Source organism: Cuculus canorus, chromosome 2 (assembly GCF_017976375.1).
Source record: "Cuculus canorus isolate bCucCan1 chromosome 2, bCucCan1.pri, whole genome shotgun sequence".
Classification (NCBI taxonomy): Eukaryota; Metazoa; Chordata; class Aves; order Cuculiformes; family Cuculidae; genus Cuculus; species Cuculus canorus.
The window spans coordinates 10,033,822-10,279,496 of NC_071402.1; the positions used below are offsets into that span (position 1 = coordinate 10,033,822).

The 245,675-nt window shown below is 40.3% G+C and overlaps 2 protein-coding genes across 6 annotated transcripts; both read left to right on the top strand.

The window, feature by feature from the left end:
- The first annotated feature begins 13,122 nt into the window (after positions 1 to 13,122).
- On the top strand, positions 13,123 to 211,237 carry KCNQ3 (potassium voltage-gated channel subfamily Q member 3). 5 transcript variants are annotated; one of them, XM_054059690.1, is made up of 18 exons: positions 13,600 to 13,725; positions 150,598 to 150,693; positions 153,515 to 153,587; positions 178,035 to 178,125; positions 179,834 to 179,960; positions 181,725 to 181,897; positions 183,585 to 183,740; positions 185,326 to 185,436; positions 186,034 to 186,129; positions 187,505 to 187,599; positions 189,290 to 189,316; positions 192,965 to 193,021; positions 200,315 to 200,502; positions 201,610 to 201,712; positions 203,912 to 204,043; positions 205,428 to 205,526; positions 207,271 to 207,355; positions 208,297 to 211,237. In XM_054059690.1, exons 5-18 carry the CDS (start codon positions 179,954 to 179,956, stop codon positions 209,032 to 209,034), a joined length of 2,067 nt encoding a protein of 688 aa, XP_053915665.1. In that variant the 5' UTR covers positions 13,600 to 13,725; positions 150,598 to 150,693; positions 153,515 to 153,587; positions 178,035 to 178,125; positions 179,834 to 179,953; the 3' UTR covers positions 209,035 to 211,237. The 5 variants fall into 5 exon arrangements, with proteins under 5 accessions (XP_053915661.1, XP_009558338.2, XP_053915663.1 ...); XM_054059686.1 differs by lacking the exons at positions 150,598 to 150,693; positions 153,515 to 153,587 and having other exon boundaries at positions 13,123 to 13,725; XM_054059689.1 differs by lacking the exons at positions 13,600 to 13,725; positions 150,598 to 150,693; positions 153,515 to 153,587 and adding an exon at positions 107,784 to 107,818.
- Positions 211,238 to 226,387: 15,150 nt separating this feature from the next.
- Positions 226,388 to 242,946, top strand: HHLA1 (HERV-H LTR-associating 1). Its single transcript, XM_054059677.1, has 14 exons — positions 226,388 to 226,494; positions 227,935 to 227,994; positions 229,107 to 229,187; positions 229,602 to 229,685; positions 229,778 to 229,861; positions 231,211 to 231,294; positions 231,853 to 231,909; positions 232,018 to 232,104; positions 232,828 to 232,962; positions 234,050 to 234,247; positions 234,795 to 234,866; positions 235,108 to 235,179; positions 242,164 to 242,320; positions 242,657 to 242,946. The coding sequence occupies exons 1-14, from the start codon at positions 226,419 to 226,421 to the stop codon at positions 242,763 to 242,765; spliced, it is 1,356 nt and encodes a 451-aa protein (XP_053915652.1). The 5' UTR covers positions 226,388 to 226,418; the 3' UTR covers positions 242,766 to 242,946.
- The last annotated feature ends 2,729 nt before the right edge of the window (positions 242,947 to 245,675 follow it).

Consider the following 245,675-nt stretch of genomic DNA (forward strand, 5'->3'; position numbering starts at 1 on the left):
ATAACATTGGAGATGCACTTTGCATCCTGCTATGCACAGAACATATTGTCTTATTCAGATCCATCTTTCATCCTCTGCCTTCCTTCAAGTACACAAAATGCAGGAATAGGTCAACAAAAGTTCAGCTTTTGATGAGACAGCATTTGTGATTAGAGTACTAGCCTGTGTTTTTGTTTATAGTAAAAGGAGTAGATGAATATCGGACTATAGCATAAGTTTGTCTTCTCCTGATTTAACCTTCCTTTCCGAGGCTGGAGGAAGGAAAGGGGAGACAGAACTGAGCACAGCCACTCAGATACAAAATGTCAGAACACCATATCTTATTTACCTTTATTTACAAAATACCTCTATCACCTACTCTATATCCAGTCAGTAAAGACTTTTATATGTAGCATAAGTATGATATAGCTACAAATAATCTCCAAATTGTTGTGTGGGTTAAATATCTACTTGTAAACAGAAGTGCAATACCAATAATTTCCAGAAGGCTTTGGCTATTAAGACAGATACCTCAGAGAACAAATATTTCTCCTTCTGACGCAGCAATGATTTATTGAAGGTCTCTATTTAGAAACACAGACAGTGAATATGTTGAGGAGGGCCACAGAAGTACCACTGTTTCAAACATATTCTATATAATTTGGATTATTGGGATCCAAGTGTAGGACCTGCAGTACACGGATGTACTTCTTTCAGTTTCAAGGTGGGCTCTTGTATTCCTTAAATTAAGTAGTTCAAGCTGCCTAACAACTCTTCTCAATTTAATTGCTCAGAAGAGCATGAGGGTGTTTCACGTGTTAGAGAGTTGTTCTGAATACTCTGCTTATTTTTCCTCTACATGTATTCTCTGTATTCTCTGTCAACCAGATAAAGTTAAGCTTTCTTTTGTCTCACTGGTGCACTATAAACATTGGTTACGTGAAGAGCTGGAAGTATTTAATTATTGTGATAATATGAGGCCATTATATCCCATTGATTGTAGGTAACTGGCTCTAGGGAATGCACTGCGTAAGCATCTGAAGTGCTTTACAGATACTAATTATTGCCACAAGACTATCATTCCCACTTGAAGGTAGGGAAATTAAGGCATGGAGGAGTAAGCATTGAGGTTTACAAATACAGCGACCCCCAGTCCAGACACTGAAATCTGTACTGAAAATTTTCAACTAATTGCAGTGTTCTGCTCTTTCCAAACTTGCTGGAAATCTGTAGGGGAAATACAAGGGTATTCAAAGGATCTGAATGAGGCCTTTTTGTTTGGCTAAGTCATCCTTGCCCTTAGCTTTTGATCAATTCTGTTATTACAGAACTTCTGGTGGTTAATATAACTTACGCCCAGATGATTTAAAGGCTAATATTGGAAAATGTGGGCCAAGCAGCTTGCTCCCTGACATACTGTGAGCTGCTGGGGTGAGACCTGGGAATTTCAGATTCAGCCTCCCAGATCTCCTTCCCTTCCAGCTTTCAGTCTCCAGCAGTAGCAACAGCAGCAAGTCACATTTTTGGTCCAGCACAGCTATGCCACAGACAGAAATGCCAAAAGGCAGCTGAGGCAGTGAGGAGGAACATGGGCTTCCCTCCATCATGCACAAATCTGTAACGTCTCGCTAATGCATTTAAATTAATGTTCTTGTAGATTCCTGGTAAGAATAAAAATATCTTGTGGTGGAGGCACTTTCCCTTTTAGCAAACAGTGATGCCTCCAAAGAACGAGGACTTGACAGTCTGAAAGAATTAAGTCTCCTCTCAAGCAGAAAGTTCAGCTATAGGCGAAGAAGCTGCAGTGAGAATACCTTCAGACTGCTCTGTCATTTACCTCCATGATGAACTACTGGGAGCTTTTTCTGCAAAGCTAGATATACTCAGACTTTCTTCGCTAGATCATTCTTCTAAAGGCAGACTGATTGGGCCAAGGTATGAGCAGACCAGCTGTAATTTGGCCTGAAAGTAGGTAGTGATCTGGCAAAATGGATCCTCATCTGCAACTCTTCCCCTTAGCTCATTTTACAGTAATTAGTCTGCCTTTGTTCACTAACTGGCCTCTGTGCTGAACTCTGTAACATTTGGAAGTGCCAGAAGGATGAGGAACAAGAAAATGTCCAGGAAGACATTTTAAAAAATTTAGATATCTTAAAATGGTGGGATTCAAACATGGACTGCAAGATTCTGCTAAACTGAAGCAGGCAGCATGCTCCTTTGCAAGCAATAGCGAAATCTTGGGATGGGCTCTGATCCAAAGCCTCTTCCCTGTCCAAAGCCCTGCCAGGGACTTTGATTTCCAAGACCTCGCATTGTGGCATTTGGTCATTTCCAAGGCAACCTGAAGGCGTATTCCCCCAAAAGATCAACCCTATTATTTTTTTAACCTGTTTTTCCCACTCACATGAAATTGGATAAGTGCATTTTCAGTGCTCTCTGAGACTACAAAGCCATGCCTCACTCCTGTTCTAGGGAAGTGTCCCCACTGGGATTACACATCTGGAATGGTAAATCCCCAGAACAAAAAGGAGAGTCAATCGGATCCTCCAGGCTCATAACTCATCTTGCATGCTTTGCAACCAAAAAGGGATATATTTTTGCCTTAACAGAGCAATAATCAGCTTACGTAGCCAAAACCTATGGCTACAGCAGCGTCAGAAGTAATATTCCTGTAGGTAGAATTCGGTTTGCTTGTGAACTGCGGAGGAAATCATGGCACCCTGAACTCCAGGTGCTCCAGCAATACCCCTTGGCCATCACCAGTCTTGGGTGACTGAGGTTGTTTAAAGGTACAACTACACTGATGGATTACATTACAAACACAGGGAGAAAGAAATGCCACACTGGAAAGGAAAAAAACTGATTGCTGGCTGCTGTCAGGTTGCTGAATGCAAAGCAATGTCGTAAAAAACTTCATGCAAATACAACTCAATCAAAGAACCTCATGAAACTTAAACAGTACTGTAAGTAATCTTAGAGCTTGGAAAGGAAAATGGGGGCAATTTGTTTTTCTCTGTTCAAAATGCGGCATTTTGGCTTTGAACAAATTTCTAATTTCTTTTTTTTTTACTACTGGTTTAAGCCTCTAAGAGAGAACCGTGAAAAGATAAAACAAACACTGCAAACAAACCATAAAATGAGAAATTTTGACTCAGTGTAAACTTCTGCAACACAGATACACCCCCCCAATTTCAGCCATATTACTGTTCTCCTCAACATGTTTAGAGTTTGACCAAAAGATGTTTCCCCTCAGCTCAGCTTGCAGCCTCATCGTGATCTCAAGGGACAGAATCAACAGACAGAAGCCTTTGTTCTTATAATTCTCTAGAAACATCTATCAGAGATTTCAGCATGAATCGTAGAATTATAGAATCACTAGGTTGGAAGGGACCCACTGGATCATCGATTCCAACCATTCCTAACAATCCCTAAACTATGTCCCTCAGCACCTCATCCACCCATCCCTTAAACACCTCCAGGGAAGGTGACTCAACCACCTCCCTGGGCAGCCTGTGCCAGTGCCCAATGACCCTTTCCGTGAACAGTTTTTTCCTGATGTGCAGCCTCAACCTCCCCTGGCGGAGCTTGAGGCCATTCCCCCTTGTCCTGTTCCCTATCACTTGGGAGAAGTGAAGGTTTGTAACGAACCTGGGTATCATAAATGGTCTTTTGCCTAACACAGATGATCAAGCTGGAATTAAGTTTGAGTGCTCTTTAGTTTGGTTTCAGCCCCCCCCAAGCCAAACTCACAACCAAAGCCCAAGCATCTGCTGCTGTGAAAATGAGATGGGGCAGCTAGATGAACAAACAAGCACACAAAGAAAAAAGATTTTGTTTTTCATCAAAAAGACAGAGAATAAACCTGATCTTTAGCTTGGGAGCCCGGGAGGTTATGACAGCCTCTTTAAAAGGTGCAATTTTACAACACTCAGCACGATTTCAGGCTGTCTGAAGATTCAGACAGGCATGAGGATATATGTGGCCTTGCTACTGAACCTGTTAAAAACGCTTCAAATCTTCCCAGTTTACAGAACCTACAGGTTAGCAAACAGACATTTGACTGACTGGGAACAGCCTGTTTGGTCCCTGCTGCCCGCTGATACTGCCCTGGCCAGTTATGTGTGTCCTCAGTGTCCCAAGCAGAAAACAGTGCACTGGTTTAAACCTCCCTGAAGCTCTGAGCATGAGGAGCTGCTCATATATTGAAGCTGTGAATTATTGTTAGCTCAGCCTTTTTACAACTTTTTATCAAACTTATCCATTTTGAGGTTTTTATTTTTTAAACTGAAAAATAGTCAGCTTTAAAACTACCTTTAGCAAACAAAAAGTGATTTACTGCCTTCTCCCAAAACTTGTTTCCAAGAAATAATAATAATCATAATAATAATAATCATGATGAAAAATAATAATAGCTTATCACATGTTGATAATTTTTTCCTCTTTTTCTATCATTTTATAGCATTCAAAAGAAAACTCTGAAAGAGTTTTTATGTTATTGCTCAAGAATTTCCAGTTTTATATTCCTAGCCAAGTTTTCAGATGTCAGACCACTATTCTCATATTGGGTCTGTGTCTACTCCTCAGCAAGCCCTGAACTAAATTACTGATTAAATAAATGACAGTAACTTTGGGCATTGAAAGGAACCATCTGGTGAAGATGAGACTAACAGATGTGCTTCACTGTTGGTACCTCAATCCATATAGTTAAGAACTGCGCTGATATCTACATCCTTGTTCACGTGCCTATTAATAAAGTATCATTTCTGTTCTTGCAATGCTTAGGGATGCCATTCTGCATAGTGCCAGATGTTGTAGCCTCAAAGCACTAAAGTCCTAATGCTCCAGTGAACTCTGTGCACTGGCCTTGGAAGAAAATGAAGCACAAGAACAAGTCCTAAGGAAATGAGAAAACCAACCATGCCCTGAATGGTACACGAGGTAATATTGGAGTAATATTGATCACATTTAGACAGAGAATAAGTAATAGTAGGAAAAGAAAGCAAGTGCTACACGTACATAGCAATGGTCAAATCAACTCTTCTCCTGTACAGTTGAGAGCAAATCTTATTCCTTCCTGCTGTGTCTTCTAGACACGCTGATCATAATTTCCATTCTGAAACAAAGCTAAGCGATAATATATTATAAGAATTACATCCATATTGTTGCAGGACTCACCCAGACCCACATTTGCAATGTTTCAGCAAGTGCAAATTGCTGGATAGGCAGAGGGTTGCTCCAAAGCAGAGCCTTGCAACCTTGTTCTTACAGCTGCTTCCTAATCAGCTCTTCTGAAGAAAAGCGAAATATTTGGTAGTAGAAACAGGGTGCTCTGGTGGTGAAGGGTCCCACATCATTCGAAGTGGGAGATGTGAGCATTTGATGTCTAGGAAATAAATATGCAGTTTGGCAGATTCCCAGTGCATCCTTTGCTTGCTAAGCTACAACTGAGAGCTGCAAAGGGAGTATAGCCATGCTACAGTTTCTTGTCTGAAGTTGACTTTGGTACCGTGCAGGCTGATCAATATTTATCTCTGTGCAATAAAGTACAGCTGTCTACAGTCAATGTTAATCCATTTTTCCTCCTGAAAACTAGCATACAAAAAGTGTTAATTATGAAAGAGAAAGGCAACAATAGGGATTAACAAACAATTTGGGAATATCATTCAAGTGGGATGTGTGTATTATGGTGGGTTTGTTCAGCTGCAAAGCAAGTAGAAAAAAATTTGAGAACTACTGTCATTGTGCAGCTCACTGTTGTCTTCTGCATAAAGAGACCATGTGGGAGAGTTTTGCCTGACTGTGCAGAAGAATGTCTGTCCTGAGAGAAGCCGTTGGGATATGTGTGTGTGGTGTGGACTTGAAGGCTTCTACTGATCCCTCACAGCCAGAGTGTCTGGAAATAATTAATTGTGGGGTCCCCATCCTTAAAGATATTTCAAAGCTGTGTCTGGACACAGTCCTGGGCAACTGGCTCTAGGCAGTCCTGCTGTAAAACGGGAGTTGGACCAGATGTCATCCAGAGGTCCCTTCCAAACTCAATCAGTCTGCGATTCTGTGAATATCTGAAGAGTGCTTCCTATCCATCAGAGAGATGCCACTGAAGTTATTAGGAGTCTACTGGAATAGGACTTGAGCATTGTGAAGCAGACAGTATTGTGATGGCTTGACAGCCAACTTCACCATTTCAATTTGCATGATGCTACATACTACCAGGTTATTTTATGGTCCTACCTGGAGCTGGCAGTGAGGTTGTCCTCATGTTTCTGTTTCACCAACAGTGATGGAGTCCATGTCACAGAAAAACACAATTCTGGCATCCAAGTCACTCAAAGCAAAAGGTTCACTTGTCTATCTCCACTATGAGGGACTTGAGGAATTTACAACGGGTCACTTTACAGCAAATATAAATGGATCTTCAAAGTTTTCTCCTGTATGTGCCCGTCCTTCCCCTCTCTTTATACTTCAAATCATGTCATGTGGCCCTTCCTATTCTGATTAAATTTAGAAGCATTGGACAAATATTTCCAGAAAATATCCAAATGGGATACTGCTTTGCTAATCCGGGCTGCTTCCTTGAAAGTACACAGTGCAAAGGAAACCAGTGGGCAGGCTCCCTTGAAGTCACATCCCTGCAAACATGACTTCTTCAGGTGTGAATGCAAAAAAGCAATTTGGTGGGAGCTCTCTGTAAACATAGTCAGAGGCTACACCTCCTAGTAACTCCAGAGTGATCTCATTTATTGTGGAATCCATAGCATGATCAGATTTCCAGTACTGACATTTCAATTAATTATCCTGTTGTTAAGGGAAAATATCCAATTTTAACAGAGAGAAAGACTATAATATGTTAGGCACAATCTGGAAGCTTACAAGTTATCTCAAAAGAAATTGACATTTCATTTTATGATTCCACTACATATTCCTCAGAATTTCCAGCTGTATTGATGAGTTCAAAAGTCAGGATTTTGGGTTGATCCTGTAATGTCCCAGCACCTGGAAGTGAGACTCTCACCTTACTTTCATTCACTTACAGTCAGGAGGGGAAGTGAGAACTTCCAAGTGGCTCAGAAAAAAATTGTAAAACATGTGATTAGATGAGGGAAAATGAAAGACCCATGAAGATCCATTTTTATTTGCTTGCTTTCCTTCCCTGAAGAACTGTGCTATTTTTTCAGGCAGCCCTTTGACTTTTAATATTACAGTGCTGCCGTGCCTGGTGTGCTAAAGGGGCACGCCTGTAAATTAATCATAGTAAGGCAGGTCCAAAAGCCTGAAAAGGTTAAGCATGCTCTGCTCAGTGAGTTGACAAATAAAAAATATTTAGGACAGGTATTTTTTTCAAGAAAGTCAAGGACTAAGATGGTCAGAGTTCGGCAGAGGGAGGAAGGACCCAGAAGTCCGAGGCTCGGAGCTGGCTTCTGCTAGACAAGGCCGATACAATGAACTAACCTTGCTGGCTGAAATTCCTCCTTTTTTTCTCAAAGACAAAGATTGTGCAAAATGATGGGACAGGATTAAGGATGCACACATGCTTTCTGCACTGTTCCATGGATTCAGTAAGGTGAGCATGACTGAATTATGGATGCTCTTTTGATTGGTTTGCAACGATCTTTTAATGGCATTGGGACGGTGTGAAGTTACAGTGTATTGATTTTCTTTTGTCCATGCAGTAATTTGTAGTGGTGGAGATTTATTTTCCTCTTTATGTTTTCCGTGAAGCTAGTGGGCAAGTGAGGTCAACGGCAGCTGGCAGTGTCCCATTTCTATGGATGGTATTGTCAGTCACCTCTTGCGCTCAGAGGACCGTTGAACATCAGGTTAGGGAGAGTAGAGTTGGCATGGGTGATTTCTGTGGACTTACTTCCACTGCTGGCAGACAGTGATGTTGCCTACCAAGTCAAAGCTGCTGCAGTAGCAATCCAGAGAACATTTGACCTGCCATCTCACAGACAAGGGGACCTGCCCTGGTAAGTCCATCCTTCAGGTTAGCACTGCTTCTGTGAAGGAATTTTACATTTGGTGTTTTGGTTTTTTTGGGTATTATTACTAGGATGATGATTTTTAACCGTTTTGCCCAGTTTGTGACCAGTGGTTCCAGCCCCATCCTCTCCGACTCAGAGCAGGATGTGACCTCTGGTTTCCACCTGCATCTCATTGCTGCAGAGAAAAGGAAAAGAGCTTGAAGCAGCAGCAGCTACTTTTCAAGAGGGTCATCTGCAGTCTAGGGAAGGAAGAGCTAGCTGTCATAACTGCTTTTTTCTGCACAGCTTTGAGATTTCACAGACTTCTCCACCCTTCTTCTACCACCAGAAGATTTCAGGAGTAGACATTGATTCAGTGTCCCAACAAGACTTTGGTGTATCCTTCTGCCTGGCTCAGTTGCAGAGAGCTCATGCAAAGATCCGGAAGCCAGAAGGTGGCATTATGATCACTTTGACCATCTGCAGATCACAGACCACTACTTTGAGTTAAACTAGACTATACCTTTTTTAAAATAAAGATCAAACCTGAAATTCTGACTTAAGTCTGAGCGTGTTTCATGTTTGACTAGGCTGTTCCACTGATTGACTGTTGTCTCATTTTGTGTTAGTTTAGCAGGTAGGAGCAATGGCATGAGCATAGTTTTCCCCAACACTAAGCCCTAAAAATGAAGCCCTAAAAAAAGAAAGCTTGACACGTACCTGTAAGGAAGGAGGAGGACATGGCTGCAAAATGAGGAGAGAGAAAATGCTTGGCTGTATCTATATGCTGCTGATCCCTGAAGTCACAGCACACAAGCTAGGTTGGGTGTTTGAACAATGCAACTTGTGGCAGTACAGTGCTGTGTCTAGGATAGCAATCCCCTAAATAGGTACTTCTAGGCTATGTGCAAACATGTTGGTAGATTTTGTGGGCAACCCACTAGTGAGTTTTAACAAAATGATTGAAAGCCATCATGAGGTAGGTTTTTGTGTGTGGATTGTGTCCTCCCCAAAGCTTTTGAAGCTTTGGAGAAGAGAGCAAGAGGGTGCTTGATGGAACTTCTACCAAAGATAGAGCAGAGGATGGTGTTAGAAATCAGCTAAAAATGAGATTAGGACATGTCACCCTCAAAGAGAAAGAAGAAGCCCTGAAGCAATGCAAAAATTTTCATTGATAAGATAGAGGAGTCAGCAGAAAGATAGAAAGAGAAGGCTAACAAAATTTGACACCACTTATGCACCTACACTGAGACAGATCTAGCTTCTATGGTTATACAGCTTCACTTTCCATGTGCTGTGTCTCGTTATATCCAAACCTGATAGGTCAAGAGGTCCTCAAGCTTCAAATCCTTCATCCCAGGAAACGCTCCCTGTGGTTCTGCTCTTCAGCATCTTTCTCAAAGCATCCTTCTCCTACTGAAATACGACATGGCATATTAACGACAGTTTCACTCATGCTACAGGCAGTGTTGTTTTCTGTTCCTGATTCTCAGAGAGACCCTGTCCATTTTTTTCAAATCTTTGTTCCTCTATCACTGAAGCTCATGAGCAGCTGTTCATCCATTTTGCTTCTGAAGTCTTTTGCAGACTCTGGTTTTCCATTTGCAGCTTTCCTTTTTGTAAACATGATCAAGATGTTCCAGCTGAATTTATATGTGGCTCTACTAAAAACACACTCTATGTGTTTGTGTGTGGGTTACCAAGCAGTCCGGTGCTTTGTCATTCACAAGAATCCAGCTGATCTATGAATAGGTCAAGATAAAGCTATATTATCTTGACCAACAGATATAATCCCTTCCTGTTTTCCTCTGATTTTAGACTATAACCTCTCTGACTGGACCAGTTTTTCTGTTTAACAAAGGCAAGCATAACCTACCGGGAGATGCTTATCTTCACACTCCCAGCAGAGTCTGTTGTAGTTTCCTGGCTCCAGCTCGGCAGAAGCACTTGCTTTTGATTACAGACATCTCCAGTGTCAGCCAAGGAGGTGGATATCAAACCTGTGTGCATTGGGTGCAGCCAGAAACACATCATAAATAATAGTAATGAGGCGTAATTGCTCATTAAGCCAAATCATAGCTTGGAGTGCTCCATCTGGCCAAGCTCCCATTGACGTCAGTGGGAGCTTTGCCAGCAGGTGTGCGAAAGGATTGAGGTCCGAAGCAGCGGTACCTCCAGACCACAGCATCAGTACTAAGGTCTGATTCAGATCCCCTTGAAACTGTTAGGTGCCTTTGCACTGATTTAGAATGCTTTAGCTAACTTCCCTTGTGTTACACTGCTTCTCAGCCAGTACTGCTACATCTGCACAATAATTATCCCAGATGGAGCATGGAGGAGGAGAATTCCTGACAGTGAGCAATGGGATTTTGAATTTGGAGGAGATGGAAACTATCCTGTTGGGTCTTAAAAGGTGGTTTGTACAGGGGTGATTTGGGACTTGCAAATGTCTCAGAGCTTGTCTTTTGGATGATGTGACTGAAAAAAAAAAGCATATAATTGATATTGAAAAGTGTTTTGTCCCTATGTAAGGGCTATAAAAGCCAAACAAGCTGGTGTAGCTGCCTATCAATCACCTATCACTATTTGAAATTGATATAACTCTTTGCAAGTGAAAATAATTTATTGAGTTCCCTGCCCTCCCTCCCACCCATCCCTGCCTCATGAAAATTATTTACCATTCCCATTTTGGTTTGAACATTTACTACTGTGGTTCAAAGATGTGATGAATTGGTTACCTATAAATTTTCTTTCCTTCCGTCTTATTCCACCTCTTCCTATGTAATGCTCAGATGAAGGTTAAGGCATGGAGTGTTCTCTGGAGTGTGTGCTCTATTCTCGGTGCTCCATGCATCCTCGCTAATGCTTACAGCTCCCCTGTGGTATTGGGAAGAATCATCACTTGTTGTACTGAGGTAGAACAGGAGGTGGAGAGAGATATAAAAGGCCTAGTTACCAAAACTTCCTAGCCTCCCACAGCTCTCCTTGGGAATACAGCTATAAATGACATTCAAATCATGCTGATAGATGTTAGCTGAGCTGGGAGCAGAACGCATGCATTCCTGATGCTGTGCTCGAGCCAGGCACTTCTTGCTGGTAGTGCCACGGAGATCTCAGCTAACCCAACACTGGTGAGATACTGCACTGTCTGCTCACATCTGCTTGTGGACAAATCCCTTGGGGTTGCAAAGGTTCAAAATTGGACAGTGACTGAAACATATTAGCTTGCACAGCTGAAGGCAGAGGTGTTTTTAGATCTTTGGCACAGAAACTGCTCAATTTGTAACCTCAGAGGGTCAAATATCAAAGGTGAAACAGCCCTTCTTCCACACAGCAATGCAATGACAGAAGTGTCATTTTTGAGTAACCTGGGACATCTCCAGTAGTGGCCTTGTACTTGTAGTGAGGCCCCTGCAGCCCTTTGGTGAGTCCAAGAATCACCTCCAGGTACTCCCTTTCCATCTGTTGTCCTTCCTCATGTATGAAACAGGAGAAGGACTGCTCAGAACACAAACCCCATGGGGAATGGAGCAGCAGCAGCTAGAGTAGGTGGCAAATCTGCTTCTCTTATGAGTCTGGAAGGGCTCTTGGGTGTCTTGGCATTTCTTCAAGAGATACCAGGAAAACTCCCCAATCTGGAGGAGGAGGACCTCTCAGGAAAACAACCAGCAATCTGTAAGGATTTGTCTTTATTGCATTTTATTTTATTTTATTTCAATTTTAAACTGGCAAGAAAGACAGGCTTGATTAGACCCTTTGTATCCTCCCAAGGTGTAGCTATGTAAACACTCAGCCCTGCAGGCAGGTTTTTATTCAAGAGCCACTCTAAGAGGAGAAGGGATGTTTCTGGTGTGCTGTAACAGAAATCCCAGGGCACAGAGGGTACAGGGCACACGAAAGCTGTCTCTTCCCACCCTCCCTCCACCAGGGAGGTTATTCTGCCCCTGTACTCGGCACTGGTGAGACCGCACCTCAAATCCTGTGTCCAGTTCTGGGCCCCTCACCACAAGAAGGATGTTGAGGCTCTGGAGTGTGTCCAGAGAAGAGCAACGAAGCTGATGAAGGGGCTGGAGAACAAGTCTCGTGAGGAGCGGCTGAGAGAGCTGGGGTTGTTTAGCCTGGAGAAGAGGAGGCTGAGGGGAGACCTTATCGCTCTCTAGAGCTACCTAAAAGGAGGTTGTAGAGAGGAGGGTCCTGGCCTCTTCTTCCAAGTGACAGGGGACAGGACAAAGGGGAATGGCCTCACGCTGTGCCAGGGGAAGTTCAGTCTGGACATCAGAAAAAAAAAAAAATCACGGAAAGGGTCATGGGGCACTGCCAGAGGCTGCCCAGGAAGGGGGTGGAGTTACCCTCCCTGGAGGTATTTAGAAGACGGGTAGATGAGGTGCTCAGGGACATGGTTTAGTGGCAGATAGGAACGGTTGGATCCAAGAAGTCTTTTCCAACCTGGTGATTATATGAATCTATCAAAAGCAAAAGAGCCTTGTGCAGGGCTGTAGATTTAATTCTTTCAGGGTTTCGGTTCGAGGTTGCTGGTGCAAACGCTAAAGCGGAGGGGGGATGCGGTCTGACGGGTCAGGGTACCCCCCCGGGGCTGCTCCCTCGAGGAGCCCCCAGGCTGGGGTCCACAGCAGCATCCCCTCCCGCAAACCCCCGTTCCCCGGCGGCGCTGGGGGCTGCCCGGGCGCGCTGCTCCGGCTCGGAGCGAACCGCACCGGCAGGCAGCGCCTCTCCCGGCATCCTTCATCCCCATCCTCCGCGCCTTTCTTTCTCCGGCGGTGAAAAGAAAGCCCCCACCCCCCTCCCCGCTCCGGGGATGCCCTCCCCCTCCCCTCCAGCCGCAGAGAGGAGGGGGGCTGTGATGCTGCAGGGGGATCCCTGGGTGTCGAGCGGGGTCTCCCTTTCCGCCGGCTGCCGGGATCTCCCCGCTCGGCTCCAGCCCCGCGTCGGAGCGCCCCACGCACCGCGGATGACAAGGACACCCGGGGCTGGGGGAGCTGGCGGGGGGGCGGGCGCCCGGCTATTTGCTGGCTGCATACAATGGGCCACTCCCTAACGTGAGGGCTTTTGGGGTGGGGGGGTGGGGGGGAGGCAGGAGCTGGGAGGAGGAGGAGGAGGAGGAGGAGGAAGAGGAGGCTGGGGTTGGGGGGTGGGGGGAAGGGGCTCGGGCATCGGGCTGGTAAATAAACTCCGCGATGATTCCCCCGCCTTGCCCGCCGGCGAGGATGACCTGACTGGGATGTGACCGCCTCTCCCCACCCCACCTTTTTTGTTTGTTTGTTTGTTTTTTGGTTTTTTGTATTTTTTTATACCCCCCCTCCATATATATATATACACAGACGCACATGTATATATATATATAAATCTCTAAAGAAACCACGGTCTGGGGGAGGGGCGGGGAGCTCGGATCATGGCCCTGGGGCTGCCGGGGCTGCCGATCGGTCTCTGGGCTGCGGGGCGCAGCGATGGGGCTGAAGGCGCGGCGCGGCGCGGCGGGCGGTAGCGCGGCCGGCGGGGCTGCGGGGCGGCGGGCGCCGGGCGGCGACCCCGAGCACGGCTCGCTCGCCCTGGGAGCCGGCGGCGACCGCGACGGGACGCTGCTCTTGGAGGGCGGCGGGAAAGAGGAGGGAGGCAAGAGGAGCCCGCCGGGGCTGGGGCTGCTGGCCAAGACCCCCCTGAGCCGCCCGGTGAAGCGGAACCACGCCAAGTATCGCCGCATCCAAACTTTGATCTACGACGCCCTGGAGCGACCCCGAGGATGGGCGCTGCTCTATCACGCCTTCGTGTGAGTACGCGGAGCGCGGATGCCCGGAGAGGTGATCTAGGGAGATGCCCCTTGAGATGCTCCGGGGAGATGCCCCGTGGAGGTACCTTAGGGGGATGCTTGGGGAGATGCTCCGGGGAGATGCCCCGTGGAGGTACCTTAGGGGGATGCTTGGGGAGATGCTCCGGGGAGATGCCCCGTGGAGGTACCCCAGGGAGATGCTCCTTGGAGACGCTCGGGGGAGATGCCCCGTGGTACCCCGGGGAGATGCCCCTTGGAGATGCTCTGGGGAGGTGCGCTGTGGAGGTATCCCAGGGAGATGTCCCTTGGAGATGCTCCGGAGAGATGTCCTGGGGAGGTACCCCAGGGAGATGCTCCTTGGAGATGCTCCGGGGAGATGCCCTGTGGAGGTACCCCAGGGAAATGCTCCAGGGATGCTCCGGGGAGATACTCTCCCGCCGCTGCTGTTTTGCTTTATCATTCTCAGCGTAAGGGCACTCTGAGGGGTTCGCTCGAGCACCGGGTGGGGATGGCAAGGGTCTTATTATGGGATGTGCTGCTAAGTGGTTTTATTTATTTAGTGTCTCTGAGGTCGGGATTCCAAAATAAGCAGCTTCTTCTAAGTCAGTTTCTCTCTCCTGTACATACGCCCGCGTTGCCTTGGAGCAGCATGCCTGTGTGCCCTAGCCTCCGGGAAAGGACCAAGCTCTGAGCAGTTTTAAGGCTCGAAGTGTTTAAGAGGGACACTGACAGCTTCCGTTCAGCCTAGAGCACTGCGTGCGGTTAAACTAGCTTTTGTAAAGTGCGAATGACCCGATTCTTTCAATAGTCCAAACTGTAAAATATAAGCCGTCAGGTTTTGGTTCAGTAAGCGTCACCCTGCAGTATAGAAAACCCGAGCATTGCAGCACCGTCAAACAGAAACTTAAACTGATATGAAACAAACTCGGTTTGTAGCCCAAAGATGACAAGTCAAGCTAAAGACCACCGCTTTGTATTCCTAAAAATTCTAGTCTCCTAAGTTTTCATAAGGAATATAGGAAAAAATGAATCTTCTTACAGCATACAATGGACTCAACAGAGTCCTATTAAAACAAATGAGGGGTTTAGTGTTGTGAATGTGTTTGAAAACCCAAGGGATTATCAGCAATCACGGAGTTACTGTTTTTCGTTAATACTGTAACGTGTACAGAGCACTATGTGACAGAGGATTTAAGCAGTGATTTCTGAAATTGGTTTATTTGCTAAACACAAAGTGCTCTAGGCTGCATGGGCTTTGAGCCTGGAGCTGGATCTTGGGAAGTCGGGAACATTGATATAGTTCTTGCACTTGCAAACAAACACCTTGAGTGCAGGGCTGTGATTTTACCTTCAGGCAAATTTCTCGTAAGTTTGCAGGGATTTAGCTGTGAGAGAGGAGGAAAAGGCAGCGTTCACTATTGAAGTGCTGCTGTGTACCACTCACTCATTGCTGCTCCTCTCTTTTTAGTGTTTTCATAAAGTGCGTCTTGGGACACAGGTTTCTGCTTTCCAGCTTGATTTCTATGTCGATGCAGAATGTCATGACATTATTTCATTTTTTTGCCCCTTTTTTCTGTAGGAAAACTTGTGCTATCAGGCATGGAGCGACAGGATTTAGAGTGTGTTATGCTGGGAAGACTCTTTGGTCTGGAGCTTGCTGCTCATTTGTGCTCAGTATTGCATGCTGCTCCTTCTTGTTGGGGAGAGCCATATCTGGATGGAGGGCACCCTGATCATCCTGCCTGGGTCAGACCACACACATTGCATGTGAGGCTTTAGCACATGCCAGTGCATTATGAGCACTTGGCATCTCTCTATTCGCGGACAACTATGGCAAATGGGTCAAATCCATGCCTGGGCTCATGTATTGCTATAAGCAATAGGACAGTGGATGGGTCTAGATAGGCTTAGGCAAGGGTCAAGAATTGCATTTGTTAGCAAAGAATTTCCAAGCTACAACGTTCATTTTAGATAGCTGTCAAGTTGTGTGGTTAACCTTAAGATCCTTAAACAATATGGATTGTAGAATGGGAAAAATATCAAAATATTTGCAAGGGTTGATTCTGCTTAGCAGTGGACCTGATGCTGTATGTGGCCAGCTTCTCTTTGGTGACTACTCAGTCCTGCAGAATTGAGTCGTGAGTCTGACCTGTTCTCACAGAAGTCAGCAGCAGTCTTGTGAAGACAATCATTGCCAAATTCTACATTAATGAAAAAAAAAAAACAAAAACACTTTTAGAAGTCCTTATCCTTAAAAGAAGTACGATATACAAGTCCTGTTCTGTCAGCCAAGCGCAGACATCACATCCCTTCCTAAGACACTCAGGAAGGCTAAGTAATCCAAGGCTGCTATTGGCCACAGTGTGTTTCTCTTTAACCTCAGCTCCTTCTGAACTCAGCAGAAGTTGTGGACTCTTACCTTGCTGCAGGATCAAACACTGCAAAAGAAATCTGCCAAAAATGATGGAAGGGTGTACTGAAATCTTGCTGCAAGGCTTCAGAGCTGTTTCTGAGACTGGAGAGTGATGACTTGCTTAAGAGCAGGAGCTGTGCAGCAGGGAAGCAGCACCTAAGTTGATATCCAAAGCCTTTGTTCTTGTTTTTAAATGAATTGTGTTTAACTTTTTTTCTTCCTGAAGAGGAGTCCTTCTCATGTTGGCAGTGCTGCTGTGACACTGTGTAGTGCCATCCCAGCAGTTTCTCAGTACTTCTTTTCACGCTAGAACAATTTATGCTTTGCCTTGGGTAGGTAAGAGATTTGCAGCCTCTCCATAAAATCTACAAATCTGGTGCTGGTTTAATTTTGAAGAAAAGCCCCATTTTTCCTAATGGCAAGTCACACTGTCTCAGTCTTTTGAGTAACTTTGCAATGAATACCATGCAACCAAATTAAGAGTAAGAAGGTTGATCTTATATGAAAAAAAACTGACCCAGAGAATAAACAGCTGAGGGCCAAGTGGAATTGCAGCATAGGTAGGTGTGATGGATTCCTTATGGATCCAAACATTCAGAGGTGTTTCAGGAAGATTTGATGCGAAGGACTCCAGTGTCTCACGATTCAGGAATTTGAAAGCTGCTGATGGAAGAGGGTTGCCGACTTTCAGGACATGCTGAGGGTGTTGTGTGGAGGCAAGAAGGGTCTTTGCAAAAGCTTTGTATGCCAGAACTTTTGAAAGGGTGGTACACATGGGATCTTGTTAAATTGTACAGTGATGCCCATGTGGCTGCGAAGGGGTCATGATCCTTTGTGTAGCTCACTGTTATAATGTGCACATAAATAAAGTTTGATGCAGTCCCTGTTGTAAGCATTCGCTTTGGTTTAGGTGGGGTTAGACATACTGAAGTGATCCAACCTATTGAACGAATTGAGTAGTTCTGTATAAATATGATCAGGCCCTACCAAGCCTGAGGGACAAAGATAGAGAGGAGAAAGGCAGAAATTCCCGATGGCAATTTTGTTGTTCGGCTTTCACAGGCAGTGATTTAAGGAAATTGAGGTGATATATTTTTCTTGTGATTCTTCCTCCTTCCTTGTTTTGCACAAGCAAGTTGGTCCAAACCTATCCTTATAGAAAAGAGAAAGGAGATTTGGTCGTAAAGAATCATAGAAACACAGAATCATAGAATAGTTTGGGTTGGAAGGGACCTTAAATATCATCTAATTCCATCCCCCTGCCATGGGCAGGGACACCTTCCGCTAGACCAGGCTGCTCAAGGCTCCATCCAACCTGGCCTTGAACACTTCCGGGGATGGGGCATCCAGAGTTTCCTTGGGAAACCTGTGCCAGTGCCTCAACACCCTCAAGGTGAGGAATTTCTTCTTTATATCTCACTCAGTTTCCTCCCCCATCTGAAAACACTTATTCTCTGGCAGCTCTCCTAGGTGAGATTTACATAACACTCGTGAAGTTCCCCTCCAGTAGGACACCAGGGTTCATAAACTTATTGGCAATATCTTAATGACGTAGTTGTATGGGAAAATTGATTTTCCCATGAAAAATTTCATCTTTATAAAGTTAAATTTCTGCAGAAATTTTTAAAAATATGGATAATAATAATATCTGATTTAAGCTTTGCCATTGTTAATTTAGAAATGTCTCTTGGGAGTTGCAGGTTAGGCTGCAATCTGTCTTTGCTCCTTTTTGAGCTAGCGTTCCTGTAGGTACAACTGCTGTTCCTGTGATATACTGTATTTTCCTTTGCCTTGAGCAGTGCAATATATTGCAGGAAACTCCTGTAGTTGTGCCTCATGGGATGTGTGCTTTGGGCAAGGAGATGGACTTAATACCTGTTGGCTTCCATGAGCCATCAAAATGCTTTGTTTATGCACAGAAGCATAAATGAATAGATGGAGAATTGGAGCAAGTTAAGATTTTGTTTTTCCAGTTTATTTCCAATTTTAAGCACAACGTATTTGCTGAGTAATGGACAGAGTCCAGAAAGCTAACAAAATACGGATCAAGTATGCAATTGCAGTTTATGGGAAAGTTTTAGCCTAACTTAAAGAAAAGAGTGGCTGAAGGAAAGGTAGCTAGGAGATATTCTTATTTCCATACCATCCGCTGAGATAAATGTCCTTTGCTTTCATAACAAGACTAGGAAAAGTCTTGGGATGAGATTTTATTTTTTTGGGTAATTGTGCAATATTGGCTGCACTGTGCTGGTGCAGATCACCACAGCATACCTGCTGATGAGAGAAGGAAACCATAGCGAACACTTGAAAACCCTTCCCTATTTGCCATGCAATCCTATTTCGATATTATTTCATAGCTGGAATAAAAAGAGGAGGCAGAGTCATGCGATTCATCAAATCGTCAGTATTTCTGGGAAGCATCGGTGAGCATCTCTTGCATGATAATCGTGGGTGGGTTGTTTGCAGAAGGAGTGTTGAGGGACTCAGGGAATAGGTTGAAGGTCTGGGTTTTTTCCATTATTTTCCTCTTTGCCCTTTGGGACATGTGCTTTAAGATGCACTGATGCACCAGCCTGTGTCAGTGGTCTGGGGTGAGATGGGAACAAGCTTGGGGTAAAAAGAAGGGTAAATATGAATCCTTCTTCGGCCTGTTTGGCATGGGCTTGTCTCTAAGTAAGTCCCTGGAGCAGCTGCACAAGCTTGGTCCATTAGCAAGTGTCTTTTACTTCTGTGTTTTGCCAATACGAGTTCTGTTTTAATTATTTATGCTAATTCATCATAATGTATGGATTCTGCAGTATACTTTGTAAAAAATAATGAAGTCTTAGTCATTGGAGACCTCACCACACACCTCTGCTATTGCATATCCATCAAGGCTTGTGAAATCTGCCCTGGGTTTGCGTGCCGTTTAGCAAGATGTGACTACATCATCTCAGCTGCTGCGCTCAGCTGGTGTCGCAGGCTGTGGTGACCAGGTGCTGAAAGCTGGGGTTTGCTGGTAGGAATGAGAAGAGGCAGCAGAGCCTGCGAAAGCCACAGTCGGTGTAATGTGAGTGGTTTGTGATCCCCTCACCATAGCTTTGGAATCACTTCAGCAGCAAATAGGTGCCCAATGCTTGTTTAAGCACCCAAACTACCTCTGAAATTACAGACCTGGCCCTGTGGTGGGACAAGGTGTGTTTTCACCTATAGACGCATAACTCCTTGCTAGGACATCCATGCTGACACTGAGACTTACTCCTGGAGCAGGTCCCTGTGCTTGGGTCGGTCAGCCTGTGTGCTCGGCGTTGCCATGGCTACGCTGCCAACTTGCCAGTTTTGGTGCTGTTCGTGCCTGCTTTGATGGGCTTGCTGGAGCTGCAGGCGCAGTGCTGCCTGTAGCACAGGCATGCACCTCAGTGCCCCCCCAAATCCCTGGGGATGCAGGTCCTCCCTGAGCACCCTTCTGCAAGTGCAGTCCCCTGCTGATGCTGTTTGATGGAGCCTAACGCAATTGAGAGTTGAGGTCCACCATGGCTGGCAATGCACGAGGGAGGGTGTGATGTGTGGGCAAGCAGCGGTTCCACCAACAGCAAACACTGAGCGCCAAGTCTTTCGATGCTGTCAGTTCAGCCTAGGAATAAGTCCCTCTGAAAAAATTCAGAGCCTCTGGTGCAATTTCAATAAAATCAGTCACAAGTTTCACCATTTTGATCAGAGGTGAAACAGCAAAGCCCTTCCAGCCACCAGCAAATCATGTTTTGAGAAACTTGGTATAGAAGAGTAGCACCACCTCAGTGCTGCCTTGGAAGTGCTGGAGGCACCATCAGTGGTAAAGCCCAGGAGTAGATTCATTGCAATATCTGCAGCGCAGCAGCTAGGAGCCTGGTTGGAGGTATCACTTGTCACATAAAAGTTTTCTCAGTCTTTTCTTGTGCCTCGCTTTCCTCCTCGCAGCAAACATCAGATTCTCATGGGGTACATGCAGGATCTAGACATGTCTTGATTGGCTGCCTGGTGGAGAGGCCACGTGGGCTTTACTCCTTGATTTCTTGATGTATCTGAGAAGGAGATTAGGGAGGCATTTAAAAAATGATCAGGGACAGACTTTCCATCCCCATTTTGCTGGTTTTGATGCAAAATATAAAACAAACCTAATGGAAAAAGCGGTAACTAAAGACTATGCATGTTAACAGCTAGATTAAAAAATAGTCGCATACATATAATGCCAGTTATGTACCACTATATGCTTGAGTGTGTGCAAATGAACATGAAGTTGCCTCAGCAGTTCCATTTTCTCCCAAACATCACACCAAAGGCTACTCATCCAGCATCTTTCTGTTCTTTCTTTAGGGCTCCCTGTCTTCAAATATCACCTGACTAAATCCTGTTTTATTTATAGATTAGCCAATGTACAAACCTGTGCATGTATGTAAAGCACAATTCTGTACTTCTTTGTCAGTAAAAAGTCCTTTCCAGCATTAAGATGTATTATGCAAGGTCAGGTGATGGAATGCATATTTAAGGACAACATCTAGACTTGAGTAATTTGGATCTAATTTAAAAGCTATAGGAAGCTTTCCAAATAAAATCGGTCAAGTGAGTGTTATGATCATTTATATCTTGTTTAGAAATGTGATAGATTGGTGACCTTAGTTATAGCTAGGCAGCTGAGTGGTTGGATGCTACTGTGATCAGCTTTGCATGGTATAAATAAATAATAATGTTTATTGTTGTATTTAATACAGCTGTATTCCCTTCTTGTGTGTGGAACTTTACAGAAAGAATGGAGCACAGAGACATTGCATCTGCTAATGCTTCTGGCAGATACTGTATTAAATGGGATAACTTAAATATTAATAGCTTTATAAGGAATATGGTCTACAAGAGCCTTTAAGTATATGCTGCATTCTATTGGGAAACTTAGCATTTTTTGTGGAAAGAAGGACATGCCCAGGGATATTTAGGTTCGTGGTAACCTACTTTGGAAAAAGGCACTTTGGGAGAACTTTCAGGCTGGAAACCCACAAATCTCCTTCCCCAGCCTTAAGCGAGCAAACTACTTAATAGCATGTTTAAGTTGGAGACAAGTGAAAGGTCCCACAGATGTCAGGAGTAATCTATCCAAGGTGACACTGAGGTTATCCAAAGCAGAGAAGTGTGATTTCTCGGTCACACTCACTTCTCAAAGTGAGATTTGGTGGAAAGCAACACTAGGTCTCATTAGCTTCCTCTGCACAATCAGCTTACTGATCTACTTGGGCCTCCTAAGCTACAGTTCTCCATGGGGTCTGTCAAAAGCCTTCATCCCACCCGTAGCTTAAAAGTCACCTCTGGTTATAGTCATCAGGATAACATCTTTCCTTCCTCAGAGGTGCTGCTTTTTGTGGGTTTGTAGGTGGGTTTTAAAAACTATGCTGAAGTGGAGTTGCATATGTCCAACACTGCTAAATCTTTCTGCGCAGAGATACTGAGAGCCTGCAGCAGCTCATTTCTCTTGAGGTGTCATGTGCTCTCACTCCTTGCATGCATCAGTTTTGCTCCTTGCACCTCACTTGTCCTCCCTATTTTCAGAGTTGTTTCTGGGTTGCTCGGACCTGTTTTGCATTGCTTTGCCAAGCTGTATTAGTTTGTGATTGCCATGCTGACTCCTGAGTGTTATTTTCTAATCCTAGATGCTTTTCATATTTACTTTCTTCTGTCCTCACTGGTGTTTTGATCACCTTCCAGATCACTAGCTTGTAATTTTGTTAACATTCAATTTGATTCTTTTTATAGATCATTAAGGAAGCACTTAATAAGACCAGAACTAAGAAAATCCATTCACTATTTCACTGAGTAACTAGTTTTCCCCTTCCTGGTTAATATATTATTTCTTATGGCTTTATTTATAGCTCTGAAACCCGTTTTTCATTTCATGTAGTTTCTTCTGGTCATCTGAATTAGTGCTAGAACTAAGATTTTATGAGACATTACACCTATGTCAAAACAGCAAATATTGGGTTTTGTTCAAACCATATGGCTGGGCTTTGTTTATCAATTTAGTTCAGCAATATGCATTTAATTGTTATCTTCCCATCTCAGATTTTGCATGCCTTTGACATGGTGTGTATCTTGTATAACAAAATAATTCAATGTTTCCTAGTGCCATCCACCACTAGAACTAAAGCAATGCTGAAATGCCCTGATCCATCCAAATCCTAGTTCCTGTATATTTTATAGGAGCCATTAGATTTTTGTTATACCTAACTTCAGGTGAAGGACAGAGATGTTAATCCTAACCTAGAAGACTCTTTACAGGATATTCCGCACTGACTGTAAATACAGAGTCTAAAATTTTCTGGTTTCGGTGGGGATGGAGAAGAAGCAAATACAGCTGTTGAGGGACTGATAGTGAAATCCCCAAAGCGCACAGTGGGGAGCTACCCACCAGGCTCTCAGCAGTGCATCATCAGCTATGCTTACCTTTGTTCCTCTCATGCCTCCCCATGCTCTGCTTAGAGCATTTATGAGGAAGGATTACACCCTGAGGAGGGAATGTCAAGAGCAGCTGATTGAAATTGCAGGGGAATTAATTTAGGAAGGTAATTACACGAACTGGAATTTGCTCTTCTACCTTTGCTAACACTGCAGCTCTTGTGAGACATGCTGGAAGAATTTCAATGCATACAACTGACTGAGGCTCCCTGGTTGGACTTTAGACACTGTCTGTACACCACATGCACAGGGCCATGGCTCAGGACCATCCTTGCACTGCAAACATGGCAGCAGCTTTTCTTATGCTTAGAGCAGTCATTAACTATGTCTAGACTAATTGGCAAAGCGATGTCAGGGATGCTTCCAAGCAGTGGTACACAAAGGCCAATAACACATTGCTGGGTGCCTCGTGCCATGGTTTTAATCTGAGATAACTAAATGACTGGACAACGAAGCTGGTGAAGGGGCTGGAGAACAAGCCTTATGAGAGGTGGCTGAGAGAACTAGGGTTGTTTAGCCTAGAGAAAAGGAGGCTGAGGGGAGACCTTACAGCTCTTTACAACTACCTGAAGGGAGGTTTTAGCAAGGTGGGTGTTGATCTCTTCTCTTAAGTAACAAGTGATAGGATGAGAGGAAATGGCCTCAAGTTGCATGAGGGGAAGTTCAGATTACATATCAGGAAATACGAAATGGTTATTGGGCACTGGAACAGGCTGTCCGGGGAGCTGATTGTGTCACCGTCCTTGGATGTATTTAAAAGATGGGTAGATGAAGTGCTTATGGATATGATTCAGTAGTGGAGAGGTATAGTTGGACTCAATGATCTCAAAGGTCTTCTCCACGAAATTATTCAATCACACTGTGATTCTGAGTGTTGCCACAGACCAGGAACCACTCCCAGTAGGAGTCTGCGTGTGACTTCTGCTTTGAGATGTGAGTGAGGTCAGTGATATGGACACTGGTCATGCCAGCTGACCTGATAGACAGAGAGCAGGACAGAGCATCTTTGAGTTGCTAGAACAGACATAATTGTTATACATGAGATCTTAATACTTTGAGGATATACGAGATCTGACACAAAAAATCCGAGACTGTGCCTGTAATTCTTTTTATTAAACAAATTAAGAAAATCAGCTATGACCACCTTCAAAATAGTTCCCTTCTGAGTTGACACATAGTGGCATATGGTGCTGCCAAATTTCAAAGCAATTCTGCAGCTAATTTCCTGAAAGGCTATTGAGGATCTCCATTGTTTTTGCTTTCGCGTCTTCTACCAATGGAAAATGAGTTCCTTTAAGCACCAATTTGATCTTTGGGAAGAGTTAGAAATCTCAAGTCTGTCAAATAATGGTGGGTGATTGAGCACAGTGATGTTGTGCTCAAAACCAGTTATGTTTAGCTAACAACTGCTTCATAGACAAAGCGTTATGGACTGACACACACAGACATTTTCTGACCAAGGGTTAGAAAACATCTGTATTTGAACATGCGTCCTCTCATAATGAGTGAAGCAATGAAGTTGAGCCTTGTCCCACTGCAACAGGTTAAAACATATTCTACAATCATCTCTTTCTCTCTCCCCTCCCAATCTTGGTTCCCAAGCTCTATGGTCAGTCTTGGTTATTTTTGTGTCAAATTTTGTACTATAGGGTGTATGCAAAAAGGCACTTTGGTTTGGTATAAGATCTTTCACTTAGATAAAGACCCAAGAAATCCTAACTCAGTCAAATAATGTAGGTTTCACTCTATGTTTGGGTCCAATAACTCATTGTATTTCCTGTATCCTTTCTTCTTCATGTTCATGACACTTTGTCAATGCTTTTGCTTTTTCTGAGTCAAGACTCCTTGGGCTGATCAAACTCCCATGGAGGTTCAAATACTTCACCCCCACATCTTGGCATATGAGCAAAAGAATAATTGTTTTGTGTTGATAATCCCATAGGAAGACCTTACCAATCATTCATTACCAAACTTTTTATGATTTATGTAAAACGCAGTCATTGTGTTTTTGCTGATTTTTGGACATTTCTTTCGATTTTGTCTCACTCATTATTGTAGCTGCTGCTCTGTTACCTTGTTAGATCCTGGGTGCAGCGACACTGCACTGAGATGGGGTCTGGCAGCCACACGCTCGTGGCAATTACTGCTCTCACAATATGGCATTAGCACATAGTATGTTCTCAAATACTTTTTTCAGTGCTAAATTCCTTAAAATAATTGTAAATCCCTGCTTCTCCTCAAGGCTTGAGAGGCTTTCCATCAACATTCATGATGGGATCCATCCGTCTAATGCCTTATCTGATGTAGCTTTCTGGACTCCTTTTATAGCTGCTGAAGAAAACCAGAAAACAGAAATTTTTGGAGTGCAATTTATCTTCCTCTAAAGATGATTCTAAAATAGATGAGATTAATCACCTCTTGCAGTGCCTCAGACTTTCCACTGACTACAAAGGAGGCCTTGGGTTACTAACTTGAATTTGGGTATTTACACCAAACCACATGAGGAATGGGAAACTTTTTGCCTGACTTGAGAGCCACACTAAAGACAACTGTATTTAGAAATAGTCGTGTATGGTTTTTTTCTCTGTGCAATAGGCATTTAAGTTCTGTTTATACTCAGTAGAGATCTAGACAATAGAGTGAATAGATTTTATGGTACAATTCATGCAACCAGATGTAGGGGTCTGCTTTACATGGAAACAATTCACAGCTTCAGCTCTATTTAGCAACTCCCCATTGTCTGTAGCAGGAGCTAAGGTGACTTGATTTCTGGTAAATTTCTGCAGTGAAAACCACTTTGGGACAGATGAGTCCTGCCTCTAAAGGCAAAAGGAATATGAGTCTTACTATTACATAGACTTTTATTAATATTAGGCTCAACATAAAATTCCTCAAGAGCTGTACGTGTGTGGCTCCTTATTATCTCAGACCATGACAGATCTACAATCATCCCTGATCTTAGGCCAAAGAAAATATGATGGTGTAGTTGATGTCCTCAGTTTTGCCATCCTACTTATGCTGCTGCTTTCAGTAGCTTTAAGAGCTTTCCTAAGTTGGGAGTCCTGAATATACCTTTCCACCTTCCCTTTGTACTTTGGTTTGCTATGGATTCTATCTCCCTGAGCCCTCCCATAGATGCCCTCTTTATTTATAGTTATAATTGCATTGATCTTGAGGTCATGCTCAAATCTAGACTTACCTACCTCTTGTACTGAGCTACAAATCGAAAGGCTGTGATGATTCAGTTCTCCCTGCATCTTCTTGTGGCCATTCATGGTTTACCTGGGCACAGGAGTTACTGTGCTGGGAGTTTGCCGGCAGCAGTTTCACTTCTTTCTATACCTGAATTTCTGTCCATCTGCCTTGCTTCTCTTGTCTCCACCACTCAAAATTAACTCCCAAATTAATGAACAGACAAAACTTCTTTCTAGAAGGTGCTATTTAAGGGCAATAAGACACTTTGTGATTGGCTTGGACATTGTCCTTGTGAAGCCTGTAACAAATACAGAAAGTCAGTTTGAAAGGCCTTGAATGAATGAGAATGATTGTGAAGGTCATTCATAAGCTTAGGCTGTTCTTTATGTGCTATAGTTTTCTCTGTAAAGCTGGAGACTTTATAGATATGCAAGCATCATTCAGTATTTTAGGGGGCGTACTCACTTCCATAAATCGGCTGAATCAGTAAACTAGCATAATTGAAGTTAATACTTTTGAATGCTTGAAAATGCCCTGACATAAAGAATTGGTTTTGGGTAGTAGTGTATTCCTTTAACAGCTGCTAGTTTGTGTTTTGCTTTTTTTTTTGCAGAAATACTGAGCCAGCAAACTCTTTTAGTCATGTCAGTGCAAATGTAGAGTAAATCAAGTTAGAAGAACAATTGGATTTGGCTGCTGCACTGGATCCACTACATTTTTTTTTTACTGATATTGTGCTAGTGCCAGAGGCCAAGGTCAAGGCCATGCATCTTTGGTCAGATACTTTCCTGCAACAACAACCCTGACTTCCCAGTAAAGGAAGTAAGCTTCAGGAATGGGCTAAATAGGAGAGATGGAGATCTGCTGTCAAGATAACAAGTGAGCACCAACCTGTTCCAGAGTTGCCAGTACTCACACCATGGAGTTTGCTGCTTGTTTCCTTCACATTGGGAGCTGGCTTATACAAGCATGGAGTCTTCTCATCTCTCTTTGCTCCCCAGACTGGAGAGAGGATTTTTCCTCTCTCATAAATGCAGTTATTTATTTAATAAAGACAGTGTGGATAAGTTGTGGAAATTGAGCAAGCAAAGCACCATCTTTGGTGTAGGTCCTGTCTGATGTTGAGACTGTAAGAGGAAGTTGACAATCGTAACCATAAACCATTTAGTTTGGAAGGGTTCAGTGGTCTCCAGTCCAATCTGAAGAGCAGGGCTGAACTTCAAAGCCAAATGAGGTTGCTTAGGACTGTATCCAATAAAGCTTTCTGGATCTACAAGATTTGAGCTACTTTATATTGTGAGGAATGAGAGATTTTCTTGTACTTCACAGAATATGTTGTTTTATGCATTTCACATAATGGGCAGAATTCCGGGCCCTGAGTCATGGACAGTCTTCTTCCCTCCCCACTCCTTTCAGTCCTACATATGCACGGATAGAAGTGAGATGTAACATCTGGACAGAGATGCTGGGTAGGTCAGCACACTGTGGAGGAAACAACCCTCATACTAATCACAAAGAAAGTTGCTTGCTGCTAGGCTAACTTTCACCAATGTTGTCTTGTTTGGAGTACTGACACTGGGAAACGCTAGGGATAATCTTTAGTGAACACTGATCACTAGAGTTCATTGAAAATAGGAAACCTTTGTTAATGACTTATTGATTTTTTTACTGGCATTGTTGTAATTTGACGTTTCCACCAATTGTTTATAATTTGGAAGAATCATTCAGTCTTCAGTAATTTATAAAAACTCTACAACTCCTGACTTTCCTATCTCTTTCTTCCTGTCTCTTCCTTGCTCAATGCCTCTCTCCTTCCCTTGGTGGCATTCATCACCTCACTACTGAAAGTGCCAATCACTGGATTGTCCAGCTGAGCTTTTTGTGCGAGCTGTCATCCTTTCATACTTTATGTCACTACAGTAGACTTCAGTCTGACTTAGATTCAGTTGGCCTAAGTGCTGAGAGCTGTTTGATGGAGCTCACATGACAATTTTCCTCTTACTCAGACATATTTGTATTTACTTCTTTGTCTTTTTTATACTTCTTGTAACTTACTGCACTTTGACATTGAGTTCACCTATGTCAGCATTAAGATTGTTCTTCTAAGCTGCTCAGAATAGAGACTCAATAGGAATTACCATATGGTGCAAGGTAGTTTAGGTGCACGAATTATCTCTGAATCACCTTGTGTTTCATCATAATTAACATTTCTTTTTTGGTTGCACATCTTCCCGATGTTGAATTCAGCATCCGGTGGTAAAATACTCCCTCTGGACCGGGCTGTGACTTTGGGCACAGTCCAAAGTTAGATTCCCTATGCAAACAGCATCACTGTAGGAAAAGCTTAGATTTGTTGTGATTCAGACCTACATACTTCTGAGTCACTGTTCCTGATAGCTCTTTGCTCTAGGGGTGATGGTGGTGTTAAGGAAAGCGTGATTTATTGATGTCCTGTGTAGGTAACAGATTTCCTGCCATGAATCAGCTGTTCACTGCAGAAAGGGGGAACATGAAGTGGAGGTGGATACCCATCTCTTTTCCCAGAAAGGGTACAAACTGAGCTAATATCTGTCCTATGAGTTTTTCCGCATTCCTAGTCTCAGTGGTACAAGGAAGGGGTTTAGAGCACCACTTTTAGGCTAACCGAAGATCTGCATGCTACTTCATATATACACTGAACCACACATGCAGCCATTGCTCATAAAGTCGAGATTGAAATATGAGGCCCTGGTTTGCAGCTCCATTTACTGCCATTGTTGATAACCAGAAAAATAAAGGGTAGGAGCTCCTAATGATACAGAAAATGGGCAGGAACTTTCTCAAGGGAGTGACGATGTAGGCAGGACTGAAGGCTCTGTTTTAACTGCATGAATCGCCACATTCCCCAGCAAATGGGATCAGAGCATACCACTGCTCCCAGAGCCCAAAACAGGACATCATCACCTCCAAATCAACATTTTGCTGAAGACCTTAGAAAAGCTCCTCTGTTATTGAATTATACCTTACAGTTTTCTGGAAATGGTAACTCTAAAGAAGACATTATTAGGATGAGTGAAAACAAGAGATTTTGGGTGGATGGAATTGTGTCAGTGCTCATCTTCATTGGCAGTGCTTTCTTCACTCATTCTATCAGGAGTTCATTTCCAAGCAACTTGAAGTAGGTAATGTGTTTATAAGCACTAATCGGAGTGTTCCATCAATGTTTGTTCCAGGCTATGAAGACTGGGAGATTCTGTTAGAGGGCTTTTTCATTTCATAAATGATGATACAGCAATGGTTGGAAGGTGATGCAAGATAAATTCAGGTTATAGATAAAGTCTAATAGGGGAGTGGAAATGTGCTGAAAGAATTTGTGCAAGAATTTTTTGATTTTTTGTCTGGAAAGGGCCTCAAGTCAATGTTTTCTTCTCCAGAGCACAAAGATCTAGATGTATCTCTGAGTTATCTAAAAAAGTAATTACAATATGGTCATTCCTTCATAGCTGTCAGCTCTGTTAAGAGTGGGATGTAATTTTTGGGTGTCCATGAAGTTTTTCTGCCACTGATCCTGCAAGGAGAACAGATGGACCCGTTTGGTTTCTGCCTTGTCCAGAGGGAAAAAAAGAGTGGTATTCATCTCACTTAGGTAAAAAAAACCAAACAAACCAAACAGGGGTAGCAGTGAAAATAAGCAATAAAGCCAATTTTTTTTTTTTTTTTTACGGTGGTGAGGTAAGAGCATCAACGGTGCAGGGAAGAACCCTGCTTCTGTGAATACAGTTCCAGTGACAATGACAAAACAGCAGCCAAGATGGAGAAGGAGACAAGGGAGATGTTGGAAATAGAGCTGCAAAATGGTGAACAAAGAGGAGTAACTGTGCTGTGAGAGGTGAAATAGAAGCAGGAGGGGAATTAAGGCTACTTTTACAGGTCAGCATGTTATGAGCCAGGTGCTGCTTGTATAGAGAAAACAGCTTAATTGCCCTCCTGGTGCCTTGGTGCTTGTTTCAGGCAAGTTGCCTATTTTCCTCAAATTGCCAAGTGTTTTCAGTGTAAAACCTGTTGTTGCTCTTGGCCTATATGGGAGACCCTGTGTGCTCTGGGTGGAATGAGGAAAAGCCTAAGACCTGGTCAGCAGTGAGGTGTCTTGGCCAGGTAGTGATGGAAAATAGCTGTTTGTTGCTTGAGCTATTCCTGCTCTATGAGCAGCCAGAGGGCAATGATTTCTGAGATGTATCCATCTTCTTTGTACGTGTCATGCTTGTCGTCTTTCCTTGGCAGCACAGAGTTATGAGTTCCACGTTGGCACCTGAAGAGCAGGATGGGAGAATGAAACTTCATTTTTTATTTTAGTGCAGAGCACAGCCCTCAGAGCTGAAATCCAAGAAAAGTGTGCTATGTAGCAATTTGGGGTTTATGCTGGAGCAGTGAACCTCCCTCTTACCCCTACACACTCGTGGTTTAGTTGCAAATCCTGAAGAAGGTCTAAAGAATAAAAAGCAATACTAAAGAAGTGACATTTTTAAGGGATGTTAAATGTAACTTCATGGGAACAAAAGATGAGTAGCTTTGTCTGCTCTTGAGCTAGAAAAAAGGGATGCCAATGAGAAAGAAGGCAGGTCACACTTCTGCTTAAAGACTCTTAGAAGCAATATTGCTGTTACCTCAAATGACAACCACCCAGGGGTACCTCTAATGAGGAAGCAAGCTTAAAGCTTCTACCCCTTGATCCCTCAGCGTGCCAATGATGCCATTGCGGTTAGTCCTCACTGTGTAATGGTGCAATAGTTTCAAACGGTTAACAAGCAACTGTTTCGCTTCCTTTCTCCCTAATGCTAGAGCCCCGAGCTTCGGTGGTGTAGCCCTGGAGAGACAGCGTCTGCCAGTGTTTCTGCATGGAAAAGCAGCCTCATGCTGAATCAGGCCTGAAAACATGTCTGCTGTAGATGTTGCTGGTCAAAATTACTTCCTTTGAGGAGGTTTTATTTACCAGTTGGGTTGCGGTTCTTAAGGTCAGTACCATGTGGTCAGGTTTTCCAGATTTTATTTATTAATTTTTTTAAATGGAAGCTGAGTCTGCCATCCTGGCTCCACAAGCTGGGGATTAAGGGAAACAACATTAAGCCTAAGAGTTTGCAGCTGTGTTAAAAACACGTAAGTGGAGTGATGATTTTAGCAATTTCCTCTGTTCTTGTGGGTTGACAATACCTCTCTTCAATAAGGTTCTTTACTTCTGTGACTTATGTAATGCCTTACCCTGCAACGTGGTATCAAGGTGCAAGAACTTTTCTAATTCTCTCTTCATGGTTTTATATCATCTACAGGAGGTTCCCTGCAGGTTGATGGTTTGGGGTTTTATTTAAGATTAGGCGGAGGAAAGCCGCTGGCATCATTTTGAGTCAGAAAATCTAGCATAAAATCAGACTTTTTGCTGGCGATTAATCTTCATGACTTGGCACACTTTTTAAGCCCCTGACATTTTCAGTCGAGATAAGGAAATTATTAGCAGTGTGCAGTCATGTGATAAGCTGAAATGAATGGGAGGTGAATGTGACGGCAAAGGTGATGGCTGACATACCTATGAATGTATGTTTCAAATAGCACAGGACCACACAGTCACTGCAGCTTGTACTCCTATTTGAGTGTAGTAAATGCCTTCTAATTAAACCAGAAAATATTATGTATATTATGTTTATATACATTATAGATGTACCTTCTGGGAGAAGCAGAGATGAAAGCTCTTTGGGCTACGCATCCTTGTATCTCCCACAGTACTGCAGTCTCCTTCCAGCTCTTTTAGGTCCCATTACATTGCTTCCATAAAACCTCCAACATTTTCCTGAGAAGCTGGTGAGACTCAGACAAACCTGACCTCCACAGCAAGATGCAGTCCACCTTGTCCAGCAGTGTCTCTTGTGCCGTGCACTGCCTATATATAGCAAAGAGGATCCTTTCCCCAAGATGCGTCCATGTTCGTACATAATAAGACAGAAAAAATGACTACAATTACTAGCTGGGGCAGATATAATTTAGCAAGAAACAGTTATGATTACTGTATTAATCAGTAGCCTCATTGGTCCAGTATTATTAGTGTTTTGCATGCATGGCACAGAGACAAGCCTCTTGAAAGGGAAGGCTGAAAGGAGCGTAGCTCTAGATTTGTTGATTCTCACAGACTGCTCCTTCATTGCGCAGGGGGCAGACGGTGAAAAGGAGAGTCTGAAAAAAGTGGGCCAGTAAGTAAGGGAAGTTGATATCACTGATGAAAAAGAGAATTGTGTCACTCCAGAGGTAGCAATGGCTCAATATTAGTAAATGTTCTCAGAGAACTGGAGTTTCAGCCCTTCCTGGTATGTTTGGGGAAGACATGGGGAATTAAAGGTCAGGGACCACTGGAGAGGCTGGTCCCTTTAACTGACCTTGAAATTATATGTACAAACTATATCCAAAGCTGATGTCCTCGCTGCCGGTGTCTTTGGTTATGCCATGGATTAAATGAATTTCTTAGGGTACCTCTGCTTTGTCACTGTTCCGTAGAGGGTGGACTCCAAGCCCAGATGGGGCTCATTGATAGCAATAGGCATGGACACATAAACTCGTGGCTTATGGTATATTTATATCCAGCGAGAGAACCAACTAAAGGCTGTCATGTTTCAAGGCTGCTAATTCAATTTCTTTTATCCCAATTCAGCTCACCAGGGATGAAGAAGCAACTGATTGGAGACTATTCTGCTCATAGTGCATGAGAGACAGGAGAAAGTGGATGGCATTCATCCAAGAACATGTTTTGTTTTGTGGCTGGTGTCTCATGCATGGTCACGCCAGTGGCTTCTCCTACACAGCTGGCTGCTCATACACACCATGTGTTGTGTGGAGCATTTGCATCTAGTGCAACTGATTGCTTGGGCTTGTTTGGTTTGTGTTTCTGTCTGGTCTGGAGGTCTCATCTATCTGCATGCTCAAACTATGCTTTTCAGCCACGTTTCACTCAGATTCATTTGCAAGCTCCAGATGGATTAGGCAGTTTTATTTAATTCACCTACCTGAACTCTGCTATTCCCTCATGTTTCCCTAAGTCTTCTGACACTGGAGGTCTAAAGAATTGAGGAAACACAGCCTATATGCATCCTCTGCCCCTACATGTGATCTGTCTCATCTCTGCCTGTCTTGGATTGCAGAGTCCTGTCTTTGATGGAAATGCAGAAGACTTAGGGAAGTGATTGAGAATGGAGAATTGTGTAACATGGAGATTTTCTTTGCCTTCTGGGCCACTGTGAGTTGGTAAGCAATAGCATTTCATAGCAGCTGCTGCTGTATTTTGGGAGATGTATGGGCTGAATCTTACGCACAAATCTCAAGCTAGGTTGTGATCCTTCTGATGGCAAGTGCTCAGCTCATGTATGTTGTTTATGTTGTTGATTTATGCAGATCAGCTGCGGTTGGCTTTGTTTCTGGCAAGTCTGGAAAGTAAAGCCTGTTTTCATATGTCTCAATCCCATTTGTGGTGCTGCTGTATGCAGGCACTGTGGGCAGCATTTACACAGGTGCTGGATTGCACCTGCCTGTCTAGCTCTCGCAGGCAGCAATCTGCATCTTCTCAACAAGTGATGGGCCGGGAGGGCTCGCAAGAGAAGGCGGTGGATTGATTTTGTAATTTCAATAGCCAAAACTTGTTACAGTGGATAGCACTGATAAATGGGATGTGGAGGGTCAATAGCTGAACATTGCTAATTTTTCAGTAATTAGGGGAAGGGGAGCAAGCAAAGAAAATGGAAAGCCAGTTGATCAGAAATAGGACTTTAATTAAATGTTTGTGTTGCAGCAGCAGCAAGAACCCAATTACGGTCTGTGATCTCAGTGGGCTAAAAGCTGTTCAGACTCAGAATAACAAACTGGTCTTTGCTCCAAAGACCTTACAAATTCAGTGTAATAGAGGAATTAACAAGTGGATCCAGAGGAAGAGGGGTGAAATAAGAACCATTGGCAATACTCCCAGTTTGCCCTCAGTATAGACTGTTAGTGGTGTTGTATATGGCACAGGAGTGGATAATTTGAAGAAAGGCTATTAGAAAAGTCAGTGAGGTAGCTTCATGCCTCTTTGCATCTTCCACTTGTGCCACTCCAACTAATGCATTTGAGGTGTGTGCAATAAAGATTTGACACATGATAAAGCACTGGCACAAATCTAGGAGAAACTGCTGTTCCCAGCAAGAGGCAAGAGAAAGCACAGGAAGAATCATGACTCAGAAGCACATTTTTCAGTCAAGATGGTCTCTTAGCATTTGGGCTGTGCTCTGGCACCAGCACTGAAGCCCAGTCCTTAATGGTAAAGTTTTCCTAAGGACATCATGCAGTGCTTTGCAAAACATAGTGGAGGCTCCTCTGCTCAGTGTCTGCTCCTCAGTCTTAGTCGTGAAGCATGGGGAGATCCTGGATGAACTTTGCAGGGTTCTGAAGATCTCACTTCACTAGTGTACAATTTAGCACTTTGTGTTGTTGTGTCTCAGGAAAAAAAATTATGAGCCCCAGTACCTCTCTTGATTCAGCTGCAGATGGTTTTTCCAGAAGGATCCTTGTCTGGTCTGTTAACGCATTGGCGGTTATCATCGAGAGTATGAATAGAAGAAAAAAAGGAGTTAACGTCTCTGAATAGGACTTTGAAGGGCTCTAAGAGAAAAACAGTGTCAGTTCCATGTATCGTAAGCTGAGCAGGAAGTTATCTGGATCTTCTGGTGAAGATGAAGTGAACTAAGAAACGTATTTGCTGCAGGGGCCTGTAAGTGCATAAATGACACAAATGTTTTTCTGGCAAAGTCGTAAGACATTCTGCCTATCAGCGTCTTTCAGTGTGGTGTCCTTTGGCTTTGTAATTGGATTGCCACAGGCTGGAAATCAGAACTATCAGTGTGCAACTAATTTTAGAAATACTGATACGGCAAGCCGCTGCTCACTGGTTTGTTTAAATCTCTGTCTAGAAAACTGCTGGTTGTGGAGGAGCAAATAAAGAAAGCCCATTCTGGAGACAACAGTTGAAAAACATTAAAAGTGAGCTAGATAAAGTGTCTTTGAGATTTCTGTTATTTCTTGTAGTAGTCAGCTATTAAAAAAAGAAGCAACTCCTCCAAATAAACACGAAAGACCTCCAAGGTACATAAAGCTTTTATGACTTGGCAAAACTGAAGGTACCAGAAGCTGCTTGTTGTATCTACATGTGGCTTTAACTTGGAAATGTAAGCATTTTAAATTTCACCACTGATTTCACAAATGACTCTGTTGGTGTTGAACAATGTGGCTGGATAACACAAATATTATAAACAAGAAATATCTGTTTTGTTTCGTTTTGGTTTTCCTCCATTTTGATGTGTTAGAGTCATAGAATGTTGGTGAGTTGGAAAGGACCCACAAGGATCATCAAGTCTGACTCCTGTCTCTGCATAGGACAACCCCAAAACTCACTGCATGTGTCTGAAGGTGTTTTCCAAAGGCTTCTTCCTCCATCTCCTTTTCTCCAAGCTGAACAGACCAAGTGACTTTAGTTGCTCCTCATATGGGGTAATTAAAACAGCTATTATCCTCCACTACTAAACACGATGGAGGTGAACATTTCCAGAATTATAGTGTAATGCTAATTTCTCACCATGGATAGTAACTATCAAACTTATTTCCCAGTGTGTGATGTGGTGTATAGGCACTGACAGAGACAATGCCACTGCTGTAAACTCACAGACCTGCCAGGCACAGACTCAGCCCATTATATCTCAGAAGTGAAAAGTGTTTCCAAGTTGTCATCTCCCTTTACACACATCTTTTAATCACTTCAAGCTATTCACATGGCTGCATTAAAGTCAGCTCTCAGGGCCCTTTCTGGCTGTGGTGGGTGCAGGAGATATGATGGCTGAGCCAAAGTAGGGTCATGGTCCCTCTGAACACTGCCGCATCCATGAAGCACCTCGCTCTGACTCCTGTGCCTGTAAGCCTACCTGCATGGCCTCTGATGCAACCCACGGTAGTGCTTCCTTGTAAGCTGCTTCTGTTTGACAGGATGGTTAATTTAATGGTATTGTTGCCATGGTATGAAGAGCTGAATGGGTGATAATGTGAATGGTGAGGATTTGCTAGCTGTTTCTAACATTGATGATGGAAGCCTCCAATGCAAAGAATATTTTACCTAGAATTTTTATTTTCCTCTTTTAATTTGTCACTGCTTTTTCAAACATAATATTTCCTCTAAATCAATTTTTTCTGGATACAGTGTTTCTTTTAGGTATGAGGTGTTTTGTTTAGGGGGGATTTTTCTTTGTTCTTTTAGGTGACATGAATCCTTTGATATATGAACACCCAAATTCAGTGTATGCTAAAATATTTTTAGCAAAAGTGGTTGGCAATCCAAACTCGCTAGACTACCTGGGGAGCAGTGTTGAGTGCAAAATGTAGTTACCAGAGAGAGGGAGACGAGAGCATGTAATGGAGCACATCTCTTTCACTGTTGTGAACTGAGTGATTACTAGGCAGGTAGAAGCTGGAAACAATTGACTGTAATTGGTCTGTTGGGATTTTAATAAAACCTTTAAAGCAATTAAAATGCTTTTATTGAAAACAGATTTGGGCATCTTTTCTAAGGAGGTCTTAACTGTAACTGCTGTTTAAAATGTTAATTATGGTTTTGTGAAGCATCTCTTCACAGCAAGCAATATCCGTGCAGCATGCTTTGCAGTCAGGAGTGGATCCCACAGGAGAGAGGAGATCTGGTGTAGTCAGCCCTGTGCCTGTGAGATATCTGCCTTTTGGAGCACACAGTTCCTCTGTGGTTTCTTCTTGTCCATGTCTGTGCCCATGTCCTCCTTGAAATTTGACCAACTCAGGAATGGTTTGTAAACTGCTCCTGCACACTCCTTGGAGTATCTACTACATGCAGAGATGTAAGGGATCTGTGGGTATGCTGTGTTCTGTGAGGGAGGACTATTTATAGCCAGGAGAGCTGAAAAGGTAGGTATTGAAAACAAGCAGATTATATAAAGATCAGTCAAATATTCCAGTTTTCCTCAAGGTTGTAAAACAGCCTTTGTTACAATAGAAAGGCACAATCTTTTAGAGATATCTGTGTGTTGCCTGTATCTTAGTGTTTGGAGAAAGCACAGGGACCCTCCTACAAAAATTAGTTTCATAGCTGTCTTTGCTAGCATCTATTTAGGAGTTAGAAGTTGCAAAGCCATTTCCAAATGAATGTTTCTTCTGTATGTGTTCCCAGTTGGAAAAAAACCCCAAACTCTTTAGATCTATAATGTCTTTATTTTATCACCACTAGGCAAACACTCTTTAAAATAAATCTAAGCACATTTGTTTATTGAATTTTGATTTACAGATGACCTGACTATCTTTTAGAAAATATATCTTAGTGAGGTTGACACTCGTCTTCAGTGCAGGTCCCAAAATACTTACAGAGTTTCTTGCTCTCTTAACCACAAGAGCCCTTTTGTGATAATTATAGCAGCTTTTACATACATGTTAATCATCTTTATTTATTCCTTTTTGCCTCTGGAAGGTTTACATTTCCAAGCAGTCACAGAGGTGTATTTATAAGCTTTCCAAGATACAAAACTGGAAAATGAATACTCACTCTCAAACATACTTTTTTTTTTAAAAAAAAAAAGCAAACCAAAACAAAACAACAAATCAACTTTGATAAAGAAGAAATAGTAATCTTCTCTTTTTTCTGGGCACTAAAGTCTGATTTTGCCTGTGAAGGGCTGCTGCTATTGTATCTTTCCAGAAGAGTAAAAATGCAGAAGTTTTTTTAAACATTATAGGGTCGTAGTCTAAAAAAAACTGATGTGGGTAAGATTATGAGAGCAGAAGGAGAAATAGTTGATGTAGTTAAGTGCAAAAAGTAAGAAGTCTGTTCAGTAGCTATTGTGTGAGACAATATCCAATTTAATTGTGTGATATTTTAGGAGCATCTGGCAAGTGTCCTGGTGAGTGAAGACTGCATTGGGCCGCACATTGTACAGTCATGGGGTAGAACTGAATCCTTCCCTGATAAGCTTAGAAGGCTCTGCCTTCATTTGTACATCAGGAGAGGCTTTATAGCTCTCAGAGGACCTTGGCAAGCTAATGACTGGAATTTTTGGATAAAGGAGATTTTAATTTTTTTCTCTGAAAGAAGCAGCCAGCATTGTAAGAATCCAAGACAGGAAGGAAATCTTTGCCGGGACTGAGTTCTGTCCTCTTCTAGCCAAGGCAAGCACATAATGTGATCTTTTCCTTAAATGAATAAAATCTTTGGGAAAGTTAATTAGAGGCTGTCTGTACCGGGCTCAGAACAGGACTGCACTGCAGTACTGGACTGGCACTAGCTTTGGATGATTACCTCAGGTATCAGTAGCAGCTTAGAACAGAGCTCTACAGGGGCTGTGAAGGAGATTGAGAAGGAAAGAAAAAGGCTGAAATACTCAGCAAATTAACCTCAGCTGAGGTCCATGCTTCTGCAGCCAGGCAGTTCCCAAGAGTGAACAGTGTACAGAGAGCCTGGGCGCATCTGCACATCACTGCTGGGTACATGGATCTTGCTGGTTTGCTCCCACGGTTGCTATTTGAAGGCTGTTCAAGGCTTTTGCTATTTTAGTGGCTCAAAACCTTTCAATTCCATATCTATATTTATGCACAGCCTGTGTATATTCATTTCTGTCTTTTGCCAATGCTGGTTTTCAGTTCAAACAGCTCTTCTGCTTCCCTCATTCCTCACTTCCCCAGCATAATTAAAGGGTGATGCAGATGACTGCATCTTCTATCTTAACAGCTTAGTGAACAGATTACATTTGTAGATCTAAGAGGAAAAGAGCCAAAAACTGGCTTTGTGACTTTTTTGGACCTTTTCACAGTTTTTGCCACCTTGTTTAATTACATATGAGCCAAAAGTTAACTCAGACAGACTCTTCCTCACTTGTGATTTATTGGTATCGGTGAATCAAGACCAGGCTTCTAATTTTCCTAGGCACTGTGTAAGCACACAGAATAAGGACTCTCCTTCTACCTGCCCAGTTTATGATTATAAGAAATGAGAGAGGTAACAGCAATATGGGCCATGAGACAGCTTGTTAATTGAAGTAGTTGCTCCTCTTAAAGGTTTCTTGAAAATAGTTAAATTTGAACTTGAGTTCATTGTGTTCCCTTATGATTTATTATAGGAAAAGTAATATAGGCAGGAAGAGTGCCTAAAAATATACAGAAAGCTTTTCTTCTAACTTTATACCTTAGAGTACTGGAAATGCCAAAGCTAATCTTTGCTCCTCTGATGGGGTCTCTGGCATGTCTTGGAGCCCAGCTGCTGGAAACTCCTGAGATTTCCATCCAGCTCTGTTATTTGAGTGCTGAGAAGCAGAGCCAACGGCCCTCAAGGGTCCCCTGGTGGCTGGTGTCTCACTGACACCTTGCCTGCATCTGTAGTAAAGATTACAGATCTTGGATTACTTGCTTTACAAAAGCCAGCTACAACATATGTTACCTGTCAGTCCCTTGAGACAGTGTCAGTGTGTTTGCCCCTTTGATTAGTAGTTCCCTATGAATTCCCATAAATACCCCTATGAATTCCCATTATTTCCCTTATGGACACCTCCAGACTGTTTGAAGATGCTCCAGGTATAATTCTGGTGATATTTTGCTCTTTGCTTAATGAATTTCTTTCAACGTCTCCTCTTCAGATACCTCTATCCTTGATTTCCACTTTTCCATACTACTTAGAAAAGATTAGTATTTCCTCTAAATGATAACCTTAATAGGACAAATTCAATTTCTTTTTTAAATTTAACTTCATATCTGAAGGATTCAATGCATGGGGCTGTTCAGTGACGCTAAGCCCCAGCTTTAGGAAAGGGATCAGTCAAACAGATTATCTTTGTACCGATGGCAGACTTATAGTCTTCCTTTCCCTTAAACTGCAAAATTAATCCCAGACATGGGCTAAGGTGTGACTGAGATTCACTGATGAATCATGGTCAGAACAATCTATGTTTATAGCTGTGCTGCTCTGTCGATGAAGACAGAGTTGCTGTGTTATTGTGACAAGGCTGGGTACTGATTTTACAGTAAGAATTTCAGATGGTGGAGGTATATTAATTACAATCTCCTTGATTTCTTCTTGTTCTTGTCACAAGGTGGTTGCAGAGGAGGGGAAATGCATAAATTATTTCGCAGAAGAGCTGAAGACTCCCATCAAAGATTTAACAAGAGAAGTGAGACAGGTGATGAGAGCAATGCACAAAGGGGAAGCATCTGACGCTACCACATACACCTTTTGTTTTTAGAGCTGTGCAGATAAATGATGACAAAAGGATTAGATAAAAATGACTGTGATTGACTGCCCCCTTTGTGTTAAGTTTAGACCAATGAATTGATAGAGGAGGAGGAAGAAAACCCAAGCAACTAATAGGCATCCAGGATATTTTTTTTTTTAATAGCTTCTAAAATTTTATTAGAATCCAGTGGATGATTATCTTGTGTTATTAACAAGCTTCATTAGATGTCATGTGGTGTTTAGGAACATAAAAAAGCCACTATAGTGATGTAGGCTTGAGAAACACACATGAAAAGTAACCTTTTCTCTCCTGCAGCCCAGTTCTATTAAACCAGTTTGGAGGGTAATTTATCCACTTCTGAAGGAAATGGACTTTGGGAAGAACACTATGTGAAACATCTGATAATTTTATCTTTTTATAGCACTTCCTTGAACGCCTCCAAATCTTTTCATGTTCTTCTGACCACCAGGAGTATTCTGGAGAACAGTTTCCCCTAAACTTAGTATACTTCAGAATGTAAAATTGGGTGGGACCTTAGCTAGTAATCTATTCCACCTCTAAGCCAGTAGCCAAAGCAGATCAACATTATCTGTGTCATTTGTGAAAGTTACTTGTCCAGCCTCTTAAAAATCTGAAACCATGTTGAATGAATAATGCCTCAGACCATCTACCTCCATTTCATTACCTTTCCTGTTGGACAGATTTCCTCTATGTCTGTTTGAAACCCATTGCTTCTTACCTTTTGTCTCTCTGTATACTCACTTCTGTTTGCTATCGCTCATCTTATAAATCATACATCCCCTGCTCCTTTTTATTACTGCAGCAAGAGTACATATTGTGTCCATGATCCATCAATAATTTCCATCTCAATCCCCTTGCCTGGGTTTGTTGTTGGTTTTGTAGCTGTGGCAGTTGATGTATTTTGCAGTAGTGAGTTGTTCTTGTTACTCTCTACCTACTGATCTGTGTATTGTTGCAGACTTTACCGGTAAAGGCAGTCTATCAGTGACCATAGTGATAAAAATAAAAACAGTGCTAAACCAAGGACCAGTTCTTGGGAACTTCTAAAAAATATCTCCCATTAGCATCGACCTTTTGAGATCTTTCAGTAAGCCAACCATAACCCATTTATTGTATGTTACTTCAAATTTTTGAAGTCCAAATGCTGTGTGGTACTAAGTCACATACTTTTAAATACAAGCACTGTAGTTAGGTGATCAGTTGTTCCTTTAATCCAAAAAAAGGATAGTTTGAAAAACCCACTTGACATGAGATCATGCTGAAGGGTTTAATTGAATTTTCTTTCAAATTTTTGTTGATATAGTCTAGAAATCAGCTTTATATTATTTACCCAGAGTCAGCATCAGCTTGTTTGGGTGGTAATTCTCTAGTTCATTGCTTTTGTGCTTTTCAATAATTCAAATAATGTTGGTAGTCCTGCAGTCATTTCAAATTTTCTTTGTTTCCCAAAATTTGTTGAAATTAACTTTACTGAGAGTTCCTCATCCCTTAAAGATTCTTGGTGCAAGATATGTGTCTGTTGTTTTTAAAAAAGGTTTAAATTTAGCAAACGCTACCTCACATCCCCTTTTCATCACAGATGGCAATCTTTCTGTTCCACCCTCGGTATAAAATTCCTGTTCAGTTTGATATACAGACAAAAATATCTATCCTTTGAAAATTGCTACTTTTTCTACTTGCTGAAGAACAGTTTTGCTGTGTGTCTCTAGCAATAATTTGCATGGAAAAATATGCTGTAATTATTTCTAGCTGTATTGGTCATTTCATTGTTCTCTCATTTCCCCGTTATCAGTCATGTGTTTTGTAATTTATATTAATTGCCATTTCCTTTCCATTTTCTGCCTGGCTCTACAAATATATAAAAATTATTGCCTTACTGCCACTTCTCTATCCCCTACCAATATTTAACAAGATTTTTTTTTTTTTTTTCCCAGCAGAACACTACCATATCTGGGAGATTCTGGCTTTTGGAGCCTCCAGTAGGAAATTCGAGAACAATTCCCACTGCAGTCTTGTACTAGGATTTCTTGCTTTAAATTAGTGTCCCTTGCAGTGATGCTGACAATCTCACTAAGTTGGCAAAAATTAGATCTTTATGAAATTCTTATACTGGTGGTCACTGGTGTGTTCTGTTTGCACACAATAACTGTAATCAGATCACCATCATAATCATCAGTATCTAAGCAACCACTCATTTTTAGGTCATCAATTGATTTTTCTTTGTCTGTCAAAATGAGGTCTAGTATTAAGTTACACTATGCTAGGTGGAAGATTTCCTCTTTCAAGAAATTACCTTATATTTTTAGAATATCTGGGGAAGTTTTGTTATTGATTGAAGTTGCCCAAAAGAGGGATCTCAAGTGAGGTCACCCATAATGAATTTTTCTGTACAGGCTGATGCTTATAAGTCAGGTCACTGAATTCTTCAGTGAGATTTAGAAATTGATTACTGGTAGTATCCAATTCTCCTTCTTCATTTGGAAGTATGATCCAAAGGGGTGAAGTGGCTTGTTTGTTGTCACTCAGTGGCAACTGAGTGAGTTGGTGGCAAGTTTAGGAGAGATTACTCTAATCTCGGTGCTGTGTTACAGTACAGAGTACTGAATCCAGAGGCTGGGGCAAATATGAAACTCTCTTCTTCAGCGGGGTAGCCTTCACCCATATCCTAAACCAGCGCTCACGAGGCTGAAGGACTTTGCCCCAGATGCCGAAAGATTTTAGGTGCCCATTTCTCATTGAAGTGCATAGCTTTTTAGCTCTTCCTTGGTGCCTGAAAGGCAGCACAGGAAATCCTGAAAAAGGGAACCCCATAGGCTTCTAATCTGAAAGTCTTCTTTTCATCCTCTTGAACATCAAATACCCCTTTCAGGCAGCACAGAAATGTTGGAGTGGTGCTTGTTTTCTCTGCAGAGTGCTCCTGCAATAGCAAAGTAGAGCTACTGCAGGCTCTTGAGGGCTTGCTCAGCTATTTTACTCTCAGTAATGTCGGTGACACTTCACATTTGATGAAATTTCTGGGTAGGTAAATATTCACCTAGGATATGGTTTAGATGAAGACATTCTTCCTTGTGAGGCAAGACCAAACCACCAGAGTGTTCTACGCTGTGAGCATTTGAGGCCTGAAGTCCAAAGATAAAGGACAGTAGATCATAATAAAAGCTGGCACATGACATGAAATAAAGCTTCAGAGCTGTTTTCTGATATATCTTGAGACTGTGTTTGAGGAAAACAGGAAAGATAGGGCTCTAGACTTGGCTTCATGCTCATGGCAATGGGAGCACTTCCAAGGAGAGAGTCTGGGACGTTGAAGGAACAACTCATCACATGCATGAGTTGCTGGGCTGCATTATGCCATTGAAGTATCAGCCTCTTTGTTGACAACCAAGGCTTCCTACCTGGTGTACTCATGCAACACCTTTGTGTTTGAGGGCTGTGGCTTGATTAGCTGACTGGTGATATCCCAACCTGTAGGTCATAAGACGTGTCCAAGGTCACAGAGAAATTCACCATAGAGCTGCTAGTTAAACTCAGGTCTCTCGGTCCAAATTAACACAGTATAAGCCTGGAGTCTTTCTTCTCTGGTATGCCTTTTTCTTTGGACTGTCTGTGGTATCTGGCTCAGGCAATTGTATTCATTTGTGTACTTGAATATGCGACTCTATCTTATCCTTGGCACACTATGAGTAGAAAAGCACTTCAGCTCTTGAAGCTCCAAGTGAATATTTAAACACACAATTTTTTTTTTTTTCTAGATGCTAATTAGTATTATGGATAAGGGATTCTGGGGGATTTCGGGAGGGGAATGATTTTAAATAGGCAAATTATTTCATTTAGAAGTACATTTACTATACATAATAATGGATAGCTTTCTTATGGTGCTTTGCAACTTCAAAGTGCTTTGCAAATATTAATTAATTAACATGCGTGCTCTTTTGGAGGTAGGAAACTAATTATTAACAGCCCTGTCTTGCACGCAGGGAGCTGAATGATAAACATTCATGTTATTTAGACAATTTAGCCATTGTATTGCATGCTTAATTTGCCTCTGTGAGTGCCACTTCTTCATACATAATGTGGATTAATGCATATGCAAATGAATAAGTCAAATAGATGCATTCATACACTATATGCTGATCAGCATGCATAACTATGTGCCCAATGCCTTATATCTTACAACTCCCTTAAAACGACTGTCATCCTTCCTTGAGTTTCCTGAAAGTCATTTGATATTTATATATGTCCCCGAATGGGAGATGAAAGACGACATGAGCCAAGAATTGTCTGGGGAGATGGTCTGTGATGCAGTAGGTTCTGGAGCCAACCCTGTGACACAGTGAGAAAACAAGCTTAGACTATTTGAAGCTAGTGTTGTGCAGTTATATAGAATCATAGAATGACCAGGTTGGAAAAGACCTCTTGGATCATCGAGTCCAACTGTTCCTATCTGCCACTAAACCACGTCATTAAGCACCTCATCTACCCATCTTTTAAATACCTCCAGGGACGACTCAACCACCAGCCTGGGCAGCCTGTTCCAGTGCCCAATGACCCTTTCCAAGAAAAATATTTTACTCATATCCAGTCTGAACCTCCCCCAGCACAACTTGAGGCCATTCCCCCTTGTCCTATCACCTGTCACTTGGGAGAAGAGGCCAGCACCCTCCTCTCTATAACTTCCTTTCAGGTAGTTGTAGAGAGCAATAAGGTCTCCCCTCAGCCTCCTTTTCTCAAAGCAAAACAACCCCAGTTTCCACAGCCACTCCTCATAAGACTTGTTCTCCAGCCCCCTCACCAGCTTCGTTGCTGTTCTCTGGACACGCTGCAGAGCCTCAACATCCTTCTTGTAGTGAGAGGCCCAGAAATGAACACGGGATTCGAGGTGCGGTCTCACCAGCCCTGACTACAGGGACAGAATAACCTCCCTGGACCTGCTGGTCACGCGGTTTCTGATGCCATTGGCCTTCTTGTCCACCTGTGCACAGTGCTGGCTCATGTTCAGCTGGCTGTCGACCAACACCCCCAGGTCCTTCTCCTCCAGGCAGCATTCTACTCTCTTGTGCCCAAAACCCCCAACACAGAAGCACAGTAGCTCAGTTAATATAAAATCATTGAATGTCCTGAGTTGGAAGAGAACCAGAAGCATCACTGAATCCAACTCACACATGCTGTACCTGTGCTTCTATCACTCACACCTTGTGCTGCTCTTTCTGTAGGCAGCCTAAGCTGACCCTGTGTCCAAATCCTAGCAGCCCTGTGGCAGCCAAATCTCAGGGCAATTTTAGGGAGCCCTTGTCTCTGCCAGACATCAGTGAGGGTATGATACTATAAAGATGTATGGGACAGATGATTCTGCCAGAAGAGGAGCCGGACACCAGGCTTGTGCCCCAACTAGAAAAGTGTGGGCCTGTGGATTGTTTGAGGGTGTCCTTATATTTCATCCTCCAAGAGTACCAGGTGATCACCCAGGAGCACGTGCAAAGTGTGGACAGGCAGCGGGCCTTGATTCAGGTTGCCTCTGCAGAGCAGCACTGGAAAAATTAAGTAAACTGCTCAGGGTCCAGTAGTTACACATTTTCACACGTTATTTAAGGCAGGTTTCTAACTTTCCCTCCAAATGGTTACCTATTTAGGGTTTGAGATGCTGGTGATGGGAAGTGATTTGCATCACAGACATGAGCATACACGCTGCCTATCCTGTAGTTCAGACACCCTCCTGCTGCCAGGAGCAGAAGGCAATGTGTGTAACTTGTGATGGACTTCCCACCTCTCCGTGACGAGAAGAGAAGCTGTGCTGTGAGATTTAGGACTCCCCAAACAGAACAGAAAGGACATAAGGAAAGCTGAGGAAAGCACCCTTGTGAGAGCGTGAAAGGAGTGTGATAGCTGAGGGAGGAAAAGCAACTGCTAAGTAATCAGAAGCATTACCACGCTCAGGGACTTGGAGAGCTTAAAAAAGGCAACAGGAACGAAGCACCTGGGAATGTGCGAGAGCCTGCTGGATCTTAACAGAAGTGAATCTGTGCAGACCCTCCCCAGGATCACAGGACATCCAGTCTGTGGGCTGGTGGGAAATTGCCAACATGCTCTTCTGATCTCTGCATGGCTGTGTGTGGTCCTGTAAGGCCTTCTGTGCTAGAAGATGGACTATCCTTGTCTCCTCTCCTGACTGTTCGACTAATAGCTGTCTTCAATTTTGCTATTTACCAGTAATCTCACTTCCTTCCTCATGATCTTTTCTAACTCAGCACTAACCATCTACCCTTTGAGCTCCTCTTTGCCTTCCCAGCGATATCCACACTCTTTGTTTAACCCACTCCATAGAAAAAAACATGATTAGACAAGTCATGACACTTTGATGACACTTGCAGATTTGTTGCTGCTTTCCTGCTACCTACTCTCCCTCTCCTATATTTTTCTGCCTCCTCTGATCTTCTCAGCCTGTTCTTCTGTACATTGCCCTATTCTGTATTGGTTTAGCTCCTGGCATGCTTGTTTCTGACCTGAGCTGATGTCTCTAGGCATTACCTTCATACTGTATTATTAACAATAATGACCACATAGCTTTTTAATTTCTTGATGTGTTTTTAACAAAACCTATGTTTAGCTCTTAGTCCTGTGTAGACATTGTGTTCTTATCAATAATTGGCCTAGTTAGTTATGGGTACAGCTGAGTAAATTTCATGCTTATAAAAATGTTTGAGCAGGCAATGCATTTAGTTGACTGCAGACTGCTATTTATGTAGTTCCAGGAGAGTAAATAAAGCCCATTCAGTGACCATCATTATAGCATTATTTTCTCTCCCTCCTTCTTTCGCTCTCAATTTGATGCAGAAGCCCAGCCTTGTGCAGCGTCATGCCTCTCAAAAGGTATTAAATTTCTTCAGGTACTGCTGAAATGAATGGCACTGGGGACATTCTCTGCCCTCCAAGTCCACGCTCCAGTTCCCAAAGCACAAATCTGAAAGGTTGCGAGGCTGTTTTAATAATGTCGACTCCCACTGTGGCTGATGATGTTCAGGGCAGGACCAATATTACTTTTGCCTGTTCAGCCTTTTCGTGGAATGTACTCACGAGACTCACTATTTGTTTCATGAAGTAATATGTACACCATGTAGGGGAGCTTTTTGGAATGCTGGGCAAAGTTGAGATTGCACACTTTTTTCCTCTAACTTTTACGCTTGGAACTTTTCTGGTTCTACTTTCCTTATCTTGTAACTCATTTACAAAACAGCCTTCTACAGGAAATACTTATTTTGAAGTAATTAAAAGAATATCTACACCCCTCTGTAACCTCTAGGACAAGTCTGTGTGTTTGTCTATTGATAGAAGTGTTTGAATGCCAGCTCTGTGGAGCAGTTAACTTGAGCTTTGCTTTCTTTCAGTTTTAACAGCTTAAATTGTGTGAGTGGGCCTCTTCAAAACTTATGGATTTATTACATTAAGCGTATCCCTGTGATCAATGTCTTCTAGGTCTGGATCTCCAAAAAGTAGTCCCAGGCAAAGATTGAGCAAGTGGTTGTTCCCAGGAAAATGAGATCTTTCTATGTGTTTTGAGAAAAAAAAATTATAATTTAGGATTTCATCCATCTTGATGCTAAAACCAGAATTGCATAGGCAGAGATGAAAGCATATGCATGTATTAAAAGTAATTAAAATAAAATCAGAAATGGAACACAATAGAGTAATTATAAGAACCTGACACCGAGATGTGGAGGTTCTGTGGGGCTAACAGGACCCTGGCAGTTGCTTGCACTTTGGAATGATGCTTTGCAATTTCCCAGTGGAGATCAATAACTTACTAGCTTATACCAAAGCAGTTGCTCACTTTAGTGTAACCAAGTAACAAACTACAGACATACCATATTTTGCCTGGACAAATACACTGAAATTAGGTTGTTGTGTCACATAAGGTGCTTGTAAAAGAGTATATGGGGCCTGAGGGAAAATGAAAGTCAGTGAATCTCTGGATAGAAGAAGACAGCCGAAGAAGAGTGAGCCTACATGAATAGTGAACAGAACAGGTAAATACATGACGGCATGAACAGCATCTCTGCTGTAGATTGCATACACTTGATTTTATGACCCCCGAGTTTCCCAGTCTAGCACATCCTTCTGTGTGAATTCACTCTGACTTTGCAATGTTGCACCAAAAGTGCAGCAATAATACTAGCTGACTTAAAACTTTTTAGCTTTCATCAGTACCCAAATGTTGTTTTCCCATGCATTTCTTTTGCTTGAAATATTTTCTCTTTCAACAACTGGTGTATCTTCTGGTAAGTGGTTAAGTACCATGCTGCAATAAAACTAGAATCAATGTGGGAAGTGAAGCCCTTGTACACAGGGACAGGCAGTCACGTCAACATAGTTTCAACTGAAGGAAAGGTCTACATATTTGAAGTGTGAGTGATTAACTGCTAGGGCAGATTAACTGAGGGGCTGCATCCAACTGCGTTTTTGCCAGCAAGTCTTTCTGTTTCAATTAACCAAAAATAACTGAACTGGGTTCTAGAAAATTTTTGTGTTAAATTTCTGCATTACACCACAAAATCAGGGCAGATTATCCTAGTAGTCCCTGAGAGATTTTCCTGCATTCCCCATATTATCAATTTGTCTGACCTCTCGCACCATGCAGATTGGGGATTTCACTGTGGAGATCTTCCAGCACCAACCCAGGCCCTTCTGATCTCCAAATAAACGCTTCTGACTCTCCCAAGCTGACACACAAAGACAGCTGGTGCTTGGAACAGAGTAATCCAGATCTCCCCACTCCCACACCCCTGCTGTGGTGCTGTGTTTGTCGTCCTTCACATAAAGCAGAGCTATAGACAGCAGAGTTAACACACAGATCAGCTCTTCTGGCTCCAGGGAGCTAGTGGTTCCTCTTTGGCTGCACAGACTTAGAAAATCCAGGGCAAATTTTTCACGATGAATTATTTAAAGTGAGCCTTTTTGACCTCATTTTCTATATGCATCTCCTAGCAGAAAGTTGAAGCTAAAGTAATTTGTCACGGCTGAGTGTAAATCCAATGGGAGCAGATGGGGGTTTCCCTGCCATGTAGCTGTGCAGACACTATGTGCATGAAAATGGACTGCCTGGGATGAAGCAGTCGAAACCTCTACAGAGGATGCTGTAGCTGCAGCTAAATTTTTCAGAATCTACCTCCTTAGTTTACTGGTGGGACTCTGTTCTCCTGTGAATCTAGTCTAGATTTCAGTTAGCTAAGAGTCAATGTCTTTGTCAGTTAATTCAACTTGCTTATTCAGCTTGCTGTTCAATAAGTTGGTTTTTGTTTCTGGAATCTGCTGGTAGTAACTTTGTGTCATGCTATGGAAAGGGCTGAGGACACTGCCCAAGATGCCAAAGAGGTCTGGGTGATTTTTAAGAGGGTAGTGCCACATGCAGAATTGCTGCCTGCATTCGAATGTTCAGTTAGAAACAGGACCAAGGTGGAGAACATCTTTCTTCTGCCATCATGTGCTCTTTGTGACCTCAGAAAGTGTTTCTTTGATTCCAAACTTAGTCATTTGTGAAATGGGTGCAATGCAGCTGGCCTGGCTGGAAATGTCTGGTGCTTAGTAGGATTGTGGAAGATTCTCTGTCAGTTGAAATCGTTACATCCCTTCAAGTGTCTTCTCTAAACATATGTTGTGGCTGCATTTATGGACTCAATGAAGAAATGATTAACATATTGTTAACAATTCTTTACCAGTGGGGTTCTAATGGTGATAGAATAGCTTTGTGTTTTCCTGGGAAGCCCCGGTTATCTTCTTTTAGCTTTTTTTTTACTGTGTATAACTGCATAGCCTGCCAAAGAGCAATATTGATTCCAGCGTATCGAGCAGATCTGGGCTTTGTTTGTTGTACAAATAGCAAAACAGCAGCAGTACTGCAGACAGTACGAGCAAAATGAGACAATGGTCTGTCTCAGGCGTTTGAATTTATTCATTATGGCTGTGTTTGCAATGCAGTATGACGCACTGCCGTAGTCTCAATGCATGTTTCTCATGCAAGCTTGAGGCTGCTTTGTGCGCTGTGGGGATTTCTGGCTGTTAGCTGCAGGAGGCAGTTCTCACTGGAGCATGCCCTTGGAAAGGCTGACATGAGCTCTTAAAGATGAATTATTTAGACAGCCTCACAAGCATCTTCTAGGCAAAGCTAAAGATACATCTGCTTGTCATGGGCAGCCTTAAATCTATGATGAAAGCAGAGGGGTTTCCCTGTGACACAGCCCAGCCTGTTGCTCACTGCTGCAAAGCTGCACAGCTTGAATCATAGGAATGGTAAGAAAGGGAACACTTTCCTTATCCGAGTGATTTGCTTTAGATCACTCTGTTACAATAGGATATATCACAACATAAGCTTCAGCTGCATCAAAAGCTTACACAATTAAACCAGGATTGTGCTGAGATTCTGACTGATCAAGCACAGGACTGAGGTCTGGTTTGGTTCTGAGCAGAATGTGGTGGTGCTGAGAGCTGTCGTTTGTGCCACCTCTAAGGAATTTTGCACATACAGATGATCTCTTTTAATCTGCAAATAGATTCTACTGTGGTCTGCAGCAGTTGAAACCCTGCCCTGAGCCAGTACAGACAACTGCATTATGGATGTGATGACGTTGTAGGGGAGTTTCCTCAATATAAACGTAGCCTGGATGCCTTAGCAAATCATTTAGCATCTCTATCTGTCTCCTTTAGCTGTCAGATCAACGAGGTGCTACCTGTCTGCCTTGTGTGAGGAACAACACCTCATCATTTTAGCTTTGGCTTCCAAATCACATGAGTTTACAAAAATAATTTCTTTCGAGGCTATATTCCTGTGTTCTGGATAGCTGTGAGATTTCTGATACCTTCCGCTGAACTCTCCTGTGGGAGATGAGATGCTGTAAGCACAGAGACCTAAAGGCTGATCTGAACCAGGAGTTCCTCCCTTCCTACTGGTGTGGGAATTAATTAATTTTTTTGGTACTACATGCAACGGGAAGCAGAACGGGATGATTAGATGTTTCACCACCAGGTTTTTTTTAAAGCTCTTTCTTTTAAAGCTTTCTTTGACTGCTCAGTGCTGTGTTGTGCAGTGCTATCAAGCCTGTCTGGAGGACTTCTCTTAGTAGTAATAATAATGGTAAAAAATAATGACAACAATGACAATAATGTCTAGCTGTAATATAGCTCTCCTTTTCAAGGTTTCCCAAAGTGCTTTTCAAAGGAGGGTAGTTTCCCCAGGTTTCTCCAAGCTCGAGTGATGCAGGTAGGAGTGGAAGCATAATTTTCGAGCTACATATTCTGACCAGCATCACCTCTCAGGACACCAGCTAATGTAGGTTAACTCTAGAAACTGAAACTAGGTATCTGACTTGCTTGTGCAGTGGGTTTGGGCAGTGTGTAGGCTAAGGTTTTGAAAGGGTCTGTGACTTTTGGGAAAAGAGCAGCAGTCTGTCTTAGTTCTGTTTGCACATCTCAGTCTCTGTGCCCCCATTTCCTTCCTTACTGCATGGGTACTTTGCTAGCTTGAGTCATTAGCATCCTGGGTGGGAGGCATTAAGAAGAGCAGTAATGACTCTGATGCCTGACTCAGGAAATGGTGTATTTTCATCAGGAAATAATGTATTCGTAGTCAAAGTTAGTCTTATGTAGGATTAGCTAAGAGACCACTCCCCAGCCAGTACAAGGATAGTGCAGAGCAGACAGAGCGCTCAGCCCAGCCCTGCCAGTGCTTCTGAACAAAAAATTCCAGTGTATTTCAGGAATATTTGCAGACTGAAAAAACATCTAGAGGAATGGTTAGGCCTAATCTTCATCTAAGGAATAAAAACTTTATCTCAGAGACAAAGTACCTTAAAAGCAAAGATCACAGAAGAAAGAACTTCATTCCTTGAAGTCCAAAAAGGAACTTTGCACAAAACTGTTGGGAGCCCAGAGAATACAAGTGAGGTGGTGAAGTTCCATGTAGTATGTCTAAAGATGCCTCCTCCCAAGGGCTTTGATGCTCAACCTTATTTTGCTTTAATTTAAAAAGTAGAGCAATCATCAGTCTTATTTGGGAAGATGATGTTTTTTCATTCATCGTGGCCCCACAGGAGATGTGGATTACAGGAAAATAAGGATTCTTGTGGGTGAGAAGAGTGGCAGCAGGCAAGGTAAGAGGGGGAACATATGGACAAGCCCAGGAGAAATGCTTGGGTCTAGACCAGTGGCCCATATCTCACTTGGACTGTTACAGAACCCTAGTGTTTGGCCCAAAGGAGGAGATACCCTGAGCTGATAACTCTGTAGAGGAGAATCAGGACCTTCTGGACATAATCGAATTTAAGCAGGAGTTTAATCTCTTGGGGAAATATTGCTGAAAAGAAGCAGGACTTAATTCCCTGTGCTTGGACTGAGGTACTGAAATTCTTTGAGGATTTTACTCTGGGTACATTTTGACAAGAACATCTGAATTCGACTTTCAGTCAGATCTTCCGTTTTTCACTTTTATTCAATAACCAATTGATATTTTGAATATTGTATATTAAATGCCATGTAAGTGGCTTATAAACACATCATGAGTCAGCACTACCAATAGATAAATTGCAGAATTCATGCAAAGCTCTGTTTTTGTAAGAGCTTTTGCTTCTTCCTTGAGTAGCACATTCTTGTGAGATACATTTTCTGGCTGTTCACAGAGAGCAAGGAAGAAGAGTAGATTTGAGAATTCTCATTTATTGGGAAGATAAACACTTTATGGCTAATATCTTAAAGTCTCTTTCCCCATTCAATAGCAAAACACTTATGCCAGCTCTTGCTGATTAGAGCAAAAGATGAAGTAGTTTCTGGGAAGATTGAATATATTATTTTAAAAGCATGTGGTTATGATCTTCTGAGGAATAGACAATATACATTTGGAAAAGTTTTGATTTTGTTAAAGAATATTTTTTATCTTGCTTTTTGTATAAGGATATTGCCAATCCCTTGTTGTGCATTATTAAAACAGATAATGAGATACAATTCTTGCTCTAGGGAATTTTAAGTCTTCACAACTAAAGAATTTACAGCCAAAGAAACTGCATTTAACAAGATATACCAATGGTGGAAGGGAGGAAAAAAAAATATTGTCTCTGATCTTGACATGGGGAGTGAGTTACGGGGAGGTTACAGCTTTAGGTAAGCAAAACTGTTAATGCATGTAACATGTGCCTAGAACCAGCCCACAAAAGAATTGAGGATGTCTTTAAGTCCTGCTGACCTTGGGCAGCTTCTTAAGAGGGCCATAGAATCCAAATAGCACAAAGAGTCAGACATACATTTGCTAGTTAAAGAGATACTTTTAGACTTCTGAACTTTAATGCTTTAATATTAAGCCTGTGTTTAAACATCTACTTGAGCTGGGGCTAGATGAGATCAGAGACATATAGGCTGGGATTAAATGGAAGTTGAGAGGAGATTTCAAGTTCTGATGCTGTTTCAGATAGTGACCTTGTGATTGCTTCTGCTGGTATTTTTTTCTGCTTCTTATTTTCCAGGCTTATCTGCCAATAAAACTGAGAAGTGTCCATGTCATTAATGTTTTTATGCTGATTTATCACTTCATTTTGCTCCTTTGTCCATGGAAGAATGCAGTTTCATAATTTTGAGATTTTGTTCACCGTGACTTTAAAATCACTACTGATGCAGGTAGTCTGAGATTCCTTTCTCAGGCATGCATGACTGTCCACGTCCAAAGGTCTTTTTTTCAGAGTAAAGTAACCATAGTTTACATAGTTTACAATGGTTTGGGTTGGAAGGGACCTTGAAGATCATCTATTTCCAACCCCTCTCCAATGTACAGGGACACCTTCTACTAGATCAGGTTGCTCAAAGCCTCATCCAACTTGGGCTTGAACACCTCCAGGGATGGGACATCCACAACTTCTCTGGGCAATCTGTTCCTATGCCTCACCACCCTCACAGTAAAAGATATCTTCCTAATATCTAATCTAAATCTCCCCTCTTTCAGCTTAAAACTGTTACCTCTCATCCTATCCCTGCAATCCCTGATAAAGAGCCCCTGTCTATGTTTCCTGTGGGCACCAGAGAAACTTCCAGTCTCTTTTCCAGTCACTAAAAGTGTAGGTCCAGTTTACTGATCTTTTCAGTTTGGTAGTCCTGGATATGTATTCTGTCTACTTCTCTCTTCCAAAGCCTTTAAATCTCTCTTAAAATGGCTCTGAAAACTGTGGATTACTGTTTTTTTGTTTTCATCAAATAACAAAATTTCCTCTGAATCCTTTCTGCTCTTGCAGTCTGAATCTATATTGGAATTTGCCTTTGTTGCTGTGTCTGTACATTTTTTTCTTAAGCTTTTATCTTCTGTGTAAAAGATATATCATCTGGACGGTCTCTGCTGTGGGACTGGCTGAGTCATTCTTGCATTCAGAAATAGTCTCAGAACTGCTGTGCATTGATAACATCTGTGCTCATTGATGACCATAGCTGGAGCCCCTGTATCTATCTCCTACTGATGTTTCTGTCTTCTGAAAGAAACTGCACAATATGTCCAAACTTTACTCTCCTTATGCACTTTGGGGTCTCACCTCTGAAGGATTTTCTTCTTCAGGGGGTGGTATTGCAGTGGTCTCTGTGGGATCCTTGTCTAGCAAGAGGACAGGGGAGTGTTGACTTGCTAAACTGTTACTTGGAGGTGATGTTGAAGTGGGGGGAATGGTCCACCCGAGAGGCATTTTCTGAACATGACGTCTTTTTATGTGCTGTGCTTCTGTCCTGCCACAAACACCTCTTCTCTTGAGATCTTGTCTCTTATGTGCTGGGGACGGATGGTGTGGAAATGGCAAAGCACTTTTGCTTATTCTTTGGCGTTAAAGAATATAAATAATTTTAGCCTGAAATATAATCAATCCAGCCTTTTAAAGTTAGCTGCTTAGTGTTAAGCTGTAAGAATGAAATATAGATGAAGCCTCACGAAATGGCAAGGAAGCATGACACAGCAGAACTTGCTTACCATTAGTAGCTGGATTTGTGAAGCTCTAGACCGCAAGCTGTGAACTTTCACCTTGATACATTGAACTTCTACCTAATTAAGAAGAAGGCCCAACATCCTGTTCAATCCAGAAGATAAGGAAGCTTCTTTCGTTAAAAGAAGCTGCAACCTTAGAGATAAGAAAACAAATGGCCCACCTAGAAACAAGGAAAGGACCCAAAGAAGAATGAGAAGCCCCCAGACCCTAATATTGGACCAGGCTATCATGTGAGGGGTGGGCACTTAGATTGCCCAAGGATTTTAGTGTTTGAGGTCACTTTCTGGAGGCACCCACTTTGAGCTGTAGCCTGCTGCTGTAGCACCAATAAATTAGCCTCAAGTACGTCGTCTCAGAGACTCTGCCTCAGGAAACCTAGACTCAAAGAAACAAACTTCTTTAACATGTAGTATCCAGGGGCGAAAGATACGTCATAACCATACATAAAATTAACAATGCAATGAGGCTGCTTCCAGCATGATGATGCTGTGCTAGTGTGCTTGCTCCTCGTGGTCCCCTTTAAGGCTCAGTTCGAGCAATGCAGCTCTTTCTTGAGATCCATACTGACGCTCCCCTTGCTGTTGCTACCTCTGTTGCTCTGAGGCAAGGTCTTGCTACCAATGACAGTTACCAAATTCCCTTGTTAGCCCAGAGGAGTTGCCTCAGGAGCAATGGTCCAGCAATATCTCTAGCTTTGCCATTTGTGTAGCTACCTTTCACCTTGTTTTTTCACCCTATCATGCAGCTTGAGAGCCACATCATTCTATGTGGCTTGGGCTTGTGGCCACTCTTAAGATCTTCTGAAGTTTTCGTAGACTTTTATCTCTTGCTTTCTAGAGTTGCAATTAATTCCTTAAGATAGAGTAAGTAAGTGAAGGAAGTTAATTTCAGTGTGTCCTTCCCAATAACCTCATTTGCAAGAAAATAGCTCAAATATTGTCATCAATCATTCTTTTAAGCAGTCAGCCAGCTGACTTTCTTCTGTTTTCCTGGTCAACAATTTTATAACAGGACTGCTTAGTTCACTGAAGAGCTATTTTACTGCACACTGCAGCCCAGGTGGTGGGTGTTGCGTTGTCACTGTGTCATAAATAGGAGTAAGTTGTCCTGATGACCAAAGCTTGGGATGGTGGTAAAAGACCAGAGTGAAGTTGCATCCTGTAACACTCCAGTGAGTTCTGTTCACTTGTTCACTAGTATTTCCTACCTGTGGATCAGACACCTGAGGAAATATTTGGTAATCAGTCACAGAGGATTTGCCTCTCCAGTTGGAGTGACACCATTGCAATTAGTGATGTTAAGGTTAAGTAATCTGGCTGTAGAGTGTGAAGACAACTGGCCCAGCAGCAGTCCTTGCACAGAACATCTGGGGCCAGGGGAACTGGCAGTAAGTAGGCAGCTTTTTGTTTTTTTCCCAAGTGCAAGCATAGAGTTTTTTGTCCTGTCTCATTATTTACATAATTACAGCACATATCTTGAGAAATGTCTTTCCCTCTTCCTCTCATTTTAATTAGCTTCTTAGTGGGAAATGCTGAAGATTTCCCAATCTGTAGTCATATGACGTATGAAAGGGATAACCTCTGTATCTCCGTTATTCTGATGGCGTTTGAAGCTGCTTGCTGGTTTCCATTCAGTCACAGATACAATTAATTCTTAGCATCTGGCTGTAAATAGTGTTATGTCTGGCTGTGGTAGGGAGACAGGGAGCCTAATTAACACAGCCTTGATTGTCTGCTAGTTTGCTTTCTGAAACCATTTCTGTTTTTTGTTGGAAGGCTTAAAGCATAGAGTAAAAAGGGAAGCAAAAGAAATTTTATATATGGTTTTGTCCCATTTAATATTAATTTGGTGAATAGACTATGATAAATACTGTTGAATTCATGAAACGACTCTTTTCCTTGTCAGTAATATGGTGATGGTAATTACATATGCAGAATGTAGTAGAACACTCACAGGACTTCCTCCAGTGAATTACTTTCAAACTCACTTGCTGGAGATTCTTAGTCAATCAATAGATAACAGGGAAAATAGAATCCTGATTGTAGCAGTAGGAGAATATCAAGGAGGCAGCGTAATTTGGGGGACGCTGTAACGTGTCCAGCCTTAAGAGAGGTTTTAGAAAACAGTAAAGATTTTGGCAAAGTTTAACAAGACATACCTGAGGTTTTCAGAACGTCTATTTGAGAAAGAGACCTCAGAAGATGGAAATATTTAATGTATCTGGGGAAAGGTTCTCTTAAGATCTTAAGTTAATCTAAGAGGACTTTGTGGAAAACAACACGGGGAAGACATTGCTGAGAATAGATTGCTTTAGGGTAAAAGTGAAAAAAAGAGCCAGTGGGTAGAAACTGAAGCAACTGCTGTTAAAAAAACCACACACAAGCTATGTTGGCTCTGAAACAACTTAGTGGATGTGATACTGGTAGGTTGTCTGCTTGTTTTATAGTCCGTTTAGAGGTATTTGTCTTCCACAATTATATGGAAATTGTCAAATAGAAGTTGTGTGCTTGAAGGAAGCTCTGTGTGGAGGAGCTGTGGCCTGTGTGATGCAGAAGATCAGAATACCCTACATGACCATGAGGGTTTCCTCAAGGTTTATAAAATAAGATTTTGTTTCTCCCAGAATGTGTGTTATAAGAGGCTGGGGTAGCATTTTTTTTGTTGTGATACCCTCAGGAAAACACCTGTGGAAACAAATCTTACTCCTTTTCTCTTGTTTTATGTTTTTATGAGTGAATCACACAAGTCTTGGACTACAGCATCTCCACTTCAGCCACTTAAAAAATGTGACACTGAGAGAAAAAGAACATCCTGCACAGCACACTTGGTTTATACTGTTTAAGTTGCATCTAATCCCATTTTCCAAGGCTGATACTCAAGTATTAGGGTCAAAAAATAAGCATGGGCTTCAGTTTGATTTTAAGACATTTAAGTGGAGATGCCTACTTGTCTCAGTTCCCGTTTTAATTAGCTGGGGCTTGTTTCGGATGCCTGTCTGTAGGTATGAAATTTCCCCATGGAGTGGGCAGGTGCAGGCTTTAGGATCATTACAGGACCTGCAGGAAACTGAAAGCCTTCAGGACTGGCAGCTGGAGCCCAGATGTGATGTCAAGGCAGGACACAGAATGATTAGGTGTGAACACAGCATACTCAATGAAATCCGGAGCGTGACTCAAGTCACCCCCCAGCAGCAGCCTACTGACCTCGAGAAAGGGCAAGGAGTGGGTTTGTTCAGCCTGAGACTGTGCTTCTCTGTGTCAGTATATGATTTGTGGATTTGCATCATTCATATTGATGCAGATGGACAAACTTTAAATGTGGCGTTGATGGATCCATGGAGGAGGGGATGCCAATGAAACCATTGGCAGCCAATGAACGATGGAGCCAAGAAACTTGTGGGATTCCTTTCAGCTGTGGGTCATCATCAGAAAAGCCTGCAGTTGGAAAAGGCATTTCATTACTCTAGATTTGTTTCCCAGCCCCAAAATTTTTCAGGGGGCATGATGGAACACAAGTGAACATTGTCCATCTTTGAGCCTTCCTCAGATATTATGGAAATATTCAAATATAATCAAATATCATACAACTGTTATTCCAATAGTCCCACTGACTCTCCTGAGGAGGCTTTTCAGGGTCTGGATTCAAAGGGCTCCAGGAAGTATCTTGCCACTCAAAATGAAGTCCCAGCACAGTAAGATGTGTCAGCACCATCATAAGGGCTCGGAAGGAACCTCTCATGCTTTGAGAAGTCAGGCCCCAAGTGCAGAAATATCACAAGACTTCCAAAAGTCAGGACGTAACAAAAGGTGTGGCTATTCTGTTCCAGTTATTGAGCCATTAGGCTGCACTAGTTTCCTCTTTTCGGGAAGCTGTGACAATTGCAGCACAGTGCAGATTAACTTTAGAACAAGGTTCATCCTCATATATTTCCCTTGCAATCAGAAATTATAAAATGTAATGGAAGGTGCTAATGTCATGTCTTCGACATGGGTAAGAAACTGTGCTGCAGGACCAGGCTCTTCAATTGCCATTTTAAATTACAGAGACGTTTTTCCATTTTGGACATGTATTGCATTTACCACATGACCCTGAGTACTCTCTGTTAAGGTTTATGACATTGATAGACCTAGTGGGGATATTTCTGAAATGAGCAATTTTCACGCAACAGAAGGAATGTTTCATGGAGCATTTCATATTGAAGGTCATTCTAGGAATCAAATATGGTTTGAATGTTTCCCAACTGTGGGTGAAAATAGCAGCTTTCTGCAAGTTGGTTGCATAAAATTGTTCCATGCAGGAATAAAATAGTCTTACTGTAATATCTGCTCAGCTTCCCCTTCACTCATTGAAAGCATGTTATTAAGACTGGGGTCTTTTCTAGAAGACGTTTGTTGGGAGAGGTTAAACTCATCCTTAATCAGAACTGAGTGTCAGTAGTAATATTATGAGAAAAATAAAATAATTTGAAAATACAGATTATTTTGCATATTCTGAGACTGTTAAATTCTCCATCATTTTCTCTGTCAACTGCTAATTCTTTTTCAAGGTTTGTTAACTGTTCCTCAGTCAATTAATAAAGTTCACTTACCTGACCAAGGAAATTGCATAATCCTCACTTGTCTTATACCAGATGATATCAGCAGCTTTTGTGTATTTGTGTTTTTGTCTGTTGCTGGAACTCAACGTTGAAAGTATTTTTTTTTTTGTATTTTAGAAAGTGTTTAGGAACATTTTGAACATGAAATATAAAAACAAGAAGTATCAAGTTCTTCGACCAAACTGAAAAAGATTGTTGACTCATCACTGAGTATTTCATATACTGCTTTGCAAATGATTTTTTAGCTGAAAATGACATTCTTGAATTTAAATTTCTTTGGGTAACTTGGGGGATGTGTATATGAGGGAAGAATAAATTGCCAGCACATCAATCTTATTTTGTTTGTGTCAGTCTTCCCAAAGCACAGGTTGTGTGCTTTCCTCTTAAGACTCTTAGAAGAGGTCATGCAGAGTCCCACCAGTACCCAGCTGAGACATTCCAAAGTTATCCAAACACAGCTAAAGTTAAAGATGCCAACTGATGCATCACCACTGTTATTGGGTTTCAAGCTGTAGTCAAGAGCTCTAAAATCTGATCTTTGCCTGGAAAAAGCAAATTACAGAAAATAACTGAAACACCTTGGCTGTGTTTTTTTTGCCGGCGGGAGGGAAACCTTCACAGTGTGGACCAGTTCTCTGATGTTGTAGTATTTCCATGTGGCTTGAGAATGCCTGACAGAGATGTGTAGGATGGAATGGTAGTATTCATGTCTGAGTTTTTACTCACATACACTGTCATATTGATTGCCTAGGTCAACAAATACAATATACCATGTCTAATATCTCATTTTGGCATCCCTAGCTGACTGCAGCTGAAAGAGCAGTACTGAATATTTTTTTTTTCCATGAAGAAGGAGCCCACAGACAGAACATAGAAGTTCTGCCCTGGAGAAGCAAAGTCCAAAGAGCTTCTTGGAGACCACGGTTGAGCCAACCTTATGGGCTACATCTACAGTGCTGTTCCGGGTGCTGGTCACGTTGTGCATGAAGTGTGATACTAAGCTGTCTGACAATATAAGTATACTGAAAGTGGCTAGAGGAACAAGAATGATGAATTTTCTGGAAGTACAAGCTACTTTTTGCATGTCAGTTGGGTGAGAGTAATACCCACCTCTCCTCCTACCCAGTGCCTACCTTCCTTCTCTGTTCATCCATGAATAGGACATTGTGCAGATGTAAACAACTGCCTACACACACATCCTGTTCAAGGCTTACAGTATAAAGCATTAACATATTTTAATAAGTCAGCAGATTAGACTTTTCTTCCCACCTCTTCCCAATGACTGACTCTTAGATCCAACAGTTAGCTCTGAGGTGATGGAGATAAAAGCTTTAGTTTATAAAAGGAGAATTAAGTCAGGAATGTTACACAGGCACCTCTTTTCCTTTTCTGTTTGGGTACCCTACTGTCTTCACTGCCTGTGAAAATCCCCAAATCTTAATACAAATAGAGATGAGAAGAGTAAACAGAAGGTTCTTGCTGATATCAACAAGTGTACAGGGGAGGCACAGTGAAATCAAGTAAAACCAAGCCACTCTATTTTAAATGAGTCTCCTTCCACTGTATTATTTATCCCTCAATACCTAGGGAAAGTTCTTTCTCTGAATATTTCTCCCATCCTTTGCTAGAGCTGCCCCATGCCACTTGCCCCCCTATGCGAAAGATGGACATAAAAATAGTGAGACAAACCTCTAAAACATTAACATGGGGCAAGTTATAGTGCAAAGAGATGCACATGAGAATGACTTTTAATTCATGAGAGGGGAGAAGAATGTGCTTTGAAGGTTGGGCACTGTATAAATTTGGCACAGACTCATTTTTACTGAGATATCCTGTTGAATTGAATGTTGATGTTTAAGTACTTATTCAGAATAGCCACTAATGCAAACCCAGAGGTGTTTAGGCACATAAACAGAGAAATACAGTTAAAAAATGCTGCTAGGCAAGTGCTGCAGCTGTACATTGTAGTTCAGTAGTCTTGACTTCAACCTGGAAGAACAACTTTCAATGTTCTGCTTTGCCAGCTGCCCTGCTGGGTCACTCAGAGCATGTATTGGTTTCCTCAGTGTAGGTGGGATATTGAGCCTTCCTTTCCTGAGTACTTCATATGTGGTGATGAGAAGACCTGTGTATGAGCCCAGATCAGAAGCCGTGGCACACTGCAGAAAGGTGGGAGTTGTTTACTCAGCCCAAGCTGACTGTGCATCAGTCCTTCCTAATGCACCCATCTCAGCAGGCTTCTTAGCTCAGGGTTGGTGCCATGCTAGCTGCTGCTAGCTACTACTCATCAGCTTTTGCTTGCCTCAGGGTGAGCAGAACAATCTTATACCTCACTGGAAAAACAATTGACAAACCCATACCTGCTTTGGTTCACAAGTCCTTTCCATGTTGCCTTTGCCCACCATATTATGAATGCATGGCATCTTGCAAACCATCAAATGCAAGGTTTGTCTAAACTCTCAGAGCAGTTAACTTCCATGTACAGTAATTCGGACCCACAACTAGATAATATATCTCGTGTGTGTTACAGTCAGCTCTTTTGCAGTTTCCTTTCCTACTGGTTTTAATGTGTTTGTGAGCATGCCCTTCCTCACCTCAATCCTGCTTCCTTGCAAAAGTGATGAGCGTTCGACTGAAATGGCAGCTGGAAGTGATGCTGTAACTTAATTAATGAGCCAAGTCTTGACTGCCTGAAGAAAAAGTCACATGTTGTATTTTAGGACTGTTGCATCAGCATGGACAGTAGCAGCTACCAATGACTGTGCACATGTAGCTGGGCTACATAGTGAGGCAAGAGCAGATGGTGGGGACATGGAGCTCACACAGCCCTCTCAGTCTAGATGTAAAATCCCCCTTAAGTCTCTGGTGCCTTGAAACTTCAGCTCTCATCTAAAATGCTCGGTAGCCGGGGAAACAAGAGACTCAACAAATCATAGAGTCATAGAATGGTTTAGGTTGGAAGGGAACTTAAAAATCATCTAGTTTAACCCCCTGCCATGGGTAGGACACCTTCCACTAGATCAGGTTGTTCAAAGCTCATCCAGCCTTGTCATGAACACCTCTAGTGACAGAGCACCCCTGACTTCTCCGAGGAACCTGTTCCTGTGTCTCTCCACTGTCACAGTAAAAAATTTCTTACCAATATCTAATCTAAATCTCCCCTCTTTCAGCTTAAAACAGTTTCCTATCTCTGCATTCCCTGGTAAAGAGCCTCTCCAAGGTTTTACTTCTCAAAAAAAATTGCTGCACTTCTGTATCCCCTAGTGCCAGTAGGTAGGGTGGTCCTTTTGTATCACATATAGGCAGGACTAGTGCTGATGTCTGTCATTAATACTAATTAGTATGGGAAAAATTTTAACCATTGACCCCCAGTTAAAAATCTGCCACCGGACCAGTTTAAATTTTCAACAAAAACAACAAGCCATTTCAGAAAGTGAAATCAGGAAATAGTTATTCTGCTTTATAAAAGAGTATACTACATTGGAATTTATAGTGTCTTTATTAATGTTTAGTACTAGAGTTTAGTACTGCTAAGATATGCTGTCTTTATGCCTGGGATAAAGGCAGGTTATGGCTCCATTTGCTGTTCCTGTAGAAGTACCCAAATATGGAGAAACAGTGACTTGTGGAAAATCATGGTCTCTCACAAGAAACTCATTGAAATTTGGCAGCTCTGATTCTGCTTGAGCTGGAGGGTCTCAGCAGGACTTCCCCAGACACAATTTTTTCTGAGGAAGCAGCAGGAGGTTGGAAGAGGAGAGGAGGCTGACTTTCCTCCTTGATGCCCCAGGGAGGAAGAGGGCTGTGTGTGTGTGTGGTAGGAAAATGGGACAGCACATCTAACTTTCAGAAGCGCTCATCGCTTCTAGCTGCAGCCAAAGTCAGTGAGAGCAGTGCTGTGGACTAATAAAGACTCTGAGAATAGAAAAAAGAAATGTGGTGTCCTTATTCTGAGCTGTCAAGAATTAAATTGTTCTTTTGATCTAGTCCTCTGGGCCTCAGTTCCCCCTCAATAAAATAAATCTGGGACCCTTCTGAGGTCATGGCAGACTTCTGAAAAGAAATTTGTGCATGTCTGTGAAGGTTGCAGGGGCGTGAGGAAACTAATAGTCTTCTTTTCCTAGCAGGGTTTCGAAGTGTGTAGCAAGGTTATACAGAGTGCAGATACAGGGTGCAGATATAAGGAAACATCATTTATAGATTTGCCTGGTGTGCTCCATTCTTCCTGTGCATTGAGTGAGTTGTGAAACCTGTAAAAGTAATCATATATATTCACTTGTAATTAAAGCCTTCGTCACAATGTAAGAACACAGGGGAGGCAAATGAAGGTTCGTGCATGTGCAATTATTGAATGACTTTCTAAATGATAACATCTTGCTAAAGCAGCTAGAGGAGCAGGCTAATTTAGTGAGTGATGGAGAAGGTCTGTAATACCATTCTGTGCAGGAGCATCCTTACTCTCTGCAGCATGATTTTCTTTTCTTTATCACAGCTCAGTGTATTTGCTTCAGGTTTTTTTTTTTCTGGATTCAAGGAAGAGAATGTGGAAATAATTCTTATTTTTTTTTCTTCAGGACAGAGACCACTCACAGCTTTGCATTTGTCCATTACCTGTTACAAGGGGTATTGTTCTTCATTTGGTCCTACCCTGTCAAACATAATAAATAATGTTCTGACCTTCAGATTGCATTGTAATTGTATGTTTATTCGTATACGTGAGCATGCATGTTTTAAAGAGCCCCATACTACACTTCATTCAGTTAAGCGTGGTCACAGTTAAATGAAAAATATCCTTTTTTTTTTACCCTATGGAAATTTCTAGAAAAACTTTTCTTGGGATGCATGCACAAAATTTAATAACAAGGCCTTTCTAAAATCTCAGAGGCTGAAAATACTTCTTTATATCAAATAAAGACTGTTTGGATTGAATTCCTACTTTTACACGAAGACTTAGTGTTGGAGAAAAGAAAGAGAGGTGAAATCTTGACTCCACATAAATTGAATTTCTCCACAGCTTTCAATGAAATTGGAATTTTGCCTTAAGTGTAGGAAAGAACATTAAGCTGTAAACATTCTGGTTTTGTCTGCTACATTTCACTCTCTTGAGAAGGTTCATAGAGATATTTTTAGCCTCACCTATATGTTCTTTTCTATGGCTTCTGAAATTGGTGCTGTTATGCAAAAGCAGTGCTTGCCTTCCATTTTTCATGCATAGAAGCCTCTGTAAGGCTGAGATATGCCTGAAAGGATAAACTAAGAAGAAAGTACATCCAAACACAGTGGAGGGAGCTGGATATTTAATTCCCTCTAACTCTTTGTAATCTGCATCCGTTCAGAGCACACTATAAAATCAGTTACTGCATTCCAGTACTCTAGGCATCAAAGAAGTCAGTCTATACTCCCAATATGAGTAGGAAACACCAGTGTTTTCTGAACTTAAGTATCCAAGGCAAGATTACGTCATTGTAAGCAGTCTTTGTGTTTGTCTGCAGTGAACTTTCCTGGCCCCTAAGAGGAAATCACTGTCCCAAAGTCTCTAGTTCAGTGTAGGTGAATTGGGTGCAATTGCCCTAACCTCACAAAAAAACTCTCTTTGCTGCTGCAACAACCCAAGTCCAACATGGACAACTTTCAACAGTGCTTTTAGTCTGCAGCACCCACCTGTCAAGTTCTTTTCCAAAATAGCTGAGACAGAAACCTGAGAAAACCTTACTGGGAAAGGACAGTCATACAGGCAAGTTCTGATGCACTGTGAAGACAGCTTGCAATTCCTAGTGTGAAAACGAGGCACACGTACAAAAATAGGGAAATTTGGGATTGTCTTTCCTCATTCCTTATAAGACATGTAAGATTCTTCATACAGGGAATTGTATTACATTACCCCCTGTTCCTATTTTCCAGGTAGAGACAGGAAGGGAAGCAAGTGGTGAAGAGGAAAATTGAGTGTAGATGCCTGGCAATACTGCTCGGATTCAATGCAGTTTTGCCTCGTACCCTTTCTCAAGGATAAAGAGCTTATCTGCTGGGCAGTGTGCAAACAGTGCGAAATATATAGCACATTCTCTGCCCTGGAGATCTTGCAAGCCAAACATGATCAATAGGAAAAGCAGGTGCCTGGAAAGGAAGAGAGCACAAAAAATTAAGGTAGCAGAATTTTTCTCTGACTGCTATTCTAACTTTTGAATCACAGAATCGTAGAATGGTTTGGGTTGGAATGGACCTTAAAGATCATCTAGCTCCAACCCATGGGCAGGGACACTTCCCACTAGATCAGGCCACCCAAGGTCCCATCCAACCTGGCCTTGAACACCTTCAGGGACAGGGCATCCACAACTTCCCTGGGCGACCTGTTCCTGTGGCTCACCACCCTCATTGTGAAGAATTTCTTCCTATGGTCCAATCTAAATCTTCCCCTCTCCAATTCCCCCTCGTCCTATCACTACATGCCTTTGTAAAGTAAGCCCCTTCTGGAGAAAGGCAGTTCAGTAAAGGCAGTTTGAAGGCTCTCTCTACTATATCATTGGATGCTAGGTTTTTCGTAGGTGAAGGGAATGTGAAAAACATCGACTTAAGTTTGTTCCAAAGTATTCCTTTGCTTGGCCTAATAGACCGTTAGAAAGATAAGAAATGTAATAATAATATAATTTTATTTTTAGAGTTCCAGAGGCCCCAAATCTAATAAGAGAGGAACACTGCATTGGATGTTATTTATTTATGCTAAGCCTTTGATCTGGAGTAGCTCCAACAAATAAGATCAGTTCACAAAAAAGTAGATAGACCAGCATAGAGGAAGAAGAAACATCCTGCAGGAAAACAGATTCCTGATCTAGGCACAAATCATATTTATTAGAGTTATTAGGGTTATGGACTCTGAGAAAATACAATATCAAAAGCAAGTTTTCAATCTCTGCAACTGTGGATGATGGACTCATTAGAGAAAGCCTATTCCTAAATCATGCAAATGGGCTTGTAACAGAAAAAACTAATTTTTTAAAAGCTAATTAAAAATATTCATGTTCCAACCACAAAATTATATTATAATGACCATTTAGACAGCCGAATCTTTGAATGTCCACACACTCGTAGCACTGTTGTGTTTATTAGGGCATCATCCAGCAGATTTTTAGGACATAAGTAATTACCTGCCCTCTCTCTAATAAAGAGGGCACTGAACTGGAATCAAGAAACCTGGTTTCTGTCATTGAGTCTTTCAGTGATGAGTATTGTAACTTATTCATTAACTCTTTGGGCCCCAGCAGGATATGGAGGCTCATGACAGTTGTGGTCCAGATAAGGTGACTGTCACCAGAGGCTTCCAAGTGGAGCAGCTCAGAGCACTCTTTATTAAATGGACACCAGATGGATATTGTCTGCTACCTACCATAAGAAACATTTTTCTCCCGATCTGAAAATTATTCAGCCTGGCAGTACTGTAACTTAAGAAGGAAGAGCTCTTTGGGAGACTTGAGTTTTCAGATAGAAAATCAATTTTTTCTTAGATCTCTTTTGCTTTGTGGAGAACTCAGTTTGACATCAAAATGAGGTGTTGACAGAGAACTTTCTTCCAGCTGTACCTCAATCTCATTGGAAGAGACAGGTGGTTCCTGTGAACAGATGTGAAAGCAGAGAACAGTAGTGAGGAGGCAATCATCTTTGTACTTCATTTGTTGTGCTGCCTCAAGGAATTCCTGCCAAATCTGTGTTCCTCTCTTTCTCCTGGCTAGCAGAAGTATCCTGAGGCATGTACATGTACTCTGAGACCAGAAAGATAAATGACTTCTGAGCTATCAGACTTTTGCAAGTTCTATCGTGTTCACTGTCTATAGTTTTTTAAAAAAGAACTGATGAAATTGAAGAATTGTTTGTATTATGATTTTATACTTACTCTATTCCATTAATAAATTCAAGGAGTTTCTAGGTTGTATGCATGGCTGAGAATGTTATATTAGTTGTTTATTTCTATGAATAAGATGACCTTTAATAGGAGCAGAATATTTATTTTCTCTTAGAGGGAGAGGGATTAATATGGCATAATATAGTACAAATTTTGTCACATAGCTATATTCAATGTCTCCATAACCTGATTTGGGTTAAAATATAGAAGTACATCATGGAACATCTGATTTAATAGCTTTTAAATTTGCTATAATACAAACTCATCTCTCTCATTGAGTTGTTGCTGGACGGAAAATTTTTGAAGAAAGAGCAAATCCATTATTCAATATGCAGATTTCCAGACACTGTGTTTTCTTTAGATTCATTGCCTCTGTGTAATGCTGCCTTTGTTTGAGGAAGTCTCTTTTTTTTTGATACTATGAAAATAACTTCTATGCTGTGGTGTTATATATCTTGTTTTTTTAAGTCCAAGACCACCTACATTTTTTAGATACCCCTTGACTATGTAATGTGATACCAAGAAGTCAGAGGAAGGAACACTAAATTTGAGGCAAATCACATGGTATGGATAGCACTGTGACCTACACAGTAAATACTAATAACGTGTAGATTAACTCATTGACAAAAGCACTGGATGCCAAACACAATTTAAGCCTGGTTAAAAACTAGTTTTTCAAAACACATCAGAAGAACTAAACATTTAAGAGTCAATCTTAAATGCAGTAAATCCAACAACAAATCTTCTGTTTGTGGGACCAAGGCTGTGAAGGTCAGTGAAAGAAGTGGACACGATTTCTAGAAATTTCAACATATATTAGGTAAAAAATGCTTCTGCAGATCAAGTGGTTGGTTTCTTGTCTAAATCTGAATTAAATAATTTTGATGATTGTGGTCTCAGTTTTGCTTTTCTCTCTGGACCAAGGCCATGCTAGACCCCAAGGAGAAGCCATGGGTCTTGTTATTTGTTTTGTAGCCTGGTGGTAGCCTTTTTATCAGCCAACAGATATCAATTTCTCCTCTCTTTCTCTGAACCTAAACATATATCCTAACCACTTGTTTTTAAATAGAACACAATGTTTTTTTCAGTCTTGTTCATCATCTTTTGTGTTAGAAAGGGAAGAATAACCTCTCTGAGGATAAATCTTTGTGAGGGAATGTTGCATTAAAAGTTTTTCTGAACTAACAGATATCCAACAGCTTCATTTGTGCCTTTATGTATTTCTTTATGGGCTTGCACTATTTCCTAATGTGGACGTAGCTTCAGAGTTTGTTTGACTGTTTGCTGGTACTCTCACATGAATTTTGTGTTAGGGTCCTCATGCATACTGGGCCTTTTATACTTCAGCATACGTTGGCACATTTTCCCCTTTTATGTGAATAATTGAACACACTCATTTGTAGAGAGGCTGAAAATAGAGACCAAGATTCAGGACTCCAGGATCTCATATCAGAGGTCATTGAGAAACCACAGGGTGTGTCACCAGGTCCTTAACCTCTGCCACATCCATGTCCTTTAGATCACACAGCAGACATTTTGCAACATGGAATGCAATGTGCATTTGCAATAACAAGACATGAAGCTTACGTGTAGCAAACCAGAAAAAAAAGTGATGTGTGAAAGAAGGATATGAATGTACTGTCTTTGGATATCTGCATATTAGGATTGTCATATTTCAGGACTTGCCACTGCATGGAAAGCTTGATCAATAATTTGAAAATATTTTTTCTGCAATAATTATTATGTACTTTTAGAGGAGTGCAGATTACTGCTATATCTATGGTGTATCCAAGAATATATTTTGCCCTGCAGATGCCAAAAAGGGGGAGAGCAATCATGGTACTAGGCTGGAAAGAGCATCCTGATACAGCTCATTGCACTACAAGGCCAGGAGCAGACCAGTGGCAGATGACTGACAAATGGCATCTGTGCTACCATGAATGTGAAGCTCCTTATTTGGGAACTACCTAACTAATGACTAGTCTGTCTGGTTTGTTGTAATGTCCATAAATAGTAGTAGGAACATAAAGAGCATCTATAGCAAATGGTGGAGCTGCCTTTGATGCTGGAAATCACATATGGGCAGTTGGTGCAGATCAGCTTGTCTGAATGTTGTTTTGGTTGTCTGAAAGTAGCTGAAAATTTGCTAAAAGAATTATTTTCACAAAACAAGCAGACAGCTGAAACCAATGCTGTTCAGTGTGCTCTCAGAAGAAACTTTTGTTGTTATGATTGATCTGAGGACTTTAGAAAAGCATTTGCTTTCCACAGTTTTATTTTATCTTGGGCTCTATGTTTTCTTCTGTGATCCCAGCTTCTGTTTCCTCTTTTTTTTTTTTTTTGTTACATTTCATCACTAGAACAGAAAGGGCAAGACAAAGGGAAAAGACACGAAGATGAAAAAGAGGTATTTTAATTTAACATTTTGTTGGAAACCTTTTAATTTCTAATGACAGGGGTTTTCTTGACGCCCAAAGGAAAGAGTTCATTTTTAACAACCTGTAGTGCACAGACTATTGCTTTCAGCTCTTCCTGAGGAAAATAAATTAAGTAAATCTAAGGTACCTCTTTAATATGCAAATCTCGATAACTAAATTCACAGTGCTTAAGATTAAAAAATGAAGAGACCCAAAGCTCCCAAACAGAGAACTTTCGGATAGCTCTGCAACTGGCCTCAATGCTGACTTTCCTGACCAATGATGGTCAGCTGAGTGGCACTGCTCAGCTCTCTGAGCCATCAGAGCTGCCTTGGGGTATCCACCCAACCTCCAGCTGCCTATCCAGGATATGCCTGGCTCATAGGTCCTCCGACACTTCAAAGCATCTAGATGGCACTAGCAGCCTATATTTAGGCACTGAACTGAGTCCCAGAGGTATGATTTAGCTTCAAATTCAGATATTTGGATGTCTAAAGTGTGCTGTAGGTGCCTATGCTCTCACACTGCATAGAGGCCCAGGTCTGATATTTTTCTGCACACAAACATGTAATATTATTTGAAATGTCCTTGGATATTGGAGGCATCTGTGTGAGCCTGGCAGATTCTATTGAGGGTGAGAAGAATCACTCTGTAAACTCCCTCAAGTACAGTGGGTTTACACATGTTTCTCCCTGACAGACACCTCTGCTGTAGATGTTTCCATTGAGGCATCTCAGTCTGTAGCTGGCAGCTCCCGGGTGGCCTCCGTGCTCTCACACCCCACATACTCAGCCAGGAACAGATGGAGAAAGCACTTGTGGTGCACTGACTGCAAACCAGATGCTGACCGCCCAAGCGGCAACTTGATAAAATGACAGTCTTGTCCTCTCATTTAACAACTGTTCTTGAGAAATCATGAAGGAGGAGAGCCAGAATAGCACAATGATGATCTCTTTGTGTTGCAAGGAAGGCTCCTCTTTAACCTGATGGCTAGTAAGAGCCGTAGCTACCTGACTCCCATTGGCTCTGACTACCTTTCAGCACTGCTGCTGCTCTGATTTTGACAGGCAAATAGTTCATAAAACTGATTTATAAGGGAAAAGGTCACAGAAAATCCTCCTTATACCACACAGTTCAGCTTGTAGATAGCTAGGAGGCCAAGGCAGGTTTTTGGCACCTGCTTCCAGCCTATTTTTTGGAATGGTGAGTGGGTAAATCTGCGTGACTCTGAATTACATAGAAGGAAGACTGCACTGAGGGATGATTTACTTGTAGAGGTAATTGCCTCGATCTCTGAACTGTATCAAGCCTAGCAGTTTCAGGATCACATTTCCTAGATATAAGAAGCCCTTTAGGTGAAAAGTGGAGAAAAGTTAATTTGTAAGTGTCTCAGAAGCATTTGTCCTAGAAAACAGTTATTCGTACATTTGCAAGGAGAAAAAATATCACTTGGATATCTGAGGTTGACAGAAAACCTTGACAGCCTGTGTAAACTAACCCTAGAATACAATTTTTTTATTTTTTTTTTCATGCAATGGGTAGGGAAGGTGAGGCATGACATAACTACAAGTTTTCCCTGGAGATGCACAACAAGAAATACTGATGTGATCCTCACACTTGTCTCTTAATCCCCATCTATTCTGTCCAGGAGTCAGGACAAAGTAGGGTTGAGTTATGACACTCTTCTCTTGTTAAGCCTGAAATGCACCATGAGCTCGTGCAACTAATTACTGAATCTCAGTTTAAACTTCTCCAACTAAGTCTCCTTAGTGAGAATGCTGGAGCATAAGGAGTCTTAACAAAAGGAAATGCATTCCTTTTCTCAGTGAATGAAGTGGACTCCAGCTCAGCTGTCCACTAAAATGATTATGAGGAAGATCAAAAAGCAACCTTGAGACTAATTTTCTAAGTTTCAAGCTGTGAAACATTGCACCCTTAATATTTTTGTAACATTGTAACCCTCCCACACAGAGGAGAAATAGATTATGAGTCTCCCTTCCACACTATTCTTAATTTATAGCTGTCTGAGATTAGACGCTCTAAAGGTTCATCATAAAAGTGCTGACCCAGTCACTTGTGAGGCTGTGATAAATATTGCACGAAGATATCCATACATGCAGATTTTTTTACGGAACATTAATCACTGCTAACTTAATGCTGTGGGATGTTTTATTATTTTGTAAGTACTAAATAATTCATTAAGAAAGCTGATTTACTCCGGCTCTGAACTTTGACCCAAACTTTTGGTAGGGTGAGAATGTGGAGATGCAGGAGCAGCAGAACTTCACTTTGAACCTGAGCTCTTTCAGGGTATGGCAGAGATCAGTTCTCCTCTTTTTTTTTTTTTTTCTCTCTCCCTTTTTCTTTCCTATCTGGAACTTCTCTGGAGTTCCCAACCTCAAGAAGGGCTCATGTACCACTTAGATCTACAGAGTATGAGCACTAAACTCTTAGTTGAGAATGCTAGACCTCAAACACTCCAGCAGCACTTCTCATTTTCCCCTAGTTGAAAATCTTTACTCTTCTTGGTATGTTTTTCTTGCCTCAGGCTTAGACCAAGCCTTAGGCAATATTTATCTGAGGGAATGCAAAGACATGATTCATCTCAGCTAAGGCAAACATGCACTTTGACATGTATGACACTCTGAACTTGCTGGCTGTACGAAAAGCCTTTCTTCAACTAGAAGGGAAACGTAGAGATGAGCCTTCAACTTTTGTAACCATCTGTGGGAACCAACACTCAGTTGATGTTACATGCTCCCAGTTTAGATATTTCACTTTTAGTTAGTCCACCCCACATCTGAGCTTCCTATCTAATCAATGAAGAGAAACAGGTCTTTTGTGGAAGATTTATCTCACCCAAAAATAGGGCAGAGAAGCTGTGAAAACTATGATTTACATGCACCTGCTTCTCTTCACAATCTGTAAAAAAACACCAGGGTATTTTTCTTGGATACAGATGGTTATAGATAGTTGAGGTGATCTCATCCATTAGCGTCAGGTTCAGCCGTATAGACCATGCAAGATGCCCTAGGGCACTGTGGCTGCTCCCAGTAGCCACCTCTGCTAGGCTCCAATCCTGTGCCATATCAGTCAGCCCTGGAGATGTCTCAAAGCCCTTAGACGCCTCCAGTGGCACCAGACAAACTATGGATAAGTGAATTAAGTCCTTGATGTCATTCATTTGTATTCCTGCCCATACCTTGCTGAATTTCTATTTGAAAATGGAAAATAATCCCCTTTGTCAACATTTTAAGAGAGAAGGAACTTATCTTTACAAGACCTTGTTGCAAATACTGGAAATCAGAGTCACAGCTGAACTTCTGAGCTGTGGTCTCCAAAAATAAAGCTTCTTTTTCCTCTTACTGGTAAGGAAATCAACAGCTTCTGCAATCCAGTTGCAGACCAATGTCATTTAGGCTAGAAGGGTTTTGGCTGTTTGTTGCTGACCAGGCTTGTGATTGTGCAGATCACAGACATTTTCAGCATCCTGTGGACTGTAGCTGACCTTTGTGTTCTTGTTTCCTTCCTTGGCTGACACTGTTTATTTGCTTCCCACAGTTTGATTTTCTTGGGAAGTGTAGAAACTTTCTCCTTCCTTTTACTACTGCCCCAGCAAACAATGTAATGAGCTATGTGCATCTGCCAACTGGAGCTGCTGGCATTGATCTCTGCTGTGCAGATGTCTTCACTGCACTTTCCTGTAACAGCTGAACACCTGTGTGGCATGAGATATTCAAGGATTTATGGAAAGCAGGGCCATATTTGTATAGTAAAATGCCTCTGATTTCAGACTACTTCTGTAAAGCTAGTTTCATTTTTGATGAGGGTTGCTGTGTCTCATGTAGAATTTGGGGTATTTTTGTTCCAGAACACTCTTACTAGCAAACTGTTTGCATAACTAACACAATTGGAGTTCATAACTGCACCAGATTAGGAAACACACAGACCATCAACATGAACAGAGATGATGGAATTTCTTTTATCTTTTTATAAAGTGGTCAGTATATATCAGAATTTAGACTTGATTCTCCATATTGAGTGCGACCTATAACATAGAAGAGAATGCACCAGTGACCTCCTCTTGATGCTAGAGAAACAAAATTTGAAGATAGCAGTCAAGCCATCTGATTGAGAGATAAAGATACAGAAAATCTACACTGCATTTTAGCAATGCTGGAAATTCTTTCTATTCCTTTTGCTAAGTCTTCCATTCTCCCATCAATATCTGTATTTTTTAATTATCTTAATATGCAATTGCATAGCAAAGCTCATATATTTGGTTGGCTTAAAAGAAAAGTAACCTGTAAACATCTTGCTGGAGATTTAAAATGTTAATGAGCCAGAGTGAAGTTCTTGCTGTGGGCAACCTACGCATCTCTGAAAAGTGTAAACAGCAAGGAGAGAGGGGAATTACAGAGGGTGGTACAAGGTGGTATAACTATTTGTAAAGAGCTGGAATTACTGAAGGAAAGATGTAGGCAGGTTGCAGAGGAATGACTGTGAGCACTGGTATGATGAAGCTTTGGAGAAGTCCACTGGTTTGCCTCATCTGGTGTTGTTGCTATGGGCAATAGAGGACCTTGCTGAAGGACAAATAATCATCTGTTTAAGATAAAGTTCTGCAGCCACAAGGTACTGTGCTTATACAGTGGGTCTATATATCTGGCCTTCTTTCTCTGGTCTCATCCCTGCCATGTGAGTGGTGTGCATCTGGCACCCTAGAAAAAGAGGAGTGAGGAGCTGGTTACCACAGTTCATTTTACCTACTGCTCTCTGCCTCACTCCAAGATACTCTGAAGAACAAAGTTAATTGTTCTTTTTTGCTCATGAGGTCAAAATAGAGCTACTGTTGTATGCATAATGCAAACAAGGTCCATCGCATGTTCTGTAAATTCAGCTTCTAGGAAGTCTTGGAATCACTTAATAGGTTCACTATGCTGTTCTGACACCACAAATCTAATTACCTGCGTGAGGACGAGCTATAGCTGAGAGCCCTTCCATGCCAAAACAACTCGATGAGCAGCCCTTCCCAGGCAAAAAAGTGAAGCACCATTGGTCATTGGTTTTTTTTAAGTCTTTTTTCTTTGAGATGTTTTGCTGTCATGAGGAGAAAAGAAACCAACTGTATGAATTTCATCTAAATTTATTAAATAAAGAGAAATTGAAGTGGCTATTACCAGAGTAAAACAAGCGGTTGTGCTCATACAAAGTTATAAAATATTGGAAAAGGCATCTTGAATCTGAAGTAATTCTGTACTGCAGTCTTAATTGCTAATGTCACTCCAGAAGAAACTACTGCTATTACAGAAGTGATTTCCCACTTGGGAAAGTCTGTGGGAAGCCAGACTTCCCAGCCTCTCATCAGAACTAACACAAAACCTTTCAGAGAGGGAGTATTCTCAAGTGATGGGCTAATGATAGGAGAGGGGACCTAAAATTCTGCTTCCTGCTTTGTCTGGTTCATATCATGGACCTCACCTCTGAGTTTTAATTTCTTAGCTAAAGCTAAAGGACCACAAAAGTAGGGTGAAAATAGCTGTGAGTGAAATGTGGGAACTGTGGAACCATGTCACAAGTGTGGGCGTGTGTGGCATCTGGTGTTGATGGGGAACAAAAGAGGCCATGGTAGTAAATGCACAGCATCATTCTCTCTGCTTTGTGTTAGCAATGCTTATGTGTGCAAAGTGGAGCAGTTCCCATAGGAAGCTGGAGAGACCGGGGAGAGCCTAGCTGGTGGAGGGGATTATAGACCAATCTCTTTCTGCTGTGTCTCTCTGCCTTTCTAATTTTAATCAAATGTTTTGTTTATGTTGAAATTGGTACAGGCATCCCTTAAAAATGGCTCTATTGTGAATGATTCTCACTTTCCTGCCAAAAGTCATTTTAATGGGACATGCTGGAAAATCCTTTTGTTTGTTGGCAATCCCTCCTCGTGGAAGACCAGCTGCTCATTTCCGTTAACAGAGCAGGTCTTGATTCCTCAAGGGGAATACACTATACCAGCAAAGCCTGCCCAAATGCAAGTGCAAAAACATAGGCAAGCCATGGGGGAGGAAGACAAAGATTAAAAAATGGGTATGATTTTTGGCTGCAAGAGTGTCTGTCTTTGACCAGGAAATGACTCATGACCTCGTGGCAGCATGCACAGCCACACTTCCTCTTGTTAAGAACATTTTGGCCACACTGCTCCCCATCACATCAACCTGTTATTTACCTTGACAAAAGGGGGGTTTTGCTATTTCTTCTCCCAGTCAGGAGCTTCTGACTGACACCCAATTCACTCATTTCTGTAGAACGGACTGTGAGAAACATACCTGGACAGACTGGCCTTATGGTGAGAGACAGAGATGGTTGATGTCATCTGTCAGAAAATCAGTCAGTAATGTACAAATCTATGAGTACTGCAGACTTACTGTCAGAAGTTTTAGATACAGACATCATACAGGCACCAGTAACCTATGACACCTAAGGAGGCAATTTTCTCACCAGGGGCTATCTCATTCCTTCCGTCTAGTGTCTGTACTCATGTCAGCTCTTCACTTTCCTCTTCCTTCACCTCTCTTTACTCAAAATAACCAGAATTAATTCATTACCTTTACTGAAGATGTTACTTGTCTTGGGGAAAACCTATTTCATCTGTCTAGGTAATGAATCCTCCGTTAAGAACTATGGTATTTTTAGGAGTTGCTTGCATATATAATAATGATTTGCATTGCCAGGTATTTTATAGCACACTAGATTTTCCGACGTTGTCAGACACTTTTTAATTTCTTTACTGACAAATAGGCATATATCACATTCCTAGTGATGATAAGCTTAGTTGCAGGAGCTACGTGAGTAGAAATCAGAGACCAAACATAGCTTTTTTCATATCAGTGATCCTACTTTCTGTTGTCCTGCTAATGCTGGTAGAGAAGCTCTAGATTTACACAGAGGAATTTGAAGAATATAGACTCCTGGGCATCTAAAAGGTGTTACAGACAGTGGCAACAGATACTCTACGCTGAACTCAGTGAATGCTGAACTACTCTGTTTGTCAGAGGAATCAGCCGAATGAACAAATAGCTGTCTCTACAAAAAGAAAAGGAAAGGTTTTCCTTCTGAGGGTGTGGGGAGCTGTTAGCTAAAATTATAGGAGAGGCAGATGCAAGAAAGTCTGTTGTTTCACATATTTAAAAATGAGGATAATTAAAAGAAGTGAAACAGAGTGTGTCTTTAAAGGGGAATGCATTTGTAAGCTCCCATGCTAGTATCATTAGGGATAATGTGAGGACTAGTTATGGTATGTGGCAGATAGAAGGCTAATTACAGAACACACACTTGGATTTCCTTAATATAATAATGAGAGTTCATTAAACAGTAGCAAGGAACAGCAAGATCTGTGCTGCAATCTTCTTATTATTTATTTCTATTACAGTGCTGCATGTAGCAATCAAATGAAATGGGAACCCCTATTGTGCTAGGTGCTGCATAAGTACAAATTAGGTCATTGACTCCTGCAGCTTAAACACTGCTCTCTCTAACCATTTCCTACAGGGATTAGAGTCCAGTTCTGACAGCGTTGAAGCAGGTAGGTTTTTCACTTGAATTTGTGGGAATTAATTTTCCATTATGTATGTCAAAGGTTTGACTGGTTGAGCCCTAGCAGAGAGATCGTGTAGAGCTGAGGATATACATGAAAAGGCAGAAGCAGAAGTTCCGTTGGGTAAGCAGGATAGTAGCATAGGCATAGAAATTGAACTATTCATAATCCCTGGGTGCAGAGGCTGGATTATTGCAAGAACTGCTTATTTCAGAAGAGAAAAGGGAAACTGATAAATTAAAATTTCCTAGTACTTTCTGTGTGTTCCAGCAACTATGAAATACCCAGCATAGGTCTGCATGGTATAATCAGTTCCTAATCCTCACCTGTAGCAATAGGCTTTGTTTGGCTTCCTAGAAAAGAGATATTCAATTGAAACCGAGTCATGGACCAGCGAAATCCCAGGTGTTGAACAGGAGACTGACATGATTTTTGCACAGCTCTGTCCTCTGACTTGGGAGTACAATGCCACATTCCCTCTGCTCTGCTGAAAGCCCTGCAGCAGGCTGGCTGTTTGATACATGCCAGAGGAGTCCTACTGATTGATGCACATTCCCGGCTGCAGCTCCATGTGTAATTCTGCTGTCACCTATGAAATGAGACAACATGTAGAATCTCAGCTGTGGGGTCAGAAAACTATCAAGAACTTTGTGTACAGTGGAAACATCTGTCAAGGGGAAAAAAATCATTTGATTGGTATTTTCTTCCGCTCAAATGTCTTACGTCTTTTGTAATCTTGCTGATTTACACTCTGTAATATAGGTAACATGGAGTAGTAAAGAAAGGAAATCAAGACACATTTAGGTCGTTTTTGTCACCAGTGTTTCATTCTTCCAGTGAACACTTGCAGCATTTATTACACATGCTGTTAATATAAGAGTCTTCATTATCAGAAGGGATCAACCAGCTCAAGATCCTCTTTCGGTACTTATCTGAACTGAATGCTGAGAAAGAGATTAAGACAAGGATAACTATATTCTGATATTTTCCCATGATACTTTCCCAGTTTCCTGATACGTCTGGATCAGAAATTTCTGGAGGTGAAAGTGCCTTCTGGATTCTTATATTTGTAATGCTCACCTTTTTTCTTTACCATAAATGTTAAGTTTTGAAATTGTATAATGGTTTCTATCTACATTAGCCTATAAAAGTGGCATGTAATTAATTCTTTTTTTTTTTTTTCTCTTTTCTTCCCCAACTGGCACTTGCTTTTTTTTTTTTTTTTGTGTTATTTCTTCTGTTTTGTTGGAAAAGACAGCTGGAAGTTGTTTACCCTTTCACTGTCTCCATGATACCTATGACTTTGGAAACTTTTTTCATATCAGTTTCTTCATTGCCAGGAAAATAAATGAAGTAGTTCCTCAGATGGAGACTATAAGTGTACTTCATGAGATATAACTATGCTGGAATGAGCCACGTTTTTTGCAGTTGTTACAGATTTCCTTTGGCAGTAATTGGAGTATATACGTAATTGGTTTTGCATTGACAAGTTTGTCTGCAGCAATCAATTCTTTCTGTCAAGATCCGATATTGGCTTTCCAAAAGCCTTAAGTTATCAGTGTTGTGTGAAGATGCAGTGCTGTCTGGTGGAAATTATTTAGTTGCATAAACATAGGTTTCTAGTATGAAAATTCTAGGTCATGCAAGCTAAATGTTAATACATAGGGTAGCAGAAATTAGATGGGATCTGAAGGGGACCTACCCTTTCTGGAATGTGATCTGGACATTCTCAACACCAGGTCAGATAACCTAGAACATGTCAGGTGATATTTACTCCCTCCTTCTTGCCAAGTGATTCTCCTTTACCGCACTGCAAGTTAGCTTTTCTTTATGAAGGTACCCACATAAAGAATTTTGTGCTGGCTTTTGGGTGTTTCAGTTTAAGCTGTCATGATTTTAATTCACACGCAATGATAATTTTTATCCCAAGCTATATGAGTAAAAAGGGAACTCCAGCTGTGCTGTAAGCAACCATTTAATGAATCCACATTTGGTTAGCATTACTGTTATTTCTCTGGATATTCTTGTGTGGCTTTATTTCTACGTTCTAATTAAAAGAACTTATAAGATCTTGGATCATTATTTATGCATATTTTAATTAGAAAATTCAATAGTTAAGAATTGGGGCATACAAAGATACAGTCATTTCATCTCCTGCTGTGATCTTGCTATATGTCTCAAATTAATTGATATCAAGCCAAGTTAGAACTTGGATAAAAATGCCTTTAGGGATTAATTCTGGGTGTATTTGCAGGTCAGGTTGATGATTTAATATGCGTCAGCTCTGCAAGACTGCTAGTCTCCCATTTGTTCTTGTCATTTAGGGGCATATCTCTTGTCCTAGAGATATTCAATCACTAAAGATCCTGTGATGCATTTTACCGAAGAGGAGGTTTTGGTCTGAATGGTCCAGTCCATTTTCACAAGTCTTGTAACCTCCAGAGTTACAATCATACCTGTGTCAATGGGTCGTGCTTTCATTCTTCGCTTTCAGGGCCAAATCCTTGGGGGCCAAGGGAGCTCTTCCATCTGAAATGGACACACAACTACCCAGTCTAGTTGGGTTCTACAGGTCACTTCCCAGGGGCCATATGGCGTACAAATACATAAATAAATCTATTTTATCCTTGAGAAAGGTGCTTTTAAAAAGTATACATATGATGTCATTTTCTTACAGAAGACCCTGCGCCCCATATTTGTGGCTGTAGGAATAAGAATATGCTTACAGCAGTGATTTGGAGACTTCTATTTTCCTGTTGCCATGGATGAGTGAACTTTATGAACAGTTCTTGCAGCTAGTACTATTTAGCTGGAAAGAACACAGATGTGGGCTACAGACTTGGCTGGTTGAGTACTTGTTTACTCTGGGATCAGTAAAGAGGGCCAAACAGCTGAGGATTTCCACAGGTTCCCTGCCTTTTCAGTTTCCCCATCTCTCCCTTCACTCACAGCATGTGAAATGGACACACACGGATAAGTATCATGAAAGACTGCATAACTTCACAGCAGTTTTCCTATGGAGAGCTGAAATGAAAGTTTTCCCCTTTTCTTTTCTGCTGCTTGTGAAAACAAGGACAAAAGACGTATTGATTTTGGTGAAGCCAAGACTTTCACCTGCATTTTCCAGACAGTGATTGTGTGCAGGACAAATAAGAAATTCTGCAAGAAGAATGCTTTGATACTATGCTATTTATATGTATTCAATGATAAATGAATTAGAAGCCATGTGTAGATGGTTATAATGTATCATCACTTAAGAATTGATTTAAGTAAATTACACCCTTGCTCACAGACACAATGCAGAGGTAGAGGCTTAAACAAGCAAAAAAACCTGAGATCCCGTAAAGAGAAGCAGCTGAGAATAAAGTCTATGGAGGCAAAACTTGCATCATGATTGCTGCTGCTGTATCTGTTACACAGCAGTATAGTTATGTGCAGGAGGACTTGATTGTAAATATTAATTCCTGTCAGATCCTTTTCTCTGTATAATTCTGCTCAGCATATTCTTCCGAGTTCTGCCTTAGGTAAGCTCTTCATGCCATTAAATAAACCCTAAATCCAAGTAACCTCCTCCTTGCTCTCATACAAATACATGTAAAAATTACAACTGAAATTTGTTCAGAAATTCATGATCAGGTTCTCAGTGACTTCATACCACCCACTTGCATCAGCTGAGAATTTGACCCTAGCACTGGGTTTTTTTGTCTCTTTCTTAAAGCCTCTGTAAATTTGTGTTCTTTAATTCTATTTTAAATTCTCAGTAGAAGAAGTATGTGTCTGATTTAACCCTGCAGAATGTGGCTAAAAGAAAGCTCCATGGTGCTGAAACACTTTATAGAGCATCTTTAAAACACTGGAGTCACTAATGGAATTTTCCTCCTTTCTACCCAGCATTCCCTTTTCTAAAACTTCAAAAATACACCATCCAGTATAATAGCTTAAAATCAGGCATCTTTCCTCTCATTCCCTTCCTTCATGTAAAGCAATTTTCTTTTTAAATGTTTCAAAATTTGCAGCTGTGCTACTGTAACAGGATGTTCTTGGCTACAGGAAACCTATGAGCATCTGTATGCTTTCTGACTCAAATTATTTTAATTGAATTTTAGTGTACACTTGATGTGATAAATTCAAGTCATGTAACTATTGGATAAGCACTGGGGAAGATGGATTTAGATGGGAAAAAGTAAAGCGTTGTCAAATAACAAATTTTCTTCCACCCTATCTCAGTGTCGAGGACACAATAGGAAGAGAATGGATTAGTTTGCACAAATATACTTAGAGATTCATATTCTGGTATCTATTCCATTGCTCCTGGTTTGAATTCAAACTGCCAAGGAAGCATTTGGGTACTGAACTGAAGATTTGCAGGGAAGAGGTAGCAGAACTATGGGAGAGGTATGAAAAATGGAGTTGTTTGTGACCTCTCTGTAATGTTTTACTTTCATTGGAGTTGCTAATGTTGCATCTGTCCAGTTTTCCTTTGAGATTATTAGAGACAAAGGATGACAAGAGTGCTTTCGCCAGCCAGGGAAGTTCCACAGCCCATTTGCTTTTATGCCACAAAATTTCCATATGATCTTGGGCTAACCACACTAACAGGGCTTGAGGCATGGTCACAGGAGAAATGGGGAGTCAATTAGTGCAGCTTAATGAGTGCTGTGTTGGCTGGTCATGTTGGTGCTTTTGGCTGCCTCCAGCATGAATATATCTGCTCCAGCCCACAGGAAGTGGTTGGTAGAAGCAAAGCACATGTTTTCTGCACTGTCACCACTGAACAGTCATCTATGATGCTCTGGTAAACAACAGTTGTGTATAATAGGACAGTACACTTATAATGTATTGTAAAATGCGTTATCCATTAGTTTTAAAATGAAACTGACAGAGGCATAGTTAAATTGATCCTGATTTATTAATGACTCAACAGCACACTCCAGTTCCAGTAAGCAAGGAGGCCGACAACCGTATATTTTATCTTTTGAGAGATTGGGGTCTAAATTCTGTTTCAAGAAAGAGCCTGGTTGCTTAATATTCCTCATTAGTAACTAGCGCTGCTATAAATCCTTCCTGTGGTGGTTGGTTAAATGGTATTTTATATTCCTGATATATTGATTAAGAGACTAAATTAAATAGCTTCTTTTAGATTAGCATTTTCTTCTGGGAGCAGTTGAGCAGTGAAGGCTGCATGACCTCTTCTGGAGATGCTGGGGACTCCCCATTCCTCATCAAAGGCAGAGTTGGGCTTACGATGGGTGTGCAGTGAATGCAAGAGCCTGCCATGTGTGTCTGAAAGTCAATGCTTGTACTGAAAATCTTTATAAGAGGCAAAACATGGTAGGGTAAGAACATGAATCTGCACACAGTTTCAACATTCAGAGATTTCTACATTCAGGAAATCAGCCATGATATAGTAGAGAACTACTGACTGATGGTAATGCATGACCACTGTCAAGAAACTTCATCTCCCGACAGCTTTTTCCTCTATGAATTGCACTGATTGCCTTTCTGAATGTGATGGGGTTTCATCAGTATTTTGCAAAATGCTTTGCAGTCCTTCTCCAAGATGTATTAAATGCCTGATATTTGCAGGACATAATGTGGCTTAGTAAAGATTTGTCCTTTTGCTAGCAACAGCTTTTACTCATGGGCTTTGTTCACCAGCAGCAGAAGTGGCCTGATTGGAATGCATGCTTGGCTTGGATCATGTTTTCCCGGTGACTTTTTCTGTACCAAGTCCAGCAATTGTTTTGACTGAGGTTCCTCATGCAATCAGAATCCACTGGGCTTTTTATTTTGTTCTTTTCTGTTGTATTAACAGTGATGGATGGGAGTTTTGAACAAAGCTGTTCACAGAAAACATTTCAAGCTTTTGTTTTCCTGCTGCTGTTCTTCAATGTAGAGCCAGGAGACATTGTTGGAAAGTACCTCTGCCTAGGTGCATGTATACATGTAAGCAATATCCAAATAAAGAGGTGCTCCCAAACAGAGCCTTTCAATATAGCTTTCAATAAACTTATTTTAATGCTTATGAATTGCAATATTACATGCACTAAATCCTGAACAAATTTCCCTTTGTCTCTACCTCAAGCCATGTCTCATAAGTCAAATTTTTCACTCCACATAGTTATTATAAAGATATTTCTATAGGTAAAGCTAAACCAAATTGGTCCTGTCCAAAACTAATTGTTGTTCTTTTAAAAAGGTAAATGCATCAGTATATCTTGTGTACTAATAAGACAACCAGAATTATAAGAAAATCTTGAGTTTTGTCCAGAAAAGATGCAGAAGAAAACTTCGGACTTGTAACAGTGAAAAATAGTCCTGAAGGCAGAAACAAAAACATTATCATTAGAACTTCAATGAGGAATCAGGATTTTGGATGTATACTGTATTTGATGGACATGTATCTGAATCTTTGAGATCACTTTGGAAATTTCATCCTCAAAATATGTGCTGCACTTCTCACCTTTTTATGCAGCAGGTTCTCTTTCTGGCAGAAGCATATCTCAGGCACAGGATAGGAGAAAATAGATACAAATCATTGTAAAGGAAGAGACTGTGCTAGAAGTATGATGCTTTTGTAACCAACGCTGTGGTTACACTTTGTGACCTCCTTTTCCTTGAACTATAACCCTTACCCCTTGGCAGCTTGGTCCAGGGAGGTTATTCTCCCTCTGTACTCGGCACTGATGAGACCGCACCTTGAGTACTGTGTTCATTTGTGGGCCCCTCACCACAAGAAGGCTGTTGAGGCTCTGGAGCGTGTCCAGAGAAGAGCAACGAAGCTGGTGAGGGGGCTGGAGAACAAGTCTTACGAGGAGCGCCTGAGAGAGCTGGGGTTGTTTAGCCTGGAGAAGAGGAGGCTGAGGGGAGACCTTATTACTCTCTACAACTACCTGAAAGGAGGTTGTAGAGAGGAGGGAGCTGGCCTCTTCTCCCAGGTGACAGAGGACAGGGTGAGGGGGAATGGCCTCCAGCTCCACCAGGGGAGGTTCAGGCTGGATATGAGTAAAAAATTTCTCTTGGAAAGGGTCATTGGGCACTGGCAGAGGCTGCCCAGGGAGGTGGTCAATTCACCTTCCCTGGAGGTGTTTAAGGAACGGGTGGATAAAGTGCTCAGGGACATGGTGAAAGGGAGTGTTAGGAATGGTTGGACTCCATGATCCAGTGGGTCCTTTCCAACCTGATGATTCTATGATTCTATTCTATGTTAGTTGAAAGCCATGTTTTGTCTAGTCAAAATGATTAAATCTTTTATTATTATTATTTTTTTTTTTTCCCTGATATTGGGAAGGTGAAGACTGAAAAATGGCACATTCTCATCCAGGAAAACCTCACACTCTGCAAAAGCTGTATTTAACAGTTTACAAAGTGATAAATTCTCTCTCTCTCTCTGGGCTCATTATGCCATCAGATACCTTTCTATACTTCCCATGATGGTGTCAGAATCTCTTACATACGGTAGCAGTTTTGTCAAGATATAATATACAGTACTTCACCAGCAACATTTTGCTGTAAAGAAGTTCATGGCACTGTCTTGGATTCTCCCCACCGTGCAGTGTTCCAGTAGCAGCTGTGAAGTATAACGGATGAATTTGCTGCTGTGGGAAAAACTGCTTAAGCATCCAGCTGGGCTTACCTCATTGCTGAGGAAAGAGTGAGGTCCTATTCCCTTACCTCAGCCTCCCACCTGTCTTTCGCACACAGATGCCTGTTATTGCTGTTTCCCCTAGAACTCTTCAGACCTACGTCAGTCCCATTTGAATCACTGCACCTGCAAAAATGTATTTATTTTTTTATTGGGGTTCAGTTTTTATGCAGTGGCTTAGTGTTTACAGATTTTCAGAGATATCTTCACTGGGATCGGGAGCACTGAGGGATTCTGTCTTGCTCTGTTATGCTTTTCTGAGTTGGGAGGTAGCAATTCAAACTCTGTATTTCAGTATTTTTTTCTGTGTTGAGTTCTGCATTATTCTAGGGACTGTCCCCAAGATGTTTGAAAAATCAATGTGCCTCTGTGCAGTGTTTATCGTGACTAATTGCCTCATGTGTTTCTTGTCAGCTATGGTGCCAGATCAACTCTCTAAGGGCTTTGCTGTTCTTATTAGTGGCAAACGCTGAAAAGTTGCCTCAATGACATAACTTGATTTGCTGAGGAAGCTGGTAAGAATTGAAGTCACGTCTATTACCAAGATCATTCATCCTCTTTAATTTTATGAGGTAGTAGCATTTTGTTGTTAGCCTTTCTCATAAAAGTGTTCATGCCAAGGACGCCAGCTTGGTATAGGCTACGATAGTTGGTTTATATACCTCTTGACTTTTGTGGAAACAGAAAAGAGATACCTGGGAAGGCATATAGCTTCAAGTGAAAGCTGGAGACTTCAGAAGTTTTAGTCTTTCAGAGCCCTCTTCTGCTTACAAGAAAGTTTTGTTGTTTTTCTGCTAAGTAGCAGTGGAAGTGAATTGTAAAGAATACCAGGAAATGGAGAGCCTGTTTTCACGCAGTAGCACTGATAGGCATGAAGGTCCATCCCCACAAAGAGACAAGGGTGAAGTCTTAATTTCTAACAGTAGGAAAGTTAAAAATAATATGAAGAGCATCATCTGAGACTGAACTGATCAGTGGAGAGGACCAAAACAGTCAAAACAAAGTGCCTGCCAAATGAAATGCTTTCAGCCTCTGGGGCTTGTTCATGCTCTGTCTGTTTAAGAGCTTGACTTTTCAGAATTACTGATCTGAGTTTTCCTCTGTAGATTTGACACCTATAACCAGTCTTATGGTGAGGCACCATCAGACATGAGTATTTTGGGACCTTAATCTTAAAACAGTCGGGGATTTTTTGCTGGTGGCAAATATTGAATATTTATTTAACCAAATCCAGTGGAACTAAGCCCTCAAATTTCCAAAGAGTATGTTTTTTTTTTTTTCTTTTTTTTTACATGTGCCCTCTCTGATCTTGTGTATAGTAGGACTGCCACCCTACACACACATTTCAACTTGCCTCCTGTATTTTCTCATTGCTGCCTTGTCATGTAGCAGCTGATGTGGCAGGCATGCCCTGTGTGTAGGGACATGATATGCACTGGCTTGTGGGGCTGTATCATGTATCTCATGGCCAGCTGGTGGGTAGATGCTCGTGCAACGCAATTTCAGCAGATTAATTTCCACTGTAGCTTTTTCCCACTTGAGGAATTCATTCATTCCACTCTCCTACTTCTTTGTGGACAGAGACTTTCAGGAATCTTTTGGGAATGTCTGTCTTTAACATTCTCCTGTCCGTCTTTGAATGTTTGAAATTGGAAGAGGGTTTTAATGCGTTGTGAGAAAAGTGTCTGGCAGACAGATAATGTAATATTTGGTTTCACATGAAGCCAAGCTAAGATGTGCTAATGATAACAGAGACTGATTTCATTGTACAAAATCTAACAGAGTTAAAATGTAGAAATAAAATTTAAAAAAGAATTGGCTAAGTAATAGTATTTCTTTAGTTTTAGTCTTGTATATCGTCCAATCATCCCAGCATTTTTTTTTTATTGATTTTTCTTTCTTTTTGCATCGTTCCTTGTCTCTGGTCCATTTTCTTTTTAAGCCAAACAAGTTCATGTTGTCTCAGCTTTGCAGCAGTTGCATTATTCCTTTATTTTAATAGAAAACTAACACACAAGTGCACAACATGCCTCAGATGGACAGCACTGGACTTTGTCATGGATATGAGTACTGCTGCGCCACCAATGAGAAACTACAATGAGAAAGTCTGACTTGCAAATACTGCAAAAGGACGATGCAATGCAAAAGGAGCTGATGAGAAAACCTGCAATCATAAAAAAGCATCAATGCAAAATTCTCCTGTAATGCCTTGAGAACCAAAGTTGACAGCATTAAATTGCTCCAGATTGTGGCTTTTCTTCAGGACTTGCCCAGGGCTACATCAGGGAACCGTCTCTGCTCTCCTGGTGAAAGCAAAGCTGAATGTCACATACTGATTTCTCTTGCCTTTCCCTCTCGATAGCTCTCCTTTCAGTGCAGGCTTAACCCAATTCTGCTTAGTTTGTAAAGCCTGACAAGATCACCACTCAAGGTGCTAAGTTTTTAAGGTGCATTCATTTTTCATTTCAATCCTGCCTCTCAAGCTATCTATAGTTCAGCATTTAGGCTGCAAATAAAGCTGTAGCTGGTGAGCTGAGCAGAAAAAAGACAAGATGATAAATGAGTTAATACTGAGTTTTTCACAAGGCCATTTGCTGCATGAATTAAAACACAAATTGGCCTATGGGTTTAGGGTTTACCAGCCCTGCTACAGAATATGTTACTGTAGAAATATGGTGATAGTGTGTTTGAAGGTCTATTTTTCTAAAAGCTAGGCAATTTGGCTGTCCTCTCTCTCACTCTGGCACAAAGTCAAAAGAATAGAGAAGAACACTGTGCTCATATGAGTGATACTTTAAAAGAGGTGTGTCATACAGGGATTAAATTAATCTTTTCAGGTCAGGGGAGTTGTCTGTTTAGCAGCCTCTGTCCGTAAAGTATTATATACTTGTGATCCCATTTCTTGAGATCTAATTTATTTTTATGTTAAATTGTGCTCTTAGCTGGCCCTTCTTTACTTCTGGTCATCCCAGCTAGCACTGTTGTTAATTAAAGTAATACCTGTCTCCATGCTAGAGAGCGGAACCACATACCATGAGAACAGGATATTCCTACTTCTTAAAACGTCTCCTGCCATGAAAAACTGAGGACAATCCAGACCTGTAGGAAGAATTTTTTAACATAGAAAAAGGGAGGGTTATGTACTAAAAGCCCAATTAATCTCCATTTTTTTTTTGTAATTTGATGTGGTAGCCCTTGGCTAAGAGGGCAGCTTGCCTTTTACTCCCTCTCTTGCAGCCTGCAGACATCAGGTCCGAGTTCATGAGGTTTCTGCTTCATCACAGCGTCCCTCCCTCTCAGAGATTAAGTCTCTGTAAGGCTACACTTTGCAGCCATGTCTTCACTTGTTGACTAACAATCCTTTTCTCCCTTTGGCAGCCTCTTCAGAAAAAATCTGAAAAAAACTGAAAAAAAGAGGAAAGGAGCAGAGGACTGGGTGTGTCTTTGGCTAATGCAAACCATTAAATGTCCTAATAATTTCGTATAAATTCCAGTCGGTGAAGTGACCTCCATCTCAATGCATAAGACACTATGTAGTGAGACATTGTCAACTCTTGTCTGCATTTCTCCTGGGCTCCATGTGCCTGCACAGCATCCATCAATATGCTGTAGTAAAGCATTCTGTACAATAAGTGGGGGAAAAGCAGAACGTGGAGGGCAACAAGCAGCTTCCTGTTAATTACGCCACCCCTTTATTTCTCAGGGAATTCACTATGTCATTTAACTATGTCAAGTTACATTTGTTTTATTTTGATTGAAATTTACCTTGCCACCTTGGGCAGTACGCATACAGGTAAATGAAAATGCTTGTAGTACTGTTAAGAGGTAGAATTTCCTCAGTCTCCAGGCTGCCTGTTGAATTGTGAAATGTGTTACCAATCACCGCTCATTTGTCTTCCTTATCTTGCCATAAGGTCAGGGAATACCACTTTTATCTTACAGATAGGAAACTGAAACAGGGTGGATAAAGCCTTGAACTTCAAAGGTGTGTAGGTGAAATGGGTGCCAAAGGAATGCAGGCGTCTAAACTGTATGCAGATTCTTTAAGAACTTTGAGAAGCCCCTTAGGCCCAGAGCTTCAGAGTCGTGCAAAGAAGGCTATGGATGAGCAGGGAGCTGAGCCCAAATTTCAGTTTGCTTAGGCAAACACTTTGTAACGATCCCAGATTTCATGACACCCAGTTATGCAGAGGCAAAAGGAAGTATCTATGCAAGTGCTAAATATTCTTTTCTCCTGAGTGAGTTTGTGAGGAGCTTTGCTTTTGTCAGCTGTAAATGTGAACATTAAGCTCACAGAAATATGTGGTACTTTTGTGTATGTCACCCTGAGAAGTTTCCTAAGAAGTAGATCAGAGAAAGAGGCTCTCCTCCCTTTAAAGGTAGGTTTCTGCTGTGGTTTCTACCTCCTGTTTGGGTGTTTCATCTCTGTGAAAAATTGCCTGAATCTGTCAAAGATCTGAGATCTTGTTTTCTGTAGTTCTCCTGGAGACTGTGGAGATTAATACTTCCACAGTTCTGACTATGTTAAATTTACTCCATCCTCTGCTGCTTCTGCTGTGTTTTAGTGATTTGCATTCAGTCCTTTCCAGTGCTACTGAGCAAGTGCCAAATCAGAGGTCCAGAAAGATTTGTCCCCTTGGTTCATAATCCTTGACACTAGCATTTGATTGCAAGCACTCAGAAGCTGAAAGACTACTTCTAGAGTTCTCAGTCTGTCATTTTGGTAACAAGAGTGTAGAAGCAGAAGAGAAGGAGCTCTGTCTCACCCCTAGAAGGGATGGATATTAGGGCCATTAATCCTAGTTGTATCATGAATAAGACAGAGGACAATGTGATTACATGGTTAACCAGAGGAATGCCCATGTATGCACCTGCTTCTGATTCAGCCTTAAACCATACTTTGTTTTAAGACTGAAAAGTTGTACCTTGCCCAAAGTGGTCTACTGTCATGAGATGTGCAATGGGTGAGGCTTGGGGTTCATCTGAAGCAAGGTTAAATGCTGTAATCTTCAGCTGAAGTCTGTGGGAACTGGTGGCAAGATTAATGGAGGTGAATTTCCTTGTGAATTAAATGTATGAAAATCAAGTTGTTTATTTATAATTCTGGTGTAGCTGGACTGTGTCTGTGTGTGTGCACACGCACTGTACTTCAGGTATTTCTCGAGCAGTCCAGGAACTGTGAAGATGAGATGATGAGCTAGTTTAAGGTAACGGACTGACTTAAAACTAGGTGTTAACTGAGCCTTTAAAATTAAGTATTGATTGATGGGTACAGAAGCCACCCAGGTGGAAATTTTGGACAGTTATAAAGATTTCTCCCAGCAGCTCCTGCTGTGCTCAAATGTGTTGTTTAACATCCTGATTGGAATGATGGGACAGTAGAATCCCAGAAGTGATCAAATTGTGCTTAGATAAGACATTCTTAAATAGTAAATGGAAATTATTCCTGCGGGTGGAGCATTGCTTATATACGACATTCTTTTTAGTGTGGTTATTTAACATATCTTATAAAAGTTATGGATATTTCAGTAGTGGTAAATTATGCTTTCTGGGATTGTCACATAGAACAACAGGCCAGCTTGAATACAGGAATCGAACGAAAGAGTCTTGCCCAATCCAGCTGAAGATGTTGCTGCAAGTTTATTCACAAAAGAGACTCCATTATCAGTGACAACGAGCAGCTACCCTTATCTGAGAGACCTTATTCCTTCCATGAACACTATCCTGTGCCAAGATCCCAATAAGCAAGTTCTCCTCTTTGACAAATACTCTGTCCGTGAGTGTCTGTGCAGTAAACTGTGGACAAAAGTGCTACAAAAATGTGAAGTGTTCATAAAGATCCATAGGCATAACAAACTGGTCTCTCAAAGTTAACTGTATGTCTAACCCAGATTTCTCATATTTAGAATGGGGATATTAATCTTATGAAGCAAATCCCTCTTAAAACACATGACAATCGTGATGCAGAAAAAAAAAGTGAATAATTAATACAATATGTTCAGGGTTTGAATGGTTTGTGACAAAAATGGTAGAGAGTTACCATTAATGCCATAGTGGCATTAAACTGGTGTTTTGAGTGGCTACCTGGTCAGGGAACATTGTGTCTCATATGTGATGAGGTAGGGGACTAGTGGCAAAACTATTCTATGGTTATGTAATTAAAGACTATCATAGTACCCATGAAGAATGAACATAGAATAAAAAGGAATGGAAGTTTAAATGGCTGTTCCATTTTTGGTGTTTTCTTGACTGTTGAACGCTTTCACCCTAAAACGTCCTGTTGTGTCACACTCATATCTGGACATGAGAGGTAATAAAAATCAATTCATTAGGGCTGAAAGCTCATTTACAATATCCTATTAGAGCTTCTTGATGGAATAGTTTGTATCCCATGAGACTAGCTTTATAAGAAATGGAACATTCTTTTTTTTTTTTTTATAAAGCTTTACCATGACATGCAATAACAAACTGTGCTACATCAGTACGTGTTTGTGTTTACTGTGCTTGAGATTCCCCATCAGCCCTCACCACTGTTAATAATTCTGTCATCAAAGTTGAGATTGCCATGGGAAGCATATAGACAAAGTTAAACAAACAAAGTGAAGGACTAAGGAAAAATAAGCAACTTGCATCATGGAAATCTGTGTCCCTGCAGTGTGCTAACAGCATTCCAGCATATGGAAAAATTGCCAAGAAAGGAATTAGAGAGGAACCCAGGCAGGCAGACCTCACAAAAATCGAGATATTTTCTTTCTTGTGGATCCAGATTTTTCCTTTCTCTGTGCTGATCTCTAGCTTCTCCATTGAATGTGACTCTTTTAGTCTTGATGTATTTGGGCTGCTCTGTGCTTCTTGAGATACTTTGGCAGGATTTTATCTAAGCTGGTATCTCTGTAATAGCTGGGGGGAAAAAAAACCAAAACCAATAACTCAGAAAGTGGTACTAATGTCAAACTTGATTTTAGAATCAAGTGGAGATGCTCATCTCAAATGGGCAAGCATCAAGCCTATAGTCTGCATGCTGCTTTTACTGTGATTGAAGGAAGAAACATCCCAGATATATTGCACAGTTCAGGATTAATGATGAGATATTTGTGGGTATCACTGGATTACTGATGAGTTAGTTTGTCTGGGTTTTACAGTTAATCCTGAAAGATAGGAAGGGGTACGTTGTCATTGCTCTGAGATTATGCTATGGAGATCTTTTCATTAAACTGTACGATGGCAGCTGAGTACTCTTTTCATCATGCAGTAGATGCTCGTGTGTTATAAAAACAGCAGTGGACCTTTACTCAAAAAAAAAGTAAAGAGGGAACCAGCATTCTTGCATGTGCAACACAGTGATAGCTGAAGTGATGAACACATCAGAGAGATACGCTTTGCTTCAGGCTGTTTCTGACTCTGGTTTGTTCTCTGGTTTACTGCAGAGAAGGAGGCTACAGAGAAAGTAAAGAAGGTGAGAACTGTTACAAGTGATGTGTCCTTGCACGAGCTATCTCTGAGACTGCTGATGCTCTTTGTCCATCACCAAACAAGTAATGGGAGTGAGAGCTTGCTAGGCACCACATTTGCCTCAACTGCTGCTTAGACCCAGCAGCTGGGCGTGTTGCAAGTACAGTCATATTTCCTTCCAGAGATGCCTGGCTAGCAGATGCCTTTTAAAGCATCATGCCATTGGCTTGATAGAGGCAGTTTCCTGAGCAATGCGTCCAAGATTTATGCTGAAATATCAGCCAAGACATCTAAGTACCTGGCCTTGAGGCAGGTGGCCTTTGGTCTTTTCCACTGTTCCCCAAGGATACCAATGGATTTGGCATCATTATATCACGTTGATAAAGTCTCTCATGCATCACCTTATATAAACTGATATGCACTCAGCTGAACTAGGATTACTTGTTAAGATGAGTGCTGAGGAGTGGGAGGGCTGTGTGCTAGATGTGAAGAGAAAGACTGAGCAGCTACAGACTTTCAATCCTTTGTTGTATGTTGGCTCCTGTTGAGTGCAAGAAAAGGAACAAAGCTGAAGAAAGCGAGCTGTCTGACACTATATTTTCTCATCATCCTTTATCTAAGCCAGCTGAAGCGTGCCAGTTATAGCCAGAAGTCAGAACAAGCTTCCTAGCTGGAGCCGTGCATTTTAATTAGCTACTGCACATTTGGTGGCTGAGCTGCTATGTGACATAAAGCAGCTTTCTTAGTTGGATTTTAAAAAGCTGAAACTTTAAGGAAGGAATCTCCCATTTTAGTCACTTTCTTTGTCTGACTGCTGGTGCAGACTACCTTTAGGTAAATATTTCTTACAACAGGAAAGTTCAATTTTGTATATATCAGATCTTGAGATACTATATGCAGGTACTGCTCAGCTGAAGCCATGAATTGTTCTGATTTATTTCACCAACAGATACATGTGAGCTTAGAAAAAGGGGCTAAAAAGAGGAAGGAAAAAAAAAAGAGAGAACAGGGAAAGAACAAAATAAAGGAAAAACTCTGGCAGTTTGTTGCTTTAACTAACTTCAGTTTTTAATCTACAGAACCTTATTTTGGCCCCATTTATGCTGACATAGATGGGCTCTGCTGGCTTACGGGTGATTATTAGAAAATCTTCAGCTAAGCTTGGTGAAGTTGATGGAAAGGCTTGCCTTATTTTAAGTGAGCCTGACAGTAGACACAGAATCACTGGATGGTTTCTAAGAAATACAGACCCTTATGAATATTTTCTTCCTGCTGTGCAGAGGGGTATGTCTCAGGGCTGTTGTTGCCTTTGTTCCGTCACGATGCTCCTTTGCTATCCTCAGTGCTGTCAGAGCCTCCTTGCAGGGGAGGATTCCAGCTCTAGCAAGTGATTCCCGTTTCTTTTATTTTTAGCATCAAGATGTCTTTTATTCTGGCTGAAGGACAAAATCTCTTTTCACAGGGGCTGCTTGAACAGCAGAAATAAGTGGTTATTAAAAGAAGGCTTACTGTAAAATAGGATAATAAAGTAGTTGTTTTGCATTTCTAAGTCCTTGCATTGATATTTCCCTTCCTACAATGTACACTGATTGGAAGCCACTGAGCAATAAAAAGACCAAACCAGTATCTGTGCAATAATCTGACAAAGAATAATGATCTGTGAAAGGAAAGAATTATTTTGTTGCATTAATACAAAGATCCATAGCAAATTCTTATAAAACACAGTTTGTCTTGGACTATTGCTACAAATATGCTTTAAATCTCTGAAACGTCTTTTATATTTTAGTACTTTTCTTTGTACAAATAAACAGAGGTGACACATTAGGTTTCAAGGTCAGCTACTCTTCTTGCCTGTCCTTTGAATGCTCCTTCAATGTCCTCCCTATTTGTACTTGTGCACAGGTATGAGGACTGTGCAAGGGCCTCTTATCCCTGATGCACTAGATCAGATTATGGATAATACATGAATATTCTTCCAGAGGGGTGTTGTTGTCTGGAGGGCAGAACATTGTCTAGGAATGAGGGCAGCAGGATATTCTGTTTCGGTGCCTAATAGTTACAGAATGGTGCATTTCAGTGCCCCTGAGGTTAATGGGAAGGTCGGGAGAACCCTCAGTCAAGCTGCTTAGCAAATATCATCTAAAACCAGCCATAGCTGCACTGCAGATTTGGATGCAAAAAAGGAAGAGGACAGATGAAGCTTATAAACAGAGAAGGCACTCATTATGCTAACTTGATTGTAGCTAATTAAAAAGGGATATTAGCTGATTGGATTACAAGGGATGGAGCAGAATGACCCTTTGTTCATGCTTGTGCTTGCATCAGTAGGATTCTTTGGTCTGTCCAAGAGCACTCCTGCATTATCCTTGTTCTTTCTTCTCTTCTGCTTTCAGGGACAGATGCTCCCATACAGTCTGCTCACCAAAGCAGCATGCCAAACACCCCAATAGCATTTTTTCCAGGCAAGCTAGCACTTTTACGCTCTACTGTCAGACCACGGTAGGGAGAAGCAGCCACAGCATGCTGTTGTGCTCTCTCACTGCTCTCAGTGGGTGTGCAGTCTGTTGGCTGCTCTAATCGGAGCTTGGACTGGGGAATCAAGAAACCATATCCAGCCCCTATCAATGCCATGTTAAGCAGGTCCCTTCATATTTCTTCCATGCTGCTTGACATGTTCAGTTTCCATAAACAGAACCTCTTCAAGTTTCTTGTTCAAACTTTAAAGAACAACTAGACAGAAGTATTGTGTCTCTACCAGATGTGAAACAATATGCACACTTACAGTCATTCAAGTAACAGTAGAATCATTGGAATAAGCATTTAAAAACTAAACCTGACAAGGGCTGAAACAAAGCCTCATATTCCTTCATATAAAACAAGAGGCTGTCATTACATATTCTCCTTAGTGGTTGCCCTGTAAAGGCACAGCTCTCAGAACTTCATTCTTAGGTTTGTACTGATTCTTGTGTCTTTGATGTGACTGAAGTTCTTCTGTTATTGCTGCCTCATGTTTTTAAATTCAGAGCGGAGTGGCAGACAGAAGACTTCCAGAGCAGGCAGCAATATTAGGAAGCCTAAAGAGAGAGCTGCATATGTGCAGGGCAAGAAGAGAGGAGTCTTTCTCTGTGAAAAGATGAGCCAACTGAGTCTGTTTCCAGATTTTCTAGCTGGCCATGCCCCTCACATTCTGTTAAGCAGACAGACATCAAATCACAGTGTTGGAACTAGAAGCTGTTCAGTTCACTTATCATTTGAAAACAGGGTGACCACCAGACTTTCAAAAAAGTAAAGATGAATGTTATGGAAAAAACCCACATATGGCATAGCTCATTTATTGAGGAACCATCTCACAGTGTTATCTGGAGTGGAACCACACTATGGCAGATCCGTTGTGCACAATCACGTGTCAAAAGCATAATTTTTACCTGATTTGTTTTCCCTGCCCATAAAGGCTACAGAACATAAGTGCAGCTCTCGTCTCACCTGCTTTAGCACTTTGATATATAAATCCCCAATCTGCACTACTCAGCTAGGCTTGTAGTATAACCATGGAGAGAAAAGAGTGCTTTGGAAGGCTGTGTTCTCAAGACAGGTGTCTAAATCAGTTGAACATATTGTCTTATGGAGATGCCTATTTCCATAAGTGACAATTAATGGTGTATAAGGAGACTTTTAGACACCCAGGTGTCTAAATTAATCTGAAAAAATCTTCAGATACCTGTGATATAAGTATCTGTTTCTAAGATTTAATTGATGCTTTTTTTTATGATCAGTGCAGGTAAGATTGTTCCATTTGTTTGATCTCTTTTTGAGGTCATCTCAGCATGTATGAAGAGTATTCATAGAAGTCACGGATTATATGAATAATTAGGATAATTGGAGACTAATCTCGCACTAAATTCCTTTGAACACCCTGATTAGATCTCTGTTGTGTACAAGGAAGTCTCTGCTGACTTGCTCAGATAAGACTTCTACAGTTATAGATCCATTCATGGAGTAAGACAAATCCTACATCACCTATCAATCAGAAGTTCCTTATAAAACAACTGTTGATCACCCTGTAGGGAAGGAGGTTCTATTTCCAATTTCTCATTGATAGATAGTATGGTTGTGAGAATGCATGCAAAAATCAAGACTTGAGGATGCAAAAACATGATTTTTGACTTTTAGGTCATGACTTTAGCACTCATTACCTCTTGATTTTAAGGCTACTGGTTATCCAAATCCACCTACGAGGTTTACTTCTGTGCAGGGGTCTAGAAATGCAGAAGGAAAAAAAAAGTCTACCTTTTAATCATATAAGATCAGGAGCTGCTTGAAGGAAAATCTTTGATATAGTAAGAATTCATGTGTGGCCTAAGAAATGTTAAGGGGATCACCATCAGCTTCCAGGGATGCTACTGGTATTGTGGTCAGAAATGCAAGGTGGCTAATAACATTACTCCTTTAAATTGTGGTAGATTTGATTGATAACTGCATAACATGCAATTACAAAGTAGGGCAGACACAGTAGGAGATGGGGCTGTTTAGCAGTAGATTTTTGGCTGCCCTAGGACAAGTGGATAGCTGCAGATTTTGTAGTCAGAAAATAGGGCACTCTTACTGCTGGGAGTCATATGGGGTACCAACAGCCATTTTGTTTGAAAGCGGATATGGCCATTGATGTTGATCCAAACAGCAACGCAGGCATATGAGACTACGGAAATCTGGATTGAAAATAAGGAGATCTATTTTAAAAGTGTTTTGTTTTTTTTTTTATTTTTTATTTGTTGCATTTTGAAGATTGTATCCTCAGGCTTTCTGTTTTGTGTGCACTGGCACATATTTCAGGTTAAAAATGCCATTTAGTTGCAAACCCAGTGAATGAATACTCATTACTTTGGTGCTTGGAGAGTTTTTTGTCTCATCTGCAAGGTCATATTGAGAAATATTCCAGAAATATCTTTATCTCCCTTCAGTGGGAAAGCGAAGAGCTATAAAACCTTGGTGCACTGTTTTCTGTTCTGCTTGATTTCTTATGGCCAGTAGTGCCAGTAATGCTGCACTTTGGTTTCTGTTAGGTCTTCTCAAGTTTGCTGTTGTTTAGAGATTTGACAGTCTGTCTGAAAGTACACCAGGTTAATGCCCTCTGTTCTGAAATGAGGAGAAAAAAAATATAAAACATTTTAGTAAGAAATTTTATATTTGGCAAATGTGTTGGTTTTAAGTTCAGCTGAAGGTGAGGACCTCGGGAGGATTACATTAGAAAAATAAGGTGGTCTAGCATGAGCAGAATATTAAGGAGTTTAGCTGCAAGCCCTAACTCCATAGGCAAGATTACTTTTCGTTCACTTGCTTACATTTGGCCAAGAAGCTGACACATCCAAATAATATATTTTATTGGCGAATGCTGTAATTGGAAGAAGTTTAGATAAGAGTGGATTTTGATGCATGAGTGTACACTAGATGACCTTTCAAAGACCTTTCCGGTCTTATTTTTTGTGATTCTCGCTGTGGAATGAATTGGATATTGTGTAAGCAAATTGACTGAAGACTCTTGTAAAATCCTCAGCTTTCTGAAGTTCAATTTCCTGACTGTGTCCACAGACATATGAATTTGGACTGAGTCCAGAACCAGATTCCCCTGAATGAGCTAGAATGGACACAAAACATTTTACCTACCTAAATTCCAATGTCTGTTTTCCACAACTATAAAAGTAATCAAATATGTGCCCTATGTGTCAAACTTGAAAATTATTTTGCTACAATTCGTTGAGTGGAAAACAGTAATCACTGCCACTGTTTAAAAATATTGTCTTTTTTTTCTGGTTTTGTTGTTTTTTATTGTTTGATTTTTTTTCTTTAGTTGAAATAGAAAAAATTACTTTGTACATTTTATTTTATCCTGCTGTCTGTGCCCATCAACCTGTGGTTTATTGCTTTTCATAAATAGACCTGGGAATGAAGTTATTGTCAAACCAAACTGGAAGGACAAACGTTTGACAACTCTCAGAATTCAGCCCTTAGGATGCTGTCCTATTTATAAGTGCAAGAAACACCTTTTTTTTTTGGTAGTGCGATTAACAATTGCAGGAAGAACTACAGCCTTTCACCTTTCTTGTAGACATTGTCTCACAGTGGGCCCAGTCACTGTGTTTTCCTTTATGGGAATTATGTGCCATGCTTCCAATGATAGAAAGATAATGTTCCCAAATATCTGTAGCCATTAATCAAGCACAGCTTCTCTACATTAATGGATTATTGACTAAAAGAGTGTAGAGTTGCCTTATGATTCATTTTGCCATTCTCGTGAATCCTGAGCTTTAGTGTCAGTTGACCTACATCCTAACCTAGGAAATTGCCCTATGAAAGACGTTCAAAGTCAGATTTTGTGTAGTTTATGTTAACTGATTTCCCTATAGATTTTTATCATGTAGTTGATTAATTTATTATTAGAACACATTAGCGGCACTGAGATAATTCTTTTAATTTACTTCTTGTGACCCAGTTTGCCCTATTTTTTTTTTTTTTCAGGTTTTTTTTTTTTATGTCTCTGGTTAGTAGTTTCATCTTACGTTCATAGAGTCTGCATTTGAAAAGATTGTACTAGGTCATCTAGAACAACTTTTGTCATTACTAAACCTTCTGTGTAGGTAATAGACAGAGGCATCACCACAGGCATTTCTGTAGCAAGAATATGTCAGAGTGTTCGACAATGAATTCGAATGACAGAGCAAGGTTAATCAGACAGCTGTCCATCTTCTGTGCTTTGCTAGGTGCCTTTGTCTTGAGTCAGTAACAGTGTGAAAATACATCTGAGTCTCTTATTTGACCCATATTGCCTTTCTAAGCTACCTTGCAGTGGATTTGAACACAAATCATACAATAAGTGACTCTAAAAATAAGAGAATAACCTCGGGATCTGACTAAAAATAGTGTGTAGTGAGTCATTAGAGGTGGCTTTTGTGTGTGATGCAGGCATGTTTCTTGTCTGCCATACACTGAATATGACTTTCACAGAGCGAACATGTCTCTAGATGAGGGAGGTGATGCTATTTTGCCTCATGCACTACTACCATCTCCCGCTGTGCCTCTGCCCCCCAAATCGGCTAAATTGTGGTTACAAATATCCTTATTCCTGGTGAAGGGGAAGGAGGCAGAAAGGTCACAATTTGACTTTCAGATCTCCAGTTACATCTGCAAGGCTGGCACTTGGTGTGTGCATGTGGGGATCATTTCACTTGCAAATTGAGCATATTTATTGACAAGTTCTCCTTATGTCTGCCTCTTTCATATAGCTTGTCCATCTCATTCAGTTATTCTCAGAATAGTGACTATATTTATAGACTTGAGGGGCCTTAGAGAGTTGTCCAAGACCAATTCTAGTGCTACCATTTCATACAACCCCATATGACTTGAATATATCACACTCAATCTGAAAAGATTTTACTTATTTTATCCTCACAACTCCAAAATGAATGTTAGTTTTGGAGCTTCATGATTTGATGCTTAATAACCTTTATCTGTGACTCCTTTATTCCCCCTAGTTTTTGCCAGTGTTGATTTATGGTTTGAATGCTTTTTCTCCTTCCCTACTATTTACTCTCCTGATGAATCCAAACCCATTTAAACTGAGTGGATTGTAACCTGCTATTCTCTTCTTGCATGGGCCTCCATTGTTTGATTGTCGTCGGGACACTTACATGCTTAGACACTTAGACACAGTATTTTAGATGCAACCATACTAATTACTTGTAAATTAGTTTGCAATGAGAGCAAAAATTGAGAGCTAATGCTTAATATAATGTGTTGAAACAGCTGCCAGAGCTACAGTCTATACTTCTAAAGGGAAAGAAAATAAACAGAAAGAAACCAATTTTTTTGAGATTCAGTAAAATTTCACTAATCTGGGGCATCTGTTAGCAATGCATGAATAGAATTAGGCAGTAAAAGTGATGTGCCTTGGCTCTCCTATCTTCAATAACCTTTATCATTATCTAGTTGTCCCTGACTGCACACCTAACAAGTAAATATAGTAGATTTTTTAACAGAGACACTTCAACTATAATCTAATAAGAAATTTTGCTAATTAGGCTATCTAAAATGGAGAAATTTCAGAAAAATCTGTAGTGACAGAACATGAAAGAAAATGCTGTGCTGAATGAATGCATCCCAAAGTAAGAATGTTGAGCCCCTTCCCTGAATTTTTAATTCGTTTCTTAGAACATTAATAATAAAATAACTCCTAAGGTTTTGAGAGGTTTGTTTGTTTGTTTGTTTTCATGACAAAACATTATTTTTCCCCTTAACGTTAATGAAATGCATCAATATTGAAGCATTGTTGATGCTGCGAGTGTGACTCTGCTATATGGGGAACGTGCACTTGATTACAGTGCACCTTTTGACTCACCACCACTAATATCAGTTCCTTGCTCACCAGCATGATCCATAGAGCAGGTGGGACTTTTGTGCTTATCTCAGATTTTCATCTAGGAAATGATACCGCAGGATTCAGGTGGTTTCCCAGACCATAAAGGGAGCTAAAGCAAACAACAGAATGCTTCTGTAGAAGTCTACACCTTATGTCATCCAAAGTGATTAAGTAGAGGGTCTATGGTTACCAATCAAAGACCATGCTAGTATCATGTTTGGTAAAGAGAAAACTGTAGAGCTGGAAATCAATGGACAAAAAGTGGTGTGTTGGGAAGTAGAGCTAACTGACAAAGATGAAAATGAGTCATTGGGTCATATAACCTTTTTGGACTCATTTGTTTGAAATTATAGGAGTGATGACTGGAGAAGGTGTACATGGAGCCCAGAAGAGCAGAGTCGTTATTCCCTCCATCTATTGGACTGTGATAACCACCTTGATGCTGAACTTTCATATACTCACTTTTAAGAGATGACCAGGCAAATTGGCTGTGAAGAAATGGGTGTAGCATTTTTTTTTCCTTTGTCATCTGACTTCTACTACAGCTTTAGCAGCTCAGGGAATAGGGGTTATACTAGCTCTCTTTATCTTATGTTTCCTTTCCTTTTTTATGCTTACTTTTTCTCTTTCCCATCTCTTCTTGCTATGTGCTTAAAAAAAGGCATCATGTTCAGAGAACATTTGGCTGCGGACTCATCAACAAAAAGGCAGCTAAATAGCAATGCTCTAACGAGTACCAAAATGACATAAGTTTGCTAGGTCTCCAGGAGGCCTCAAAGTATGTTGTGTCTGTCTTTCTCCTACAGTGAGAATGTTTACAAGATTTAGCACCAAAATCAGAAATGGCAGGTTTTATCTTTGCTGTTCTTTTCTTTCCCCTATGTGTATCCTTTTGTTACTTTGTCCAAGGAAACAGCTTAGGATCCCATAAGAGCAACAGAGGGCATTCCCATTTTTCTTCCTTAAAGGCAGTGGATTTCAGTGTCAAAACTCTTTGTAGGAATGACTGCAGGAGAAGAAAATGAGGGATGCTTTTTCAAAGAAATTTCAAAATCTGACAATTTTATTACCAAATATTTGCACTGCTTTCTCTCTCCCCACTTTTCTCTTTCTCTTGAGAGCTAACATAGCTCTGTCCCAAACTATCAGTTCCATGGCAGTGCATGTCTGCAAATCAAGTCACATAATGTGCCCATACCTTGTCTGGTGACAAGAGAAAGACTGAGGCTTCCCACTGAGGCCGTGGGAAGGAGTGGGCATTTTTGTGAAGTTGCCATCCCCATTGAAGCCCCCAATGCACCATGCCTCCCAGCTGATAAGAAACTTCTCTTCTGATTTTGATCCCTGCAGCACTAGGCCAGCACTAGGAAATCAGTGAGTCATGGTTCTGGCCCACCAGCTCTACGTGGCATAGGTATTTTGGGAATCTATAAGGACTGTCTCTGTCCTGCTGTCTTCTACTTGAGCAAGAGAAGTAGCGACATAGGAATCAGGAACGTCCCTAAAAAAAGGTTTAGTTTTGAGGCTAAACTCATTGCCTTCTCACCATCTCAGCTCTTGTTTAATTTTTCCTCTTGCCTCTCAAGTCCATTGAAATAGACTTTTCCAACCTTGGGATTTTCCAGTTTCCATCACCAGCTCTCACAAGAAAACCTATTGTAAACAGAAGCTAAATATGTGAATAAACAATAGGTTCACAATGTAAAAGGCTGTTGCTGTCTTAGAAATAACAAGATTTCAGACTTACTGTTCTATCCTCTACACTTTCTGCCAATGGAGATGTTAATGTTTGTGACTTACGTGTCACTGCCCAATGCTTGCATGTCCTAGTTGGACTGTGTACAAGGGTGAAAGTGTCTCCCAATTTCTGGGGTGAAAACACAGTTTCAGATTGCAAAAATATGTTCAATCACCTCTAAAAACAGAAAAGTAAAAGCAATATATTTTGTACCCTGAGTTAACCACCTGTGCAGGCTCTTGTCTGCCTTTGCAAGCTGAAGTTTCACAAACCTGATCTAGTGCTATAGGAAGGAAAGAAAAGCCTGTCACTGACTTCACTGTGTTCTGCATCATGGTCTGTGTAGGTCAGATGTAAATGGTTTCTGACATTGCATACATCTTCAGCCTCCATCTGGTTGATATCTTCTGGGAAAGATCAAAATGAAGGAACAGACATAAAACATAAACCCAGAAAGGGGCAAAAATCTGGTTAAATGTAAGAGAATTTTGGGGCATTGCTTTTAACCTGTAGATTTACCTATTGCATAAATCTTTGAGGCACAACACAATGATTGTTCCCGAGTGGTGAATCACGGTGGTTCCTGGGGAGTGGTGCAGTCCAGATGCACCTGTCTGCTTCCTGTCCTCTGACTCAGTGTGGGAATAAAAACCTGATCTGACATCAGAACTGGGCCTGGAGCATTTCCCCTGGTTAAGCTAGAAAGAATCTCTTTTCTATTACTCTCTCTCACCTTTTTATGACATGTTATATATTTTGGTTGTCTTAAGCATTTTTTACAAGTGTGTGCTGGGAACCTGATCCTCTGACATGAATAAGCTCTTAGTAAATGACTTCAACCCATCGTATTGACTCTTGTCATTCTCAGTCTTTATTGTTTTAAAGTCTTGAATGTAGTCCCTCATCTCATTAGCTTGATATGGCCATATGATGTTCCCTCTGCCCTCACCAAATGCAAGTACAATATAAAACTCTTGATCTCTATTTACACGTGCTCTGAGCCAGTATGGCTAGTCTCTTATCACATATTAAGTGAAGAACTTGTTTGGCAACATGAAGTGGACAGAAGCTGTCTGCATTTGTGTGCTTGACAGTCAACCTTCATGAAATTTGCTGTTATTTTGGATGCACTCAGTGCATCAGTGGCAGCTACAGCAAGGGGAGTTTTCAGGAAGATGTTTCCAGGTGAGCCATTGTAGATACGAGAAACATCCATTCAGGGGATGTGCGATCTCTCTTTCTTGCACACAAAATTCTTGTCTGACCTGAAGTACTTCTTGGTAATGTTCATATTTTTACTACCAGTATTGCAAGCAGACAGAAGGCCAGTGAATCCTGAATACACAGAAAAAATATTCTTCTGTTCTGGTGAATTTTATTCCAGAGCAATGGAGAAATAATTTTCTCAACTTTACTGACACACAGGATGAAGTTCTCAAATATTGATGTGTCAGTTTAGCGCCCTACAAAAAGCCTTTCAGGACCTTGCTTTTGAAATGGAAATACAAGGACGTGTTTCACAGTTATCTGCTCTATTCATTTGCAAGTCCCACAAGGGGTTTTTGTGAGCATATACACATGCAGAATTTCATATTATCCAGGAAATATAAGAATATTTAGACATATTTAAAGCTCATGGTATGTAACCGTTTCTTCACTTTCAGCCAACTGTTTTTACAGTATAAGCATGTTTAAATCTTATCCTAGACTTTAAGTCTGGAAAAACCTGCCCTTAATGGTTTAAGCTGGAATCAGTGGTTAGATCTGCACTAATAGACTAAAGAGGGGTTAAAGCATGGTTGTAAGAATGGTCCTGACTGTCCAGACTGTGCAGTTGTTAGCCTGCTCCTTGACATGGCTGTAACCAGAGCAAGTTCCTCAAAAACCACACCTTGTGAAATAATACAGGCAAGGATGATTCCTTTTAGGAGCAGGGATGAGGCCAGCCAGTCAGGAGAAAAGAGAGCTGCCATGCTATGCTATGCCAAAGAACAACTAATGAGTCCCGGTCCTTTTATTTACTAGTATAGATGTAGCAGGCGGATCCTCAGGAACTGTCTGGAGAAAGTCTGATGGCAGCAGCGTCTCTAAACTTCTACTCATGAAACCCCTGAGAGATCCTCAAAAAGACCAAATAGGGAAGCCAAAGCACAGAGCAAAGAAATGATCTGCTTAAGTGGTTCCTGCAGAGCCGGATACACTGATTAATGCCTCCTGGGTCTTAGAGGGGCTCTTTTCTGTGACTGGCAGACAGAAGAGGACTTATGAACTCCACAACTTTGCTGCTTTATTCCCTTGAGCAGAAAGGAAAGCTATTCTTACAGGCCATGTCTTGTTTCAGAGCAGCTTTGCAATCTCCAGCTAGAGTTAAGATCAGGTGAGGTCACTTTGAGCTCAGTGCCCAAGACTGAGAAGAGAAGCCAAGAGGCTCAGTCTTACACCAACGCCATAGCAAGGGCTGACTCTGAGTGGGGGCTGGAAATCCTGTTACCCTTGCACTGGCAACTTGGCAGAGTGCTTCAAAAGCGTTGCTGCTATCAGTGGGCAGCATAGAAGTGAGAAGTGTTTCGAATTGCAGTTGGCAGTCTGGACTATGCTTAGACCACTTAAAGAGGTGCTGAGTAGCGGAAACAAATACTCAGATGAGTCCCAGGTGCTGGACATCTTGGGGAGTTAAGGCTGTTATTGCTCAGAAGCAGGAATTTAGGGAGTGTTTCTCAGTGAGGAGATTTCTGGCTACTTCTGCACATGAAATTGTTTCTGCTAGAGCAGCCACACAACTCTGTGATGGCAGATATTTGTGGTGTGGATCTCTCAGTCTGTCTCTTTCACATGCCAGAGTTTTAGGAGTACTGATTATGTTTCCAGTTGCAATCATTGAAATAATCTCATGCTCTCTGGAGTGGTGAAATCAGGTGCTAGATGCATTTGTGATCAAACATAGCTTATGGCTTAAGCAAGAGTGGACACTTAAAACAAATAAAAAAATAAATCTGGACTTAGCAGTCCTGGTGGGCTGTAGGCTAAACAGATATCAGCAATGTGCCTTGACCGGGGAGGGGCACGGAATTTGCAGTGTACAGGGCTATGTTAACAGAAGCACAGCAGGTAGATCAAGGGAAATGTTTATTCCCTTTTACTTGGCACTTGTTAGATCCTGTCTATCATACTGTGCCAGTTGTCCAAGTTTGGGAACCAGTGCAAGAAAGATGCTGGAAAAAGCCCTACGGAGATGATAATGGTTTGAAGCATGTGCCCAGTCAGGAGATCCTGAGAGAACAGAATCATAGAATCACAGGATAGTTTGGATTGGAAGGGACCTTAAAGGTCATCTATTTCCAACCCCCCTGCCATGGACAGGGACATCCCACTAAATCAGGCTGCCCAAGGCCCCATCCAATCTGGCCTTGAACAGCTCCAGGGATGGGGCAGCCACAACTTCCCTCGGCAACCTGTGCCAGTGTCTACCAGAATAGGTCTTGTTCAGCCTAGAGAAGGGATGGCTTTGAGGAGAGCCTTCTAGTACGTAAGAAGAGGTTATCAAGGAGAAGAGTCAAGGCTCTTTCCTGAGGCGTGCAGTGGGAGAAAGACAGACAATGGTCATAAATTGGAACAAGTGAAGTTGAGACTGAATGAATGGATTTTTATTTTTTTTTTTCTATGAGGATAGTTAAGCACTGGAACACGTTGTACAGAAAGCTTGTGTGATCTCTGTTCTTGGCAGTTTCCAAGACTCAGCTCAACAATATTTCTGATCTTATTTCAGTGCTTTGAGCAGGAACTTGATCTAAAGACCTCCTGAGGTCCCCTCCAGCCGCAGTAGTTCTGTAACACTATAGTTCTGCTGAGGTCACCATTTTAACTTGTGATTTAAGTAGGTCAGGTAGATGTTTCCCATCTTACAACTCTAGTGGTATCTACACCCCAGGTTTCCAATTGTTTATTTTTGTCTGTAACTACACATGTAAGACAAAGTAGTTTTTCAAAAGTGATAATTGGCTAGAAGCATATAAAATGTATCAGTTTCCCCCTTGGACATGCCTCTGCATTCCCTCATTCCCAGTTTGTTCAATTTTTTTCTGACTATGTCACAGACATGCAAGCACACTTGCTCCCTCCACACATTGCCTATGGCAGAGGCAGCACATCTAACCATTTTCACCCTCTTACTGCCTCCCATTGTCCTGTGAGCTTGAGACTGACCCAGGCTGCTCCATCTATCCTTCCCTCTCTGCCAGTCCCTGAATGGAGACTGGGACCTGCAAGCACCAAGAAAACAAGACAGGGTGTGAATAAGCATCCCGACCCAAGAAAAGGACGATCACCATTTCCTAATTCACAGGGAAATGAAATAGCATACAAGAGAGGCCATTTTTAAGGAAGTTTAGAACTTTGGGGTTTCCACCCTTTCGGAAGGTAAGCAAGCTCCTCCACAGAGCCCAGCTGGGGACTGCAGTTTGCAGAGTGCTGCTATGCAAAGGTTTAGTGCACTACTCACAGAGGTGTTTTTGTTTCGTATGATGTTCTTGAAGCTAACCATCCTTATTCTCCCCTGAGCTAGACTGATAATAAGAACTAAGTGGCATTAGTCTCCTTATTGTTTCCATATGTTGTCTCTTTGTTTTCCACCTTGATGTTAACATCTCTTATATACTCAAGGTCACTCAATGGGCAGGCTTTAGGCACTTAGTTTTAGGGAAAGAGCTGTGTCTCATCAGCCTTGTAATATGACCCGTTTCTTTTGTTGAGAGCACGTGGATGACATCGTGGCTGTCTTTCTGCGCTGAGGATGAGGCTCTAGTGTCCCCTCTGATGTGGTGGGTAGAGAGGCTGAACCAGCCTACACAGATAACAGACCTAGAGAGTCTAACCAGTACCGAACAGTGACAAGAAGGAGACGAAAACCAAACAAGATGAAGAAACACTTCAAATATCTTTTTTCTGGCTTAGCTTGCCTTTCTTCTTCGACTGAGGCTATTCTCAGGCACTGATGTGTGCACTAGAGATCTCGTAAGTAACCCCATTTCAAATGTCAGCAATTTTAGGATTTTTTTTTGACCAGGCTTTGTTGCATTTGGCAGTAGACAGTAGCACACTAGTCCAAGCTCTTGGCTTAGGACTTGATTTGCATTTCCAGTACACAGACATGAATTTTTAGCCATCATTGGATCCCTCAGGAACCTCATCTTTTCCTATTTATTCAGATAATGCAAACCACAAGCACTTCCCCAGTACAAATGTAACTCATTCTAAATCTTTGCTAATGCCACAAGACATCAGTTTTACTAATTACCACCCTGATTAATTTAAGAGGAAATAATATAAGATGTTTTTTGCTTCTGACTTGGAAGGTCATTTTAATTTCCTTGCTAACTGAGTTTGAAATGTAAAACTTTTCCTATCTCTTTCTATTAATCAAGCTCATGTTGTATATTTTTTATTTCCTTTCCTGATTATGTTTTCAATAGGATCATATGGTTGTGTTTGTGATTTCAGCAGTGATGGGAACTGTTACCTAATCCTCCTTTCTAAAGGACTTTGTAAATGAAATTGTTATTCTGTTACCTATTAGTGTAGGCTTTCAAAAGACCCCAGTGTCTTCAGTCCCCTGTTCAACTCTAATGTGCTTGGCTCTTTTGAAAATAATATCTAAAATAGAGTTTACTTGGGGAGATGAGGAGGACTGTCACCATCACATTGTTTATGCATATACATACAAAGAAATTCAGTGATGAGATCAACAACTTAGGAGTCTTTTGCAACTCATCTATCCTGCAACTCAAATCTGAAAGAAATGCAGTTGGTCCCTGGGAGTGCTGGTACAATTTGCTAGCATTTCCAACACTTTCTGGCTGCCCTGGACATGTGTGTATGCACATCACCATGCTTAACAGCCAAAGGTAACCTGTCCTTATCAATGGGATTAGTGACAAATAATCTCCTTACAAAAACTTAAAATGAATGGTCAGGCCATTAGCAATGGGATCCAAAGTATCTTAATTTCAACGGGTTAGACTTTTGTTGATAACTGTGGGATTTGGGTCTCACCAGTATGTTTTATCATAAGAAGCAGGTGTATTAAGGACAGAAGTGCTTCGATGGTCTCTTCAGTGGTGCGCTGTGGGAGCATTACGGTAGCAGCAGCATTTTGACAGCACCAGCAGTTCTGTTGAAGTATCTCTTATATACTTTAATCACAGTGCTCAAAGGATATGTTGTCTTTGGTCTTATCCCTTAGTCTTTTCCATGTAGGCCTTGAGTGAAAGGTTTAAAACAGCCATCAGAGTTTGTTTAACAGGAACATTTTCTGAACTAAATTCCACAGGATTTTTTAAATTATTATTAAATGTTGGGAATATCTTATTTGACAGGTCAACAGATTATTGGGTTTTGGCTTAAACATCAAAAGCCACAATCCTTGGAACAATTCAGCATGCTGGGGAAATACTTGAAATTCTCAGCAAATAAAATATTTAAAAGCTGATTACCTAATGTTCTGCAGGGAAAACAATCGGCAGGCATGTTGTAACCCAGCACTGTGTTTTGGATGGATTTGTAGCTCCTCACTCACTGTTCCACTTCTGCAGTCTCTGGGAACATTCTAACAATGTCTCAGAGGCTTCAGCAAACTAAGGGTATCTAAGAACCCTCAATCTCTCTGTTCTGCTTCTATGAAAGTGTCCTCTGATGGGGAAGGTGTGCAAAGAGCCGTCACACTTTTCCTGTAGTCCAACAGGCCACTACTGTGGCCTCTGCCAGCAGCTTTCTGTTAGAATGCATCTGAGTCAACTGACAAAACGGTGACAGAAGTGGGACACTTCCCTGCTAGTTTCAATTGTTCAAAGTCCACCGACTTCTGCAAGACTGGGACAGTTTACTTCAGCTGAGGCTCTGCCTTAATGTCATGTTTTTAAAAAAATAAATAACCTTTTGAAGCCTGTTCCACTGATCTCTACAGGAAGTATGCCATTGCCTCTAGTCCTTGGCAGCTGAACAAGAGTTCAGGCACATTGGCCAAGATTCACAAAAGCATTCTTGCTCTGGACTCCCATTAATTTCAGTTGAACTCAAGGAGAGAAATGCATTTATGGATCTGGGCCTTCATTCCAAAAATCCTGAAAATTTGAGGAAGTTTATTTAGCACACAGTATCCTCAAAGATTGTTGGTAATTCCATTTGTTTGTCAAAGTCGAACATTCTTTCACACTGTTTGTATACAAATCAGTGGAATTAACGGGCACATAACTTCCTGCTGATATCAGTCAAAAGGGTCTTTAGCTACTATTGCTTACTCTTTTGTTAAAAGCATAGAACTTGGCTTTTGGCATAAAAGATGGGTCAGGTGGAAGAGCAGGACGAGGCAAGATGACAGATGAAGAGCCATCCCTGCAGGAGACGTAGTAAGAAACCTCAATAACACATATACTTCTGGAAACTGTTTTTAAAAGCTTTTCCTTTCTCTTTGAAACTGTGATAAGTCATTTAGGTGAACTGATCAACAGGGTGAGGATGAGACTCAGGACTCCTCAAAGATAATTCCTAAGCAGCATCATTAGTTAGCCTTATGCTAATGAGACCAGTGACTTTCAATTAGTGCAGCTTGCTATGTGGTGGGAGAAAAAGGTCTCCTATGTTTGATGTATTTCTCAGACACAGATTCCTATTAAATGTGAGCATTTCGGCCAGAAGGTTTCTCTGTGCAGTTGTCCGTAATGTGTAGTGAAGCAAGACCACTGCACAGCAGGGTAGAATCCGAAGGAATGCATCAAAGAAGAAAAGCAGGCTTTTTCTTGGGGAAACAGATCTTCAGGGGAGGCTCTAGAAATTATAATGAGTGAGAAGCTGACCTTGACTGAGTAAACAAATTCATGCTCTTACAACAAAGTTAGACATGAGGACAGTAATCACCCCACGTAGTTCAGTATTGGTATGAGCTCAGTCTGAAGTTTTGTGAACACAACAAGCTAACTGGACTAGCTGGAAAAAACCCAGGGGAGAACAATAAGATCAACTAGAGATATTGTGCTAATGACGTACATCAGAAGATGGGCAGCACTGAAGTTGCTTGGTCTGGGGGAGACTAACAGGTGTCAAGTAACAGTGTTCAATATATGAGATGATTACTGCAAAGATAGTCCATTCACCACGTTCCTTCCACACGGGAAATAAGGCAGTGCAGGAACAGCTCAAAGAGAGTCTTGGTTTAGAAATCTGGAAGGTGTTTTTATCAGTAAGTCTAGTTAAATGAGCAAAGAGGATGTGAGAGGTTAGGAAATGGATCTTCCAGGAGGTGCTGAGTTTGACAGTCATCTGTCCAAAACAGATGATTCCAGCCTGGGACTGCCAACTCCATACCCCCTTCAGGCCCATTTCACTCTGATTCTACAGAGCTGTGACAGAGGAATGACAGAACAGCTCAATGCATGTTCATCAGTAGAACTTGACAGCCCACTAAACTGACAAAATATCACAGGCTGCCCAAAGATTTGTCTGTATATAGAAAATACAGCAAGTAATTTTGGAGAGAGCATGAAGCTTTAAGAAGCATGCATTTGTTTTCCTTTAAGTTTCACTTTCTATTTTCTTTTGGTTGGTCTATTTGTAAGCACATTGCTCCACGCAGACCAATTCTGCTGTAGCCCACAGGCTGATTTCCCACTGATGGATCACGTCTTGACTGCCTATGACTATAAGTATTGCTTGCAATTTGCCTTGACTGAGGAGAAACTTTTTATCTGCAGGGGCAGCACAGGGACTGAATGAGGATGTATTAGGGGACCAATTTGTACTAGCCTTTTTGTTGTCTCATACAAGGCCATTGCAGTGGGATTGCTAAAGCTGCTAGGCAGCCATCCACTCGTCAGCCACTCTTTGTCAGTCTGCATTTGGAATAAATAGTAAGTTCTTCTGAGGTCTTCCTTCACCATGCTGTGACCCATGGGACAAGCATAGGATACTAAATTATATGTATTATATTTTCACCTTAGGACGCTATAGTCTTGATTGTGGGTGCGTAATGACAGAGTGTTGGGATTGTTACCTGCTTCCCTTACAAGGCTGATAACTGCAACAAGCTAGATGGTCTAGTCTTGCCCTCTAGGGAGTAGAATTTGAGTTAATGAACTGCTTGGCTTTGCAGTGAAGTTCTGTTTCCTTAAAGAATGCAAAATTGTATTTTGTCACTGAGATATTCAGGAGAAGCATGACTGTATCTGTGCTGAACTCATTTTCACTTCCCACCTTTTATATCTTGGCTTCTGGAGGTAGGTCTTTTCAGCACTCCAGTAGCTAGGTGCCATTTTTAGCAGATGATTTCTTCTTTTTCTTCAAAATACAAAACAGAGATAGAGATCACCTCTATCAGGAAAAAAATTTTCACGGGAAGGTTCATTGGGCACTGGAACAGGCTGCCCAGGGAGGTGGTTGAGTCACCTTCCCTGGAGGTGTTTAAGGGACGAGTGGACGAGGTGCTGAGGGGCATGGTTTAGGGAGTGTTAGGAATGGTTGGACTCGATGACCCAGTGGGTCCCTTCCAACCTAGCGATTCTATGATTCTATGATCACCTGCTTTGTACCATTTCCTAATGGACAGTTGCCCAAAATAAAGACTGCCTTTATGTTTGATACCAGTTAGCAACCTTACAGCTTGTCCTAATAGAGGCCAGGGCTGGGCTGGGCTTGCTCTTGGAAGTCATGCAGAAGTATAGGCAGAAGAGAATGTAAGCAAATACAAAGCGGTGCCTGAGCTGTATTAGTCATGCAGATAGACACTGCTTTGCTCTCAGATGTCATTCCAGCATCTTTTGTAACCTTCATGTTCTCTGTATCATCAAAACTAACTATGAGTGCTCAATGCTACATAAACCAAAATCATATAACAGTGTTGCTTTCCTGAACTTCAGTGTTTAAATTTGTATTTAGAAAATTGATAGGAATTTTAAGGATAAATGTGGCAAATGAGCAACTTAATCTAATTCATAAGGGTTGTACAAAGTTAGGCAGTAAATTATGAAAGGATTTTAGCATCCTTTCAGCGTGACCATAAAGTATCTTTTATTTTGCTTAAATATGCCCAAAACACCCAAGTTTAGGTATCCAGGTTTAAAATCTTGGAATATCAAAAGAAAAGTGTTTCAAATTCTTTTTTTTTTTTCTTTTTACTTAGTTGGCTTACACGTCTGTGTTTGGACTGTAGTGCTGAACAATGGAGCAATAAAAAGCCATTTCAATGCAGCAATGAGTGATAGTGCTACTGTTATGCCAAACATGAGGAAGGGAAAGCTGGCACCAACAGAGCTCTACATTTTGAGAAGTATTTTACATTTCTTTCAATGATAGAATGATTTTCTCTAGTTGTCACTTTATATCTCGTTCTTCCCAGTGTATGCAAATTTTAACTCATACATTTTTAACTAGTGTAACTACAGGACAATCAAGTGTCAGCTTGAACATTTAAAGACAAAATTAGGTCTAAATAACTACAAAAGGAGTGGTCTGAAGGATACAAAAGAGCAAAAGAATGGAGATATGTGTGCTATGGAATACAGAGCACTTTGGTCTAAAAATTGTTCTTTAGAGGAAACTACAACTCTTGTTTGATAGGTGTTTTCTGTTGTTCACATCTTGTTAATGCTTAAGTTTTAAGAGATGCAGTTATTGAATTCAGAACTACTGCAAAGAAATATAATTCAGCAGATGAAGTATAAAAGACAACAGCAGGATGGAAGAACAAAACAAAGGACTAAACAGAAGACAAGACTGGCAATTTAGAGTACAGTACTCAGTATCTCAGTAGGTTTATATAGTGACTGCCTGTGATGGAGCAAATCCTTAAGTAATATGTGCTCTTTGAAATCTAAGATAGGGAAAAGACCACTGAGAAATACCTTTACATGATAGGAGGGGCCTTTATAATTTACCTAAAACTAATAAGCTAACAAGTATTGGCATCCTCAGAAGTATAAAAAGTTTCTGTTTTAGCTCAAGTGCAGCATGGCATTTAATTATTTTGTTATCTTTTGTAGCTCCAGCAGTTTCATTAAAAGGTGTGTACGTGGATCTGCCTTTGACTCAGTTCCTAATGAGGTAAGACAGAAAGGCTGAAAAACCAGCTAAGTACCCAATCCTGAAATAACTTGAATAATTTTCCCAGATCACCTATATCCTCAGTTTTAACTGAGATATAGGCAGACAGCCCCTGACTGGGAAGGGTAATGCACCCATAATCTTGAGCTCAGGCCAGTAATAGAGCTTTTCAATAACAAATCTTTGGTGAGTTCATTTCCAGCTGGGGTTTGAGTTACCTTTCAGGGGTCCTTGCATGGGCCAGCTCTTGTTATTTAAAAAGCACTCAGTGATCAGGTTGTCACAGGTCAGAACCAAATCTGGACAAGTTTCCATGAGCTCCTGCCATGTGTCTCAAGCCTAAATCACCCCAATAAAGCCCTGTGGAGACATCTGGGAGTCCATCTGTGTTTTCTTTCTGGTCTTACCAGAGCTTAAAGGATACTCTTGATACTGAAATCAAAGCAAATTCATGGTAAAGGCATAAAAGGGAGCTTGAAGTGACAATATGCTTAGTTCAGACTCAGTAGATAAGTGTTTAAAGCTACCCAAGTTGTATCTTGGCCCACTGTTTACTTCGTAACTTACTGGTATGAGCCTTTCTTTCTCCAGAGTCACTGTGTTCTGCAGTGGCCACCTACACTCAGGCTGTCTAACACTGCTGGGAATGTCACTCAGATTTTTTGGATCTCAAGGCAGACTAAGTATGTTCCCAAGTCATCCTAAGTGGGATCTCAGGGAAATCAAGTCCTTGTACAGCCTGGAGTACAGAGATTTCCCCCATGAAAGGGATATGGATTAAGAGGCAATGAGTGTCTTTCCAGGCTTTCTCAAGGTCTCAGGAGAAGGGAAGCACTTCATCTCAAAGGGAGACTATTCTTCTATAGGAAACCAAAGCTGCCTCCAAAGTTTATGGAGAGAGAATGGCTATTGAATTCACAGTTGCTATAGGACTTATTCTTGTTCTCCTGTCTATGGGCATGAGAAACATTGTAGGCATGCCTATATACATATTTTTCTCATAGTCTCAGTTTTAACTTTTGGCTTTCTTGTATATAACAGATAACACCAGAGTTTCTCACAGACAAAACATTTTCTGTGCACCACGTACGGGGAATCATACACTAGAATATGGTAAGATTATATTTCCTGAATTATGGTCAGTTATTTGAACAATTTTCACCCCAACACAGTTGCACAGGGTCTTTAACAAAGCAAAATAGGTCAGTTGCCTGAATTTGTCAGAAAATGGTTTGGAAACTCTGTCAGGTCTTGTTTGTGACCTGCAAGAGTCAAAAGAACAGACTATGTTGTGTTTGAAATTTTGCACAGCTGATAATTCGGCCAGGAGCAAAATAAAATTCACTTCTGTCCCAGTCTTGCAGGACTGTCAGTGCATTTACCAAGGTAAATTTGGAGTCACTCCATAAAGGTTATGCAGCTACATTAGTGACTCTTGGGGGGGAGAATAACACATCCTTTTGCTTAGCTGTCTAAGGGAAAGGAAGGGGTAGCAATTTCACAATTTGCCGACTGACTTTTGACAATCAGTGTGTTTCCTCCCATGTAAAAAAAATTGCATCTTAATAGCAATAGCTTGTCTTTTCTCAATTAGTTTTTGTTACAACAAGCAGCCCAGTTCCAGAAAAAAACCCTATTGTGAAAAATCTTTGCTTTGGTAGCTACGGGACTGTGCATAAATAAGATGCTTATGAAACCATTCCCTAGTGTGGGGTTCAAAAGATGGCAGCATTTGCTACAGTAGAGAGACATTGGAGCTGTTGGAATGGGTCCAGAGGAGGGCTACAAAGATGATCAGAGGGCTGGAGCACCATCCCTATGAGGACACGCTGAGAGAGTTGGGCTTGTTCAGCCTGGAGAGGAGGAGGCTCAGAGGAGATCTTATAGCGACCTTCCAGTCCTTGAAGGGGGCATGCGGGAAAGCTGGAGAGGGACTATTCATAAAGGCTTGTGGGGATAGGACCAGGGGGAACGGGTATAAACTGGAGAGGGGCAGATTTAGACTGGGCATTAGGAAGAATTTTTTCACTATGAGAGTGGTGAGGCACTGGAACAGGTTGCCCAGGGAGGCTGCGGATGCCCCATCCTGGAGGTGTTCAAGGCCAGGATGGATGGGGCCTTGGGCAGCCTGATTTAGTGGGATGTCCCTGCCCATGGCAGGGAGGTTGGAACTAGATGATCTTTAAGGTCCTTTCCAATCCTAACTATACTATGATACTGTGATACTATGATACTATGACACTAAACCACCGAAGTCGACACAGCCTTTCTGAGCAGACTGAAATTGCAGTGGGAAATCTCCTCCTTTCCATGGACTTTTAATAAACAAAGTGAAATTCACTTGGGTAATGTGGTTATCTACAATAAACGCGCACATCTGAACAAATGTCCCTGCCTCCCCAATATCTTCAGGGGAAGAGCTGGTCAGTAAAATCAGTGTTTAGGATGCAGTTTGCCTTATCCTAAGTCTCTTAAATTTACTCTCCATTGACTCTATTGACTAGATTTTTGATTCAGTACTGGAGGTCTGGAAAATAGCTCAGGCATAACAAAGTTGGGACACCTAAGTTGTGTCAGCTGTATCAATATTTCTCAACAGCATGGTAACAGGTATTTTGAACATATTTTGTAGAGAGATGACATCTGCATCTGTCTGTCCTCAGAAATAAACCTAGCATTGTCAGCCTATTCTTGAATGCTCTCCCAGATTTGGGGAGGAGCTTTTGTGTGTGTCAGCTCTGTGGTACAGTGACCCCCCAAGATCTGCTGTAAGTGCAGAAGTATTTCAGACATAATTAGAAAGTCCTGCAATGGGCTAATGCAGATTTATTTCCCTTTGCACTAAGAGTTTATTGGCTTCAGGACAAGCTGTGGGTGTAATTCTGAAAAGGTCAGCAGTATAGCAGGGAGAGTGAATCACTTTTATAGCCAAATAAAGACTGACAGTGACCATGGAATGATGCTTTCCGTCCATGACGGAGGGTAGTGGCCGTAGATATATTGCTTTGGTATGGTCTGCTTCTGAATCCATCTTTGCAAAAGTGGAGGGTGGCTGCAACTTTGCAGTGAAAGAAAGGAAGGTAGAATATGCAGGGAGGAGAAGTTGTACTATAAACAGGACCACAATGCTGCAGAAGCAGGTAGAAATCTCTCTTGGACTAACCTGGAGGGACCACAGATGTAAATAACTTGATGCAAACTGAAAAAAAGTCATCAGAAAATAAATAACCAGTGTCTGTTTCAGCTGTCTTTCTTCCTCACACACCAGACTGTTATAGTTGCTCAGCTTGCCTTTGGCCTGTAGACTTTGTCTATCGCTAACGGTGAGTGGCATAAGTTCAAAATCATTGCACCTTTACAATAGAACCAATAGGAGCTAATCCTTCTTTTTTTAATTATTAATATTCAGTCCATCTTTATAAATAGTTAAAAATGGCTAAATAAAAATAAAGAGGTGTTAAAAGCATATTACTGACAGGAACAACATACTTTATGCATGGTGCAATCCCATCACAAATCTGTTGACCTCTTAGATTCTCAACTGTCATAACCACTGACCAGCCATTTATTGATAGTCATTAATCATTTATTATCTCTGCCTGAATTGTTTTTTAAATATTCAGTAATATAAATTGTTCTTTCTTGAAAAATTCAATAAAACAGCTGAGCTTTACCTGCAGTGCTCTTTTTGCCCAAAGTTTAATATGTTTAAAATCCTCTCTGAGTAAAAATTTCTTTTGAAAGTCATTAGAAGGAAAGTATTCTTTACCAAAGTAATCCCCCATGCATGTGTCTGTTAATTGAGCTACTGTTCTGGGCAATGCAGTGATTATAGTTCATTCGAGAGCATCGAAGAACTTCACTGTTATTTTATCATGACATTTTCTCAATCAGTGTGCAGTGTCACCAGGATAATAGGGGCCTTCTCCCTTGAATCACAGGACACAGGTGTGAACTGGGTTGTCATGTCACTGCTGGAAATCCATGACATAGGCATCAACATGTTTTGCATAGGGTCATTTTGCATAAGTCCAGCACTCCATGTAGGCACAACCCATAAAGACCACACTGAGCAACATGAGGGCCATGTGGGATTCTGCTCTGTAGTTGTGTGCCATCTGCCCTGGCTGGCACTTCTGCACATCGAAATAGTAAAACAAGGGAAAAAAATCTTAGTATTTTTATCTTGTGTTTTTAAGAGACATGTAACTGTATTTAAAGGCTGAGACCTGTTATGTTGTGAGGCTGACAGTACAGTTTGGGTTTGCTTTTCCTGTAAGACAAAGCCAGAGAGCATGGCTTTGTTTCTGCCGAAGGCAGTGCTTGGACCCCCATTGTTTTGACCGGAGACTGGGCAGGGAATCAGATTAGCAAGTGCAGCATATATAGCTTCCCGAGTATGAAGGTATTCTGTGCTTCAGAGCTCAAATATATCACAAATAAACATTAGCAAAACATGAAAATCAGCTTAGTTAGGGTGCAGAACCAGGATATGGGAACTAGACTGCACATTATGTACTTTCTGAAACGTTAAAGAAATGAGTGGGCTTTTGGGATTAGTTTTCCGGGTCTAATAAATTATTTGATCATCAAAGCTTCTTGTCTTCCTGAGTTATGTAGTTTGGGATATAACTTGCAAAGAAAAAACATCTGTTTACCTATGGATAGTCACCTCCTAACCTATCAATAGTGAATACGTCTTAAAACACTTATTTGAGAAATGTGAATGCATGGAAGAATGTTTACCAAGCATATAATTGATGAGAGTTTTGTGGGAGAAAAGAGATAAATTCAACTAGTAACTGAGTAACCTTCAAGGTTAATTAGGCAGGTGCTAGTCATTGCTGTTTATGTGCATTACTTTAAAATACCTCTCCAGTATCTGGTGCTTTTGTCATTAACATGAAGGAAAAGCTACAAAGAGAAACTCCAAACTCCTGCTGGAAGCTGAAGCCTGGCTAAGAACAATGATAGCTAAGGGTTATTGTTTCCTAATAGACTATGTGATACATGCTGAGCTGGATCCAAAATGCTGAGACTAAGCACACAGCATAGTTGGCAGTGTTGGTGAACCATAAATCCAGATTCAAGTCAGGAGAGATGTTTGAATCTGGGTGTTGGCTTGTACCACTGTGAATAATGGAGAAGCTCTCTGTGTTTCAGAGCTCAAATATATCACAAATAAACATTAGCAAAACATGAAAATCAGCTTAGTCAGGGTGCAGAACCAGGATATGCAGAACCCCTTAGCAAAGGGACTGAGCAAGCTCCCCACTAGTGCTGATGTTTCTTACACCAGGATTATGCTTAGAATGAGGAAGCTGTGCTGTGGCTTCTGTTGCTCCCTATGCCCTGCTGGTGTTCATCCTGCACCTTTCACTGATGTTTGCCTTGGCAGCATTAACTGCCAGCTCCTTGTCCTTGGTGAAATGCTGCAATTCCTCAGAAGAAAACAAGGCAAAGGCACAACCGCGAATCTTGTGGAGCCTCATTGAATTGTTTTGTCATCAAACGGGTAAGTTACTTGCTTTCAAAGGAAGGTGAAGAACTTGCAGAGCTTTTAATCTGATAGATGGGTCAGCTTTCACACAGCTGCTATTGCTCTGAAAGGTGGGAGCTTTCAACCCTATGGTAACTGTATACTGCTTGAAATTGCTTTAGAGTGGCTCTCAAGATGTTGCCATCAAGGTTATCATCTTAAGAGACAAGCTCAGTCATAAGAGAAAGAAACAGAAGTGAATCATGCAATGGTGGAGGCTGAATTCATTTCACTTAGCTCTTATAGTCATCCTGACCTCCATACATATTCTCCATTTCAGCTTCTGTCTACTGAGGAAAAAGCTATAGTCTTCCCCTTTTAAACTTATTTAAGTGGAAGGAAACCTGGAAATGCTTCTTTTCTTTAGCCAGAAACAGTACCAGCCCATTAAAGCTTTGACAATTAAACCACACTTAGCATTTGTTGTTATGGGCCAAGTATGCTTGCCACTCATTTAATCGCAAAGCTGATGACTTTTACTCACTTTACCGTTACTCATGTGAAGGGCAGTGTAGAGAGCTGAAATTTACTGCTAGAACTTTTAAGGTGAAAGTAGGTATGATTTCATTAATTGCTGTGGCTGCTGCCTTTTTAATCTGCCTCTTCGGAAGGATGCTGTTGATGTACCCTTCTGGATCCCGATTTGTAGCTCTTCACCCTTCACCTCTAACCAGTAATGTACTCATAAGTGAGGTCTGTCAGGAAAGTTGTAATGATGCTTAGCAATTTTAAGCAGACTTTGAAAACATATTTTCTAATCAGGTACTAAGTAAAGAAAGGAAAATAGTATTCTGAGTCTATGATGGTCTTGTAATTGCGATGTTTTAGCTTAGAAATGAGAAAAAAGCAACTCTAATGAAATGATTTTGCTTCATTATACTCGGTAAGTTGGCCTTTGTAATTAAAAAAAAATGCCGAGTGGTGTGTTTTTTATCTTTCTGGTATGAAACATTAAAGGCTTCATAAACATGTCTGTATGTAGTGTTAGAGTGAGTTTCTGCTGATGAGCATCTCCCTGTGTTCAATTGACAACTGAAAATATAATGGGCTCTGAAGCTGCCGTTATGTTCCATCATGTCAATGATCCATAGATTAAGAATTGGCACAAGTGCTCTGAAGAGCTAAAAGGAGCTGCACCTAAAGGAGCTGTAATAGCCTATCTTAGCAGTCAGATGCTGTGGATTAAAGTTGGAGAGCACTCCTTTACAGTCCTGTGCTCTTTCACCTTTTTTTAAGCTTGGAGGCTTGTCAGCTTTTGGAAATATGATTCTCAGCAGCTGTTGGTAAAAACTGGAGTTCTCTGTCATTACATGTTCTGTAGGCCAGCGAGAGAGAATACTATTGCCAAGTGAGGTGCTGGTTTCTTCACTGCAAATGCCTTTGGCTGTGATCGCTAAATCATTCCATTGCTGTAATATGGCCCACTCGTCCTTCCTTGGTCAGATCGCTGGGCTGTTGACTAAACGAGTTGCCGATGTCAGTCCCGTCTTACGATGTCTATTAGTCAGCCTGCCCGAGTACAGCTATGCTCCTTGTGGGGTCTGCAAGAGGCACCTGCATATGTGATCAAAGCTAAGATGATCTCCACTGTTCGATCCAAGCTCGGTCTGTATAAAGCCAGTTCAGGTATTTCTGTATGGAGCTGTGGCAATGAAAGCCCTGACAAATGCTGAGCAGCAGTTGTCCTCCTAAATGTGAGGTCTCTGCGCTGTGCTCCTAGTGTTTTCTCTGGGAGAGTTAGCAGCACGACACTGCAAAGGAACAGGATCTGTAATGTTTCGATGGTGGTGTACGTTCACCTTCACAGTCCTTTGGAACTGCAGGGGACTGGAGTGGCCAGTGGCTTTACAAGAACTAATCCAAATCTTGCAAGGCCGGAGCTGATAACTGGTGAGTCCTGCTGGACACAGACTGACTTCTTACAGAGCCAGGTGGATGTCTGCAACCTATGTCAGTATCACAAATTATTTCTGTTAACCCAGTTATCTGAACCCACCATTATCCTGGATAGCTAAGAGTTGGTCTTTTAGTCAATAACCTCTATATCATGACATCTGCAAGACATTTTTAAACTTAGCATAAGAAATTAAGTGAAATGGCAATTGCTCATTTAAAGTTTTTAATGAGATTCACTTTAGACTTCTGTAATGAAATAACATTTACCTTTGGCCACTACTGACCTGGAGCAAATCCAGCCCATTGACCTACATGGGGAAACATCTATTCCTATTGCTGAACATCTGAGCCAGACATTCCCTTGTGAGATGGATTTACAGTTCTTAATGCAAATAAATCCAGAAAAGCACAGATAACTGAGCCTCTCCCCTCCCCTCCTCTCCTCTCCACTTATTTTTCTCAAGTTCAGTAGGAAAATAATTTCATTCCAGATTTACAGCAGTTAAATTTGTAATCTCTTTTCTTTTTTTTTAATTTTCTTTTATTTTTATGAGACACTATTAAAGTAATGCTACCTCCATTAATCTGGCATCACTTAGACTTTGTATTCCTTGGAGAAAACGAGAAAAATTTGGAGTCATTCTATCTTTACTATATTTTTCCTCATGCATACACATGAACTTCCAGATCTGAAAGGTTCCTCCAGAGCTCATTACAGAGGGGGAGAGAGAAAGACATCTTTCCGCAAGAAAATTTTGGGAAGTCCATTCCCCTTATCTTTGTGATCTGTGCCACTCCTTCATGTTAATATGTTTACTTATTATTTCCAGTCAAAATTTTCTGATCAGCTTTAGATGTCCTTTTGCATTTTTCTGATAGATTAACATTTCTTATTTATTTTTCTTCCCTTTCTTCTGGCCTTCAGTTAATTTCTATATGCCTTAGAAACTAATACATATTTACTCCTCTTCACGTCTCTCAAAGTCATGCAGGAATTACATAAGAGAGGTAACTATGGTTATAAAAAGAGACCTTCACTATGAAAGAAGGACTTTTGCACACTTTTCAGTACAATAGAATTGAAAGAAACCTTGAGTTTTGTTGTCGTATGTTGCTACACTTTATAGACTCTAAATCATAATTATGCTACATGTTTTTTTCTCTATTGCCTCTTCTGTAAGACTGTGCCAGAGCTACTGCCGTCTAATTGTTACCAATTCCATAGCCTAAAATTTTCATGGCCAATATTTACTGCTTTTAATTGATGGGACAGAATGCTGTCTTAACCAAAACAGCTTCTTTTTCTTCTCAGTGTTTCTACCTGAATCATTGCTTTTGTCTCTCGTATTCAAGGAGGCTGGTGGTTTCTTGTATCAAATAATACAGGTCCTTCATGGTGATGTTTATAACTTTCTGCAATAAGACAGCTATGTATGAAATGCCAGGACTGCAGTGCCAATGTAAGGAAATGGTTCTGAAATACTGCGGACTTCTGTATTATATACACACCCCTGTCTCTGCAGTCTGAAAATTCACTGTCTTTAATGTTCCCATGTGCATTGTCCACACATTGCAGATGGAAAAGTGAGGTGAAGTCTCAAGTCACAGAGAGAGTCACCAATGGACCAGGCAGCGTCAGCATACAAAGGCCCTGGCTGCTGGAGTATCCTCCCTCCCTTCTGAAGTTTTTGTAGTTGCTTAAGGGATTTGATTCTCAGTCCTCATTAAATTAAATGGGATGAGGGCATCCAGACATCTGATGTTGCTCTGAAAATCTCAGCTGTAAAAGACAGCTTATTAGGCCACTTCCCCCATATCTTACAAGCAGAAAATGAAGATCCATTGTGGGTGAATGAGAGACACCAGTACATCATAATAAATAAGAGAAATGGCTACTACTTTGTAATTCAATTGTAACTTTGTATTAAATTTAATAATGCATACACTTTAACTTCATTTTACTCTTATTAAGAGAAAAGAAATTGGCTCAGGCAAGCAAGCAAATAATTAAATAGAAATATTAAAAAATGCATGAACAGTATGGAGCTTAAATGGGTATCACTTTTATGGCAGTAGATATGATTTAGAAGCTGAGCCCCTAAAAATGAAGCATTCTTCAAGCTTTTGAAAGCTCTCTAAGAATTCTGGCATCAGAAATGAGTTTTCACAGTGCCAGTATCTCTAGGGACGTAAGGTTGCCTATTATTTCATGGTCCCCAGCATGGGCTATATTAAACACAGAAATGCAGAGGGAAAGTGTAAAAAAGTGATAGAAAAGGCTACAGCATAGCATTGGAAATGCCTTAACTGCCTTTAAGTTAGCTATCTGGGTTATCAGCACCCAACCTCTCAGCAGAAAAGAGGTAAGACATGCTGTTTTCCAACAAGTTTGGGTAGCTGAAGTAGCAACTTTAAAATACAACAAGAATCATTACAGTGCCCCAATGGACCAGCCCTACCCAAGCTGATGAGGCCCAACATTTACATCCTGAAAATAGAGATGTCATGCAAACCACTTAGCCAAATTCCAGAGCTCTCTAAGGGCCTCAGTGCTACAAGAAATTTGCCTGAAGACCTTGAACTGAAGCCAACGGAGCTGATTTCAGCCAGTTTTGTCTTTATAAATACATCCAACCTTGACCTCTTTGAGGTCTCCTCATGTTCATTGCCCAAAGATTTTCCAAACTCCACAAATCTCCTTTTCCACCAGATAGTCCCTCTTCAGCCAGAAAGTTTTCTGTTCCCATACTGGATAGGGAAAACATAAAAAAAGAAAAAGGGACAGAGCACATTTAAATAGTTTGAGAGAAATACCTACTTAATTTAACTGACCTTTCTCACTTATATGCCTGTTTAAATATTTCTTACACTTTCAACTAAATCTATTTGCCGTAGATAAACATTATCCAGATGTTCCAGATGAAATCACTGCAAAAAATATAAGTCTTGATATTGAAAAGCCCAGAATTACCCTATTAAGGAGAACTGAACCTTATTTTTTTCATAAGCCTAAGTCATCTTTTATATTTAGATCACATGAAGTGCTATTGCAAGGCCAGGCAGGCAGAGAAACTATAGAAGAACAAAATCTTTGTTTCTTCAGTGTTATCTTTGCAAAAGCTGTTCACCTTGATGATGGAAATAAGCTTTACAGTATTAATATTCTTTTCTATTTCCTTTCCTCTGCTCAGAAGCTTTATATTATACACCCATTCTACCTGCTGATTTCAAGTCCATGTAGGTAAGGACATCCTTCTGAATCTTCCCCAAAAACGTGACTGTTTTTTTGCTTTAGAAAACTTCAATTCTGCTGCCAGTGATGCCACATGGTATACAGGCACTGGGACACAGCAATGTAAGCTTTGCTATCGAGTCTTGTTTTCCTAAGCATCATTATTTGTAGACATGCTGTATCTGGAAGCATTCATTTGAAAACTAGAAGGACGAAGATATTTTACTGTAAAGGCCAGGAAACAGGAGCACTAGAAACGAGTAACTACTACTGGCTTTTAATGTTGCTATTAAACTGGGTAAGTTGGAGTGATTAAAGGCAGCCAATGCAAATGCTGAAAGATGTCAGGCAAAATAAACATAGAAAAAAGCCAAACTTACTTGATTGTGTTAGAGCATCTCTATAGCAGACTGGGAAGAGTGATAGTGTTGATCAAACTAAATACTACACAAAGAAGATAAGTATCTTGAGGTCACCGAATTGAAAGTGAAATATGTGGCTGTGTGAAAGACTTGCTTAGCAAGTGGAGCAAGAGGGCAAACGAAGTTGCAGAGGTCTTTTTAACAAGGAGGGAGCTGAAGATCTTCAGTGGTGCCCAGGCTGATGCCAGAGCCAGGCTGTACTGTACATTGTACTGCATAGCTGGAAGATTGATTGGGTTTCAAAAGAAAATGTGTCACATTTGTTAATGACAGCGAGAAGCAGCAGGCCAACTACTGACAAAGGGGTAAGTCTAGTTTTGAAGTGTCAAGGAAGAAGTGAGTATGGGCCAGATAAATGATCTGTGAGATTGTTGTTGTAACTATGGGTGAACTTAAAAGACTTCTTACCAGTTTGTTCTGCTGGTTAGGATGGTATTTCCCTTAGTGATGTTGTGCTTTGCTGCTGCAGGATGCTTAGTTTTAACTGGCTATTCACTATCAAGCGCAGAGATTCTGGAAATGAAACCTAATCTCTGATTTATTGTCAGTCTCTACAGAGCTTGAGATTTCCAAACAGGTGAACATTATCCATAGCAATATATGGCCTGAGCCTGAAATAAAGCATGGCATGATTTCATTTCTGACTCAGTCTTGCAGTGGGGACAAACCACATGAGAGTGACACGACTGAAAGGAAAAGAACAAAAATATAAAGCCGTGGCACCTGCATTTCACAATCCAGCAAGCAGAACACAGGGAAATCCTTTTTAGCAATCACAGCAGGAATAATATTTTCCTGTACTTTATCACCCCAGTGAGAAAATCAGGACAACCACTTTGCATTGGCAACATGCCTTGCTACCACCTAGGCCTGTGGCCAGCTAAAAATATCAGGATGAAATATTTTGCATAAATGCCATTATTTAAATGGATATAGGATCATGTTCAAACCTCCCTGGAACAAATGAGGCTCTTAGTATTTATTTAAGTGGACTTTGGATTAAGTCAAAGGGAACTAATTTATCCCAATGCCTTTGGAAACCTCCATTCAGAGATTTATGCAAGTTCATTGATGAAAAGGACCGGTAAGCTGGAACGCTGCTTCATAATGGTCGCTTCTTTGTCACTGACAAGATGAGTTAAGTCTTCAGCTCTTGCTGCCCCATGTTATTATTTTGGTACTAGACGTAACTTCTGGAATTTATTAGAAGTATCTTTTTATGGCCATTATAAACAGTATGTGCTTTTCAAAATGTCCATAACTATGCAAACTGTTACCAAAAGCAACCTACATGAACAATTTTTGGGGGATCCAGGTATTTTGCTTTCAAGATAAAGCAGATGGGAATGAAGTAGTTATGGAAACATCTATAGTTAGCAGGTGTCAGCTAGGTGCTAAAACTGTATGATTGAAATGTTTCTCCTCTTTACATTCTCCTGGCTACAAATCCAAAGACGTGGCAGTTGAGTAGTGTATGCTTGCTCTGTTGGTTGAATAGACTTCTTTATGTATTATGAAGCTGCTGGTAGAACAAAATGCCAGGTCTGGACTTTTGAGCCTGCGTGCAGGTATTTATTTATTGAAGAAAATGACAGTTTTACTATTAAGGGTTATTTTTTTCTGTAGTTTGTGTCATTGTTAATTCAATCTTCTCCTTGAATGTTGCAATATAATTTTTTAAACGGGACAGTATTTGAAAATATTAGTTTATTAACATTAAAGAATATATTATTGAGAAACATACAGATATCTTTATGGAAGAACTAATTTTATAATCATAAACCAGTTATTACTATGTAAGCTGGAGTTAGAACGAAGGAAAGATTCTGATTTTGCCTATAAAATTCGTATGTCAGCATGTAAGTTACTGTTCCTTGAAAAACACAGTCATATTGGAAAATGCACTGGAAGGAAATATTCTGTTTGAGGGGAGGTAGAGGAGGGGACATTTGTTTTACTTTTAATACGAGCAACATACCAAATTGGAAACTTTCTAGGGGAAAATTATCAGTAATCATATCAAATGGCTTGAAAAAAAGAGACTTCTTTTCCACAATGCACAGAGAAGCCTATGATGACATTTATTGCCTCTGCGGTTCTACAAGTAGCAAGATCTGATATCAGTATGTCTGGTAGCTGTGCCAGTTCATAGTAACATGAATCAAAATCTTGCTGAAGTCAAATTGGTTCATCGTTTAGCCATTTCTGTATTCTTTGCAAATTTATTCCTTAGCATATTTTACCTTCTCTAGGCTAACCTTACGTGTTCTCAATATACTGGTTAGATGTGAGTCAGATTCACAGCCCAGGAAATGTTCTTTCTTTTCCTGACTTTTATACAGTATTTTTTGTATCTTAGATATAGTTTTCTTTGGCTTTTCATCCACTAGCCCTCCTATTTGCTTTCACTGGTAACAAGAAGACATATACACTTTTGTATGGTGCAGCTTTATAGCTAAATCCAGTCTGGATTTACATTGGGTTCAGCAGCACAATCCAGAAGCAGGTCTGGGAGTCTGACCTACATAAAAACTGAACACATTTTTCTTCTGAGTCCCTGCCCCACTGAAGTAAGACAGTAAACAAGTGCTTTTTAACAGCAAGCACTGATCCTCCTCATTCGGTTTGTGCTTATCCAGCAAATACAAACTGATTTCCTGAGTGAAATGTTGAAGGCAGCCTCCTTCATTCCCACAGACACGTGGGACTGTCCTAGTCCTGTTCCTGCTTTTCTGCAATGAATGTGTTAATCAGTTGTTGGTTTTTTTTATTTTATTTTATTTTTAGCCATTTTAGTAATTTCCTTAATTGAAAACCTATTTTATGCTGGGGCCCACAAAAAAGCCAAATCTGGAAGTCTTAGGTTGTGCTATAACTTGCCTCCCTCTTCCTAGAAGAGTCCTTAAATAGGGCAAAGAATTATTATAGTTTCTGATGTAGATGTTAGAGGGAAATAGCATCATGGAACTAACTGTGATTCTGAAATAGCAACTTGGTTGACCTGTTAATGAAAGACTGAGATTGCAGCACTTACGCCTGTGATTTTAAGATAAACATGCTATCTTCCTCCTCACACATAGCCGGATCCACAGACCTTTTCATACCCATAATACTGGGTAAGCTTTGTTAATCCTCATCATTGCTTTCAAATAAGACTCCAGTAAAAGCTACCTGGCATTTTGATATTTAGGAAAAGCAACCAAAAAATCATTCCTATAGCAAATATGTGTATTAGTTGTATTTTAAATGAAGGATTTTATAAGGAAAACTGATGATCATAGAAATCCCAAACTCTGCTCCCAGCAATCATTAAATCTTTCATTGCTTTCCTCTATTTGAGTCACACTCAGTCAAGGAATTATACTATATATGAGTAGCTGGAAGTTGCCTTGTCCTTTCTACAGAACGGGTATAACGAGACAAAGCAATACAGAGAGGTCCTGGCAGGGATCTGAAAAGCTGAGTATTAGCACTTGTGCAGTTTTAAGGAGGTTAAAAGTATTTCAAGTCCAAATGTAAGAGGAGTGAGGGATGATCTAAAAATTGTAAATGTCAGTGTTACAGTCTTTGTCTTCTGTAAAACAGGGAAAACCATTCAGAAATGCTTTGCATTCAACTGTATTAAATAGGTTACAGCACTTCCAGCTGCTGACAGCTTATATTCAAATGTAATGTAGTCTAGATTAAAAAGGTGATGTTTGACAGGTTCACGTTAGTACTTGGATAAACAGCAAGAGGTCGCTTGTGCCACACTCATATGTATCTCATAAATATCTGCATTAAACTGGTAAATGAAAGAAGATTTGCACACAGTCATCAAAAAGCAAGCCATTTGCAGGCTGTTAGGATGACATGAAAGGCAGCTTTCTTGGATTTCACTCGTGTTATATGGTTGCATGTCTGTGTGGGAAGTGGAGTAAGCATCCTGGATGGACCTCATGCCTTAAGTTCAGGGAGTACTCAAATCCTACATCTGTTGAGAAAAAGATTGGAAATCTAAAACACCATTGAATTTCAGTGGATTGTACCAGGGATGTAGGACCTGCTTAGACTGTTTTTCACTGCTTAAGTAAGTATGAAGCACCGAGCAAGCAAAGTGTGATTTTAAATAAGCCATTTTATAGGGTTTGGGGGAGATTTAGGCTGGAAATGAACACAAAACCACATGAAAAAAAATCTAATGATAGTTGCAAAAATACATCCCTGCACCAACAATGAGCCAAATGGAAATCAAGGCACTTAGAGAAACCGATAGAGTCCTGCACAGTGATACGATGTAAAATCCGAATGCTGATGTGATGAGCTTTCTAAGATACAGGTTATGGTTCTGATTTCCTAACAAGTGTTTCTGGGGTTTATCAGTTGAAAAACAACTGATTTGTGCTTTTAAAGCCTATTAGCATGAGCTAACGTAAAAGTGAAAGCATTTTTTAAAGAAGTATATTTATTATGGAAAAGAAAAAAGTAGGGAAAGAAGGATGGTGGAGATTGTATGCAACAGCATAAATGTATTTCAATAGGAAGGAAACTTAAGGTGAAATCTTACAGTCTTGTACCTTTAATATAAATGACCTTACTGTCAAATTGGCGTGTTGCCAATTTATTTCTGAACTAAAATATCAAAGCGCATATTAGGTAAAAGAAGATTAATCATTAGTTATTACCTCATGGACTTATTTATAAGAAAAAATCGATACATTCCTCTGTCTATCACAGTTCTGTAAACATCTGAATAGTTCGTATTCAGTAATGGATTTTGGCTCCTCTGCTAAGGTAGGTAATAAGGTATTAGCCTTATTTTGCTGGGAGGAACCAAACCATAAAGTGGATTAAGTAAGTTTCTGAAAACTATGGTAGCTGAGAGGGCAAATGACATCCTGGGGTACATCAACAAATATAACCAGGTGGATTATTCCACTGTATTCAAAGTTGGTGCAGTGTCACCTTGAATACAGCGTGTAATTCTGGGCCCCACAATTTAAGAAGGATGTGAAGATCCTTGAATGTATCCAGAGGAGGGAAAAAAAGTTGGAAGAAATATCCTATGAGGAGTGGGTATGGACTTTGGGCTTGTCTAGTTTGGAGAAAACAGGTCTAAGGGGTGGTCTTATTGCTCACTACAAGAGAGACAGCTTTCTGAGAAGGCGAAGAGGAAAAGGAGGTGTTGAGCTCTTCTCTCTGGAATCCATTGACAGGATGTGGGGAAATGGTTCAAAGCTGCACCAGAGAATGTTTAGACTGGACATTAAGAAGCATTTCTTTACCAAGAGAGTGGCCAAACACTGGAATAGCTTCCTAGAGATATGGTGAATGCCCCAAGACTGTCAGTGTTTAAGAAGCATTTGTAATAATAAGATTTAACTTCTGGTGAGCCCTGAGTTGGTCAGGCATTGGACTAGATGATCATTGTAGCTCCCTTACAACTGAATTCTATTCTATTCCATTCTATCACAAATAATTGCTATTACACAAAAAGACCTCAGAACTGGACATCCAAAGTGAACACTTTAAAATTTATCAATTTGCTTCTGCTTTCCACTGTTTTTCATATGAATATCTTTCCACCTGGAAAGTGCTAACTTCAGGTTTGTAAGCTCTAAGTCCAGAGCAAAGATGTTTTTTAAAGGCAGAGCAGTATTTGAATATAAATAGCTCACAATAACTATAGTTAATAGCGTTATTCACCCTGTAACCATTTCAGCTATGGCATCAGGGACATTATAGTATGATGCATAGCATTCGGTCTGCAGTACTAATGGGCACCAATATATTGACCAAGAAATATTTATCTTTTTGTAGCAGTATTAATAAAGCACCTGTGGAAGCTATAAACTGCAAAGGTGGAAGTTACAACTGTGCAGTGGTCCATGGAGCAATTTGAGATGACCATTAGCATTCCGAAACTCATCAGTCATTTCCATAATCAGGGAAAAAATATCCAAATTGTGTTAATAAAAACACCCTTCTAGTCTTGGGAGTGACTGTTAGCCTTTGAATTACTGGTAATGTGTCTACCTGTCGAGTTTATCTACCTGGTGAGGCAGAAGACAGAAAAGCAGATTTTTGGGGAAAAGATTTAACATATTTTATCTATTCACTGCTTTGTTGACAGAAACTTCCTTCTTTTTTAGGGCTGAGAGAGAGACAAGGCTAGGGTTCGCTTTGTGCATCAGACGCTGCTGAGCTCTGGCTGGCACTGGTTCATCCCTGAGAGTTAGCATCCGGATAAGCAGCAGCTCCTGCTTTTCTCTGTGGTAGTGTTGCTAGGCAGTTGCTAAGGCTGCTTTTGCTCCAAGCTAGATGATCTATCTGTTTTCTGGGCTAAACTGTGGATTTAGGGATGGATTATTCTCTCCAGCCTGACTAGTTAGACCTTAGCTACTCCTTGCTGATGTGCAGAAGGCTCCCTTGTTGCTACACCCCTGTAAAGATGTGCATAGCTTAAACATCTTAGATGGCAGCTTGGGTTAGAACCAGACGGCAGCAGAAGACCAGGGCCATAAGGAGAGATTTTCCCTGGGGATTTAACTCCTCAGCATAAAGACTGGGACTTCTTCCTCTGACAGTAGCTGGCACAGGTCAGCATAGGAGTCCAAACACTGGTATCACACAAGCGGGAAGGATTGCTTTGCCTGAGTTTCCCTGAGGATTATGGCTCATTTTGTTGCTCTAATGACTTATGTAGTTTTTCTAGTTATACCCAAAGTAGTTTTCCTTTAAGTAAAGAGAAAAGTCTTTTATGCCAAAGAGTAGCTAATATTCCTCTAGCAATTAACAGCATTTGCTTCAAAGAATTTAGAGCAAAGACAAGGTGGTCTGATCTTCTGTGTTCAAACACTGATGACAGTACTCTCATTTTCTATTGCCAAGGTATAATCCTGAGCTTGCATCGGCCTTATCTAGGGACAAATGAAATGTGCATAACATAGATACATCTCTTAGTCCTGAAGTCCCAGTAACAGTTTTGATAAAATTTAATCTGGTTAATTGGATTCAAGAGATCTGGGATTAATTCTCAGTTCAGCTGTTGCGAATTCTTTTGCTGGGTATTTATCAAATAAGTCTATCGTGGAACAGTTCTGTGCACTCTCAGGTAGCTCACTTGATCTACTTTATGGTTTGGTTCCTCCCAGCAAAATAAGGCTAATACCTTATTACCTACCTTAGCCAAAACCCATTACTGAATAGAACTATTCAGATGTTTACAGAACTGTGATAGACAGAGGAATGTATCGATTTTTTCCCTTTGAGTACAGTGGTATTTTCTGTGGAAGGGTTTAGTTATCCAATTTCATTCCAGAAGAAATATTTCATATAGCCAAATCATTCTTTAGCATGTCAGTTCTTTATACTCCCTCTCTAGGAAGTCCTATTTTTTACAGGGTTCTCTTCTGTTAAATCTGTAAATGTAGTTAATGTCCTTCTGGGTGCTTCATCACTTCTCACCATTCCAAGTTTTCAGAATGGCTTTTGTTTTCCTAGTGAATTATCATGATCTCTGGTAATAGCTGAGAAGATTCAACAAAGCATAGAACTTTTCTCTGTACCTCCAGCCATTAATTTGCATTTTTTCCCTTCTCTGTGATTGCTATGAAAGTTGATTCACCTAAAGTACACAGAGACTAAGATCAAGCACGTCTGGGAAAGGAAGTGAAATGACAGTCACAAAATTAGTGCAGGGGCTTTTGAAAGGTATATTAGGCTCTTTGCATGTAGGCATTGTTTATTTCAGTTTCAAAATATTTCCTTTACTAAACCCATTGCAGTTATTTTACTGGGTTTCCTTAGGGTTGTGAAAAGAGCTGGCTGTCAGAGGTCCAGCTTGCAGTTTCCTGTCTCCAAAACAGCTATGAGACCAGCCTGGAATCACAGAAAGACAAAATGGTCTACTGCAGGTTGCACAGGAGTGTGTCCAGATTGGTTTTGAACATCTCAGGAGAAGGAGACTCTACAACTTCTTTGGGCACACTGTTCCAATGCTTTACCACTCTTTCAGTAAAGAAATTTTTTCTAATATCCAGTCTAAACCTTCCTTTTTCCACTGACATTTCCTGGTGGATCACCATCCCTGGTGGTGTTCTAGAAATGTGTAAATGTGGCACTTTGGGACATGGTTTAGTTGACATAGAAGTGTTAAGCTGACAGTTGGACTTGACGATCTTAGACTTTTTTCCCAACCTTAATGATTCTATGAATATAGGATTCTATGTCTTTGGGAGATACTGTATTACTGGGTACAAATCAGGTAAATCTAATGCCAAACTGCTGCTTCTGTTGGTCCCTGGATCATCAGGTGTGTGGCAGAAGAATAAGTTGCTTTGCTCATGCCTAGCAGGCTAGAGTTGTTCCTTATGCCAACTCCCTCTATTCTCAACTATTCCCATAGACTTTGCAAAGCTTTTTCTCAAGTGGAAGCTTTCTGTTCCCAGTTTTTTCTCCCCATCCCAGGCCCATCTCTCTGTGAAGAGAGATGCGTGTCTGTAACAGATTCCATGCTCACCATACAGATGCATTTTTTGCTAATGAGTTGTTTTGAGGGGTTGAGTCTTTGGTGTAAGCTACTTGCATTGGAAAGTAAAGGCTTATTACAGAAATTTATATAAAAAAAGAATTTGTATCTTACTCAGTTGTGAAATTATGGGTAAGTGAAGAGAAAGCTATAAAAATGCACATATGTATTTAAAGACTGAAGAAGGGGAGTGATTTGGGGGAGAGGAAGAGAGGGAAGTTAGGGAGCAATCAAATGCCATGGAGAAATAAGGAATTTAAACTGACTGTTGATTACATCAGAGTAGTTCAGCAAATGAAGCAGCAGAAAATCTGCTAGGCGCAAGCAGCTCAGCTTTTACAAAATGTGAGCTAGTGAATAACTTTATCTCCTTACCTGTTCAGCCAGGACAGTCTTGCCTGTCTAAATTAAAGCATATAAAGTGTGTATGGCAAAAATTGTTTTGCTTTAAGGTCCTTATATTAGTCAGAAGAGAGATACAGGCACCTGCCTCTAGAGTTTAAGAGAATGGGCAAAAGTGGGTGGGTTTCTCCATAAATGGGCAGAAAGTCCCCCATAAGGTGCTTCTCCCTCTTCATTCACTATCAGACGAGCACAGGCAACCTAACAAAATAGGGCCAATTTACTAGTATGCCCCAGTGCTGTTGTACCTCAAATCCTTAGCATCAAATGTGTTTTTCCTCATGAAAGAGGGACATTTTATTAAAGATCTTTTCCAGCAAGGTGATTTTTGGATGTTAAGGATGATTCAGCAAAGCACTTAATTATGTGTCTCAGCTCATCCCTAATTAGAAGGGATATTAAATTCTTATTCAATATTAAGCATAGCCTTGAAGTTAACTCAGGCACTGACTTCAGCTAATGAGTATGCCTAGTGGAGTGCAGGTAAATTAAGCAACTGCTTCAATTTCAGGCTGTATAACTTGTGAAAAGACACACGTAATATCTCTGGTAAAACCAACAGCTGAACCTACAGCTTCAGAATTTCTTCTCTATTCTATAACAATAAAACTATCTTTTCTAATGGAGTAAGGTTCACCCCCTTCTACAGTATGAATGTGAGTTTTCTCTGTCTCCCTGATACTGGAGCATTGTTCTCCACTGTTACTGAGTGTTTTGTGATAAGGAATGTTTTGAAATGTAGAAGCTTGAAATATCTTTGGAAATCTATTTCTCTTCACATAACTTTATTGAACTTGACTGCCTTGTGTTTCACTCTGAGAAAGGCTGACTTTCTTTTTCCCAGGCTTTTGAGTTCACATTTCAAGTTTGGAGAGGTCAGTATCATTGTTTTTTTTTCTGCCTACGAGAGCCTGAATTTCTGCAGAAGGGAACACAAATTGTTAATAGTTAAGAGTGCTCAATACCCTCTGGTGTTCTGATGGATGGCAGTATCCTTGCTGCTTGTCTCTTAATACAGCAAAACAGTTCAACTGAAGAGGCTTTAGAAGTCTATTTTGTAGACGAATACACAAGTTTTGTAGCAACGAACAGCCTTCATACCAAGGTCAAATCAGAATAATTGTAAGTAAGCAGATTTGTTAGGGAAAATAGCTCTATTATTTGATAAGAGAGTAAGAATCAGAGTTATCCTGTGTTCTTGATAGTCTTAGTCTTTACTGAAAACTTTGATGGATATCCTGAAGGAGACGTACTTGTCCTTCTTCTTTTGCCTTTCACATCGCCCAGTGTAATGGACACAGTCTGGATCTTGTAATGGCAAAGGTCCTGCCATCACCATTGTCCAGATATACACAATGTGTAGCTGCTAAGAATAGTCCTCAGTCAGTGGAGTCTTGATCAGCTTTTATTTTATTTATGACATTTACTCTCTTCCAAATCCCTACACTGGCTGGTTGCCTGTAACAAGTAGTAAGGAAATACCCCACCCTTGGCTTTCCAAACCTGGCACATCACTTGGTTTCATAGAATAAAGTTATTGCCACTTTTTTGAGAAACAGCAGAGGTTGGCTATGACAAGAGATTGCATGATGGCCAGAACACACCAGTGTTTCTGCAAGTGATAGTTGTCTTTTTCCAGAGATTTATTCATGCAAGCTGGGTTAAACTGCCTATGAGATACATGGTTAGGAGAAAATTTTTTACATTTTGGAGAAATGCTGCGGCTTGGGTTTGGTTTTTTTTTGGTTTGGTTTTTTTTTGTTTGTTTGGTTGGTTTGGTTTGGTTTTGGTTTTTTTTTTGTGCTCACCCCCACCTTTTTTTTTTACTCTGTAGTTTGGGGTATAATCTACTACACAAGAAGAACAGGTTTATTTTCATCTGAATGCTTTTGTGGTTGAAGGAATGAAGTCCTCGGCCTCTCCTTCTCTCTTCTGCTATATTGTGTAGTATTCGTGACTTTTAATCCTTTGTACTTTTACATTGTTACCAACTCTAAAGATGACTTGTGGAATGTAGGTTTTGTGAGTGCTTCTAGAGAAAATGTCTCCATAGTTACCTGCAATTGCAAAGACTGAGCAGAGACCCAGCTGGTCTCATCCATCCTGTGCTCCTGGTATACCTATATATATACCTTGACAAGCAAAGAAGCATAGAGTTATTTTCAGAAGTTCCTCTGAACATATTTGCTTAAACTCTGCCAATCCAGCCTCAACCCTCATTTCTGATTGAAGATGTCACTCTTATATCCTATTTTATATAACTGTGTAGCATTCTTGTTATTGTCCTTCATGATATGTTGTATAAGGGAATTCCTTATAGACTTTGAAACAGTACAGCTATTTCACCCAGACAGAAAAATGTGTGGGTAAAATCTTAATGTCATACAAGTTAATCCTTGGAGTATTTGTATTAAGTCACTACATAGTGCTGGTTGTAACTTACAGCATTGGTTCCCAGACAAGCCATCTAAGATGGGTTCTTTTAATAACAGAGTTGTAAGGCCACAGATGTTTCTCAAATAATTGCATTGCAATGCTTAATAAAATGAAACAATCTGCTAGGAAAACAAACAGCACCGCTCCACTGCTCTTCAGATCTGTTGTAACGAGAGTGAGTTTGCATTTGAAACAGATACTAATAACCTGGCATGATTAGAAAAGTGCATATAACTCTGGTTTTCAGAATAGCAATTGTGCTAGAGACTTTTTAGTAACTTGACGGTGTGTTTCCTCCTTTCAACTCATGCAGCTAGATTCTTTTCTGAATCCTGCAGGCTGTGCTGGAGAAGACGACTGAGACTGGTCAGGGGCTGTCAGTTGGGATGTCGCTTCTCATGGGTGACACGATGAGTCTCCATATGTTGGCACCTGTGTAACATACTGCTGATAAGCTCTGTTGGTTTTTTTTTCTCAAAATGTACTGAGGCCCACTATAAGCAAAGCCAGCTCAATATACTTCTGTCTTGCCTGCCTTTCTTCCCATTTCTGAAGATGATTGTCATGCAAGGAAGGGTGTCTACCTTGCAAAAACCTGCAAGATATTCTTCTCCCGTATTTCTCCTTTTTGTTTGCATGTTTTTTGTTTTTGTTTTTTTTTTTCTAAAGATGATTCCTGATTAATTCAAAGCAGAACCAAAATCGTGAAGGTGAAGGAGGGGTTAAGAAGGCACAATCAGAATTTATCCACAGTGAAACTTCAGTGAACTACAGTGTCTACCTCAAATGAAGTGAATGATCCTCAGGAATATTATGAAATTAAATTCCTGTAAAATCCCTCCAGGCTTAATCATTAAAAGTCTAATTAAAAGGACTTTATTTGGCAGATGTATTGTTCCACTAACTTGTAAAATATATTAGGCTGGGCCTTCTTCAGCCTCAATGCCTTCCTTCCTTCCTTCCTTCCTTCCTTCCTTCCTTCCTTCCTTCCTTCCTTCCTTCCTTCCTTCCTTCCTTCCTTCCTTCCTTCCTTCCTTCCTCCTCCTCTTCATCCTTTTCCTCCCCTCCCTCCCTTCCCTCTGTCCTTCCCTCCCCTGGTCTCTCTCAGCAGCCTGAGCAGTGAACAAATTTACTATATTTTGAATAAAGAACTCTGATTTCCAACCTGGGGTCTGGAGACCCTCAGGACTGCTTATAAGAAGTGAATAGTATGAAAAGGAACTAAGGAAAACTAATTGAGGTACTAAATCCCTGCATGATAGCTATGCCCCTTAAAATAAAATTAGACCTTAACAAAGCAAAAAAATTTGGAAGCTACTGGGAAATAAGGAATTAGAGCAATAAAAAACATCAGGAAGCTTGGAAGGTGATACATAGGGGAAATAAACTTCAGAGAAAACCTGTGCAGTGTTAATATGATTTCAGATCAAAGAAATAACATCGTACCAGAGCTGTAGACAACTAGTGGAGTTAAACTTTTGAACCTCTTTAAGGTTTTCTCACATTTTGTATAGTGATTAAAACCAAATTGTCCTAGTTCTTTCCCTGGAGTAAATTGACGAAAGTCCATTAATGAATTTGAACTTTAACATGGCTCAGAAATGCCACATCTTTCCTTATGTAGGATCTTTCATTCTAGTGGATCTCAGAATGATTTACAGATATGCATTTCTCAGGGCACAGGTGGCATCAGATGCCACATTTCATGCAGCTGTATCTGGCACAGCCATAAATAAGTGATTGAATTTTTTAAGAGCTTTACAAACAGCTGAGAAATCTGTCTACAAAACACAACAAAACTGCATGATGAAATCAGATTTGGGAGTGAAGAATGCTTCATCAGATAAAGACACAGGGATGCAGAAAAAAAATATTTGTAATACAAACAGCTAGGAGTTATGTAATTAAAGCACACAGGTTTAAGTCAGAGGAATCTTTATACGCTTGTGCATGTAAAACTGTCCAGAACTTCTTGGATCAGGCGACAAATATACAAATTGTTTGTTTAAAGCGCTGTGGTTTAATAGCATCTGCTCTTGAGAAAAGTCTCAGGCTCTTTGCATAGATGGGTTGAAAAGATCACCCTTCTCTTCCCAACAACAATACACACCCTCCCTCAAAAAAAAAACCAAACCCAAACCCCAGTTTGTTCCAGTGCAAATTTTGGCTAAACCAGGAGATGGTAGAATCATTGCTTACTGCCTTTGTTCTCTTACCCTTAGCAGTGGGCTAAACACTGGCTTGCTTTAACAAATATATGTTCTAAATCCCACTGGATTTTGAGCATATAAAAAAATCACACTCCTTACTGAGGTACATTGTGATATAATCTTATCTGACATCATTCTGGTGTCAATTAACCTTGTTCCCACCTCAGTGAACATTGCTTCTACTTCTTATAATCAAACCTGTGTTCTTAAAATGAAGGGCACTGTGACAAAACTAGTGGACAGTTTTATCCATACTTAAGCTAGAAAAGCCCCTGATAAGTTTTGGGACTCTTAGCCAGTGGAGTTAAATAGTGAGAATGAGTGGTGGGTAGATCAGGAGGAGCTGAGCAGTGCGTTCCTGGTGCCCAGCAGTGGACCACTGTGCAAGGAGGGAGTTTTAGGAAGCATGTGGGAACGGTCATTGTAGAGGCAACAAACACAATTACATTCCTCCACTCAGTCATGTGTGGTGGGGAGCTCTTCCAGTTTCTTCCTGTTCTGCAGCCTGTTGGGGTCCTCAGTGCCCCCAAGGTAAATTTTATGCCTTGAGCAGTGTTTGTGAGCTACTTAACCTTGACACAAGTCATGGCTCATGGCTTTTGGAGTGCATCATTCTCATGAGCAAAATGCCAAGTATAGAGCTGCTCCAGGCTTGCAGTCATGCCTCAGTGCTCTCTTTCACAGGGATAAAGATGCTTTGGATTTGTTCTTTTGTTTAGGTGAGCATATTTTATGTACCCAGGGCATCTTCAGTTTCTAGGATACAGCATGGAGACCTGTTCTGTTCCTGTTATTTAGTGTTTCTCCTGAACAATACTGACACATAAAAGGATACGTGTTTTCATGGACACCGCATTGTGAACAACTATCATCTGCTTAGTTTCCTGCCATTGTTTGTCCTCTACCCCAGTGGTGTTAATGAAGTAATGAGCATGGTCCCCAAAATAAAAAAAATAAAACCTGTAAAACCAAAGAATATTACCAGTTTTCTGAAGTTGGGGCTTTCATGTCTGGTATTCGCAGACTGTTTTGTATAGCTGCCACATCTACAATTTTTTTTTCTTTATTTTACCAAAATTGGAGGTTCTTGTAATCCTATAGCTCAAAGAGCTTGGGCTTAAGAAAAATGCTGAATATTATGTTTTATTGTTGCAATTTTTCAGAAGAATTGCTTCTCTGAGCAACTAGATCTACAAGGAGGTTCAGCTTAGATTGCCCACAATAAATCTTCCCTAGACTGAATATCCAAAAGAATAGCTCCATGATTATTATTTCAGGACAACCTTTAAGTACGATTTACCTCCCTTTGCCCTTGCCCCCACATACAGCAAACATTTGGCTCTCCAGCAGTCAATTAATTTCTTTATGGGGATTCCCCCAGTCAGGAACTGAGTTTCACAGCTCCCAGGAGTTGCATATGCTCAGTTGCCTGCAGCAATTGAAATGTGAGCAATAAAATAAGTATTGCATTTTCTGAAGCAGATTCTCAGTAGGTGTACAGAGTGATCAACACTATTGTGTCTTTTCTGTAGCCTTAATATCCATGTTAGGCAGAGCCTAAATTTGGAACTGAGGAGCAGTTGCAGAGACATGCATTGCACCAGTGACACAGCAGTGGCCTATACCAGGGGACAACAGGACTATTTCCACTCTATGTTAATGATCTTTTATTCTGCCAGAGCAGCTGAAAAACACTTCATGTAATGGAGCATCAGCCTCCTTTCATATCTTCCAGCCCTGTTTTCAGCTCCACAGACAAAGACTTTGCCCACCCTCCCCAAGCAGATCCCCAGTGACCACTCAGAGAGGTCCCAGTGGTCTACCGCCAAAGTGAGGAGCCTTGTAAATCTGCAGATACTAACTTAATTTCTTGCCTCTGTGTTTCCAAAGGTATAGGGTTTAGGATCCAAAGAGAGTTTATATCACTGCAGTGTGGAGCCAAGACTTGTCAAATCATTCACCAGCTGCTGCTCTTTCAGTAGATGCTCAAGACAGGCAGCTTAACTTTCTTTTTCCTCTGTTCCTACTTTCAAAGAAACCACTTCTCAGCTGCATACCAGGGGGCTGTTGTGAGTTTGAATTAATTTGAGACTTCCAAATTAAAATTACTGCAATACAGCAATTCATTTCACCCTGTGAGGAATATTGAAGATCCGCTGACTCTTCCTACTGAGGCACCTGTTTCTCTCTGAAGCCAAGCTCAGCTAACTAGCTTAGACTTCCCAGCAAATTAGGCACTGACTCTGATGAGTGCTATCCGAGTGTTAACTGTTCTGTTTGCAGGTCTTGGGAGCTCATGGGCAGCAAACAGCACCATAACTCATGGCACAAGGGAATTTAACTAAATATTGTGAATATAACCTATTTGCGGCAAGCGCAGGCATGCTGCTGTTATATTTATGTTCTGGCTTAAAACATTCGTTTGAGGATGTCATTACAGGGTTAATGGAATCATTGTACTTAGAAAGTCTCTCTGTAAACTAGGCTAGCCTCTTTACCTCACCGTGTGATTGAATTCATTATTTTCCAACTCCTGCTGTGATTGCCAACAGTCAGATTTGAGCAAATGAGCTGAGGATGTATTTATATCAGGACAATAACATGAGGGGGGGTTGTGATATGGCATGCTATGACAAGCTCAAGAAATAATGTAATTAAATTATTGTTTACAGAAAGAAGACTGGCATTTCTGGGTAGATGATGTTTTTAAGCTTTCTTGAAAAGAAACTAGAGTCTGGAACATCCTTTACAAACAAATTAGAGGTCAAACACTGGATGAGAAAGTAAGAATAGAGGAATTTCAACTCCAGAACTTCATTAACAGCACAGAGACATGCACATCCCTCCCTCCAACCCCCAACCGCATATATGATTATAGCTTGTGCAGATCTCACATAGAATGAAAGTATATCAAGGCATCATTCATTTAAGATTGTGTGAACAACTACTAAACTCATGCTTTCCCAGCTTTCAGGAGTCTGGGTTTGCGTGAACCAGACATTAAAAATGGGTGAAAGATGCCAACATATAATCTTCACCCTATGAAGGGGGGAATGTATTGGTCAAGGGTTTATTTTGTTTTTCTTTCATTTTTAGAGGTGAGGAAGGGGGAAAGTAAGTTATCATTTTGTACTCAGTTTGTTGTCTACATAAATGGCATTTAGTGCCATTTAAGATGGCCAAAAATGTCACTAAGGGTTGGTAAGTAGGACACAGAGAAAGTTCCCCATGGTAGCTCAAATAATAACCACGTCTGTGCAAACAAACCAACGCCTCGATCTCTACTAATGATAATGGAAAATGTATATGACTAGTCTACCTGTGGATTGAGCACGGTGTAGACACCTCTGTTTAGTCTCACAATTAACCCTGCCCTGATGCTTTTTATTGTGTTTAGGATTGTTACTTCAAAGAAAGAGTGATCGGTTTTGTAGTTGCAACTCTCATTACAGCTGGAGTACTACTGTGACCAGGTAAATAGGGCTGAGTGACATTCAGGAGCACCTCACTGCCAGCTCTGCTGTTATAGTGCTGTCATGACACTGGAGAGGTATGCTGTAATCACATATGAACACTATGCGGCCATTCGATTTTGCTAACTTAGCTTAGTATCATGGACAACCTCCCAGACCTTGGCTGCAAACCCCAAAATCTTGACAGCTTCATCTGATGGCAATTAGAATGACTTGAAACGTGTGCAAAGCTTGTCCTGTTTCCAGAGTCAAAGTAGAGAGCCACCTCCACCACCATACTCTGTTTCTGTCTTCTTTCTGTTTCAGAAGAAACTTGGAGGTGACGAAAAATACACTGTCTGCCATGAGATCACTGTGCTATAGCTTATGCAGCCCACACCCTTCAGCCCTGCTGTGCCTGTAGCAGCTGGGATCTCAAGTCCCTGTTCCTTCAATCAAACTTTATCAAGACCATGACCCAAAACATGGATCTCTACTGTAGGTCAGCTTCTGTCTCCCTTGACATTATGAAATGCCTCCTGCTATACTATTGACCTTTCTTTCTTCTCAACAAATATTTGCACTTTTTTCTTCCGAATCTCAGTTTGATCACCCTTCCAGTTTTGATTCTCAGATTGCGTTTTACTTATATGTAATAAAATCATCCTTGACTGAGCTAGAAAGATAAATATTTTAGAAAAATTCCTTATTAGAGCTGGATTTTAGAAGGATATTACCAGAATGGAGACATCCAACATTGCTAATACAGTAGTTGTGTGCAGGAAGTACACCGGAGAATGTGTTACACTCATAGTATTTCTCCTATTCAGTATATCCTGTATTGTTTCTGGAAAATAGAACACCTGGACGGACCACTGATCTGAGCTAGCACGACATTTCTTTGACAACTCTTTACCAAACCACTGTGTACTCAGGTAGGCAAAGCAGGTCACCTGAAAAATGTTAAGGGAGAAAGTTTTGGCTTCACAGATTGCAGACAACATAAAGTCATATATCAGAGAAGGAGGTTACTGCCTTTTCACCTACCTCAACCGAATTCTCACCTCCTACCTCAATATGGAATTTATTGTCCTCTCAGGTCTGCTAGAAAAGATGTGATAGGTACTCCTCCTATCCTGTTTCTGTCAAAATGACCCACAATAAAAAATTCCAGTTATCTTGAGCAATCTTTCAACTTTCCTTCACACAAGGGGAGTAAATGTCACCACCTGAATAAACTGCTGTGATTGAGATTACTGTGGGCAGGTTCAGAGGTGTGGTTTGATTCTCAGATCTGTACAAGTCTGTTGCCATTAAGGGAAGAGGTGGAAAAAAGATTGTGGTGTGAAAAGAATGTTCTCAAAATGCTCCTACCTGTGGAAGATTTGAATGCTCCATTTCAGCAATTGCCAGCAATTACAAAGCTTATTTTTTAAAAAGAAAGCCATTTTGCTGTTAAACTAGAACAAAGCTGATGTCATCTATGTACTAGGAAAGGCGTGTAAAAAAGCTCTCAGATTTAGAATATTTTGCTCTTTTTAGAAACTATTAAGGAAATTTCACGGAATCCTACTGAATATGCCAAAAGGGAATAATATATTCCACTTGTTTTCCCTTCAAATGTAATCTCATGCATCCTCATACTTTAATTCAGTTTAAAGTCAAGAAAGGATCCTTCTGACCAAGTAGTATAATCAACTCTTACAATGACAAGGAATCTCACAACATCATTCTGGATCCATGAAAAAACCCTGTGAATTTTGTTTTTTCAGGACATCGTTTATAGAAAGAAATCAGATTTTATTTTTTTACAAAATTTTGGGAAAGAAGATCCAGCATAGTACCCTCAGTATAAAGGAAGCAAGTAGGAACTAGAACTGTCTATCCTTATTAAAAAAATGGAGTTAATCTAAAAACTTTAGATAATTTGTTTGGCTTCTAAATTGATAATTTGGCCTCAGTAGGTTTTCAGAGAGAAACACTTGATTCACTGTCAGAAACCAGAACAGAATCTCTCAACCCCATGTTAAGCCCAAGTGAACCAGAACTGTCCCTGAAGAAAACTTAAATTAAAAATAATTTCTCATGCACTCTAAAGGCCACAGTCCTGTGGCTCTGTTCATCATTGCATTGGAACAGAACCAAAATGACAATTATGCTTCCTAATAAGTTTTGAAATAACCTGCTAGCTTTGAGGTGCTCCAAGAAAATTCTCGTTCCAAATATTATTATTGGCTGGGACCCTCAGGGTTCTACTCCCACTTCTTTGCAGATAACCCTTTAAGCCAAACTCTGATTTCTTACTTATCTAATTTGTGAGCACAGAGAGACCAGCCCTTAGAATTTACTCTTCCAAAAATCACCAGACCAGCTGAATCTGCTGCTTGAGTGAGGTCCTGTGACCATTACACGACATGTGAAGACAGTTAGCTGCCCAACGATAAGGTTTATCACTGAAAGCAAATGAATGCAAATCAATCAAGAACAAGTTAAGAGTAGACGAGTAAAGGTTAAATTCTGACATGCTCGTGGAGCTGGCTGTTTAGCAGTGGAATAGAGATACAGCCTTCATTTGCAACTCAGCTATGAATCCTGGGCTGAGGAGTGACTCTTATGTAAAACCAGTCCTGCTTTTCCCATAACACACGAGGTTTCTCATGGCCATACCTCCTTTCACTTAGAAATTCCTGGTTAGATTTCACATTTCATCTGGAATACTTAAGTCAAATCCATCAGATCCTTCAAGAAGTGATTACTGAATAACTCAGAGCTCCTAAAACATGTTTGGTCTGAGTTAATCCTGAACATGAAGTGGCATCTGGAGTGTAATGACATAAGAGAACACTATGAAAAAAGGGGTGGAACTCTTGAAGCTCTGTGGAAATACAGATTAATAGAGTGAAAGCTTTTAAACAACAACTTCTGAAAGACGTAGGAAATAGGAAAAAAAGGAATCAAATACAGTTCTGAAACTCTGGATACTTTTAAGTAGTTTCTGCTTAGTGCTTTGGTGGAATAGGCAGCATGAGAAATGTTGTTACAGAAACCTTCACTCTTGGTAGAAATAAAACACATAAACAAGTATATTTTAAGCGGAAAGTGAACTCATAAAGGAATACGGTTTCTTTAAGCCTGAAGATCAAAGTTAGCACAGTGGGAAAAGAGTAGTGAGGGAGGTTAATCCTTTCAGAGACCTGATTGGACTGACAGAGAGAAATGGTACACAAAGGCTGGCAAATCAAAGTCAGTCCTTGAAAATGTAAATGGAATTTGCCCAGAAGAGGAGATCTTTCAGTCCATACCGAAGCTTACTAAAGATGATCAAGACTCTAAGAACATGGCTATTAAAAAAAAAAAACCAAACCAAAAAACCCCAAACAAAATAAATAAAGAGACTTAAGGCAGAATGGCATTTGAGATTTGAGGTCAGAAGGCTTTGAAACATGTCACATTACAGATTGTGGCAACCAAAACTGTACTTTTACTTAGGAAAAAAAATCAGTTGTTTAGTTTATCAAATGGTTACTCATGAAGTGAAGTATAATGGAGACCAAAGCACATCAAACAGCACAGTGCACAAAGCAAATCCTGCTAACATGGACAGTGTTCACAAATGGACCATGTTAAAAAACAGTGCAACAGTTTAGTCTTGATTACTTACCTGAAAGCAAACAGGCATTTCAAAATGTTCACAAATGTTTTAGGCAAAGCACTGCTATTGATAGGATGATCCAGAAAGAGAAAGAAGCAACTGAGATGTTTGTTCATTAAATTAAGCAGTAGAAGGAAGGCAGCAGAGCCTGCTGATGTGGAACAACAAATCAATAATTCTAGAAATAAAAATGTACTGGAGTTGCTATAATGATTGTCATACAGGCAGTAAGGTCAATCACATGTTCAAGGAAGACAGGAGTAAAAATAAAGGTAGTAAGTATTTCTATATAGTAATATGTCATTAAACCAAGGACTTCTGTTTATTATTTTTCATCTCTATTCCTTGACAAAGCCATTTGGCTAGGTGTCCACTTCTAATATATAATACTCAATGTAATCCTTGAGAAAAGAGGGGATCTAGTTGCTGAAGCCATTGGCAGTAGAGACCCCAGTGAACTGAATGTGGTATGAACTTCATATTTCTTTTACCAAGAGTATAACTGGCTATCAATAATAGAGGATAGGATAGGATAGGATAGGATAGGATAGGATAGGATAGGATAGGATAGGATAGGATAGGATAATTTTAGTTGGAAGGGACCTACAATGATCATCTAGTCCAACTGCTTGACCACTTCTGGGCTAACCAGATGTTAAGTCATGGTCTTAAGGGCATTGTCCAAATGCTTCTTAAACACTGACTGGCTTGGGGCATCGACCGCCTCTCTAGGAAGCTGTTCCACTGTTTTACCACTCTCTTGGTAAAGAAATGCTTCCTAATGTCTAGTCCAAACTGCCCCTGGCACATCTTTGAACATTCCTATATGTCCTATCACTGGATATCAGGGAGAAGAGCTCAGCACCTTGGTTTCCACTTCCCATCTTCAGGACACTGTGGAGACCAGTGAGTTCACCCCTCAAACAAACCCCAAACCAGACACGTCCAAAATCCTTAGCTGCTCTTCACAGGACATTCCTTCCAGACCTGTCACCACCCTTTCATTTGAACCACAAGAAAGTGAAAAAAAATCTAAAGAGAAAAAAAGAGAAAAATCCAAGGCTCTTTAAACTGTCCATGCTAAAAATACATACAAAGAGTAAGAGGAAAAAAAGGAAGTGTGTAAGAAAAACAGTGTCTTTACAGGAGTACTATAACTCCTTTTTTGCAACTTTTGGCTGCAAAACCAACTGATTTAAACCTTTTGAAAGAAATTGAAAGCAAGGACAGGTTTTCTAGCAGTATGAATAAAAAGAGAATAAGAACAGAAATGCATGGGAAGTAAAGCCAAGAGTAAAGTGTATTTAATTATAAGCCAGAAAATACAAAGTAAATACATAATAAAAGAAGTTATCACTTCCAATACGGAAATAAACCTCAAAGAAAATAAGGCTTTCACAGTAGGAGAACATCACACTCTCTGTCCCAGAATCCTGAAAAACTCACTTATAGGTTGTCATGTCAGTGGTTTTAGTAAATCTATCAAACCAAGTGACAGCATGCACATGAGCAATAATGAGTATGTTACCTGTAGTCAGCTGCTGAGAAGGTGATCTGTGCAGATACCAGCTGGCAGACTGACCTCAGTAGCGTAAAGGGCTGTGAGACTTACTTCCTTTCAAAAGACAGAGGTAAACAGAAAATATAACGTGACTGTGAAAGGGCAAATGCAGTTGGTAGGATGCATCAGAAATTTTTACCACCAGAGAGAGGGAAATATTGAAACAAGCTATTGCTGAGATGCTATGTTCTAAAATACTGTAAGCCTGTATTGTTTTTATTTGAGGACCACGGACTAGTAGCAGCTGAACAAAAGGCAGATCAGAAAATCAGCTTTGTTTTCCAGAGGCCTTCAGCCACATGAAAAGGTTCCCCAGCTCCATTCAAGAATTTCTGGAAGACCAGAGACCAAGAAGGATACAGCCTACAGTTCTGGCTGTCCATATTAAGAGTAGAGAAATTCGAACTGTGCCAGTTGTAGATGTGGGCTATGAGATAACAAACCAAACAAAAAGACTGTTTTCTTATAAGGAGAGACAAACTGAGTCAGCTTGTTTAACTTCAGCAAAGTGGGGGCTGCAAAAATATATGCTGTCTGTCAATACATCAGTGTGTGATCACTAGGGAGGCAAAAACAATTATTAAGTAGATAGGACAGTGTTGCCAGAACCAAATATTGCTCATGAATATTTTAGGCTGAAAACAAGAAGGGTTATGACTAGTTGAGGAGTGAGATTCTGTGACACTCTCCCACTAGAAGCACTGAAGGAGAGGCAAACACAGCAATGGAGATGCAATCTGACATGATTTGCACAGGATTATGTGATGTCCCATGATAGCAGAGCTGTAATGACCCGAGGGATCGATTTCCCTTAGATGTTTTATATTCCTGTAATTTGCCTCACTGCACACTGGTCTTTGAGTTCCATAACCTGTCAGATTGAAAGATCCTTGTACCATCAAGGTTAAGGCAGAGGGTTTGCTACTACAGGATAAAAAATGTTCCCTGTGTGCTTGACTTTAAGTGTCATGCACAGCCTCAAAGGCTACTTTTACACAAAACACTGCACCTTCATGAGATCTAAGAGAAAATAAAGTTCAACTGATGCAATTAATTAGGTGGTAGTAGTTATGATAAACAGCTTACTGTAGCCTTGCATGTCATTGTTCAGCCAAAAGGATTTCATGTGGCTTTGAAAATTTATGGCCTGATACATCTGTTCATAATGTATTGTGTTTTACTCCATTATTAGACCTATGAAGTGGATGAGATCAGCTGAGAAGTAAATATGTTAGAATTCAGTTCTCAAGAAAATGGTGTGTGGGCATCAGCTGTACTCATGAATCCGATTAATCAGCTCCAAAATGTAAGCACATAGGGAACAAAATGTGCCAAGACTACACCATGCTTTGGGAAGACAGAAATTTAAGGCAGGCCATCTATTATAAGGTTCACAATAAGACACCAGAAGGAGCAAACTGTACTCTTCCTGGCTGCTGACTGAACACAGCTGATGAGGAATCCTGCTTCTTAGCAAGATGCAACATGTACATCCCAAAATTTTGCTGGAAAGTTATTTCATAACCAGTGTAGAAACAGGAAAACAGAACTAATCTGTGCCATTCCAGAATACCTTGGACATTGGCAGATGTCACAGGCTGTGTAGCTGAGACCTCCCAAGCCCATTATAGCTGTTGTATATTTATGCCTCCAGAAATCCTGAAAAGATGTAGTTATTCAGCCAGATCCCCCAGGCCTGCCTCCCAACTGAGAAAAGAAGATATGTTTGGTGCAGGGCGGAGAATAATTAGCAGACTAGATAGCGGTCAGTTCACCGGCCTGCTTCCAGGCATTTCTTTATGTTGATGACAACATCAAGGATCCATTGTAATGGCTATAGCACAGTCGTGATACAAAAGCTAATCCCTGCTCCAGGTTTTTATTAATGAGATTGGACAACTTAATGCTAGAAAGATAACAGCCACAATGACAGAAAAATGACTTAGTAAAAGACTTGCTTTTTGGAAAGTTTTTAGTATCTGTTCACTTAAAAAATTACTTCATTAGAATTGTCAAATTCTGGAACATTAGAGAAAATCAACAAGAACATCACAAGCTTGCAGGAGACAAACAACAAGGTTTTCTATGCCACGTTTTGACCTGGTCTGTTAATGAATCAAAACCTGTTTCTCTGTGTCTCCTTGTAATAAATCAAGAACAATACTGCTGTCCCTCACACTTCTCCTTTGTGGGGGGTGTTTTCTTTTAGGATCTGAATTGCAATATAGTTACATGGTGATATATGACTTATGACTTTTTCATAAGATAAGTTTCCTACTTATTACTGTACTTTTCTGGATAAAAATTATTTCTATGATAAAAATAAGGATTTGTCTTCCTTCACTATTTCTTTAGTCTCATACTTACATAAGCAGGTAATTGTGGGTGAGTACTCTGCAGATTTCCTATTTCTCAAGGTCAGCAGTACAAATTATAACTGGGTTTTAATTTGAAGCCATTCAGTATTTTATCACTCTTTTTCAGTTGCCTCCTTTCATATTTTGTTACCTTGCCCTTTCCTAATGCTGCCTCTTATCATCCTTGTGGTTTTGCCCAGCACAGAGCACTGAACAGATGTTTTCTTTGAGCTGTGCTCAGTCATATCTAGGTCCTTTCCCTCAGTAATTACAGCTAATTTTAGGAATCCTCAGTGAATATTAATAGTGGAAATTGTTCCATCAAATATACATAACATTACACTGAATGCTCTTTGACAATGCACTGCTCAATTACACAGATGCATTACATCATCCTCAAGTTGCATGTAATTTTCTTTATGCTTAATTAGATTGAAAGCGAGTGCCATGAGGAGTCAGGGAATGGACTATGGATTCCCATAAATCCCTAAAGCACATTAATACCCTATACTCAGAAACATTTCTTTCCTTAACCTTCCCCACTCATTTTGGGTGGTTTCTATGTGTTTTATCATCTAGCACGATGGAAAACAGCTAGTTACCTTATAAACAGTAAAGATTTTCCCTTCCCTACCCTGCTCAGTTTCTCTTTTTTGACCCTGCAGTAAAAGCCAGATATGCCATAGTTATAGGCAGAATAAAATATTGTCTATAACTATGTCATTGACTGTCATCATCACAAATTTAGCCTGTGACTTCATCCCAGAGACAGACAGGGGAGGGGAATGGGCAGCAAAGGAGAATGGCCATGATTAAGTACAAATCACCAGAGCAATTAGAGAACGTGACTAGACTGTAAAAAAGCACAGGGAGACATCTCTCAGCCCAATGGATTCACAGTTTGTTTTTTTTTCCTAGTTACAAAAGCCTGGTTTTGATGTTTGCCATCTTCTTTGCTCTTACTCTATTTAAGGAAGGTTGGCTAGGCATAAGCAAGAGCTGCAGAGGCAAATAACCTGGTGTTTTTACCTAGCAGCTGTAGCACTGCAACCCACGGTGGACGGCAGAGACAATTCTCCAAGGCAAATGATGCTCCCTGAAGACAACAGGAGCACAGATCTCCCTCTCTCCTGTAAGTTGGGCAAGAAACTCCTACTTGCAGCTCTCTCTATTGGCCAATATTTTGAAAGAAAACCCTGTCTTGTTTCAGCTGGTTTCAGTACCCAAATCAAGGTCCCAAGGAAATTTGGTTCTCTTGCAGCCATGTAGAAATTTGTTCTATAAAGCGGTAACCATAATGTACACCAGTTAGCCCCCCCCAGGTATCAGTCCAGACCGTGCAGTCAGTCATTAAACAGGACTGAATTCTGCACAAAGTCTTATGAAAACAGAACTCTGATTAACATCATAAAAATCAAACTAACAATGTTTCAGATCACAGAAGGAAAAAATTACTTTAAAGGAGGAGAAAGAAACTAAGGATTTATATAATGTCGGAGTGCACTGTGAAACAAATTGAGACGGACTGTCTGATCATCACCTGCAGTCACATTTTTCAAGAGTCTATATTCCAGGAGCGAGCCACAGACCATACAAATTGTTCTAGCAAGGCACTCGCTGATGCTGTGATTCCCAAGGGCCAGATAGACTACATGAATGGAAGCCAAGATGCCAGCCTAGCTCAGGACCAATGCTTCCTTCACATAAGTGCAAGCAAATGTTCTTTAAAGTGATAGGAGTAACCTTATGTATTGGGAGACATGCTAGTTTCTTCAATATCATATTTTGGACAAATTCTCATCATGTGACAGAGGATGCTCATATAAGGGTCACGAACCAGATAAAAGCCCTGTCACTTCAATGGACATCTACTTATATGCAGCCGAACTGCAGGTATCTTATTAGGATGTCATCACACGGCAGAGTATAGCAGCTTTGTGAATGCTTATGGACATGTCTGATCTGATAGTGGAGGGTAAAGGTGCCTCTGCAAGATGTTGCATCAATTTGAGAAACATTTGGGATACCCTTGGTATCAAGGTCATTATTTCATTTTGTGAAGTATGCAACTAGTGCTAAGTTTGGTCCTTATTAAATAATATAACCATCCAAGGATACTGTTGCCATCATGCTCATATCAAAAATGAAGAAAGCCCAGTGGCCCAATGCTATAAAACTTTGCCCAACAAAGGGCACGTGGCTGCATTCAATTTCTATGCATTATGTTATAAGTTTTGCTTTCTTGTAAGTATTAATAATGATCCTTTAGCACTTTCCATCTAAGGATCCCAAAGCAGTTGACAAGCATAATTTACCAAAGCTTTACAATGGGAAGAGCAAATGCTGCATCATTTTAACACTCAGGCATAAAATGGCAAATGGAGATTATCTGATTTATCCAGGATCAGGCAGTAAGTCAGAATGGGAGCTGGAACGTGGTACCCAGGAGTTACTGTTCTGCAGCTGCTGCTGCTGAATATACACAAGAACAGGCAACTGGGGAGCTGCCTGAACCACTTTTGCTACAGCTGGTGTTGAGTCTCACAGCACCTTATATCTGTGCATCGTGCCCTCGAGAGCTAAAGCACAAATACACCCTCAGCCCATATGCTCAGGTGCTGGGAACATCCCAGAGACCTTCTACAGGTGCTGTGGAGAGGATTTGTCTGGGCCGATGAATGCAGAGAATGATTAAACAGCATCTGAATTCAGTATGAAAGGGGAATGGGCACTGTTAGGCTCTTTTCTGTATTTCCAGCAACGTCTTTAGGGGACTTTTTCTGTTGCCATGGTCCTTCCAGGTAGAAAGAGGCTAGGATTTTTTTTTATTTGTTTTTTTGTGACGTACCCTACATCACTAACAACAAAAACAATAATATTTTAATGTTTCTTTATTTCATCTTAAGTTGCTGAAATTGCAAACATTTCATTGGAGAAATCATAGGGTTTCCATTTCACAGATGAGTAATCCAAAGCTAAGGAAGTACATCTATAGCAGAACTAAGAACTGAAAATCATTCGCTGACACTGGACAGCCTTCCATTCTTGCCTACAGGGAAGTTATATATATATATATATATTTAAATATATAAGATAAAAATTTGAAATACTCTTCACTGATCCATCCAGAAAATGCTTCTCACTGTGCCTCTTCCCTAGATCATGAGCAATTGTAAATGAATCTGCTGAGATACTACCCCTAAGATCAACACTAAAGTCACTGCCTGAAAATAAGCACAACAAAGATCATTCCCATAATTACCAGCCTAGCCAAAGCTATTACCAAAGCCAAAGCCAATGCTGAAATCATTGATGATTCCACGATCCAGAAGTTCCGGCTCCAAGCTATTATGTTTTATTTCACAGCTGTAGGGCTACAGATGTTTGCACGACCAGTTACCATGCCCACCTGGTAGTCAATTATACAACAATGCATTGATTGCTTTGGTGTAAGGTCTCACTTAGATTTCTTGAATTTTGGCTTCATTAAAAGGCCCTTCGTCTACCAGGTTTTTTCTCATCATAATTAGGGTTTTGTCCTGTCCACATATACACTAGGCAGTGTCTGCTCTCCTCCTGCTGTCAAATTGGGCCTTGAGGTCTTCCATGCTGTATGTTGTCCCAAAGTAAAATCTACCTGAGTCAGCCATAAATCAGTAGATTATGTCTGTGGCACAGTGGTTCCATGTTACTCATCCTATGCTGATACAGTGTAGGACACATTGCTGCAATCCAGCTGTTAGGATAGGAATAAACTACCAGGAATAATTTACAGAGAAATTTAAATACTGCTGACTTTGGAGTAATAAAATCACTGTAGCACTGAACGATGCTGGCAGGCTTGAAGCCAAAATCACACACGCTTTTGTTTTGCTCTGACATGGATTATAATTAGGTTACAGCTAGAACTTTGAAATAATGTTTTTGTTTTTGTTTTTTTTTTTTTTTTTTAGACAAACTACACAAAAACATTTCTGACAGTGTCCAGTAGAGTGTGAACAACACTAATTGTTCATCAAGAATCAGGTAACTTCTAGACACTCGGATAGGCAGAGGTCATTAATATTAACTCCAGAAAGATACTCACAAAAAGAAATCAATTGTCTAGAGTGGATCCTCTATATTTTTTCTCAATTTTGGATTAAGTAATAAAGAAAACATTAAAACATCCAGAATCTATAAACTGATATTTCATCCATTGGAGATAATGGGATCCACCAGCAATGTCTGCCTCAAGCTTTCAGAGGGAAACATGGTCCTCAAGCACTTTCCCCACACATCAAGGGGTGCAGGGTTGGGAAGGGAGCTGGGGTCAGTGCCTCACAGCCCGTCTTGGCTGCTTCTCCCTCCTCACAACTTTCCATGCTGCATTGTTGGCCCTTTTTTGGGTTGCTGTCCTTCAGGGACAACCTGCTCCTTCCTGGGTTCTCTACAGCCACAGCTCCTGTAGGGATTATCCCCACACTGCATCCTCTGGGCTGCAGGGTGGTCTCTGCTCCACTGAGGTGTCTCCAGAGCTGCAGCACCTCCTGGGCTCAGCGGTGTCCTGCAGTGGGACCACTGGAGCTGGCTGGGACCACCTGTGTCCTGCAAGACATCCTGCCCTCTCAGCTCTTGTGCGTCTCACAGGAGCCAAGCTGTGCTGTGAGCAGCGCAGGCAGCTGGGATGGCTCTGGGGAGCTGAAATCTCCCTGAGGGAGGCAGGAAAGCAACAGATGGCTGAAACAGAAAATAAAGGTGAGACTGGAAAATGAATTTCTGTGTGTAAAAGCCCTTGGCCTTTGCAGTTTTAGAGGATGGCTTAGAACTGATTTTGAGCACAGTCTCAAATGTATTTTGGCCTCTCTGATTTAGAGATTCCTGGTTTTGCCCATACCACCATGCACTGGCTAAGGGAGTCAAGTCAGGTCCAGCTGTATCACTTCTTGAGCCTTTCCATTACTGCAAGTGACAGCGTTGGAAGATTTCACTGATATTTACTTGGCTTCTTCTTTCTTACCATTAACAAACTACTAGTGCCTCCACAAGAGAAACACAAAACACTGAAAATGCCTTTAAATCACCTGTTTCAGCCATAAAATTTTGTTAACAAAGCACACTAGCTGTTTCTTTGCGGCTTCACTGTGACCTTGGTCTTCCAGTCTGACAGACTGAGCGGCTCATCATGGGCTGCCTGGTAGCACTTCTGTTAACCTTGCAAGCACTTGCAAAAGGTGTTGAATTCCTACCTTCCTTTGCATGGCTATTATTTATTAATGTATTAGACCTTCACCCACTATATATTCTTGGATTTAGCTTGAAATGAGATATAGAGACCTTCAGCTTGTTCATCCAGCCACTGAAAGTCAATAAAATACCGTAACCTGAAGAGTGAGAGAAATTGCACCTTATAGGGTCTGAATCTTAGTACCTCCAAGACTGCAGACGCTGTATCTTTCCCAGTAGGCTCTGAACAGTCATTATCCCAAGGCAACTGGTAGGTGAGGGGACACTTCATCCTTTTAAGTGTTTAATATCTCAGAGCCAGAAGGCTGTATTTTAAAATGAAAGGGAAATGGATAAATGCTTAAAGCGGACCAGGACGGATTCATTTGATGCTTTGAAGGTGGTAGAGCTATTCTGCTAGAGTGAGGAAAGAGTTGCTATGAGAGATACCTTGGTTTTCTTTTTTTCTCTAGTAAAAATGTTTCTGTTCATGGTGGGTTATTTTTTTCTAGGACAAACTTTGTGTCTCTTTGTAGTGTAAAGTACACTGTGTCCTCAGGGTGCTAAGCAGCAAGCAATAAGACAAAAAAAAAAAAAAAAAAAAACCAGCAGTGGGCAGTTACAAGATAAATGTCAGAATGTTTTGGTACTGGCAAGCCTTAGAGGCCAAACCCGCTAAATTGCCTTTTGTATAGGTCCCAGGAGAATGTTTTCTCCTTTGGTATGTTGAATTTGGATGTTTGCTCATGTATTAAAACTTCTGCTCAGTCTGCAGTGTAAAGATAACATAAAATGAATCCTAAATACCAGATATATGTTTACAGCCTGAGATACTCTCTGAAGCTGTCATCGCTTCTGAGTTGTGGTTGTGATGGGCTGTAATGTTTTATGCTCTACAGCTTCTGGACAAAGCCATGACTAACAGGATTTAGAGAAGCTGACCAACACATGTAGGCTAAGAGACTGCTGGAGAAACACATAACAAGTAATAAGGAGGAGCGAAACTGCACAGAGGGACAAGATTAAAAATGTGAGTTATTACCTTGTGAAGTCTATCCTGCCTTTCTGTGTCAGGAGCTCAGCTGGGGACTGGGGCTTGCAGGGACCCAGGAACTGACACAAGCAGGTCCTATGCTCTCCTGGAGAAGAGGAGGGGGAGCAAGTCACAGCTCTCAAGCAGACAGAAACTGTTCTCATTCCTTCACCAAGGTCACAACAGCCACTGTGCACTAGAATAAGTCACTTTACCTCTGTATTCATAGTGCCAAAATGATTTGCTTGCTTCAGTGGTGTGAAGAGTTGTAAGACTCAAAAAAGGGTAACATCCAAGAGTGGCTATCTTTGATTTGGTCCTGGATAACCTTGTGATAATATTATCTGTAAGTTTTTTGCCAGTATCTCCCTGGGAGCTGATACCACTGCTGAAATGAACTTTTGCCACAGCAGAGCTCTCTGCCTTGTCTGACATCCCATGTTGCATGTACTAGAGATGGCTTTTACCCCATTGGTCAGGAAGATAGGTGGTCCTGGAAGTGGGATGGGTGTGTTGATAGCAGTTATGGTCATGAAAATGGGCTGTGCTGGCAGATACCACAAGGGCCACGTGGCATTCAGGAAGGGAGCAGAGAGGGTCCTCACTCTCCCCGTAGGTACGCTTCCTCCTTGTGCTGTGCTAGTGGCTGTTTTTCTGCAGGGTTTTGTTTGTGATTAATGAGTTATTACCAGCACCATTGGAAAATCCACCATAGTTGTTGACTGCCAGACAACACTCATCTCCGACTCAATTCCTGCTTTTGTCTGCCAGGTTTTGCTGAAATCAGACAGTGAGGTGATAGGCACTAGAAAGCAATGGACGGTTTCAATTTAGGGTGCATAAAGAGGCTGATTACTCTGTAAAAGTACCTCTGTGTATGTGTTTGGTATGGATAGAATTAGAGCAAAGTAATTCTTATTCCAAGTCTGTAACCTGCCTCCTGCAAAGGAAATTGCAAAGCCATTGTGTGTTAATAACACTAAACATGCCTTTATTATTATTATTATTGAGTAGAAGCCTCACATTTCAAAAGTGTCTTGACAAGCTATTACACCTTCCTTAATTAATATTGTTAGCACATTGGCTCCTTGAAATTTTCAGGAGATATGGGCCCTGTAGCCTGTATAAATTTTTACTTCTTGAAGTCTGTCTTTCAGCTGAACTCTGGATTTGTGCTTCGTGCTGATGTTAACCGTGTAACTGGGAGAAGGCAAAACTAGGTATGGTCTGGCATCATTGTGGAGAATTATGAAGATATCAGAATGAATTTGTTGGCTTATTATTAATGTGGTTCAATAGAAACCTCCTGACAGAAGTGTTCACCTTAAGAGAAGAACACACATTGTTCCCCTCTGCTGTTTTGGGTACTGCTTCTATGGAGTATTTCAAAATTATGGGAATCATGAGAGCACTGTGAGACTGCACTGAGAGACAGCAGTTGAAGTTACATCTCAGCTCCTTGTCTGCAAAAATAAATACCTGAAACCTAGTGCTTCAAGAATGATTACAGAAAGGCATCAGACTGATACCCGAAAGTAGAAAAAACCCATCATTTTAAGAAATGTGATTAGAGTCAAGCAGATTGTTTGAATTATCTTATCTTATCTTGAATTGGACAAATCTCATGAGACAGGAAAGCGTAACTGTAAAGCATCTGGCATTTATTTGTGTGGAGTGACACTTGCCTTCAATTTCAGTGCTTCCTTTAGATATTTCCCTTGTCATCAGCCCACAAACTTTATAGTATCCGGTAGGTTCAGTAACCTGTCTCATACTTGTCAGGCTGTAGGAAGTAGCAGGACATGCACCATACAGAGGTTTGTTAGATCTTCATCAGCAGTAGAGTTTAAAATGTTTTGTACATGGACATGTAGAATAAATGCAGTTGTTTCATTTTGGCATCAGGCTATACAGAAATCAGTGGCTTGTTCTGTATGTAGACCTGACTGCTAGCCATACATCATTCCTCTATATTGTTCTTCCTTTCTTCCATCATTATGTGCAAGATGGTAGACATGTTACTCAACTTAGGTGATACCCCTCACCATAAATGTTTGCATTAAAGTTAGTAGGATTACAGAGACACTACAACACTAAGAGTGCATAAAAATGCCTGCCACTTCCTGGCTTTAAATAGCTTCCAGGTCCCCTTAGCAACCGGGTTTTGCATGTGCAACAAAGTAATTGTAATGAGTGATAATCATAAGACATTGATGCTTATGCTGAAGAGTTAACAATACCCTCTTCATGCTGCAGCTGTTATTCAGAGATTTGCTCACATTATGTAATTAGATTGAAGGATCCTCTTACATGTTTCTTTTTAACATTTCCTTGAGAGTGAATGGAAAGATTTACTTTGGAAATAATTTGTTATTTATTTTTCCCTCAGACTAGTTTATCTTTGAAAACATCCACAGTTTCGAATCAGTGCTGATATTAATGGAAAACTTTACTGTGTTAGTTTAAGGTGTGTGTCATCCCACAAACCCATGAAATCATCCCCACTTATCTTGTTTATTGAATCAGTGCATTCTAAATTAAAATAAAGCATTTTCCAGTAGCTTTTTTTAGCAGCCAGTGGCCTCATTCATTCTTAAGTCATGTTAAAGACCTCCATTCTGTTGCCTGCCAATTTGATCCTGAGCTTAGTTCAATAAAAAACATCCACAAACCTCCCATTTTCCTAACACTTTTCTTCCTCCAGTTTAAGGTTCTTTAACTTTCAGTTTCCTCCTAGAACATGAATTGCAGATTTTTTTGAAGAAATAGTTATCGTGGCAGAGAGGAAGGAGAGGGATGCAACTTCGTATTCTCCTACCAAAGGGCAATAAAGTATCTGAGGTTTTTAACCTTGACTTTGAAATGGCTTTGATTATACCTTCTTAAGATAATATGTTTGAAAGTCTGCTCATCACTGGCTGTGTGAGAGAAGGAATCTTGTCATTCATGATGGCTGATAACTCCTTTGCCAGATCAAAATTAAGAATAACCTTGCACCACCAGCTGTAGCACTGCCATCATCCTTTCTGCCTTCTCAGTGGGTATCAATGAGATTACGGTCAGTTTGCACATGACAAACCAAAAATAACCCATGCAGTCTGTTAAAATGTAAATCCCCCAAAGGATTACATCCTAACAAGCTCTGCAGCCTAGTGCAGTTCAGCTGATCAATGAGAGGTGAAAGTTTTCAAAAATCTCAATCAGAAAAGAATTGTGTTATGAACGGGGAATGATGTATGGTGGTTTAATATCCACAGATTGCACAGTAAAGTCTTTGCAGGATTAAAGCCCCAGGCCTTCAAAACTGCCACAGTAAAATTCAAACTTAATTCTTTCTCCTAATAAAACCTTGAACAAATCCTGTCTGCTTCCAAGCCCTTCATTGCTCTAGCAGGTTTCTCCTATTCTGTCTGTTGAAAAGCACATGAAACTACAGCATTAGCTAAAGGGCATCTCAATTTACCATCTGTATTTCCAGCTATTACAATGTAAAGATTTTCTGTATAATTGGAAGATCTCTCTTTAAAGTACTCTTTAAGGCTTCTCTCATTCACCAGAGATACAAGTACTCAGAACTGGTGGGGTAAAAATTCTTGAACTTACAGCAGTTAGCCTAAAAAGAAAAAAGAAATGTCATCAAAGAAAAATAATCAGAACCTTTGAACATCTTGAGTTCAGTGTACAGTGACAGTACATTTAGAGCCACCTTCTCCAAAGAGGGAAATTACCATATGTCAGAATTGCGTAGGTCATTGAAACGTGGAGCTTTTCACATGAAAGTGTTTGGCTATGGGCTTTGCTGTCTGACTGTCACCATTTGTCTGTGCCCACTGTCTTTTATCACAGACTCATTTCTTCTCTTCTTCTATTGGGCTCAGCCTATAAGCTTTTATCATTCACTATTAAAGTCACTGAGAGTTTTACCAGTAACTTCTGTAAGCATAAGATCAAGGTCTTACTTTCCTTTTCCCAAATGTTTCTTTCTAGGCTTCATTCTCCAAATGAATTCATTCTTTCTGTATCTTTTTTCTTCTTTAGGATAGGGATGATGATCAAGCTAGTTCAGATTTCCAACTCTCCTAGAAGCAGCAAACCGATGTCTGTAGGATGCTTAGTGCCAGAAAATAAATTCAGATATACATGCACATGCTCACTCCTGTGCACAAACTTGCTTATAAGTAACTGGGTATTCATGTTAAAAATAATGAAATAATTTCTGGTTGCTCACTTCTAAGCAAGTGAACAATTCATGCAGGTAAAAGTGCAGAAATAAACTTTCCTGACACCATAATGCTGGTATACCAAGCAGATGTATTCTGGAGTGCTACCTGCTGGTGTGCTATCTGATGACTATCTCATATAAAGAGAGAAAAAATCTCATGTAACACTGTCTATAAATATAGCACCCAACATATACTCCGGAAATGTTGTAAGGGCTCCAAAGTTAAGTTTACTTTCAGGTTTTAAGCTTAAATCAGAGCTGAAACTGCTGTAAAAGATGTTATAATGATTGAATATACTTTCTAGATTTAACATCTTCACAGCCCTATTTAATTTCCTGTAATATATTTAGATCACATAAAAAGATGTTCTCCATATTCATCAAAAGATATTTTAATCCTGACAGGGGGAAAATGAAGCTGCTGATGTCTACTTTCTTTATTTAGTACTTTTCGTTTGACACCCCCTGCTCTCACATCAGCTTCTAACCACTGTTCTGGGAACCAGGAAACAAAGCTGGGTCTGTGAAAGTGTAGAAAGCGTAGGAAGATGGAGTAAGGAGACAGATGTGCATCTTTCTGAGTTCATTTCAATGGCCTGTCCACTGCATATGTTGGAGTTACAACATCTGCACCCATGTGCTGGAGGGGTCAGGCTCCTAACTCTGAAGATGATGTCCTCTGCTTCATTGGAAAAGGATACAAGGATCAGAAGCTTCACCCACATGCAGCCATATAAAATCAGGTGTTTTCTTTAGGTGGTATCAGAGATGTCTATTTATGTACTGCATTCACCAGAACAATGACAAAGTCACCTCTACAATAAGCTTGAAAAAAATGTACTAATTCCCTGCTATAGCAAAACAATTCCCAGATAAGTCTAAGAAATGGGCAATGCCTTATTTTCTGGGGAAAAGAAAATATCTAGGCCTAAGCAAATTTTCAGTGCCAGAGTGATGTGAAGATATATCCCTTCCTGATGCCAAATCTGGTGCTTAGTTTAACTCAGATTGTGGAAGCAAGATACACAAAGATACACTTACTTACCTTAAATATGTATATGTACTTTGTATATGTATTGCATTTAAGAAGCAATACAACTATGGAACAGGTTTCAGTGGAATGTAGAAATACCTGAGCTAGCTTTATCCAAGCTACAATGTTAATGGAAGTAGATTTACTGTGACAGCACAGGACTTTGTACTGGCAGATTAATTCATTGCAGTAATTAATTAGTTGTCAACATGGAAAATTAACCATTTTTACTTCAGCTACATTTGCTTTAATACCCTAGCTACCTTGATTAATTCTAACATTTTGATACCAGAACATCTTACAGTTAAGTTAGAGGTACCAACAAGCAACTATAATATCATGGCTTGCCACTAGACCAGATCTGGATCTGCAGTTTCAGGTTAAGGTTATAAGGCTGTGCATTCAGAAACTTGTTCACTGGGACCACATAATCTTTTTACTAATCTGGACTGAAATCCTATTGCAGAGCAGGAAAAAAAAACCCAACATCATGATGTCAACAGAAATTTGTGGAGCTTAGTAGAGACTAGGAAACAGATTCTCATGGCCTGAACTCCTCCTAAACCTATTATTTTCTACATAGGTGCCAAGATCCAACTTATAGGGCTGAGGACAGGGTAAAATGAAGGTGGATGAAAAACTGGATATGAGCCAGCAATTTGCACTCCTATCCTGGGCTACATCAAAAGAAGCATGTCCAAAAGGTCAAGGGAGGTGATTTTGCTCCTCTACCCGGCTCTGATGAGACTCATGCCCCTCCTCCCATCCAGCTCTGGAGCCCTTAGTACAAGAAAGACATGGACCTGTTGGAGCGAGTCCCAAAGAAGATCACAAAAAGATCACAAAAATGTGGAGCACCTCTACTGTGAAGACAGGCTGAGGGGGTTGTTCAGCCTGGAGAAGAGAAGGCTCCAGAGAGACCTTATTGTGGCCTTTCAGTACCTAAAAGGGGACCTAATACAAAGACAAGGACAAACTTTTTAGTAGGGCCTATTGTGATAAGGCAAAGGGTAATGTTTTTAAACTCAAAGAGGGGCAATTTAGACTAAATATAAGGAAGAAATATTTCATGATGAAGCAGATGAAACACTGTAACAAGTTGCCCAGAGAGATGGTAAATATCTCATCCCAGGAAAAACTTCAAGGTCAGATTGGATGGGGCTTTAAGCAATCTGATCTGGTTGAAGATGTCTCTGCTCACTGCAGGGTTGACTAGTTGACCTTTAAAGGTCCTTTCCAACCCAAACAATTCTATGATTCTTTGAATCCGTCCAAGGTATCTAGGTTGATACTTCAAATTTTCTCAGTTTCCATTGGGCTCCAAGGATGAAAAACTCTCTTAAAGGCTTCAGTAACTCTTCCTCTCTAGTTGAAATATCCCCAAGAGCAGTGGTGCTTGTGTGGAGCATCAGCAGACAAAGTTAACCCAGGATAACTTTGTCTTACAATTTCATTTATGCTGGTTCTCCTGAATGCTAGTAGCTGGAGTGCTATAAGCTGGAGTCTTGCTGTCTCTCCTGATCACTGAGGTTTTATCTATCTTGTGTTACGCAATGGTGATCAAGTGGTCATTCAGCCTCCTCAGAAAATTAATTTCTGTTAGTTTTATCCTCACTGCAAGGGCCATGAGATACTCGAGTCCACAAATAGCTCAGAGAGTTTGAGAGATTACCAGCTCTTCTTCCATTTACTCACCAGGTAAGCAAACTGGTGCATGAGATGGAGAAGACTGCAGTCTTGTAGATGGAGTGGACTAGTGGGCATGTGAGGTGGGTCGACCTTGGCTGGCTGTCAGGTGCCCACAAACCTGCTCTACTGCTCCTCCTTCTTTAGCAGACAGGGGGGAGAGGTATAATGAAAGGCTCGTGTCAAGATAAGGACAGGAAGATCACTCAGAAATTGCTGTCATGGGCACAATAGAGTCAACGTGGAGATCTTAATTTAATTTATTACCAATCAAATCAGAGCAGGATAATAAGAAATAAAACTAAATCTTAAAACATCTTCCCTCCGTCTGCTCCTTCTTTCTGGGCTCATCTTTACTTCCAACTTCTCTACTTCCTCATCTCAGGAAGCACAAGGGGATGGAAAATGGGGATTGTGGTCAGTTCATTACACGTTGTCTCTGCCTCTCCTATCTAGCTTGCTGTACTGTGAAAGCACATGGAGAGGACATAGTAACCCATGAATGCTGTCTGCTTGTTTCTTCTTTCGTCATCTAGCTCATGAAGTTCAAGTCTGTGGGACATCAACTGATTGATAGGGATTGCTGCTAAATCAGTCTGTGAAGTCATTGCTGAATCTGATGTTTGCAGTATAAACCCTGCTTTTGAGCGGATAATGAAAGTTTAATGCTATAATAAAGGGTGGTTAGTCAGACGTGCAATTTACTTCCTACTCTGTAAACAAGGTAACTAATAAAAGTTTTGCAAGAAAGAAATTTAAAAAAAACCAAAAGCAACCAACTTTCAGGAACTGAGAAAAAATATATGCATGGCAGTATTCTGCCGCATAAAGGATTTCCACATATTAAAAAATGGCAGAAAAAATAATGCTGATATTGTGAGTTTAATCACTAAAATAAGGCAGAAAGATGCAACTGAATGAGTAAAATGACCACTGCATTATTGACTGCTGTCCAGGTTCAAGGGAAAAGCTGTTCCTACTTTTGTGTGCAGTGTTGTATGTGTTGTATAAGGAGAATGATTCAAATTGTCTAGCAAAAAATATTTAGAGAACAGAGTGATCCATGCTAGAGGAAGGACCAGAAGTTCCCTCAAGAGTCTAAAGTATGAAATATTTCTTAGCCTCTTCCATATCTCCAGTAATGGTGTATGCAGAATGGAATTACATGCTTTCTATTATGGGCATGTTGAATCATTTGTGTTAGATAAACAATATCCATACCCACATTACAGATGATTAGTGTAAAATTACAGCGGGCACCTTGAGATATATCTAACAACCTTACAAGCAAGCTGAGTGTAAACATGTGCTTATTTATAAAATGTCCCAATGACTGAAATAGTGCTAGTAATTTAATGTGAAGTATTGACCATGAAAACCTTTCAAGTTTTGATCTTGTGAGTAATTAACTTTATCATCAGACTTACCACAGCACCCTCAGAATTCAAATAACTGGAAAACTAATAGTTGCCAGGTCTAACAATTTTACTTGTTGCAGTAGGGTTGCAATACTTGGTTTCTTCCACAGTTTTTTAACTATAACATTACCTTCATAGGAGAAACTAAGCTTTTGTTCTTTAGAAACTATTACTTTAATAGTTATATTGACTGTGGAAAACCACTAGAATGCATGAACCCTCAAGCATTAAAGTGGTGGTAGGAGGTACCTCTAAGAACATCTAACATCTCATTGTTAATTTTGGCTTCATCTCATGTTTTTTCAGTATTCAGTATGACAACTATTTGAGTACCAAATTTGTTATGTGCGGTTACACTGGTAAGACAGAGTAAGAAAACTCAACACTTCTTTTTCCTATTGTCAAGGTTGTATTTAGACATTTATGCCCCGAGGCCCAGTGGAAAACTTTTTTCCTTTTTAGGCAATTTTTATCATCCCAAACATTGTGAGAGAATGTTAGGCTTGATTCATGGCTTGTTATTTGACATTGTGAGTGAGATTCATCCAACCTAGTCACCTGGGGCTCTGGTTTCCACTTGGAGAAGTGGGCAATTCTAATACATAGTTGCTCCTAAAGTAGATACCTAAAATAGAGCAGATGATTCATACTTTTAAGGTCCTCACTTTCCTCCCTGCTTTAAAACAAGCCAGGCACCCTGGGATGCAGAGAAATCTTGTCCCTCTCCTTAATCTCATGTTTAAAAAAATATGGACTATGAATATAGATCAGGCTTCTGAGCCTTTATAGGACTACTGTTTCTGGTAAGCAGTGGAAAAATCAATGTAAAATTGGTTGTGAGCATCTTGGTCAAGACTACTCATGAGTCATTGTAATGTCATTGGAGTAGTTAGAACCTATGACCTAAATAACTAATCAATTTGGAGAAAAACTTCAGGCCATGCTATACCCAATACAAATGTGCAGGCAGTGCTGTAGATAGCCAAGGCTAGTATTCATATTTAATGGGAGCACTGAAATACTGGAGAGATCCTCTGATTCATATCTTTCATTCAGGGAAGAGTTTCTACCTAGCGCTCACTGACTAATAATTTTTCTAATCACATGGTAAGTGGGTCACCCCATCCCTGGAGAAGTCCTGGTGGATGCGGAGGGAGAAAAATCTGCCTTTCCACATATTTTAGATGTCTGTGTCCATTGTCACAGTTGTCTGGAAGGTCAATGAAAAAGCCCTAAGTTGTCACTCAGACCTATGCAGTACTCTTAATTTCACAGGAAAAGGGAAAAGCTCTGCATGCCTGGTGCAAAGCTTCCCCGTCATCGCAGTATTCATGACTGGCAGAGGCACTACAAACTGAGCACAGCATTAGTGTTGTTCGTCTTCAGGCTTTCTGGTTTTCTTCACCCACATTAGGTGAGATTCAACTCATGATTAAGAAATTCAGTTCAGGCAAATTCCTGTCTGTGTACATATGAGCTAAGTATCTGTTATACTATCCCACTAAATGGGTCAGTACAGTCTGTGGAGCTGAGGGCAGTTCAGGTGAGTGAATGAGTTTTATTGGCTGACTGGCTGATCAGTTCTGCCATGCTATACCTGCAAATGGACTTAACTCTCCACTCATATATATTCATTATAACGCTGAGATTTCAACTCTTTCTCCATTGATACCACAACAGAAGAAGGTGGCAAAGCTTGAATTAGGAACAGGCATTCTCGTTCCCATGAATGTGAAATAAGAATACCAAAGTTAAGTCAAGATTGTGTCCCACTGTGCCCAATACTCCTTGTTGTAGAGGACCTTCCTTCAGTAAAACCAGCTGCTCCATTTTGGAGAGAACCAAAGATTTCGTATTCTTCGAGGATATAAACATATAAGTCCCAACAGAGCTGCTTAGCACAGGCTTAACTGCTTTGCTACATTGTATTCTGCATGCAGAACTCATTACTGCAAATTGGGTTTTATTTTTCTAAATATACTTATGAATGTTGAATTCTGTGCTCTTTCAAATTACTTACTTAACTAAATAGAGCTCTTTTCTTCTAAGAAAAGAAAAAAATTCCTTCTATACTGCCATTTTTTCCTGAAGTTTTGATAGAATTGTATTTGTTTGAAACTGTCAGGTTGAACAGGGATTATGTAATCTGAGATAGTAATGAGTCAGTTGAGCAAAAGGGCCATCATATATTTTGTTGTGAAGCATTGTCTCAGATGCTGGTGAAACACTTTAGGAATAAAATTGGGCAGTTCTGGAAAAAGCTGATAACCTCCAAAGACTTCAACCTCAGACTTCAAATGAAATATCACATACTTACAGATGACGGTTCTGAATTCTGAATGCTGATTAATTGCTTTTGGTAATGCAAAGCAGCAGAAATACTTTAAAACAGCATCAAATGTACATAGGTACAAATGCCATCTGCTATTGTTATTGTTTCGTTGTGTAAATCAGAGTTCTGAGGATTGAATGACCTCTGAAGAGCTTATCCAATGTTCACCTTCAAGGACGATGTGATTCATTTGCCATCTAACGCTTCTCATAATTTACTAATGAATGTGAACTAGAGGTGAAAAAGGAAAACAAAACTTATCAGTACTATATGCTTCAGCTGTTCCTGTGTTGGCCTTAGCAGCTGTGTTAGCACCTTGAGTCTGCAAACCACTGGGAGTTGCAGACCCTTCAACACTCTTTCTTGTGGAGGTGCCAGTCCTATAGAAATTCCGTGACACAACTTCTGTAAGCACCTTCACTGAATCACTATAAAGTTATTGATGTGCTCCCATTAGTTTGAAGATGTAGCATTGAAAAAAACAATATTATAAAGGGATTTGCCTCTAAGGAACTGACTATCCCACTCACATTTCTTTACAGACCACATATCTTGTCCCATGTTAAACTATCAAGGAAGCAGCTGATTCGGGTTGAAATCCAGTTTCTGTCCCTCTTCTCTCTTCCAAATGAATTGTTAAAAAAATAATCTCATAGTTGATATAGAAAGAGAAGAGGAGGGGAGGGGAGGAGAGGACCTCAAAAATATCCTGAAATGCAGGTATTAAAGAGCATAAGACCTGTGGCAGTGGTTTGATTGGTGTTCAGCTGAGTTATAGGGAGTGGTTTCAGTTCTGCACTGTGAGAAAGGGCATGGCAGTGAGCCTTTGGCTGACTGGGGAACATGTGATTAGGAGTCCATACTGCTCATGTTGACATCCAAATGTCCTTTCATCCACTTGACACTGTGTTCCATGCCAGGACTCTAGTGATACTCTCAGAGGGAATAATGGAGCTATCTCCTCCAAAAAGGGAAAGTGCTTGATGTGCGCCTAGTGCACTATGAGATACCATGTGGGATCTTCAATATCCCTATAGGGTTGGCAAATATCTAAGACAACCTATAGGACATCTGCATCCCTATAGAGCAGCAGATAGGGAGTGAAGTTGCACAAGGATGTCCATTGTTATCTGATAGAAGCTCAACCCACGACTGGGATTCTTGACTGAGATAAGACCCCTACAGTAGCATGTTTAAAAATGGCCATTTTAATGTGATCTCTGAAATGATATGAAGCCTCTGAGACATCTCCAGTTCTTTTGTGGAAAGAGATATTCAAGAATATTCTTCATTCAGCACTCAGTGGCCTTCCCCTTGCCTCCAGGTAATGCCATTTTATGGGGTACTGGCAATAGGCCAGAGCTGTGAGGCCTTGTTGCCTGGCTGATCATCAGTGATGGACTACAACCTGCTTATCTTTGAAGCATGAAGGAAAAACTAGTCTGGTGTAAGACAGCATCAAGTCAAACTGGTCTCAAAATCTGGTTTAATTTTTATGGAGATTTGGTCTGCCTATTAACATAGTATTTTGTCTGCGTTAATTTGTGTATCCCAAGAAAAAATGTTCCTCCACACCACGACCATTCATTTGATCCACAGCTACTGTGACGTGAGCTTAGCCACTGCATCATTTAGCACGACTCCTTCTACTCCTTTTCTCTCCCTGTGAATAAAGTAAGAGCAGCTCATCTACTTTGAATTCTATGAACTAAGAAATCCTCTTCTGACTGGTTGATGTGAGTTTGTATTGCAGCACCACTGGATTTGTGAATGGGTCATAGGTATAGACCAATTTGCTGTGGAAAACTGATATACAGTGTTGTGACACAGAGTAAGATTCAGTGAGGACTCTGAACTCTTCACTCATAAAAATTAGAAGAAGTTTAAAAAATCCTCCTGGATTAAAAAAAACCCCAACAACTAGACAGTTCAAAACAAAGATCTGAGACCTTTGGTTCTTCCAGTGTAGGCAATGATTAAACACAATGTGGAAAAGATCACTCTTCCATTCTAGTGGTAATACTTAATGCTTTTAGCTGGAAAAGTCCTGGGTCAGCTGCCCTGTGTCACAGTCAAAACTGAACTCTCTGCGCAGTTAATGCCAGAATTTTCAGGAAAAGACTCATAAAGCGACGATATTCACAGGAACAGGCTGCCCAGGGTGGTGGTTGAGTCACCATCCCTGGAGGTATTTAAAAGACAGGTAGATGAGGTGCTCAGGGTCACAGTTTAGTGGTTGATAGGAATGGTTTGACTAGATGATCTTTGAGGTCTTTTCCAATCTAGTGATGCTATGATTCTATCTCCTGTAATCGAGAGGTCTTGCTCAATCTGAGAGAAGTGAGGCATATATCTGGCTCCACTGGAGGTACATTGTCAGGACATCCTTCATTGCTCATTATAAAAAAGTCCACTGAACTGCTACTTGGACCTGGAGTGTACTGGCAGTGTTGTTGCAGGATATAGGTCATGTGCAGCCATGCACCTTTTCCTTGCAGTTGAAAATCTTTGACCATGCAAAAAAAGGCAAAAAGGCTATTGCGAATGGCAAGATGCAACTTTTATTCTGAATTTTCCACTCCGTGTGAAAACAGAAATCATTGTATAAAATGCTCATTTTCACACATAAAAGTGAGAGTATGATGGAGTTTGAGATGGCACAGGAAAAGAAGTTACGGTCCAAATTGGAAATTGCTTTTTTTCTGCTTGGCAATTCCACCTGTCTGAAAGTGCTAGATAATGTTGGAAGTATTGGCATTGTTTAAAATAGTATGTACTTTTGTAGTGTAAGATCAACAACATAAGACCCCAAAACTGCCAAAGCTCCAAAATTGATTGAAAGTCTTGGGTAAGGAATAAAGATTCTCTATTCAGTCCACTGTAAGAATCTGGCTGGCGACCAAATAGATGTTATCACTTCCCTATCTAGAAATTCTATATTACAGACTACAGAGACTATTTCTAGACAGTGCTGTCTCCCTGATATTAGAAAGTCACTCTCAGCTATATTGCCTTTGGAGGACCTAATAAATTTGACATGAGTGTGTGTGAGAAAAGGGAATTTACTCAAGTGCAAGAAAGTGTGGGCAGGTTGTTTGACTCATTGTCTTCCCCTCCCAAGATTTTTGGGTGTTATTGATTTCAAGTAGGAAAGAAGAAAATATCACAACAGTGTACTCAGTTGAAGCAAAGGCACAACACTGAGTTCAGAAGTTTCTCCCTGTTTCATTATTTTGACCTCCCTAACACATTCCTCTCCTCCTTTCTAAAGAAATGCGAAAGATTTGTGGGGAGATCAATGCATGTCTGTCTGAGAGAACCTGATTCTTGAGTATCCTTGAGATTTTTTTTAACATTTGGAAGTGAACTTCTTGATTATCCGTCTCTCTGGATACAACAGTGTTGGTAATGCTTAGAAAGGTACCTTCCTGAAAATTTCTTCTCAGGATGTTGACATGGATGATTAATGCTTTTACTTTTAGGCTCTCTACATACTCTAAATTCATTTTACTTCTTTATGGGGTTTGCTGAAGGCTGGGCACTTGACTGCTGAATCGCAGGTTGACTTTCAAATGTCCTATACTTTTATTTCACAAGATTTAGCAGAAAATAATGTATGAATCTTGAAGTTTACTTTCAAATGGTGTCATGCAAATTTATTAATGTCCTTTGCAGAATGTCCTGTTAGAAGCATTTCTTACACTCATTTCATTTGTGGTTACTGCAGCTGGGGCTGCTGAGTAATGCAATTTGGCTCTGTGCTGTTCCTGCTTTGCTGTGCTGCATGGCCCACCATGTTTCGTTGTCTATGAGTCTCAACTCAATTAGCTGCATGCTGCCAGCCAGAGATAAGCCCGTGGACAGGCATACTAGTCGTGGCAGATAAAATAGTTCAGTCCAATGTCATTGACTTAGTATAAAAATAGAATTTAAACCCACTAACAGAGAAACTCAGAACATTTTGTTGCGACAGTCAGAGGTCTTTCCATCCTTATTCAAGCCGCAGGAGGATAGGAGACATCTAACTCCTTGGTAGTAAATGCTGTCATTGCATCTCCTTCCCTTCTGCAATCTGTTCCCCTGTTGCCCAAGTGGTAAGATGTCTAGGCCTCTTCTTGAGACCTATGTATGCTAGACCTTTCAGAGTATCTCTAAAACTTGTCTCAGAGACAAGAAGGAAATGGGATCTTAGTGGATGACTCTTGTCTTCCAGGGGAATGTAAGGCTCTGGGCTTTCTATTTTGCACTCTGATGCCAGCAAACCTGGGAAATGGGTCAGGCAATTCTTCTGAAATGTCCTCTAGAGCAGAAAACACAGGGTGTTGGTGTTCATGCTGTCTGACATTGCTGACCCAAACTATGTCAGACTCCCTAAGGAAGATGGCAATGATGGTACATAGGGCAGTGAAGCAAAAAGTTTTTAGGAGTGGACCTGAAGAAAAAGCAGCAAGAGGAGGAGCCCTTAACCTTGGCTTGTACGTGGATGACAGGAGAGAGGAATCGTCAATTTCAAAGCTGTTCTTTTGCACCTTAAATGCCCTTCTGTGAAGCACAGCTTTCTTCTCCCAGATCTTGTCTTTTAAAAGCTTTCCAAACTTAGGAAAAAAACAGTGAAGCACATTTAGAGGCGCTCCTGCCAATGAGAACGCAAGGTCTGGCATAAGCAAGCATTTAGGCTTTTTTGGCTCAGCTTCCTACTCAGAGGGAGACAATGTCTCACTTCAGTCATAATTGGACTAGTGTCATTCTGGGCTACCACTTCATCACCTACTAGATCAGCAGGTATACCAGTGAAAGTAACGATCTTTTGGGGACCTTTCCTTACTTCCTAGGACTTCCTCCAGCACCTTGTGAAGGTTTTTGCTCTATCTCTGCCATTGTAGCAGAGCAAGAGTGCAATTCAGCTTGCTGAGCATGACGTTCCTCCTCTGTCCTCACTGTATGATGGCATGGGGCCTGAGGCTCCTGCATGGTGCTGTGTGTTCTCAGTGTAATCTGTGTTCACGGAGAAAGAGGAATCTTTGAAAATCCCTACCCGCAACACTTGCTGCTTCTTTCCTCCTCCTCCAGGACCTCCATTGAATTTCTCAATGCAGTTCTCCATACCCCACTGTACAGCGCACATTTGTAGCCTCACAAAGGTTTCAGATTTTCCCCACCACACTTATCTGAGTACTGACCTTTGTGAGAGTAACGGGCCTGTTGCTTGGAATAGCAGAGAAGTAAGAATTAAAAATTGAATATTCCCAAGTCTGTGTAGTCAGGCATGTATTCTTTTCTCTCTGAAGAGCTGCTCTCAAATATTTGGTGATGTCATTTTTTAGTGTTAAAATTTCTACTCAAACCTCTCATTAGCAAATATAAAACGATCAGTGCAAGATACTGCAGATGTTCTGTGAAAACTGAAGTTTGGATGCAGAGAAAAAAGGTGGTGGGTAGGACTATAGAGCAGCTGAAAGAACCGTGAGAAAGAAAATGCATTTTTAATCCTTATAGGTAAAAGCCACTGGTTGAAGAAAAGAAAGCTGTTCCAATATGATATTGGGAAAGTATGTGGGAACCATGGTTTTAGGACCATATTGCATCGGAAGCCATAAACAAAAAAACTGAGCAAAACACTGCCAGATTTTTCTAATATAATCTTAGAGAACTGCATTAGCATTTACCAGGTGGCAGAACATAATGAAACTAGAACACAAGTTTTAAGGGAAAACAGGAAAGCACCAACTGAAGCAAATCTCAGAGCCCTAAGAGCATTTAGAGACAGAGGAAATTCCAATGGCTTGCAAGAAACTATACTGAAAATATGAGAGTAAACAAAGGTCTATGCACTGTTGCAGAAGAGGGGATTTTTTGCTAGTAACTGTTCAAAAAGCTTTCCTGCCCAGATTATTATTTTGTAAGCAGGATCCTCAATCCTATGCATATGGAACACCTAAATTTACAGCAAGGGATTTCAAAGATACCTGGTCATGTAACAAATAGACTGGTATGGCTGGTAGGCTAATTCTTTCAGTAATTAAAATTTATAAACATAATTTAAAATTGGTGTTTGCAATTATATCCAAAACAAGGCTGAACATAAGGGGTAGCATTCAGTTAATCCACAGAGTAAACCCTGCCATAGGAGCTATTCACTACAGTCTTTCCGTACAGTTACAGAGAAGAAATGGTCTCTGTAAGTGTTTCTGATGAGGTTGAGCCATGTTCTTTAAAACAGCCTGAGTCGTACAGTGGAAGCATACTTTCCTCTCTATTAACTGTAAGCCTAATTGAGACAACACTTTGTCACACAGCACAAAAATTTTACAAAATGATGCCAGATGCAAATATTGCTTGGCCTGCTGATGATGTATCTAGTTCTTGTGACAACTTCAGAAGTACTGCTATTTTGGAATAGATTATAGGCAAATCACTATGTGATCTGCTCCTGAAATTCTGAAGAAGGAGGTAGTGAACAGGTTATATGATAAGCACCTACACATGGAAAAAAATCTAGAAGTCCTCAACTAGATATGCATTATATTGGCTTCAATGAAAGCAGATATATCAAACAAAACAGTTTTTGATATCCATCCAAGAAGCATTAGATTCCTGATCTAGCATAGTCATGAATGACTCCTTCTTTCCTTGGAAACAGATGTATTGTTTTTGGAATACTGTCTCTCATACACCAAAATAGTATAATTAGAAAATATGACTATTAAACATCAGATTTCCAATGACAAGAACATGTTCTTAGTAGAATAACATAGTAGTTGTGACAGTGACAAAAGAACACTGCAATTTGGTTGTCTGAAACAAAAAAATAATCAGGATTTTAGGCATAAATCTGCAAATAGGGACAATGTAATGGCCTGTGAAATATGACATAAAATGACAGCAAGAATGATTCTAAAAACTGAAAAAAATTCAGATCTTCATTTGGCATATCTGATTTACAGTATTGAAATCTGGAGTGCCACCTGCTGAAACATTGTTCAATAGGAAACTTAGTCTTAACAGGACAAAGTTCACATGATTCAAGAGGAAATGGTTTGAGACCTGCTCAGCCAATTAGAGATTCACAAATCGATGGGGCCAGATGGGATCTGCCTGAGGATATTAAGGGAACTGGCAGAGGTTTTTCGCAAACCGTTTTCCATCATCTACCAGCAGTCCTGGCTGACCGGGGAAGTTTGACTTGACTGGAGGTTGGCAAATGTTATGCCCATTTACAAGAGGAGCTGAAGGGAGCATCCAGGGATCTGCAGGCCTGTCAGTCTGACCTTGGTGCCAGGGAATAGGTCATCTTGAGTGCTGTCACACAGCACACACAAGACAAGCAGATGATCAGGCCCAGCCAGCATGGGTTTATGAAAAGCTGGTGCTGCTTCATCTCATTCTATGACAAGGTTACTCAGTTAATGGATGAGGGAAAGGCTGTGGATATAGTGTACTTGGACTTCAGTAAAGCCTTTGACACAGTTTCCCACAGGATTCTGCTTGAGAAACTGGCTGCCACTGGCGTGGACAGGTGTACCCACTGTTAGGTTAAAAAAATGGCTTGATGGCCAGGCCCAAAGAGTTGTGGTAAATGGAGTTAAATGCAGTTGGAGATCATTAACAAGTGGTGCTCCCAGGGCTCAGTGCTGGTACCAGTTCTGTTCAATATCTTTATCAATGATCTGGATGCGAGTACTCTTAATGTTGCGGATGACGCTAAACTGGAAGGAAGTGTCAATCTGCTTGAAGGTAGGGAGGCTCTGCAGAGGGATCTGAACAGACTTCATTGATGTGTTGAGACCACCGTTGTAAGGTTCAACAAAGCCAAGTGCAGAGTCCTGCAGTTGGGACACAACAACCCCATGCAGCTCTACAGGCTTGGGGAAGAGTGACTAGAAAGCTGCCTGGCAGAGAAGGACCTGGGGATGTTGATTGACAGCTGGCTGAACACGAGCCAGCAGCGTGTCCAGGTGCCCAAGAAGGCCAATGGCATCTTGTCTTTTATCAGAAACAGCGTGGCCAGCAGGACCAGTGATTCTGCCCCTCTACTCAGCGTTAGTGAGCCCACACCTAAAATAGTATGTTCAGTTTTGCGCCCCACGTTCCAAGAAAGACATTGAGGCCCTAGAGCATGTCCGGAAAAGAGCAACAAAGCTGATGAAAGGGCTGGAGAACAAGTCTTATGAGGAGCGGCTGAAGGAAGTGCAGTTGTTTAGCCTGGAGGAGAGGAGGCTGAGGGGTCACCTTATCATTGTCTACAACTATCTGAAAGAAGGTCATAGAGAGGTGGGTGCTGGTCTGTTCTCCCAAACAATAGGAGATGGGACAAGAGGCCTCAAGCTGTGCCAGGGGAAGTTCAGATTGGACATCAGGAAAAATTTCTTCACCAAAACGGCTTTTAAACACTGGAACAGGCTGCCCAGGGAGGAGATTGGGTCACTGTCCCTGGAGGTATTTAAAAGATGGGTAGATGAAGTGCTTAGGGATATGATTTAGTAGTGGACAGATAGAGTTTGGCTTGATGATCTCAAATGTCTTTCCAACCTAGCGATTCTTTGATTCTATGATTTTTTTGGAGCAAAGGGGACTGATGAAAAGACACTGACAACTCTGTAGCATCTTCTGTAGAAAGAAGAACTCTAGGCTTCGTAAATACGAATATCCAAAACACAAAAGGCTGCAGGGAAATTGGTGGGTCACATAGCATCACTGGATATTAAAATTCATGAAGTGCTCTCAACATGGTCGTCATTTCAGATGCTAGGAGAGGATTGCTGAGATGTGATTTGATTAACTTGTAGTGGGTGTTTGTTTATCCTGCAGAAAGAGTGTGGTAGGAGGATAGCTGTCCCTTCCAAGATGGATAGCAATTGTGTCCTAACATAGGCTTTTCATCTCTACACACCCTGCAGTACCGCAGGAAGGAGCAGGAGCCTGAGTCTGTGTGGGTTTTGGGACTGCAGTTCCTGCTCAGTAGTTGTACCTCTGAGGCACTCATCTGGGCTACATTCACATAGTTCAGACCACATCCCCTGCTGGGATTTAAGCTATTTGTGGTGACTTGTGATCTTCAGTCTCACCATCTGACCCCGTTTTTACCTTTTTTCATCCTGCATAATCTGTTGTTTTCATGGGTGGGCTCTTATTTTGAGCAGTGGAGCTTGCAGCATGGGCTGTGGCACACAGAGCAGTTGGGCTAGCAGCACCCTTTGTCTGTTAATACCAACATCTTGTTTATTTTAGTGACCAAAGAAATTGCTTTTCTTGCATGTCGAATAAATGGGTGTGATCACCTGAACATCGCCTGCACTGAGTTTGTTTCATGGGGAAGGAAAACAGGAGAGAGGGCTGTATCCCCTTGCTCTGTGGAGCACCGGTACCCTCTAGTGGTAAAACTGCGAGGACTTTCAAGCAAAAGATTATGATTTCAGTACTGACTTACCTTCTGTCTTCCTCTTGGAGAAAAATCAGCACATCTTCTTTAATTGACAGTGCTGTTCTGTTAAATGGTGTTGTAAATTCACAAATTTAGTTTAAGTAGCTGATGATGTAATTTCCTGTGACTGTTTTCAATGTGTTTCACCTTTCATTAAATCATTTAAATGATACTTGTGAGCTGATGGGTGACAATTTTTACATGGTATGAAGAAATGTCTGTAATGGAAGGCATCAAGCAGCAGTAGCTCAAGGCTATCCTGAATGGAGAATTAGTGGTGGTATCACTGTAATGGCTGTAACGTGGTAGATCATAGGTGATTTACAGCTAATCATAGGAATTACATTGTCTTGGCTCTCACCAGTTTGCTCATGGACATGGAGGGCAGCTGGATTGTGGGTTTTGGGAAGCCAGTGAGCTCTGTGATTGCAAGGTGGGGACAGCAAGGTATGGTGTGACAAAGCAAGCTCAAGAGCATTGCAGGAATATTGCAGATTTGCTAAGTTAACTACAGAATGCCTTTAGCAGCAGGAATGCAGTAATAGGTGGAAGGTATAAGACATATTCTGGATCCAAAGGCTGTTTCCTACCAACTACATATCCCTTACTCTAGAGCATGCCTGGTAAGTGGAAGATGGTGAAACTTATCAAAGAAATTCAGAATTATTTAGCATGAGCAACCACATTTATTTCTGTTCTGATCTTGCTCAAAATGGCTGATCTAAAATTTTCCTGACATAGGAAACTTCAGTCTGAATAGCTAATGTTACGAAAGCCACAGCAAAGTAATCCTTCAGGGTTTTCTCTGAAGTGTTTCACTAATGCCTGTTCCTCACATGGAAGGCATTACGATGCCGTTTGGAGGAAATCCCTTCCCAAAAGGCGGTAGGAACCGTTTGAAGTTCACCTCTCTTTTTACTCCAGCTGCAAAAATGATGCTGTGGACTCTGCTCATTTCATCCAGTGAAACAAAGTGGAGTTTTGTTCAGCAAGATATGAAATCACACTTTAGGTATCAAATTGAAATTCATAACAGGTAATACACACTAAACATGGTTTGAGTCTTAAGCTTTTTTCCCTGGATGATTTCTGTACCGAATACCTATCATTTCTTTGATGTGCACTAGTTATGAAAGTAAGAGACCCAGAGCTTTTACAGAGATGTCCTTCCAATTTATTCACTAAGCTCTGAAATATATCCATGACCACCTGCCTCTCTGCTCCTATGGCTCAGGTTTTGGGAGCACATTAAAATGCCCATGATCTGGGTACATGAAGTACTAGAACATGAGCTTCTCTCACTCTGCATCACAGTAATCACAAGACTCCTGCATTTTTCTTACCTATTTAGGTATAAAAGATTTTGAAAGGCTTGAACCTGGGAATAGTTTTACAAAGCAGATCAATGTGACTTTAGGTTGGACTGAATTGGATTTACCAGCAGTGGGAGTTAAATTTTCTACCAAATCTCTGTGTTCTGGACCCTCACAGACAGATAATAGCACAGGGACAGTGATTTATCACACAAAACGTTTATTGTGGAGCAGAACTTTACCCTCTCTATTGTGTCTCTTTCAAACTTTTTTGTTTTTTTCATCTGCCTAGAAACGAATGCAAAAAGGGAAAGAAAAGGGGGAATTCAGTGGATTTTTCAGGGGAGGATTTGTCCTGGTGCTGCATTGTATTGAAGCGTTTACTGTTTCTCAGGTCTCAAGATGTGCCAAGTAGGTTTATTCCACTGTAACTGCAGTGCCATTCTGTGAAGCACACAGCGAGTCAGCTTGGAATAGACCTCCTGAGCATTGCAGTTCTCTGTCATAACATACAATCCCTTCCCAAAATAGAGTATAATCAGTTTCCTTCCATAAGAGTGCAGTCAAGTTAATTAATGTCAGTAATCTGTCCCAGAACTGATTTAAGATCATAATGTGGTCTCTTAACTGCCAGGATCCCCTTGACCAGGCTAAGAAGCCTCAATCTTCATGAGAATCCATCTCACTGCTCACCGAGGGGAAGTAACCACTCCTTGAATGTCTCCACTCAAATTTTTATAGGCAATATCTACAATACAAATACAGAGAGGGGTAATAATGCTGTGTTTTTTTCATTTTATTTCTTTCCAGATTTCTGATTGTCTTGGGGTGTTTGATCTTAGCTGTCCTGACTACTTTCAAGGAGTATGAAACTGTTTCTGGAGACTGGCTCCTCTTGCTGGTAAGCAGACTGGCTGCTGTGTCACCCCTGTAATGTCTTTGAATTGAAATCAGCCCCTTCAGAAGTGATGGAAACTTACTGCCAGCTCTGCATGCAATTAAATTTCTTCTGTTGGTCTTGCAGCAGTGACCATACACTTACATACTAGAGGGTTCCTGGTCCATTGCCGACACTGAGTAAAAGGGAAGTAAGGAGAGAGGAAAAATACTAGACTGAGACTTTTAAATAATGGCTTTTCAACAATTGCTTAACAGTTCTCCTGTTGAAGTATCAATAAATTTCCACATGAGACCTGACCACACTTGAAAATTAATTTCTGGGGGATTCTACAAATCCCAGCATTTCTTTCAAGGGGTTCATCAGAACTGGACTCATGCTTCTGCCCAATAGCAGCATAACAGAAATTGTAGCAAGCAGTGCCTCCAACAACTATCCATGACAGAAAATGTATTTGCCACAGATACATTCCTTTCTCTCTCTTTCCAGCGTGCTAGTTTTATAAATTCTGGAGTTAATGCTCAAGACTGTATTTCTATAGGCCCCCCATTTGGCAGAAGGAGAAAAAAAAGAGGAAAATGCCCCTCACTAAGTATAAACATTCATCATTCTATGAAAATGACCCTAGCGAAGAACTTCCTCTGTTCCCATAGCTGTCATGAAATAGAGAACACAAGCTATCACTTAACTTGGTCTTGTAGAAAGGTATCCTGAGGGAAACTGCACAGCAAAGGTAGTTCCAGGATCTCAATTTCCATTTCCCCTTATACCCCCAGAGAGATGTAGACCTGAGCAAGAGCTAAATGCCGAAAGGAGTGAAAGGTGAATTCCCCTTGCATGTTCCTTCTCAAAAAATTCCTGTATGAAAACACCCTCATCCCCTAGAGAATGTGAAACTTGCTTTTGGTCCCTGTTACCCTGCTAAGACCCATCTTCTCACATTTGAAAAAGCCTGAGGTTATTTTTCCTTCTCCTGTGCTTGTTTTTATGTGGCTCTCAGCAGTTTCAAGAAGTGCCTCAGAGCTGTGCTTGTGAATATCAGGAAAAATCCCCCCTTTCCTCACTGTTATCTATTCACAGAGAGGAAAAGTAACTGTGTGCCCCATGCTGCCCTTGGTCTGTCTCCACTGAGCACCTTGGAAAATCTCTCTCCTCCCCATTTCTTCCCCATGCTTAGAAGAGCTCTGAAGTACAGTAGACAATACCATTCTTCTGTGCATTAGAAATTTAAGGGGATAATATGTGCCTTAAATTTGTCTTATATATGCCATTATCATTGTCTTAAATATGACCATATGAACATATTGTATCCTGTCCCTATCTCTCTAGATATGGCTGCATGAATAATCTGCTGGTGGGTAACCCTAGGTGTGGGCATAGAGTCCACCGGAGACCTTGCAGTCACTATCCAAATATGCCTCTTCGGTTTAATGTGAAACAAGAGGTCTTTTTGTGCAGTAATTGCCCTTCCTTCGCATTTACACAACAACAGAGGCACATCCTTGCCCCAGAGCAGGTTGTAAAGCTATGTCTCACTTTGCCTTGCCTCTTTCATCAACCTGTATTCTCCTCCCTACCTTTTTTCCTGTCTCTCTCACACGCGTACTCCAAAACTTGCACCTCATCTCTTTCCTTCAGCTATATCCTTGTGTCCAGAATTACTGCAAAACTTGCTATGAGCCTAACTGTGTAGTTTATGTCTTTGATGCAGGAAACATTTGCCATTTTCATCTTTGGAGCAGAGTTTGCTTTAAGAATTTGGGCTGCTGGGTGTTGCTGTCGCTACAAAGGATGGAGGGGGAGACTCAAATTTGCCAGGAAGCCTTTGTGCATGCTGGGTAGGCACTTGCTCTCTACTTACCTACTACTGTTTTCCATTATAACTTTTTCCTTCTGAGACAGTTTGGGGAAATGTCCAAGAACAGTGAATGGTAGTGCAAAGAGCACTGAAATGAGATCTGTACTTTGCACTAGGGACTTTGTCCTGCTTAAAGTAGTTATTTGAAGTACTTGGCAATAATGATTCATCTAAGAGACATTTGGGGTGCTGTTCAGTGAGAAAAAAAAGGATCTTTCAAACATGTTTTCCTTGCCCTGAATCTCATGCATTTTTCATAAGCTCGTCATCAAGTATATATATAATCTGCCTTCAGTTTCAAACCATTTCAGATCCCAACCCTACATCACCTTTGCCAGCCCTCTTGCATATCCAAATATTGCGTTTTACCTTCATAATGTCAGTCTGCATTTTCAAGCAAGTATCTTTGTGTTTTCACCCATATTATCTTTCAGGGTTGGGAGACACTGCCTGTAACTATCCATAATGAGTAGTTACTCATTATTCATGTTTGAATCCTCTCCTAAAACTGGCCACTGTGTTCTCAAACCAATCAGCCAACATTTAGGAGCTCACCCTGCTCTGATCACCTGTCATGCATATTGTCATTCGTTCACTATTTTCAGTATTTCCTCATTTGTTTTGATGCTCTTCAGGCCAAGCACTAGACTTCTGTTCTTTATTTGTGCAGTGCGCTGCACTCTGGGGAGATGTAGTGCTGTAGTTATATGAATACACGTCAGCCTCTTCCCTTTCCCTCCTTTTGTTCATCTTGTAGGTCTAAATGGTTGACAAAATTGTAACAAATTTTCTTTGCACATCTGCTCTATCTTCAATTTGATAATGGTCCGTTGGGTGCTACTCTTGTATAAATAATTCTTGTACTACTAATAGTATTGTGAAGGCAGTAGGGCACAATGGGAGGAAGTGGGATTGACACTATCCCATGTCTTCTCAGTCATCTAACTTCTGAGAATGAATCTTCATTGATATCTGGATGAAGAACAGAAAAGATCCCATGTCATTAATTAATATTGGTTGTCAGTGGCACAAGTTTGTTTGGAGAATAATTCAAAGAGAATAATTCTGAAATCCACCCAGTATCATCTTTTTGGCTGGAAATGTAATAAGAAGGCAATTTAAAGACTGAGTGCCTGGACATGTTTGAAGCTATTTGATACCACTTTTTTTTTTTTTTTTTTTTTTTTTTTTGCATATGTATAGGATCAAGAAAGTTGGGGAAACAAGGAAAACAAAGAAATATAAATAAAACAAGAAACAGTAATGTGATTTGCATTTCAAACCTTGTCAGTTGATCAGCAAATTGGCCCTGGGAGCCTTTACAAAAAATAGAGGTACTGCCTTTGAGATTTTAGTTAGAAAGCGTAGCCAAAAGAACATAATACTAGATGCACCATCAACAACTTCCTATCTGCTAACCTGTTCACTATGGTGTTCCTGAGGGACAGATGAATTAAGGTTGGTGTTGTGTCAGCATTAGGACACTGTTTCTGTGCATCCTTAAACTAGACAGTGTCTCAAGTCCAGCGTGTCAATCTGTAAACAGATTACGAGACTTTCTGGTGGGTTCTGTGCATGATGCCAGTTGTCTGGCAGGTGCAGATATCTGTTTAATTGGCAAGGGAAGGCATTTTCAGGCAGCTTTAAAATTTGCCTAGGGAAATTTGCAGCACAATCAGATGGGATTAAGAAGCAGGTGATGGGGCCACTTTTGTTGGCAGGCTTTGTTCTTTTTGCCTTGCAGATATCTTTGTGCTGATTGCTTCAGTGCCTGTGGTTGCTGTTGGGAATCAGGGCAATGTTCTGGCCACGTCTCTGAGAAGCCTGCGCTTCCTTCAGATCCTACGGATGCTCCGAATGGACAGGCGGGGAGGCACATGGAAGCTTTTGGGATCCGCCATTTGTGCACATAGCAAAGTAAGTGAGGAGCCTTTACATTGAATGAAAGCAGGGATATCCCTTTAACAGTGGAGTATTTTGAAATCTTCGACAGAAACACCTCTGTAGATGCAACACGTTTGTAGTGGATTCTCAAACTTGTTTGATCAACAGATGGAGCAGGACTCCGGAGGGATGGAAAGAGGCTTGTTAGCTGAAATAGCATTTCAGAGGGAGCTGCTGGTATAATATTTCTTTGGAAGCATGGGTCAGACAATACAAAGATGCACATAGTGTGAACCCAGACAGACAGAATTTCTAAAATCATCTTTACTCAGTCTAACTTGATGCTATAGTCAGACATACCCTGTCTCACACCAGACATTTACATTGAGTTCTTACATTTTCACCAAACGTTATTACAAGTTAAAAACTATCTGCTTAAAAATCCTCTCAATGAGATTTCTTATCTACACAGGGTATAGAAAATTGTGTATACTCTGTGCATCCTCTATACTGCATACTGCTTTTTCTTATCCTGACATTCTGGGGGGGGGGGCTGAAAATTAAAATGCCAGCTGGCACAGCATAATTAGACTTTGATTCTTTTTAGTGGTTGATAGGATATCCACCCTGCTTCATTTCATATCAACTTCTGTTTCTTCCCCATATAAACTTGCCACAAGGCAGCTGGCATATAAACGCTTATGTCAAAAATGTTTCTCAGAAAATTGAGATCACTAAAGAAGTCTATGTGCCAAAGACATTGTTCAGAAATTTTTTAGGTTTCATTGTGTGGGTTTTCATTCAAATGTTCCTTGTTTGATTCCCAACCACCCTCCTTTGGACCTTAGCTGGCTGTGGGAGATAAGAACGGGTTGCAAGAACTTCACTGGAGACATTAAAGAAACAATTTTGATAACAAGGTTAGCCAACAAATTTCCTTCTGTTTCAATTAGAAATCAGCCAAGGAAGTTGACTTATCTCAAGACTTAAGTATTAAATTTCAGCCGCAATCTGCAGTTCTCAGAAAACGAAAGGAATATTGGGTTTTTTTACCCACTTGTGAAGACCTTTACCAAAAAAGTTTCTGTTTTGTTTCAGACATTGCTGGGATTTGAACTTGGGTTGCTGCACCTCCCACCTCAGTGGGATTAGCCACACACTCCACTGTAGTCACTCCCTCTAAAACAAGGAAGCTCAGGTTTGTTTTCACACAGACAATTCGCAAGGTCTGTTCTTATTGCATCAATTCATGGTGAAATCGTACCTCAAAACCTGCTTTGGTATGCCTAAAAAGAAGAAAATGAATCCTACAGCCTTGTCCCTCTGAAGGTAGGGAGAGGGCAAAGCTGTTGATTTGCCTGCCAAGACTGACCATGCCTAGGCAAGCAGGAATGGGAGGAGTCGAGGTCAGGGACAGAGCCCTGCAGCACCCTGTGTCATGTGTGCAGCTAAGTCCTTGGCCCAGCTTTATGCAGCACTGCAACTGCAGATTGATCCAAGCTGTTCCCAAGGAAGGTGCCATGTAAGGGATAATTCTTGTAAATCTCTGCATTATTTCCCGGTAAGTGCTGATGTGGGCTGGTCATGGACTGTGACCAAGCCAGCAGTGACAGCTTTGCTGTTGCCTTCAGTGCTTCCCTCTTCTCCTGACGTTTACCCTTCCACTGTGGATACTGAGACTGTTTTCAGCCCTTCCATTGTCCATCTGCTTCTTTTCCAGGAACTCATCACTGCTTGGTACATTGGGTTCCTGACACTCATCCTATCCTCATTTCTTGTTTATCTGGTTGAAAAAGATGTTCCTGAAAAGGATGCTAATGGGGTGGAGATGAAGGAAGAGTTTGAAACATATGCAGATGCGCTATGGTGGGGGCTGGTAAGTGACTCCAAAAATACCTCATCCTGTTCTTGGAAACTTTATATCCAAGAAGAGATAAAGTGTTGATACTAGGAATTATAGTGTAAATTCTGCTAAATTTGGATGAGGGGCATGCTACTGGTATAACACTTCTAAATGATGGACATCCCTAAAACTACTTAACAGAATTTATATCTCTTTTCATTTTCAGTCAGACAAAGGCCGTTAGGTGCTTAAGCCTCTTTCAGAAGGCAGTCTGTGCTCCTGGCTTCTCAAAAACCTTTCTTTAAGAAGAGTGTCTCTTTAGGTATAACCATTGCTGGTGCCAGGTCTGCCTATGGAAGACCTAGCTGTCATGACAGCAGTAAGCTGCCTGTGAGAGCTATTTCCCTCTGGAAGTGGCAAAACCAGGGCTGGCCAAACTGGGAGATGCTGTTGATTTTCTCAGTATGAGGGCCAGTTCTTTTTAACATCTTTACCAATGATCTGGATGACGTGATTGAGTGCACCCTCAGTACGTTTGCAGACAACACCAAATTTGGTGTGAGTGTTGACCTGCTGACAGTAGAAAGGCTCTGCTGAAGGATCTGGACAGGCTGGATCGGCGGGCCAAGGCCAATTATATGAGATTCAACAAGGATAAGGGCCAGGATTGTGCTACAACAACTCCATGCAATGCTACAGGCTTGGGCATGAATGACTGGAAAGCCACGCGGCAGAAAAGGACCTGGATGTGCTGGTTGTCAGCCAGCTGAACATGAGCCAACAGTGTGTCCAGGTGGCCAAGAACACCAACAACATCCTGACTTGTATAAAAAATGGTGTGGCCAGCAGGATTAGGGAAGTGATTCTGCTCTATAATTGGTGTAGTAGGGGCACATCTCAAATCCTGTGTTGAGTTTTGTGCTCCTCACTACAAGAATGATATTAAGTTGCTCGAGCATGTCCAGAGGAGGGCCAGGAGGCTGGTGAAGGGTCTGGAGCACAAGTCTTATGAGGAGAGGCTGAGGGAGCTGGGGTTTTTTAGCCTGGAGAAGAGGAGGTTGAGGGGACACCTTATCACTGTCTACAACTACCTCTTCTCCCAAGTAACAAGTGATAGGTCAAGAGAAATTGGCCTCAAGTTGTGCCAGGGTAAGTTTACATTGGATATTAGAAAAATGTTCTTTACCAGAAGAGTGGTGAAGCATTGGAACAGGCTGCCCAGGGAAGTGGTGGAGTCTCCATCCCCGGAGGGACTGAAAAAGTGTGTAGATGTGGCACTTTGAGACATGGTTTAGTAGGCATGGGGGTGTGGGGCAGACCATTGGACTCTATCTTAGAGACATTTTCCAACCTCAATAATTCTATGAATCTGTCATTCTATGATTTGATGATCCTACAGAGGCAGCTACTTTAAGACTAAACCTCTTCTCCCTGATGCAATGCCTCTGGACTATGATACCATTAAAAAAACATGGCCTATCACTAGGATCCTATTTTAAAAAGCTGTGCATAAGAACCCATAGAGCTAAGTGTGTTATGCAGGTTTCGTAGTGACACTTAAAGCAGATCTGTTGGCTTTGTTTTTCTTATGGAAAGTCCTGATTTTTTGTGCCCACAGATCACCCTTGCTACAATTGGGTATGGTGACAAGACCCCCAAAACATGGGAGGGGCGGCTGATTGCAGCTACGTTCTCTCTCATTGGAGTGTCTTTCTTTGCTCTTCCTGCAGTAAGTACTTTGCCCCTCCTCTGTTAGGCACAGCCCGGCCTTGTGGGCTTGCAATAGAGAAAGTAAAGTGATCAAAACTAGCAGTGAAAACAAAATCCCTTTGTAAGAAATTATTCAGATATTTGAGCTGGTCTATAGCCATAAATCAAACTCCTTTCTTCCCAACTTCGCATAGAGCCTGTTGGGAATATGTCACCCCGATACTTCTCAAACCATGTGTGGGCGTTTTCTAAGACAGTCCTAGTCGTAATAGGACAAAATTAGTCCAACAGGGGAGCAGTCTGGGAAATCGCGGGGCAGTTCATGAGCCTGTACCCAGGCCCAGGTTAGTTTACTGGCATTGACATAGCCACACAATGTGTGTGGCTCAAGAAGACTGCTGAGGACCTGAAAATGATTTGGCGTGGCCTGTGGCCCTTGAGACAGTCATGACAACCGGATGCCTCATGAGCAAAGCAGTGGGAAAGGCATGCTGTACTTCACAAAAATCCCACATAGTCATATCTGTCTCCACCTACAGACCCATTTCTTCTTATTATTAATACTTTTTTTCTGTGTAAGAAATGTCTAAAATCTTGCATCATTCTATGCTTTCAGGGCATTTTGGGCTCAGGGCTGGCACTGAAAGTCCAGGAGCAACATCGTCAGAAACATTTTGAGAAAAGAAGAAAGCCAGCAGCTGAACTCATTCAGGTTTGCAGTCACTTATTCTCTCCTTGAAAAAAGTGTTGCATATGAAGACTGCTGCATTACGTTAACAAGGACCACTGCTTCCCTCCTGCCCAAATTCTCATTTCCCATTGCAGGAGGTAAGAAGCTGTGTTAGTGAAGGAGTCAGGTTTTTTTCACATCAAGCTAGACAATCCAGTGTTCCTTGCAGGGTTTGAGGAATCTTTCAATTCCCAGAATATCTTTCAGAAGAACAGCGTCTTTAGAAGAAAGGATCTCATCTGCTGCTTCTGGATACCACCAGCTTCTGCATCAGTGCCACAAAATCACAGAAAACAAGCTGTTGAAGACATATTCTTTGTAAAATCCAGGTTTTGTCAGTTCCATTGAGAGAGTGCTTTTATATGCAAACAAAGTTATGTTGTTATTGATATGAAAACAGCAACAGAAATAAAACGACAGAGAGTGACTGTTTCAATCAAGGCAAATGATATAAATAGTATGTGTTTGTAAAAACTGAAACACACTTTGTATCTTCCGTTATGTCACTGGACAATCAGAGGATTCAGTGGGAAGAGATTCTTTAGCTCACTTGGACTTTAGTTATGATCTTTGTTATGATTTCAGAAAATTAGGCTTAAAATTACTAGTCTAGGGGCTGAGAATTTTGACAGGAATAACTCTTACTAGGTGTGGAGCACACCTTGATGGCAGTGAAGTAAATGTCAGCATTTCCACAGAGGGACAAGAGGAAGTTTCTGTGATAACAGATGGAAGCTGTGGTGCTCAGGACTCCGCAGGATCAAACTAGTTCTCAGGAGAAACAGACTGAGTGGCATATTGTGCTGTTCTCATCAAAAACACTTTAGCAAACAGAAGGGGCTGCAGGGATGAGTGGTGAATTGCATTCTTCTTTTAAATTAAAGCATCTCCACTTAGTAGGTAACTAATTTAGCTACTGTATGTTTTGGGTACGTGCTTAGAGAATTTTGATGAAAGCTAAATGCTGAAATAGAAAATTGCTCAGCAAAATTTCCTCTAATGGAACACTGGACAGTAAACTGGCTTAAACACTTCCAGAAACATTAGACAAGTCCAGTATCACTTGAAACTCTTTAACTATACCAGACAGGAGAATAAAGCCAGTTTAGTCAAATGAAATGTCTTGTCAATGTTGATGATTCTCTCATGTCCTGTCTCTGTTAACAACCCTCTCAGATCATAATCAACTGTCAATAATTTTGTCGTATATGGACACTTATTTGATGAGGCTGATTAGTAAATAATTTCCAGATGGTGTCTCAGGTGCATCATTATGTTCTTTGCAAAAATCTAGCTGCTGTCAGCCTAGGGAATAACTTTACCTAAGAGTAATAATTTCCTCTCCCTTGTAATTCAGGCTGCCTGGAGATACTATGCTACTAACCCCAACAGGATTGATCTAGTTGCTACCTGGAGGTTTTATGAATCAATCGTATCATTTCCATTTTTCAGGTAAGTGCATTGTCCACATCTCCAACATCATTTTCTGTGTAGTATAATTCAGGACAGGATGCATATACCAAGCAGGCTTTTGTAGGTAACAGATTTGACAGTTAGCTTCCTGGCTGAGGGTGAAAAACATACTTTTTGGCATCTGGATCTGTTTGCTCTTCCTTCATCTGGTGGGATGTATTAGGGGCACATGGATAACTCCATCAGTGACTCTCATGTTGGCATTGAACAAAGGAGAAGACTGCCTCACCATCAGCTTCACTTTGTAAGACTCTGGCATTTATTGCCCTGGAAATCTCAGCTTCTTTACTGTAATTTTGATCTGATAAAGTTTTAGCCCTGCATTTTACAGGCACATTTACTTCTCACACACTCTATGATGTGTTTGTGTATTTTAAGACATGAGCTATGCTGAAAATTCTTACTATTTTCTCTTTAACTGAGCTGGCCTGACAATTGTGTTGTTCACAGAGGTGGCCATGGCACGTGAACACGATCAGTGCTTGTTTTAATTTTGACAATACTAGTTGCTCAAGGGGATGATTCAGCGTAGGACAGCCAAAGCATATGTCAAACTGTTGCCCGCTGAAACTATTAACTGAAGATTCACAAGGAAACTTTTCTAGCATGTTGAGGTCATAGTTATACTTTAATCACTACTCTGTGTTCAGTGGAAAGCATTCTATACATAAAGACATGCAGACTTAATGGACACTCATATGTTTATAGATATGAGTCTGATCCTCAGTTTCCTGCCTGTCAAACAGGTACCTTCCTCACCTTGAGGTGTAACATTTTAAAATATTGGCCTGATAAAAGCCAAGACTTTTAGGTGTAGACTATCAGTTGCTAATAATGGTCATTACTTATTCAAGTTTATTCTTTAAGCTTTCATTCTGGACTTGCTGTTATGTCTCATTCTGAAAAAAAAAGTGCCTTTAAACTACTGCTCAGTTCAAACAGAGGTCTCCTCATGTAAGTTGTGCTTACTGCACTAAGACAGCGGTTCCAGCTGTTGCTCAAAACTGACTTGAAGAAATATTTCAGGCTTCTGTCTTCACAAAGGGCAAATTACCAATACTAACAGTCTCTTTGCTTTATTCACAATCTATTTCTTCAGGACTGATTTGACATACATTAAAAAGGAAATCTCTAAGAAAAACACCACAAATGTTTAATTGAAGCTCAGTACATTTCATTCCTTTTCTTTATTCTTTCTCACTCTCTATCTATTCCCACATTATCAATTATAGAGTAATTTCTACAGGGTTTATCGACCTCAGGTTTTGTTCAGAGAACAGTTCTCAGGCTCACCTGAGTCTAGACTCGTTGCTGTGACTTCAAGCTTATTCATTGTATATAGGTTCTTCTGTGATTCAAATGCAACCTGAAATATAATAGGTGTTCTGCAAATAAGGTCGTGGGAGAGAGGGCAAGGAAGTTCACTTCTCACTAAGGACAGGATTGCCAGTCTAAGCAGGGCAGATTGGTTTCGGGGACCTATATCACTTCCCTTGCTTCATGGCTAGTCAAAAATGTAGCTTTTATTCTGCTGTCACATTTAGTCAGAACAAGAGAGGTATGAATTGTTAGCAATAGATTAGCAATTTCTGTCTTAAAAAGTCTGCTGACTTTATCATGTAATTCTCCTTTCTTGCTTTCTTGTAATGCTTCCTCTCTTCTACAAAAGGAAAGAGCAACTGGATGGTACTGCCAGGTATGTAGCTGGCTTTGTAATAGCCATGTTTTAATACAGTAATTGGAGGATGCGGGTTAAATTGTTCTTTGTGTATTCATGAGCTGTTAACCAAAACATGCTACTAACACCACAGGTAATCGTTAGAGGTGATTAACTAATCCATTTTCTAATTGCTTGCTTTTTCCCCAAGTTAACAACACAGCTAAAATATGAATTGTACAAATGCAGTGTTGCTTGTTGATTGTCTGTAAACAGCTTTTTTGTTCATTTTGATTAATCATAGTCTCTCCTGATCCATGCTGTAAATCTAGGGTTTAGCATCCAGGTTGTTCTGGGGTGAATTAAAAGTTCTGCACAGAGCAATATTGCAGTGTTGGAGATCAGGTCTGTGGTGATTCACCATGCGCAAAGATTTCCTAATGATAAATGCTAAGATGGATGGTTAAGATAGATCAGCAGGGTAGTAAATCTGTCTGGCAATACTGAAAAAAACTACATTAGGTTGGAGGCATTGGTCACAACTCTGCTGAAAGAGATGACAAAGCTCCCAGACACTTTGGGGAACTTACAAGCAAAGAGAATGAAGGAATCATAAATTCTAATACTGGGTGGTCACTGATAACTACAGCAGAGTAGTCATTATCAGTCAGCATGCAAAGTCTTGAATGGAAATGATATATTTATAACCCCTTCCAGCTAATCTGCCATTCAAAAGCACAGAAAGTGGTTTGACTTTTTACACTGAAAATGTGAAATACTAAATGCTAAACTGCTATCAATGGATCACCCACAATGAAAATCAATAGTGATTAATGGATAAATAATTCCATACTAGTGCCGAATATATTTCCATTTGCACCTGCATTTACAGTGCAGACAAGCAAAGCAAGAATTGTAGCAAAATTTGAAAACTGTTAGTCAGAGTACAGGCCTGGATCCCAGTCCCTGGCCTGATGGAAAGTTATCTTTTCCTTTTTATTTTTTAAACATTTCATGTAACATGTGACAGTTTCAATAAAGGAAGCTGAAAAGAACAGATTGACACTTGAGATTTTTAGGCTGAAACCTCTTTTAACAGAAAAGAAACGCCTATCCCAAGTTTTTGTATAATACAGTCAAGTTCTGTAGTGCTGAATTATTGGGAAAAGAATACTTCCCCCTCTTGCTACCATCATCATGAGCTAACCTGCTCCTCTTCAAAGACTGCCTGGAGAAGAGTTACTTAGCTTGTGAATCCTCATGAACCTTAAGTACTTTACACTGCCCAGGCTAAGCTGTCATGAATAAGCTCAGATGCATTAATGTAGATGTCTGGAGATTTTAGCCATCTCTAGGGTTGGCATCAGCTGAGTTTGGGCCTTGTATGTGAGAGAGCTTGGGAGCTGAAATCCTTTTGATTATGTAATTCCATACCTTCAGCCAAAGCATATTATGACTCAGATGCAGCAGCAGATTAAAATCAGGCAAGTGAATGATTGCAGCAGTTTGCTGTCAGTTACAACCCCCCTAGAGAAGCTCCTGCACCTGCAGTGACTGAACAGTTTGTAGCGTAGCTTCCGAGTTACTGTGTCTTTTAGTCCAGCAGAATAAGTCATTTTGTATTGAAGCACTGGATTAAAAATGGAAAAGAATGACTCACAGCTCAAAATCTTTAAAACTGTAATCCCAAGGCCCCTCATTCTAGCTGAATATATCTTGCTCTTATGTTGTTACATATGTAATAACCTTCAGCAAAATCATCAGTTAACCTGCATTGGAGCTTCCCTGTTTGCAGGAGTGGGCTTATGGAAATAAGAGGGATTGGAAACCCTCCAGGTAAACAGAAAAATGATGGCACTTGTGGGAGCACCCACTGACTGCAGTAGACATGGGACTGAGCCATAAAATCTGGTTGTTTTGACAGTCCCACCTCACATCTGTCATAAAAATCTTATTTACAGACCAGATAATTAAAAAAATATATTCCTCATCTTCCTAAAGTGATTCATTATTGAAAGTATTACTTGTACTCCACTGCAGTTTGCATTTAAGGCTGTATTGAAATATGTGAGCAATAAGAAAATGGAAGCAATAAGGTCCTAGTGGAGAGAACAGCCCACGTGTGCACTCAGTCTCTGGGTTCTTGAATCAGTTAAGGACTTAATGGGAATCTTGTAGTAATAAGCTGCATTATCTGAACAGTGGTTGATGAAGGAGGGAGAAGAGTTGGTTCAAAACTTTCCCAGAAGAGTCAGAAAATTGAAATGGTTAATAAACTGAAAATGAGGCCCAGCTGTGTGAAAAAGTGGCAGAATTTCTATTCTGTTGTGTAAAAGCTCTTTTGGAGCTCCACAGCAGCAGAGTCCAATTCTGTGGCAGATCTTTCTAGGACAAATTCGTGGAAGCAGGAGCTGGCATGATGACAAAGTCATAGTTAGAGGCAGCTCCTTGTTCTTAGACCATTTTGGAAAAATGCAGGGGAAACAACAAAGTGGAAGAGTCCATTTCAGAAGCTGGATCCCAAGGCAAAGCTGTAGGGCTGGACATGTGATAGCAAAGAGCTGATTAAAGTTTGGCAACAGTGAAAGGCTTTGTTGAAGCTCCATTTAAACTAAGACTGTGAAGATGTGAAATATATGATGAAGAGCACGTTAGGCTACCCTTAAGCTAGACAGTAGGCTGAGTCCTGTAAGCGATGACATGATATAAATGATGCTACTCTGTTAAGAATATCATTTTCCCTACATGCCTTGGATAGTTCCACAAACCAGGAGTAAGGGGGCTGTGCTATTCACTGCTCACTGCTGAGAAGTTCACTGACTTCGTGCCAGAGGTGCCACTAGCTTTTTCTTTCTTAATCAAAGCCAAAACTTACCAACCCTTGAAATTTCAGATAGTCATTACTCTTTTGCGTGTATTGCCAAGGCTTTTCATCTGTTTAGCTCCCAAGAAGGAAAATTTATGAGAAATATAATATCAATGCTCATTTCTGCTGCAGATTTTGGGTGTCTGACCTACACTTATAGTGGGCCTTTGTTTGATGGGCATATTGTTTATTTTGAACCAACTTCTTATGTCTGTGTTTAAGGAAGGAATTGTGGGCCTTATTTTTCAGTGCTATTGTTAGCAACTGTTCCATTGATTTTGATTAGTGTTGAAGCTTTGACACTTGTATGTACAGACACTTTAGTGGAAGATTTTAAACTTTCTCCTATGGTCTTGGTCCTAATCAGTGTTGTCCAACTCTGGAACTAGATGTCAGGAGAGCATTTTCATTCCTAGATTATTATGTCATTGCAGAAAAATCATTTGTTAATGTTTCCTTATCTCTACAAGACAAATAATATTTCTCTGCCTTTGGAAAGTTGGTTTGATTTTTTTTTAAGTGCCAGAATTGTTATTAGTCCTTCCTAGTAAGTGAGTATGAAAGAATACATATAACACCATGCATTCCTACATTGCCTGTAATAACAGCACAATGAAATAAAGTCATACTTTGCAAGGGGGGAAATGTCATTGTGGATATTTCTTCTCAATGTGCTTGCCCAAAACAAGAAAGGGAAACAAGCCACACTGATCTGCACAGTACATTAACTACAAATGAAAAGCTGTTCCCATTCTTTTTCATAGAGCTTCTCATGGGTAATCACTAACGTCTCATCTTAATAACTTCTCTTCACTTTACAGTAATGTCATGTTTAGTAGGGAGTCATTCTTTGGATCAAGCCTCACAAGAAAACTTAGGTATATACATTCAAGTAACAATCAAGTCTTACTCTTTCCATATTTCTTGCATGCCATTCTCTGCCTGCAATTTCTGTTTCTACTACTGTAGTTTATCTAACCACCATAAAAAAATGGGAGATAAGACTGAAAAGTTACTTAAGCATCAACAGAAAGTTGCATGACCTTGCAGATAGTTTGTTGTTCTGCTGTTCAGAAAACATGGGATCTAATCCTGGTCCTGCCAATGATCTGCTTAGAAATAAGTGCTTCTCTCTGTTTTTATAGAATGGGAGTGATACTAACCTGTTCTGAAAGTACTTTAGATATATGCTGTATGAAAAATATACTGTAAGAGCTAAATACAAGTTCATGCAAGTAACTTCGCATTTGACTTAAGTGGAACATCATACTACATGTGTATTTGCAGGTTCTGGTTCAGCAAATGGAAAACAAGTAGATGCTTTTGATCTTCTGAATAAAGTTAAAGACATGATTAAATAACTTGCTGAACTATGACCTAAGGTGTGAGGGAAGAACTTTATCTTCCTACCAAAAAAAACCAAACCAGAAATAATTTGTTGTGTTTCAGGAATATGAAAGATATATAATTGTAAATACTACTATTTTGACAAAATTGTCAAGAATTTTATTCTATCCCATACAAACATCTTGCTATCATTCAACTTCAGCTCATTATTCTCATTCCCACTTCATTCCACAAACATGAAATCCTCAACACTCAACTCAACTTTCCTGGCCTAAGCTCTTCAACTTCTGGAGAGCTGCTAGTGAAGCGCTCCATTTTTACACTGGATGATTGACCCGTGCAAAAAAAGTCAAGAGACATTGATTTTGCAGTTGGGTTTTCTTTCTAGTTTTTGATACATGGAGATGAATATTCACTACAAAGTAAAGCGTGGGTCAACATCCATATGGGTCCTACCTACATTACTGGCTGCATCCATTGGTGAAAAAATATCCATCCTATTTTCACAAAAAATTGAATGTGGAATTGAATGTATTATCCCCATGGATTTGTGTGACATGGCTTATTTTTACCCATTTCCAATCACTTTAGAGAGTGTGGATGAGAAGAGGAGTTAAGCAAAGGCCTCTAGTGTGTATAAGGGCTCTTCTTTCTGAAGGGCATCAGAGCTGAGCCTGAGTTAAGGCTTGTGTTCATGTTTCTGGGCAAATAATCTGGATGGTAGCTGAGTTTGGATCTCAGGTCATGCCTGCAATTAAATAGCAATGAGCACATGCCACCAAAGAGTGTGGAAATTGGTTGGCTGAAAGGGGATGTTGCCTCCTCATACATAAGAAACTTCCAAATTTAGACCTTACAATTCAGGGTGAAAAGTGGCTTTTTAAATAAAGACATTATTTTTCAAGATGTTACAGTCAAATATTTTGATATTGGATGATTTTGTGAGTTCCTCTCTATAGAAAGGAATGTTACTTGATTTCTTTAAAAGGCCACAGTTCAGAAGTACCTTAGTAGTGTAGAACACTCTTTGTTTTATATTAAGGAAACATACGAACTCTCTGAGACTAGCTGAATGTATTCAGTGTAGGATTCATGGTTGTCCCCATAACATTAGTTTCATGCTAATTTCTACTGGGAATAGTTCAAAGGAGAATCCTTCTGGAAATCTCGTTCAGAATGTTTGATTTCCCAAAGCCAAGTTCAACCATGTAAGTACAGCTTATAATGTAGTAAAATATTGGAGTAAACAAGACTGCCTTTTCCTTCCAGTTACTTGAGACCAACTAAATGTAATAATTATCTAGACTATAAAAATAAATCAATTATTATTATTATTATTACTCCTTATTAGGTAAAAGTGTCAATACATGGAAGAGGCTGTGTTTGACTCACTGTTAGCATTAATTCATTATTTTTCTTCTCATACATGTACCATTTTTTTTTGAAACTCCAATACTAGGCAAAGCACAGAGAGGAGAGTATCTGGCTTGCATGATGGGATGTAACTGCATTATCTCTTTGCATGACTGTTTCTGGAAAAGTATTTCTAGTTCGGTGGTTCCCACTCTTTATCCTGAGCAAGGGTAAAACATCTGCTGCAGAAGCCAGCCATCTTTCATATATCCAGCCACCAAATTAATCTCTCAGATGTTCCAAAATAATTCCTACTGCTCTTGGGAAGCAAGAATCTGAGAGCTGAATTTTTCTTTAGGTAGAAATCTTTCAGTCCAAACTTTCTGTACTGCTTCTTCCTTCCTCTCTTTATGGTGGTGTGTGTCTACCACAGAGGTAAGGAGTTCTCATCCCGAGACTCCACTTCAAAGACAAAAGTTTTGGGAAAATTATTATTCCACCACAAGGGAGAGGAGACAATAGCATGCAAGACAAGCAATGGCAACATATCCAAGCTAATCAGAGAAACTACTCTGCACATTTATCAGCATGTTTGGAACACATTTAAGTGCCCCCAAGTTCCTAGAACTGCTCTGAAAGTCAGGAATCACATTTTATTGAATATAAGGAAGCCAAATGAATTGGGACCACTGTCCCCATGGAAGAATGATTAGCTAATATCAGTAGGAGGAGTCTGAAAGACAAGCAGCAGTATGTGAACCTGTGGGTGGGAACCACTGTCCTAGCCTCTCTCATGAAGGATGATGTAATCTGCGCATGCTTCATACCCTGAGACTGAGCCATGCGCATGCTGTTTTAATGAAGGTGATTGTGTCATAAGAATAAATGTTTCCTAATTTTTTTTAAAAAGCACAATGAAAACAAAAACCCGAGCAGACCCAGATTTCATCCCTTGGAAAGGAGAATAATGTTATTTTTTTTCCTAGTCATTATCTGGAAAGAAGCTTGGGTTTTGTTTTGGGTGTTTTTATATACAACATACTGTGGTATTTTTTCATGTGAAGAGGATTAATTATTTTCTGATGATTCTACTGCTCTGGCTGCCTGGATATGAAAACAATTGTCAATTACACAAATGTACTGTTATGAATCTGAATGTTACTTTAAGGGTTAATCATCCAGATTCAATTCTTGAGGAGAGCTTTAGCTCAGGTAACTTTAACTTAGATTAGACACCTGCTTTTTAAACAACATCTCATCTTTCTGTAGTCAATAACAAGAGACAAGTTCCCCCACCTCTAAAGTCATTCCAAGTGAAATGGAGCTGAACTGCACTCTGTAGATTACTAACTTAGCACTGATTATAGGAAGGTGTCTAAAGCTTAATCCTAGACAGGACATTTAAAGTTTTAAACAGCTTAAGACAGATCAGATGAGTTCTAGCTCTCAAACCTAGGATGCTCAAGAAGCAGCCTTGGGACAACATTTTTGGTCCTAAAATGACACATCAATGCAGAAAGTTGAGAAACTCCCTAGAAAGAGAACTTGGAAATGCTTTTCCTTCATATTATCTAGCTTAAACTCCAGCCCCCCCCCAAAATAAAAGTCCACAACAACCCACCAATGTGTATGCAGATTTTATGCTGAGTGCAGAGGAATATTTTGATCTGCTTTGATCTATGAAGAGGATACCATATCTTGATCACTGCTATTCTTGTATACTTCAATGGCAGATGTTTCTGCATATGTTGCTTATAGTTCTGTCTTATGTTAAAAAAAAAGTCTGCAAGATTAATATTTTGGATACTTTTCATCATCCGTTTGCCCTTTTCCTGCTGGTCTGATCCTTGTAGATACTTGCAATACAGTTCGTGTCTCCTTGTCTTTTCGTAAAGGAAGGCAGTTATTACAGGAGTTTTAAGGGGCAAACTTTGAGAGATCTGGATGTGTATTTTGAAGGAATAAGCAAGTTTAAGGAGAAAAAGTCAGGACATATGTAATGGCAACTATATTCTCATAATATAGTATTAAACTGTTTTTTAATAAACAAGAGCAATCTTCTGTCACTTATTTTTCTGCTTCTTCATCTTTCAGATTCTTTCCCTTAAACATATTCTTCCCTTAAGAACTTCTCTGTAGTATTACTAAGGCAAATCTTGTGACATTTAGTACATTGCTCAAAGCCAACATGTCGTATGTGACCATTTCTTTTCTTTGAGAAAATCACTTCATCATCTGAAATCACCTGAGTTTCACTGCTAGATTTAATCCTTCTAGAAGCTTCCTTCTCATCCTGGAAAGTCTCTCCAGAAACTTTTGCAACAAGATGTTTAATCTTGGAAACCTGAAGTACAGTTGGACTACAGTCTCCTCTTTCATTTGAGATTCCTCTGTAATTTGTGAGTTGTCAATCCCTACACAAGGAAAAGCTGATGTCCACAACAACCTGTTGTATGTATAATTTTTTCAGACCTAGGGAAAAATGTCTTTGTTTTATTATCACTGAATATATCTACTCATCCTGAAACTGCTCCAGTTTCTTCTTGTATCTTATTTCACAGTCTTATTCAGTCTACAAAGATCACCACCACGCCAAGCATGCTTAATTGCTGTGTGCTTTTTTATTCACATTGAAAACATAACAGGTTCGCTTCTTCTAATATCTTCGTGCCCATAAGTTTCTATTCCCTGACTCTTTGTTATCACTCTTTGTTATCACTCAGCTAGATCTTTGGTGCATTTCTTTGCACTAAAATCTTTTTTCAGTTATGTACCGTGATGTCAGGTTCTTCTTGACCATCCTTCTCAAAATTAATTCATTCTTTAAGCGTTAGTTTTATTACTATAGAGACATGAGAATTTCTTTTCCCTAAAAAACCCTCACACGACCAATTCAGTTGTCATTTACTTCTTCATCTTTCTTTTTCATGCCTTTTCAAAACTTGCTTATTGCTGTTGTCTTCTCCTGCATACATTTTTCTGATATATAGTAGCTGGTGCTTGAAGCATCCGAATTTTGCAGAAATACCATGCAGTTTAGACATGTGTCTTGTAAAGCACAACTGCTCTCAAATATGGCCTCTGAAAGAGTAGATAACTGATAATGGTGCAGGAAAGATGTCACAAGATTCTCCCTGTCTTAGTAGAACATAAACTGCTTGTTGGGACCCTGAACTCACCATCAATTCAGCCTTTAGAGCCTTGGTGGATCAATCGGATTAAGACTTCAACCCAAAAGTTAACACTGTGGAAACAATTTTTTAAAAAATTCCTTAAAACTGAACATAAGATTGCCCTACACATTCTGTGGTGACTAATTCACCACAGACATTGGCAAGTAATATTTCATAATTTTCTACGAAGAAGGAAGTAATCTCTGATTTTTGCTATGTGTATTCGTCTGCACTTTTTATATCTTTCCTCCATGCCATGAGTTCCTCAGGAAGTGACATTAAGGCTGAGTAATATTAATACTATTCACTTAGTTTGTTCTAATTCTTCATTCAAATCCACACTTTCATCTCCTCACATTGACTTCAGTCCTGGCAATGCTGCTATTTCAGAACTAGAGATGTGTCTCCATACTCAAACAAGCCCTTCTTAGCTGCTACTTTCGTGCTTGCACACACTTCATATATACAATGAAAGGGCAAGTGTCTGAATTTATTATGTTACAGAACTTGCATTCACAAGTATTGTCAAGTTATCAACAAGAAAATTCAGAAGGCCCGAAAAAACATCCTATATAAAGGTTTAGTGCTTCCACCTTTTGTGATAGGGAAGGTAATATTTCATGACCTTCTGGGTCAAAGAACACAAACTCCATAAGAGCTATGATCTTCAGTGCTTCAGATCGGGTAGGAGCTTTGTATGCTGTAAATTGCAATATTCCCATGAAAGTCAACACTCTTATGCAAAGTCATGAAAGATTCAAAGTCATCATACATCTTTAAATTCATCTCACCTTTATCATTTCAAGAGCGGTCCTAAGAACTTTGATTGTGGTGTGATACTACCATAGAAAGACCATTGAGTTAGAAACAGATCCTTCTTTCAAAGAGATGCACAATGACACCAGAGATGCTACAACACAGAAATAATCCGTCTGAACAAGATAATTCCTCAAGCAGAGAATAAGTAGTTCAGTGAGTGAGACCCTTCCCCACAAGGTCTGCATATAAGTCTTTGTCTTTGTCCACTATGTTGTTGCATGGTGGACCCTGTCCGCATTTACCTCTCCTGTCAGCAAGTTTAGTGGCTTCAGCTGAGCATACTGCATAGATACGTCTTTGCATATCTATGAAATCTCTTTCTCCTATCCACCACTGCTGTTCGTCCTTCAGCTGTGCTCCCATCTGTGGCTCTCAGAAGTGCGATAGCTGCAGCCTCCCCGACTCAGCCTCTCTGATCCAGTGTTCTGCATGTAAATGCTTCTCGACCATCTGCGCACAATTAACCTCTCCCCAGAGCTGCCCCACACTGCAGTGTCCAGGAGTGGGTCAAAAGGTAGACTTCTTACTCCTTTTTGACAAATGTGCAATTAACAAATATTTAAGAAAAAAAGTGAACAAGCATATCAAATATTTATACCATCTATCACCTATGAAGTGTTCAGAGCATATTTAATCTGGTACACTCACTAGCAAATTCTAGCAAATTCTTTTTGTGTTGCTCTTTTCAGTGGTATTAGTAATTGCCTTTAAGACCATTACAGTCATCAGACTGTCAGCAGGGTTACTGATGCGGGTAAGATGGCAGATGGATGCAATTCTAGTTGTCACTGAAGGAAAAATGCCTTTGGTCAGTAAATCTGTAAGAGGACAGCACAAGGGATCATCAGAGGAACAAAACGTGTCACTTTACTGTAGTTTGTATAAGTCACCTCTATTTCTAGTACAGTGAGAGACGACTGAAAATGAATGGTAAATACAGATGGGTAGCCTGCCCTACCATGTACCTAGTAATTGCTTGGCAATGCCTTTCCAGTGTTTTGCTGATAATTTATTTGGTTCACAGCACATCTGACTTTCTTTTACTCCTGGCTGTGCACATGAGTTATTCGTATAATAGCCTGTCATGGACCCACTAGTTAAAGAAAGCCCTGACGGGAAAGACCAAGGATCCTTATCATTAGACAATATAACTACCTAAATAATGATTTTTCTCTTCTTAATGTAAATCTAATGCTTCATTCATGCTAATGATGCAGAAGCACTGGGATACATTACATGGAGAGGATAGCAAGACCCTCTGGTAACATTTTCAACTTTGATGCAAAAAATGCTTATAAAAAGCAGTTAATTTCCTGTGGAGCTTAGCTGTTGCTTACAAAGACATTGATGTATTATGGTAGCCCCAGCAGTGTCCTTGTGTACAATACATTTATTTAGCCCATTATATACTTAAAGCATCATGAAAACAAGTTAAATGTGTACAAAAGTGGAAAATGATTACTTTTGCTTATTTTGTAGCCAAAAGCTGGGTCTCTTGGATCGGGTTCGTGGTACCAATACTAAAGGAAAGCTATTTACCCCTCTGAATGTAGATGCCATTGAAGAAAGTCCTTCAAAAGAGCCTAAGAATGTTGTCTTGAATAATAAGGAGCGTTTTCGCACTGCATTCCGAATGAAAGCGTATGCTTTTTGGCAAACCTCAGAAGGTAGCCCATCTATGTTGATTTCTTTCTATCTATCCTCTATTATCCCCATTTTACTTTGTTCCTCTGCATCTTCTGTTGAAGGTTTTTGACTTTCTGGGCCAAGTATGGCTGGTCTCCAGTTTTCCATGTGACATTTTGGAAAGCTCCAAGAAATGAATACTGGAGTCTAGGCAACACAGTGCTTGAAATAGGACAATGGCCTTCCATAAAATGAACAGCTGATATGGGATAAAGCCAGTGGTGGAATCAACCTATATCTGACCTGGAAAAAAAGCACACTGGGCAGTGAATCTATATCCTCAAAAGAGTACATGCCATCATGGCTCGGTTTATCAGCAGGGATGCTATGCTAAGGTGACTCCGTCCGAGACTACATCCAGCACTGCACTAGTCCTTGCCCAGGCATCTCAAATATCTCCTTGCTGCATTCTCTTAAAAGTTTGTTTTATAGAGTCAGCTGTTGCTTCCCTTCCACTTTTCCCAAGACTGCTGCTCCTTACCAGATTTCCATTGAGTGCCCATGTAACATCACAAGGTGTTTTTCCTCTCAGCTTCCCTCAGCACGTATTTTCTTCTTCTTGCCTGTGGTGTCTAAATGACCTCTAAAAAAGTTTCTCCTTTGTTGTGCCAGCTGGCAGCTGTGCATGCTGGGCATACTAGCATGAATGTAGTCTGGGTGTCCACACCGAAAACTTGATTATTCTCTTCCACAAAGGTACATGACCTCCTAGCAGTGCAAGTGGGAGGAGAACTTGGCCTGTTGCTTCTACACCTGTTTTGGCCTTATGTAAAATAATTGTGGCAAAGATTTTAAATTGTAAAAGCTCCAAAAGTGGGGACTTCTTAATCCACTGGAAAGAAAGAGAAGTTCCCAGTATTTCAGAAATGCTGGACTCTTAGAGGAGATCCCTCAAATAATGTATTTTACTGCTGTCCCAACAGAATTGTGAAATGCCTTTCAAGAGCCGACCAAAGAAAGAGGAACCTACAAGAGATGTTCCTTTACCAAATTGCACTTACTTTATGTAGGGCTTTAGTCAGCCATATCTCCCTCTAAACATTGTGTGGTCAGGTGTTCACACATCTTTTTTTTTACCTGCTTTGCAGATGCAGGAACAGGGGAAAACATTGCAGAAGAGAGAGGCGACAGTAGCGACTTCCTTATGGAAGATATGATCCCCACATTCAAGACAGCCATCCGAGCTGTCAGGTAAATGCCTCTGACGCTTCTCAGTGCTTTGCTTTGACTTTGAATGTTTGTGCTTCAGGAAATCACATTTCCATGTTGCTACATGTTGCTGTTTTAACTTTTTTGAAATGCAATACATTCGGAAATTCTAGATATATTGAAAAGCACTGTATTTGAAGTCCTCTTTTAAAGTATGCAGAAAGAAAAATATTTTTCTGTAGCATTGACCATGCCATTTTCACAAGATCGTCCATAAAAATATTTATTATAAAATAATATTGTAGACAGTTCCTTATTAGAATATGCTACAAATATAGTATCTTGCTCAATTATTGACTATAGTGCTTATGTAAAATAGGAAATTTTGCTTAGCAACTCTGAGCTGACTCAACACTTTTTTATTAACAATTGTATGAGTGTGCAACCTACATTTCTGCTGTCACATTTTAATAAATGCTGAGGTCTCCATTTCAGCAGTCTTCAGCTTGTGATTTCAGCAGTAATCTTGTGACATGTGTCACATCTATTTTCATATCACAAGAGTTATTCCTTAGGTTTAGAAAACTCCTAGTAAGGCATGATAACATCTTTAGCACATCAAGCACATAGAATTTATTCACTGATGCTCTGTTCCTCCTCCACTCTGAAAAATGTCCCCACAGGAAAACACCCTGCTTTCATTGCTATTGCTTTTCATTCTATAAGTTGTTAAGTTTTGGGCCAGGGAGTTACTACTTTCCAGGTGATTATCGCAAGTCTGGAGTGCCCTAAAATTATCTTCTTAGAAAAGCTTCAAGGAAGGTGGTTATAAGCATATAATCATGTCCTTATATACGTAAAATATTAATATATATTCTCCTAGTTCTTTTCTAGTTGAGTGCAGGAGAACCAGTCATTAAAAATTCCAAGTTTTCTCAAACCTGCTAAAAGCCAGGTTCTTCAGACTTTGCTCATGTTACCCGTGACTGCTTCCCACATACCTGCTTGCTTTCAAACGCAAACTATATATCTGTGCTGTTTTCCAGCCACATCTCTGTAAGGCATGCTATTCTGCAAAACTTCCTTTCCCACATCCTATGCAAACCTAATTGGTTTGTGCAATTTCCCTTTAAGCTCAATCATGAGCCAAGCTGGGTTTTTTTTGCCTTCTATAGTTTACCCAGACCCTGAATGCTAATGAAATGTAATTCTTAAAAAGTCTTAATAAAGTCTTAAATAAAAATCTTGATAAAAATTATCTTTCCTAAATTTAAGTTTATACAGATTTAAAAAGCTTAAACTCCCCATCAACCTTGAATAAAAAACAGGTCAGAATCTTAACACACTTCAGCAATTCCCCAATTCAGACCAATATGAACATGGAAACTACTCAGAAAGAAAACCTTCAGATATCAAGCCTAAGACAGATTAAAGAAATGAAGTGCTTTTCTTTCTTTACGTTTGTGTCTCGTCTACTTTTTTGTTCTACCAAGATATAACAGTGCAAAGTAACGTATAAAAAAAACAATGAAAAAAAAGTACGTCAAACACTTGTCAAGTGCTCTGGACAGCACTGGTCTTTATTGTAAGAATTCTGCTATTAATTGCTGGGATATTTTATAAGAATAGTGATAATACAATTATTGTCAGATTATCTTTATCATTATCATTACCATTATTATTGATACTACTACTACAATAATGTTATACTGCTGTTTTTTCAAGGACACTTCAAACAGTTCTAAAACTTTTACTCTTCTCCACAACCTTAACTGCTTCTCAATTCTTAACTTCCTCAGTTTTATCTAATTAACATTTTCTATCCAAAATCTTTCCCAGGTGCAAAATGAAATCCAAGCTGAAAATTACTCAGCATTATATATATTATAAATTAACTTTGTAAGAGGCTTAAGCATAAAAAGGTAGCTTCAGCTTCACATTTTCAAAACCTTCTGTGACTTATATTGTTTAAAACCATTTCTAGTTATGATGATAACACTGAAAAAGGCATTTATGTGTTTAATTGATTTTAGCCTATTATTTATAAATAATACTATATACTATTAGATTACAAATGTGGTATGATACTAAAGATTCTCAGCTTTTGTTTTATAGCCTTGTTTTGAAATAATGTGCTGAGTTTCCAAACATCCAGAGTATTTATCAATTATTTGATAAAACTGCAAATTATCATTATGGAATCTATATAAGGAGTTAGTGATTTTTCTGTTTATTATGCAGAATACTACAGTTTCGTCTCTATAAAAAAAAATTCAAGGAGACTTTGAGGCCTTATGATGTAAAGGATGTGATAGAGCAATATTCAGCAGGGCATCTTGATATGCTTTCCAGAATAAAGTATCTTCAGACAAGGTAAGAATACTCTGGAAACTGGGGAAAATATATAGCCGTGCTGGTAAAATGGAAGCATAGATGGCCTATTTGTGTTCAAGGCCAACCAGAAGCCATGTCTTTGCATCATTTAGCTGGTCAGTAAGAAAACCTTTTCCCCAGGGGATAAAGGTTAGTGAGCATCTAACAGGGGTACCTGCAGCAGAGACCTGACTCATATTTTTAGCCATTTTGTGCGTATATATATGAAGACCTTTTTTGAGGTCTCCGAAGAAAAAACATGCCAGCAAGCCACATGAGATTCCTCTTATAGTTAACAGAGCACTAGCTAACATAGTTAATGGCCTTTATGGCACAATTAATTCCTGCTTAAACCAGATGCCTTCATTCGATCAGTTGAATCTCCCTCAATCTCCCCGAATTTTCTTTACTGTGTCGACTGGATCTCCACTGGTTGTAATCAGACAAAACCAAGGACCTGAGTCCTAGTCATTGTGTCTACGAATAATGAGATGCCATAGTTCACTGAGACATTGACTGATGGTCCAGCAATACTTGGGTGCCTAGCAAATGCCTCGTTAGCTTTGGGAAGTTTGCTTGGAGCTTTTTTTAGTTCCATTTTTAAAACTCCATTAGGTACCATGAAGCTATGCAAAGTACCTGCATAGATTGAATGATAAGACAGATAACTGCTCTGTGGACTAGTGCTGACTGCTAGCTTGGTGTGTGGGCTGAATGAACAGAGGCTTATTTGCACCTGAGCAGATGAACGTGCCAAATGAATGAATGGATTGATATAGTGAAAGCGTATATTGAAATATGAACCTCTCAAATGATTCTTTTGATTTTGTTCTGGATAAAAAGTCAAGTAGGATTCTTTGTGAAACTTCATACCTAGTTATATTTTTCAAACCAGGATAATAATTAGTAAAGACAAAAAAAAAATTACTCATAATTAGGCAGAATAATTGCTAGAAAGTCATTGTTTTATTAAGGATATCAGGAATTCCCATCTTCTGCCAATATCTGCTTTTCACTATGCACCACAAAACCTGATGGGTCTTTCCTGATATTTTTGGAAGTAGCTGTTCTTGGTTGCTTTTGACAACCATACTATTTAGTTCTTTTGAAGGAAATGAAGTCATGTCTTTCAAATGTTAAAAATTTAGAAACAATTAGCTACATAATTACTTAATTACCATGAAATTACCGAGTAATTACAATTCAATGTATTGCTTGTGGACCGTGAACAGAATAAACCTGTCATGACCCAAAGTATATTACCAAATCAAAACATATTTCCTTTCTGAACCTGTGCTACTGTTTGCTGCAGAGATGCATAGCATTTTCTATCACATTAGCATTTGGAGATGGACTTATGCAGTTGCACTTTTCTTTTTTTCAGAGTAGATATGATTTTTACACCTGGACCTCCATCTACTCCCAAGCATAAGAAATCCCAAAAGGGAGGAGCTTTTTCTTACCCTTCACAACAGTCTCCCAGGTGACTTTTTATGTCTAGCATTTTACATAGACCAAAACAGAAATTAAAAGTTCATTTGTACTAAGAAGCATGCCTTTCATTCATCCAGCTGGTATACTGTTATAGTAACGATTCTGAGGGAATATACTGCAACAAGATACATGTATGTAAAAGTTGAGCCAGAACAACACTAACTTCTCTAAAAACAATGTAGGATGGAAATCTAAACTTAATATCTTCTTAGTTGTCTAGCTTAGCTTCTCCATGGTTTGGAAATGTGGTTTTATATGAAATGTGTACATTTGATTGCCGATGTGCTGAATTTCTAACATTCAACTAGTAAACCCACTTAAAAAACAATAAAAATCAACAATAGTTTGAAGGTAAACCTTCAAAGTGAAAAAAAATCCATTATAGTTGCCACCAAATGTCAGGCAGACTTTTAATGATGCTGCGTTTAAACCAATAACTGGTGAGAGTTACTGAAAATAAATTGCAATACCAGATTTCTGAGTGTGAATGTTACAGCATGTTATTGTATTGCTGCATTCCTGGTAACAAGAATTCAATAATAAATGACATTTCTTCTGTTATTTGCAGCTATCAATCTGTCAATAAATATCCATGAAGAACCACACAAGACAATCTGTCCCCAAAGCTGTTATGGTTTCTCAGAACAAAAGTAACCTTACAGAAAATAAATTAGTTTGGCTCTATCTGGTTGATCCCACCCAGTGAAAAATCTAAAAACACAAATGTGAACAGAGAGACCTACATAGGTGGAATAGGCTATGATCATTTGGAAAACAAAGCAGACTGCAAAATTTGAATAAGCCTACATCAACAGTAACCCCATGTGCAAAATCTAACATGTTTTAGTTATATTTAGTTATCTGCTTTAGTAAGATGTTCACAGATATATTTTTGATTTTGTCACGAAGAGAAGAACTGGACCTGTTAAAACGAAAGTTTTAGAATACACTGGTTATAAGTCATGTTAAAGAACAAGTGCTTAGAAATTGTCTGGACTTTGACATAAGTTATGGAAACATGTAGATGCCTTCAAGGATTGTTTCAAAACATTTTGATAAAGATTTAACTTGATAATGACCATCCTAAATCCCATTAAATTAAAAATCAAAGTTCTTTGATTAAGCAGAGATCAAGTTCTTACCTCCTTAGTTAGTCCATCTGATGGATGGGCAGTAGGAAATTACATACAAGAAAATTTATTCCAAGTTCTACTTTAGATCTCGAGACAACTCTCTTTTCAGCATTTCTAGTCTCTGCCACTTAGTATTTGATTTAATGAAAATGAGAAAAAGCCCACTCAGCCTTAAAACTCAAATTCCTCTTTCAAATACCCTAATTATATAATTATTAGATTTAAATGGCCATCTGTAGACCCACTATCTAGACTATGTCAACATTTTTCACAAACCTGATTTTTTTTCTATGATTAATTTCACTTTCCTTTTGAACTTTTTGTTGCTCTTGTTTTTTCTTGATCTTTATCTTAACTTTGAACTAAATTATTTGAAATTAAAAATCAGGAATAGATTTTTGACAAATGCACCGGAATCACATAGAATAGACTTTTGTTCCCATTTGTATGATTAATAACTAAAGTCAGTGTTTTCTATAATGGGGCTCCAAGGAGCTATATGAATATACGGCCAAGATGTTAATTCTATGTTTGGATAGAAATTACTTACTGTGATGCAAAGAAAAATTGAACACTAATAGATTTATTAACTCTTTATAGAAATGATCCATATGTAGCCAAAGCATCTACAGCAGATACTGAAGACCAAAGTATGATGGGCAAATTTGTTAAAGTTGAACGACAGGTATGTGGTTTTATGGCAGTGATGGAGATTGAGGTGCTTGTACAGAAATGATAAGGCTGACGTAAATTCCATTTGGGTCTTTGGCTGACCTGGTCAGATTTGTACTGTTGGTGAAAAAGGCTCACACAGATGTTGTACTAATGATCACAAAGCTGTGCTATTGGTTTTCATGAAAGTGTGTGATTAACTGGGAAGTGTGCATCTTGAAACCTCTTGAATGAATATTATTATATGTGACTCCCACACCCTAATGATGATGTTTGAACGGGACTTTATCATTCCCTTAAACTCCATACTCATCACGCCTAAAGTTTTTTTGAGCGCACTCCCTTCTTTGCACAGTGTAGCACTCAAAAGAATTCCCTCCACAGGTATTTTTGGGCCTTCTTTGTGCATCTAACCTATTGCTTAACAACTCAAGGCACTCTTATTTTTAAATGTATAACTATGTAAGATGGAAGCAAGTGGCATTGATTCATATCAGTTCCTTTCATAGAATTTAAATGTTCAGGCACAAAGTACTATCACAAGAGAAACTAAACTAATCCTGATATTTAACCCTGATGTTGTGGGATTATTAAGGGTTAGAGAATAGATCTGTGAGCAAAGGTAATTCCATCTGTTCTATTTTGGTAATAGCTGTCTACTATATGGTATCAAAATTTCGGTCATAGCATTATGGAATGCTGTTGGATGCTGGACTGTCAAATATCCAGCAATACTAAGAATTTTTTTTAGCTTAGTTCATAGGGCAGTTAGAGGATAAGCTGGCATCCACCACAGTCCAGCTTCCAAGGGAAAGTCATGATTATCCTATAATTACCTTCATGACCGATAAAGACAGCAGCACACCATTGTGGGAGGCAGTGCACCTATGGGAGCATTGACTCTTTTATTGAACAACTGACTTGAGACAATATCATAACATTGGTATTTTTCAGGTGAACGACATGGGGAAGAAACTGGATTTTCTTGTTGATATGCATATGCATCATATGGAGCAGCTGCAAGTACAAGTTGCTGAGATAAGTCCATTGAAAGACACTGCTTCTCCTGCAAAGGAGAAGAGAGAAGACAACAAATATTCTGAGTTAAAAACAATAATATACAAATACACTGAGCAGTGTGCTCATGAAAGTCCTTACAATTTCCAGCAGGTTCCAGTCAACAAAGTCAGTCCTTATGGTTTCTCAGCACATGGTCATATGACTCATTCACAAGCTTTATCAATAGGTGGGCAAAACTCTGGCAGACTGCAAGCCACACCTTCCTCAACTTCATATGCAGAAAGGCCAACAGTTTTACCTATATTTACGTTAATGGACTCCCAGGTTAGTTACCACTCTCATGGAGACCTGCAAAGCCCTTACTCAGATAAGGTGTCTCCAAGGCAGAGAAGGAGCTTAACGAGAGACAGTGATACTCCGTTATCCCTTCTCTCTGTCAACCATGAAGAACTTGAGCGCTCCCCAAGTGGCTTCAGTATCTCCCAAGAGAGAGATGACTTCCCATTTGGCCTCAATGGGGGATCAGCATGGATGAGAGAGAAACGCTACTTAGCAGAGGGGGAAACGGACACAGACACCGACCCTTTTACACCAAGTGGCTCCATGCCGTTGTCTTCTACCGGAGATGGGATTTCAGATTCAGTATGGACACCTTCAAATAAGCCACTATAAAAGTGCGTGTGGGGGCAGTCACTGGTTGACTTCTCCATGTAATGTAAGCATACTTTGTAAATCTCACTTACTGTACACCCAAAGCTTACTAGTTCAAAACACCAATGGCTGCATAAGATGCATGTGATATTAGTGGTAGTCATTCTGCACCATTTCATACAATTTACTAATGCAGTTTTTTTCATGCTACCAAAACTAAGGAGCTTAGTTTTGAGCATGGTTTGCATGACTTTACCCTATATAAATGGTACAGCTGATTTCTTCTATGATACATATCTATCTGATACTCTTCAATACAAGAATGGTGAATTGATAACAGGTGAGATACAGTGGTCCTTGCTACATTAAGTAAACAGAGCAGCAAAGTAAATAACTTTTCAGGAGCAATATCCCTTTGTGGAAACATAACATCTGAATGCATTTTCTAATATAAGTAAATCAATCTCTAATGAACATAGCCAAGAACATCTAATATTCAAAGCAGAGAAAAAGCTGAGTCAAAGTAAATGTTCTTACTGAAATTATTTTGTGAACTAAATATTTCTCGTGCGATCTATTATAGAACTTACTCATGAAATACAATGTCAAAATGAAATTAGGGATAGAATTTAAAGTTATTGAAGACACCTCCTGGGATTGGTCATGGATATTTATTTATTGTAAAATGCAAATATAAATCCCTCAAACTACTTTGAATATCACCACTATTGTTTATAAAATGCTCAAAGCATGACTGCAATGCAATTTTGTAGAAAATTTTTGCTAATCCTGTTTGTTACTTACGGGGCCAAATTTTCTTTCTGTTCCAATAATAAGGTTGTTCAGTGTAAGGAATTCCAGGTTTATACACTTCACTCTTTTATTCACTTATGTGCTGCTAAATAAGGGGAATAATGTGATTGTGCCTCCGTTTCCCAATCTGTTAATTGGGAGTTATACTTCCATACATATGTACAGATTGTAAGGCTCAATTCACTGATATTTGCCAAGCGCTTTGATCTCCTCAGATGTGCAAAGTATTGCTATTCTCTTCCCTGTGATTTCCACGATGTGGGATGGTGCCAGGATCTGTTTCTCACTGTTTACTCTTTCTTTGGAAATGGACAGCTCCAAATCCATTAACGTGTGCCATATTTAAGATCAATGTACAAATAAATAAATAAATACCATTCTTGTCACCTGTCCCTGAGCAACAGAGGGATAAGTATGCTCCCTATGCCTCAGCCAAATATTTTTTCATAGGAAGTGGAAATTATGTTGAGGGAGAGCAGGGAAACAATCCAGGCCACTTGAAATGGGGCAGAAATGCATCAAAGATCTCACCACTACAATGGGAATGTAGTATCTATACAACTAATGAAACCTACCTGTCCAAACATGCTGTGCAGGATTCATTTGATGTCAGTCCAGGTGTCTATGAAACAGTGCATTTGATGTTAAGTTTGATGGCTATGCACTTTTTACAGTTGGTGAAAAACTGATCAGTGAGCACAGGGAACAAGAACCAAAGCACACATCATCTTTAGGATGAGATTAATCTCATTTTAAAACTCAGTTATCTACACTGACTAATTTTGTACCAACTTTTTAAGGGAAAGAGGAGATGACTTGTTTAGTTGCCAAATGATCAGGGACACCCACAGTCCATGGGAAAGCTCTCACTCCTACTCCACTGATCCAAGGAGCAACCTCTCTACCACGGCTCATGTCCACTTCCTGATGAGGATGACCTCTGTCACACACCATGACTTCATCCCCATGAAGTCCCCACTAACCAACAAAGATACAAGGATTTGGCCCATGAGAGATTTTAGAAGGCGAACTTTCTGTAGTGACTGCTTGTATTATACTGCAGCTGCACAGCTGAGTATCATTGGCACATCAAAGCAGAGCACGAGAAAGAAATACACATTACCGGACTTCCCATGTGTGACTGGGCATTACACAGGCATGGACAGAGTGTACTTAAATAGAAGATGACTTGTTGGGTTTTGCCCAGTGTATTAAACTTAATGTTTGCTTTCTCGGTCTTGTTGATATCACATAACAGTCATTCCATCCAGAGAGCTTCTGTTCTCTTCCAGATGAAGGCATTGCCTTCATCTTCATTGTTTATTCTCTGTTTAAAGATCCATCTAAATTATTCTGATCTTCTTACTTCACCAGCTTCTTCAGCTAAATTGTGATACATCCTTCTGGAACAGATCTTTGAAGTCTGGGCTGAGTCTGTGGAGATGTTCTGAAGCCAGTAACTATGATGACATGAGGCACAATTTTGGTAGTTACTTAATTGACAAAATAGCCATTGACCTGAAAGATAATCTGTGTTCAGTGCAGGTTAATGACTAAACTTGAAGAGAATAAAATTAGCTGACAAAAGTGTAATTCAGTACAATTTGTGATATTGAGAAGAATTCTTTGGCCATCAGTGGAAATACTAGCATTGCTCCTGCTGCAGTCTTTCTGTATAGTAATATGGGTCCGAGGCAACTCATAAGATTTAACCCTCACATGACAAATGAATGAAAAAGAATGAAAACTGATTTTAACATTCCTAGTCTACTTCTGTAATTGGTGTAAGTTTATGGTAAACAATCATGCTTCACTTTTCTAATATGCCAAGTGTCTGGCATCTCCACTGATTTCATTTGAGTTTGGCCCTTCTTAAAATGCTTTCTAGGTCTAAGCAATAAAATCTCAAGGCAGCCAAAACCCAAGTGCAATCTGAGAAATTAATTTGTGAATAACTTTGACAGTGGCTATTCCATGCAATTCTCTACCCAGTTCTCCCTCAGATTCTTCAGTTCGGGTTTCTAACTCTCCCATGCCAGGTCATATAAAGGGAATCTTTTCTTATTATTAAGCCTGGCTGAAAATCCATAAACCATGTTATTATAAAGCTGTTAATTCCAAGAGAAGATCCAAGCAAGGGGGAGACTTGGATGAGTCTTCACATGCAAGAATGCAGCCCTGAAAAAAGCAGGATTTGGCCTGCCCAGCACAGTGTACACTTAGGAACTGAACTGCCTTCAAGGTAGCATTTGCTCTGGGCTGTCAGCACCAATTTACTATCTGCGGCTGAAAAATTCCAGGTTAAATATGTGTACACATCATGAAATATTTAATGATGTGCTAACTGCCTCTTCTTGAAAGCTGCTGGTGGTAAGCTCGGCAATGCCCTCTGCAGTGGACATCTCTCGTTCCTCTGGAAAAGACCCAAGAAGAGGACGAGGAAGATCTGATTAGCTTATTTTAATATTTATTTTTTCTAACACATTTCTTTGCACTAAAACCAGTCACTCCTTGTTTCAGAAGGGTGATGTATTTAGCAGCTCTCTGCCTCCTACATAATCTGGATTAAAAATAGGGTGTTTAGCTGTTCTTCTGTTCATGCTGACAACAGTTACATGTCAAGATGTCACCAGCAAGGTGACACCCCTGATCTGAGATGTGCACACACTTCACAAGCCTCCAGTTCAGGTTGAGTTCAGGGAGTGCATCTACCTTGAAACTGCAGTTTATGTTTCTGCCATAGATACCGGACAAAACAAAATAAAATTTCTGTAATTATTAGTCCTGGCAACATTTCAGGACCTGTTTTATGAAGTAAGTTCATCTCATACAAGGAATCAATTATTCACAATTTCATTTGAGAGATAGATCTGGGTCGATAGCATTCTTCGTCATACTAGGCATGAACTAGGTTTATCCCTTCTTCCATTAGTGTGTCACTTTTCAATTTAACAGCTATCGGTTTTGTTTGGGTCAGATCTTACAAGCATCTAAACTGACACTTACTCTTTGTTGACATATAGTTAATATCAAAGAGAATTAAACATTGGAATTTGCTCTTTGCCAACTCTTAACTCCTAGAAGTGACCAAGGATTCATTACAAGACTTGACATCTCATTTCATAATGAGAAAATGTGAGACTTTCCTCTGCTGTCCTTGAAGTCAGTAAGAAACTTTCCAAAACTGGAGGCAGGATTGGGTCTTGGTCTCTCTTTACGAATTTCCTTGTGAAAGAGAGCACTGATTTGTAGACGTTTTTCTTAGCTACATTTTTATGCTGATTTTTCAATCACTAACAAATCACACTCATCTGTAAGTTTCTGGAAAGATGAATCTTTGTTTGCATTGTGTAGCTGTCTTTGCTTTACTATTATCAATTAAACTTCCTCAATTCAGATTCAAACTGAGAATATTTCATTAAGACAGAAGTGAATGTTTTGCTAATATCTGCAGGTATAGAAAAAGTGGTCTATGCTCCATTTAATCAGTTGGTCCTTTAAAAAAAGATCTAGTTAGGTAATGGCTGTTGTCCTTGCCTTGGCTTTTCCCTGCACTGAATGAATCAGTCTGGCTCCTATCAAAGCAAATGGGAATTTGACACATGAAGACATTGATTGGGAAGCCCTTAAACTGACTTTGACTATATTTGCTCTGTTCTTATCTGTAACTTTGCTGCGTTGTTACGGTTCAGAGTGGAAATAATTTTAATTTTTTCTGCTTCAAATTGTGGCCCAGCAGCACCACGAATGAATTCCCACCTGAACCCATGTGTAGCGGGGGCCGCTGACTTGTGGTCTTCAGGCCAGCATTGTGGTTCAACCAGTTTGCGAGATCACAGCCTAGAGCAATCAGAAACACAGATTAAGGAGCAAATTCAGCCCTGCTGGGAGCCCAGTTATTACGGGGGTGTCACACCTGCCTATGTGAGAACTGAGTTTGTCCCACTTAGTGCAGATTACATGAGAAAGAGCTGGATCTTGATTCCTTGCACCCCACAGCCCCTACCACTAAGCTTTAGGTGCCTAAGTGTTGCAAACCTATGTTTTCTAGCAGCTCACAATTTTGATGTGATATCACTTTTTCTGGAGCCCACCTGAATGTGAGTGTTCTCTTTTGAAGACCATTTTCAGAGGCACAGAGGAAAAAGGAGCCGTTTACAAGTAGTTTTAGCTGGGTACCGTGGGAACAAGGATCTTGGGTGTCACTACGGCTTCTGATTAATTAGGCTGTAAGATTTGATCCTTCCCAATTCAGCTTTTAGTAGCTTTCCTTTGAAGTTAAGTGAATTAAAATACTGGAAGTGGGATCCTATTTCCATCCTATAGAATATGCTGAGACTGAAGGTTACATAGCCATCTGTATTTTGTTTTTTATTTCTAGCATCTTATTATTACTAGTATTTGTGCCTTGCTCACTGAAATTTTCTCCATGCTACAAAGATGCTTTTCAGATTCTGGCTGACAAGGGAACACAACTTTTATACAAGTGGCCTTTAGTGCTCTTTATAATATTATTTATTGTAATTTTTAAACTGTATGTGTAATTTATATTCTGGCACTGTCCAATATTTGAACAACTTTAATATGTTTATTTCAATATATTATGCAAACAATACTTCTTAACTGATTTTTTATGTTCTGTCTTTAAAAACTGCACCACTTATTAATAAATAGAAATTTCAATTATGATGTAGAGGAATTTATTTTCATTTAAATCGTGATGCATTCACACACATTCAAGGATCACGGTGTTGTATCTGCCTCCAGCAAAGACACTGACTTCACCCATGCAAGACTGAGCTCACAGCTACAAGTAGGTTTTATCCAGCTTTCACAGCTAGTCCTGTCATAATATGACACAGAGTACAACCCATTATTTGTGATTTCTATTAATTTCATGGCCATGTAACATACATGGCTTTGACTGTATACATGTGGGAAAATGAAAATTGGGGGAAAATACATTTGTATTAGAGGCAATAATGAGCTAAAGTACAAACTTGCATGCAAAATAGATGGAGAACATAGTAACGGCACAAATGCTTTGAATATCCTCTGCAGGGAATTTAGCAGCTGGCTACAGCTTAGGCCGGGATTTCAGTTTCCTGAATTCTGTTCTGTTGCTGCATTTCTGTGTGGTCTTAGCCTTGTGTCTTTAGCTGTGTGTCTGTCTTCCTGATGTGTAAGACCACCAGAAGGTTGCTCACGTGCCTCCCAGCATCACCGTGGGACACTGTGAATTATTTAAAATGTCTTACCCTCTTGCATAAATAGAAGGGTGTTACTGAGGAAAATTTACCTCAAATATCTTTTCTACAGACAGTTCCATTTGTATTTTTGGCTAGGGATAGCAGTTTAATGGTATGGAAAGTATTTCTATGTGTAGGATATGTAGGATACATAGATGTTTCCTCCCAGCTGCTGGTTTGGGAGTTTATTTCCCTGTAGAAGACAGAGAGTATGCATGCACATGCACAGCTCAATTTGCTTGGCTCCAGTATTGCAGGAGGATTGGTGGGTGTTGGGAGGAGAGGGACATAATACAGCCTGTCTGGCTGAGGGACTTTGATTTCTTTCAGTGATAGCAGTCTATAACAGCTCAATATCAAGTTGAAGATAGCAATTTCTGTTCTTGCTCGACCCCTTTTGCAATGAGTGGAGGCGAATCAGAACTTTTCAGAGCATGGCCCAGGCAGCCCTACATCAAATGACTCAGACTGCCTGTCTCTGACTGGTATCTCTCTTAACTATAGTTCAAAGGTGACCAGCTTGGACAAACACATATATTTCTTATTGCTGAAAAGATGAGATGAATCCCATCCTATCAGTTTGGAGAGAAGGCTGGAGACTAATTCTCCTAAATGAAGCATGAAGAGAGCATGTGAAATGTCACCTCTTCCAAAAAATATCACTGGACCCACGGGAATATTTCTAAGGCATTCCTTCTGGCTTTAACATAGTGATTGTCACCCAGGAACCAGCTCTACTCAACAATTCAAATGCAACCTAAAGAAATGTTTCTTAAATTTTTGTGGTGGGTGAAAAATTATTCACCATTTATTCCAGTTTTGTATCTGCTTCTATACCCCTATAAATCGGGAATAATTAAAAAAAAAATAAAAAATCCTGTGTCAAACATCTAGTTGTGGTAAATTTCTTTCATTTTTGTTTTTGTTTTTGATTTTTTTTAAGAAGATCAATTTAAATTGGGTCAGTGCCAAGGTCTCACAGCCAACTATCATTTTTTCCGAAGATCGACAGTATTTTTTTTAAATTAGTGCACCAAAGTGTGAAATTCTAAATATCTTGGATTCAGTTTTCCGAACAGCTCTAAAGACTATGTACTACACTAATATTTTCTTTATTCCCTACATTTCTTTCAAGGCAAACACAAAGGTACTTCAAACATCCTTTATAGAGAGTATTTGAACTGAACAGCAACTACACAGAAGAATTCTTTTGCAAAGAAAAGCAGACAATGACAGCAATGACATTGTAATGGTTATTTCACAGACACAGTAAGTGAACCACTCACCTTTTCTTCACCTCAACTGAAATATATTGCGTTCACATTTCCCCTTTTTTGCTACCCAAATACATAATAATGCCAAATCAATGGATTTCAGTAAGGCACTGGCTTTGATCTTTTATGAAATGGATTCTAAAATGGGAGCAAGATGTAATACCTATCCTCAGGTAAAGTCTTGTTTATATCGAGGGAGTTTTCCTTTCCTGCAGACTCTGCTTACATTTATATGGTACTGCTGAGGTTGTATGTAGTTCTTCGCTGCCAGAGCAGTGTAACACTAAGACTCAACAGTTTAGATAGGGTGAATATTGATGTGTCTAGTGTGGCACAAGCCACAGTGTCAGGAGTGGAAGTTTCTCAGTGTATCTTTCTCTTTCTTCTCAGGATGCTTTGAGTTTCAAGGCTCTACAGATTCTTGAAAACTAGACCAGAATGGTCTCTTGCTTAACATGGAGAATCTTCTTGGATCACAAAGAAGGGAAGGAATCAGGAAAGCCACGTCCCATGGCAGAGAGCAGCAGGAGAGCTAGTCTATCTTTAAAGAAATTTCCCTTTAAGATTATTTTTTCCAGCATATGGTCCTCATAGCTGGTATCTAGTAAGCTTGGGACAGCACCACAACTTCTTTCCTGCTTCCTTGTGTCAGATGCCAGCAGAATGTAGACCAGGACACATGCCAAAAAAAAGGAGATGTGAGATATGCTATGAATGTTTTGGCAAGTTTGATGGGACCAGTTATGTGTCTGACACATATTATATCAGCAATAACAGCACTGGATAAAACATTCAGTATTTTCTAAGTAAGTTCTGGACTGCTGAAACATCTCTGTGTCTTATCAAAGCATTATGAGTCTCTAGATTTACAAATCCAGAGTGCTTGATCACTAACTAGCATCTTTGGTAGCCCCAAAGGAGCAGTGCAAGGTATTGTGCAGGTCTGTAAAAATCTCATGGGATATATGTAACATGCAGAAAAGGAACCAAAACCATCAGGATTGCACCAGAGATGACCTGGGTTTGAGACAGAGCTATAGGGAAACAGAGCTATGCAGTTTCTGCCACAGCAATTACGCTCACTTCATTTCTGGAGAAGTATTTACACTATGGATGAACATTTGGTGGCAAAGCTCTGCAGAGAGATTATTACAAAGGCTTTGCTCTCTTTGAGACTCTCCATTGAGTGTATCTCAGTAAATAACAACGAACGCAGCTCATATAGCTCTGCATTAATTTTTGTTGTCATGACCTGTCGGCGACATTGTTGAGGAATGGAGTAGCACCCAGCTACTCAGGTTTTATGCATTTAATGCACTTTCCATGGAGCAAGAAATGGCATTCTTCAGTTTCTGAAATTCTGTGTGTCCCTGGTGCAGAAGTCTTGGCCCATTTACACAAGGGAAACAAAATTCTGGTGATAGAAAAAAAAAGTCTTTCTGAGAAGCATTGTCTTTCTAATTTTTTGTCAGAGTTCAGTTTCTGACAAGGAATATTGCTAAAGCATCTTTTAATCCTTTACAACATCAGCTGTGATAATTTCATGCCTATTATCGCTACATATTTTCACAGTTTCCGTGCCTCCTTTTATTCATGTCTCTCTCCTTTTCCTCCCTCCTTAGGAATGTGCTTGAATTTGTAGAAATTTTACTATGCCAGACACTTTAAAGAAAAGCGTTTGCTACTTTAGAAAAATAAATATACAAAATATTCTTACAAGAAATATTTAAACTGAATGGCTGTGTAGTTTAGTGCTTATTCTTTTCAGAAGGTTTTGTGGTGTTAGCACTAATCTTAGCAAAATATTACAAAGAAAGATTAAAGAAAAAAATGTTATAAAGGACAGAGTTCATTTGTGATTCTAAATTAATTCCATGAAACGAGAAAGAAGTTTTATGAGTGGAAATAAATAAATAAATGCACATGCATATAGAGATAGATAGATAGATATAAATACATACTTGATATTCAACAATGTGAATTTCTGAGTCTTACAGGTGGGTCACGTGCAGGCTTGGGGAAGAGTAGCTGGAAAACTGCCTGTCAGAAAAGGACCTGGGGGTGCTGGTCAATAGCTGGCTGAATTTGAGCCAGCACAAGTGCCCAGGTGGCCATAAAGACTAATAGCATCCTGGCATGTATCAGAAATAGAGTGGCCAGCAGGACCAGGGAAGTGATTCTCCCCCTGTACTCTGCACTGGTGAGGCTGCACCTCGTACATTGGGTTCAGTTTTGGGCCCCTCAGTGCAAGAAAGATATTTTACTGCTGGAACATGTGAAAAGAAAGGCAACAAAGATGGTGGAAGGTCTGGAACACAAGTCTTATGAGGAGCAGCTGAGGGAACTGGGTTGTTTCATCTGGAGTAAAGGAGGCTGAGGGGACACCTTATCACTTTTTGCAAGTACCTGAAAGGAGATTGTAGTGAGGCGTTTGTCTCTTCTCCCAAGTAAAAAAGACAGGACGATAGGAAATGGCCTCATGTTGCGCTAGGGGATATTTAGACTGGATAGCAGAAAAAAATTTTTCTCCAGAAGGCTTGTCAAGCACTGGAACAGGCTGCCCAGCGAAGTGGCTGAGTCACCATCCCTGGAGATATTTAAAAGACATATTGATGTGGTGCTTGGGGACATGGTTTAGTGGTGGATTTGGCGATGTTAGGTTTACATTTGGACTTGATGCTCTTAGGGTCTTCCCCAACCTATAATGATTTTATGACTGTATACATAATTCTCCTTTTATGAGATGAAATTTGGGTTATTATTCTAAAAGAGAAGTAACAAAAAGCATTATCATATTTACAGAACTGTCCTTAATGAAATTTATGCAAAAATAAATAAAATACTATTAGAAGAACTTTACCAATATCTGAAATGAAATCCAGGTGAAAATAAACTTTATACAGTTAGTACATTTCTTAATAAAATAAAATAAAATCCTGTAGATAAATAAAATAAATCCTAAAGATCCTGTAAAATTGTGATGGCGGAGGGCTAAAGGAGAAATGTTGAATTATAATCAGTATTTTTCAGAAAAAAAAATTAATTTACCCAGTTGATAATTTTATAAGCAAAATTTATTTAACACTTACTCAAATGTGCTTTCATTTAGCATGCTATAATTAAATGTAACTGAAGATAGAACTCCAGTCATGCTTCATTCTCTATTACATGTTAGCATCTGATGAGAGAGGTTCAGCTTGATACGTGTTTTCCTGCTAGACATAAAATAGGTAAGTTTGTAATATGCTTTACATACTAGAGTATTCCATGGGCTGCACCTCATCTTTTAGGGCAGTGATGGTTTATAGCCCACCCAGGATGGTGGGCACCTGAGGACACTGGCAGGCTGGGATAGAGCGAGTGGGAGGGCAAGATCTTTGCTGACTCTGGTTCAGATTGCAAGAATATACGGCTGGAGCCCTTGCAGTCGCTTATGTGTATCACAGCTGCTATGCAGAAGCATGTATTTAAAACATCTAAGAAGAAACCCACAAGGGAGTAGGGCCGCATGACTTCCATAGCGTGTTCTCAGCCCACAGAGAGATAAAACACCAATGTTTGGACTTGGCTTTCTCCCGCCTTCCCAGAACTTCATGCTATGCTGTCCTCTCTTACAGATAAATCACAGGTACTTGGCTTGAATATGTGTTTGTTCAAATTGTGTTAGCAGGGACTTAAGATGTGCAGCCTTCAGCAAATGAATGAATTTACTCAGTAATTTATATGAATTATGTGCCTATGCTGTGTTACTAAGAAGATGCTAAAAATGTCTTCCTTTCCTATTCTGGATTTTGTGATGCTAATTATGGACAAAGTGCTGTCACACAAAGAGACGCTGGAAAAAGGAAGAGCGTAAAGACTATACTCCTGAGAAAGCTACTTGCTGAGTGTGATGCTCTGAGTGAGAACACAGCATTGTCCCCTAGAGTCAAAGCTGGGGCCAAACAATGATCCCCTCCCCAGTCATCTAAGCATCAGTCTGCAGCTGAGGAAAGTTAAAATTACAAAGTCCCAAGGTAAAACGCAGAGTGAGGTAAAACCTGTTGAGAGTCAAATTAGCCTCATAGCCAAACATCAAACGGTTGGCACTGATCCCAGAGCACACATTTTGCTGGCTATACCTGGTTTTGTCAGCTGTTACAGAGAGGACTTTCATCCCAGCCTTCTTTGATGAGATATGGAGCATCTAGTAATTAAATCAGTAAAAGTAAGTCTTGTCAAAGAAAAGATGTTTCCATAGTCCTCCAGCTGCACTCTTTAGTCACAAAGATTTTCCTTTTATCACAGCAGTAACTTCCATATAAAATTAGATAATTTTAGATGCAACAACATCCCACTGGAGAGTGTTTTTTCATGAAAGACAGAGTGAAAGAAAAGAAAGGTAAGATTGTGTATGTGCACGCACGCGTATGGGTAGGCATTATATTTACCAGCTATAACTCTATTAAATGTGGCTGCAGTTGCCTTCTAGGTTCTGAAGTTCTTTTTGAAGGCAGGATTGTAGGACAAAGACACGGCCCTACCGCATACAAAACATCATCCCATAAACTCCTTTTCTGTGAGAAACCAGGACAGCCCAAAACATATAACCGAAACCTGAAACTAGCAAAATCGCTTTCTCATACACAACATGCTGGCAAGTTGCAGTATTTTAGATATTGCAGTAGGTTTCTTCCTTCTTTGTGTAATGTCAGAGCTTTCTTTGCAAGACTAGGGCAATACAATTAAACAAAGGCAAGCGACAACATGACGAGCCTGATAAGACACTAGTTACCCAGGCAATACCTACAATAATAAATTAAGTAGTGTTGGGGGCCCAACAACCCAAATGTCCATAATATTGATAGGCCCATGACATTAATATGGAAATCCTAGAGTGCTCCTGACCAGCAGCCCCAAACTTCCCTAAGCCAGATCATTCCCAACAGCCAGTTTGTATGCAGCCATCCTGTGCATCTCAGCTGCTGGCTCCTCTGTTCCCTCTCCCTGTCTAACAGAAGTTAGAAAATTTCTCTGTTGAGGTTTTGTGCAAGTCCCTAAAGCACATTTTGTTTCATTGACTGACTGTGCATCCATTTAGGTTTCCTTTTTTAGTTGTTAGAAAGTTGACATGTTTGGTGACTTACAATGAAGTTACTGAATGTATGATTATCTGCTTTTAGCAGCATTGCATCTAAACTTGTTGGTTTCATAGGAATCATTTGCACTCCACTGGAATAAATGGGAGCAGAATTTCACACACTGTTCCCAATAGCGATTCTCTCTTGGATACTACTAAACATCACTCAGCATCACCAGAATTCCCTTATATCATTGTTGTGATCAGGTATCTCTTCCTTCATCTCCACTTAACTGCATTGTCTAGCAATTTTCTTTTTTAACTGTCATTTCATTCCTTTGGATTATCTATAGTTACGATATACTTAAGGTTTCTTCCGTGTCCCCTTGACCATGTCCGTTGTTTAAATTACTCCTTGAAGGATGACTAAAGCATTACCAAAGGGGCTTAGCCTGGCCTACCTCGTACCAACAATGATGGCGTTGGCTTAATTGCAGTGATATGAGCTGTCCCTTTAAAAGGAAAAAAAAATCCTTTTTTCTCTGCACTTCCAGTTGTTACTGACAAAAAGAGCTTCCAGTCCTCACCTGACATGCCACAGAACCTTTCCACATGCGATTCAATGGGTACTTTGTGTGTTTATGACTGTGTTGCCTCTAGTCAGTCCTGGGATTAGGATAACAGTTTTCACAGGATTTTAAAACAAGATTATCAAGCCTGTCTACTCAAAGTCTTTCACAAAAAGATTATTAAGACCTGAGAATAACGTTCAGTTTTATATATGCACAGAAGATAACAATCTTTGTCAAGAGAAATCAGGTAAGTTAATATCAACTATTCCAGATCTCAGTGTTTTCACATGTGCTTGAAGGAAACCATTTCAACTCTGCTATTAATGCTCAGTGGAAATGAAGCAAATGAAATGTATTAGCATGAAATGTGTGTTTATATCATTTAATTAAATTTGCATATGAATAAACCTGAAATTAAAAAGTAGTTGTAGCATTTTAATGAAGTGTGTGATTGTAGCATGGGCGTACTTCCATATTAACATGGGATATTTCTTTAGACCTGGTGTATCATGGTGTGCTTAAAATCAGAGATGACCTTTATATGTTGGAACTGAATGAAGGTAAGAGAATTAATTCTCAAGGAATTTCCTTATTTGATTTCTTTGGTCTCTTAACTTCTATTGTTCATTATTTAGCATGAAAATGCAGGAAAACTGCTCAATCTCTGATTGTGCTGTGTTTGTACAAAACAAATGAAAAAATAAAAAATTTCATTGTTACCAGTCAGGTTAAAATTAGTTCAAATAAAGCATAGCTAATAAACGTGTTGGTTTAAGATTGCTGTTAATCCAGAATAAAACCAAGGTATTTCATAAGAGTTCTTCGTGAGTGTATCAAGGTAATCTGAACTGGATTAAAATCTCCAGTTCAGTAGTTCAGGAAACACTGAATCAACAGTTCTTAGTAAAATGGATTCAACTAATATCATTCAGTTTAAAATAAACAGAGGAAGATTACCATATCCAGTAGAGGTGAAGGCGAATTTGTAACTAAAGCCTTGACCTTAAGCCTGTATCTGATAAATGTTTGGAAGGAAAATATTCACTAAATCAATTTATACAATTTGTATGTCTGCTCATGGAATATATGAGATAGAGTTACAAAATAATAAAGACTTGTCCCTGATAGATAAAAACTAGATATCAGATAACCACAGTAATGTACACATGATGTGTATCATAAGAGTTAATATTACAAATATCCACATAGCTGAGAGATGAGATATTTCAGGCAGCAGTTCTAGGAATATTTATCACAGACGGCTTTCAAATTTAATTGGATGGCATAAATGTTCTGAGAATTAATGCTAGGAAGAGATTTTGGGAAGCAGCTAGAAGCCTAGTTGAGGGGTAAGGGCAATCCCTTCTCATGTGATGTTACAGTACTGAGATTTCTCTGCAATTTCTTTATATGCATTTTGTACTGCAGTCTGTAGTGTGTAATTACACCTCAGTTAAACGTGGGTGTTATGGCCGTACTAATGCTGTTCTGAATTCCTGCTGCAAATCAGCATCATATGTGGAGAAAATTTTGTGCGTTGGTTAGTGAGGAGGAGCAGCGCAGAGGACAGGACAGCGGGGAGCTGCAGATTCAGGTACAAAAGAGTATCTCTCAATGTGCACGGGATAGTTCCAAGCAGGACTTTGTGTCTCACTCTTTGTCAATATTTTTTTTCTGCTTTTACAGCTGTTTGTTTTTCTCTTCCTCTCCCTCTGTCTTCTAAGGTGCTTTGGTAGGAGAGTTCTTTCATGTCTCAATCTTCTTGTCTCTATCCTTTGGGAATGTCCTCTCTCTAATCTCCGCTCTTGCGGGCTGCACTGAGTTATCTGTCAGATGATTTTTCCCATCCTGCCACCATAAACAGCTGTGGGCTAATTTAAATAAGTCAGTAATGAAGTTAGATCCCTGATGGGATTGTTTACAATCTATCAACCCTTCTGCTTGTGAAACTTTGTAGAATAGCTGTGCTTGCTACATCTGTAAAATACTCTTACCAAGGATTTCTATGTTAGCCCAAGTATGGTACACTGATGACCCAGGAGAGCCCATGTCCCTCAAAGTATGTGCTGGAAATCTTCCCACTCCGGCACAAGCACTGACCATGAATGGGTAGGGGCAGACTGAAAGTGGGACAGAAGATATTCTCTCCTCCCACCTTGTAGATCTGAGTCTCTCACTCATCACAACCAAAATCCTCATGAAGGGCAGAGGTTTGAGCTCTTTTCCCCATCTGGGCAGCAGAGGCCCTCTAGCCAACATCAGTCATATGCCTCAGGTGCAGTACAGTGGTAGCACTCTGTTCGGCATGTTTCATATCCATTTCCCTTGGGCCAATGTACACAGAGAGAGCACTGGCCATGCCACCTCATCAGACTCTGTGTGTAGTCAATGGGTCATGAGAAACTAGCTCAGGAGGAGGTCTATGGCCTATAAACACTGAACTGTCATCAAGAAGCACAGCTTGTTGTGATACCTATCTTCCAGGGCTAAGGAGACAGTCACTTCCCATAGTACAGCAATAAAAATTTATGAAGTTCCATTAAAAACCAGCAAATCGCCCCATTCAGTCAAACGCACAACCCGAGAGTTCTCCTTAACAGAACACTAAATTGACCAGGCACACCAGCCCTCACTATAGCTCCTCTGCTCCAAAACATTGGTGACTACAAACCTCCCCTTGACGTGATAAACAAACTCTCCATTCCACAACCCTAGCTGGCCCCAGAGCCTGCTCTCCCAAACAGTGAACTCCCCACACCCTTGCAAAGCACCAGTTCTTAAAATTCAGCACCACCGTGGAGTGCCTGTCACTAACTCCTCTATTTCGTACAGTCAAACTGAAGAGGAAGAAAAAAATATGATATTTAGCAGAATCCATAATCGTGGATTGGTTTTATGCCTTCCTCACTGCAGACTATATCACCACTGCTTCCATCGCATCAGCATCTTAGCAGGCGGGAGCTGCCATGCTACAGTCTCCCCTAAGTAGGGGGTCCATTGGTCCAAGCTGTTACAGGTCTCAGTAAGCTTCATACCTAACAGTGAGGCACCAGTAGCCTTGATGGGGTTTCAGGCCCTGTGATTCTCATGGCAGCAATACATTCACAGTTTGTAGTCTAGTTGGTAGTGAGATCCCAAATATTTTTGCAAGGAGAGTCAAGCTTAGGAGTTTTTATGCTAAACTAGTCCACAGGACACTGGATTCTGTCCACACATCATTACTGCAGCTCATGGAAAGTGATGGAGTATGAAGTCTGAGGGTGTGAGATTTGGCCATGGCTTTCTCTCCACCACAGCCCCACTCTTCTGAGCATGTTGTGCAGAAGACGTGGATAAATATAGGTTTGGGGTAAAGTAAAAAGGATTATGCAGGTAGAATAGATAAGACAGGATGGACTACCTCAAAGTCTTCTCAGAGATTATTTTGAATTAGCAGAGTTGCCATTTAAATAATTTTGACTCACCAGACAGGCAAACATAGACATTTGAAATACAGAAATGCTTGGTGTAATTTCATCTCAAGGAAGAGTCTCTTTACAACTGATAAGTAAAAAATAGCTATTTTCAGAATGCATTAATTCTCTAGTGAATTAAATATGGAAAAGATTTTAAACATTATGATAATAGTTTGTTAATCAAACATTATTATCTTCAAGATAATAGTTTGCTACATACTTGCAAGATTAGCTATTCTGGGAGGTTAAGAAAAAAAATTGGACTTTTTATTGCTAATTTTCATATGTACCCTCATTTTCTGACAACTACAGTGCTGTTTGGCATGTTCCGATATTACAAATATAGGGAGGGAAATGGAAAAAAGGAAGGACTTTCCATCTTTTTTTTCTGAACCACCTCTAATTAATCTTTGAATCCAGGAAAGCAGCTCATTATCTGAAAAGCAGAAGAACATTAATCCTTTCCAAGCAGCCAGGCAAGGCAGCACAGGACACAACTGGGTGACAATAATTAGCTGTAGAAATATGAGACTAGGGATGCTGGGCAAGCAACTTTTCTGTAGCAACTGATTATCTGGTCTGAAATTGAACATAAGTAAATTTTACCTTGTATCAACAGAAAGGGTGCAGGAATCTAACATGTCAATGTGCTTTGGGCACAGGTCATCCTGCCAGAAGAAGCAGACTGTGTAGACAACCTTACCAAGTCCCATCAAAGCCACAGTTGCATAGAACTCAAAAACTGAGAGTTACTTACTAAGCTTACAACACAAACATACACACAAAATATTGACTGTGTGATTTCTAACTCTGCCATTTACACTGCCAATCTTTTCTCTACATTCTATGAAGCTAATATTCCTCTCATGGTCATTCTGGGACAGGGATTGGACAAAACTGTACAATACAGCAAACTTTATCAGCACCAAAATAATATTTCTTTCTCTCAGAGCAACCAAACCCACTGGAGGTCAGAGTCTATAATGCAGTGGTTCTGCTGGCATGCGGCGGCAAGGATGAGCCTGGGATTTCTGTGTCTCTTTCTAGTTTTCAGCACAGGTAAGGAAGATGGTTTGGTGCTTCCCAGAGAATAACCCAGATATCTCTTTCCCAAGTGGTCCCATAGCCCTGTTTCCACATCTGTGGCAGGCTTGGTTCTTTCATCCTACGTAGGCAAGGCTGATGGACTGGAGGTCCAGGGCAGGTACCATGCAGAAGGACAAACCAGATGATAGCAAAGGTCTGATCTTGGATCCCATTCCATGAATCAGGAATTAGAATGTTTCACAAGGAAAGAGAGAGAAAAGTTCAAAGACCTCCTACCACCTAGATCATCAGTCCAAATTTAGCTGATACTAAATGAGAGTTGTTAATACAGCTGACTAGCACCGTGTGAGAAGTCACAGTTTATAGCCCTTCTACCACTGATCGTCTATCGGGTATTGTTCCTTTATATATATAAAGAGAGGAGGAGAAAGATAAATGTGTCCAAGGATTGTCTTTTGTACCAGGCATAGATTTTTGTATGAATAAAGACAAGCACCCAGGTTTCACCAGTTTAGGCAGAAACAGCCAGACAGTGCAGTCACATCTCCTGTTTCTTCTGGTGTTTTCAGTCCTAAAGACTTCATCTCACTGAAGAGGAAGCTGAACCCAAGTTTCCTGCTCCTCAGTGAGAGCTCTGCCCAATAGGTTTTAATGCAGAGCAGGGCATCATCACCACTGAGGTGAGCTCTCCTCAACACCCAGAAGAGGACTTCTCTCTGGGAAGCTTGAATTGACTGAAAAGGTGAAGCTTCAGAGGTCCGTGGCAGTTAAGCATTTGCTAGCACTGGCTCATTTGGGGAGCTTTCTGGATTACTCTTCAGAGGCACTCAGCTCTCCACTGATGGGACGGAGAACCTAAGCACCAATTTCCCGCACTTCAACTTGTCCTACTGATCTAAATCTCTGCTCTGCACCCTGTCCCTGTTAGTCACTGAGGGAATCCCAGGAAGAGGGTCCAATTTCCCAAGCCCAGCTCCATTTCATTCTTCTGGCACCTCAGCTATTGAGAACAGTGCTCAACTGAATGATAACTCTGAATAACAAACATGCATGTAGGCTATGAAGATTTGTTTAGATTTGGCCTTGTTATACTACGATGTGCCTTGCAGTTGATGTTGTATGCAAATCTAGTGCAGATCTCTACAACAGTTTGCTACAATTTTTTTTCCTTTTGATTGTTGAGTAAGCAGGCAAACTCCTATACTTAATCTGTTTTCTCTCTTTAGCTGTGCAGCTAAAGGACTTGACAAGTCCCTTTGGATACCATTATTCTTAGGCACTTAGGCTGCTGTTGTGGATACTCAGTAGCATGCTTTGCAGTGCTGATGTTCATCAGTTTCTGAACTGCAATGACTGAAAGCAACACCGTAATTCAGTCACAAAGCTCAATAGAGAGCTGATTGGTGTCTCAACAAGGAAAACTGTTTCTCAGTCTCTTGTGTTACTTCACAGCTTCGTGCATTAGAAGAGAAAACAAGAAAGAGAAGCAAGTGACAGTGCTGGCTACTGCAGGTAACAAGCAGCATGTCAGGAGACCCTATGTGGAAGTGGTAAAGGAAGAGTGAGGTATTGTGCTGCACATGGAGGTGTCAATGGATGGGCCTTTCTGCTGCAGAGTCTGTAAGCCCCAATCCACCACTGTGGCAGGGAATTCTTACCCAACCAAGGGCTTACCCAGGTGCCTGGGCAGTTTAACCTCTGTCTTCCCAGAAATCTATAATGTTCTTTTCTCTTTTTCCTTTCTCTCCTTTCCAGCTCTTCATTCTTTTTTATTTTCTCTTTCCTCTCATTTATGTTATGGACAAGCCCTGCTTCCAGACCTGGGATGCAGCTCAGCTGTGAAATGGTTAAAAATTATATTGATGTCATTGGAAAATTATATCTGTTCCCAGATTAGATTTTGTTCTCATCTCGGCTCTCTCTGTTTCTTTTTCTGTCCTGCTCTGTTTTTTCTCTCTCAGTGATGCACACACAGCCCTTCCTCCTCACACACAGAGACACCATCCTTCTCTGTTTCTGCATGACTTGGTGGGAGGGAAGCAAAAGAACATCATTGGAAATTATGACTTTGGAGAAACAAACAAACAACGCCAACAGAAAGAAAATGGTGTTATATATATAAAAAAAAAGTGTTCTTCAGCTACAGTAAATTTATTCTGTCATAGCCATATAGCAACCGAGGTAGCTGAAAAAAAAATGAAATTTGTATTTTCATCCCAGTTCCATGTAGCATTGAGGAACGGGGAACAGCTGCTAAGCGCTTCCTCCTGCATTTGTGATCTGCACAGATGGTGCTCTTTTAGCAGTCAATACCCATAGTCCAGCACGAGGGGGCACCAAAACGTCAGAACTCGTTTGGGCTCCCGGGATCTGCACAAGGGCTCACCCCAGGGAATAGGTAACACAGAGCCCCACTGGAATGTTGGCTTATCATTCCATTGCCCACTTTACTTGCCATTTTCCAAATTCCTCTCTGCACTCACGGCATCCTTACTTCCCCGCCACAGGTTTTCCATTTTGGTTTTCCCATACTGGAAGATTTTTATTGTGTAGAAGCAGGGGATTAACCTTCGTTTCCTTGCGCTCACATGCAGCGAGCTGCTCAGAAACCTCTTGTTTTTCAGAGCTACCCGCAAAGTCTGTGGATCTGGCTGCTATTAACCTGACAGAGCTGGTGAATGGTATGGTGAACACAGCACTCAGAGGTAAGGTGACAAGGCCAGGCAGGTCACGCAGGCTGGCAGTGAGATAAAGCCATAAATGCATGCTGTCTGCCTCCAGAATTGATTCTAGGAGCGAGTTACCCCCACGCATTTATAATGCAGATAACAGTCTGCCCCAAAGAATTTAGAAATTAGTGTGTGTTTATATATAGACACAACATAATTACTTATGGGATGCCTTTAGAAAGCACTTTATAATCCAGGGCATGTTTGAATTGAAAAAAAAAGTAGTAATACAAATGATTCTTCCCTCAGTGGAAATGGAAGTGAGAAAGAATTGAGTCTCAGGCAGCTGTGTAGTATCAGCACCTCAGGAGTTTTTAGAAATTAAATGAACAGAGTCAAAACATGCTGGCCTCATAATTTGTTCCAACAACTAAGTGTGTGTTTCTGCAGGTACCAAAAAGCTCTTCTCTCTGCTGAGTATCACATCTTACAGCTCGCTTGCCTTCCACAAACTGTCAGTCACCATTTATAACAGTGAGTGCCTCAGTTCTTTGCTTGGCACAGGGACATTTTCTATCACACAGCCTGTGCATTGAGACACTGATTTTTCTCCATCTCTCCTACAGTTTCTAACATGAAAAATGTTGAACCTGGCACATTCCCTATGCATTACTGCTACTGTTTGAACAATGTGACAAATGACTTGACAGGTGGGTACTCAACAGGGGTTGACAATTGCATGTGCTTCAGCTGAATTATTTCCTTTGGACCTGAAAGCTGTAGCCTGAATTCTACCAACTTCACCGTAATGAGCAACATTGCCATACTGAGGTCAACAGCCATTACTCACAACAGGTCACTGCTCTAAACCTCGGGAGAGACTCAATGCACTCACAGTCAGATGGCTGCACCCAACCAGCCAGTCTGGGACAAAGCCATATTTCAAGTGACTGGCGTGGTTTACTTTTCAGAAAGATGTCGCTTTCCTCCTCGGAGTGCAAGGAACAGCACAGGAGACACAACTTGTCAATGATACATTATCTTAGCCACTTTCATTCTCCTGAGGTAACCCCCAGGAGATGAAGAAGGACTTCTTTGCACCAATAGACTCCAGTAACTTCAATGAGCCCAACAGGAGTGAAAAGCAAGGATTAATATGTACATAGAGATGTTTAACAGAGTGTAAAATGCTGTTGTGCAAATTGTTCACGTATAATCCTTATTCTCATCACAGACCTTTTAACAGTCCAAGATGGATCTGAGCACTTGGCTTGTCTGGCTCATTAATGTAAGATACAAAGACTAGCTCAGCATCTAGGGGCCAGAACCCACATCCTCTAAGCTGCATGTGATGACCACACGCATGAGCCACAATGGCTTTCATGGCTTTTTCTGACCCACACATCTCACAATCCTGACAGTATAATGACCTAATCTGCCTTGGAAAATAATGGAGAAACTTTAATCATTCTGCCCCAAATATCTTGGCAGTGAGAGCATCCCTTCAAGTGGTAAAAATTCAAGGCCTGACACAGGGCTCTTGTCTGTCACTCATTAAGTAAGAACATGGATTTCTTACTGCTAGGACCTTCTATAAAAAGGCAACAACACGACACTACCACTGGCCATTTTTTGAGCTGACATCATCATGTGTACATCTTGAGTAGACCTAAATGGAGACAATCAGGTGCTTCTTGGAAGGTCTTACATTGCAGATAGATAGTTAGTTCAAAGCCTACTGGCTTTGGATGTCCTTTGACATTTAAGCAGACTAAGTGCAGTGTTACTTTAAATTGTTCTCTAGAACAATTAAGTTTATTTCAGGCGTATAGGTACTATTTTTGATATAATTTTTTAAATATAGTTCTACAGAGTATTCCAGTGACTTCTTAAGTCTATTCCCATCCAGCAGAAACTTTTGAGCTTTAAAATATTTTAAACATTGTCACATACAAGAATATATCCAAAATACAATCACATATACAGTTTATTTTGTGATTTAGCATAGATGATAGAATACGTGTTTTCAATCATAAACTCTCTCTGTTTTGTTGTCTAGATTTTACAGCATTACTTGTTGATATTATTGGAAACACCACCAGTTATCTCACAGAAATTTTCAAATCCACTTCTATTCTCTCAGGTTTGCATTTCCTTTTACCTTTTGTCATGGCCTTATTTCTCCGGCATTGAAACAAGCATAAAAATTTGTATAAAAGCATATTACTCTTATTCAGCAGCATTTTTCTTGCAAGGCACAGACAGCAGTTGTAAATGAAGTCTCCTTAGAGGAACAAGATACATATAATATATGTATATACATATTATAGTGACATACACATTTCTATGAGCAGCCATGTTTTGTTTGAAAGTTTGGTGAATTATTATTAAATATTGGTATTTGGAGGAATTGTGATTCACAAAGAATATTTATGGGGTATATTATCTAAAGATTTTTTTCTCCATGTGAAAATACTTGTAATTTAGGAATTTAATTAGATAGAAACATTTCGCCTTGGCATATTGTCATTTGGATTTGGTGCTGGTTCAAAGCTTTTGTCAAAATCAAATCAGAAGAAAAATATTTGGCCAGCTGCAGTAGCCACACAACATTTTGTGTTCATGTTTTCAAATGTTTAAGATAATATCATATAATGAAAACTAGTAACAATGTTCTGTTCTATATGTTTTTGCCTTCCAGTGAGTCAGAACAATGATTCAGATTGTATCTACATCTGTGTGATGGCAGGGCAGACAGGTAAGAAGTTAAAGCATTCCACACCCAAATATTGCCCTATTTATTATTAGTGATGACTTATACTAGAAAGAAATCTATCTCGACATTTGTAAGCATATTTATTTACAGGGAGAAATCTGTCTGACTTTTGGGAAATACTGGAGAAATCTCCTGTTATTAATTATACATTTTCCAGCAACACATCTTCTGACCTGGGTGAGTACATCCTGGGAAATAAAAGGAAACAGCAATAACAATGAAAATCATGTCCGGGGAGCACTTGCAATGAGTCCTCTATCTTCACACTGTAAAAATATTTTTAAATATGATTTTATATTTTTATTATTACTTATATACATATATGTACACTTTATTATTTATTTATTATCATTGAAAGAGACTAATATATTATTATAAAAGTAATATATATTTACATTATAAATGTAAGTAAAATTTACAGACTTTTAAATTATTAGCTACAAGGTCTTCTAGTGGAGGAACAAACAAAACCTCCTGTGATGAGAGCTTTTACTGCTATGGACTAGGAAGGCTCCATGATGCTTTCGATCTAAATGGCTACTTCTCTTATCTCCCAGCACAAATTATCTCTTACTTTTCCATGAGTTACCTTCAGAAAGGAGTTGAATCTGTTCAGCCAGTGTGCTTCATGGCTCCTCCACCCAAGGCTGCTTTGGCAGGTTGAGCTGCACTTCAGATGCTCACTTGTCATTGCTGCCTGTGACTGTTTCTCATTTTCAATGCTTGATTAAAACCGGTAGATAGTGAATTCAGTGGCAAGTTTTCTTGCACTGAAACATGTAGGACGCTTTTCCCCCATTCAAAAGAAAAGCAAAAATCAAAGATACCTTGTCAAAGATTACTTTCATTAAAAAAGACAACTGTTTCTATTACACCAGAACTTCATTTCTTTCCTTGCAGTGGATGGTAAGCACACTGACCCTGTCCTTTCACATCCCAAAGATCTAGACTCCATGTTTTCAAGTTTCATGAAATTACAGGAAGACCGAAATAAAACGATGGATCCACCAGCAGAACATGCGTGGACGATTAAAAGTGAGCAAGTATTGTCAGAGCTAAATTTGTTTTCTCATTGATCAATGTCTTGATAAGTGATCGCATATGCTTGCTGCACAGAACTGTGATGTTAAACTAGAATTGCAGAGTAAAATAAAAGTTTGTCCCCAATAGCAGAATATCAGGTCAATAATACACTGAATAGCTAGAGGATAGAAAAACTATTGTAAAAACCCCATTTATTGACATTTTATTAGAAAAAGATATTCTGTAAGGAGGCAGAGAAGTAAAAGAAAACCCACAAAATTATTGATTTTAAACCAAGAAAAAGACTGTTCAAACTCTTTGCTCTCCTATCTTATTGTAAAATTTTTCTTTTTTTTCTTTGAATTTATATGACATTCTGAAATCATTACCTGAGCATTTCATAAGTTTTATCTTTACCACAAGGCTACAATGTAGAAAAGTACTAGTCTGTCTCATTTTGAAAGAGGAAAAACAAATCTTCACGCTTGCTTCCAAGTAGTAGGAACAAAGGAAAATTTAGAATTTTGCTTCATACATCCTCATCATTGCACCTGCATCTTTCTGCAACAAAATTTCTACATTTTGTCTGGTCGGTCTGCTGGTTTTTATAAGCTCTTTTGAATTGCTTAACCACATACCAACCTTTGATATCTCTTCAAGCTCCAAGAGGCACTCCTTTCACAAAATGTCATCAGTTCTCAAATTCCAGTATCTTCCTGCTCCCCTTTACATAGACAAGAGCTTTCATCTCTTTTCTCTGTAGTGAAGCAGTTTAGGAAATAAAAAATTGCAGGAAGAAAAAAAACCCTACTTTGAAGGAACATTTCGTTTTCTTTTTTTATTCATGAAGACTTGAATCTTGAAACGTTTCCGGGTAATATTTCAAATGTTATTAGCATTCCTTATGTTTCCATGTTTAAAATGATATGCAGTGGTGGTGGCTTACCTACCAGGGAAAGCACTCAAGGAATAAAGGAATAGATGGGATTTTCTGGGTTTATTTAGATATTACTGCATTTTTATGCTTGCTGTTGCCATGGGGCACCAGCATCCACAATGCGTTGCTGGTGCTCTTCCTCTGTGTCTCCTGCTTCTCCAGCTACCAGGATCCCTCTTGCCCTGAAAGGAAAGGAAATCCCCATCACGAGGTTCCCACCATGGCCAAAGACAGTAGGAGCGAAAGGACTGGGTTTTCCATCAATGCATGTGGATGCTTCCAGACCTCGAGGCACAGCCGGTCCCCCTCCAATGACTGGAGGCAGCTTGGCACCATCTCCAGCCCTGCACCCCAGCCCCAGTGAGTATGGTGAGGAGGACTGACGTTTGATTTACCTTTCTAGTAATGGGGTTTAGCCAAAGGCTGAAACCACATCTCTGCAGTGGAGCTTGGAAGGCCTTCAGGGAGACCCATTCTGTGTCACTAGTGAGTCAATTTGTTTGTTGTAGAAGTGCTGAAATCCATTATTGGTAGTCTCTTATCCTTTAGGGGAAAACTAAGTATTGCTCCTCATGGACACTTCTGCCATCCAGGTCTTCCTTCACATTTTGTACCAACTTTGATGAACAAACCTGTGAGAAAAGTGATATAGAGCACCTCCTCTTGGTCTCCACTAAACTTACCTTCTTTAAATACTAGCTTTCACTGTCCCACACGTTATCAAGATCTAGGAAAGCACAGCTTTCATCTTTCCTTTTTCATCTTGACATTTTTTATATGCCACTGAACGTACTGGGTGAAGGCCTCTGTCTATTGATCTGTCTCATACATAGCATTTCTTCTCAGTAGACAGATAAATAACAAATATCTTGAATGACACGAAACATGTCTCTTTCTGTTCCCATAGCTGACATGTATGCATTTTGGATGCAGGCGGTGTCTCCTCAAGAAACCAGTAAAATGATCCCAACAGAGCCGGGTGAGATTGATCTGGGATAATAACAAAGTGTATTATAAAGTTATGTGTCATACATTTAGAGAGAGAAAATAAAATATATTTATAGAAACAGTGAATGTGTTTATACATCAGTGCTTATGTAACTTTATTAGTGGTCTGTGACTTCACCTTTTTTTTATCTTTACTGTTGTTTTTTCAATCAACCTTCTTTTATTAAAAAAAAATAAATGTCAAGGTAACTTGTATTTTTTTCCTCCTTCAGATTTGCCTTCCTCAGCACTGCCTGTACCACCCCACAGGCCTGGCATGACATTGAAACTTTACTCAGCTACCAGTAAGTAGCTGCACCTAATGCAGCAGAAATAGTGGCATGTTTGAAATTATATCAATATGCGTTTTTTTAATTAACATGATATCTTATGTATACAATGCCCGAAATGTATAAGGGAATGCTTCCACATTTGTTTGTGAATCACATGCAATCATGCATTCAAGACACAAATTATACTATGGTAATAGAATTAACATATGTGCTCTATGTGTCAATTTTAATGGATGGATTATTAAAATTCATTTATTCCAAAGGAAATTATCATGCTTTAAAACCTCCTTAATGGTGCAAATAAAATTATGAAATCAATCCATGTCACATGAAATCTCCAGAATTAACCTGAATTTACAATATTGCAAACAATTTCAGCGGAAGAAGGATTTTTATCAACTAGATTTTCAGGACAGCTCAGTTTTTCTTTTTAAACACCAAAATAGTTAGGATTTAAGAGCTTGGCACAGTAAATTTATGATAAAATTATATTTTCATTTAAATATTTAGTATGAGTTTGTATGCTTTGAAAAACTGGACTTGATTCAATGCCAAAAGAGGATTCTCAGCACTGATAAGAGTCCAGCACCTACTCTGGATGTAAAGCATGTGTGTGTCTGAGTCCAGGCTACCTACTCCCAAATTCACAAGCAAGAGCAGAGATGAAGAATATGATAGGAATAAATCGCTGGCACAAATCCCAGTCTTGGTGGCCGAAGATTGTTAATTCAACTCTAGGTACCAGAATCATGGGCACCTGAAGCTAGGTGAAACACACCCCATCGTAGAATCATGGAATAGTTTCATTTGGAAGGGACCTTAAAGATCATCCAGTTCCAACCCCCGCGCCACAGGCAGGGACATCCCACTAGATCAGGCTGCCCAAGACCCCATCCAGCCTGGCCTTGAACACCTCCAGGGATGGGGCATCCACAACCTCCCTGGACAACCTCTTCCAGTGTCTCATCACTCTCATGATGAAGAAATTCTTCATAATGTCTAGTCTAAATTTGCCCCTCTCCGGTTTATACACTTTGTCCCTAGTCCTACCACTATAAACCATGGTGAACACTCCCTCTCCAGATTTCTTGTAGCCCTTTCAGGTACTGGAAGGTCGCTATAAGATCTCCTTGGATCCTTCTCTTCTCCAGGCTAAACAAGTCCAACTCTCTCAACCTGTCCTCATGTGGGAGTTTCCTTCCACTCCCAGTCTGGTATTCTTGCTCCCAGAGGTCACACTGGAAACCAAGTCAGTTGGCCAGCTAAGCAGCAGGCAGGGTACTGCTGAAATTGCGTGAATGTCATAGTTCCTGATTATATGCTCCTTGTTAACCTAATAGTTAAGGAAGTAGATGTGAAGGGTACATTGCAGTATATGTTTCAGCTTTGACACTAATACAGACAATATATTAGTATTATTGTGATCCCGTATTGCTGTTGTATTTGAAGGGAAAATCCAGATTGATTGTTCTGGGATAAGGAAAAAAAAATCTATGTGCCTACAGTCCAGACTCTGACAATGATTATCTGCTGTTCAGTGCAGCCTAATTTTTTAGGGAGATAGAAATTCGGTAGCTAGTGAGGTCATTGTGAAAACTCCTATAGTGCATGAAGCCTGTGCTCAGCTTTGACTACAAAGGAAAAAAAATGATCCCCACTTTTTCTGTATAAGCAGATGGCTCAATTCAAAGGTCTCCTGGAATTAAGACTGCATCCTGCCATTTTGACAGCTTAGAGGTGTGATGGAGCTATAAGTCCACAGAACATTTTAAGAAGAGGTTGTCCATTGTCCCCCTGTTGCGGTTGATTCTGCTACTACCGCAAATGAATGGGAACATCAGTCTTGCTGGGTGCTGAGGACTGTCAGAAGGAATTTTGGAAATCTCTTAATCAACAGCCTGTGTTTCTGTGTGGTGACTGTCTAAGTGAAGCACAGATGCACTGTAGAGCAAAGACAACATATCAGACCCAATTGCAAAGGTCTTCAGTGTCATTTGGGCATGATATTATAGAGAGAAACCAGAGGAGTCTAAAGAACTAAAATTCCAGTCAAACACTCTTTCAAAGTTCTGTTTGCACATCTAAGAAATAGGACAAAAAAAATGATAATGTATGAAAATAAAAGCCTGCAAGTTCTGAGGGATGGTAGATGAGGAGAGCAAAGAGCTGATTATATGGTTTGTGATGGATTAGTAGTAAAATGCACCATTCTAGTATTGTCAAAGTAAATTTGATCCAGATTCCAAACAAATCTAAGAGAAATGGCTACTGATAGATAGACTGTCAAAACAGGAGAGGCAAAGTGAGAAACTGACCATCACTAGCAGGTTTTTGCGTGAAGGGAGCCTGCAGCCTTGTGGTCCCTCTCTGCTAATGGAGCTGACGGAGATCATCAGGGATGCAACCACCTTCCTGGCTCCTACAGGCAACCCTCAGGTCTTCATTTCAGGAAGTTTAAAATCCAAGTTCTGGCCTGGATTCCCTGCTAATCTTGCAATTTAGAATGATATTTTGAATACTAACTTCTCTTGGCTCATTGCTGAATTCCAAGACAACTTTACAAACCTGTAATGGGATTTTTTGGAGGTCGTAAACATATTTGAGTCAGAGAGAAAGGTTCTTTCACAAATTTTCAGTTTTTCAGTCACTAGGATTAATCACAAAATAGGTCAGTAGTAGTATCTTGCAGTTCAGGTATTATTTGCTTTTTCACTTTGTTTTGCTTTTGTTGCATATTGCAGCAAACCAAGACCAGGATCCTGTGCTGTTAAGTCTTATAGCTTTTGCTGATTCTGATCAGGTTCCCAGTCCTGTTCTGACTAGCTGAGTTTATCAGCATATGTCAGGTTGCTTGTCTTCTTTTTGTTTTTCTTTTAAGACTTTTTTTTAACTCATACGATTAGAAAAGAACGCGTTTGAGAGCATATGACTCAGTGGGGCATCTGTTTTCAGAAGTAAATAATGTAATCAGAGTTAAAAATACTGACCATGAAAAACAGAGTTTGACAACAGCATCAAGTGATCACACAAACACAAGCCCTGCAGCAAGGCTGTGTCAGGGAAGAGGGGAAGGTACGTATTTCCTAGGAAGCCTTGAGAACACTGCAGTAAAACACTTTATCTACCAAGCCATGTTTCAAAGGAGAAGACTTGCTGGTACTGAGCCAACAAGCAGTTCTTGATGTAAGGGGCTTTTTGAACTATGGAGGTAGGAAGCTCAATATCATTTTTTGGTCATTCTTTCATTTTACTTCTAGCTCAAAATACTAGAATTCTCATCTTACCCCCAGTGACATGACATTTGGTTGCATGAAGAAAATGAGCCAGGGTCCTGTCACATACGTATAGTTTGATATCCTGACACTCTTGATAGTGCGAAGAGAAGAATTTAAGATGAACTAAGTCTTATCTTGGCCGGAAGCAGGGGAAAATGCTATGATAATTCTCACCCATCAAAAATTCCACACAAAACCAAAGTTCTTTGTATGTTTTATTTGCTTTGGGTGAGTTTGACTTGAGGATTTAATAACAGCCAGCCAACTGGATGTTGCTGGAGCGTGTGGCTGGACTTGTGGTGTGCACAGTCCAGAGTTTGTTCATGTGACAATTGCTCTCCGGTGGGCAACGCTACAGACCCTGGAGAATGTCAGACAGGGACCCAACCTGTTTTGATAAGTCTGGATTTCAATAAGCTCAGTGAATGGAGAGTCACTAAATGTCTCTCTGTCTGAAACCATAATGACAAAGGCTGTCTACTGGCATATATCAAACATGCATTTGCTGAAGTAAGTCCAGCAATGGAATCACAAAGAAATGATGGTCATCCACAATGCTCTGAAGACTGAGATATTATTCCAAGAAGCCATTTCTTAAATCACTAAAGTGAATGTCAGCCGATGAAATATGCTTAGTGTTATTACAAGTCTGAGCTATTCACAGTAGCTATAACACTGCTTTGCACTGGTGACAAAATTTAATCTCAGCGTCAAAAAATATGAGACTGAGTCAATACCAGAAAAGCTGTGTTTCCTGTGTGTCCTGGCCTGTTTTGACTGACACCATGCTTAGGAAAGAAAATTCTTAGAATAGAAATTTCTGAAATAGATTTCTGCTTGGTCTTTTTTCCTTTCAATCCAAATTTGTAGGAACTTACGAATTGAATAAAAAAAATTGAATTTCACAGTAGAAAGTTATTACAGAAGATATAGAGAACGCAACTATGAAGCACTGAAAATTTTAATTTCAACAATATGATATAAGCATACTATTCAATCCAAACAAGATTAAATGCAATATTAATTGAAAAAGAATTTCAGCATTAAATACAGTATTATGTAAATGTAGTGCTGTTTTAAAATTTATTGCCAAAAATGAAAACCAACACAATTTGTTTAACTTCAGCTTTTTTATTTGACTTCTTTTTTTCCACAAATTGATAGAGCAGTCATTCAATTTACATTTAAATAAAGTTGGATTTCTGCTGGCAAAACACACATTGTACAAGGAGAGCATTAACACCTGTTAGGCAGTATAGCGAATAGCTGCTTTGGTGGAGACTTTGAGATTCATTGGAGGGGGTCCTTTCACAAGATTTAATCACTCACAGTAAATCTAATGTCCCTTTTCATGGGAAAAAAAAACATCGTCACATTCTCTGGTGGTTGATTATTAACATGATGAGTGTTTATTAAAGCAAGAAATCATTCACTTTTAATTGTCATTCAGTGGAAAAAAAAACAAAGTGTGTCAAATTAAGTGGACAAAGCATAATGACATTTATCAAAAACTTCTGAGATTAGGAGAAATGAGGGTCCCTCTTGCCCATCCCTGAATAATTACATGTGATATTTGTTTAGCGTCTTTGACACACAAGGTCAGTTTTCAGAGGGGCCCCTGCATTTGGGAGCTGCAAATATCTGCCCATTCCTCCTCTCTGACTCCTGTTACCTTGGACAAGCACTGGCAGAAGAGAAATAGTTTCATAGCAATCTCTTTCAGGTTGGCACTGCCTTTATTTTCCTCCTGCCCATGAATGCCGTTTTATATTAAACTTCTTGTCAGCACTAGATGACTCAAGCTTATTTCAACAGAACTTCATTAGTCCAGACTTAACCTCTGTAACCTCTCCTATCACATAATATAAGCTGACCCAAAGCTGTAAAGCATATGAGACATGTGAACATGGGAATGCAATTACACTGTCGAAAGGGATTATACTTCGCAGGTAAGGCAGTTTCATTACACATGGCCAAAGGCTGCTGCTAGTTACAGGAATGGAAAAACCAGTTGACAATCACACTGCAACTGCCTTTGCTCTCCATATTTGGGCTCTTCCCAATGAGACACTCACATCATGTAAATTGTGGCCACTCACAGCCTCATCCCTGCTTATATTTTCAGAACCTCAGTGTGGTATCTACAAACATACTCCTTGTTTTTCAGAGAGATGATGTAAGGGAGGCATCCCTTTGGAAGGATTGCTCTATGCAGGGGACAACACAACTGTGCATGCAGTCCCCCAGAGTCAGATGTGATGCCTTGCAGGGCAGGCTGCTTCACTGCAGTGACCCTACAGCCTCTCCTCTACAGAGCACAGTTATTAAGTATGCAAAGGAGAGGTGATTACACATCTACTACACTCATTCCACGGTAGCCTTTTAGGATATAGTAAATATTTCATTTTTTTATTCTAGTGAGTACTTTGATTCTGACCCATTTTAACACAATTGTTAGCTAAGGTGCACGATGATGTCTGACAGGTAATGACAAGGCTAAGACAAATATTAGATTTTTCTCTTAGTAACATGAAAAAAAGCCCTGAAAAACTGAAAACCACTTTGAATTTGCTTCACCTTTTCTCAATTTCCCCCATTTTCACCTTGACTTCTTTTCTCTTCTCTGTGACAGAAAGAGAATCTGAATAGAGATTGTATTTGACACTGAAAAACAACATGGCAGTTCTGTAGCCTGGCACAGCTGCATTTGCTGGTGGGATGAAATGTTTGCTGTGCAAATGTTTCTCTCCCTGTTGGCTACAGAAGATTCAATGAATAAAATAGACTAGATATTTTCCTTTTAGCTAGGTCAAGAGAGGGTGAAAAGGAATCCATCCTCAATTACTCCATTTCCCTGCATATTTCTTAAATAAAAAAGATACAATACTGGTCATTTGAAGGAAAAATCACTGATAAACCAGCTGGCTTCTGACAAACAAAGAGTAAAATAGGGAAATTATTCCCACCTTCCTCTCAGTGAAGGTAAAAATTGACCTTTTCTCATGTAGTTACTTGTCAGTTTTCATGAAACCCGAGGAATGTATTTACCCAGAGGATCTTTACCCATATCTAAAAATTTGGCTGAAATTATCTGACAGACAGGTGGAGAGATGGACAGAAAGCAAGCCATAACCTTTGCATAAACCATGCTTATTTTGATAATGAGGCTAAAAAACAGTGGCAGAGAGAGCAATGAGAGTCTGTTTATTAGCTCAGTCATATTTAATCTCTGATTCAGATTTAGGGGATAGTTGTATGGAAACATGTGGAACTGGAAGTGAATTTTTCATTAAAGCAGCATATGCATATAGAAAATATCAAATATAATAAGTGTACAGTGCTGTTCTTTGTCTTGCTGTTTTGCACTGTGGAAAAATGATGCTTCAGTGGTAACCTAACCTTCATCTAAACAGGTAACAACAACTAAATTACATCTTTAGAGCTGTTCTTTACATTCATGACAAATAAAAACAATATGGTTTTAAATAACTAACCAGTAATGTTGAATAATGATAAATTGAATAGGGTCTTTGTGCTTTCACTCAAGCAACCACCAGGCTGTGTGTTGTTTTCTTTTCAATTATCTGCTTCATGCAGATTTTATTTTAATATACCTATGCAAGCTTATTCATCTGCATATTTCTCATAGCCCAGTTAGGGCATTGCAATAAATTTAATGGGACAAGTATTTAAACTGATTCAGAGCCGTATTTTTAACTAGGATGTCCACAGGCAATCCTCAAAGAGTCCCATGTGACCTCGCCTCCTGTCACCCTTATTGTTCAAAAGATCAATCCCTGTGTTATGGAGCTGTGTAAGTTTTTTCAGCTGTGCCTCTGCGTTGGTCAGAGAAGATATTCCAGAAAGGAAGCCATGAGGTAAAACCTAACACTGTTTTCTCTCTCTCTCTGCTCAAAATGCTCCTTCAGGCTTTTGTCAATTTTCACTCATCAATGCTTATTTTTGAGAGTCTGTGGCTACTGGCTAAGACCCAAATGGGTCCCTAGTGCACCAACTGATACTGGATCTGGCTTCTAGTATTCAAAACTAGGTGAATAATGCTTAATTGAGTTTTTCCAAATACCTAATCATATAATTGAGGTCAGATTCTAGCGTTTTATTTCCCCATTCACTATTAGCAGTATGATACTTATACAGCTATGCGTACGAAAGATAGCAAGATACTACTTCTCTAACTTTACCTACATCTTTAGGTACTGTGTTGAATACTATTCCTGGTTCTTGAAAAATGCAAGTTATGTCTGTGAAAGAGTTAAAAGAGTTGCTTACTCCCCAAGTAAGTATTCTCTTTTCTTTATATAGAATCATAAAATCACAGAACAATTTGGGTTGGACGGGACTTTAAATATAATCTAATATAATGGCAACCCCTGCCATCAGGTTGCTCAAAGCCTCATTGAGTCTGGCCTTGAACATCTCCACGGATGGGGCATCCATACATATCTCTCTATACATATCTATTTCAGCATACCTTATTGTGAAAGTATATGAAAAGTTTTAGATATCCACAGTATTTGCTGTCTTTCATCAGATATTTTATCTGATAATGATTTTTAATGGATGTTCTTAAAAGATTACTTTTCCTGCATACTTTTAATATTTTCCTTGTAAAATCTCTTTTGATGACAGTTTTCTTGTGTTCTTCCAGCGTTAAAACAAAAATGCCTTAAAAACATCTGCACGTCAGTCTAGAACACTGAGGAATTCTACTGCAAATTAGAAGATTGGTGGCAGTTTTAGTCATCTCATTTTTCAGTGTAAAAATCAGGATGCAACATGTTATTTGCAAATAGTTGTAACGAGACAAGCTGTTAACCTAGGAAAGTGTCTTCCTCTAAGACTTTGTAAAAACATGGTGTAAATCCAGGTTTATTTTATACAAGTGATGTAACTGCAATAAAAATATTGACAGCCTTTTAAAAATTGCATTTTATAAAGGGTATGTATATGGTTGGCTGTAGAATGCTAATAGTTTATTCTACCTTTATTTACAGTTAAGGTAAAGTAATAAAAATAAACAAGTACCAAATAATTTCAAAGTAACCCAAAATACTGAAGACAAGAAGGATTTTCCTGGCTTTAAACACATACAGATTATCCATTATTCCTAATCAAGAGTCTCACTTTACTTCAGCAACTCACCTAGAGCAGAGCTTGACCAAGGAAATGCTCATACCTCTTGTACTCTCATTCAGTGATATACTTGAGAGAGTTCACTAAGATTCATCTCCTTTATATGCATTTCTGGTGAACTAAAATATAATCCTGAAAGGAAACACTGACAAAATGGATTGTATTGTTCTACATTTTGCTACACTGCAGTACTATCAACCCCTTAGTATCATCAAGCCATTAGTATTTCAGAAAGGATTATTTGCACTACAGCTAGGGCACATGGATGTTTCACTGAAGAAATATATATTCACTGTAATATAAAGCCAAAGAGAACTGTAGCACCATGAGGAATGCTGCCCGCAGGGAGAGGTGGGAATCAGCAACTTCCTTTCCAAAATACATTCCATTGTTGTGCCCAACAGCATGATGGAAGCATTTCCAAAACATCGAAGAGTAGGTTATATTGGAGTAGTACTAATTACAATTAGTATTGAAAGTTAGGTCAGTGGAAGAAATGGGAATGCTGATACAGTGACTGTATGAATTGGGAATGCTAACACGTCCATGGCACTGCAGTGCTTTGAAGAAATCTCACTCTGCAGCACCTTTCATCACTCAAGGCAGGATCAGTTCTTCTTTGAAGAGCTGGGTGAATTAAACCTTTGTGCAACTATTGCTTTAAAATCTCACAGACACATCTTAAAGCCTGAAGACATGATTTAAAAAAAAAGAAATCTACATTTTTCTTACATTTTTGCCATTAAGTTTTCTGACAAGGAAGGACAAGAAAACAGGAACTTAAATGGACAAGGCAATGTTTAAAGTCAGCTTGACTTATGTGAATAAAAAGACAATAGCAAAAGAAAAAAATTTTTGAAAAGGCTTTTCTTTTAAATATTTTATTATTATTTTATTTTATTAATATTATTTGCACCAATCTCCATGGTAAAGGATGCTGTTGTGTTTGTAAGAAATCATTCTATGTTTTTCCTGCAGGAATACAAGTCCTCAGACAGAGTGCTAACCTCTTTACAGTGGGATAAGTTGTTCCTGAGCCATGTCTGGCACCAGGGGTGGGTCACAGACCTCTTTCCTCTAAGGTGTTGGAAAGGGCTGAGAGCTACTGCCTGAGCATGTGGATGGGAGAGAATTATGGGTGTCTTGTGAAAGGAGCTGGGAAAAGATTAATGGGATCTGTCCTGAATGACAACCTTCTTGTCACAGTTCTTTGGGACTTATTGCTTGGCTTCCCCAGGGGAATAATGAAAATTAATGAGAAAAACTATGAAATAAGAGAAGGAATGAAAAAACAATGCTCCATGAAAAAAAAAAAAAAAAAAAATCTGTATTCTAGGCTTTTTGGTCCTGCAAAGCCTCTGTGCATAATTGGCAGAAGTGCAGAAATTGTGGTGGAATATGTGCAAATCTATATCTCAGAGGAATCATGTTTATTACTATGCCCAGTCAAGTCGACTCTGATTTGTCAGGCTGAAAATGTTCTTCAAGTAAAAATGCACTTTGGGCAGTCCCTGGAGTCTTCAACTGAAGCACCAAAACTCATGTGAAAGGTAATTTTCTTATCATTAAGGTATAATTTCTACCATGTTTCACTCCTCTGTGAAATTCCTTGATAGAATTGGTCTCAGAAACTGTATGACTAGACCTGGTCCTTTTCCTGGCAACATGTTAATACTAAATCAATATAGCATCACAGAATGGTGGATGTTGGAAAGAACCTCAGGAGGTCATCTAGTCTACCTGCCTGCCCAAGCAAAACCACTTTGAGTCAGTTGCCCAGGACCTTGTCCAGATAGCTCCCAAAGTAGGGGAGCAAGAGGGAGACTCCGCAGTCTCTCTGGACAACCTCTGCCAATGCTTGGTCATCTTCACAGTAAAAAAAAAAATAAATATTTCTTGATTTCCAGGGAACCTCCTGGGTTTCAGTGTGTGTCCACTGTCTCTTGTCATGTCACTGGGCACCACTGGAAAGAGCCTGGTTCTATCTCCTTTGCACCCTCCCTTCAGGTGTTTATAGGTGTTGATGAGAAGCACATGAGTTTTCTCTAGGTTGAAAAATCCCAGCTGTCTCAGCCCCTC

Bases quoted from the DNA above. Each gene is read 5' to 3' on its own strand.
- HHLA1 (XM_054059677.1), top strand. From the start codon at position 226,419: ATGCAGTGGTTCTGCTGGCATGCGGCGGCAAGGATGAGCCTGGGATTT. The intron at 232,963-234,049 runs GTGAGCAAGTAT...CTGCTTCTCCAG, and splicing joins ACATGCGTGGACGATTAAAA to CTACCAGGATCCCTCTTGCC. The intron at 234,867-235,107 runs GTGAGATTGATC...TTCCTCCTTCAG, and splicing joins AATGATCCCAACAGAGCCGG to ATTTGCCTTCCTCAGCACTG.
- KCNQ3 (XM_054059686.1), top strand. From the start codon at position 13,406: ATGGGGCTGAAGGCGCGGCGCGGCGCGGCGGGCGGTAGCGCGGCCGGC. The intron at 185,437-186,033 runs GTAAGTACTTTG...CTATGCTTTCAG, and splicing joins CTTTCTTTGCTCTTCCTGCA to GGCATTTTGGGCTCAGGGCT. The intron at 207,356-208,296 runs GTATGTGGTTTT...GGTATTTTTCAG, and splicing joins TTGTTAAAGTTGAACGACAG to GTGAACGACATGGGGAAGAA.